The sequence below is a fragment of the Lynx rufus genome, unplaced genomic scaffold (assembly GCF_022079265.1).
Source record: "Lynx rufus isolate CCGP_SWC_20201006 ecotype Redwood Valley unplaced genomic scaffold, mLynRuf1.p SCAF_17, whole genome shotgun sequence".
NCBI lineage: Eukaryota > Metazoa > Chordata > Mammalia > Carnivora > Felidae > Lynx > Lynx rufus.
The window spans coordinates 12,267,019-12,536,217 of record NW_025814831.1 but is presented as its reverse complement, the minus strand read 5'-3'; the positions used below and the strand labels follow the sequence as shown (position 1 = coordinate 12,536,217).

The 269,199-nt window shown below is 52.6% G+C and overlaps 2 protein-coding genes across 4 annotated transcripts; one reads left to right on the top strand and one right to left on the bottom strand.

Moving 5' to 3' along the window:
* Positions 1 to 38,650: 38,650 nt before the first annotated feature.
* On the top strand, positions 38,651 to 50,807 carry CHGA (chromogranin A). 2 transcript variants are annotated; one of them, XM_047079901.1, is made up of 8 exons: positions 38,651 to 38,696; positions 39,530 to 39,576; positions 41,907 to 42,000; positions 42,766 to 42,834; positions 44,921 to 45,016; positions 46,892 to 47,343; positions 48,061 to 48,531; positions 50,724 to 50,807. In XM_047079901.1, the coding sequence occupies exons 1-8, from the start codon at positions 38,651 to 38,653 to the stop codon at positions 50,805 to 50,807; spliced, it is 1,359 nt and encodes a 452-aa protein (XP_046935857.1). The 2 variants fall into 2 exon arrangements, with proteins under 2 accessions (XP_046935857.1, XP_046935858.1); XM_047079902.1 differs by lacking the exon at positions 46,892 to 47,343 and having other exon boundaries at positions 48,050 to 48,531.
* A 3,355-nt stretch (positions 50,808 to 54,162) lies between these two features.
* On the bottom strand, positions 54,163 to 233,669 carry ITPK1 (inositol-tetrakisphosphate 1-kinase). 2 transcript variants are annotated; one of them, XM_047080191.1, is made up of 12 exons: positions 233,651 to 233,669; positions 232,988 to 233,218; positions 191,634 to 191,658; positions 127,989 to 128,114; positions 103,257 to 103,374; positions 76,119 to 76,217; positions 75,716 to 75,756; positions 71,804 to 71,969; positions 67,027 to 67,152; positions 65,682 to 65,749; positions 60,989 to 61,151; positions 54,163 to 56,449 (listed from the first exon to the last, which is right to left on the bottom strand). In XM_047080191.1, exons 2-12 carry the CDS (start codon positions 233,080 to 233,082, stop codon positions 56,091 to 56,093), a joined length of 1,386 nt encoding a protein of 461 aa, XP_046936147.1. In that variant the 5' UTR covers positions 233,083 to 233,218; positions 233,651 to 233,669; the 3' UTR covers positions 54,163 to 56,090. The 2 variants fall into 2 exon arrangements, with proteins under 2 accessions (XP_046936147.1, XP_046936149.1); XM_047080193.1 differs by lacking the exons at positions 67,027 to 67,152; positions 233,651 to 233,669 and having other exon boundaries at positions 54,243 to 56,449.
* Positions 233,670 to 269,199: the final 35,530 nt, after the last annotated feature.

Here is a 269,199-nt window from a genome sequence, read left to right as displayed (position 1 = left end):
TCGAGCCCCGCATCGGGCTCTGTGCTGACAGCTCAGAGCCTGGAGCCTGTTTCAGACTCTGTGTCTCCCTCTCTCTCTGCCCCTCCCCTGTTCATGCCCTGTCTCAAAAATAAATAAATGTTAAAAAAAAATTTTTTTAATAAAAAAAAAAAGAGAGAGAAAGCCTCATCAAATATATTGGTAAACATGGATACCTGTAAACAAATACTCACGTTGGGAGATGACTTGTGAGTGTACTGGCTTTATGGCAAAGAGGATTTTGCACACGTGATTAAGCAGAAGATCTTGAGATGGGGAGATCCTCTTGGGTTATCGGGAGGCACCCAGCGTAATCAGAAGGGTCCTCACAGGGGGAAGAGGAAGACGACACGAAAACACCAGTTGGAATGACTCGGCCAAGAGCCAAGGTACGCGGGCAGCCCGTGGAAGCTGAGAAAGGAAAGGAAATGGATGTTCCCCTTGAGCCCGCCTGCTCCAGGCGCGGCAGCAGCCCTGCCCACATCTTGATTTTCGCCCGGGAGACTCCCGAGTATTTCCACCCCCCGGACTGCTCACATAAGACATTTTGCGTTAAGCCAGGAAGTTTGTGGCGACTTGTTACAGCAGCAACAGGAAACGAATACAGACCTAGAATGGAAGGAAAACGCTAGGATGGTGGGAAAACAGAAGACATTTTGTGTCCTAATAACAAGGGAGTGGCCCTGAATTTCCTATGTCCAGATTTCTATTGGCGGAGAGGAAAATTTCTATCTCATGTAAGTCTTTTTTTTTTTCTGGTCACTTTCATTCATAAGCTTCACACTTGATACAGTGACAGAGGTCACTTCATTTTAATCCCAATTTTCATGGGAATCCCTCTAGTATTCCATCATAAAACGTGATCTAAGCATAGAAGTTGGGATACTTATTCTTTATCGCGTTAAGGCAATCTCCTTGTATTTTTTTAACTTTCAGAGTTTCTAAAATGAAGACCTAAATTTCATCGAATGCACTTCGAGTATCTACTGAGATAACTGTGCTGGGGTACCAGGCGGCTCAGTTGGTTAAGTATCCGACTTCGGCTCAGGTCCTGATCTCACAGTTCATGAGTTCGAACCCTGTGCTGACTCTCCACTCTGCACAGAGCCCACTTCAGATCCTCTGACTCCCTCTCTCTCTGCCCCTCCCCTGCTTGTGCTCTCTCCCTCTCTCTCTCAAAAATAAACAAACATTAAAAAAAAAACTTTTGAGAAAAGCAAAGTGTGCTTTTTCTTGCATGATTGTAGATTTCCATCGTTGGGATAAATCCCACTTGGTTATGTCGTATTAGCCTCTTAATATACAATTGAATCCTAACTACTGAGAAATGTAGACGTTTATTGCAGACATCAATGTGCTTGGCTAAAACTCAGGCCTCTATTATTAAGGGAAGGGGGGCAAATGAATATAATTTTCTCTGTATTCATGACCCGTCTATAGTTTTTGCTCTGTCTACCTCAGATGTTATCTAGGGTTTTTGTTGGCTTTGTAAAATAAATTAGGTAGCTGTCTGTCTTTTTCTTTGTCCCCCCAAAGTGTGTATGTTCCCTGGAATTATTTGTCCTTTGGCAGTTTGAAAGAATTCATCCATTAAAACATCTGAGATGAAGACGTTTTTGTTATAACTTTGCCCGTTTCTTTCTTTGCATTGGTTCACAGGTTTTCGATTTCTGAAGTAGAAAGAGTTGGGCTTGGAGCCCTAAATTAGGGCTTTATCATTTACTAGCTGTGTCTGGTCATTCACTCATTCGTTCACTCCATAGCTGCCCATGAACACCAACTAATGCCAAGTACTTCCCTGAGCACTGGAGATAAAATGGTGGACAAGACAGACAGGGTCCCTGCCTTCAAAGCCCTCACGTTCTCCAGGAGGAGAGAGACCACGAACAGGCAAAACAAAAACAAAACAAAACAAAAAAACAAAAACAAAAAACAAAAACAAAAAAACCCACAAGGGTTTTTTTGTAAGGCAGAAATAAAGGGCTGAGACTGTGGATATGGGGAAAGACTCTCTGGGCGGGTAGTTGACAATGGCTTCTTTTTTCCTTTCTTTTTTTTTTTTTTAACGGGAAGAGAGATAAGTTGCCTTTTTTTTTTTTTAAGTTTTTATTTATTTTGAGGAAGACACAGAAAGCAGGCGGGAGAGGGGCAGAGAGAGAGAGGGAGACAGGATCCCAAGCAGTTTCCATGCTGTCAGCACAGAGCCTGATGCAGGGCTCGAGCTCACAACCCTGAGATCGTGACCTGAGCCAGAATCAAGAGCCAGATGTTCAACCGACTGAGCCACCCAGGCGCTCCGAGGATGGCTTCTGGGGCAGACATTGTGCCCACAGCCCTCAGATCCCACCAGCTGGTTCCGTGGCCCATTCTCCACCTTGGCTCTGCTTCTTAGGCTTCTCACAGAGAACCTTCTTCGGGTTCTTCAGAGAAACTGCCCAGAAAAACAGGAAGTGCCTGGGGTTAGCCCCCCTCCACCCCCGAGGGGCTGGGGGCTCCTGCCACTGACCATGTGCAGAAGTACAAAAGCCCAGAGCCCTTGCTTGGAGTCAGAGAAAACTCCAAGCTGTAATTTACTCTCCAAGGCTCCCGGGTGGGGGGGTGAGGGGGTCAGAGCAGAGATCACACACTTGCTTGGCACATCCCCTTTGCCTGTCCTGTCTCCTTGACCCTCTTCAGTCTCCCTTCCCCACTCCAGCACTTCCTCAATCAATCACTCACCCATGTCTCCCCACTCTGGGTTTGGCTTTACGTGACCTTGACCTAGGACAACCTCTCTGAGGCAATGATCCTGAAGCTGACACCTAAAATGTGAGAAGCGGCCAGTTTTGGGAAGAGCTGGAGAGGGGTGAGCACGAGGGGCTGGATCAGGGGGAAGAGGGAAGAAGAGCATATGCAAAGGCCCTGAGGTAGAAAGGGGCTCGTTAAGTTTGAAAGTGCTTATTTTGTTTGGGAAATGGTGAGTGGGTGCCTCGGGTGGGAGGGCCAAGGCAGGATTGAATAGTGAAGGGTTTTGAATGCTGGACCAACGTCCTTAGATTTTCTCCTGTGGGGAGTGGGCAGCGAGGAAGGGTTTTGCACAGAGGAGAGGCAGGATGAGGGCTGTGTACTATGCTGTGAACTGAGGAGCTGAGCTTTAGAGTAAATCTGACAGAAAGGCAGACCTGGTGCCTTCCTGGTCACCGTCCCTTCTCCACCATTTGAGGCTCCGGGGCTGTGGTGGGTGATGGGAGCCACCGGGGTTTTCAGCAGAGGAGAGATTGGGCCAGATCCGCTCTTTAGAAAGGCCTCTCAATCAGCGGTGTAGCAGAGAAGCAGAGGACATCAAGATCGGGGACTGAGCGATCATAGGGGTGGGGCGGGGTGGCCGTGACCCTGGCACAAAGTTATGTGGGCCTGAACTCAGTGGCTGCAGTTGCAGAGATTAGGAGATAAAATGGGGAAAACTCAGGAGGCTGAGTATTGTAATGGAAAAAATTTTTTAATTAGAAGTAAGGGGCGCCTGGGTGGTTGAGTCCGTTAAGCATGACCCTTGGTTTCTGCTCAGGTTATGATCTCATGGTGTGTGAGTTCAAGCCCCGCATCAATGCGGACCCTGCTTGGAATTCTCTCTCTCTCTCTCTCTCTCTCTCTCTCCCCCCGCTTCCCCGCTTGCTCTGTCTCTCAAAATAAATAAAGGTAATACGCGAAGATACGGTTATGAAGAAATGGTTCAAAATCAAAAGAAAAGAGAAAGAGCTGATTCAAGCTCGGGATTTGAACCCGAGTGAGCGAGTTCACCTCTCTGAGAGGCAGTTTCCCCGTCTGTGAGATGAGACGTGCCTGCGCTTAGGGGATTCTTGGCAGGAAGAGACGGACAAGACTTCACCACGGTCCCCCTCTCTTGTCCCTTCAAGGTGAAACGACTGACCCAGAAGGACGTTTCTGGAGCTGCCTATCAGCGCTGACGTTCTCTAGTCTGTATCATCGTACCAACCCAGGGGCAGAGAGCGTGAGAGCCCTGCGTTTGAAGAAGTGCGCTTTCCAAGTAAGCAGAGCACCATTGCAGTCTAAGGCGTTAAGTGGTTTCTGAATGGCTGCAGCGTGATTCAATCCCCCGCTTAACCAAATTGCTTTCTATTGCTTGATCGGAGGCAATTGCAAGGAGACAAAGGGGCTTAAGTGAAAAGCTTGGCTGGCCTGTATGACTAATAAATTAACTGTTCCCTCCCCACAGTGTAGCCTCCCACCTGCTGTCCTGCCCCCTGACTCTTCCCTGCGTGGAGGTCACCGGTGTCAGGGATCACCATGGAGATGGCCGGCATGGTGTCCCTACTGTGTGAAGTCCCCTGGCATTTCCCCCCTTGGCATTCCGTCCCCACAGGCTAGTCTGAGACAGCGTGGGGGCGGTGAAAACAACACTCACTCGAAGGTTGGGTGCAGGGGCCCCACTTACTAGTGAGGGGCCTCCGGCAAGAAACTTATTCATAGACTGAGCTCCAGGCCCCAAGTGGTGATGCACACCAGGAGCTTTGCTGAGACAATAACCCCTTTCAAAGACAAGGGGTATGTCAAATGCCGTGAAAAGTCCATAAGCTGATGACTGGGAATCGACTGTTGATTTAGCAATGTGGAGATCGTCGGTGACCAGTGACCAGCTTGGTCTAACATAGTTTCAGTAGAGCGGTGAAAGCCTGATTGGAGTGGGCACAAGACAGCACAGGAGGAGAGGAAATGAAGACTGGTATAGTGACCGACTTTTCTAAGGAACTATAATGAGAAGGAGAGGGTGTGGGATTGGGGAGGTTTTTTTTTTCTTTTTAGAGGTTTCGTTTTTAAGATGGGAGAAATTACATGTTTATATGTTGAAAGGAACACTATTCATCCATTCACTTACTCATCTACTTACCTGTGGATGAGTCCTTTGAAAACCACATCTAGAATTTCTGACTCACATACCCACTCACCCACCCATCCACTCATCCATCCATCCATCCATCTATCCATCCATCCATTTGTCCTCCTTCCATCTATCTATCCATCCATCCGTTTGTCTTCCATCCATCTATCCATCCATCCGTTCGTCCTCCTTCCATCCATCTATCCATCCATCCGTTCTTCCTCCTTCCATCCATCTATCCATCCATCTGTTCATCCTCCTTCCATCCACCCACCCACCCATCCATCCATCCATCTATCCATCCATCATTCGTCCTCCTTCCATCCATCTATCCATCCATCCATTCGTCCTCCTTCCATCCATCTATCCATCCATCCATTCGTCCTCCTTCCATTCACCCACCCATCCACCCATCCATCCATCCATCCATTCGTCCTCCTTCCATCCATCTATCCATCCATCCATTCATCCTCCTTCCATCCACCCACCCATCAATCCATCCATCCATCCATCTATCCATCCATTCATTCGTCCTCCTTCCATCCATCTATCCATCCATCCATCCATTCGTCCTCCTCCCACCCCACATACCCATCCATCACACCAGCACTTCCTGAGTGTCTCCATGTGCTGACCCCGAGCTGGGAGCTGGGACAGAAAAGCCATCTGACCTGAAGGGCTCACAAGCTAATCATGGGACGCAGACAAGTCAATGTCAGTAATGGTGGAGTGCAACAAGTGCTGTGACCAGGAATGTACAAAGGATTATGGGAGCAAAAAATATGCAATGCCTACAGAATTTAGGAAGGCTTCCTAGGGGAGGTTGATATTTGGGCCGGGCCTTCAAGGAAAAATGCAAGTTTGTCTTGTAGACAAAGGAAGGGTGGCGTGTGGCAAGAGAGAGGACTCTTAGGCAAAGCCAAAGATGCACGGAAGTGGGGAGAGCATGGATGGGAGCCAGGTTTAAAGGGCCTTGCAGCCCTTCTTTGCAGACAGGAGGAAGCCAGTGAAAGCTGTTGGCAAGAGGGTGACGCAATCCCCAAATCATAGCTTTTAGGAAGAGGGGCGGCCTGGAGGGTGGGCTCAGGTGTGGAGAGGAGGGCACGGTCTGTGTCCAGGAGGTGGTCGGAGCCATGCGCGTGAAAGAGAACATCAAGGATGTAGAGTGCGAAACTCAGGGGGATTCTGAGGGGACACCAGCCTGGAGAGAGGGGGAGGAAGAGGAACGGTCCAAGGAGAAGACCCCTCTGCTGCCCCCGCCCCTGGTCCAGCTGGTCTCAGCCTGATGTCCGTGCCCTGCCTCTCCCTCCATCTAATGAGCTGGGTCTATCTTCCTCACATCCTAGAACCTGGAAGACACCTGGCCAGCCACTCCCACCACAGGGACTTCTCTCCTCAGCGTCTGGCTTCAGCCTGGACACCCCCCGGACACCAGAGAGGGGAGCTCACTACTTGGGAGGACTCTCCTTGCCCCTGGGAGAGTGTCTGTCTCCCTCCTTCCTCCTGCTCCCCTGCCGGGCTCCAGCCTGGCCCCTGGCATCCAGAGTTGGAATTCTCCATTTGGGAAAGAAACGATAATCCGTGTGTTTGCAAACTGAAAAAGTAACATGTGCTTTTTTTTTTTTTTTTAAGTTTTTGGTTTTTAAAGTTTATTTATTTATTTTGAGAGAGAGAGAGAAAGAGAGAGCACGTGAGCAGGACAGGGGCAAAGAGAGAGGGAGAGAGAGAATCCCAAGGAGGCTCCACACTGTCCACGCAGAGCCTGACTCAAACTCACAAACCATTGAAATCCTGACCTGAGCCGAAATCAAGAGTCGGACACTCAACCGACTGAGCCACCCGGGTGCTCCTGCGTCTTCTATTTTTTAAATGAAATGATACAGAAAGGTAGAAAGAAGATTAAAATGACTTACAATCCCATGCCTCAGAGGGAATAGTTGCTTACATTTTGCTGTGCATCCTTCCAGAATGTTTCCATTGATGGGCACATGTGCGCGAACCCCACACACTTGCTTTGTTAAATAAAAACGGCAACACGCTGTATACACTGTTCTGAAGCAGCCGCTGTTTTCCACTTACCTCGTGAGAGCGTTTCCCCGTCGGCACACCAAGATCTCCGTCATTGTTTTTTATTAGCTGAGGAATATTCTGTGGGGAGAAAGGGCCTTGATTTAATCACACCCGTGTGACAGACGTTTAGGATCAGCCCCTCCAAAACACTTTTCTGATTATAAATGATGCTCTGTGCACATCCGTACTCATAAATCTTTGAGCAATAACATTGGGCTGTTTGAACTTGTGGGTTAATATGCCCTCCGGCTCACGTCATGAAGGAAATTGATTTTTATTTTCAAAGTCAATGGCGATGAAATGAACAATGGTTGCCAGGCAACCCGAGAGCCAGGGAATCAGAGTGGAGGCCAAGCAACACCCCCCACCCCAAGCTGTGCTGGGGACAGAGCCACCCTGGCTTCCTCCAGGCCAGCCTCCTGCCCCAGCCGCCCAGGGAAATGGAAACCAAGGACTCAGGCCTTCTAGGATTCCCTTCCAAAGCTAGTCCCGGCGGTCAGCAAGCGTTTGCTAGGCCGGTCCCCTATGCCAGGCGGTAACAGGTGAATCTCACATATTCTGGACCAAGAGGCTTAGGAATTTGGGAGTGTTACCCCGTAGAATTTATCTATAGTGTATACAGGTTGGTTTTCAACCTGTCATTTCCTGCTGCACACGATATGGTGGGTAAGACCCGCTCCAGCTAGTGTGAGGTTATCCAGAGGGCACGTCTGTGGAACATCAGAATCTCTGAGGGGCGGTGGGGTTTGCAAAAGGCCACCCCGCAGCCTGGGAATCCGGTAGAGCTTCTTGGGGGAGGGGCATGCCTTCCAGGAAGAGCCACAGAAGGGTTTTGAGCCGGAGAAAAACAGAAAACAAAATCTATAATTTAGCACCCCTCCCTCCACAAAGTAGGAGGAGTGTTGGCAGGCCAGGAGCCCCGGCCCCCGTCAGGAAGGGGGACCCCAGGGCCTGCATGGACTCCGGAGGGGCGTGGGAAAGAGCACAGAGGGCCAGGGGCCTGCAGGGATGGAGTGGACAGCACACCATGGGATGGGGGACATTGAGGGAAGACACAAGGACCCCCCTGCAGCCCCTGAGCATGTGCACGAGAGGGAAGGAAGCCGGTCAGCAGAACCCGATAGAACTGAGTTCCAACCCTGCCTCCCTACTAGGCAGAATTTGAAGTCCCTGTCCTGCCTTTCACGGACATAAGCTTAACAACCATCTGTAGAAAGAAGTCACCTTCAGTGTCACATGTGTGCTGGGACTTTCACACCTATTTTCTCATTTGACACTGGAATTAGGCACTATTACTATCCCCATTTTACAGATGCAGAAACTGAGGATCATAATATGCATTTCTCCTGACCAAGGTCATCTGTTCACCAGTGTCAAAGCCAAGATTTGAACCTGTCTGCTCCATAACCCCTGTTCCCTCCTACACCACTTTGAGAGAGACAGAGACAGAGACAGAGACAGAGACAGAGAGACAGAGACACACACAGAATCCAAAGCAGGCTCCGGGCTCTGAGCTGTCAACACAGAGCCCCACGCAGGGCTCAAACTCACAAACTGGGAGATCGTGACCTGAGCCGAAGTCGGATGCCTAACTGACTGAGCCACCCAGGTGCTCCTAGAGTTTATTTATTTATTTTGAGAGAGAGCACAAATGGGGGAGGAACAGAGAGGGAGAGAGAGAGAGTCCCAAGCAGGCTCCACACTGTCAGTGCAGAGCCCGATGTGGAGCTCGAACTCATGAACCATGCGATCATGACCTGAGCTGAAATCGAGTCGAAGACTTAACTGCACCACCCAGGAATCCCCAAAGCTGCTCTTTCTAACACAGAACTACTCCTAACAGCAAAGGTACAGGAAGCAGGGCTGTTTTAACAAAAAGTGGTGTAGGGGTGCCTGGGTGGCTCATTCAGTTAAGCGTCCAACTTCAGTTCATGTCATGATCTCATGGTTGGGTTCAAGCCCCGCATCAGGATCTGTGCTGACAGCTCGGAGTCTCGAGCCTGCTTTAGATTCTGTCTCTCTCTCTCTCTCTGCCCTTCCCCAGCTCTCACTCTGTCTCTCAAAAATAAATGTTAAGAAAAATGTTTAAAATTTTTTCTTAAAAAAAAAAAAAGTAGCTTCGGCCCATGCCCTATCACATGTGACTTCAACCCCGCCTCTCTGGTCTAACACCTGTCATCACTCGTGACACCTCTACCCGAGAAGAAGATCAAAGAACTCACTGTAGTAATAGCCCCACCACGGCCATCACCGAGCCTCCTGCACTCATGCAGAAAAGAAGTAGATGAGCTCATTGCCATGGTGTGGCTTGGGCTGGTGGGCCTGAAGTTGTCTCTTTTCGGGGTTCTGCCAGCCCCTTAGCTCTGGGGGAGGAGTTGAGGCAGCCCTCCACAGCAATGGGAACAATGGTACCATTTTTCTCTGGATGAGACTGACTCCCACAGAGCAGGGTGGATGTGCCTTTTTCTCCCAGATGGCAGGGGTGCTAGGAAGGTGCCCTAGGCACAGCCACAGGTGGCCTGGTTCTGCACCCTTCAAGACAGCCCCCCTAAAGTCCTTGCCTCCCAGCATTCACACCCCTGTGTAGCCCTCCCTACGCTAAATAAGGCTGACTTCAGTGGCCAATAGGATATTGCAGAAGTGACGTGAGTTCTGAGGTCAGGTCATAAAAGATGTGTTCACCTGGCAGTGTGTTGGCTCATCCTCTCTGGGGGAAGCTAGCTGCTGTCTCATGAGAACATTCAAACAGGCCTTTGGAGAAGCCCATGGAGAAAGGAACCCAGGTCTCTTGCCAACAGCCAGCCTCAATTTTCCATTCATGTGAGTGAACCGCCTTGGAAGGGACCCTCCAGCCCATTTGAGGCTTTGGATGAGGCTGTGGCCCTGGGCCACACCCTGCCTGCCACCTCTCAGGACAGCCTGAGCCAGAATCGTGCAGTGGAGCCGTTCAGAATCCCTTAGCCTCAGACTCAGTGAGATAATGAATGTTTATGATTGCTTTAAGCCTCTCCATTTTGAGGTAATTAGTTCCACGGTTATAAACAGCTAATACTAATAGAATACACCCAGGAAAACGTATAGCTTGAGGGCTGTAAGTGCCTGAGTGAGTCTGGAAACATCTTTAAAACAAACAAAGCTTTCACATTATGACTCAAGAATGACACCCAAGAGACATTAACCTTAGGGAAAGTATCAGTGAGAATTCTACCGCGAAAGACAGAAACTTAACGCGTAACTCAGGAGCTTAAACAAACAAACAAAATCTAAGGGAGGACTTAGCCTATAATTAGGTCGTGTGACCGGGAAGGGTGGGGCAGAATCGACTGTTAGCACGATAGGAGTTGGGCTTACATAAGCCCAGACTCCAAAAAGTGCAAGGTCATGAGCCAGGGGGTGGGGTGGGCTGGAGACCCAGAGTCTCCAGCATCCTCTGGACTCTGAATAGAAGGAATATTGGTGTCAGAAATGCACCTGCAGGGTCAAGAGAGCAGAGGGTCCCAACACACCTGTGGGCTTGGCCCCCACCTGTCCCTCATCTTTGTCTTCAGTCTTCCACCCCCACCCCCCACTTGCCTCACCCCACCGCTTCCACCTTCAGCATGAGTGCCTCGTGAGTACCCATCCAGCACCTCTGGACATCTCCACTGGTCCTCACCTCGCCAGGGGCAGCACTGGCCTCGTCTACCCCGAGCCTTCTGGGTTGCAGCAACAGGCAGTGCCATCCACTCGGTCACCCGAGTCTGAGTCCTTACTTCATCCCCCAGTCCTCCCTCCCCCACAATCTCATCCACACCCTGCCCCCCACAAGCCCCATCCGTCTACAACTGTCCATTCCTCCACCCTGCTTCAAGCCATCATCCCTTCTCTCCAGATGACAGTAATGGATTCCCAAGTAAGTGATCTGCCTTCCCTCCTCTTCCTCTCCCCTCTTCCTGGAACCCAACATTCCATGTGCTCCTACCTCTACTCCATCTCTCCAGCCAACTGAAATGTAATTTCCTGCTCTCATCTGCCAGCGGGAGTCCCCTTTATTCTTTAGATCTCTGCTCACGTGTCACCTCGTCCATGAAGTCCTCCTGGGTGCTCCAGAGCTAATGATTCCCTCTTGGTGCTTTGCTGAACCTTCCACATACTGGTTTACAGAACAGCTATAAATACAGTCTCCTGAGTCAGAAATGGGATCCCAGCCCCACCACTCACCAGCTGTAGGATCTTAGGCAAAGCAGAACCTTGCTCTGTGCATCTACGATAATGTAGATAATTCCTACCTCGGTGCTGGTGGGAGGGGTAAATGAGATTAAGTCTGTGGACGTGATGAATTCCATCCTGACTCAGAATCCACGTTATGGATGGGCCCTTCGAGGCCATTCAGAGGAGGACAGCCCGAGCAGGGGCCAGAGGTGGGGCCAGCAGTCACGAAAAGCCCTCACAACGGAAGAAACCAGAGGGCCCCACCTCAGGCAACAGAGAGAGAGAAGTGCAGGCAGCCTGTGGGTGGGCAGCGAGGCTGGCAGAGCAGAGGGGTTGGAGGAGGTAACCGACATGTGTGGAGCAAAAGCCAGGCACCGGCTAGATTCTTGACCCGTATTATCCCGCTTAATCTTTGCAACAAGAGGTAAGTATTATTGGCAACATTTTTGCGCATTTAGAAAGTAAAGTTCAGGAAGTGTCATCCAGCTACCAGGGACGGAGGTGGGATCTGAACGCCGTGCCTGCCAGACTGCAAAGCCCTTCGGCTCTGGCACGCTGATTCTGTGCAGATCCAGCCAGAAGGCCTTGGGCTTGGGACCAGGTCCCCCGTCCCCACGAGGGGAGTAAAGCAAGGGCTGGGTCAGCCTGACCCATCATGGACTATCCCCTCCCTTGTGCTGGGTGATAGATTTCTAACATAACGGCAGACGGGTATGGCTTTGGAGTTTCCCCTTCCCAGTTGTGGCATCACCCCGATATTACTCACCTCTAGGTTTTAACAGGAAACCTTCCCCCAGCCTGAGACCCTCCATAGCATGCCTTGAATTTATCTTAGAATTTTGCAGTGAGTTCTAATTCACCCCCACCTCCTGCTGGTGTCAGCATAAGGATTTTGCTGCAGCCAGCAGCTCAGAGCTCTTAGTGCTGGATGAAGGTTTTGGAATGGGCTGGGGGTGTTGTTCCTTTTCTGGGGATAAATTCCTTTTGTTTCTCTGCTCAGCCCAGCTCAGCAGCCTCCAGCCTCCTCAGCTAATTAATCACCCACTTTCCGTCAGCCCTGATTAGATTCATCCAAGCCGGCACCCTGAGCAGCAGGAAGTCTGATTCGGACTCCAATTAAGACAGGAAGTGGCTGATTCAGGGAGGTGCAGGGAGAACAGGGCAGAGGAGGGAGGGCTGACCAGAGCTGTTGGCCATGGGGAGGGAGAGAGGAATCAGTGGTCTCCCTGGAACTTTCACCCCTTGCAAGCCACACAGCACAAGTTTATTCATTCAATAAACATTGAACGTACCACTTCTGTTCTCCACGTGGCAGTGAACAACACAGACAAGGTACCCGCCTGTCTTCATGGGGCTGCCAGGCTAGATAAACAACTAGAAAACATCGTACTGTACTTACTGATAATCGCCGTGATGGAAGAGGTCTCACCCATCCTCTCTGTGAGAGTTTTAAAGTCTCGCAGAGTTTTTTGTTTTTTTTTTTTTAATTTTTTTTTTCAACGTTTATTTATTTTTGGGACAGAGAGAGACAGAGCATGAACGGGGGAGGGGCAGAGAGAGAGGGAGACACAGAATCGGAAACAGGCTCCAGGCTCTGAGCCATCAGCCCAGAGCCCGACGCGGGGCTCGAACTCACAGACCGCGAGATCGTGACCTGGCTGAAGTCGGACGCTTAACCGACTGCGCCACCCAGGCGCCCCAAGTCTCGCAGAGTTTTAAAGCCAGCTCTCACCTCCCCTCTGACTTTTCTCCTGCAGACAAAAGCCCCCTTTCTTCCCTCTTCCACCCTCACCTGGCACATTCTTTATTACGACATGCCAACTGCTTAGCACCCTGCTGGCCTGGCTCTCCACTGTCTGCTATTTTCTTTTGCAGGAAAGGCAAAGGAGTCGCTCAGGAAGAGGGTGATGGAGCTCCGCCTAGAAACCAGATCTCCAGACCCCAGTCGCAGCGCTTTTGACACTGCAGGAGGGGAGGGCGTGAGACTGACAACCCCAGGTGAAGCTCTGTGTTTGGTTGACCCATCGGGAGCCACGCGGGGATCCAGCGGCTCACATACCCCGGACGCACAGGCCGGGGCCACGGAAAGTGTCTCCTTTGTTCTGTTCGCACCGGAGATCTAGGCATTTATGGGATGTCTGGGGGTCAGGGATGAGGGCCCTGGAATTTCTCATTTGGAGAGTTGGGTGGGAATCGACAAATTCAGGCATCTGCGGTAAAATGTCCTCATCTTCAAGCCACAGATCATCCAGCCCAGCGTTTATCAAGCTGTTGTCAATGGATCTTCTCCAACGTGAAAACCCCCAAACGCAAAACAGACAGGACAAGAGCTGTTCTGTTCTAAGGAGGAAGAGAGAGAACACTGCAATCACCCACCAGCCCCAGCTCCCAGCACTCCTGTGGGAGCAGGGGCTCCACAGGGTAGTTTAGGAACCGCTGATCTCATCCTACCTCTTCTTAGTAGAAATGGGTGACCCCAGGTCAGCTGGTGGATTAGGGACAGAACTTTTAAGGGGCTCCCTTGAGATTGGCCAACTGGAATAGAATGGAAATGCCGGCTCTTTGGCCACAGTGCCTTGCTTCCAGACGTGGGGAGATGAGTACAGGTCTCTAGCAGGGACAAGGGTTATCTGGGCTGGGAGGAAATGCCTGGGTTCCAGGCCCCCAGCTCTGCCATCAGTGTCCTCAGGGCTTGGTTTGTGTGTCAGTCGGGGTGAGCTAGGTTATGCTTCAGTAACAAGTATCCTCAAAATCTCTGGCTCAAAATAACAAAAGCTTATTTCACACACACACACACACACACACACACACACTCCATTCTCAGCCTGGGCTCCTCCAGGGTCCCTGTCCCCTATGAGATGACTTGGCACTCAGTCTGCTTTAATCTCCTGGCACTTCCTTCTCAGCACATGGCTTCACGGCTGGCCAGAGCAGGGAAACAGGAATATTTGTCTCCAAACTGCTCTCATCCAGAGGTCAGACATATTCTGCTCACGTTTTATTGACCAAAGAAAGTCTCATGGTCACATTTAATCCAAGTGGGGGGGGGCATCATCAGAGGATGACAATGTATAGCCAGAAATTGCTGTGCCCTAAAAATGCCACCCATGTTTCCAAGTCGGCAAAGCGGGCTGAGTAACAGCGACATCATTCCTTCACTCATTCATTCATTTACGTATTCAACCCACTAGCAGTGATGTAGGATCAGAACTCGGGTCTCCTGGTTCCTAAGACAAGGGTTTGCCCTCCATCTCATGCTCTGTGCCAGCCTGGCCTCACATTTTGGTCTCAGTTTGGCTTCTCCCTAATGCAGAGCCTGAGACAAGGACTCAGGTGCAGCAGGTTTACTTGGAGGTGGGCCCAAGAGGCCACAGTGAGGGAGCAAGAGAGTAAGACAAGGAAGCAGGCAATGCCAACGATATGTGCTCTAGTGAGTCAGTCACCAGCATGGGCAGCTGGGGTCCATCCCGCCAGGGACCCCTGAGGAATAGTATAAAATGCACTTCAGAACCGTCCCGCGTGAGGGAGGGGAGAGCTTGTTCCCCACTGATGGAGGGTCGTCCCTGGAGAAGTGAACTCCGCACCGTTCACGGGGGACAGCACGGCAGCTGATGTCTGAGAGCGGGGGCAGAGGGGATGATGTGCGGAGACCATACGGAGACCCAACACAAACAGCCCTGCATTGGCCAAACAACGGAGGCGAGCGTGTCTCGGGACAGCTGCTGAGCTATTTTCTTCTAACCTCCTTTCCCGATCTGGAAGGAGGTAACTCCTCCACAGGAAAACAAGGAGGGAAAACAGCGGCCCCGTGGTGCCAACTGCCTCAGGCACCAGGAGGGCGGGCAGCCGCAGGTGCCCAGCAGGTGGGCTTCTTGCTCGCACTGGAAGTGGGGAACATGTGATCCACAAACAGGTCTGGGAGAGCGGCTCCCGCGGTCAGCCTGTCCAGGACTTTCAGGAGACGGAAGATACCACCCCTGTCTTCAAAGCCTCCAGTCTCTCCAAGAACCTTCCGTGGCGAGAGGCAACGCGGTGCCGATGGAAGAGTCCCCGCCTTGGAAGCAGATGCCCTGGGTTCGAGTCTTGGCGTCACCATTAACTGCACCTCTTCCAGAGCTACTGTTGGTGCCGCGCCCCGTTCAGAGCAGCAGTGGGGGTGGTTAGTGGTCCTTACCTCGGAGGGCTGAGCTCAGTGGCCACTGTTCCTAAAAGCAGAGGTGTGTTTTCACTCAGTCTTGCCCTGCAAAGCACCAGACCCCAGGCTCCTCTGAGTTCAAAGCTCCACTGGTCCCACATTTCTGGAAGAAACCCAAAGGCAGCTCTGCAGGTGGGGACACCCACAGAAAGACCCCTACAGCCTCAGTAGGACCCCACGAGGATATGAGGCGACAGGACAAAGGCAGGCAGGTGGAGTGACCACACGACCAGGCCATAGTCCTGGAAAAGTGCAAAAGGCTCGTAGGGTATCAGAAGGGACCAGAGTGAAGGTCAGGGCTGACGGGCTCTTGGGCTGGTCTTTGTTTTCCCATCAAGGTGATCCATAGGGTTCCTTCAGAGTCTGTGATATTATGGTCAATGAGGTCTGAGAGAACAGTGAAGGCTGGAGAGTCAGGGAAGGCTCCCGAAAGGAGCTGACCCCTGAGGTTGCACAGGTGGTGGGGGAAGACCTCCTTGCCTCCAGGTACTACTTAAACTATAACAGTTAAACTAGTTAAACTATGACAAATGGATCTAGCCGACCCTTACTTCAGCAGTGAGGACCTTCCTGCTCCATCCCCTAACTTCATGTGGGTGAAAAGTGGTCTCTCGTGGCACCCTGTCCTGCTCAAGTCCCGTGACATTCCCATGTGGTCCAGCTCCTACCTTCCAAATGAGGGAAGAAGTGTGTTGGGCAGCGGGAAGAGGCCAGAGCTGGGAAAGGAGTCATGTGCCCACCCCCAGCGTTTCTCAGAGACCTCCTCCTAGCTTCAGAGCCAAGGGGCGGGGCCCACACACCTCGATTCTGAGTGTTTAGTGCAGCTAGGTCTGTGCCTCAGAGGTACCCCGGGGGCCCATGCTTATTTTCGCTGTATATAAAAGCCACAAGGATGTGAAGACTGATGCTAGAATCAGGGACTGGTAAAAAGACATGGCCTGCCCTGGCGGACAGTCTTAACTCTCAGATCTGGGTATATTCAGATCACCCAGAAATCCCACGATGACATATCTGTCCAATACCATTTTTTTGTGGGCAAAATCCTTATCTTTTCTGTTTCCTCCTCCTGTACAGGGAATAGTAACAGTACCTTCGTCATCAGGCTATTGTGGGATAAATGAATTAACACATGCGAAGTGCTGAAATTAATATAGCATTGTAGGTTAACTGTGTTAAAACTGAAATGAAAGACATTATCCTGTTCTCATCTCTAATAGAAAAAAAAATACATGTGAAGTACTTAGAAGAGTGGCTAGTGCATGATAAATTCTCAGGGAATGTTAGTGATTTAAAAAATATATTTCAAAGTTCATTTATTTATTTTGAGAGGAAGAGTGTGCAAGTGAGGAAGGGGCAGAGAGACAGAGGGAGAGAGACAGAGGGAGAGAGACAGAATCCCAAGCAGGCTCCGCACTGTCAGCGCAGAGCCCGATGCGGGATTCGAACCCACAAACTGCAAGATCACAACCTAAGCTGAAGTCAGACACTTAACTGAGCCACCCAAGCACCCAATGTTGATGATTTTTGGTGGGTGGTTGTTATAATTATTAGTAACTCACTTATCCAGGCATAGAGACTTATAGGTGTTCAGTTAGTGTTGAATGAATGATCAAAATCAGTGCAAGCGTATAAAAGCTTAGAAGGGGATGACATCAAAGATTGAAACAGACACTTGATTTGTACTTGATTTCGTCTAATTGGTTATTACGACTTGATATCCATGGAAACTGCTGAATGGCGAGGCTCAGAATAGGGCAGATTACCTCTGCAGGTAATCTGAGGACACCGGATTACATGAGGTAATCTGAGGACACCAAGGTCCATGTGGGTTTTGTCCCTTATACACACTGTTCCTCTCCCTCTTCATCAGGCAGTGATCTTTTCCAGGCAGGGCCCATGGCGTGTGGGCACTCAGAAACCAGCGTCCGCAGGGTTGCTGGGGCGCAAGCACTCATGCATTTTGTCAAAGGAATGAATGAATGTTGTCTGATTGGCTCAGAAAACGTCAGGACTGACCCTTCAGTCAAGGACCTCAGAGCCTTCCCCTGGGAGGGACTGAGGAAGATTAGATTAGATTAGATTAGATTAGGTGTTGGCGGGGGGAGGGTTCCTGGGTGGCTCAGTCGGCTAAGCGTCCAACTCGTGATTTTGGCTCAGGTCACGATCTCACGGTTTGTGGGTTCGAGTCCTGCGTCAGACTCCATGCTGTCCACACAGAGCCTGCTTGGGATTCTCTCTCTCCCTCTCCCTCTCTCTCTCCCCCTCCCCTGATTACTCTTTCCCTCTCTCACACACACACAATAATTAAATAAACTTAAAAAAAAGAGAGAGAGAGAGATTAGATTAGGTGTTAGAATGATCAACGCTGTTCAAATTCAGTTTCAAAGTGTTACAGAGTTTGCGTTTGGAGGTCCAGCCAACCTGGAGGAAATACTGGCTCAGCTGCTCTCTAGCTTTATAAACTTAGGCAAGTTATTAACTTCTCTGGAACTCAGTTTCAGCATTTATAAATTGAACCTGATGATATTTATTTCTCAGGGTTGTTGGGCAGAAAACCTGGTCCAATGCGTATAGAGCCGTTTGACCCTGGGAAAGGAGTAACTTCTCTGGAACTCAGTTTCAGCATCTATAAATTGAACCTGATGATATTTATTTCTCAGGGTTGTTGGGCAGAAAACCTGGTCCAATGCGTATAGAGCCATTTGCCCCTGGGAAAGGAGCCATGCCATTTTCATCACAGATTCTATGGAGTCGGGATAATAGCAGCCCTCTCCTCTCCCAAGGGAGTCAGAACCACCCAATGGTGTAAGTGATGGGAGAGTTCTTTGTAGACTGTAGGGTGCTGTGCACATCTGTGAGGTCATGAGGACGGCTTGGGTGGCAAGAGAGCACCTGAACCTGGAGCCCAGCCAGGGCCACCCTCCCAGCCTCCTATCCCGGGTTGGGGGCAGAAGTCAGAAAAAGAAAGACCCCGGAAACCCAGTAGGGAACTTCATCCACAAGGCCGTAAACTTGGGAGTCAGACTGTTCAAGGCCCACCTCTGCCTCTTTATGCTTTCTGTGACCTTGGGCAAGTGACAGTCTAGAGAGGCCTCAGTGTCTTTGTTGGTGATGTGGTTCGTTGTGGGGATTAAATGGGATCAAGCCTGTGAGGGGCGCCTGGGTGGCGCAGTCGGTTAAGCGTCCGACTTCAGCCAGGTCACGATCTCGCGGTCCGTGAGTTCGAGCCCCGCGTCAGGCTCTGGGCTGATGGCTCGGAGCCTGGAGCCTGTTTCCGATTCTGTGTCTCCCTCTCTCTCTGCCCCTCCCCCGTTCATGCTCTGTCTCTCTCTGTCCCAAAAATAAATAAACGTTGAAAAAAAATTAAAAAAAAAAAAGAAATGAAATTGCCAGGTCATGGAGTCGACACTGCTTGTTTTCAGTCTGCCCGGTTGCCTTCTAGAGTGGCTTTGCCAGTTCGCAATCCCAGCAGTGGTACATGAAGACAGAGTTCTGTTTTCCCAGTTTGTATGCTAACCTTTGGTATTATCCAATGTCCTAATTTATATCAATCTGATATCAGCAAAGTAGTATCACAATGAGGGGCGCCTGGGTGGCTCAGTCGGTTGGGTGTCTGACTTCGGCTCAGGTCATGATCTCATCGTCCGTGGGTTTGAGCCCCGTGTCGGGCTCTGTGCTGACAGCTCAGAGCCTGGAGCCTGTTTCAGATTCTGTGTCTCCGTCTCCCTCTGACCCTCCCCCACTCAAGCTCTGTCTCTCTCTCAAAAATAAATAAACATTAGGGGCTCCTGGGTGGCTCAGTCGGTTAAGCGTCCGACTTCAGCTCAGGTCACGATCTCGCGGTCCGTGAGTTCGGGCCCCGCGTCAGGCTCTGGGCTGACAGCTCGGAGCCTGGAGCCTGTTTCCGATTCTGTGTCTCCCTCTCTCTCTGCCCCTCCCCCGTTCATGCTCTGTCTCTCTCTGTCCCAAAAATAAATAAACGTTGAAAAAAAAATTAAAAAAAAAAAAAAAAGACTGTGAGGTGCTCAGTCCAGTGTCTGGGACACAGTAAGCACTCAGCAAATGTGCCCGAATTTCTCTGCATTTCTGGCTCCTGCTCTGAAGGCCAGCGGCTCCTTCGTCCTCAGCCGTCCTGTCTTTGGCGTGCACAGAATGAGGAGAAAAGAAACCAGAAGGACGGCAAGGGAGGGGGAAGCAGGGTGAACCAGCCTTACGGGACAAGCCATTATGCATGAGGCAGGGACCACTGTTTCCTTGGTTTGGGATCACTGAGGCCCAGCAGCCACCAGGCCTTACATCCCGGTCCGTCCATTCACAAAGCTGACGCTATTTCACCTCTTCCAGGATCCCTCTCCGGCTCTGCCCCCAAGCACTGTGTGGGTCCCCAGGGCCAGGGGAGAACACAGGGACAGAAGCCAAATGGGTGCTTGGCCCACCCTGGCACCCCACCCCCTCCACCCCTGACTATGGCCCCTTGGCCCCAGGTGCTCTCCTGGGCTGGGTGGCCCTGTCAGCCTCTCCAGGATGCTGGGACAGGGGCAGGAATCACTGGCTTGGCTTGTGTCCTCTACCACCGATAACAGCGTTATTAGGTAATTGCATTTGTCCCTTATCTCACACTTCTCTTTATTACTTCCCTGGGGAGATGCTGTAACCATGGCCTCTCTCTGCAAATTAAGCCAGTCTCCTGGCTGCAAGTGCAAGCCAAACCCAGGGATGACTATCAGGGGAGGAGTGTGGCGTGGAAGGGAGATTATATCTTCGGGTGGTAGGGACACCCTGTCCCTCAGTCCAGGGCTTGCCAAGCTGGGAGCACAGCCAGTGCCCCACAGAAAAAGCGCTGGACCTGGAGGAGGAAGTGTGGATCTTGCCATGGCCTCTGCCCTGGACTTGCCACATGACCTCAGTCCCAGCACTTAACCTTTCTGGGTCCAAGGCTCTTCACTGGGCTCTTCATGTCAGATGGGGACGATCACTCTTTCCCCCATGACAATCAAAGCCAGCTTGGGGCTGGAAGACGTCTATAGCCCCCTGTATCCCTCCATGTGTTCTGCATTCTTGTGACAGCTTCTTTTTTAAAAACAGCTTTATTGACATACATTTGTACATATTTAGAGTATACAATCTGGTGAGTTTTGACATAGGCATACACCCGTGAAGCCATTACCACAATCGAGGCAGTGACCACATCCATCACCTCCCAAAATTTCCTCTTGACCCTTTGTGATCTGCCCTCCCCCTCATCTCCTTCAGAGTCCCTCCTCCCCATCCCAGGCAACCACTAATCTGCCTTCTGCCACTATAGATTCATTTGCATGCCCTAGAATTTTATATAAATGAAATTATACAACATGTACTCTTTTTGTCTCGCTTCTATTTTGAGATTCATCCATCCATATTGTTGGTATGACAATAGTTTAGATTTCTTTTTTATTGCTAAGTCATAGCCCATTATATGGATACACAACTTTCCTATTTATTTATATATTTAGATATTTGAGTTGTTTCCAGTTTGGGACTATTCCAAATAAAGCTGCTATGAATATTCATGTACAAGGGTTGAATGCTTTCGTTTTTCTTGGATAACACCTGGAAGTGGACTGGCTGGATCATATGGTAGGTATATGTTTAAGTTTTGAAGAAACTGACAAATTGTTTCCAAAAGTAATTGTTTTATTTTACATTCCCACCAGCAATACATGAGTTCAAGTTCCTCCACATCATCATAAACACTTGGTACAATTAACCTTTCTAAGTATTTTTTAATGTTTATTTATTTTTGAGAGAGAGAGAGAGAGAGAGAGAATGAGCAGGGGAGGGGCAGAGAGAGAGGGATATGCCGAATCCGAAGCAGGCTCCAGGCTCTGAGCTGTCAGCACAGAGCCCAACATGGGGCTCGAACTCACGAACTGTGAGATCATGACCTGAGCTGAAATCAGAGACTTAACTGACTGAGCCACCCAGGTGCCCCAAGTACAATTAATCTTTCTAATTTTAGACATTATATTCTAGTAGGTGTGTGGTGATATCTCATTGCATAGTGAACTCTGCTCAGAGAAGCACTGGGTTCTCAGGCCCCCCGCCCAGGGCCAGGTTGTCTTTCTTAAGAGGTGAGGCCGGGCATGCAGACCCCTGAAATTCTCTGTGTGCATCTTTCTGTTCTTCCTTTCTGCTATCAGGGAGACTGTGGGCGATACAAGGTGATCTCCCAAGGACATTTACAGCCTGTAAATCTGGGACAAATGCATTTGAGACTCAGCTATCATCTTTGGTAAAAATTCTCCAGCTTCTCCGTATCATTGTCCTGTGTCCACTTTGGCATTTATTATTTATTAGCATTCAATGCCTCAAGAATAAGACCTCTTACTGGGATCCTGGGATGGGGTGGTTGAGTAGCCTAGAAGTGGTCCAGGCCTAAGACCACATCACGTAACCACTGCCCTGAACCATCTCTCCAGGAGCTGGGAGCCAAGAGGACTGGGAGCAGGGGTGTGGTGGCTTCTTCAGAGTGCCCTTATCAGGGGTACAAAGGCAGCCGAAGTCTTCTGAGACCCTTGCTCCACGCTAGGAGGTTCTCTGGTTCTGAAGCCAAATCAGTAGGCTTTGTTGTCTCTAAAGCCTCCTGGGTAGGCACAGATCTTCTCTGGAAGAGCTGGCATGCATGGAACAAAAGCCATTGTTTACATCAGTCACCATGTGACTTCCACCAGAGGAAGCTGAGATATCGTTCAAGTCACCTCAATATAAGAAGACTGGGAGTTTAGGATGTCCTTCTTTTTTTTTTTTTTTTTAATTTTTTTTTCAACATTTATTTATTTTTGGGACAGAGAGAGACAGAGCATGAACGGGGGAGGGGCAGAGACAGAGGGAGACACAGAATCGGAAACAGGCTCCAGGCTCTGAGCCATCAGCCCAGAGCCCGACGCGGGGCTCGAACTCACGGACCGCGAGATCGTGACCTGGCTGAAGTCGGACGCTTAACCGACTGCGCCACCCAGGCGCCCCTAGGATGTCCTTCTAAGATGGCAACATCACAGGTAGAGCTTTCACATTATTCTTAGCAATGGGCAGTGAGGCCACCCATGAAAACCTGTCTTTTGGGTTTGATGTAGGAAATGTCCTAGATCTTCTTGTTTATTTTAAAGGGTTTGAGAAGAAGGGCTCATGGAGATGTGGAGAACAGGGCAAGTAATTCAGGAGCCATCATTTCAGCAAAGAAAGACATCTCTCATATAATCAATTCCAACCCCCCCCATCCCTTCAACTATTTGTAAAGGAAAACACTGAGGCCCATATAGGTGAATTGACCTCCCCAAGGTCAGTCAGTATGAGGCAGAGCTGAAACAATGTCTCTAAAATGATGCAAAAAGGCAGGAGTGCATTAGTTCCCATGAAGTAATGAAGGTCCTTAATCTTAAAAATATAATTTTGAGGGACTTGATAGAGCAGACACATGATGCCTCCACCCTTCAACTAATCAGAGGTAGAAAGCATCCGTTGGAAATAAGGTAAAATGCCATGAAATAAATCAACTTTGTTGACTGATAAACACAGCCACGATCATAATTATCTTCTAATGATATAAAAAGTTTAAACAAGCTTAAAAAAAATAAGATCTTACAGCTATGACCCCTAGGATATGTTTGGACAAGAGTCTCTAACCAGTGTCCTGCGTTTTCTGGTGGAGGTGATGGTTGAGTACCATGGACAGCGGTACTCGAGCTTGTTATCTGTGCCTCTGAGCTTGGCGCTGTGTCTCATCCACAGCAGCCAAGTAAACCAGAATATCATTTGAATTTACCTGCCTCTACGTGAGGATCCAGGGTGAGTACTATTCACAGTGTGACATACACATATATGAGTTCCAGAAAGCTCCTAGCTCCCCAAACATCTTCCTGACCAGACTTCCCACCTTGTCGGAAATTCTGTCGTCTTCTTCATATTTAGGTTAAGCTATTTTCACTTCCATGAAAAAACATAGGTCATATTTCTGTGAATTCAGGGTTGGAGATGGTTTGAAGCAATGTTCTCTTCTCCTCAAAAGGCTTGAAATCTAGCTGAGCAGATAGAATATTTGCATCAAGGTTAATGCCCATGATAATATTTGATGATGGTCAAATAGTGATGCTGATAGTAGAGGCTAAAAAGAGCTCTATGGAAAAAAAAGGAAAAAAAAGATCTCTATGGATAGGGATCTGGGTGGGTTGGGCTAGTCAAAAGTACTTCCTGGGGTGAAAGGCATTGAGTGGAGTTGATCTGAGCCTTAAAGTTTGCAGAAGACGAAGAGGCAGTCTTGGCAAGGGGATGTATAAAAAAGGTATGTGGGCAGTAGTGTGTATGATACCTACATATGACACAGGGGAGGTGGGCAAGTGTCAGGACGGTAATTTGATGTGGCTGAAGCAGTCACTGATGGGTGAGCGGAATAAGAGAGAAAACCAAAGAAATACGAGGGGACCATTCTGAGAGCCTGAATCCCTCAATTTCCTGGAAGGTAAAACTCTGGCAGAAGCTCATATTTTTTTCCCTTAGGTCCTGTTCCCCAAGTAATACCTCCTCAACTCTGTGTGTGCTTGGTAACTGTCACCCCACTGGCATGGATCCCCCATACTGCAGAGTAAATGACTGAGAAAGCCCAATGTGTGGCACCTGCTGTTTGGGGGGAAGGTGGGGGCGGGGAGCAGAGCTTTGACCACAAGGATGGAGCACCGATAATGGAGTTCAGATGGAGAAGGAAGAGAAGTCTCCTTGCCCAGGCAGATGAAGGTGAGGACGCCAGTCAGCACCTGGACCAACTTAGGTCTTGGTAAAGAGGAAGGTCCATGATTAAACCCTACATGGCCCAGGATTCTCTGCCAGCTCCTGCAAGGTGGAAGGCACGAGGAAAAATGGGGCTGCTCAGCCTCTGAGCTGGGTGAGAGAACAGCCCATTCTCTAGGGGAGAAGGCTTCCCAGCTAACTGGCTCTGAAATGTCACTCAGAGAAGGTAAGAAGCTCATGCACTGCCTTGCAGCCCCACATGTGGTGGGGGGGGGGGGCTCCCTGCGCATCCCTCCAGGCCAGAGCTCCCCAAAGACCCCTTGGCCTGCGCCTCTGACCCTCACCGGGATAGCTGGAGAGGTGCAGGGTCTGAAGCCTGGGGAATCAGCTCACTGCCTGCCCCCCTGTGGAAACAGAATCAGCACATCCTCGGGTCTCCAGGGCACCCACACACACAATAACCCCTTTTCCAGGCAGGGTTCAACTTTGTAGGGCACTAGACACAGCTGTGGGGAGCTCAACTGCCCTGGATATCAGAGATACTCAATCACCCTGAAGTTTCTATGATAACAGGTGGGTGCTGACATTGACTTGGCACTCACTTTAGTCCAGGCCCTGTGTGAGAACACCTGACAACATAACTCTGTGAACCCCTCACAAAGGTGCTAGGAAGTAGGTATTGTCAATATCGCCATTTTACAGATGGGCAAACTGAGGCTCCCCCAGATGTTGATCTTCCCAGCCCTGCTGATGTGAAGCTTGAAGGATGTGGCTCCTTTAGTCAGTAGGCTACAAAACGGAACCTCACAAACTAAGTGCTTCACTAGAGGACAGAGCCTGAGGGAGAGAGGGAGGGAGACGGCCACCTGGGACATGGGAGGGACAGTCACGCATGCTGAGCACCCAGGAACTGTGCTGGGGCTTCCTGTCCTGTCATCAGCACCCCTGAGCTGCCCGAGACATAGCAAGCACGGACAATCGTTGTGACTGAACTCTCTCATTAAGTTCATAGAAATCACAGGAATTAATTTGGCCATTTAACAAAATAAGAAACAAGCTCAGAAAGGTTAAGTGACTGCTGCAAGGTGACCCGGTACTAGACAGAGTCAGGACCCAAGCCGAGGTCTCCTTGGCTCCAAAGTGCAGCTCCTTCCACCATCCTAAGCTGCTTCTCCCAGCTGGCGAGGGGCTCTGGGGACAAGGACCACCCTGAAATGACCTGAAGACTTCTCTGGAAATCCCTAGAAGTCATGCTTTTGGGGCTAGGAGGTTGGGCCTGGGCAAGGGATCCTCTCTCCCTCAGAGTCCTGGCTACCTGGCCCCATCCTAGAAGCCCCAGCGCATTGCTTTGACCCTGTTCTTAGTGGCAGGGGTGCTCCCACCTCCCTCTCTTCCACAATGCCTTGGCCAAGTCAGACCAACCCCTGCACTCTCCTCTGCCCTGGATCTTACGCTCACCATCCTCTCCCCTCAAAGCCTTTGGTTTCCAATGTTCTGGTCTACTTGGCATGACCTCGGAGCTTGCACATTGCTAAGCAATTCTTCCACAGCACCTTCTCTGGGGAGCCTCTGTAGACCATCTCCCAGGTGTCTCCCCCTTGGCTACAGACCCCAGGGTGTCTCCTTAGAAGACAACCTGCTCTTGAGTGAGGTCCCCCCCACCCCCCATGGCAATGTAGCCCTGGGAAGGAGGCGGAGCATGGGGAAGACCTTTTCCATCTGAGTTTGGCCAGGCCAGGTCCTTCCTTGCATCCTGTTGTGCCTCGTGCTTGCTCTGGGTGAGCAAGCCTCAGCGTCCACGGCTTGGTGCCCACACACCCGCACCCCACCTCCCCCACCACCTCCCGGGCTGGGGCCTGCCGAGGCTTTCGTCCACACATTGAGGCCTGTAAACCGCTTTATTAGATTAAAACAAACATCTGCCAAAGAAGAAAAGCAAAACCTTAATTGGAGGCCCCTGGGGATGTTTGCAGAGACAGATGGGAGAGGATCTAATGAAATCACCTCATACTGGCCTCTGTGCAGACCTTGCAGATAAAACAACATTGCCCAGCAACAGGGCTTTGCCACCTGGAGGCCTGATAAGGGGCTTGGAGGAACAGTGTGTTTGGAAAATATGATTTTGTAAGCAGGGTCAAGGGTGTGTTGACTCTGCCGTCTGGGCTTCCCCATCAGATAAGCAGCTGCCACTTTCCCTGGGGCACAGGCAGAAAGCTGCTCCCAAGGACCCCTGGCAGGAGATGTCCTGAACCCTAGCCAGAGGAGCAGCCCGTCCCTCCTGGGGACCTGGCACTCATCAACAGGGACATACCTAACCACCATGGGCAAATGATGACAATGCCTTTCTCTTCTCCTCGTCCTGACCCCTGGCTCAGAAGCATCTCTGCAGGGCCCCTGGGATGGAGTGGGGTGTTGGGGCTGCTGGGAGCTAGCTGGGTCCGAGGCACACAACCATACAGTGCCCTTGAGTGTCCCACAAGCTCCTATCTTCTCCCAGTGATTCCTGTTTTTCTCAAAGTAAAGGCCAAAGTCTTCACCAAGGCCCACAAGGCCCTGTATCATCTGGCCCAATATTGTCTCATTCCCAACTACTCTCTGCTTACTCTCTCTCAGTCACCTTGGCCTTTTCAATCTGCCTCAAACCTGTCAGGTATACTCCTGCCCCAGGGCCTTTGCACTGACTGTTCATTTGCCTTGAATGTTCTCCCAGATAGCCAATGACTGTCTCCCTCAACTCCTTCAAATCCTTACTCAAGCCACCATCTCAATGAGGCTGACCCTGACCACCTGTTTGCTGAGGCCACACCCTCCCACCCCCTAAAATCAACAAACTTCCACATGATGGCTTTTCACACCATAGCCAGAGATCAGATTCTGACTCTGCCACTTATTAGTCTGTGTGGTGTCAGGCAGTTTAAGCAACCTCTCTGAACCTCTGCTTCCTAACCTATTAATGATAATGATAGCAACTGTGTCACAGTTGTGTGAAGAGTAAAGCAGTCAATCCACGCCAAAGGGTCAGCTACTATGGTTCAGATTTCATTTATACTCTTTGAACACGGCTGTGCCCTGGGTCCTCACAGCCATGTGTCAGGTGGGGACACTAGGCCACAGAGTGGGAGAGTGACCAGCGAGGGTCACTCAGCAAGTCAATGATAGCTCCAGGGTGGACTTCCTGTCCGACTGACCCTGGAGCCTCGGGTTTGCCCCACTTTTGCAGTCCACTGCTGCAGCTTGGCTGATTCAAGGCCCGCTCATTTCCCCAACCCAGTGGATTCTGGCCTTGGCGCATCCTCACCATTTGGGCCTCAACGGGTCAGAGGCCCTGAAGCGGCCTAGCATTGCCAAGACGCTTCCCAAGTAGGACAGGAGTCTAAAGAGCCACCCTGCAAATTAATGCAAGGAACACTCAAGCCCCGGAACCAGACGTGGAAAAAGATCTATCAAGGCCCAAGAAGGGGCTGGGCTCGGAAGGGGCTGAGCCCCATGTGGCTCAGGACCGAGGACCATAGAGAGATTTGGACACTGGCAGACCACTCACACTCCAGACAGAGCCGGCGGGGGCCAGCGTCGTGCCTGGGTTCCCTGAGCCAAGGATGTGAGCGCACATGGAATACCGGGAATCTCCTGCCAGCCTTGAGTCTGCAGCTCCCCATCGGCACAGATGGGGCCTCCTCTGGGGTCTCTCTGGGTATCAGCGTTCTGGGGAGCCGCATGTCTGTGAGAACCACTGTCAGTGTCCTGGGAGACCAGCTCTGCAGGAGGTCTGGTGCCCCTCCCTGGTGTGTACCCCCAGCAGGATCCCTATTCTCCTGGCTTAGTGCCTGGGTGCTCCTGGATATACCAGCTGGATGGACCGTTTCTGCCCCATGGAGAGACTAGGACACCATTCTGTCCCCTGCCCTGCACCCTTCAGGCTAGGAGGCAGGCACCTTCCTGCAGCCCACATCATCACACATTAGTGGGCAGAGGGTGCTTTTTAAAAAAAAAATGTGGTAAAATATACATAACAAAAATTTACCATTTTAACCATCTGTAAGTGTAAAGTTCAGTGGCATTGAGTGCATTTACACTGTTGTGCAACCATCCCCGCCATCCATTCCCATAAACTCTTCATCTTCCCCAGAAGAAATGCTGGTCCCATTAAGCGACAACTCCCCATTCACCCCTCCCCACTGCCCCTGGAAACCACCATTCTGTTTTCTGTCTCTATGAATTTGACTAGAGAGTGGTTTTTTAAAAAGCATTCCAATGTGGTTCTCACTGTCCAAATCTGCCTTCTCTTCTCCTCCTTCTCTGCCCCAACCCCAGGTTGACCCTTGGACTCTGGAGTCAGGGCCAGTCCCATACCTCTCTCATCCATTTCTTCATTCTTTTTGCATTCACTGGAGCAATGGAAAGATTCGGTTAGAATCAGAGAACCGGTTCTGGCTCTTACAACTTGCTGTGTGACCCTGGGTAAGTCCCTTGCCATCTCTGAAGCTCAGGAACGAGCCCAGAATCTTGGCAACACCAATGCCATTCACTGAGTTTCGTACAGATTGGAAAATTGGTCATTCTAAGGCATTCATTCAGACAACTGCCCGATAACCAAGAGGTTTCTATCCCCATGATGAAACCCTAAAGTGCTGGCATCCCTTATAAGGCCTGTAGTTTGACTGGATTTGAACAGTGTTGTCTGGGATATGAAAATAAATAGCGCCTGACATTGGCCAGTCCCTTTCTCTTGACAGAGTGACAATGTCTGTACACATACACCCTATTCACCTGGCCATGGTTGCTATTTGTCGTCAGAGCCCCTCACTGCCCTCACAGAGTATTTCCTTGTTTCAGCCGGGGTTCCACTGCGGAAAACAGAATCTTAAATGGCTTACACAGTTGGTGGGAGGGCTGAAGAAGTTGAGTGTAGAGTGTCAACTTTTGTCAGTTGTTCCCAGGAACAGCTTGCAAAGCCACACATCAGAACTGAGCTGCCACGGGTGCTGCAGCCCCTGCCAGGATCAGGAGACTGGCTGCCAAGTAGGGAAGCTGTCACCAGAGCCACCCACCTCTGCCAGGTCCGCACTGGAAACATGATTGTTCTGCAGCTTCTCTCTCTCCACACATGACTCCAGCTCCAGTTCCTGTGCAAGTACTTCTGACTGGTGGAACCTAAATCACATCCAGGTCCTTAGCTGCAAGGCAGTCTGGGAAATGTAGTTTTTAGCTTTCCTACTTCTGCCCACCAGAAAGAGGGTTGGGATGGGTGTTGAACAATCTAATCCATGGTGTCCTCACAAGGCAAAGACTTCCTGACTCTGCTTTGCCCCTCACTTCCTCCTCTCAGTGAGCTACAGCTCCCATCACCCACTTCAGCTCAATGCTTCATCTGACATTCAAAGCCAAGGCACTATACAGACATAACTTGTTTTATTGCGTTTTGCTTAATTTGTACTTCTGCAGATATTGTGGGGTTTTTTTTGTTTTGTTTTGTTTTGTTTTGTTTTTACAAATTGAAGCTTTGTAGCAATCCTACAATGCGAAGCAAGTCTTTTGGTGCCATCTTTCCCAACAGCATTTGCTCACTCTGTGTCCCATTTGTGTCACATTTTGGTAATTCTTGCAATATTCCAAGTTTTCCCATCATTATTATATTTGTTTCGGTCATCCATGATCACAGATCTTTGATGTTACTCTAGTAATTGTTTTGGGGCACCATGAACCACACCCATTTAAGATGGCAAACGTAATATACAAATGCTGTGTGTAGTATTGTGACTGCTCCACTGACTGGCCGTTCCCGCAGCTCTCTCCCTCTCCTCAGGCCTCCCTATTCCCTGAGATACAACAATATTGAAATTAGGCCAGTTTCTAACTTTACAATGGCCTCCTAGTGTTCAAGTGAAAGGAAGAGTTGAATGTCTCTCACTTGTATCAAAAGCTAGAAATGATTAAGCTCAGTGAGGAAGTCCTGTTGAAAGCTGTGATAGACCAAAGCTAGGGCCTGTGTGCCGAACAGTTAGCCAAGTTATGAATGCAAAGGAAAAGTTATTGAAGGAAATTAAAAGTGCTACTTCAGTGAACACATGAGTGATGAGAAAGCAAAATCAGTCTATTGCTGACATGTAGAAAGTTTTAGAGGTCTGGGTAGAACATCAAACCAGACGCAACATTCCCTTAAGCCAAAGCCTCATCCAGAGCAAAGCCCTCACTCTCTTCTTTCCTATGAAGGCTCAGAGAGGTGAGGAAGCTGCAGAAGAAAAGTTGGAAGGTAGCAGAGGTTGGTTCATGAGGTTTAAGGAAAGAACTCTTCTCTATAACATAAAATACAAGGTGAAGCAGCAAGTGCTAACATAGAAATTGCACCAAGTTATCCAGAAGATCTGGTTAAGATGATTAATGAAGGTGGCTACACTAAACAACAGATTTTCAATCAGATGGAACAGACTTTATTGGAATAAAATGCCATCTAAGACTTTTATAGCTAAATAAGAGGAGTCAATGGCTAGCTTCAAAGCTTCAAAAGATAGGCTGATTCTTGTTAGAGGCTAATGCAACGGAGACTTTAATTTGAAGTCAATGCTTACTTTCCATTCCAAAAATCCCAGAGCCCTCAAGAATTATGCTAAATCTGCTCTGCCTATTCTTTATAAATGGAACAACAAAGCCTATGAGACAGCACATCTGTTTGCAATATAGTTTCACTGAATATTTAAGACTTACTTCTCAGAAAAAAAACCTTCTTTTTCAAATTTTGACTGCTCATTGACAATGCAACTGGTGACCCAAGAGCTCTGGTGGAGAGACGTACAATGAAATTAATGTTGTTTTCATGCCTGCTAACACAACATCCATTCTGCAGCTCATGAATCAAGGGGTCATTTTGAATGTCAAGTATTATTCTTTAAGAAATATGCATGACATAAGGCTATAGTTGTTATCGGTAGTGATTCCTCTGATGGATCTGGGCAAAGTAAATTTAAAACCTTCTGGAAAAGATGACCATTTGAGATGTCATTAAGGACACTCATGATTCATGGGAAGAGGTCAAAATACTAACATTAATAGGAGTTTGGAAGAAGCTGATTCCAACCCTCAAAGATGACTTTGAGAGGTTCAAGATTTCAGTGGAGGAAGAGGCCACAGGTGTGGTGGAAATAGCAAGAGAATGAGATAAAACTTTAACAGATGAGGAGTTGATTCTTATGGATGAGCAAAGAAAGTGATTCTTTAAAAAAGTTTACTTATGTATTTATTTTTTCGCAATCTCTACACCCAACTTGAGCTCACGACCCTGAGATCAAGAGTTACATGTCCCTCCAGCTGAGCCAGCCGGGGGTCCCAGGACAGTGATTATTTTCAGTGGAATGATCTCCTGGTGAAGAGGCTGTGAAGATTGTTGGGATGGCAACAATAGAGTATTACAAAAACTTAGTTGATAAAGCAGAGGCAGGTTTTGAAAGGTTGACTCCAATTTTGAAAGAAGTTCAAAATGCTACCAAACAGCATCACATGCTACAGAGAAGTCATTCATGAAAGGAAGAGTCAATCAACGAGGCAAACTTCACTCTTATTTTAAGAAATTGCCACAGTCCCTCCAACCCCCAGCAACTACCACCCTGATCAGCCAGCAGCCATCAACATCGAGGCAAGACCTTCTGTTACTTGCTGAAAGCTCGGATGGTAGCACGTTTTTAAATAAAGTATTTAAAATTTTTTAATGTTTATTTATTTTTGAAAGAGAGAGAGAGAGAGAGAGAGAGAGTGGGGAAGGGGCAGAGAGATAGGGAGACAGAATTGGAAGCAGGCTCCAGGCTCTGAGCTGTCAGCACAGAGCCTGACATGGGACTCCAACCCACAAACCTCAAGATCATGACCTGAGCCAAAGTCGGACTTAACTGACTGAGCCACCCAGGCGCCCCAGCAATAAAAGATTTTTTCATTAAGGTATATACATGGGTTTTTTTTTTTGACATAATGCTATTGAACACTTAATAGACTACAGTATAGTGCAAACATAACTTTTATATGCCCTGGAAAACCAAAAAATGCATTGACTCACTTTATTGTGGTGCTCTGGAACTGAACCCACAATATCTCCAAGGTATGCCTGTATATACTTAGCTTTAACAAAAACACATTTTATGCATGAATCAAGATTTGGCAGCAGATCTGGAAAACTGTCAAGGGGAACCAGTGAGCAGCAAGTACATTGAGAACTACCAGCCCCTTGGAGCTCTAACATGATTCCAAGATGGGCTGCTAGGCCCACCTTCGAAGCATATCATATTCTTCTGATTCCCTCTTACTGTGTAATTAATGGACAATTAACCACATCTTGGCTTTATGTCCCAGGCCTTTGCATTTTAGTAGGAGTGATTCACAGTAAGAACATTTGTCTGTGGAAAAAAAAAAAAGGTCCTGACCATGAGTACCGGATGAGAGGTACTTGTTATTACCAGAGGCAGCTCCAGAATGACAAGATAAGAGGAATTCAGGGGCAGTGACCTGATTAGAAATGGGGGCTAGGGAACTTGTCCAAAGCTGAATATATAAAGCAAGGACATGACTTTGATGGGGATTATATGTATATACTCACAGCAATAAAAATAGCCTTTCTTCAAGCCTCATCCACTTAAGGTTGCAAAGATACTAATTGTCTTTCTCAAGCAATGAGAAGCCCAAGAAAGCCTGAAGGTAAAATTTTTTGGTGGGAGCTGTTGATGGGGACCTGTTAAAACAGGCTAGTAGAGGGCTTGGGGCCGAGGAAGGGGAGCAGGGAGTGATACAAGACAGATGGGTGGCCCCTAGACTCTACCATTTCCTAGCTGTGTGACCTTGGTAGAATCACTCCATCTCTCTGAGCTTTGGCTTCTGCATATGAGAAGCAGGGATACTGATAACTTAGCCACAGGTTTATTGTAAAGATGAAATGAAATACCATGTACAAAGCCCTGTAGCAGATGTCAATGTCCCACCTACCTCCGTCTGGGCCACCTTGGAGGTTACCTGTAGATAGCTCCTATACCTACCAAAGGCTGCAAGTTTTCTCTGCTAGAAGGTGTTCTCAGGCAGTGAGAGTTTGCGTGGCCCTTTCTCAGAACAGACCAGAAGTGCTGGGAAATCAATGCCTCCAGGAGAGACCCTCAATGAGGGTAAGGAATCCACAAGTAAGGACTCCAGCTTCCTCACCCCAGTGGAACAATTCTGAGATGTATTCTGCACAGTCTCTCAACAGGTCCCAGCAAGATTGAGTCTCCACTGTCCTCAGTGGTGACTCAACTCATCACCACACCCTTGGCTTTTCTCCTTTCCTTGTCTCACCTCCCTGCTCCCTCATTGTGTTTCTTGGGATAATTTCCAAATGAACTCTTTGTACCAAATCCTTGTCTTAGGGTCTGCTTTTGGGGGAACCCAAACAAAGACAGAAATCAAACCCAGTATGTGACTCCTTGAAAGGTACCTATCAACTACACTATACAAGGTTCCTTATCAGAACCGTGAAACACAGAAATTATCTTAACAACTATTTTCTCAAATTTCCCAATGATGGTGCACAATTAGTACCATTTCAGGTGCACACAAGAGACCTTATTTTATTGCATATTAAATGCCTTAGGACATTGGGGCTTAATTCTCTACAGAACTCCATCTGTAAGCAAGTATAATAATGTGCCTACCTCATAGGGCTGTTAATGCGAAACTCTTAGAACAGTGCCTGGCTCTTGGCAAGTTTTCTATGAGGGTTAGTTTTTATCATCATCCCCCTGGGTTGTGTGGTATAGAATAGTAATTGTCTTCCACTAGTCCCTCTTCCTTTAGTAATTGGAACCACCCCTCAATGGGTGCCCAGCCTACCTTTCAACTAGGTGTGCCCGTATGCCCAAGTTCTAGCCAATGGGTTGTGAGAAGTGATCGTGCAAATTCTTTATCATAGGCTTACAAAGAAGCTGCTTGGCCTCCATCTACCCTTTATCCCCTTGCAGTGGTGGAGAAATATCAGAAACTGAAGTAGCTCCCTTAGTACCAAAGATGGAAATCTCATATTGAGAATGGCATAGCCACACCACTGTTTACTTCTGGGCTGTTGCATGTGAGAGAAACAAGATCCCATTATACTCCACTATATTTCAGAGTCTTTTTTTTTCCATCAGCTTATCCTGCTCTAATTAATCCAGCCCAAACCCAAAGATAAGACCAAGGGATGTGAGTTGTTTTTCCTTCTTTAATTTTTCCCTTGTGCCTACCACATGCCCAGCATTATGCCAGGAACTGAAGTCACAAGATGAGCAGGATATAGACCAAGCACCAAGGAGCTCAAAGTATAATGAGATAGAAGGATCCGAAGACAAAACCTTCAGCCTTTGTGATAAATGCTCAGGCAAGTGTTGTGAGGTACAGAGGAGGAAGCAATTGCCTCAGGTCCTGAGAGGCATGGAGGGGTTCATCAGGCCATAGTGGCATCCCAGGGAGAAGTAACAGTATGTGAGAAATTAGAAGATGGGGAAATCATGGGCATTTGGGAAAAACAAGCTCTAGGTCCAACTTTACCATTCACCTTCCATGCGGTCCCTTGGAGGCTCACTTTAACAGCCTGGGTCTCAGTTTCCAAATCCACAAGGTAAGGTCAAAACTTCCACTCTACTGCCGTAACAACCTCTTATGCAACACATCTCCAGAGGCAAGGGAGACAAAAGCAAAAATTAACTGTTGGGACCTCATCAAAATAAAAAGCTTCAGTCCAGCGAAGGAAACAATCATCAAAACTAAAGGGCAACCGACAGAATGGGAGAAGATATTTGCAAACAACATATCAGATAAAGGGTTAGGATCCAAAAATCTATAAAGAGCTTATCAAAATCAACACCCAAAAAACAAATAATCCAGTGAAGAAATGGATATATATATATACACACACATACACACACAATGGAGTATTACTCAGCAATCAAAAAGGATGAAATCTTGCCATTTGCAACTATGTGGATGGAACCGGAGGGCATTATGCTAAGTGAAATTAGTCAGAGAAAGACAAATATCATATGATTTCACTCATATGAGAACTTTAAGAGACAAAACAGATGAACATAAGGGAAGGGAAACAAAAATAATATAAAAGCAGGGAGGGGGACAAAACAGAAAAGACTCTTAAATATGGAGAACAAACGGAGGGTTACTGGAGGGGTTGGGGGAGGGGGGATGGGCTAAATGGGTAAAGGGGCACTAAGGAATCTACTCCTGAAATCATTGTCGCACCATATGCTAACTACCTTGGATGTAAATTAAACAATAAACAAATTAAAAATAAAAAAATTGAAAATTGAAAAACAAAATAAAAGCAGCCTCTAAAAAAAACCCCCCAAACAAAAAACTTCCACTCTACCTTAGGCTTAGGGGCACCATAAGGGCTCAACAATGAACATTTTGAAGAGCTATAAAGCATGATGCAAATGTCAATTACTGGCAATGTCATTTTAGAAGCCTAGTTGGGGACATTTTTACTAGTTGGTTATGCTCAACTTCATGGGGTAAGCAGGATCAGGCTCCTGGAGAACTGGGGGCCTTAGAAGGGTGGCAGGAGCTCTGAAATTTCCCTTGAGAAAAATCCACTCAGCTTGGGAAGCGGTTCAACTTTCCCGGCAGTTGGGCAATGCATACCAAGTGTCTTAAAAACATCCATTTCCTTTGAGGAATTCACCTACCATTACACGAAATTATTGCAAATGCCACAGAGGTTTGTCTATAAGATTGTTCTTTATAATAGCAAAAACAAGGGGTGCCCGGGTGGCTCAGTTGGTTAAGTGTCCAACTCTTCATATCAGTTCAGGTCTTGATCTCACCATTCGTGAGATTGAGCCCTGTGTCAAGCTCTAAGCTGACAGCACAGAGCCTGCTTGAGATTCTCTCTCTCTCCCTCTCTCTGTCCCTCCCCCCCCTCAAAATAAACAAATAAACATTTAGAAATATATAACAGCAAAAACAAAAACAAAAAATCTATTCATATTTTATTTTATTTATTTATTTATTTATTTTTTAATGTAGGCTTCATGCCTAGCACAGAGCTCAACATGGGGCTTGAACTCATGAGTTGAGATCAAGAGTGAGATGCTTAACTGACTGAGCCACTCAGGGGGCCCTAGGAAATCTATTTGTCTATTTGTCAAACAAATTGTGGCATACAATAAACTGTGGTAGACCGCTATACTCATGACTGGGTAAGTCTGTGTGATAGGACTCTGGAGATGAGGCAGGTTGCAGTCCTTTGTAACACAGGATGATCCCACATCAGAAGGGCCTGATGCACTTATCTGTCTGTGCTCAGCTGAAGTCTTTTTCTGGGAACTGCCCTTTACAAAGGGAGCTGCTTCAACAAAGACTATAGAATACTGTACATACTTTTAAATTATTGATGCTTATCTCTGGGTAGTGTGAGTACAGGTGCTTTCCTGCATTTCTGTGCATTTTCCAAGTTTTGGGGATGGACTATGTGTTACTATTCAGCTATATTCTCAAAGTCCCTTTCACCCTATCTCCTTGCCAATCCTTGAACATGCCAGGCACATTCCTTCCACCAGACATTTGTTCTTGCCATTGCCTCTACCTGGGGCCCCCTTCCCCTGGACACCTGCAACCCCCTCCCTCATCACCTTCAGATCTTTGCTGAAATGTCACTTCCTTGGTGAAGGCTTCTCAGACCCGCCCTGTCTAAAACATATCCCCACCCGTCCCCAACACACCCATCCCCCTCCCTGCTTCATTTTTGTCTGTAGTACTTGTCTCCACCTGACAACTGTGCATTTCACTTCTTTACTTATTCATTGTCTGTCTTCACCCTTTAGAATGTAAACTCCATAAGAATCAGCCCTTTGTCTGTTATGCTCACTGCTGTATCCTCAGCACCGAGAATAGCTGAGTGCTGTTCTAAGCACATAGTAGGTGTTAAACAAATAGTGGCTGAATGAAAGAATAAACACATGAAAAGGATCATTTCGGTCTCCTCTGAGCTCCTGCCAGGTTTTCCTTTAGGGGCAGGCGTGGACATGGGGTGGGGCAGGAAGTAGGAAATAGCAGCAGCAGATGTGGGCAGAGTCGCAGGAAGGAGGCTCTGGACAATGTCAACTGATGCCAAACTGTAGCCCAGATACCAGGTTCACTATGACATTGGGGTCAGGTGACAAAGGGCTTCCAATGTGACATCCAGGTTGAGAGCAGCAATGTGGCCCCAGGGCAGAGGGACACAAACCAAGAAACCAATCTGACACACAAAATGCCCAGATTAAAAAGAAGTTTTTAATATTTATTTTTGAGAGAGAGAGAGAGAGCAAGCAGAGGAGGGGCAGAGAGAGAGGGAGACACAGACTCTCAAGCAGGCTCCAGGCTCTGAGCTGTCAGCACAGAGCCCGGCCTGGGGCTGGAACCCATAAACCGTGAGATCATGACCTGCGCAGAGGTCGGAGGCTTAACCAGCTGAGCCACCCAGGTGCCCCCAAACGCCCAGATTTTGAGGACACTCAAAGAGACTGTGAGAGCTGTTCTCAAATATACAGTGGGTTAGCAGCAGCAAGAAGCAGATCCTAAGGGGGCTGAACTAGGGCTAATGAGTAGAAGTTACAAGAGCTCCTGTTTTGGTTTAATATCTAGAACTACCCCCCCCCACTCTTCCCTCACCACCCCCCAGGAGAGCTGTTCAACAATGGCCAGAGCCCAGGATTCACTCATTCTTCCCTGGCTTGAACTTTCAATCAGTACATTCAACAGGTATCTATTAAATGCGTTTACTCTGTGCCAGGTGCTGCCCTCAGAAAGCAATGGCGACCAAACGTTTTCAAATACATAAATACATAATACAATTACAGATTGTGAAGGCACAAAACGGGTTTGTCGGGGGGCGGGGGGGAGTGCCTTACTCAAAAAGGGGGTCGGGAGGCCTCTGTAGGACTTGCTAGATAGTTGAGGGGGCCCTGAGTGTGGAGCAAGCCTCCAGACTCTGGCATCAGGGGAAGCGCGCCCCCGCCGTGGGAATCTCAGGAGCATAAAGTGGCGCGCTAGTGCTGGCAGGGACCTCAGCACACACTGAAGGAACACGCGGCCCAGAGACTGGGAGTGACTTGCCCACGGACCCACAGCAAGTCGGTGGAACCGTCGAGGGGTGGAGGATCAGCTGAGGTCCCTTGCCATCCTCCTGGAAGCCAGAGAACTGTCTCACAGCTCGAACCAAGAGAGCCCAGCGGCGGACAGCAGAAGCCAGAGGCGTGAAGCTGAGGGCGGAGCGAGCTGCTGCCGGACCCCCCGGAGGGGTGGGGAAAGGGGGCAGAGGCGGTCCCGATGACGTCATTTCCGGGGTCGGGGGTATATAAATTCTTGCAGTACCAGAGCCCAGTGCACAGAGGCTGGTGGGTGGGCCGACAGACGGACGCCGAGAGGGAAGCCGCGCCCCCCGCCCCCAATCCGCGCCAGCGCCGCCACAACCCGCTCCCAGGCCGCCCGTCCAGCCAGCCCTCGCCAGGGTGCCTGCGGTGCCGGGGCCCAGACCGCCAACTGCTCTGCGCCTCGGGTTCGCCATGCGCTCCGCCGCTGTCCTGGCGCTTCTGTTCTGCGCCGGGCAAGGTGAGCGAGCGCGGGGTCTCGTGGGAGAGGGTCCTGGGCGCCCCCGCCTGCCCCGAGGTCGAGGCTCCGCGCAGCGCCGCGCGCCCCTCGTGCCTCCCCTCCGGCCCGGCGAGTTTTCAGCACCGCGGACAGCGCCACCGCCTCCCTGCTTGACCCCGCAGCGGTCTCGGCCCCAAACCCGTAGACCGGACGGACTCTTCGGTGGGCCGGACTCCTGACCCCGCGGGGCAGGACCCACCCTTCCCCCTCACCCCGGCGCCCCCTACCCCTTGTCTGGGCTCGACGTCTCGACTGTATCTGGGCCAGTTCTGGCTCCGTGCCGTGGCTGGCCAAGGTCATTGGGGGAGATGGGAGAACCGTTGCTGGCTCCCGCTCTCGTCTCTCTTTCTCTTCCCCCCTCCTGCTCTATCTTTCTGCCCTTGGCTTCTACCCCTCCGCATCATCTCTCACAATCCTCCTCCTCCGTCTCTTTTCCTCTGGGGTCTGTCTTCCTCTCCTCGCTTCCTTCTCCACCCCAATCCCACTCAGCCGCTGCCCTTGTTTTCCTAGCATTAGCTTCCAGTCCTCTCCCCCGCCCCCCCCACCCCCCACCCCCCCCCCCCCCCCGCCCAGAGCAGGAACTTTCCCAAAAGGCAGGGTTAAGGAGCTCAGTGTAGCCTCTGGGGGCCATACCCATGGGAACAGCAGCCAGGGAAAGGAAACAGAACCACTGGGTGGGGGCAGTTTTGAGGGGAGCACTGGGATGAATGGGCCCCCTGTAAACTGGGTCAGGAAGGACTGGGCTCTCCCCTTGGAGCAGAGGAGTGACCCCAGTTCTCTATTTTTTTCCCCAGTCATTGCCCTCCCTGTGAACAGCCCTATGAATAAAGGGGACACCGAGGTAAGAAGGGGAATGGGGATGCCCCCGGGATGGCGGGTAGGAAGCCCAGTGGACGCCTCACAGCCAGTTTTTAGGCAGCTGCAGGAGTGAGTTTGGCATAAAGCCAAGAGCCAGCACTGCGGCTGCTGAGCCTGGGGACAGCTTGCAAAAGAAGATATCAAAGACTGCTAGATTTCCCTGCCATCCTGCTGTGGGGACTTCCCCAGCTTCATCTGAGCTGGGTATGCTGCCGATGGGGCCTGTGTCTTAGCTGCTGGGCCAAGGTGCCAGGCCTACTGCCTTGAACACCCCACATCTGGCAGGCCTACCATGAGCTGCTGGGTTAGGTGGGGGGACTTCTCTGTGGCTGTGGTTGTCCACAGACCTGCAAGGATGGTCTTCATTTCTCTGGCTCTGGCCTCCCGCTTTGGTCTTCCCCCCCCTCCCAAGGTTCTGCTAGCTGCCCTCCCACCCCCACCCCCCAGGCACTCAAGCCCTGGCTCTCCCAAAGGGCCAGAATGAGAAGACTCTTGATCATGGCTTCTGTACCCAGGGTGCTGGCCATTTAGGGCCTATGGTGCATGTCCCCCCGGAAAGGGCCTTAGGAGATACCAATGGGGAGTTCTGTAGCCAGCGAGACACTCTGTTGGGTATATATTTGGAATCCATTCATGTCTAGGCTGGGGCTATTTTTCCAGTTTCTGATGCTCACAGATACCCCCACTTGAGACTCAGGGAAATTTCTACTCCTCACCTTTTCAGGAGCTGTTTTCTTCCATTCCAGAGAGGCTATGGTTAAACCCAAAACAGCAAAGCAATTTCAGCCTCTATTTGCTCAATTATATTTCCTGTATTTCACTTGGCAGAATTCAGTGATTTAATTTACTTGCACTCTTATATAGCTGTGTGGTCTTGGTAAAGTTCCTGAGCTTCTCTGAGCTTCCACTTTTCCCATCTGTAGTATTTCCCTTGAGGGAAGTCGTGAGAGTAGGGAATCATAGATGTCAGGTGCCTGGCAAATGGCAGGTCCTCAGTAAATGGGCACCATTATTCCTAGGGCTTCCCTTTTGAGGCTCTTTATTATTCTTGGGGCCCATGCCCAGTTCCTCTGTCCCAGAACCTGTCCTCATGGACTGGTGACTATCTGCCATTCCCAGTGTGAGGTCTGGGGTTGCAGGGGCATGCAGGGTACACACTTCAGGGCTCTTCCTACCAGATCTCTATGGGAGACACTGCGGTCACCATACTCCACCTAGCAGCCTGGGGCAGGAGCACCATAACAGCTGGTTAAGACCTAAATATTCCATCCTGTGATGCTGTGACTACTGTAGAGCCTCTCTGCCAGTTTGCCATCCTGGATTTTTGGATGGCTTGCTTTGGCAGCCCATAGACACAGCCTGCCACCCCCTCACTCCCCACCAGCATTGCCTGATGCATGTCTGGCACCTCCTGGTTTTCTGCCCTGCTCTAGGCAGCTGAAGCAGGTTGAAAGTTGTGAATCCCTCTCTTGGTGTGTGGGGCACTTCATGCTTTATAGAGTGTTTTTCCATCTGTGTCTGATCACCCTGGGAGGGGAGCGGGAAAGTCTTCTCACTCTCATTTTACAAGTGGGAAAATTGAGGCTCAGAGAGGTCAAGTCACATGTCCAAGATCACACAGCTAGGATACTGCACTCCAGTTGGCACTACCTTCCAATATCCACTTACCAGGGGCCTGATTATCCACAGCACCCTTCTGGGCCTGAGACAAAACCTTCGGAGATATGGCTGCCGTGGGCCTGGAACAGGCAGGCGCATCGATGTAGCTGATGTGTGCCCACATCCGGCCACAGGATTCATCCCCTGGCCCAATGTAGAGCCAGACTGTGAGGCTGTCACTCCTTGCAGGTGACAACACCACGAATGTTAGGAGACAGTGATCCACATCCTGTTTCCAGACAGAGTAAAGCCAGGGGAGGTCTTTGTTCTCCTCTGGGCAGCCCAGAAATACTTCCTGGAGATAGTTGCCCTTTGAGGCATCTGCAAGGTTCAAGGACTTCTGCAAGCCATACCTCCATGCCCAGGAGCAGTTTCCCCTTCTTTGGAGACACGCTTGGTACCTTAGAGGGGCACCTGCTGGCTATGTGATTAGATCACCGGGCACATGGCAAACACCATATAAGGGTTTTCTTTTATTGTGGTTATTGTCTGGCTAAGAACACAAAGCTGTGCCCCTGAGACGGGCATCCATTGACTCCTGAAGACAAAAGCAAATGTCCTTATATTCTCATTAGAAATTTGCTGTGGAGCCTCTGGGGCTGAACCCCATACACAAACCAGCCCCAGCCCTCCCCCCACCCACTCTCTTTCCAGGTGATGAAGTGCATCGTTGAGGTCATCTCTGACACACTATCCAAGCCCAGCCCCATGCCTGTCAGCCAGGAGTGTTTCGAGACCCTCCGAGGAGGTACGGGCAAGGCTGGGGGTGAGGATCCGGGTGTGTGGCTTTGAGCAGAATTCAGTGACTTAATTCAACAGTCACTGATCGAGTGCCTGCCCTGGGCAGGCCTGTGCTAGGGTCTGAGTGGTCTGGAGAGATGAGGGGGGTCACAGCCCCTGTGCTTCTGGAACTTACAGACTGGCAGATGGAACAGATAGGAACCCAATTAACTAGAATTCTGGGCAGAATGAAAGCAGGGCCATCCACCCTGTGAATAGAGATTTTGTGCACTAGACCCCCAGAGCCAAGAGCAGCCTCTAACACCTGCTAGACAATCTATAGGTATGTGATGAATAAAGAAGTGTGGGGGTTGGCCTGAGAAGGACAAAGTCTTTCCAACCAAGCAGTCAAGTTCTGATTAGCTGTTGGATGGGTCCAGCATTGGGTTGGAAATCAGTAGATAGGAAAGGACAGCCCAGGTGGAGCAGGCATGGAGATGAATATTGGAAGACATGATGTGGGTAGAGACACCTACCTCACCTGGGGGCCTGCCACCTCTTGGCTGAGGTCTGGGTGCTGGGCCAGTGGCTGACCTTGCTGATGTAGTAGGAAGAATTGGCACCTTGGAGAGGAGGCCATTTCAAAAATGTCTTCTCAAGACCCAATCTTAAGGCTGCTGCCCAGGTTTTGAGTGTCCAAAATAAGTTCCTTGTGTTCAGCTGAAAATATCGATAGTCATCTCTTTCTCGGCTGTTCTCTGGAAACCACCCATAACGACTCTCTTCATTGCAGATGAACGGATCCTCTCAATCCTGCGACATCAGAATTTGCTGAAAGAGCTCCAAGATCTTGCTCTCCAAGGTATTTTCCAGTCACTGCATATGAATTTACTGGGTAAATTCCAGTAATTGAGAGAAAACCAGGGTGTGAGTTTGAGCAATGCCCTATTTCTCTCTGATTCTTCCAGTTATAGAGTAGGAAGATGGGGTCCTTCATGCCCTGGTCCAATTTGTCATTGATACAGTTAAGGAGAGTAAGGCCCAGAGAGGTTGAGCGACTTGTCCAAGGTCACACAGTAAGTTAAGGACATACCAAGACCAGACGCAGCTCTCCAAATACCCCATCTCTGCAGTTCAGTCATTTCAGTGGGGGCACTTTTAAGACTAGGTTACAGAGAGAATCCCTTTCCTCTGTTAAAAGAAAATTGGTCTCCAGAAGAGAGGACAGGCCCCTTTCCTCTTGTGAGCTTCTGCTCAAGGGGTTGATGGGGGAAGCAAGGTCTTGCTCACCCCCAAAACACAGACCAGACTTTCAGCATGCTTTAGAGATTAAGAAAATCCACTGATACTCTTGAGAATGGAGTGACTTTGTGAGGGAGTGAGCCCCTTGTCACTGAGGATATTCAAGCAGAGCTGGGACAGGATGCTGGGACGGAGGGTTAGACTGATGTCATCCCACAGATGCCCAGCCCCAGGTTCCTTCCTGCGTTCATAGGAACCTGGAAAGTTAGATAAAATGCGTTCTGGCCTTGCATCTGCCCCGAGCTGACATCCTGTGGGAAGTGGCTATTTATTTGGGGGCAGGGCCGCTGACATTGTGCCTCTCTCTGGGAATGCGACCTCAGTTGAGAACCTTGCATCTGCTTCCAAAGGAAGTGAGGGTCTGTCTTGAGGGCTGGGCTTCTGTCTCGGGTGGGGGGTGGGATCGGAGGCATGAAGACTTCTCCAGCTCTGGGGAGACCCCCACTCTGAGGCCTTTGGAGAGGACCAGGCCACATGTGTGAGAATGGAAGGCAAGCACCTGTCTCGTATAGTTGCTGGGAGTCTGAAGTGAGTGCCTGGGACAGAGTGGGTGCCGAACGGAGCCGTGGCAGTTACTGCCTGTCTTATTAATTTCATCATCATTGACCCTGGTGGGTTTTTTTTTTTTAGCTGAACATTAAATGTTTTATTGCAATATGATAATTTAAAAATTAAATATTGAATGACTAAGATACTACATTTAAATAATTAAATATAGTGTCAACACAGACTGTTATGGGGAAATGTGTCCTGAAACACCTGTATACACACATATGTGCGTGTATTCATTATGAACAGTTTCCAATACACATATATATTACTGTTTTCTACTGAAAGAGTATGGGACATAGCTATATGTCCACCTGTCCTTCCATCCATCCAACCATCCATCCATCCACTCCCTCTTCTGCACTCAGAACAACTTCTGTGTACCAAGCAACAGCCCTGTTTTGTAGATGAGCAACCAAGTCTTGGATAGACCGAGTTACCCAAGGTCACAGAGCAAAGAATCGCCAGGAGGTGTGAACCAAGGCCTTCCCGGGGTCAAATCTGGGCTTCCTTCCCTGGCCCACAACCGCTGTGTCGGTGCCTCTGGTCACTCCAGAGATTCCCAGCATGGGGAAAATAGCAGCAGCCTGGGGTCCATGCAGGGAGAGGGGTGTGTGGATCATGGCAGCAGAACTGGGATTCAAGCACGTGATTGGCCTTCTCCCCAGGACCTGGGGGAACAGGGCTCACCTGATTCAAGATCCCCCATGAGGGGGCAAGCAGTCACTGCTGTCTCCTATTGCAGAGTCCCCTAGCTACCTCTCTGCTCCCACCCCTGGGACCCTGTGTTCCATCTGAGTCTTTATTGCTCTAAGAGGCAGCAAGCAGGGCTTGTTCGTATCTCAGGTGGGAAACTTGAGTGTGGACAGGTGCTGTGGCTGCCTGATGAGCCCCAGCTGAGAAGGGGCGGCGGGGGGCACCCCCCCCGGGTCTTGCCCCCTCAGTCTCTCATTAAGCAGACTTGGAACATGACATGTCCAGTTTACAGATAAGGAAACGGAAGCCTTCGTTCTCACAAATATCCCAGGGCTGGGCTTGGCAAAATGGGACTTTTTTCTCCTTTTCTTTTTTTTTTCCCACTCCTTTTCTCATACCAGGTGCCAAGGAGAGGGCACATCAGAAGAAACACAGCGGTCTTGAGGATGGACTCTCAGAGGCTCTTGAGAAGCAGAATGACCAGGCAGAGCTGAAAGGTCAGTGCTGGCCAGTCTAGCTGGAGGCTGGGGACGGAGGAGATCATAACAGTAGTTATAAGATCAAGGGCTCCCTGGAGTCAGGAGACCCTCCTTTAGGCCTTGTAAAGGAGCTATCATTTCAGTCTTCCCTTTACAAATGGGGAAAGTGAGGCCCAGAGGGGTTAAGTACCTTGCCCAAGGTAAGCAGCATAACGAGATGCGAATCCGGGTCTATGTCACTGCAAAGCCTGCCCACCACAGGGGCTCATGCTCAGGGCAGGAAGTCTCTGGTCTGGTGGGAGGGCAGCCTCAACTCTGGATCTTCCCAGAAGCCCTTGCAGAAGAACCCCTGCCCCTGGCACCTGTCCTCCTGGGATTTGGTGGTGCCTCGGCATAGTCCTGTCATAGGAGGGTCCCAGGAGAGGAGGTCTCAAACACTGAATGAACCTGGATCATCTTTCTTGAAGCCACAAGAGCTTCTAAGGTCCAAAGAGATCGTGGCTGAGGTCAAGGTGATGCCCTAGTACTCATCCTCCTCCCCGGAAACAGCTACAAAGTATCCCCACAAGGCCTGCTCTTTGCACATAGGTGGGTGGGCAGGCCAGTTTCTAGGACCAAGGATCTCCATGGACTTCCATCTGGGGCACCTGGAGGCTTTAATGGGGGAGGCAGTTATGTGTCAGGGCAAAGAGCACCCTGTACTTAGCATCTGGAGACTTGGATTCAAGACCCTGCTGCCCACGGACTGTGAGCATGGACAGGTCACCCTCTCTGAGGATCGGGCGGACTTTCTGTAAACGGGATGGGAGCACTTTCACCTGGAGTCCTGGAGTCAAATGGCGGCACGTACTTGGCGAGGCTTTGTTCAATAGTAATCACTCTGGTGCAGGGGGGGATTTTTACCGGGTAAAAGCCTATCTTCGAGGCAGCCAGCAGAAAATGCTTTTTTTTTTTTTTTAAGCTTATTTATTTTGAGAGAGAGACTGAGAGAGCAGAGGAGGGGCAGAGAGAGAGACAGGGATAGAGAATCCCAAGCAGGCTCTGCACTGTCAGTGCAAGAGCCCGACGCGGGGCTTGAACTCGTGAACCATGAGATCATGACCTGAGCCAAAATCCAGAATCAGGCGCTGAAAAGACTGAGCCACCCAGGCTGCCCTAAAATGCCTTTTAATGAAACCCTACAAATAGTTGAGCACTTTCACAGGACATCAAGACAGAGAAGCCTCACACGGAGAGAAGAAACGTGTAGTGATGATGCCTCTCATACAGAGGTTAAGACCTTTCAAGGTCTTTTTTTTTTTTTTTAATCACTTCCTGCTTTAAGAGGTAGAATTACAGAGGCGCCTGGGTGGCTCAGTCGGTCGAGTGTGGGACTTTGGCTCAGGTTATGATCTCATGGTCCGTGGGTTCAAGCCCCACATCAGGCTCTGTGCTGACAGCTCAGAGCCTGGAGCCCCCTTCAGATTCTGTGACTCCCACTCTCTCTGCCCCTTTCCCGCTTGCACTCTGTCTCTCTCTCTCTCTCTCAAAAACAAACATTAAAATTTTTTTTTAAAGAAAGTAGAATTATCAAGGAAGAAAGATATGCCAGTTGTACTCAGGTCGGACCCAGACACAGAGCAAGTAATGCTAATTGTGTCATAAGTCTTGATCTGGACTTTCTAGAAGCCAAAAGATACAATGACTAGGGCACTCACTTTCGAATGTCCCCTCTCTGTAGAGAGAGCTTTCCTACTATTCTTACTTTCTAATTTTATACTCTAATAAACTTTCGCTTGCTGTTCAGGAAAAAAAAAAAAAAAAAAGACACAATGACTAAGTTCTGCAGTTGGGCTCTCAGGGAGACTCCGTGTGTGGCCTGGCCCTCAGGGCCTGACTTTGTTGTTTCTGCAGAGGCGACAGAAGAGGCATCCTCCAAGGACGCTGCGGAGAAAAGAGGGGATTCTAAAGAGACAGAGAAGAATGATGGAGACACAGATGGGGCCAGGCCCCAGGCCTCCCCGGAGCCTGAACAAGGGTCCAAGTCCAAGGTCGAGGAAGACAACCAGGCCCCAGGGGAGCAGGAAGCCTCCAACACCCACCCCCCAGCCAGCCTTCCCAGCCAGAAACACTCAGGCCCACGGGCCCAGGGGGACAGAGGGAGCCTCTCCCAGGGTCCGGTGGACAGAGAGAAGGGCCTGGGTGTAGAGCAAGAGCAGCAGGCAAAGCAAGAAGAGGAGGAGGAAGAGGAGGAGGACACAGAGGCTGGAGAGAAGGCTGTCCCCGAAGAAGGCCCCACCGCAGCACTTAACCCCCACCCAAGCCTTGGCTACAAGGAGACCCAGAGGGACGAGAGTACGTATGACGTCTGAGACCCCTCAACAAATGTGTCAGGCAGAGGGTGGGAGGGAGGACCTCATTCATAATTTCATTGCACCTTCACAGCAACCCTGAAAAGTAGGTGTATCTCCATTTTCCAGATGGAAAACTGAGACTCAGAGAGGTTAAGTAATTTGCCCAAGGTCACACAGCTAATTTGTAGTAAAAGTGGATTCCAACCACCCAGGTTTGGCTGACTCCAAAACCCTGCATCTCCCACTAGTCCACACAGCCCCTCCCCTCCAACCAAGGAGGCCAGAGGGGCTTTGCAGGGTGGGTGGGCTTCGGGAACAGAGGGACAGCCTGACAGGCAAAAGCAGGCTGGTCTAGGGACAGTGTCAGCTTCACCCAGGGTTTAGGAGAGGCCCCTGGCCCCCCGTGAGGCCTTGTAAGGGTCCTTCCTCCCTCCCCAGCTGGGTGGCCCCCGGATCGGGGGCTCCTCAGAGGAGAAGGCTCGCAGAAGAGGCAAGCTCTGGCCAGCCCACCCCTCCGAGCTTTGAGAGGGTCTTGCAAAGCACGGTGTCAAGATGGCTTCTTCCTCCAAGTGCAGTTATTGTGGAGAGGCTGGGCTGGACCCTGAGCACGGTCTGTGGCCCCAGCGATGGCCACAGAGAGGCCCTGGGGAGTGGCAGGGACCAGGGAAAGCGGCGGGCCCTCCTTCATTTTCCTGCTCTTGTCCACCACCAGCTCCAGGATGGCCCAAGGCTCTGGCTGTGGATGGAGCCAGGAAGACCGGGGCTGAGGAGGCTCAGCCCCCCGAGGGGAAGGGGGTGCGGGAGCACTCTCGGCAGGAGGAGGAGGAGGAGATGGCAGAGGCCCCTCAAGGCCTCTTCCGGGGCGGGAAGAGCAGGGAGCTGGAGCAGGAGCAGGAGGAGGAGCAGCTGTCCAACGAGTGGGAAGATGCCAAGCGATGGAGCAGGATGGACCAGCTGGCCAAGGAGCTGACGGCCGAGAAGCGGCTGGAGGGGGAGGGCGAGGAGGAGGACCCCGACAGCTCCATGAAGCTCTCCTTCCGGGCCCGGGCCTACGACTTCAGGGGCCCTGGGCTGCAGCTGCGACGAGGCTGGAGGCCGTCCTCCCGGGAGGACAGCGTCGAGGCGGGCCTGCCCCTCCAGGTGCGCAGCTACCCGGAGGAGAAGAAGGAGGAGGAGGGCAGTGCCAACCGCAGACCGGAGGTTGGTATGGGGGCGGGTGCCAGCCCCAGGCCAGGCCTCCAGAGTGTGGGCCCTGCCCCGCTGAGGGGACACGCACCGTCCCCTTGGGTCTGAGGCTGGAGAGGCACTTGGACGGGGGGGCTCTCGGGAGAGGGGCAGAGCTGGGGCAGGGGTGAGGACGGGTCAGGCAGGGAAGCGAGTGAACCCTGGCTCACAGAGGGCACCCGGTAAAGTTGGCGGACAGGCAGGCAAGAGAGGGCTGTCTGGATCGGGTGGTGGAGGCAGGAGAGGTGGTTCAGCCAATGCCTGAAGGCACTTCGTGGGTCTCTGTCCCGGAGGTGATAGGGGGCCCCTGCAGGTTTGGGTGTGAAGCAGGAGTGAGGGGTGAAGCTGGAGCTTTAGACGGAGGGAACTTGGAAAGGAAAGGACCTGGCAGGGACTGGCCCGAGGAGGGCACCATGGCCCCAAGAGCTGGGAGGGCACGGAAGGTGCCCTGCGATTTCCCGGGAAATCCCTGTGGTTGGTCCAGCAATGTCCTCTCCTGGCCCCCAGGCAGCCCAGGCACACCCTCCTCCGAGGTTCAGACCCTGCCTCCCTCCGGTGGGGCAAGGGCAAGGCCAGTGGGACCACGGGGCCTGGTGGTGAGTGGGTGAGGGAGGCATGGATGTGCCAGGAGACCTGGGTTCTGCCTCTTCCTAGCTGTGTGACCTTGGGCAGGTTACTCCCCTTCTCTGAGCCTCACTGGTTCCCTCATTTCTCAAATGGCGGTAAGGAGTCCTTTCTGCTCACCTCATTATTATGGTCAGAACACACATGAGCTTTCAAAACCTGGCCATGTTCAGGGATACCTGGTTAGCTCAATGGGATGCTGGGATGTAGCCCCAGAGGTGAGGAGTGGGAGTTGGGGTCCCTGCCAGGCTGGCAGTACAATCTTAGAGCTAGAGGAGGCCTTAGGGGTCCGTGGTTCAGGCCTCAGTGTCCAGGTCGAAGTCAGGGCCCTGCTGGGGACTGGAATCTACCCATGGCCCCAGTTCTCTCTGCCCACCCAGAAAAGGATGTGGCCCCTTCCTTGGGTCCCAACCTTTCTCTGGGCTGGGACCAGAGTCTTGGCAGCCTTAGAGGGAGAAGATTCCTTGGCAGCAGGAGCTAGGAGAGGTCATCTCTCTATGTGCCCAGGAGATTGCCCTCCATCCCTAGCTTTGGACCAGGACAAGCCTGGGCACCTTTGCTTGCCCCTCCCCAACCCACAGAAGCTGGAAAGAGCAAGCAAGTTACCCTGAGATGCCTGCCAGCTCCCTTCTCCACGGGCAGAGAAAGCCCTGGACTGCAGAGCACAGAAATGGGGACCCCAGAGTCCTGTGGACAGGACAGGGCAGAGGCCTCTTCCACCCAGCTCCAGAGTCTTCTTAGAAATGTTCCGGCATCACAGAATCTCACTCCAAGACAGAAGGCTTTAAGGTCCCTATTTCCATGACAACCACTGTCTGTCTGTTCCAAGTGGCCCCAATGGGTGCCCTCCACAGCCTGGCATCTGGCAGGGACCCCAGCAAGACTACCCTTCCCAGGTCAAGACCGAGGGTGAGGGCATGGCCTTCCCCGACTCCTGCTCCAAGTCCAAGGGCATCTGCTTGTGGGCATCGGCCCCAGTTCGGGGGACCCTGAAAGCTTCCTGAGGCTAGGGCACAGAGCAGAGGTCACAGAAGGGTCCCCTGCTGCCCTGAACCACCCTGGCAGCCAGAGCTGGGTCCCCCTATGATTGGGACCGAGGATCCAGGCCCAACCCTAGGCAGGTAGAAGCAGGGAAGCCCTCACGTCCTCAAGCCTGTGCCAAAGGCCCATGGCTCCTCAAGCAGGGAAGCCTGGACTCACGGTCAGGGCCATTGTCACAGTCTAGGCCTTGGGGTGAGGAGCTAAGGAACACTGAAGAGCACCGAAGGCTTCATTTTCCACGTGCCTGCCCAGAGCCATTCAGGGGGAGGCAGGTCTGGATGAGGCTACCGGGGTGGTGTGGGGTCAAGGCCCCTATGCCCATTTCTTGTGCACAGTAATGCTCAGAGTGGCCCAGCAGGGTGGCATCTCTGTCCCCATGATCTGGATGAAAGCCCTAAAGCTGGGAGAGGCAAAGCCACCTGAGGCCACACAGCTAGCCAGTGGCACAACCAGTCCGGCAGACTGCACCCTCCATGTGAATGACCCTTGATGTTCTCTCCTAGGACCAGGAGCTGGAAAGCCTGTTGGCCATCGAGGCAGAGCTGGAGAAGGTGGCCCACCAGCTGCAGGCACTGCGCCGGGGCTGACACACCAGCCGGCGCCCCCAGCCAGGGCCCCGAGGCACCCAGCAGTCCTGGCTCTCCTGTCCCCTTTGCAGGTCCTGGCCAGACGGCCCGGGCACTGCTTCTGGTAGAGAGGCCGCTCCCAGCCCGCCCAAGCCCAGGCCGCCCTGTTGCCCCCTCGCTCCTTCCCTTCTGCTCTCGATCCCAGCCCCAGTGCGCCCCTCTGCGAGGCACACCCCCCACGACTTTAAACGGTTATCTTCTCTCTGGACACAGGCAGCTTTCTAGAAGTTTCCTTTCCATCGTCAGAGCCATTGGGCACAATTGCAATAACTTCTGACCTTTGGTGAAAGCTGAGAACTCCTGACTGTAATATATTCTGTACAAAATTTATCTAAGGAGAAATAAAACTGCTCTGGGCTCTTTCTGGTTTCTTTGAACTTCTCCCCCTCTTGACTCAGAGCGGGATGGGAGGGACTAGATTTGGGCAAAGGGACAAGGGGAACTCAAGTTGCTCCCTGGAGCTACTTTTTAGCCATGGGACTACAGGGCAAGTGACTTTGCACCTCTCAACATCAGTTTCTTCATCTGCAAAATGGGGATGATACTACTTCCTCATCTGATTGTGATGAGGGTTCAAAGGGCCCAGGCAGCCTGGACCAGAAAACCACGATGATGATACAAGTCACATGAACAGTCTTGCCAAGGCTAGGCTTTTCCCATGAGGCTGGGGAGGGAGCTGCCCACTGTTGCTGCTAACCAGCCCCTGATACACAGAGGGACACCTTCCAAAGAGCTGGAGTCATTGTTTATTTCTTCACATGTTTTCAAGGGTGCACTCTACCCCCCAACCATTACAGAAAGAACAAACACAACAGCAAATTGTATCCCACTAGGCGATCAGCTATCAAAACATCCACTCCCGAGACAAGTTAACAAAGGAACAGGGGGTCACCTTGTCCCTGAAAAAAAAACCCATCCCAAAGATGGCCACCTGTGTTATCATAACCACGCAGAACAACTGTAAAGACAAATCCAAAGAGCCCAGGGACAAAGTCTCCTGGCTTTTACAAAAGCGGTGATTTTATATACAGTACGTGTATTCGTAGAAACACCGTACGGACGGACGTGCACAGATCGAGTACAAGGCAGCCTGGGGTTCTGGGAAGTGTTGCCTGTTGCCTGTGAACAGGACGGAGACCTGAGCATTTGTCGCAAAGCACAGGTGTCACTAGAACTAGAACCACCAACGTCTCGGTGAAATCACTATGGGAACAGCTTTTTGTGAGGCAACAGGTGTCGGAGAGGTGTGCTCCCACATGCAGCCCTGGAGGAAGATGTCAGGCAGGCTACGGGAAAGGTACAGCCCCTCTAAGCCGTCGGGTCAGGGTAAATCGGGAAGGGAAAATGCAACCATTCGTGGAAAAGGCCCCCGGGTGGTCAGAACCAGAAGGGAGAGCGCCCAGGTAGGACCAAGGAACAGCTCTCCTCTGAACAGTGTCGGGGTTGGGCAGTGTCACTCCAAGATCACATTGGCAGCACTGTGCAGAGAGAATGGGCAAAGCACAGGCCCTTCCTCGTGAAAGGCAGAAACAGTGGGAGTGTGGTTGGCCTGAAGCCTCAGCCACATCACTTCAGGCTCAGGCTCAGGCTCAGGCGTGGGCAGGGCAGACAGATGTGTGGGGCACCAGGGCGGGGCCAGGCAGATAGAAGAGGGAGAAGCCTGGAAACTTCTCTGCCTCGCGGTAAGCCTCGGTGGAGGGGCTGGCTATGCGCCTTCAGGACAGCCAGCACCCAGCTCAAGATGGCTAGCTCGGGGCAAGGGCCCGTGGAGGGCGAGGGGCTGTCGGGGCTCCTGCCGGGCGAATCATTTTCTAGGGCACAGAGAGGAAGATGCAGACGCCAGGGACAGCAGTCAAGCCATTCACCAGCTGTGTGGCCAGTGGCCAGTGTGAGTGCCCGAGCAGAGGACCGATCTCCCAGACTAGGACAAGAACGTGTAGTCTCCCTTGGTCTTGGAGTGGCCATGTGACAACAGCTGCTTATCGAAGCTGGCTGGAAAGCTAGTTTCTTGCCATGGCCCTTCCACCAGGCGAGGCCCACCTGACAGTCCTCTGGGTTAGAGAGAAACTCTTTTTTCCAAATTGTTCTCTCCATCATTGATGAAGGCCCACTTGAAGGATACACCATACAACTCCTTGGGTGTTCCAGGTGTCCAGGCCGTGCCGGGTGTCTTCAGGCCCAGCCCGACCCACTGTGGGCCGCAAACCTAGACACTTCCATGAATGCCAATGGCAAGGATGCTACACCAGGAGACTCTGCTGGGCCCTCTTAAAGACGACAGACATCAAGGGCCTGCACTCAAGTGGGGCCTAATGTCTGTGGAATCACATCGTTGGACAAAGCATCCGCAAGCAGAACCTGGTCCAAAGTCTCTGTTACAGGCTGTCCAGGGCAGAGACCTTGCAACTGACCCTCTGTACTTACCCATGGCCCTAGCCAAAATATGGCCCTGGTACTTGCTCCGGGAGCCCTTGAAATCAGGAGTGCCTCCGGGAGCCCCGGCCACTGAACACCACCAAGACAGGTGCTGAGGGCCACAGACCCCAACATGCCCACCAACTGGCAAACAGAGGCTTGGGAATCAGAGTCCTAACTGCCCCCATGATCCTGGCAGGGCCAACTCTAGGGGCTACACATGCACACACCACAGCAGACCCTTCCCAGGGGCCCTGCAAGGTTCCAGAGCCTCTGACCCAGAGGGAGTACCACCAAGCCTTTGGGGGGAGATACTGCTAAGGGGCCAAGGAAGATGCGGCATTTTAGTGGATCTGTCTTTCCCTGATGTGGAAACCACAAGGCCTGAGGGGAAATCAACTCTACGGAGAGTGTGTCCTGGGACCCAAAAGAGTCAGTGTGCACCCAAGTGACCCTGGGAGTGGAGGTCGCTGGTTGGTGCCTCATCACCACTGATGAGGGGGTGATGGCCCCTCTCCTCGTCTGTGCTCCTGAAACCCCTACACCAGGGATGGCCAGTGTTCGCTGAACAGGGGCGATGCAGGGAAGATAAGATGCCTGCTGCCAGGCAGGGCCTTTCCCTCTCCCACCACCTGCTGCTCCCAGGTCCTTACGAAGTGAGACTCCACCCCTCGGCTTCTGCTTCCAGAAAAAGCGGTCACCTTGCCTGCCACCCGCATCGAGGCCAGTGGGGAACAGTTACTTGACATCTGGGCTCTGGACCTGAGCACGTGTGACCCTGGGGGATGACGTAAGTTACCCAGGAACACGATATGGCCAGAGGCCCCAGCCCGGCATCGGGGGTCACACTAAACCCCCACCCCCCCACCTGTTCCTGAGACAGATCGGGATTGGAATTTCATTTAAGAAGGTAAAGCTGTTTTATTAAGAGACCAGGAGAATGGCATGAACTTTCAACAGCATTTGTAAACACATGTGAAATGCAGTTCGATTTCAGTAGTTTATTTTGGAGACAAAGCAGTGCAAGAGGCCAGCCACGCTTTCCTGCTTCCCCGGGGCTCAGGGATGGGCTAGGAAAGGCGCTGTACAGACATTATAATCGGGGTTCAACACTCAAGTCGTGTAAACGCAGTTAGTCGGTGGGCCCTCCTTTCCAGGGCAGCCGGGCAGTCCCAACAGCACCTGTCCTCGCCCTAGGCCCAGTGCAGCTTGAGGGCGGTCCCCACCCAGTCCTTCCTTTCCCAAAGGTGGGTGACCCCCACGCCCCTGCTGAGCCAGGCCCGAAGGTACCTCTGAGTGCCCAGTTCAGCAGCCTCTCTCGGGCCATCCTCATCGGACCGTGCACGACAGCCTGGACGCCTTTCCCACTTTCTCAACGTGAATGGATGTCTCAGGACACAAGATCACGCTCAGGGGGTCCTATGCATTTTGCCCAGGTTCACGTTGTCCCAGGACTGGCAAAGCCCCTCACCGGCCCCCTTTCTTTGCAGAGGGGCGGGGCGGTCTGCCCGCCTACACCGCGGGAGCGGAGTGGTCAGCCGGTGGTGTAAGCTGCCATCAGGGGCTGGGGGGACTCTCACGGAGGAGGGGTAACTGCTTCCTCACCTCTGGGGCTGCAGCTCCCCTCACACTTGGCTGGCTCTGTGCTTGGGGCTTGCAGTGAGTGCAGGAAGGGTGGGGCGGGCCTGCTGGGCGGTGCGAAAAGATGTGAAGCGTACAGGCAGCACCCCCCCCCCCACCTGGCCGGGGGAAGAGGCCCCAAATCACCTCGAGGCCGAGGGGAGGCTCATCGGGCTGACTTCTCAGAGAGGCAGACTGCACCGCAGGGTGTAGGGCACCAAGCCTGCCCTTCAGAGGTCTCGGTCTCAACGGCTCATCAGAGACAAGGACACGGAGGCCCAGCAACTCCTGGGATGATCTGTCCACAGTCACGGCACAAATCCTTGGCACAGGCAAGATCAGCCCGAGGGCTCCCGACCAGGCAGCCTCCTCCGGGGTCCTGGGGAGCGGCGCTTGGCCAGGGTGGGAGGCCCCCTTGCAGGGCCGCATGGGACACAAGTTGAAGGGCCTGGCGGACTCCAGGGAGCTGGACGTGGAGAGTAGAGGCCAACTCAGGACCTTAGCCGCCCCCAGGAAGCTTCCTTCTTCCTTTCTGTGAGTGGGCAACAGGCGGACCACAGCCCAGACCCCCTGCACGAAGCCCCCACAAGGAAACAGCAGGTGTGCCTCTGGCTTCCTCTGGCTCTTCAGAGGGACACCTGTACACCTGCCTGGGGCTTTAGGCCCCATTCCTCACAAAGCTGTGGAGGCCGCCGGCAGGAGGGGAATAGTGAGGGGGCCAGGCCTGGGTGCGAGGGGCTTGGAGGAAAGCGAGAGATGAGGAACCTCTCACTTACTCTGTTCAGTGGCCAAAAGCCTGACCCGGGATGGCCCCCCTCCAGGGTCCCCAAGGCCTGGTCCACAGCAGCCATCGAGACGAACAGACGTGGATGTGCACACGCACAGCAGCCACACGTGCACACGCACACCCCACCTCACATTCAGACCTAGTGTTGAAAACACAGCAAGTGTAAACCCAGTGAAGACATCTGCACAGCAGGTATCAGGCATCTTCCCCGAGGCTGGGCCACTTGGGGTTCTCTTCCATCTCCCCCCCCCCCACCACCCCTCGTTTAGATCATGACATCAGAAAATCAGGTTAAAAATTAAAAAACAAAAAAAAGAATCAGATCACTGGGAATTCTTAGTAGGAGCGTCACTGCTGGGAGCTGCTTGCCCAGCAGGTGCACTCTGCGGCCCGTGCCGCCCTCCAGGTCCTGGGCTCCGTGGCTACTGGGAGGAGGCCTTAGTGGCCAGTGAGGCCACGCAGTGCTGCTGGAAGCTGGGAGATACCGCCGCGGTGCAACCGAGTCTCTGGTGGGGCAGCTTGGCGGTGCTGCCCGTGCCCACGCCGCCCGCATCGGCCTCCGACGCCCAGGGTGGGTCCTGACCCATCATGCTGCCGCAGCAGCCCGGGCTGGCGCTGCACGTCCGCTCGCCCGCCAGGCTGCCCGCCTGCTCTGCCAGGAGCCTGCTGTGCCTCAGTGGGGCCACGTCCCCCGCGGCTGCTGCGGCTGCACTCTGGCCCTGCAGGACGGTGGCCACGTGGTTCAGGAGGTCTGTGAAGAACTCGCTGACGCCCTCATAGCCTGTGGGCGGGAAAGAGACAGCACAGGGCGTTGAGCCAGGCTGGGGTGGAGACGGGCAGCAGGGAGAGCGGGGCACAGGTGGACTATGGGGCTCCCGGACTCAAGGTGGGCGCTCTCAAGACGTAGAGAAAACCGAGGCTCAGTTAAGTAACGGGACAGACGGAAGCCATCAAGCCTAGACTCAAAGCTGGGTGTGGGCGGGCTAGCCCTCGAATTCGGCTGTCCCCAGGGTGCGAGACGCTTGGCGCTCCAGCAGACAGGCAAACGCCCCATACCCTGTCCCTCTCGGGTACAGTGTCAGGGTCTCGTTTAATCACCGCCCCAAATGTGCCAAGATGCCTGTGGCGGGACGTGGCATGGAGGGACGTGGCAATACCGAAGGCCCACTCCTCCCATCCGAAATCATAAACAGCCATCCAGTCCACGTGGCCCAGCCTCAGCTTCCTCCTGTGTCAACTGAGAGGTCTCAGGGGCGGGGGGAGGAGGCCGTTGCGGGCCTGCCCGGGGAGACCCCTGATCCAGAGCGGCTACCCCTGGAACAGAGTCTGTTGCCTTCTCACCCCCAAAATACCTGCAGGGAGGTCCTCTGTGCCATGTGCTCTGAGCATCAAAGCCAAGGGGTGGAGACCGGGTGCCCCCAGCAGGGCCACTGCCCACCCACACCTGTGCCTCTAACAAAGCAGGGCCTGGGGTTCCCGAACAGAAACTGCCAGGGCCTGCCCACGGCCCACGTTTCCCAACACAGACACAAAGGCAAATGTCGGCAAACAAATCCTTGGGCGCCACCCACCGAGCAGGTTTCCCATCTAGGGCAAGGATTTTGCTAACTCCCCCAAAAACTGCATTGAAAGAAATACAACATGAGTAGGTGCCCCCCACCCCCACCTCCCCGATCCAGTGTGGAGGCATGAGAACTGGGCACACAGCTCCAGGAACAGGACAGAAACAGGTGCCCACTCTGCGAGGGGCTCCAGGCACTGCTCACACCCTGCACGGCTTCTCCCTCCACCAGGACGACCTCCTCCACCACTCAGAGGTCACTGGGACCCTTGCACATCCTCCAGGATGGGCCTCACCACGTGGGCACAGGCTGGGCGAGGAGGGCAGGCGCACTACCTGTCACAAAAGAGCCCATCCGGGGCCGGGCGGCGGAGGCATTCGTCGACGATCGTGGGCCCGAGGCCGAGAAGGGGAAGCAGAGATGCCCACGGCAAAACTAAAAACACGTACAATGGCTGGCATGCACGGTGCGTTCATGTGCCCTTACTCCCTCCTCACAACGTGTTCCCGTTTTACAGATGAGGAGACAGAGGCATGGAGAGTTAAGTGACTGAGCCCTTCCACAGGCGGACAGACACATGGCCGTTCACGGTGCGGGTGGAGACAGTGATGGGGCCCACGGCTGGTGTTCACCCAGGCTCAGGAAGTGCTGGCCCCCAGGCCGCATGCTGCATGTCGCTCGCAGTCCCTGGGGAGTGGGGCCCAGGGCCACCCTCATTTTACAGAGGATACAAAGCTCCCAAGTGGCAGTGCCAGGACCTCAACCAGGCCCTTTGGTGCCATCTGTGCCTTGAATATCATGTGGTCCTGGGCGGTCCACCGAGGACAGGGGGGGCTTCTTCCAGCCATAGGGCCAAAAGGCAGGCCAGGCCAGGCCCCTAAGGGACAACCAGCAGGCGGGCTGCCGGGCTTCTAGGGTAGGGATACGAGCAGAGGGAGCAGAGCTGAGAACCGAGTCAGGCCCACACCGGGGAACAGACGCAGTCTTGTTCTGAGGCCCCCAGACAAGGCCCAGGGCAGGACATACGTGCTTCCTGAGGCTTCCTGGGGTGGTGTGGAGGCCTGAAGCTGAACTGGAGGCCGGGGAGGCCCCTCGGGTCGGCCCGAACTGGCCGGCAGCCAGGCAGCCAGCTCCCGATGCCTGGGGAGAACAGACTGAGCTGAGCCAGCACCGCGGGGCGCCAGCTCAGGGCCGGGCACCATGCCGACATCATCTCCTCTGTCTCCGTGTGGGGGGAATCACTGCTCCCGCTGTGCAGAAGGGAACGCTGAGAACAACCCCCGCCCCCAGATGACCTGTCCCATCGCAGCCTGGAAGGGCAGGGCCAAGATCGGAACCCACGGCTTCGGCTGACAGGTCAGGAGGGGAGGGCTCCAGTCCCAGCTCCAGCACTTGGTAGCCACGTGGCTCGGACAAGACACCCAGCCCCTACCTCCATGTCTCCACGGGGTAAAGGGAGATCTTGGCAGCTCACTGGACGCCGTGCTATTGCGTGGACAAAATGGGAGTAAGTCTCTCCGAGCAGGCCTGTTGTGTAAGCGTGTCAACAGCACCCGCGGCTACTGCTGTTACTAGTTCCCAGAGCCCAGCACACGGCCCCTTTGACAGGGGGCTACTGAACACCCAGGGCCCCAAGGCAGCCTCCCCAGGAACATACTCTTCAGGTCGGGCCCACGAGTGCTCCAGACCCAGGCTTGCAAAACAAGCCGGGAGAGGCCGGGGAGCAGCTGTCTCCCGGACACGGCCTGCCCTGGGCTCCCCCGGCTTTCCCCCAGTGTCAGGCTCCCTCAGGCAGCGTCTGCTGGACTCGGCCCATCGTTCCGGCTGCCTCAGCCCCCACCTCCATGCCTGGCCCCATCTGGGCGGCCCTTCTCTCGGACAGAAGCCTCCCGGCCATCTGGGCCCACAATCACAGTCCCTCCTGAGCATAGAGGACGCCCTCGTGACACCCAGTCCAAACTGCCCATGTCGAGAGGGGGCCGACTCAGGACCTTGCACAAAGCCGAAGCTCAAGGGCAGAGCTTCATGCTCTCACCACCTCCCATCTCCATCCTTCTGGAACTTCTGCCCCAACAGCCCGGCATTGCTCCCTCCTCGTCCCACCAACCCGCTGACTCGACTACCTCTTTGCCAGGCTACCTCTTTGCCAGCCCCCCCATGTCCTCCCGGGTTTAGATCCTCTGATTCATTGTAATTGTTCCCTTGACACGCCCTGTATTCCCTTGATCTCTCTCATTCATTCCGTCACTTCCTCGTGAAAACCCCACCTCCGGCAACACCCAAGTCTCCATTCAGGCTGCACCCAGGGTGACGGGAGGAACACAGGCCATTGTCCCAACAGGCCTGAGTTTCTATAAAGGAATGCTGGCCTCAGTCAGCCGCTCTGGTCCAGCTCAGAGCGAAAGCCCGCATTCTCACCATGGCATATGGCGGGCTCATCTCTGGCCCTCCTTGTCACAGTCCCTTCCAGAGCCCTTGGGGGGTAGCTCCTTCCCTCCTTGCCGGGTTCTGCTCCAATGCCACCACCTCAAGAAGGAGCCCCTGGGCACCTCCTGTCCTCTGAAGGAAGGGCTCTGGCCATCATGGTCACGCTGTACCTGCATGTGTTACTAGATGACCAGCTGGGACACACAGTAGGCCCTCGATAAAAGTCAACTGAATGACTTAAGGAGCCAGTGGTGTCCTCCCAGCCTCGGTTTCCCTGGCTATGACTTGTAATGGTGGTGGGGCCTGAGGAGTGCAAGGGGACACATGTCAGGCCCCCAGCCTGACGCCCAGGAGCCGCACAGCCTGAAGTCACGCTCTGCACCCCGCACATGAGGTCTTGTCTCACACCTGGCAGACACCCCTGAGCAGTCCCTGCATGCCATGCATGGGCTCTCCCTGGAGATGCTAACCTCCCTAAGGTACGAATCATTTCCTGAATGTTTTTATACCCACTGAGCAGTGAGTGACTTTACCTCCACCGCTGCTACTTAATAAAGGTGAGAATCAAAGCCAGCTGGGAGGGTGGACGAGTCAGCCTCAGGGTGCCCCCAGGCAGAGTGGGCTCATTCTGGGGAAAGTCAGCTGGGGACGTCACGGCCATCATCCTTGTAGGCTAACAGCCCCACTGAAGGTTCTCCGGGTGCTATGTCGCACCAAGAAGAGAGGAGCACGGGGGAGCCAGGCTGTGCCAGCCAGCCCTGAGGGCCCCAGCACATGCTGCCTGCCTCAGGGCTCTGGCAGACGGCAGGGAGCAGGCGCCGTTGCCACGGGGAGCTGGCCGGCTCCAAGGCCCGTCCCCAGCACTACAGTTCAGGGTGGGGGCAGGAGCACGGCCCCGCCACCAACCAGTACTGTAACGTGCGGTAATTTCTCCCTCCCTGGGAAAGTCGACTCCCTGCACATAAACTGTGGAGGACGTACTCTCTCTGGGGTCCTTTCAGGTCTCGAAATCTACAAGCCCAACAGAGTAGCTGAGGTTCCGCCAACAAAGGCTAACACTGATGGCGCAGGGTCAGTGAGGAAGGTAAAAGAATGGGTTTAGTGCGGGCCCACTAAGCGCCCAGGTTCACCCTGGCTGGATGCACCGACCTTGTTTGCCAACTTCACCACATACCATAAACCCATTTTGCAGGTGGGGCTGAGGCTTAGCGGGAACACATTTATCCCAGGCCCTACCAGCAGGGAGGGAGGAAGCTGATCAGCCGGGCCCACCCGCCCCATTACCCAAGGACACCAGTGTACGGACGGATAAAGGTGGCCCCACCGCTCACCTGGGAAGGCGTTGATGTCGATAACAGCGTGCTGCCCCGTCTGGTTATTGATGATGATGTCAATCCCAAACAGCGACACACCCAGCGCCTGCCGAAGGGCCCGGGACAGCTCCCGGATGACCTCGTCACTCGGCCGCTCAAACACACCCTCGATCTTGTCCAGCTGCCAACACATACACACATGCAAGTCAAGTCAGGCCACGGTGGGGAGGTGCAATGCCACGCCAGACACAGAGACCCTGCCTCAGGTGCTCCAAGCTTGGCATTACCATCAGGCAAGGAGGCAGGACAGACCCCTGGTGAGTTGCACTCACACGGCCACTTCCCACGTCCCACCAGTTGGGCAGGAACGAAGTATACAGTGTGCGTGACCCCTCTAGTCCCTGTAACAAGCTGGGAGGACTGCCCCACCCCAATCGTCCTCTGCTCTCATCCTAGCCAGCCTGGGACAGCCACACAGATTTTCACGGGCTCAAGCTCGGCCCCTAGAAGGGCCACAGAGGAAGGGGAACCTTGAGAAGTGTGTGGGATGGAGGGAACATGGATTTGAATCCTGACAGTGACTTTCTAGCTCTGTGGTCCTAGGGAGAAGTACTCGGCCTCACTGTGCCTCAGTTTGCTCAAACAGGACCAACGAGGTCCCTATCCTCTGCATGGGGAGGTCCCTGATGTGGTGGGAACAGTGTCTGCCCCACTGGGAGGAGGTGCTACCCTTGCATTCTAGAGCAGGGATAGCACTGTGTGACCTCTGAGTCAGGAGAAGGTTACAGGAGGTGCTCAATAAATACTGGAGTCCTGGGGGCTACAGGGTTCAGAAGCCAAAGAGGAAGAAGGGTGAGTGATCCGTCAGAAATAAAGTTGATGCTGGATCAAAAACTTTTAACACAGGATTACCACGTGACCAGCACTTCCACTCCTGGGTATATGTAACCAAAAGACTGAAAACAGGTAGTTGTAACCCAATGTTCAGAGCACCGGCCAAAGGTGGAAGGAAACCAACCGAAGTGCCCATCAAAACGTGGGATCAACAAACTGTGTTACCCACACAATGGAACATTATTCAGCCATACAATGGTATGGCGTGGGTGAACCCTGAAGACGTCAGGCAAAGTGTGAGAAGCCAAACACGATGGGTTACACATTAATATTTACAGGTTAACACGAAAGGTCCAGAACAGGCAAGTCCGTGGAGATGAAAAGCAGACTAGTGGTGGTGGGGGTTGGGAAGAAGAGGGAAGGTGGCAGAAATGCTTCATAGGTATAGAGTTTTCCTCTGAGGTGACGAAAATGTCTTGGAACTTGGCACAGGTGGTGATAGGCACAACATGGCGAATGCAGAAAATGTTACTGAATTATTACCTTAAAATGGCTATGTTGTATGTTATGTGAATTTCACCCCATTTAAAAAAAAAAAAGTGTGGGAGGGAGGAGAGGGTGGGTGATGGGTATTGAGGAGGGCACCTTTTGGGATGAGAACTGGGTGTTGTATGGAAACCAATTTGACAATAAATTTCATATATTAAAAAAAAAAAAAAAAAAGTGAATCTGAGTCAGGAGGGCTGGAGGCCTGGGCACCAAGGACAAATGGCCCTTACCCCGGCACAGGTAGCTACAACGACCGATGGGGAGCTTGCACACATGCCCCGAGTGAGGAGCCCACGGCGGACACCATCAGCGGTCCCCTGTGAAGCCACGCCCGCGGGCTCTGCACAACCGGCGGGGCCCCTCAAACCCACGACCCTGCTGCCTTGGTGTGCTATCAGAGGAAATACTTTCTAAGGGGCCAGTGCCAGACTGCCTGTGACAAGCCCTTGTCACTTAGCACCCGCCCACGCCTGGGCAGGTATCCCCCATTTTGTGCTCCCTTTCGCCAGTCAGAAGCTCAGTGCATCGAGGCAGCTCAGCCACGGGATCTGTGGCCCCAGGTCCTCCCCAGGTCAGAGGGAGCCAGGCAGACACCATGGCACAGCCCATTCCCTCCCGCACGCCCTGAGCCGTAATGTACGCTCCTGGGTCTTGTTTTCTCACTCCAATAAATGAGGTAATAAAAACACCTGCACCACGGGACATAGGATCCGAGAAGCTAAGGTTTAAGGCTTGCAGCACAGGTCCACCAGCAAGGGGGGTGGGGTACGGCTGCCGTATTAACACACTGTTTACAAAAGCACTTTCTCAGCTCAGCAAGGCATCTCAGAAATCCTCCCGAAGCTGTTTGATTACATTAAACTAACTAGCCGTCCCAGGACAAGATAAAGGCACGGAAATCCTGCCCCTGGGTTGTAAGTGCGAAGGCTACAGTGATGTTCTGGGGAATGGGGAGGCAACAGAGGAGGTGAGGGGTAGTCCTCCGGATCACCACGATCACCCTCCTCCCCCAGCATGGTGGGCTGAGTGCTTCCGGCACACTCCGGCGCACGTCTGGGCGCTCTGCATCCAGTAACTCCCCGAATCCCATGACCGCCCTGCGCGGCAGGATGGGGAAACAGAGGCTCAGAGAGACGACAATGCGATTCCCAGGCCACACGGCCGAAATGTTGTGGAGCTTGGGTGTGACGCCAGCCAATCTTGTCAGTGTCCACACTCTTACGTAGCAGTGTCTGGGGGCCTGTAAGTTGGGTGTGGGAGTCGGGTTCACCCTCAGGGGCCTCCAGCCAGGGAAGGAGGTAGGGCTTCAAGGCCAGGACAAGGCTTTCTGCATGAGGCCCTGATGGTGGGAGGGAGGAAGCTAGGAGGCAAGTCTGGAGTCGAACTGTGTCAGGCTGGCCTGTGGGTGTGCAGGAGGTGCTTGCATCTTGAATAGGAAGGGTATGGCTGAGTGCCATTCCCCTGTCTAGTTTCACATGGTGTCACTTCTGGGGGCTTCCTGAAGAGCAGTCACGAGCTGAGGGGAAGGAGGTGATGGTGGAGCACAGGTGGAGAGGAGGCTCAGAAGTGTCTCTAAGCTTTCCCAGCCCACAGATGAAGACACACGCCGAGCAACAGACAGGTGATTACCCAAGGTTACCTGGGACCCACTGGCCTCAATTAACAGCCCCAGGGGCCACGAGAGCCACACTGGGACTGGCAGGGACTGCTTCCCACAAGTCCGTGGAATGCCACCCCCGCCCAGAGCCACCAGCCAAACAAGGTCTGAGAGCCTTTCAGGAACGAGCCCCGAGGAACTGCACCAGCCCAAAGTCTCCGAGGGCTGGAAGACCAGAAAATCTTTTCTTGCACAAAACAGCTTTTTACATCTTTTTACAGTGCACACAGACAGGCGCTGTGGGGTTCTGTTTAAAATCTGGTTGTTCTCTAAGCTTCCTTGGAGAACATGGAACTTGTTCCTGGGGAATGCCTATCAGCATCTGGAGGGACACTGGTGCTCCCTCCAGGTCCCTGTCCACACCCATGCTCTGTAAAACCCTCTGCACGCTGCCGGCTCCTCAGAGGAACCAGACACAAACAAGAAACAAACGGGCGGCCTGGAGCAGGGGGGCAGGAGGTAGTAGGCAAGTGCATGCCCCCAACACAGGAAGCGGGGGTGTGAGGCCCAGGGGCAGGGGCCTACCGTGGATGTTGTCGATGAGAACATCCCAGGACACAGGCAGATCCTCCCGGATTAGCCGGGACGGCCATGACTCAGGAGCAGGAGATAAGGCACAGGGCTCCAAGGTCAGGGGAAGCGACAGCAGAGGCCGCTGGCTTGCTGGACTTAGGAGGGATGGCAGAAGCTGCCCCATGGCCGACTTCAGCTCAGGTCATGATCTCACGGTTTGTGGGTTCGAGCACCACAGCGGGCTCTGTGCTGACAGCTCGGAGCCTGGAGCCTGCTTCACATTCTGTGGCTCCCTCTCCCTCTGCCCTTCCTCCCTCCCTCCTTCCCTCCCTCCCTCCTTCCCCCTCTCTCTCCCTCTCAAAAATAAATAAACATTAAGAAGCTGCCCCATGGCAATTTCTAACTCTCTGCTCTGGGTAAAGACTGCTTTGCACATACCAGTGTGATAAGAAGCCCTAAATTCCCCAAAGACCCAGCTTTGGAATCAGACCAATCCGGGGTCATACCCTAGCTTGGCCCCTGAGTGAACAGTCCTGTGAGTTTGGAGAAGTTCCTCAACCTCGCCGATCATTAGCCTCCCCGCTCAGGAAAATGGAGCTGTCCGCCCTGCTCCCGCAAGGCTGTGTCCAGGCCTGGCTGTGATGCCCTGCGGCGTCTAGGATGGCTCCTGACACACGGTGACGTTCACGGAACGGTCGCCCCGAGCGAGCCCTCCTGCCCCCACAGAAGTAGCAGCAGGCCCTTGACAACGCCTACTGGATTCACGTGGACAAGGAAAGAAAAAGGAAGCCGAGATGGTGTCGCCTCCCACCCCTTTTCTTAAATCAGGAAAAAGGCAGCAGGTCTCCACAATATCTGTGACATGGGGCGGGGTGGGGGGGGGCGGGGATGTGTCAGGGGAGGGAGTCCTCATTCTGGGAGAAGAGTTAGAAAAGCTTCCACTGGGAGGAAACTAGTGGTAAACGAGTGTGGCTACGATGGCCATCGGCACGAAAGCCTGAAGCAAGCAAAGCAAAGCGGTCTCCGGCCCCCGGCAGGGAGACGGAGGTCCTTCCACCCTGCTCTGCTGGAGCTCAGGCCTGGGCCTCACCACCGACAGCACGCTGTGCACACCCAGGCTCGGGAGGGAACACGGCCGACACGGCAGAAGGAACATACCGCAGTCAGGACCGATGAAGACTCCGGCTTTGACACGTTGTGGCTGTTGAAGAAGATGGACTCGCGGTCTGAAAAGCAAAGACAAGAAGGAGCCGGAGTGAGCTTAAAGCAGTGGTGGTGACTCCACCACCTGACACCAGGGGGCAGCACCACCCCAGCCACGGCCACGGTGGCCGTAGGGTTCAGCGTCCAACAGCAGCCAACCCGGGGCCCCAGTGAGCCGGGCGCCCCCACGACAAGAGGACACTGCCCCGTGGACGGAAACACGCCTGATCAGGGTTCCCATTTCAAGCTTTCCTCCCATACAAAAATAATAACCTTAATGAGCCTACCTCTGCTACGACCTTATGGTATCTTAGATCTGGTTTCCCCCACATCCAAGGCCCCATTCCCAAAGTGTGTCTAATGTGTCTTACGGACATGGCACTAGAAAGGGGATGGAGTGGTGGCCGAGTGAGCGGGAAATGCGGTGTACCAGAATATCAAAGGCCCAAAGTCAATGGCAAGTAAAATCAAGGTCGGAGGACCAGTAAATGCCATTGAATCCAGTAATCCCAGCCCCTCCCGGTATCTGCTCAGAGAACTCCTTTTCAGGGTAGCACGTGAGAAATGCCCAAGCTGCTACTTGGCACGTGAGTGTTTCAAATATAAAGGGTTCTGCTGTATCCCAACTATTTAGGGGGAAAAAATAGGAAATCAGAACACGGGCTGCTATAGGATCCATCCAAGAAAGCATACAGAATAATCTGTTTGGCTTTGGAAGCCGGCACAGCCCGCCCGAAATGCGCTTCACCTCCTCCCACCCCATACTTCCCTGACCCATGGCCATCGCCCATCACACCCTCAGTCCCATTGGGGCACCCAGAGGGGCAGGCTGACCCCAAGAATAATGAGAGCAACAAGCAGCTGGTTTGTCTGTCCACCCCCTGGAGTGCGGTCGGTCGGTCACACGTTCTCTCGAGCACTTGGAAGCATGGGCACACAAATGCGAGAATCACAAAACCACGAGCTCCACCGCCCCGTGCCCCCCACCAAGAATGGCATGGGGATGTCCTGGGCCATGAGCCCCTGTGTGGCCCCAGCAGCCTCTGCTTCAGTCTTTCCAGAGTGGGCCATTGTGGCTCCCGTCCTCAGGACATACTGCTCATCCCTGGGACCTGGGTCCCTAAGCGCAGGACAGGAAGGGCCTTGGTGGAAGCACCATGGCGTGCAGGGGCCAGGCCATAGCGGGGCACCCGCTCTGATTGCCAACGACCCCCACCAGCTCCAGGATTACGGCGCCGCAACAATCATGCATGAGGAAGTGATTCGGGCGGAGGCCAAGCAGGCAGGCGCTGAGAGGTACCTGGCATCCTTCCCGCTAGTGGGGCACACAAGCCCCTTGCCGCCCCGGTGTGCCCGACAGTCCTCCCGCCGCTCCGACCAGAGCCAGTCCAGACGGGGGGCACGAGAGACGGTCCTGGGGAGGAGCCTGGGGAAAATAAACACCCTGCAGGACTTGTGCCAAGCAGCCCCACCAATCTCTACTCCTGGGCTCCAAGAGCCAAGAAGAGGGGGCCTTCAGGGGTGGCAAGCCCTGAGGGCCGGAGGACAGAGTGGGCCTCGAGCAGCTGCAACAGGTGTTCTGGCCTTCTGCGGGCACTGCCCACCTTTTTGCCCTGTAGCCCGGCCTGGCCCAACCCCACCAAGCTCAGGGTGCCTCCCACCCACCCCGAGGGTCCCCAAGGGTAGCAGAGCAAGCCTGGGGAGGGGGGCCACACAGAGCAGGTAGACACAGCCAAGTTCAGGGAGGCTGGGAAGCCTGCAGGAGCCACAAGGAAACACCACGGTGCTTAACTCTGCCAGGAAGGGAAGAAGCTGGGCACTCAGAAAGGCACACCCAGCACTCACTGGACTGGACAGACCACATCACCCAACAGTTTCTTGTGGAAGGGACACCAATAAAAAACGTGGACCGTTTTCCAAGGAGATTGTTTCTCCTCCTGGGCTAACTCTGACCTGGGGGCTCAGGCCAGGGGACTATTCAGCAATGACAGTGGCAGTGGAGGGTGGGGGGGCCTCTGCTCAAGTACCACCTGTGTGTGGCCTGAACAGCGGCCAGAGGGGGTGTGGGCAACTTCCAGACACTCCCTGGCCCAGGACACTGGGAAGCTGAGACGGGTCAGAGTGGGTCACGTGTCCTCCGATGCCAGCTCCTTGGGGAGCTTTAAGATACCCACTTCCTCTAAAGACGGACCTGGCTGGGCCCTGACACTCCGATCACAGGACCACTCTGGATCTGGGACCCCATCCACTCACTCCCAGTGTCTGGAACAGTCCTGAGACACACAGTCTGAGTAACGAACCACTACCAGCGCCCCACAGGGGCGGGAAGGCAATGAGGGGAATATGGGTGCTTTCGGCCCTTGATGTATAGACAAGAAGAACAGGTTCAAAACAGAGTAAATGACAGGTTTAATCCCCAAATATTGCAGTAACTCAGCAGTTATGAGCACGGACCACACTTTCCTCAGCTTTATTTGCTTACTCTTCATGTGTGTCTCTGGGGAGGGGGGCACGTCACAGTGCTGCAGACGGAGGCCCACATCTTCTTCTAGATCCCATACAAGTATCAGCTCCACAGAGAGGCCAGCTCTGGCTCCCTCACCCAGCGGGGTCCCAGGACCCACTGTTTCCTCTGGAGCCCTTCATCTATGCCACGATGCATCTTTTTATTCTTTCTTTCCGCATGTGTGGGTTCTCCCACTAGAATAGGAACACATGAGGGCAGGATACTTGGCTGACTATCTAGTCACCTACTGGATCAGTTACCAGGCACAGGGCTGGGCACATGGCAGGCTCAAGGAAATACGGCATCCATTACACTAGAGAGGCTCTAGATGACAGATCGGCAAACCAGAGACTGAAAGCCAAACCTAGCCTGTCACCTGCCATTTGTAAATAAAGTTTTACTGGAACACAGCCAGGCCCAGGTGCTAACATATTGTCTATAGCTGCTTTCATGCCTCAAGGGCAGCATTAAATAATTATGACAGAGTTGGAAATATTTACTATCTAGGCTTTTGCAGAAAAAGTCTGCTGACCCCAGTTCTACGTGGCAAGTGATATCATTCTTTGATGTACCCCTAAGGGAAAAAAGGCCCAGGGAGAAGGGTAAAATAAAGGCACTAGTCCACACAGTACAGGAAACGAAAGTAAATCCACTGCACAAAAGGGGAACACAGAGACGTGCCTATCTCGGTCCTGGCACTGGGTAGAGACAGGGGAGCAATCTCCCCAACTGCGAACGACAGGCATAGGATACGTGTTCCTAGTGGCTGACACAAGCCAACACCAACCCTCTCAGTAAGAACCTGACTTTCACTCCAGCAGAAGCAACTAGAAGATGCCTGGCTCTAAAAATCACCTGACTTCAGAAACGTTAACAGGGAAAACCACAAGTGCACCTGAAAATCAACAGAGCACGGTCGTTATGGAGGGAAGGCTAGTGTCCCTGGCCCCCCGCCCCCCAGGTCCTGAAGAATCCCACAGCTCCTTGCGTGGATGGGGAAGCTGTAGGCCACACTGGACAAGGGAAACTGGAAAGCCAGTGTGGGGGCTGGAAAGAGGCCAGAGCCCCAGAGCCCGCTGCTCAACTGGTCCAGCTTAAAGGACCCCTGTCGAGTTACGCTTCTCATCTGGAAAGAACACGCACATAAAGAGAACAAAGCCCGCGCCGGCTCCCCGGCACGATGCCCTGAAGACCGCAGACATGAAATCGGCTTTGGGATGGATGGACGGACATGCTGAAAGTTATTCAACTTGCCTGAGCATAATAAACATTCCTGCATTGGCTCTGTGAGTTTACCTACTCCCCAGCCTACATTTTATGGAAAACTGGCAACCTGTCATGAGAAGAAACACAGTCATGAGAAGACACAGAAACATGGAGCCTCATCCTCAAGACACAGGACACAGAGCCTGTGCCTGGCTGCAAACGGCTCCCAGGGCTGAGACAGAAACTGGCCCAGCACTTTGTAACAGGGAGGAAAAGGAGAAAACTTCCTTTCCTTTGTCTGGAAAGGAAGGAAACGTGGCAGTAAATTTCTTACAGGTAGAGGGGATTTGAGTAAAAATAAAAAAAAAAAGAGGGGCGCCTGGGTGGCTCGGTCAGTTAAGCGTCTGACTTCGGCTCAGGTCATGATACTGCAGTTAGTGGGTTTGAGCCCCATGTCAGGTCCTGTGCTGACAGCTCAGAACCCGGAGCCTGCTTCAGATTCTGTGTCTCCCTCCCTCTCTCTCCCCGGCTTGTGCTCTGTCCCTCAAAGGTGAATAAATGTTAAAAAAAAAATTCTTTTAATAAAAAAAGAAAAAAAGAAAGGAGGCTATGTAAGGTATGCTACTCTTAATATATTTTCCACAGACTTAAAGCACGTACTTTTTAAAAATTAGAGAAAATACATAATTAAAAAAAAAAATAGTCTCTTCCAGCCCACAATTTATAAGAATGCCTCCTGCTGCTATATAGTCATATACAAAAAGACCCCTCCAGATCTTAGTCCCCTCACCCCCAGATCATTACATCATCCCAGTGTGCGAGAGCTGGGACCAGGGGGATTATGGGGATGTCCCAAACCCTGACAATGCAGCCTTGAGTCCTGGAGCCCCCCGCCTGGCTGGGAAGGCTGCTTGCACCCAGAAAGGAAGTGAAAACGGGCGCACATTTTCAAAGTGTCTGCTCTCTGTGTTGCGTTAATGGGAAGAAAAAAGCTGTCCTGGGGATGAACAGCTGAACTTTATTCAAGAGGAGTGGCTTAAAGCCACCAGGAACGGATGGTGACCGGCAATCCCAGCAGGAGGGACTTTAAGAAGACACATCTGTTGACTCAGATGGAGACAGAACGGCCCGGTATTTCACTGCATCTGGTGATGGCGGGTTTCCCTTGCAGAGATAAATGCACGGCATGTCTGAGCACAGCACATGAGGACAATCAAATATCCTGCAAGGGATCCTCTTAGAAAGCTGTGCTTATTTCAAAGACACGGTTACTCTGCTCCAAAGGTTTCTGGAACTTGCCTTAGAGATGCCTTCAGAACCACTAGAACATTCTTTTGAGCAGCCCCAACACCAGCAAATCCGTATCTTAGTGTCAGTTTCTGAAAGGGCCAAAGATCAGCTGGTGTCAGGAGAGTAGCTAAAAAAAAAAAAAAGCTGAGCAGGGCGCCTGGGTGGCTCAGTCGGTTAAGGGTCAGGTTCTTGGGTTTCAGCTCAGGTCATGATCTTGTGGTTTGTGGGTTCGAGCCCTGTGTCAGACTCCGTGCTGACAGTGCAGAGCCTCCTGGGATTTTCCCTCTCTCTCTCTCTCTCTCTCTCTCTGCCCCTCCCCTGCTCATGCACTCGCTCTCCCTAAATAAATAATTAATTAATTAATTAATAAAACTGAGCTTGTGGAGCCCCTCAGCCTCCTTACAGGATCCCCTCAAATGCCCCAAATAATGGCAGCATCCTAAAAACTCCACCACCCTGTGACCATCTGAGGGACACTTGGGATCCAAAACATGCTCACTCAGTCCTCACCCCTGTAAGGGGGGACGCGGTGGGGTGACTGTGCCCACATGGACCTGCCTGAGGTCCCACAACTAGGAAGTGCTGGACCCTGTGTGACCTCTAACGGAGCACACATCCACTCAGTGGCTGCAGAAGCAGCAAGTAACGCTGGGCCTCCCCACTTGGAAAAAAAAAAGACGTGATAAAACAGTCAGCACTCTGGCCTTCAAAAAATAAGAGGGGCCCTTTCCCAAACCCTCACTTCCCTCAAGGGCCAATCACCCATTCCAGCATGTTCCTCATGCGTGTCATCTCTGTGGGGCCCCCAGGAAGTGCCCTGGGCGCGGAGAGCTTTCGGAGGAGTCCCGGAGCTTACAGTGGTCCGGGAGGATGAAGCCCCTACAATGACCCGGTGGAGTGGGGTTTTACCTCGTTCTCCAAGACTTCTCACTACTGAGCAGACCTCCTCCACCCTTCAGATCACATCATCCCTGCCCCCTCCAAAATAACACGGGGTAGCAGGGTAAGTGCGGCAGGACAGACAGCCGACGCCCTGTCCCAGCCGGGCCCCTGCGACAGCGGGAAGCCTGGTTACCTGACGTGCCGGCAGAGAAGTTCTTCAGCGAGGGCCTCTGGACCACGGTGTAGGACTCGCCCACCACAAACACCTTGTACAAAACAGCGTTGTGGTTGATGAAGTTCTGGACCACACAGGGTGGCTGGATGGCACTCAGGCCCTCCTGGTTGAACACGATGGCCATCTATAGAAACAGGGAGCCAAGAGCTCTGTCAGAATCCACCACCTACTCAGCCTTACCCAAGGGCACATCACCTGCCCAGATGCACCAAGAACCACCATCCCTGTGAACTGAGGACTCCCCAGGAAGAATCTCAAGCCAGGATGAGGGGAGTGAGACTCGAGAATGAACACCTGGGGGTCGATTCACTCCTGCTGTGGGGATTTGGAAATCCTGTACCATCAGGCTGTCCACGTAGGGTTGAGCTGGCTATGCACTGCCCAACTCTACACCGTAATCCTGGGAACGGGACCCCCGGTTGTATACTATTCAATCCTTACGACATCCTTAGAGATTCTTCCACAAAGATCCAGGAGAGGCAGGGAGTGTAAGGCATGTTATCATGCACCTTTTACAGATGGGGAAACTGAGGCCCTGAGCAGCTCAGTGGCTGGTTGGAAAGTGATGGAGCCCAGGCTGGGACTGGGTCTGCCCAGCACGAAGTCTTGGCCTCTCACACATTCAGTGAACCACATGGATGCTTGAGAAATGGGAACGCGCTGCTCTGACTCCGATGCCTGTGGGGACAAAGGTCCCCACTGAGAGGATCTGGTAGGGCCACGAAGGTAGGGAGGGCAGAGGCACAGCTGGAGAAAATCTCTGCTTTGGCTCAGCTGCCAGAGCCGGGACCATGACTAATCCCTTGCAGCCCAAAGGCCCCAGGAAGGAGCCACCAGATGCCCAGGACTATGGGCAGGAATGACGGAGCCTGGACAGCTGGCTGCCTGCACTGGCAGCCACCCCTGACGTCAACTGTCACAGAGCACCACCCCAACGTTCCTGGTGCTCGGCCGGGCAGGGCAGGAGTGGAGAGGCAGGCCACATGCAGAAACAAAAAATGTGTGCATATGTGTGCACATGTGAGTGCATGCGTGTGCCGCAGCGACCGTCTCCTTAGCCTTCTGACAAGGAAGAGAAAGCCCACAGGCGGCCCGGGAGCTAGGCGAGCCAGACACGGGGTTAAGTCCTAGCTCCAGCACCTGGCTGCATGAGGGCTGACAGGGGACTCGCCCTAAGCTTGTTTTCCTCACTTGTAGAACAGCAACAATAACTACCATGGGCTAGATGCTTCAGGGGCACTTTGAGCTTCTGGCTTAGTGGTTTAACAAAGAGGTGGGGGGGGGGGGAGGATGATGATTTCACTGCCAAGCAAATCAGTGTGCATGCACTGGCTTAAAAACAAAACAAAACAAAAAACAAACGGCTCTATGAACAGGAAATAAAAAGAGAGTGGTTTGCCAAAACTAGTTGACTTTAGTTGAGCTTGGGATTCTGAGGGAGGGCTCAGGTAGACCTCAGTACAGGTAAGGAAGGACCCTAATCAGAAAGCCTCACTTTTGGGGCGCCTGGGTGGTTCGGACGGTTGAGCATCCGACCTGGGCCCAGGTCATGATCTCGCAGTTTGTGAGTGTGGGCCTCGCATTGGGCTCTGTGCTGACAGCTCAGAGCCTCCAGCCTTGCTTTGGATTCTGTGTCTCCCTGTCTCTTTCTCTCTAACTCTCCCCCACTGTGCTCTCTCTCAAAAATAAAAAAATAAACATTTTTTTAAAATTAAAAAAAAAAAAAAAAAGAAAGCCTCACTTTTCTGTTTAAAGCGAATTACGTCCACAGACCTGTCCTCCATCCTTGCTGCACCCAACATCCCCAGGCCCCCGTGAAACAGGGGAAGAGCCTTGCTCCCCAACGCCCAGGCTCATGCCATGGAGGGCACCCCACTCAAAGGGGCATCCCTCTGATGTTGAAGCCTGCCAGGAGGCAGGCAGCCCAGAGCACACACACACTCCCTGGGAGTCTCCAGATCCCAATGTTGGATGCTCCTCCGTTCCCGATCTGGGGGAGCCCCTCCCTGAAACAGCACACTGTGGGTTGGGAGAAGTGGGGGGGGGCGGAGACAGGGAGGTACCCACGTGTACATTCTGGAGCCAGACTCAGACAGCAAGACTGAGGGGTGAAAGCTGCCCCCAAAGGCACTGACCCCATACGTTGGCAGGAGGGAACTCACTTGGACCTGGAACCCCCACTGCTTCTCCCGTGCCCCGGCAGGCTCCATAGCAGCTGGTTCCCTAATAGCTCACCCGACAGGTGCAGGGCAGCACGTATGGCAACTCCCTCACTCCCCCTCGACCGCTATGCCATCCCCACGTGCAGACAGACACTCAGAGAGGCTGGGTAATCTGCCCCAAGTCCCACCGCTGGCAACGCCCAGAGCCAGACCCGCTCCCAGGTCCACAAGATTTCAGAGTTCTCTTGTGAAGACAGAAGTGGTTTCTTCCCTGCAGGCTGACCTTTTCTGCATCGGGATGGTCTAATCACACTAATGATGATTAGAGTCATCCTTCCATCCAGAAAACTGCAAGGCACTGACCAACAGAGGAACCAGGTGCTAGTGAGAAGGGGCAGGTGGAAGGCTGGCCGGCAGGTGCCGAGGGGAATGTGGGTTCTGGCGACATGACTCTGGCTGCTCTGAAGCATTCCGGCTCCCTCCCAGCGCCTGGCATGGAGCACATCCCTGGCCCAGAGCCCAGGCAGGCCCAGGCAGGGATGGCTCCCCAAGGGCAACCAGCCTTACGAGGCGGCTGACCTCTGCAGCAGGCCGCGATTTCCGGGGGCTGCCCCCACATTCCTTCCCACGGGCAGAGGCACACCCTCGGCCCAGCAGCTTCCGTCACACCATGTACCATATATCACACTGACACTTCCTATTTATAGGCATATAAGTGTCGCCACAAACGTATGCCAGGGAGAAAGACCACCACGGAACTCTGCTTCCGGGCACTGCTGGGGGGCTGTCCAGGTTTCATCCCAAGGTCTCGGGGAGCACTTCTGACTGGGTCAGACTCTCCCCACGGGGCCTCAGGATGGGCGCTGAGTCTGCGGCCCAGTGCACCCTCCCCGGTGCCTAACAGGAAGGCCCCCAGGCCGGGCCGTGCCTGTAAGGGAACGAAATGCAGACGATGGGGTGGGGGTGGAGGGAAGCCCTGAGGACAACGTCCCAGTGTGGTTCCAAAGACAGCAAGGGCAACCCAATGGAGTCCCTGCCTGGCCACCTGCTCCCCTTACCCCCGGAAGGCCTCCTCTGCTTATGGTCCTGCACCATATCTCACCGGTGCTATGTCTCTGGGACTCGGTCTCTACCCCCCGGGGCAGGGTGCACATCCTGTGCGTTCTTCCCCGGGCACTGAGTGGGGCTGGGAATGCCCACGGGGGAATAAAGGAATGACAGAGAGGGTGGAGGAATCCCCACACACTGGCAAGTAGAGTGCCGCTGCCTCCCCGACTCCCTTCTAAATTCAGCAGGACCAGCCGGTCTGTGAGCAGCTGGCAGGGACACCACAGCTCCAGTGAGCAGCACTCAGAGGGGCCTGGGGCAGTGGCTGGCACAGAGCAGGTGCCCCAGGGAGCGATCGACACTGATGAGCCAAAGGTTGGAAAGTCGGACAGGTCAAACTGGGACGTGATGTGACTTGCTGGGGCTCGCAGCGGGCAGGCAGACCCCTGGAACACCCATCTCGCCCCTGGGGACAGGACAGGCACGGGGAGAAGCTGGAGACCACGCACAAAGCCACAACCAGGAGCAGGACAGGGAGCCGGAGCAGCAGTGTGAGATCCGGCACACAGACCCCTGCGGGCTCCCAGAGAGACACTGTGAGCTGGAAAGGTGGGGGCACAGGGGGAGATGGGGACACAGGGCAGTCAAAGCTTCCACTCACCTCATGAGAGTTGGTGCCATGAGCCACTCTGGTTTTGCAAACTATGGAGCAGGGAGAGAAAAGCAGAGAGAAATCAGTGAGGTTATTCTCCACAAAGCCTGACTCGCGATACAGGGAGAAATTCTTGACCCTCCAGCAGCCCGTGGGGACGAGGGGCAGGTAGCAGACACGCGGACTCAACAACGGCCAGCATCTGCACTCAGGCGTCTGGACAGACACTGCCAGGCCGGCAAAAGAGCACCCGCCGCCCACACCACCTGAGGACCCGTGTCCGCTGAGTGCTGCAAAGCCCTCCCTGGCGGCCAAGGCCTTCATGCATCCCAGGGAGCACAGACAGCCCCCCATCCCCACCCGGCCCGCGGCCCGGCCAGCCTGCCCAGCGGGGCCTGGGCGTGGTACGCACTGAAGGGGAATGCCAGGCCGTTCTTCTCCAGGAGCCTCATGGTGTCGTCTCCACACAGGCTGGTGAGCTCCATGAAGGGTGGCGAGCAGATCCTGTCATCTGGGAACGGCGAAGAAGCCCACGTCAGCACGCCTGCCTACTAGCCCCCGGGCCCGCTTCCTGTGACAGAGCCACCTCCCCGGGGCCACGCTCGACAGCCCTGCTCTCCTGAGCAGACACCCCCAAGTCCGCAGCGAGTGCACACACACACACACACACACACACACACACACTGACAGTAACGGCAGCATATTCTTCAATTACATTTCTTTTTTAATTTTTATTTGAGAGGGAGTATGTATGCATCTGCGCATGTGAGCAGGGGAGAGGGGCAGAGGGCGAGAGAGAGAATCCCAAGCAGGCTCCACCCCAGTACAGAGCCCAACTCTGGACTCCATCCCATGACCCTGGGATCACGACCTGAGCCTAAATCAAGAGTCCGACACTCAACCGACTGGGCCTCCCAGGCGCCCCTTTAATTACATTTCCTAACGTTTCCATAATTACAAAACCAGTACAAGAGGAGTATAAAACTTGACTCAAAAAAAAGTAAGAACCACACGCGTTCACAGATAAGACTACGACAACAAACTTCTCAGCCTGAGGCATATACACATTTTATGCACGCAGAACTTTACAAGAGGATCCTGTTTTGCGGCCGATTTTCTCTCAACAAACTATGAGCATTCTTCTGGTTCAATAGAGGCTTCTCCTACCGTGTGCCTCATCAGCTTAACAATGACTGCAGGAGAGGTGCCACGTGCTTAGCTCCTGGCACATGTCTAGCACCGTGCAAAGGACTTTGCATGCATCACCTCTGAAGTCTGCAAAATAATCCTTTGAGAAGGAAGCTGACGTCAGGGAGATTAAAGTGCATGCCCAAGGCTACACAAGCGTTCCTGTGCCTGGGGACACAAGGGCCCTCACCCTCTCGCTACCTAAAGGACACATCTCATCAGCCACCTGCCTGCCAGGTCTGGCCTCCTGACTCTCTCCCTCCCTCTCTCCCTTTCTCAAGCACACTCCCCACCCTTCTCCAGCCTGCTGCAGACACACTCCAGCCCCGGCCTTGCCCCCCTGCCAACAGCTTCTCACACCCTGCCTTTCCTGAGTCCCCGGGCTCAGAGGGGTGCCCATCCAGTGGGTTCTCTGAAAAGCTCTGGATGCTGGGTCTGCTCTGCTTGTCCGGACGCTCCTGGTGCCAGGCCCTGAGTTAGGCCAAGATAGATTATTTGTGGGATAACTAAAGGTGCTCTGACGCTCTCTACTGATTGCTAAATTACATTACCGGTTTGTTATTACTGCTTCTTGTCTACTCCCCTTCTCAGACCAGGCCAGCAGCTCCTCAGGAGGTGGTGGGACCACCCTGTACTTCTGGGCACAGAGGCCAGGAAAGGCCGAGCGTTAGTGAGGGGGTGGTGCCCCCCCCCCAACTTGGAAACCAAACCAAAAGTAAACAAGCAAAGTGGCTTGTCTCCAGGAGCTTCTAGCTACTTGGCTGGCTAAGGTCAGTACATTAAACCAAGGTTTAAGATCCAGCCTCATACAGCTCATAAAAATGAATGCCAAGAATTACACAGGGCATGTTAAAAATGTTTCTACCCGCCCCTCCTCCCCCCCCCCCACAAGTCCAGGCTCCAAACTGGCGCAAAATTGTCGGGTGTTGGCAGATTTCAGGGGTTGCAGGACTTCTTGGGGACCACGGGAGGGTGTTCTAGGGGCAGCGTCTGCTGAGCCCTGGCAGACAGTGCTGCAGGCCTTCCAAACACAGAACTCCTTTAATCCTCAAATTGCTGTGGTGGTGTCTCCATGGGCAGAAGCCAAAACAGGCAGCCTGCCCCAAGTCACATGATGGTCAATGACAGAGGTTCAAAGGGCAGGCCAGGAAAAGAGAAGTCAGGAAAATCAGGGTGGGGACGTACTGGGGCTGTGTCCTGGCTCTCAGCTGTAAGCCACTACCTAAATAAGGCCCCATTTCTGCACCCCCAGCCTAGACTCAGAGCCGGGGTGGGAAAGCTTGTTGCTGCAAAAGCACAGCCCCTGCAGCCCAACCAGAACAGAATGCGACACTCAAGGCCTCAAACTGCAGTAGACAGGGGCTCACCTGGTTTGACTGGAGCCCGGAGCCCCCTTGGCCCACCCCCTCCCACAGGAAGATTCAGAGATCCCTGGAGCCCAAAAGGCCACCTCCTGTAAGAGCTTCCAGACTCCCCATCACCAGATTTTTCAGAGCAGATGCCTCTGCCTGGCCTTTAGATTTGCCTTGCAATATCCCTGTCAACGTCCCCTCCCACCCCAGCCCACCCAAACTTCTACATGTCACTGACAACAGCCAACTTCTCAATAAACTGCACTTGATATGTGCCAAACAACACAGTCTACACAGCAACTCAAGCCCCTTCACAAGAACCCCACAAGAAAGTACTGTCACTCCCATTTTACAGAAGAGGAAAATGGGGCACGGAGAGGCGAAGCTCCCTCCCCAGAGTTACACAGTGAGTATGTGGTGTAGCTGGGGCCGGGGGTGGGGTGGGGGGGGCTCAGACATGGGCAGTTGGCTCCCTAGTAGAAAAAGTGTCCATTCCATATTAGCAGGAGAAAAGACAAAGCTTTTATTGAGATGATCATCTCAACAGACTCAGAGAAGGCACCTGACAAAATCCAACAGCCTTCAAGATAAAAACACTGAGCAAACTAGGAATAGAGGGGAATTTCTTCACTGATTAAAGAGCATTTATAAAAACCACAGAAATATCCTACTTTGGGGTGAAAGACTGGATGCTTTCCGCCTAAGATCAGGAACAAGACAAGAATGTCTGTTCTCGCCACTTCTATTCATTCAATACCATACTGGGTGTTCTCGCCAGGGCAATTAGGAGAGAGTGAAATAAAAAGCATCCAGACTGGAAAGAAGAAGTAAAACTACCTCTACATGCAGGTGATATGATCTTCTCTATAGGAAATCCCAAGGAATCCACACACACAAACCCCAAAAACTATGAAGATAAGTCAGTTCAGCAAGACTGCAGAATAAAAGATCAACACACAAAAAACAATTATATTTCTACCTACTAGCAATGAACAATCTGAATGTGAAATTAAGAAAATAATTCTACTTATACTAGCATCAAAAAATAACAGCACTTAAGAAATAAATCTAGGGGCGCCTGGGTGGCACAGTCGGTTAAGCGTCCGACTTCAGCCAGGTCACGATCTCGCGGTCTGTGAGTTCGAGCCCCGCGTCAGGCTCTGGGCTGATGGCTCAGAGCCTGGAGCCTGTTTCCGATTCTGTGTCTCCCTCTCTCTCTGCCCCTCCCCCGTTCATGCTCTGTCTCTCTCTGTCCCAAAAATAAATAAACGTTGAAAAAAAAAATTTAAAAAAAAAAAAAAAAGAAAGAAATCTAACAAAGACTTAAATGCTGGAAAAGACAAAATATTATTGAAAGACATTCAGGAAGATCTCAATAGATGGAAAGACGTCCCATGTTCATGGATAAGAGGTTTAATATATTAAGCTGACAACACTCTCACACTGATCTACAGATTCAGCACAATCCCCATTAAAATCCCAGCTTTCTTTTAGCAGGAAGTGACAAGTTAATCTTTAAATTCATGTAAAAATGCAAGGGACCCAGAACAGCCAGTACTGAAATCCTGAAAACGAATAAAGTTGGAAGACTCACACTTCCCAATTTAAAAACTTACAATAAAACTACAGTAATCATGCAGGATGGTAGTGGTACAAGATCTGACATACACATCAAAGGACTATAATTGAGACACCAGAAAGAGAGTCAACTGATTTTCCACCAGGGAGCCAATACAATTCAATAGGGAGAACAACAGTCTTTTCAACCAATCCAAAAACCAGATATCCATGTGTGAGAGAATGAATCTGGAACCCTACCTCACACCATATACAAGAATTGATTCAAAATGGATCATGATCTAAACTGAAGATCTAAAACAATAAAACTCTTAGAAGAAAACATGAGTGTAAATCTTCATGACCTTGGATCAGGTAATGGTTTCTTAGACACTAAAAGCATAAGCAACGAAAGTAAAAAAAAAAGACAAATCTAACATCATCGAAATTCAAAACTTTTGTGCTTCAAAGGGCACTGTCAAGAAAGTAAAAAAGACAACCCACAGAATGGAGAAAAATATTTGCAAATCATGTATCTGATAATGGCCTAATATCCAAAACCTATAAAGAACTATGAACAAATAAACAATAAAAAGATGACCCAAATTTAAAATGGGCAAAGGATTTGAATAGAAAGTTCTCAACATAAGACATACAGATGGCCGGTGCGCACGTGAAAAGATGCTCGACATCATTAGCCATCAAGGAAATACACATCAAAACTACAAGGAGACCCTATTTCACATCTACTAGGATGGCTATAATCAAAAAGACAGGAAATAACAAGTGCTAACATTGCCAGTGGGAATGTACAATGATACAGCTGCTTTGGGAAACAGTCTGGCAGTCCCACAAACAGTTAAAACACAGAGTCACAGTGTGATTCCCAGATATACAACCAAGGGAATGGAAACCTATGTCCACACAAAAGCCTGCCCAGGAATGTTCACAGCAGCATTGGCAAAAAGTGGCAACAACCGAAATGCCCCTCAACTGACGAGTGGGTAAACAAGATATGATGTGCCCATTCAATGGGGGTATCATTCAGCCAGAAAAAGGAAAGAAGTGCCAACACGGGCTACAACATGACCTTGAAAACTGTATGCTGAGCGAAGGAAGCTGGTCACAAAAATCCCATATTGTGTGACTTCATTCATATGAAATGTCCAGAATAGGCAAATCTGTCTACGGTGGTTGCCAAGGGCTGGCGGCAATGGGGACTGACTACAAATGGGTACATTTCTTTCTGGGATGAGGAAAATGTTCTGGCCTTAGATAATGGTGATGGTTGCACAATTTGGGGAAGATATTCAAAACTATTGAACTGTATGTGTACTTTAAAAAGGTGGATTTCAGGGGCACCTGGGTGGCTCAGTCGGTTAAGTGTCCGACTTCGGCTCAGGTCATGATCCCATGGTTTGTGAGTTCGAGCCCCGCATTGGGCTCTGTGCTGACAGCTCAGAGCCTGGAGCCTACTTCAGATTCTATGTCTCTCTCTCTCTCTCTCTCTCTCTCTGCTCCTCCCCTGCTTGCTCTCTCTCTCTCTCAAAAATGAACATTAAAAAAATTTTTTTAATAAATTAAAAGGTGGATTTTATGGCATGTGCACTGTATCAACTAAAAGGAAACAACAAGAAAAATTCCCCAGCAGCAGCAGCTGCCATCTCTCAAGTGCATACGCCATGTACAGTGTCTCTTTTAAACCTGCAGCTCCTCCTCCCTCACCCCCCGTCATCAGGTCCAGGGTGAAGTCAGACAAGGACAAGGCAAGTGCTTCCCCCAGAGATGTTTGGGGTCCAGAGGAAAAGCAGAGACGAGACATTTCCAGTGAATGGGCCACATCTAGCATTAGGCCAGACAGCCCCAGTTTTCTGAAATCTCAGGCTGTGATGTGAAGCGGGGCCCAAGAGAGGTGGCACCAGGAAGGGGGGGCACACGCACACCGTCACGGTCCTCCCCCCTTCTCCCAACTTGGAGCCTGCTGACCGCACTCTGAGCAGCAGGCACCACTGGGTGCCCACCCTGCTCTCGCTCCAGGGGTAGGTCTGGGACTGAGACTGGCCAATCACACTGCCAAGAAGGACGCATAGTCAGAGCTCAGTCACCAGCAAGAGGCAGCACCGGGTGAAGGCAGTCCTGAGCCTGCAGGGCAGAGGCTGGAAGGGACCACTGTCCACACCAGGCCATGGCTGCTCCACGCCCCAGGCCTGTTCCTCTCTGGACTCGAGTACAGGAGACGACGATGTCTTTACTGCTTGAACCAGGATCATCCTGTGTGTCCGGGAAATCACACTGAATTAGAAACGACTACGGTTCCTATTTTGGGGTCAACAACCATTCGTCACCAGTGGCAAGATATGTGTTGTGTTGGGGCTCTGCTAAATCATAGGAGCCAGAAATACAGGACTTAACAAACAGACGTGCCCACCCGCACGGAGCTTACATTCCCAGACAGTAAACCAGGCTGGTAAGTGAGATGCACCCCTAGATGGTGCTGGCGGGGTGCCGCAAAGGGGTGCCAGCAGAGCAGGGGCGAGGTCAGGGAGCAAGGTCTCACTGAACAGAGACATGGGAAGGTGAGCAGGTGGCAAAGGCGATGCATCTGGGGTCAGTGTGCTCCCGGGGTGGGGGTGGGGGGGGGGACAGGCCGCGGCAGCATCAGAGCCAGCGCCCTGATGGCAGCTGGCACGGCGGGCCCGCCTCGCGGGGCATGGCAACAGCAGAGGGTTCCGCCAGCTCTCCCGTGGGAAACTCGCAACATCACCAGCAGCTCTTCTCCCCAAAGAGAGACTGAAGACTTTCTAGAAGTCAGCCCTGGGAGCCCGGGAGGCTATTTCTGGTTCCCAGAAAAAGGCTACTGTTGCTTATTTATCTATCATCTTTATTTCTGGATGGGAGCTGGAAAGAGGCTTTTTTTAGTCGGATGGTGGGTTGTGTTCTGTTCAGAGCCGAAACGTTAGCCCCTGGGAAACTGAAACAGCGCCATCCTCCCTCGTCTGCCACCCTCATCGCAGAATGTGAAGCTGGAGGCCCTCAGAGATGAGCGAGTCCCAGCCACGTGTCCACACGTCCGAAGAGGAAAGAGAACAGTTCAAGGCCACACACAAGTTACCGGCAGACCAAGGGTGAGAGCCCAGGTGTCTTGAGTCACACCCGGCCTCACTCTGCCAGGTGGCCACGCTCTTATCTGACTACAGGCAGCTGCTACAGAACTACCAAGAAGGTAAAAGGCCAATGACAAACAGGTGGATATAAGAGGACAGCTAGGGGTGAGACGGCACTCTGAAGCCTGACTTTGAACCTGGGGTAAATTGCTCATCACCTGTAACCTTTGGCAAGTTGACTAAACTCTGCTGGGCCCTACTCTCCTCATCTGTAAAATGGGAGCACTGTCTCCCTGGAGGGTTGTCGGGAGCCCTGGTACGTGACAGGTACCCCGCAGTGGCAAGGCCAGCTGGGGACACCCACAGGGGAGCAGGCCGATGCTGCACGTGGCCACTGGTCCATGTCCGGCCTCCTGGGACGTGTCGGGTGCCGGGCCCCGACCTCACTTGCTCTCTCGTGCACCCAGCGTGGTGCTGGCAGAGCAGTCTGTCCTCCCGTGGCTGCGAAAGACATCCTGGCAGGGCCCTGGTGGTGGTGGTGGGGAGACTGGGCACAGCTGTAATGGGACCCTGTCCTGGTTTCCTTCTCTTGGACAGGTGTAATTTCTTCACCCAGGCAGTATCTGATGCAAAGACCACCCAGGGGCAGGGACAGTCTCCGAGGACATGCAGGGCTGGAAGCCTCTGAAGCTTCTGTGGCGGGCAGGGCCCCACGAGTGAACAACGCCCAGGAGTTAGGGCTGGGCAGAGGGGAGAAGAGGCGGCAGACAGCCAAGGGAGGGGACCCAGGGGGCCAGGAGCCTGCTGTGTGGCCCGGAGCAGTGGGACAACATCAGGAAAGTGTGCCAGAGGAAATACCTATCTTTGCCAGCTCTTGTCTCCCTCTCTAGAAGGTCAGTTCTACAAGGGCAGGCAGGAGCTTCTAGGTTTTGTTCACAGCCATAGCCCAGTGCCTAGAACACTGCCTGGCACACAGTAGCTGCTCAACAAACACTTGCCGAGTGAGTGATCTGACCTGTGGCGTGAAGGGGTCACTGTTGCCTAAGGCACAAGGCTGGCTCCTCGGGCATCCGAGGCACATCTGGACAGACACGGGGCATGCGGTTGGCGTGTCAGGGCACCACCTGACCCACGTTCTGTACCCAGCCTGCGCACAGACCTCTTGCCATCATGTCGTCACACCCCTCCACCTCCAGGCTTGTTCCACTTGGAAACAAGAAAGCAGTCACATACGTCCCTGCTCAGCCTGGCCTTGCGCCCTCTGAAGGACATCCCCTGCACAAGCATCCTCTTTACCTACTTTGCTACGACTGTGATCGGACTTGCCTTCTTAATTCTGATTTTCCCAAACACTGTTGCTGCCGCTGTCTTCCCGTGACTTCGCGTATCCTGGTTACCTGACTGGTGACGTTTCCCCTGAAGTCATTTACATTTGTGCCAATGTTTCTCCACCAGACGTGGCTTCGATGAATGTGTCTCACATAAGGATTTGTGCTTGTGGTAAGCCACTTCCATTGGCCAAATTCCCAGAAGTCACTTTCGGGGTCCACGGGAATCGCCGTTTCTGCGGTAACTGTTGCGCAACACTGAGCCGTTTCCCAAGAGGACTGCAGGTCTTTGCTGTGGCACCTGCAGTGAATGGTCTCGACCGTGCCCTCTCAGCCCCGGGTAGCCCTACTTTCAGAAATCTGGGAAGTGCCTTTAGGAAGGAGGACAGTGGGTGACGTGGGCAACAATGCCATCGCTGCACATATGGTCACTCGGGGGCCAGCGGGCCGCCTGGAACAGTGAGCAGGGCACGGAGACGGTGAGGCTGGCGTGGGGAGTCACTAGAGCAAAAGCTCTGAACTGAGGCCTGGAGACCAGTGTGCAATCCCAGCGGCTTCCCTGGGCCCCGGGCTCCAGACCGGCAGAAGGGGAGTCATAACGAGCCGGCCCTGTCCACACGCTGGCGCCGCAGTGAGAACCGAGGACACGGAAAAAGTGCCGTGGAGCCCGCACAAGGCCAGGCAAAGGAGCCAGCCGTTCCAAGGGCCCCGTCCTGCCATCTGTTCACACCTTCCTCGCACAGCTCCGGGCCCAGGTGCCACCGTGAGCCGGGTGGTGGCAAGGGCCCTTGGCCACCCCCTGCTCCAGACAGGGACAGAAGCAGAGGCAATAGAAGCACCCCAACCCCGTGGCGTGCTGGAGGCAAGGCCAGGAGAAAGCGCGTGACTCGGAGTTCCAGCCAGCCGACCGGGGCTCCCCAACCCGCGGGAGAGCTGGGGTGCCTACGGGGCAGCGCCCCCAGGCCGAGTGCTAGGAAGCACGTGGCTCAGGAGGCAGAGACAGGGAGGGGTCCACAGGAGGAGGCCACGCCCGTGGGCCCTAGCCGAGGCGGGAAGAAGTTTCCATCTGGACAAACCCTCTTGCCTCAGCCAGAGCTGCCGCACCGACTCAGGTCCACCTTGCGGGCAGAACGTTGGCTCTGGGAGGGCAGGGGCTTCCTCCATCGCGTTCACGGCCCGACCCCAGTGAAGGGGCGGATGAGTGAACCAAGCAGACACTGGCCTGGGCTCCCACCTCTCCCAGCCCCAGAGAAGCAGCCCCTATCAAAACTCGGTTCCCACAGGACCAGCAGCATCTCGTCCCGGGGGCCTGCACACCACCCCCAGATGCTGCCTCTCAGAGCGGGACTCCGTCCTGCCTCCCTGAGCCACTCCCCATGCCCAGGGGCCCAGGTCCCAGGGCGGGACATGGTCTTATGCAGCACTGTCACTGGCAGAGCAGGCACAGGAAAAGGTTCAGGGGCAGAAGGGTCGGGTTCCCACTCCATCTTCTCAGAGCTGAGGAAAAAACAGTGCCCTGATGTCCCAGGCCCGGAGCCTTGCACATGCTGGTCCCCCAGCCCACCAAATCCTTTTTCCTAGCCCCTTCTCGGCCTGATGAACTCCTGCCTGTGCTCCTAGCCTGGTCAGGCCACCTTCTGTGCATCTAGGAAAAGGGCCCTTCTGCTGGCTCATCTCTTGGTGACTAATGACGTGCCGAACTTGGCACAGACTGGGCACCCCTGGACGGTCCGCAGGAGACACAGGCTACCTGGGTTTGAATCCCAGCTCCACCTCATGGGAGCTTTGTGACTCTGGCCAAGCAACTTTAACTCTCTGCCTCAGTTTCCTCACTAGAAGATGAGGGCAACAGTACCTACTTCACAGGGCTGTCCCCCACCCCCCATGAAATGGTCCGTAAGTACAGACTATATGTCCATACCTCGCCATAGCTGCAACAAACCTTTTTTATTTAACAAGAAACAAACTGTGACTGATACAGCTAAATTACAGATTACCAAGCGTGAGTGGCAGAAGTGAGGTGTGTTGGGGAAGGGCAGGCAGATCATATGCCAAATACATACCTCGACATGTCCACCATGACGCTCAGGGCCAGGGCAGTCATGGAAGACTGCCTGGAGGAGACCGTTACCACACATGGGGGCCCAGAAAGCAAAACGTGACAGCGATGATGAGCATCGATTCTGCAGCTGAGAGCCAGCCCAGTCCCTGCAACCTGTGCCACCCAGGCCAGGCCAGTGACCCTCTCTGATCCTTTCCCTCATCCGTAAAATGGGAAAGCAACACTGCCCACCTCCAAGCTGTTACAGACACTTGGTGAGGCCATATGCACGACGGGCATCTGAAAACACGTGAGAACCAGAGTTAGCCCTGTTTCTCTAGACATACCACCCTCCTCAGGGCATCTCTGCAGGCGCTCTCCCTCTGGGAGGGGAGGCACCACCCCAGGGTTGGGGCAGCTACAGTGGCCTCAGCCAGTCCTCCTGGGACACTGACCAAACAGGTGCTGTGGACGAGCACTGGGGCTCCTTCCCAGCTGCCTGACTCCATGATCCTGGAGTCTGTGAATCAGGGAACCCCCTTCTTGGTACCTTCACCCCCATTACCATCTTCTCCCCACAGCTTCTGCTCTACCCAGAAACCACTGGACTTCTGGCACGTCGCCCGCCTTATTCACCGTCTAACCCAAACCACACCTTGCTGTCAGATCCTGGGTCATCTTTCTAAAGCTCCCACGTGTATACCGAGGCTATTCTCAGCCCAAGAATTGTCCATGGCTGACTCAAGTGGAAGTCCAAAGCCCTTCCAGGCTTCTGCAACTTGCCCCTGCTTACCTTCCTGTTACGGGTTGGACTGTGCTCCCCCACAATCCATATGCTGAAGTCCCAACCCCCCGTTCCTCCAAACATGACTGTATTTGGAGACGGGGCCTTTAGAGAAGTTTTGACGTTGAAACAAGGTCATCCGGGCGGGCCCTAATCCAATCTGACTGGTGTCCTTATGAGAGGAGATCAAGACACAGACACGCACAGGGGGATGACCATGTGAGGACACAGGGAGAAGGCGGCCACCTACAAGCCAAGGAGCCAGGCCTCTGAAGGAGCCAGCCCTATGACACCTCGATCCTGGACTTCCAGCTTCCAGAACCATAAAGTTCTGTCGTTGAGGCTGCAGGTCTGTGGTGCTTAGCTGGGGCAGCTCTAGCCAACTAGTGCACTTCCCAAGTCCTCCCGCAACACAGAACCCAAGATCCTTGCCGGCTAAACCCTGGCTCCTGGCGGAGCTCTCACTGTTCCCCACACTCACCTCTGGGATGCCCCTCCTCCCACCACTTGGCAACGACCCACTCATCCAGTTCCCCTGTGCCCTCGAGAACAAGTGGTCTCCCACTGATACCACCTCCCGGCAGTGCCTCACCCAGAACCTTCCACCAGCAGCCTCGCGTGTTCCAGCACCACCGCTCTCCTGCCCTGCTACCTTGTCTGATTGCTCATGTCTCGGACCCTGTTATATTTTCACAAGTTTGGGGTTTGACTCAGGAACCAGGCAGTATGTTCCTTGGGGTCAGGATCCAGCCTTCCCCCACTCCAGCACTGCTCTGAGATGGCAGCAAGAAACATCTCTCTGGCAAGTGCACATGTGTGAGATGAACCGGGAGACGGAACAAAAGTGAGCTGTGAGCACTGGAAACAACACAGAAGGGGAAGCTGGGAGCCAGCACAAAGGGGGTGGCCTGCAACTCCCAAAGCGGCCACTATGTGGCGCCGCTGGTCTGGGACAGCCCTGATGACTGGCATTGGGCTGGAAGGGGTAAAGCCCTGAGAGCCTGGCCTGCCAACCTGCAGGCGCCACTGTCCATGACTCATTTAGTGCTTGACTGTCCAAAGTCACTTTCCCTCTGCCGGTAAGCTGTTAGGGGCCAGAAGCCACATGCTCTTGAATTCTAGGCAGGGAAAGATGCTCCGAGCATTCTGGGTAAACCAAGTTTCAGCCTGACAGCAGCTCTGAAGATAATCCGAAGGGCTCTTCGGCTCATGGTGATGGCAGCCCCCCTGTAACTTGGAACAGTCGAGTCACAGGCATGTGGGGGTGGGAGAGCTGCGAAAGGCCCGGGCTGGGAGGCCAGGAAGGGCCCAGAAGACAGGCCCATGGCTGAGAGGAAGTGGATGTGGGAACCGGTCTCTGATCTGGAGCTGAGCCTGGGCCTGCAGAGGGCATCCCTGTCCTTGGCACAACTTCCTGCTGTCACTGCCCAGAGCACAGTGTCCTGTCCACCTGGCCTGGCCAGGAAGGGCTCCGGCACTATCTGAGCAACCGTTTGCCCTTCCCCAGGCAGCACTCCGTCCTCACCTCCCCACTCTCCTGGGCGAGTCCTCTCCTAGGACGTCCTCACTGCCCATGTCTCCAACCACCTGCCACCCCTCCATCAGCTAAGTCAGAATCTGTTCTTCCTTGCTGCCGATTTCCGCCAGTTATGCCTACGAATGGTCCCTTGAGCTGTCCTCTCTGTCCCCGAACACCTACTTCCCCAGTTCATTCTGCATTGTTTATGGCAGGTGACTCACCTCTCCCTGTACCCTGAGGGCCCCTTGGATTTGTTGGGGGGATTTGAGTTGCGCTTCAAAAGGGTGGAAACAATTGGACGGCAGTGACATCATCGTGCGTATCTTCAGACCATTCATAGCCTCGGATGAGATGAAACCGAAATAATATGTTTTGTTTGGTTTAAGACCGTTGCAGCCCTCGAAGCCGGCATGCCCTGGGGATGTGGGGACTGGGGAGCCTGACTCATGGAAACCACCTGGAAATCTGCCGGGACTCCGGGTCAGTCCCAGGAGAAGCGGTTCCTCATCCTCCTAGCCGGCCCCTCGTAGCCTACAGGTATACGCACTAGTGGGCCAAGTGCCTGGGTTCCAATCCTAGGGCCCCTGGCTCACCCTGAGCTGCTTCTCCGTGCCTCAGTTTCCACATCTGCAAGAGGGGGATAACAGCGGTAGCTACCACACAAAGGACCACTGGGAAGACTAAATAAGACACCGTGAGTTGCCGTGCCGGGACCGCAAGTAGTAAGCAATGAGCAGCAGGAGACATGGCTTCACTGCTGTTACTAGTCACAGCTGGGTCTGCTCTCCTTCCTCCCCGAGGTCCAGCCAACACCCCAGGGTCCAGGCCGAACCTACGACAGAGCTGAGGGCTCCTCAGGAGCTAGGACTGTCTCAGGACTACTAGGCATAGGGCAGGGGTGCCCTCTTCCAGCACCTGCTGTGGGACAAGAGAGGAAAGAGGGCCCTGCTCACACTGCCCAGGCACCGAGGAGCTCAGATGGAGCCAGAGGGCAATCGAAGCTGACAGGGAGAGCGGCCCACAGGGAACCGCGTCCCTGAAAGGCAGGCAGGACTGGGTGTCGCTCATCAGTCCAGTTTATCCAGAGCAGCTGAGGGAAGGAAGGGCGTGACACCTCAAAGGGCCTGTGAGGACAGTGGGTGTGAGGGAAGGCCCGCCAGGGCTCCTTCTGCCCAGGTCACCCACCACACAGACCAGGCAGGGGCCGGGAGGCCAACGGGCACAGGGTCGGACCCGGGCGGCATTCCTCCCCAGGACGCCCGAGGGGAGCAGCAGGGGAAGTGAGGGGGGAAGTGGCACCTCCTGAGAAGGGGGGGCCTTGTGCTGTCTCCTTTCTGCTCGCACAGAGCAGAGGGGGAAGCTGGGGTGAGGGAGGCCCGGCAGGAGCGACGGGTGGAAGCCTTGCCTACACCTCCCACCACACCCACCCCCGAGCTCTGGACAAAACAGGTTTCGCTCAGTCTCTCACACAAGCTCCCACCTCTGGGCTCACGCCCCAGCATGTGCCTCCCAATCCTGGTACCCAGTCACCCCTGACAGGACTGGGGGACCGCCTTGCTCACCTCAGTCCACGTGGGGCCTGCCCTAGAGCCGAGAACGCTGCAGGCCTGCCCTGGCTGTGCTCTGCGGAAAGCTGCGCGGGCCTGCAACGCGGCTCCCGAGAGGTGGACCCAGGCAGGCGCACACAGCCCAGTGCCAGGTCTCCACTCGGGGATTCTCCTAGCAGCGCTATGCACAGATCACGACCGCCACCTCCATCGTGCGTGGAAGGACACTGAGGCCCCGGGAGGGTACGTTCTGTCCTCAGGGCCGAAAGCCAGTCAGCCTGGTTCCACAGCCATGCCCTCGGCGCGGCAGCCTAAGTGGAACCTCACTGCCCTCCTCTCCTCAGTCCCACTGAAGGTCTCCGGGCCTAGAGGGAGGTAGAGAGGCGTCAAGCTGGCTACGCGTCCCCAACACCGTGTGACTGGATATCCCAGGCTGCCTGAGTATGTGCGACCTTGAGGAAGTTCCTCACCCCTCCGTGCCTTGGTTTCCTGGTCTGTAAAATGGGGGTAAGAACAGTCCTCAGCCCTGTCCGTGGGCCTGCTGCCGGGATCAAACGAACTGACCTACAGACACTTCAAACAAAAACTGGCACACGGCAGGTACGGAGTGACAGATTCCGCCATCCCTCCACCTTGAGTACTGGTGCGGTTACTCGAAGGGCTACCATTTTAAAAAGTCTAAGATCACCTCAGTGAGCCCAGCACTGCTCTGCATGGCCCGACAGGGCCCCTGGGGAGAGGGAAAAACAGGGAGTGGACGTGGAAGAACATCGCGCCTGCGTTTTCCTGCCTGGAGACAGTGCCGTTGACGCCGGCCGAGCATTAAGGGAGACGGAGCCTCCTCGTCCATCTGTCCACCGAGACAGAACTGGGACTCTTAAAGCGGACCGGCAGCCAACATGCGGGCCATCTCCCAGAGGGCCACCACTCTCCCCTCGCAGAGCGCTCGGCTTCGAGCAGCATCCTCAGGCTCAGAAGACAAGGTCAGATGTGAGCTGTCAGTCCCCAGCAGGATCAGAAAAACAGCGACGTCAGCAACGGGCCGAGAGAACATGAGACAGACGAGACGTTCGCAGGCCTGACAGTGTTCTCAGCCACGGCCAGAGCTTTCTGAGGCAGCGGAGTGAAAACTCCCTGGCAGGCTTCTCCAAAGGCGGCCTCGCTGACGTGCGTCCTTGACTTGACTGTTGTTTGGAGCCAGTGGGTGCAGGGCACTCTTCACCAGCGGCCGCAGCCCCTACCCTGCTCCCTGGAGGCTCTGAGGGCCCCAAAGGCCTTGCCGCAGCTGCTACCTCCCTGCCCGCAGCTTGAGCCTCAGGCTCTCTGGCTACAGGTGAGTGGTCGGGGTGGTGGCGGGAGGAGGGGGCAGACACTGGAAGATGTGGAATCAGCCCGAAACTGAGGGGGGGGGGGTTGCTTGTGGGCAGGGACAGAGAGAAAGAAATGCCACAGCTCGGACATCTCCCGGTCTGACACGGCCCTGGTCAGCTGGATGAGCAGTTTTCCCCCATCTGACTTAGCTAATGACCTGCTTCATCTCCAGGGCCCAGAGTGCTGTTTGCACTGGGACGTTCACAAAGCCCCGGAACAGAGGAGCCAGACACGGGCCCAGGCAGAGACACGGACATTCCTGAGCCCTATTCCAGCTGATGGAAATGGCTGCTGGCAAAATGTGGATTAACTCCATGGCAGCTGTTTCCAGTGATTTATGGCCCCTTCCGGACCGAGGCAGACACCCGCTGCCCCCACTCAGCTCCAGCTCCCAAAATGCAGCAGCCTTTTTTTGTTTTCAAGACGTTTCAAAAATAATGTTTAAAGTGCTCTCTCTGGCAACTCATATTCTAAAAGCAGAACAGAAAATGTTAGCTTGGCCCCAGTGCAAAGATGAAGCTTCCGTCGATGAAACAGTCTATATTTTAAACAAGGAGACAACTTCCTTAATCCAGAAAGGATGGTAACCAATCAGGAAGAAGAAGAAGACCACCAACCCAACAGAGAAGTGGGCAAATGAAGAGACTCACACATAGAAGAAACGCAAAGGGCCAATAAGCGTATAAAGAGATGCTCTATCAGGGATGCCTGGGTGGCTCGGTCGGTTAAGCGTCTGACTTCGGCTCAGGTCATGATCCCACAGCTCGTGAGTTCGAGCCCCACGTTGGGCTCTGTGCTGACAGCTTAGAGCCTGGAGCCTGCTTCAGATTCTGTGTCTCCGTCTCTCTCTGCCCCTTCCTCTCTCTCCCTCTCTCTCAAAAATACATTAACATTAAAAAAAAAAAGAGAGATGCTCTATCTTGTCAATGACGGAAGAAATGCCCCTTAGGATAGGTATCATTTCCCTGGACGATGGGCACAGGAGAGTGACATTTACTCAAACTTTTTGAAGAACAATCCAGCGGTACCTGCCAATGTGAGCAATGTTTACAAAAATCTCTCTCTGAGGAATTCTACTTCTAGGAATTAATGTTAGAGAAATATGCAAAAATCTATGTTTACAACAGCCCGGTTGAATAAAAAAAAATTAAACTGGAATGTCCTTATGAGCTTAATATAATCAAGCAAATTATGATTCTATCAATCATGTGCTGAAATATTATGTTGCCACCAAAAAAGAGCCAAGCAGACCTATCTCCCTCATCTTTCATGGGCCATGGAAAGAAGCCAAGATACATACTAAGTAGGGAAAAAAACAAACTTTATGAGAACACGTGTAGTCTGATTCTGCTTCTTTTCTTTTTTAAAGTACGTACATATATTTGTACGTGTATGAGAAGGGTCTAGAAGGGTGGATTCCACACCATTAAAAGCAGCTGCCTCTGGGAAGTGAGTCACCAACAATCAGGGCCCTGCCTGTTGATATGGAGGGAATTCAAGGTCAGGTTTGTGCAGAGTTGGAGGTGAGCGGCGCCCAGTCTGGGGATTCTTAAAGTGTGGTGGGCGGGGCAAGCCTTTCACCAGAAGCCCTACAGAGAGGAGCAGGGGGGCCTACAACCGATTAGGGGGGGAAAGCCGAATACTGCCATATTCCATTGATTCTAAGACATGTGTTTTTTCTTTTTTCTTTTTCTTAAATTTTTTCAAGTGTTTATCCATTTTGAGAGAGGAGGAGAGCGAGCAGGGGAGGGGCAGAGAGAGAGAGAGAGAGAGAGAGAGAGGGAATCCCAAGCAGGCCCCACACCATCAGTGCAGAGCCCAACGCAGGGCTTGAACCCACAAACCATGAGATCATGACCTTAGCTGAAATCAAAAGGCAGACACTTAACTGACTGAGCCACCCAGACGCCCCTAAGACATATGTTTTTTCATTTTCCATCTCTGAGGTTGAGATGTGTCTCATCATTGATGCTGTATCACAATTTAATTAGCACTTTCCCCCTATTTGTGGGATATAAACTACCACTATATCTTACCATCAGTGGTGAAATTCATCACACCACCCTCCAGAAGACTCGAGAGTCAAATTGACATATTAAAGGCTCTGAGAAGTCCTGTGGCAAAGAACTTTCTCCAAAGCAATCCCCTTTCTTCTTCCTTAATTCTCATCTTCACCTTTCTCTTTACTTACAAATGAGAATATGCGAGGGCTCCACGAAGTGCCCTCTTATGGATGTCTGCAAAAGCCCTGTTTTGAAGAGGGGCGTGCTTATTTTTAAAAATTCGATATAATGACCATTTGGCAAGTACCACAGTAGCAACACTTGTCATCAAGAACCATCAATGGTTCTAAAATAGCAGGCAAAAGTATGACGAGAAACAGGGTGTCTGCAAAGGTTATAAGGTCTGCAAAGTTATAAGATAACTGCTAATTACAGAGAAAAATAGAAATGAACAGTAGAGAAACGTGACACACAGCACTCCGACCAAATGATCAGTTAACCAGATAGAACACACAGAACGTCATGCCCTCCTGATAGACAGGATGTGCAAAGGAGGGCACAGCATTGCTGGTGTGGCGTTCCTGCCCAAAATGCAGAATGTCAACCGAATCCCGTTAACACTGGAAAACATCTGATGAACCCAAAGTGAGGCTGGCAAAATAAATGGGCAGGGCTCTTCCAAACTGCCCGGGTCACGAAAGACAAACAGCCTGAAGCCCTGCCCCAGATGGGAGGAGACCACAGACAAGAACAACCAGGAGAAGGGCAGCGGTGAGAAAGCTGATGAAACTGTTAATCAATGGCATTGCTACTGATGTGAATTCCCGGGCTTAGAGAACTGTATCACAGTCACATGGATGTTGACACAAGCCACAGCTGTGGAAGGGCATAAGGAAACTTAGTGTACCATTTTTCGCAACTTTTTTGGTAAATCTAAAATTACTTAAAAATAAAAAAATTACACTAAAAACTGTATAATGTGAACTTAACCATAAAACTATAATAACTGATTAAAGAAAAAAAAGGCAATGGAAACAGGACAAAAGCCTTGAGTGTGCTACATGAGGGGTCACCCTGAAAATTCTTGTTTGGGGGAAATAAACCCAGGCGACGCATTGACAAACATGGGGCTGGGTGTTCGGGGAGGATGGAAGCAGAGGGGAGCACTGCCCTGGAGGGGCCTGGTCTCGTGGGGGTCGGAAGGCCCACAATCCAGCTCACCAGCACAAATCTAGTGCTAAACAGAAGAGAAAGAACTCAAGATTGGCAGGGTCACAACACACATGGTGTGGTCTGAAACCACAATGCAGTGTCACCCAGAATTACTGTCTATTGAGTAAGCCTTAAATGCATAATCATGTTTCATTCTCACAACCACCCTATGAGGAAGGTGCTACTATGATTATCCCCATTTTACAGATAGGAAAACTCAGGCTCGGGACAGTTAAATAACTTGCCTAAATGCACACAGCTAATGTAAAGACAGCATCCGAACCCAGGCAGTCTGACTCGTGATGCTTCTGAGGAGATTGCTACAGAGGTGTGAGGCCCATGGAAAGAGCACCGAGTGGTGCTGGCTCAGTCCTACAACTTCTCTGGGCCCCTTTCCTCATCTTAAAGATATAGAGAAGAGCAGCTTTGGAGGCACGGAGAGCTCAAGATCTCTTTCAGCTGGAAAGACACAAAGTGGACCTTAAATTCATACTAAAGTGTAAATGACTAGTATCTGATACTTTCTGATCAACGTGACCAACAAGTATGTTTTGAGTATCGGTCCGCCCTACTGTGTCCCAGGGAAAAGACGTTGAGATTTCTTATTGTGGGTGCTGGGAGACTCTGAGTGTGATGGGGGATGTGGGGCAGGTTCCTGGGAGTCTCAAGTCTGCAGGGGTTGGTCATCACAACAAGGGGAAAGAAACTCCAGAAAAGGGAGCCAGGGTCTCAAAGACAAACAGCATCTGGCTCACCAACTGGCCCTGGGGGGGAAGCCCTGCATATTCAGGGAAGAAAGGACCGGCCTGGAGGAGCCATCAGAGCCTGGTGGGGTCAGTCAGGAGGGGTGGAGGGGTGTGTCTTGGGGTCAGGAGGAGACAGGGTCAGGAGGAGACAGTGGGGTCTGTGTGCCAGCACACGAGCAAGAAGCCTGGTATCTCATCCAGAGATGCTGGGCTAGATGGAGCTGGAGGGAGGCACCCGTGGGGGAAGGGGCTGCCCCTGCCTGGCTGCTATAGTCCCAAAGGCTTGGAAGGTCCAGTGAGAAGCTCTGAGGGCACAAACAGGAAAGTTCTTTCCAAGAACGGACCTGAGTCTCCTTGAGAGGCTGCAAACCAGCCACCATGAGAGCCCACTCCACTCCCGGAATCTCTCCTTGGAACCTCCAGTCCTGTGTCCTAGACTATGGCAGAGGAAGTGAGGAATTTGGCAGAGGACTGCCAAAGAGAGAAGGTCAGCGCCAGCATGGAGGGGGCGCGCCTATCAGGCCGCCATGGCAGCGGGAAGGCAAGGTGAGGAGCTGGGTGCTGGTCTGCTGTCATTCGGTCAGACCATACCAGCTCTGGGACTCTGGCTTCCAGTATAACTGCAGGAAACAAGAAGTGAGGGGACACCTGCACCCTCCCCCCAAAGGGAGTCACTGCATCTCCACGTCCCTGGGCCCCGGCACTAGGAGGCCTGGACCTTGAGAGCTTTGAGGCAGAAGCTGAGTCTGTTTCCCCAGGGAACAAGGGCCGCTGCCCTCCGGGCACAGCCCTCAGCCTTCTGGAACGCAGAACGTGTCAAGATGGAGGCTGCTGAAGAGCAGGCTGGGGTCTGTGCATGCCCCAAGGTACCTGTCATCTCCCCGCTGCAGGCAGGCCAGGGTGGGGAGACACAAAGGAAACAGCTCTCGGGCGGGAGGAGAATGAGCAGGCCGAGGCCTGTGGGGGGCAGGCGGGGACAAGCAGTGAGCAGACGTGAGCCTGTGGGAAGTCCTCCCGTGCTCTGGGCTCTGCGGTCCCCCCTGTGAGCCCGTCTGGCAGGGCCAACACCCTCAGGATTCCTGTGGGTGACACAGGGCCTCACTTCAGAAGGGGACCTCTGAGGGCTGAGGATGAGCCGGCAGGCAGGTGGGTGGAGAAGAGAGAGACACAGAGTCCCTGCAGGGCCCGATGCCCAGACAGCAGCAGAGGTGAACGTTGGCCCCAGGCCCGCACGGCAGGTGTGGCCTCTGACCCGGAGCCAAGGACAGGAGCAGACCCCACCCAGGGCGAGCAGAGGGCACGGAGATGGGTGGGGTTCAGAGAATCAGCTGCAAAATGCATCTGGTGTAGGAAGGAGGCTTGGTTTTGGAGTCGGCACAGGGCTCGACGTGAAGACTTCTGAAACCCTCCCCTCTCTCAGCCTCCACTTTCTCGTTGCTGAGAGGATTCACCACGAGGAGAGGAGGAGCTGCCCGCCCAGGGCCACACACGGTCCTCAGTACTATCCTCAGCATCTACCTCCTCTTGGCAGGTGACAAAGGGAGGCTCACCAGGGCACCGCCAAGATGCCACTAGGTTCAGGCCCAGGCCCCTCCTAATGCTGGGAAGGTGCCTACCTCGGCCGGGCCCACAGATGGTGCTCTACCCACCATCCTGCTCTGGCGACCCTCTGCCTCGATCTGAACACGGCGTCTCTACCTGGGTCACGGGAAGCAGCCGACATGAAAAATGAGGACAGTGTTTCTCCCACATGCCCCCAAGTCCAGGAGGGAAACCAGGAGCCAAGCACCCACCCAAAGCCCCCACCCCCACCCAAGTTTGTAGAGGCCCATTTGCACAGCCACCTGCTCCAGGAGTTTGCCCGGGCCCGGCCTGGTGCCCTGTCCCCTTGGCCTCAGCGCTGTGGGTCAGGCTGGCTGACACTCAAGGGAGACACAGGCAGGCAGGCACCGTAAGGCCTCCTGTGAAGCCCACTCAATGCGTACGGAGTGTTTATTTGGCAGGCTGTTTCAAAACCCCAGCCTCCTGCACAAAATCAGGCTGGAAGCTGGCTGACTTGGGACTGACAGTCCTTGGGGTGCGCTCACTCCTGTCCTCCTTGTCCTCGACTCCAGGCCCTGCCACCCACTACCAGTTTCTGCCACATGCCTCCCGCCTAGAACCTGGGCACCCAGCAGGACCAAGGAGAGGGAGCCGACGGCATGGGACACCCAACTCTGGGCCACCCGCACTCGCTGCAACGAACAGGGCCCGACCCGCTGCACACTGGCCCCCAGGGAGGTGAAGGCAACCCCTCGGTACAGATGAGCAAACGACTCAGAAGGAACCAGTGACTGCGCAGGCCCAACGAGGGGAGCTGAGCCCAGTCTGTCGGGACCAAAGTCTGTTCTTTTCCACCACTGTATGTGGCTGCTCTCAAACTGAACAGACAGGACTCCTGTTTCCTCCGGAACTCTGGGGCACAGAGCCTCAGTGACCGTTTCAAGCAGAGCTGCTCATTTCTCGGTGGAGTGGACCCCAGGGACCTTCTGGGGTCGGTGTCACCTCCTGAACAGCAGAGGGCACCCAAGAGTGCCACCAGCTGGCAGTCCCAGCAGAGCCCCTCTCTGTGTCCATCCAGGCCTCTGCCTCAGTCAGTCCGTGTCAGGGACGGGGTGTCGATCCGGTCCGTGTCGGGGATGGCGTGGGAGGAGCAAGCAGTACACCCAGGGTTTCAGGGACCAGCAGCTGAGAGCACAGACGGATGGCGCTCGGTTCAGATCCCAGCTCTGCCCCCCAAAGTACTTCTGTGGCCTGAACTGACAAGCCCACGCACTTCAGTGTCGAACCTTTCTCATAGGGTCACTGCGAGGGTCAAATTAGCTAAAGTGCTTCGAACAGTGCCTGGTCTGCAGGAAGTGCTGCCTCAGTGCCCACCCAAGCCCCGACAGAGGAAGCTCAGAGAGGAAAGCGACCTCCTCAGGTCACAAGGCAGGGAGCACAGGCAGATCGGAGCCCCAAGCCTTGACCCCAAGCCCCTTCCCTGGCCTCTTCTTTCATACCCACAGGCCTGTGCGCCCCCCAGCTCCACCACACCCCTCCCCCACTGGCCACCCTCGCCCAACCGAGACTCTGTGGGGAATTATTCCTCCAGGCTCTGAGGAATGTTCCTTTCTCTTCACTTGCCATCTAGATGACTCCATTTTCAATCCAGCTTCCCAATGGCCTCCAAGAGGAGCCCTGATTAATTTCCCATAAAACCACAGGCAGAATTGCTCCATCCGTGGTGTGCACCTCCCTCTCCAGGGAGGCCTGGCGTCCCGATGGCCATCTGTCACCTCCAGAGCACGTCACCCATCACCCACAGCTGTCATCAGCTCTGAAGGGTCTCCTGAGCTCTCTGTCCCGACACCCTCCATCAGCCACTGCCCCCACCCCACCCCTGACTCCCGGGGTCAAGAAGACAAGCCTGTGTCATCCAATCACAGCCCAGCTTGCTCTCGTATCGCGTTGGCCAGTTCAGGAGCCAGCCAGAGCCTTGCCCAGAATTGCTCAGCTGGGGTGGCAGAGCCAGGCCTGGGCCTCAGGGTTTCCATCTCAAAATCTTGGCCCTGGGCGGCAAAGCAGGTGGCAGGGAGAGAAAAGGCCTGCAGACACGTGCTGGGCAATCACGACTTAATGCCCCAGCCTCCCTCCCCTCACTCCCTCCCCGTCCCCAAGCCTGCACCAGGCAATGTTTCATTTCTGGGAGGTTCCTGCACTTGGTTTGAATTGGATCCAGGTTAGTGCCATCTGTTGCCTCTGGCTAAGGGGTGTGGGTGTGACCCTGCCCAGAAACAGTCATCTACTAGAGAAACCTGTGGCCCAAACGCTCTGGGGTGGCTCACTCTGCAAGCCTAGTGACCTCACACTGCTTTGAGCTGCTGTGTGGAAGGAGCTTACTGCTAAGGTCACAGGCTGAGGCCACAGCCTCTGGCCCCCTGGAGGAGAAATTGTCATTCCAAGAATCATTCACCCATGGATTCCCCATGTAGCAACCCACTTCCCGGAAGGAAGGAAGGAAGGAAGGAAGGGGTCTCAGATGGACTAACTGTCCCTCAAATCTGTTCTCCCCCTTCTTCCACAGTGACAAAGCTCGCACATTGTAGCTGGGCACATGGCTGCCCAGAACAGAAAGCACATTCCCCGACTCCCTTGCAGCTCAGTTTGGGACTCAGTCCTGGCCGTGGACAGAGCATCGTGGTGTGGCTTCCAGGGCCTTTCCTTAAAGATAACTAAGGCTGTTTCCCCTTGCTTCCTTTTCCTTAGCGCCTCCCCACCCTTATGTCTAGATCTTGGATGTGACGGCTGGAGTCTCAGCAGCACCACTGTGGACCAGGAGGCCCACATCACAGAACAATCAGCTGGAAGAAGTCTGGGTTCTCCCTCTGGGCTTTTCCATGACATGGAAACGAAGTCCCATCTGATTTAAGCCACCGTTACTTCCGGTCTCTGTTGCTACGGCAACCCTAGCACTAACCAAATGGGCAAATGTTAGCCGGGTCGAGGCAGAGAAAGGACCCCGCCTCCCCTCCAGGCTCTGGATTAGAAGAGGGTGAGGTCTGGGAGCATGGAACCGAGATGGCACCCAGGTAGTCTGACGGGGAGCCAGGGGCTCCAGACAGCAGGCCTCCCCTGTCTGCACAGCTGACGCCGAACGCTGCACGTTGAGACAGAAGGCCTGCCTGGGCGTGGACCCCTCCACACCGCCCCCCCCCCCGTGCCACACCCACCCTCACTGAGCAGGCAGCCCTGGTCACCTCCCCTCAGCAGCCTCCCCGGGTCTGTCCCTGTAGCAGCCCAGGCTCTCCGAGGCAGAGAGAGCCACCTCCGCTGAAGGACAGGACACCTCAAGGAGGTCTCCACCCAGCCCCTTCTTCCCACACAGAAAGTGTCACTTGGACTGCTCTAATTGCCCGAGGAGCTTACAGGGTAATCATGGCCATTTACAGTACGCTTAACAGGCTGCCTCCAGGAATAGCAGGAGTGGGGCGGAGGAGTGCCGGGGATGTGCCTCCCAGAGAAGGTTCTCTGCATCTGCAGGGAGGAGGAGCCCCCGCTCCGGGAGGATGGAAGGTGGGAGCCCGCAGTGCTTCCACAAGAACAGCCGTGGGGGGATGGGGGCAGGAAAAGGCTCCAGGAAATCCCAGCTTCTGCCCACCCTCCTGGAAGAATGCCAGCCCAGCTCAGTGTGCACGATAAGGAAAATCCAGGGCGCAGCGGTCATGGCCCACCCACAAAACAATTCCTGCTGGCCTAGGACCAAGCCTGCCTGGAGGGTTTGGTCAACACGTTCTTGCTGGCCATGGAGGGGGCTTCCCCACCCCCCAACCCTGCAGGCAGCTCCCGAGCTGATGACACCTGAGTCTGAGGTTTCTCGGACCCGGCAGCATGGGGTCTGATTCCCTCCCCACTGGGGGTCGGTCACCGGGCCCTCGCACCTATGGCTCGGTGTGGGGCACCCTTACAACAGCATATAGGTAATGCCCATTAGAACCTGTCCGCGGGCCACACCTACACTGATCGCAGGTATATCTGAACCCTTCCCTCACCAGCTCACACCCTTTCAGTGGCTGCTCATGAGCGAGGTCCCCAACTGCACAAGGCATTCCAAGTCCCCCACACCGACCCAGTGGTCTGCAGGCCACACACAAGCCCCCCACGCTGCGGCCCTCTCCCACTCTGCTCACACAACAGCCTGATCTGGGAGGCCCAGGCTGTCCCCCTCAGTCTCGCCCACCAAGGACAGCCCTGCTTCTTGTGCACACTCACAGTCCAGGCCCAGGCTCACCCTTGACCCCAGCCTTGATTCTCTAGGCATGAACACTGAGAGAGACTCCAAGATCCAGTCCAGACGCTCCAGCCCCTGCTAGGGTAACGGGAGCTGTGCCAACAGCTGCCATTCCCGGTGACACCATGAGCCAGGACCCATGCTAAGTGCTCATCAGATGTCATCCCAATTAGCTCAACCCCAGACCCTGTGGATAAACCACTTATTACCAACATCTTACAGAAAACAAGCAGAGCTAGGTCAAGGGACTTGGTCAAGGCCACATGGCAACAAGAGCCCAGATTCAGATACAACCTCAGTCTGTCTCCCCCCAAAGCCTGTGTTCTTTGCTCTGAAAAAGCCGTCTCAGTGGTGACCTCCCTGACCCCATTAGAACACCTCACTCTTCTCATGGACTTGACACAAGCCATGGCTGCTGACCTCAACTCCTCCCGCTAATTGGGCCTTCTCATCAGGACTGGAGTCATCTCCTGTCCCTTCACACAGTTGATATCCAATGCCCACAACTCCTGAGAAGAGGAGGATTTCCAGAAGCAAAGTTTAGCCACAATGTCCCTATGGATCTTCCTTCTCATCGGAGGGTTCTAGTGGGACCCAGGGAAACGATGCAAAGGGAAGGGAAATTGATATCATCACTGGCCATTCCAGGCCCGAGGGAAAACGGATGCCGGCATGCTGAGAGAGCCTGGCATTTGGGGGCCACCCAGGAAGCCCATGCTCTATGCCACCTGCTAAATGCCAGACACCCAGGGAAACAGGCCTCGAGACCCCCTCCAGGACAGCCACGTCCAACGCCCAGCTCTTCCACAGGGCACGTTCCAACTCTCCTGGCCAAGGTCCATGACTGCTCCATACAAGGTGCTTGTCAGATCCAGGGCCCTCTGGCCATGAACACGTAAGTTAAGCTTAAGGGCTAGGAGCTAGGAGCCCGAGTTGGAGAGACGGGACTGGATGCTGGCTCTGCGACCCACAGGCTGTGTGATGTCAGTCCATCCGCTAAGCTCTCAGTCTCCACTACTGTCTGCAAAACAGAATGACCAAGGCCACCTTCATGAGCACTGGAAGAAGGAATGCAAGAAGGCATAACCTTGCAGACAGGCTGCCTCTGGTCCGGCAAAGCCCAAGTCCCCACCGGTTCCACCATCACACAAAATGACGACGGACCAAGTCACTAGGGTTCCGGGTTCAAGGCAGCCCAGACAGGCCACACTCATGATCTGGATGGCAGGAACGGGGGCTATACGATGAATCTTCATACAGGCCCAGGACACAGGCAAAGCACTTTTCCTTAAAATTAAACCAGAACTCTCAGCAGGGAATGCTGGGACCAGGCAAAGAGAACTAAGTCACTGTTAACACGAATCTTTCCAAAAAAGCCCTTCTCACATAAATAAACACCTCAGGAAGGCAGTCCCACTTCTCTGGGGCTGCCCAGCCCAGGGAGGTGGGGAGAATGAGTCCTCAAGGACAAGAGGATGTGGCTGGCAGGAAAAGCTCCCGCAGCTAAGCGGGAGGCGCCTGCCCTCCAGAACAGAGCGTACCCCACGAGGTCCAGCCGCCACATTACACATCTCCATGTGTTTGATTAAAGGCCCTTCAATTTCTGTTTGTCTCCTTTGCCCGGTTACATAACTCCCCTTCCCCGCCCGCTGCTCAGCTATTCTACACACACTCCTGCTCTCTAACCACTGTGTTATCGGGACACTTCATCGCCACTCTGTGGGTTTAAGACAACAAAACAAAACCGTCTTGAAGTGGTTGCAGCCACTCTCTCTCCCAATGAGCACCCCGGGGCTTTTCTTTCCTAACTCTGTTGGTCACAGGAGAGAAAAGGGCCCTCCCAAGAATGTGCGCCCCCACGGAAGTCAACTGCTACCTGTCCCAAAGGGCCTAAAAAGATCAGACACTCCCCCGCCCGCCTCCCACCCCATGCAGTGGCCTCCCTGTGATTGCCACCGGCCACAGGCACCAAGCCACATGTGTCCGTACCTTTCATGTAGGCCTCGATCTTCCGGATGAGTTCATAGGACTTGGAGCGGTCAAGCAGGGTCCTGATGGCAGGAAGGGGGTCCAGGACAATGGTCTCAGGGTGCGCATCGATGTATTCCTGAAAGGAAAACACACCTTTTCTGGTTGGAGGTGGGGGACTCACGCTGACATGAGGCTTCTGCAAGATGCCATCCCACGTGCCCTTCCCTCATCATCCCTCCCTTCCCCCTCCCTCCACCAGCCCTGACTTCCGTCTGGGAGTCCACACAGTCTGGGGAAGCTGCCCCCACGCACTCAGCCACACCGAGATCACATGACATTGGTCAGACCAATCAGCATATTCCACCCTGGCCACTGGTTCAGGAGAGAACATGTGACCAGAGTCGATCCAATCAGAGGCAGGCTCGGAGCTCTCACTAGGAATGCTGGGACAAGACCATCGTCTTCCACAATGGGGAGAAGAGGAAGCACAGAGACTGTGCAGCTGGGAGCAGTCACCCTGAGATGCGAAGGCAAGGCCGGACAAAGCCAAAGCTCAGAAATGGAGCCCAAAGGGAGAAAAACAGAGCTGAGAAAAAGGAGCACAGCCAGGTCCTGATCAGCTCGTCTGGCCCCTGGATAAAGCCTCACCTGAAACTAGATCTGCTCCGTGTGTGGACTGCACTCAAGGAGAGTGGCCCGGCACCCTGCTCTGATAAGGATTCTGAGGCAGGGCCAGCGAGAGCGGAACGCCGGCATTCAGTAGAAGGTCTGCGTGAAGGCTTGTTGACCAACACACCACAGGGCAGCCACCTTGCCTCAAGTGCTCCAGACAACATGCTTCTTCAGTACCTACTAGCTTCAGGGTTAGACTCTGGGCATGCGAGCAGAACTATGGCCAAACCGGCCTTTAAGGAAGTTACGGTCTCCTTGGGAGAAATGACGCTAATGCACATGGGGAACAAGAAACTCTAACAGAATTCAACATGAAACTGAGCAAAATATTTCCAGGAAAGGGAAACAAGGATCCCGGCCCTGCCCCTTGTCACCTCCGTGACTACACAAGCCATGCCATAGCAGTGGGCCAGAGCAGCACATCAGACAGACACAGTAAATGAGACCATCCCTCTGGCCCCAAAACACTGCGTTTCTAAGGATAAAAACATGGAGTGCTGGAGTAACGCGAGAGGGGCTCCGAGAAAAGGCTGGGTGTAAGGGAGGCCATTCACCAGCTGTTGTGATTGTCAGCTGTGTTCTCCTCCACAGATCTGTTCAAGTCCTACTAAGCCCTGGTGCTTGGGAGTGTGACCTTATTTGGAAATAGTGTCTTTACAGATGGAATCAAGCTAAAATGAGACCATACGGGATTAGGATGGCCCCTAATCCATTGACTGGTGCCTTTAAGATGAGGACAATTTGGACAGAAAGGCACACAGGGAGAAGACCATCGGACAAGAGAGACAGTGACTGAAGTCGTGCAGCTACAAGGCAAGGCTGGCCAAGGACTACTGGCCACTGCCAGAAAGTAGGAGAAACGCGGGGTGCAGATTCTCTCTTGGTGCCTCCAGAAGGAACCAACCCCGCAGACACCTTGACTTCAGACTTCTAGCCTCCTTAACTGTGAGAGGGAAAAAACAAACTCCCGTGTTTTAAGCCACCCAGTTTGTGGTACTTTGTCAAGGCCACCCCAGGGAATGAATACACCAGCTTAATTCATCCCCCTGCCCGCCCAGTCTACCAGATCCGTCTGCGAGGTCAGCAAAGGCCAAGAAACAAAGCCACAATGCTTCTTTTCAAGTAAGCCTTATCAACAAAAAAGAAAGCTCCATTTGGAATTACTCCCCCCCACCACCACTTTTTTTTTTCAGTGAACCTATTTTGGTTCCTAGTAATCATTTTTAAGAGCTCTCAACACAAAGCCAGAGATTTATATCTCCTCCTCCTCTGAAATCGGCTCCCTCCCTTGTGTTTCCCACCAAAGTATCTGGTTATGGGCTCATTTGTGTCTTTTTCTTTGAATGTCTAAAAATTTTTTCTGTCCCTAAGGGGTGGCCAGTACATGCTTGTGAGGAGCCCTTCTTCCCATCCTCACATCCACGAACTTCCTGGGGCGGACACGCTCTCATCCCCTCCTCCCTGCACACCCATCCCACAGATGTAAACACAGAAGAGAAGCCACCTTCCTCTTCCCCCTGCAGGAGGCGACTGTCAGCATTCAGCTCAGTGGCTAGCCCACCTCCCGGCTTATACAGAACAAGCCCCCAAGCTGATGAGGGCAAGCCCACATCTGACACCCACAGGGACCATGAAGGCAGGCTGAGAAGGGTCTTTTTTTTTTTTTTTTTTTTTTTTTTAATTTAAGAGAGAGTGTGTGTGAGCAGGAGAGAGGGGAAGAGGGAGAGAGAGAGAAAATCTCAAGCAGCCTCCATGCTCAGCACAGAGCCCGACTCGGAGCTCAGTCCCATGACCTTGGGATAAGGACCTGTGCCAAAATCACGAGGCGGACACTCAACCGACTGAGCCACCCAGGCGCCCCTGGGAAGTGTCCTTAAGGAAGGTGTATCCAGAGATGCCTACAGGCCAGGGACCGTGCCCAGATCCGCTCTCCTACAGCCTCGGCCTCGCCGAAGGGCTTGCAGGCTCCGCAACAGCAACTATCCGTGCCAGCACCACTCTTTTGAACCAGGTCTACACTGCCACAAGAGCATGCCATTCAGGAGACACCAAGATTCCCACATACACATGAAGTCATATTACTGTCTTCACGTAAAAGGTCATTCATTCAACCAACTGCACATCATTCACAGCGCTCAGATCACCGTGCAGAGTACTAGAGACACATGGATGAATGAAAGCCTTTTATGCTTTGCCCTGCTGGATCTATAACCCTGGCCACTGAATTCACGTTCTGGGTTATGACCTGAAGGCACTGAACTACCCCGACACACCCCCCCCCCCCATCCCAACACTCCGGGAAGCAGCCTAGTGCAGAGGGAAGAGTAAGGGCCCAGGACTCAAGAAACCTATGCCCCCACTGTTATCACCTCCCAAGGTCACCTTGCGCAGGTCATCTGGCTTCTCTGGGTCTCAGTTCCCTCATCTGTGACTTAAAAGCCTAAATTGGAGGAAACTGCAGAGTGGTATGTATGGAGGCAGACTTCAGGGCCACACATGGGGCCTGTTTTAGAAGCGGACAGATAGCCACCTTCTAGAGGCATTGCAGGTAAAGGTGGGGACCCACGCACATGCTTGCTGCCTTCCTTCAAAGAGAAGGCAGTACAGTATCAGAGATGCTCACTTTGATGGGCTAGCCCAATTCTCTCCCAGCAACTGAGTCCCATGAAGTCCGGACATGCTCCTTCCTCCCCCTCAAAAATCACCCCCTCCACCCCAGCCAAGCCCCAAGAGGAGTATCCGAGTGGTTGCTGGACCTTGTTCCACTTTTATGCATTAGGGCAGTGACCTTTAAAGAGAGAACTCAGAATCATTAAGACATGAATTTAAGCCAAACTCACGAGGGAAAGAAATTAGAAGAAACCAAAGGGGAAAATATCTGACAAGCAGGCGCCAACAAGCTTTTGACCCAGGATGAAAGCATCAGTATTAACAGAAGAATTATTCCTAAACACAATCTCTTTTGGGACAAGGACAGACAGGGCAAAGAAAGAGTTTTTCCAATCGCCCCACTATCCACAAGTGGATTTCCTTCCAAGCCTTTCAGCTTATCTATTGTACCACAGGCCTCATGCATTTTTCACAAGTCTCTTAGAATTACCAAACAAATTGCTGGAAGGGTGAGCGCCCTGTACCGTTTTATCGCCACTCAGAAGAAGAAAGGCCCAAACGGTCTCCATGGCAAATGGTAAACACATGTTCCTTCAGCACGCCTGCCACCGAGCACCTACAAAGGGAGCCTGGACGTTAGGGGGGAGCCTGAAAAGAGGGGAGAGCAGACACAGACGGCCCAGGTCAGGGGGCCAGAGAATGCTGTCCGCTGAGGGGACGAAGGGGCAGAGGCCAGCCAGGTGCCCCCCGACCCAAGGCCCATAGGATGATGATGCCAAGAGGGAAACCGAGCGCTGTCTGCCGGGCTGGGGGAAGTCAACACTTCCCCACTGAGAATGTGAGCCAGATGAGAGGACGGGGGTGAACATCACAGATACCATTTCCTCTGCAGTTCCATTTATGGACAGGAAATGAGCAGGGAGACGCAAGCGTCTGCTCTTATCTAACAGAAAACGCAGGCACAAGTCCCAAGTTCAAATCCTACGTCTACCACTCACCCGAGGTCTGTGAAAAAGAAACCGCAGTTAATCTCTGAGATTCTGTTTCCTGATGCGCAAAATGCACGTTCTGAATAAAACCTATGTCAGGGAGCGGCTGAGGGCAGTTAAGACCCGGACGGGAAAGGAGTTGGTAGGTAGAAAAACAAACAGGATTCTCGTGACTGGACAACGTGTGGCTTCTCGGCAGCAGACGTGACCCAAGGTCTCTGAGCTCATCCTGCCCTGCCCCCTCCAGCAGACTGAAGGGCATGCCAGCCCTGCCCCTGGGGTCAGTCCTTCTGCTGACGCCCGGAGCACCACACAATCCCCTGCCCTGTGGCAGCCCAGGCTCCAGGGTGCACCCCGCCGTGGACCGCTCGGGTCCTGGCCGAGCCCACGACGCCAGCTGGCTCCTTACAGGGGAGTGAGAGAGGCATCCAGCACAATTCCTGCCCCCTCAATTCTCAGAGGCAGTGGGCACTCTGGCCCACTCCCCCGAAACACTGCAGGCCCCCTTTTAGAAACGGGTGATTCATTCTGTAGAGATGCATGCCGAAGTGACTTATGATTAAATATGATGTGTGGAATTTGCTTCAAAGTAAGCAGGCACAGGGGACGGTGAGGTAAGGCAGAGGCAAGACAAGAGCGGTCATAAGCAGTTAACTCGAGGCTGGGTCCTGAGACCCAGCAGTGTGTTAAGGAGTCCACCAAGTATTTTTAAATTCTCTGCAATAACAGAAAATTGGGGGGGGGGGCATGGAGGGAGGGGGCTAAGTAACCAGATGTACCTTTTCTTCAATCCCACACACCTCTCGTGCCAGAGACACGTTCAAACAGCAACACTGTCTTTCCAGAAGGAGCAAGAGGCAGCGAGCCAGATGGGAAACACAGTGAGAGATTAATTATGGAAAAGATGATAATAAATAAAAATCATCATCATAACTTTTTTTTTCTTTTTTTTTTTTAAAGTAAAGGTGATTTTTTTTTTTAACATTTATTTATTTTTGAGACAGAGAGAGACAGAGCATGAACGGGGGAGGGTCAGAGAGAAGGAGACACAGAATCTGAAACAGGCTCCAGGCTCTGAGCTGTCAGCACAGAGCCCGACGCGGGGCTCGAACCCACGGACTGTGAGATCGTGACCTGAGCCGAAGTCGGCTGCTTAACCGACTGAGCCACCCAGGCGCCCCATAACTTTTAAATAATAGCAGCCACCACACACCCAGGACCAGCTACACACACACTGCCGGGAAATATGGTTTTCAAACACCATGTCCTTTAATATAAAAATCCTACAAGGTGGGACCCCTGGGTGGCACAGTTGGTTGAGTGTCCGACTCTTGATTTCGGCTCAGGTCATGATCTCATGGTCATGGGATTGAGCCCCGCGTTGGACTCCCCACTGGGTATGAATCCTGGATTCTCTCTCTCCCTCTGCCCCTCGTTGGCTTGTATGTACGTGCGCTCTATCTCTCAAAAAAACAACAAAAAAAATTTCCTGTGAGGTGAGAGCTGAAACTATAAAACTCTCAGAAGATTACACTGGTGTGCATCTTCCTGGCCTTGAGTCAGACAACAGTTTCTTAGGTATGATACTAAAAATACAATCAGGGGTGCCTGGGTGGCTCAGTCAGTTAAGCGTCCAACCTCGGCTCAGGTTCGTGAGTTCAAGCCCTGCATCGGGCTCTGTGCTGACAGCTCAGAGCTTAGAGCCTGTTTCGGATTCTGTGTCTCCCTCTCCTCTCTGCCCCTCCCCTGTTCTCGCTGTGTGTGTGTGTGTGTGTGTGTGTGTGTGTGTGTGTGTGTGTGTGTCTCAAAAATAAGTAAACATTAAAAAAAAATCTAAAAGTACAATCAATCAAGAAAAGAAAAATAAACTGGACGTCATCGACATTAGGAGCTTTTGTGAGTCAAGGACACCACCCACCTCAGACCTGGCACACAGGCCTCATCTCATCACACCTGTGACCCAGCCACTGAAAGGCCTCCTGCTGGACCGTGTGTGTGCCTGAGAGCCCAGCCGGGCACTTCCTAACCTCTGGCCTCCATGGCAGGAGTGGGAGATTCAAGCGCAGTGGATGGTTCTAGAAATCTCCCCTGTAGCGGTGGGGAGCTAGGATAGAGGAAGAAGCACCACACAGAGCACTGGGAGCCCCTTCTCCTCTCTAGGCCTCTTCCTCCTCTATAAGGTGAAACCAATCCTGTAAAGAGGTTCCATGCATGGGAGCGGGGGGCTGCTGGACCTGGGGTAGAATCCTGCCTTCCCTACTTGCGACTCTGGGCCTCCACAAGCCTCAGTCCTCATCTGTGAAATGGCGAGGGTCATAGCCCCTACCTCCTGGGATGTTTTTTTTTTAAAACAGGTTTATTGACCGCATACCATGCAGTTTGCCCACTTAAAGCTTACAATCCAATGGCTTCCAATATGTGACAGAGTTGTGCAACCAAAAGCATAGTTATAAGATATTTTCATCACTTCAAAAAAAAAAAAATCCCATACCTTTTAGCTATCAGCTTCAATTCACCCATTCCCTCCAGCCCCTGGAAAACACTTTTTGCCTCTAGAGACTTGCCTATTCTGGACATTTCTTCTTCTTCTTTTTTTTTTTTTAATTTGTTTAAAGACAGAGCATGAGCAGGGGAGGGGCAGAGAGAGAGAGAGAGAGAGAGAAACACAGATCTGAAGCAGGCTCCAGGCTCTGAGCTGTCAGCACAGAACCCGACGCGGGGCTCGAACTCACAGACCATGAGATCATGACCTGAGCCGAAGCTGGACGCTTAACCGACTGAACCACCCAGGTGTCCCTGGACATTTCTTATAAATGGAATCAGTGCAGTCTTTTGTGACTGGCTTCTTTCACTTAGCATAACGTTTTTAGGGTTCACTCATGCTGTAGCACGTGTCACTGCTTCATTGTGTTTGATGGCTGAGCAATATTCCACTGCGTGCATATACCGCCTCTGTTGATCTGTTCATCAGCTAACGGGTATCTGGTTTATTTTCATCTTGTGGCTACTATGAATTAAGCTCCTGTGAACATTTGTACACAGGTTTTTGTGTAGATGAACGTTTTCATGTCTCTTGGATTATACACCATATATTCTTGGGTTAAGAATACAAAAGATTGGGGCACCTGGGTGGCTCAGTCGGTTAAGCGTCCGACTTCGGCTCAGGTCACGATCTCGCGGTATGTGAGTTCGAGCCCCGCGTCGGGCTCTGTGCCGACAGCTCGGAGCCTGGAGCCTGTTTCAGATTCTGTGTCTCCCTCTCTCTGACCCTCCCCCGTTCATGCTCTGTCTCTGTCTCAAAAATAAAGTAAATGTTAAAAAAAAAAAAAATTAAAAAAAAAAAAGAATACAAAAGATTGCAAAACTTCTCAGTTCCTCAAGCATGGATATTTTAGATAGTAATCATAACAATCTGCCATGGCACACAGGGACACCTGGGTGGCTCAGTCAGTTAAGCATTCCACTCTTGATTTTAGCTCAAGTCATGATCTCACAGTTCGTGAGTTTGAGCCCTGCATCAGGCTCTGTGCTGACAGTGCAGAGCCTGCTTGGGATTCTCTCTCAAAATAAATAAATAAATAAATAAATAAATAAATAAATAAATAAATAAATAAATAAATAGATTTTTTAAGCCCACCATGGTATACTAATAAACCATTTTTCTGGTTTCTAAAAGCTACAATCACACAAAACGCTAGATTTGACTCACAAAGCAATCTCTGTGGTCTATAGAGTAAACATCTGTATTTTTATTCCCATTTTATAGATGAAAACACTGAGCATCTGAGAGGCCAAGTGACTGGCCCAAGGCCACGCAATCAGCTGCGGCTTTGTCAGGATTCAAAACCAGCCATTACAGTGTCAAACCCAAGGCCCCTGCAGTGCACCCTGTCACCTCCCCAAACACAAGTTATGTGGCTGAAGTGCTTTAATTCCCAGAAAGTCTAAGGACCCATTTCGAATCTTAAGTGCTGGAGAACCTGTGCACAACTCAGTCAAGCAGGCCTAGAACAGGAAAAGAGAGAGCTGAAGCCTGGGGCCAGCAGTGGGAGGACAAGAACGAAGAGCCTTAGAACTGCCCAGACCACCCACCCCCACCCCCCCGTGGACCAAGCAGTCTGGGTCTCTGGGAGGCCATCTATTTGAACGATGGCTTCCTGAGTAGTCCTATCTAAGCACTTACAGAGGAAACCTTAAGCAAGCACTGTGGGGACAGCAAGCCCTGCCTGTTCTTCGGGACTCTAAACGTCCAGAACTCTCAATCTCCAGAGAGGTGGGACAGGAAGCAGCATGGTGAATGCTAAGAAGGAGTCACATGCAGGGCCGGGCAAGCTAAGTGCCAGGTTCCCCTGCCAAGCATTCTGCATGTTAACCTGAAGGCTGGAGGGAGAGGCAGAGATGCTTTCTAAGAGGAGAATTTTAGGATTGAAGTCAGTTTTCAGAAAAACCCTGCTGGCCAGGAATGGTGTGGGAAGACTGGACTGGAAGCCATTCATGGAACAGGGAGTTGAGGGCATCCAACACGTCGGAGAAAGTTCATCTTCTAGTTTGGTAACCAGCCTCCTTCCTTCCAGGGTCCGTGTTCCCCTCCCCCAGGAAGATGTCACACGGGAGGACAGAAGTCCTCACTGAGAGTGGAAAGAGAAAGAAGGGGCAGGACAGGTTGGGCACAGGCAGGGAAGGAGCAGGGAGCCCACGAGTGGCTCTAGGGAGCAGTCCTGCTCTACAGTTTGATCTGGTGGTGGATACAAGGTGTATCTGGTTTGCGAAATCCATCATGCTACTCACTTATACCTACGGTTTTCTATGTATGTATTATACTTCACCTTATTAAAAAAAAGGGGGGGGGTGGGGGAGAACGAAAGCACTGAACTAAGCAGGGAAGCAAGGACCTGCTCCCTGCTCTCAGTATAGCCTGCCTTGTCTTCACCTTCTCTGGGACTCCAGCCTTCTACGTGGAGCAGATCAAGGATGGGAAATGGGGCACAATTCCACCACACCTCCCCAGGGCCACGGCAGCCATCACCACGGATCACGGCAGCGATCAGCTGGGGATCACAGCACGTGGGATTCAGAATCCTGATCATCGCTTGGTTCCAGAAGTTAGATAAGCATGGGCACTCAGGGCGAATCCCACGTGCCATGCACAGAACAAGCTCTCCAGGCTGATTCCGTGAGTCAGGGTTGGCATGTTTTAATTAGTGCTTAGTCACCAAACGAATGCTGGGGAAGACCTGCGGCCGGTGGAAATTACTCACAGGGGTTTTTATGGGAAAGAGGTAACCCTGGGCTTACTCAACATAATCTCACTCCTTCTGACTCTTCCTGATAGCACAACCCACACCCAGACCTTCTAGCTGACGACCACAAAGGCTGCCCTTTGAACTAGCTCCTTCCACACCAAGTGCTGGATGAAAGCGAGGAAGCTTCCGGTTCCTAAAGTCTTAACACCAAGATGGAGGTCCCGGCAAGATGTTAGAATGAGTTATTATTAATAACTACGGTAATGATAGTGATGATAGCAGCTACCTTTTCCTGCATGCCCACCAAGTACTGGATAGTGTTCTACACACTTTCAGGATCCGACACATTTATTCCTTACAACCAGCCTACGCACTAGGTCCTATTAGCAGCCCCACTGGACAGACAGAAACAAAGACTCAGAGCGCCTCAGTACCTGGCCCAGGCTCTCTGAGTAAGGAAGCAGCCACGATGGCATCTGAATCCAGGCCATCTGGTTCCAGAGCCCTCTAGTTGGCTCGGGGAGGCCTGGCCAAAGGAAAAGCATCTAAATTTTAGCCATGGCCAGGATTTCTCATGTGTGTTCTTATAAAATTTATGTTAAAAAAAGAAAAGTACGTCTTTCCCGTGTGCTGTCAACCCAAGCCTCGTCTGTGAGCCTGGTGGCACAGCCTGTGAGATCAAGCACGCGGCCTCTGGTGCGAGGACAAGGTAAAGCACCCAAGAAAAAATGGCAATAGAGTTTGCAAGTTCCTTTGCCAGAGGAAGAGTCACAGACGGTCAGACCTCGCAAGACCTAAGGGCCCCTTAGTCAGCCCGTATTTCCAGAAAGGAGAAAGGAAGTAGAAACAAGCCCAAGGGCACACAGCGAAGCGGCAGAGATGAGCCCACAACCCCATGTGCTCCTCCTGGCACCCCAGGGTCCACCCTGGTTCACTCTGCTCCCAAAGGCCCCAAGGGGCCAACACGTTGGGCCAGAGTCTCTGCTTCTATTCCTGAGCCTGGATCAAGACAAACTAACAACAGCCACAAGACAGCCACCTCTCAGGAGAATAAGCAAATGATCGGGCCAGATGCCAGATCCACAAAGGCCTCTGGGATGAAGATCCATGCAGCACCAAGGGAAGGACACGTGCAGGATTCTCAGGGCCAGCACGTGCGTCTCCGGACGCACAGGATGCCTGCGGTGAAGGCGGGGGACCCCCGGAGGGAGGAAAAACAGATACAACGGTGTCATGAGCAATCACACCATCAAAGGCACAGTACGCTTCTGCAGAAAGTGAACCCCATTCCCGGGAGACTAGCTCCACAGGAGGATGAGGTCATGAGCCGTGCTGAGCAAAGCTTTCTGGGGAGGACAGCTAACGAATCCTCTGCGCAGACTACTGAAGCCATGAAATCAACCGCTGTTCACGGACGTGAAATCATCTGAAGCCAGGGTCAAATGTCCCCCAGGCGAAGCCTTCCCGGCACCACCCAGAATACATGCCTGTTCATTACACCTTACAGAAAATCACATACCACAGACAGTCCTGAGGAATCCACGCTAGACCCAAGTGCCTGGATGCATCAGACTGTGCCAGGCAGCCAGCCAACCATGGCCCTAGCCAGACCAAAGCACCCACGGCTGTTCAAGAATCACAAGCCAGGGGTCTGAAGAGGTAGCCAGGGCTGGCATGGGGCTGGGGCTGGGGCTGGAGATTCGTGCAGCCGAACCTTGGGAGTAAGCTCCCAGAGGCCAAGAGAAGGTTGTGGCAGCACCTGGTCCATACCAGGGACAGAACTGCCAAGTCCTGCCACACACGGTGCCATTCACAGTCTACCACTGAGCTGTGCAGTACACACACCATGTAACAGTCCCTGACCATCAGTCGAGGCTTTTTTGCCTTCCAGTCACTGGCTGACCATCTCTTTCAGCCCAGCTGCACCTGGGTGATCCCAATTCCAACACAAAGGACCCTAAGACACTGTGAAAATTAAGGTAGAGGCAGAATTAAGAAATTGGCTTCAGGGCGCCTGGATGGCTCAGTCGGTTGAGCGTCCGACTTCGGCTCAGGTCACGATCTCATTGTCCATGAGTTCGAGCCCCGCGTCGGGCTCTGTGCTGACTGCTCGGAGCCTGGAGCCTGTTTCAGATTCTGTGTCTCCCTCTCTCTCTGACCCTCCCCCGTTCATGCTCTGTCTCTCTCTGTCTCAAAAATAAAATAAACGTTAAAAAAAATTTTTTTTAAATAAAAAAAAAGAAATTGGCTTCAAGTCCTAAGACTGCCATTAACTTTATGCATACTTCTGAAAGCCACCTAAGTCACTTGTATCTTAGTTTTCCCATCTACAAAACCAGTAGGTTGCAATGATGCATTTATATCCTTTCTGACTTTCCAGTCCTAGGCTTCTTTGATACTTTGAAGTGATAAGTGAACAAAAAAAGCTCTTTGGGTCCTAGAGCCCAGGGCCTGCTGCCCTCAAGCAAGTACACAGTGTAAGAACTACACAGAACCCAGTCTTGTTAGGACAGTGACACACATTCCCACAACAGTAGAGGGAAGGACAGGAACACGAATGGCGGATAGCCAATGGCTCCACGTCAGGGACAGACATCAGTTCGCTAGCTTGAGCGAGACCACACGTACCAGGACTGCCTTTCTGTGCAGTGACTAAGATAACTCTCCATTCCTTACAGACCCAGCCCTGGTATGTAGAGGGCACCTCCTCACCCGCTACGTCTCTGACTTTTCTAAAATGGCTCCTTGGGGAGAGCTGGCCTTCCACGCCCACAGACACCTTGGTCTTAATCAGCCCTCATTTGTATTCTGGGGAGCTCGCCAGTGTCTGAGAACTCAGCCTGAGGCCTCTCAGAGAACACAAGGCCAGGAAGAGATGGAGCTCCTGAGGAGAGAGAGAGTGTGTGTGTGCGCACACATCGGGGTGGGGGGCACCTCTGCAGCTACAGGGCAGTCGCATTCCACCCACCCTCACTGGGGGCTCCCCTAAGTGCGGAGAGATGTAAAGGTGACTGGTGAGGACAGAGTAGGGAAGCACTGCCATATGGGAATATGCAGGGATGCGGGTCACGGCACTCATCTGGCCGTGGGGGGGGGGGGGGGGGGAGGGGTGGAGGGAATAGACAGGGTTTCCGGAGGCCAGTGCTGCTGGAGGCATAAGGGTCACCAGCATGGGCCACAAGGAGAAAAGGCATTCCAGGCAGAGGGGACAGCAAACGCAAAGGCACGGGGTGAGGGAGGCCGGCATGGCTGGGCAGACATAGGTCTCAAAGGGGAGGTTACGTAAGGCAGAGAGCAGGACAGACAGCTGGAAATACACCAGCCAGGGAGTCTGGATGTGATCCTAAAGCAACAGGGTCCTGTGCCGGGGAGTGGTGGGGCCAGCTTTGAGTTTTGCAGTGACCAGTCTATCGGCACGTGAGGCCCAGGGGCCGAACTTGGAAGGGATGGGCCTGAGCAGTGTGTCCAACACAGCCGGCATTAGGGACATGTGTGCCAGACTCAGCCGTGCAGGAAGGACGGAGCTACTGCCTGACCTCTGGCATGATTTGACAGAGCCGGTGAGAGGAAAATGATGCCCTCTGCCCCTTAGCGTACTTGCTCTCCAGACCCGTTATTTAAACCCGTGAGCTCAGGCTGGGGTGTTCAGGCCCTCACGGCACAGGGAGTTCTGGAGAGAAAGGCGCGGTATGAACACAGGAGCACCAGACAGAAGCAAGGTGGCCTGGGGTCAAGGTCCAGACAGGCTGCGTGAGCCTGGCACAGACACTGCCCTTGCCAGGGCCCTGAGTGCCAGTGGCAAACACAACGGGATGGGGGTACGGTGAGGGTCTGGCACCCCCTGATATTCCAGAACTCTATGCCAAATTAAACCAATGAGAAGCATTTCCAAAAGTGGAGGGGGGGGGGCACAGACCAGCTCTAGGTTGGTGGGAATGTAAACTGGTACAACCTTATGGGAAGACACTGGGCACCAGCCGAAATTAAGAACACACAACCTTGGCATTTCCATTCCCAGGTATTCATCCCACAGAACTCCCCACGTGTGCACGCAGATTTGCGTACAGATTATTTCATCACTATGGCTTGTTCCTGAAACATCAGTGGGGAGCTGGTTAAGAAAAGGATTTAAAGCAATACCATGCAGCCATTAAACAGAACGAGGCAGCCTGAAGGGCTGATGTGAAGTCATTTCCGAGATCTAGTGTCAGAACAATGGCTTTGTGTGGGGAAGGGAAGACCATCTTTGTTCAGACACACGGGAGCCCCTGAAAAGGTTCAAGGCTATGGGGAGCCGACTGTGGCTGCACCTAAGATGGGAAGGGGCCGACTGGGCAGCAGAGGTGGGAGGAGACGGTCAGGACCACTGAGAGCCACAACTAAGGAATCCACCAGAATCACAGTCCATGAGATGACTGGAAAGGTTCACTGGCCCAGGCTGGGCACGAGGTGGGAGAAACACTGGGGCATTCGGGAGGGGCAGACAAAGCTCCCATGGAGCAGAGGGCCAGCAAGGGCCACCCCCGCACCCGTCCCTGCTGACGAACAGCACAAGGGGTTCAGGAGGGACAAGGAGAGGTCGGAGCAGCCAGGACCCTGTCCCCACAGCGAGCTGTACAGACTCATACCGCTGATGGGACATCAGACCCTTTCCAGATGAGGGGAGGGGAGGTGCTGTGAGAGGGCCTGAGCGCCCCACAGACCACGGGTTCTCCTGGGCGTGTGGCTCTGCACGCTAGCCTCGGTGTCCCCGCCTGTGGCCTCCAAGTCACGTGCCCCCCAAAGCCAGATGTCCCCCACGACTGTCTGTCCATCTGGGTCATCTTCCCAGACAATCTAATGTCATGTGCCTCACTCGGCCACCTGACGAGCAGCGTGAGCACGACAGTGTGGTCCCCACGGGTGAGAAACTGTTGTTCGCAGTGCTGACAGAAAAGCCTATGGAGAAATTAGCTCCCGCCAAAACATCACCCCAAATGCTGAGGAAGAAAGGGCTGGAAGTAAACAGAAGGCTATTATTTGAGACGGCAAATGCCTTCTCCCCGCCGTTCCCAGGCCCCCATGGAAAACAATCCCTCCCTTTCTATCCCCAGACTTCAGCACCAAACTTATACATGTTCTCCATCTTCCGTCAGCAGAGACTGGCACAGTGCCTGGCCAGGCTGTTCACCCTGATGAATGTCACATGTTCTGTCACAGCGCCTACGACCTGGGAAAGGGGCCTGCAGGGCTGGGTGCTGGTCAGAAGGCACCCCTCCCAGGCTGACGCTAAACCAGGAGAGACTAGCATTTCCATTAAGGGATCGCTGTGGGGGCCACAGGGGGGTCCCAGCAGTCACCTGACCCCACGGTCAGAGCTGGCAGCTGAGCAAAGTGAGGACCAGAAGGGGCTGCCCGGTCCCGGGTCACGCAGCAGCTGCCGCACTCCTCAAGCACCTGTCTTAAGCCCCGAGCGCCCCCTCCAAGCACGCAGGCCCACATGCCCACCTGCTCCCCACGCGCATCCCCACACACCCACCCACGCCCGTCCCCACAATGCTCAGGTGAGGCCATGGAGCCACACTGCCCTCGGGCCACTTCCCAGGATCCAGGCCACAGGGCTGCTTGGCCTGCCCTACACGCCCACCCTCCCCCAGCCCTGCAGCCAGAGCTGAACTCTCAGTTCCCAGAACAAGCCAAGGCCTCCCCGATGCCCACGGGCTCCCCTGCGCTTTGCTGGGGGTGCCAGCGTTAGTCACAGAACTCGGGGTGCCCACACTGCTGTTGGTGGGGGTAGAGGAGTCGTGTGGAACCAGTGCAGGGTTTGCAGCACGCTGCTGAACTCTGGGAACGCCAAGGGCCACTCTAGCCAGAAGTGCCTGGGCCCCCACCTCCATGCTCAGCTGCCCCAGCCTCCCCGCCTCCAGTACAGGCCCCAGCCGCACAGGACAGGGAGCCACTGCTGCCACACCACACCCCATGGCAGTGACCCTGGGGCCGCAGACCACTGACTTCCCAGTGTCCTTGTCGGCCCTGCTCTAACCAGCAGGCAATGGGTATGCTCGCTTGGTATGCTCTTCCCCTGGGCAAGTGCTTCAGCCTCACCGGCTTATTCAGTGTCCTCTGTGCCTGTCCTGCCAAAGAGCCTGGTAGACGCGCCCCCCCGGCCTGCTCCACGATCACCCCTCAGTCAAAAGGCCTTAAATTTCGACCTCAGGCCCAGGTGTCAACTCCTCAGAGAGGCTGCAATATGAAGTGGCAAGAACTTCCCTGTTAGACAAGCCTTGAGTTTCCTTCTTCCTAGAACTTCCCATAATTGGAGATTGTGTTCCTTTTCCCTGTTTGCTTGTGTTTTGTTTGCATTCCCCGTCCCAACACCCTGCATACACACACACAGATACACCTCTGTGGGGGCAGGGGCCCAGTCCACCTCATCTGTTTTATTGATCACGGTACCTGCAATTTCTTTGAGGATTTCTGGCACACAGGAAGTGCTCAATTAAGACTCGTTGAATGAATGACATTAACAGATTTTAAATGACTGATCTTAGAGATCAATGAACAGGCTGAGAGGCGCAGGCCGGGTCAGGGGCTAGAAGCAAGGGGCTGTGGGGGGTGGGAGGCCTGAGACAATGGGCATGGACCCAAACCAGCATGAGCTGTGCAGGGAGGGGCTCAGAGAGGAGGGTCCTCATGCCTCGGAGGACCGAGGTCAGCAGAGGCCGGCTTGGCTGGTGAGAAGCTTTGTGATTTACCAAAGGTGAAGGAAACCACAACGGCTTAACCGTGAGCATACAGCATACCCTAACCCTAACCCTAACCCTAACCCTAACCCTAACCCTAACCCTAAGAGCATACGGGGAACGTGGAAGCCAAGTCAGGAAGTCATGGCCCCAAAACAGGCCAGGAGGAGAATGGAAGAAGGCGAGCTTTCTGCTACAGGTGTTACCAAAGGAAGAATCCACGAAGACTTCAGACCTCCTGGCCTGAAGAGCCCAATCTCCAAAACTCAGATACTGTATCCAATGAGGGCTCAGTATCCACGCTTTTAAATCAGAAGGGCTTCACTTACCCACCGGAACTCTCACAGCTGTCGAGCTCCCAGAAAGGCAGGGGTCTCGACCCGGGGGCGAGCCTGCCCCCAGGAGACATGCAGCAGTGTCCGGAGACAGTTTTGGCTGTCACAATTGAGGGTGGCGCTCCTGGCACTTAGTGGGTGGGGCCCAGGGATGCTGCTGGACACCCCACGGTGCACAGGATGGCCCCACAGTACAGAATCATCCAGCCTAACAAGTCAACAGTGCCGAGGCTAAGGAACCCTGAAACCACGTGCATAAAAGTTCCTTCGTCAACCCTGGAAAAATTTATTATTAATGAACGTTAGTATTTCTGAAACCCAATGCGCCTCAAACCCTGACTGCCTCCCTCCCCCGCCTCCTCCCCCCCGCACGGCCAGTGTGCTGGGTCAGAGCTCAGGCTCCCAGGGCAGCCGGCCCCTCCCACTGTACCGCCTGGTGCTGTACAAAGTCCTGCTCTGCTTGGGGCTGGTAACAGGGTCATAAAGTCGTGGGTCTGCCTGGGGGACCGGTCTTCCTCTCCACACAGGAAAGGCCCTGCACACAGCTAATGGCACTAAATGGCACCAACCTCCCCTGGGGAGAAAGAATGATTCACCGTCACCGCCTGATCTGGGCGCACAATGGGCAGATTGTGTGGCCATCTCCACCACGGCGGGGGGTGGGGAGGGTGGCCTTGTAACCCAGGGCAGGAGTCATGACGAGACTGACTTCATGGCCACCTCAGGACAGGATCTGTCCTCTGAGGCCAGGGTCACCAACTATGCCCAGTTCTGCCTCCCCTGGCATCTGCTGGTTAACGTTTATCACTGTGCAGCACCAGCTGGGTCGGAGGCAATCCCAGACGGTGGTGACCTCTTCCTTCAGGTGCCCCTGCATCACTGGCCCTCACACCCCAAAGCCATTCTGAGGCCTATCTGAAAGAGCACAAGCTATGATCCTGGCTCCCTTGTGTTTGGACTAAGCAACCCGGGGCGAGTACCTTAACTTCCTCGGGCCTGTATCCTTACCTGGAAAACGGGGAAGTAATTCCATTCTTCCAGGCACTGACAGTAGCACAAAGTGAGATAAGAGATGTGGAGCGCCCCGGGCACCGAAGGCCAGCTGGGACCTGCTCGGGAAGCGGTAGCCTCTCGCAGGGCTCCACGGTGGCTGCCCAGATCCTTTGCTGGCACCCAGGGTTCCGATTCTGACACCACCAGCCAGGAGGCCACAGGCCAACTAACCGCTGCTTCCAAACTGACAGAAACTCACTTAATTTACGTCAGGTTTAGGTATCATCTCCCTAATCAGGTTAGAAGGCCTGGAACAACAGAATCTGGTTTCTTCTGCTTCCCCTCCATCCCTCCAGCTTGCGGCACAGAGCCCCAGGCTGGCGGCCCACCCAGTAAACATCTGAGGTTGGAAGGGTTTGATCCAGCGTGGCTGGGAAATCATTTCTGAGCCCTAGGGGTCGGGGGCAGCGCGGAGCTCTGGTCTCGGAGGTGATCACCGCTGCTCACAGCAGCCACCTTTGGAGGTGGCTGCCGCAGCTTTCAATGTCCCCATCCTACGGTGCCATCCCAGCACGTTCCCTGGACGGCAGGTGGGGCGACCGGGGAGGGGTGGAGCCGGGCATGTCCCCTGACCACCACCGGGCCCTGCCTTTAGTTGAAGTCAGTGCTCATTTCACAGAGAACACCTCCAATCTGGGGACATTTTCATAATCACTGCCTCACTGACCACAATCGTGACTGAGGACTCCTAGGTCAGCTGTGACACGTAGCTACTGTCCATATGGTGGTGGTTGTGGTGGCAGCAATAATAATAATAATAATAATAATAGGCTGGCATGACGGAAGGGTCACTCAGTGCTACACCTGTCATCACACCCCAGGCACTACTGGTAAGGAAGAGCGGGGGACCACGTGTACATGCGTGCACACGCTCGGAGCAGGCGCCGCTCCAAGGGCACTGTGCCTGTCAGTTGTTCAAGCCTCACAGCAACTGCCATGTTTAAGCCTCAGAAGGAAAGCGCACGGTGGGGCTGCTGGATTACTGTCACTGCAGATGGCCCCCTGGCCCGCAAGCAGATCATAAGTGCCTGACTCCCTGCGGTCAGTCATGGCCACGAGAATCAATGAGGCCACGGCACGCGTCACCCTGGGGCAGAAACTATGAGCCAGAGCATGCTTCGCGGATTTCTCTTCCTTCTGCCGTGAGGACCGGTCTGCTGCCGCTCTGTCACCCCAGCTCTCAGGCGTGCAGAGCTCAGCCGGCCCTCTGACGACGTGGGCCCCAGGGTAGGAACAAGCCTGCGCTGAGTTGCAGGACCCGCCTGTTACTGCGGTGCGGCCGAGCCTGTCTGGACAGACCAGAGCAGGAAGGGCCTTGGAAGCCATCTCCTCCGACGTCCGAGGAAACCGGACTCTGCAGCTAGACTGGGAGGCAGTGGCAGGTCACACATGGGCCCCAGCAGAGGCCCCTGCCTGGCCTCCGAGGCCGTCAAGCCCACGTGGCCAGTGCTCTGAGTGCTGGCCACGGTCAACACACTCGGTCCTCCCGCAGCCCCAGGAGGCAGGGACTAGGACTGCCCCTATTTTACAGATAAGGGAACTGAAGCACAGGGGAACTTAAAAGACATTCCCAAGGCCAACCAGCAGGAAGCGGTGGGGAGAGCTCTGAACCCAGGCAACGGACTCCCGTGTCGGTGTTCCGAACCGTTCTGCTCTGGGGGATAATAACAGGCCAGAGGAAGAAAAAGGCAAATCTGTGGGCTCCAGACATCTATGCACGAAGTGTACGAAGGGCTCCAGGAAAGGTATACAAATGACCAACGAGCACACGGAAAGATGCCTGACAGCATCGGCCATCATCAGGGAGATTTAAATCAAAACCACAAGATATTTAAGTCAAATTTAAATCAAAACCACTTCACCCCCGCTAGGATGGCTAAAGTCAGAGCTGGGTAAGTGCTGGTGAGGATGTGGAGAAAGCAAAACCCTTCTGAGCTGCTGGTGAGCATGTAAAACAGTGCGGCTCTAGGAAAAACAGTCTGGTGGCTCCTGGATCGAGTAAACAGTTGCCACGTGGCCCAGCCATCCCCCTCCTGGGCGTATATTACCAGAAGGAATGAGAATGTGTACATACAAGCTTACGGCAGTGGTATTCTTAATAGCCAGAAGATGGAAACCCGTCACCTGATACCTGGATACACGACGTGGTGTATCCAAATGGAAGCTTGCAGCCACCAAAAGGAAGGAAGCACCACTTCGCACCACGACAGGGATGAACCTGGAAAACATTGTGCTAAATGAAAGAAGCAGTCACATGCGGTCCAGTGCTCTGTGATTCCGTTCCTATGAAAGTCCAGAATAGGGAAATCTACAAAGACAGAAAGTGGTGGCTACTCAGGGCCGGGAGGGGAGGTGACGGTTAAAGATTTGGGGTTTCTTTCCAGGGTGAGGAAAATGTCCTAAAATGGACTGCACAGATCTATGAATACACTAAAACCCATCGATGATACACTTTAAGTGAGTGAATGGAATGGCACGTGAGTTCTATCTCAATAAACCGGTTTTTCAAGATGAGGGGTGGGGGGTGGGGAGCCGAGCTACTGAGAGTTGATTCAAAAAGCTGGTTCCTTTCAGGTAAAACAATCATTTAAAAAAACCAACTGTGCAAAGCGTGCCTTCTCTGCCTGCAACCAGGAGGCGAGGAAAGAGCTCCCTTCCCAGATCCATTTCATACAATCAAAGGGCTGCCGGGGACCTGAGAGGGGAGTGGGGCACTGCCCCTCATGGGCCTGTCGTGGGCCTGTGGTAGGGGCGCTCAGAGGATCACAGGGGCCCTGGGATGAGGACGGGGCAGTGCTGAGCCCCCAGGGGCATGAGCTCTCTCTTCTTCACTGCAGAAACTGCCAGGCTCCAACGACTATGGTGTCCTCACTACTCAGAGTTCATCTTGCCTTGGCAATTTCCCCCTCCTAAGCAGGCCCTCTCTCATTCCAGTGAAATCTGATCTTCTCACTCTAACCCCCCCCCCCCCCCCCCCCCCCGGCCTGCAGGATAAAGTCCAAGCTCCCCAGCCTGTTCCTCCTGCAGCTCCCCACACCCCAAGGCTTCCCCAGGCGCAGCCACCAGGCAGCACGATCTGCCTCATGAGCCCTCCCTGTGTCCCGTTCCCAGCTGCCCCCTGGAACTATCTGCTCCTTTCTCTGACCCACCAGGATGCCCTGCACGAAGCCAGCACCACAAAGCCAGCACCACAAAGCTCCTTCACTGCACAAACACACAGGCACAATTCCTATGTAGCAGGCACCATGGGAGGCAGTGAGGATACCCGGTGAGCTCGGAGCAGATGCAATCCCCACCCCTGCAGCTAATAACCCCCAGAGGGACAGGCAGTAGGGACTGATAAAGCATGATGTGCTTCCAAAGTGAGGGAAGGAAAAGCATAAAACTATGAGGGCCTGGGATGGCGGATATGTCCTTGGTGAGATAATCAGGGAGGTATCCCTAAGGAAGGGGCACCTGAGCTGAGAGCTGGGAGCGAAGAAGGAATTTCAAGCACAAGAACAGCTTGTGCAAAGGCACTGAGGTGGCCAAGAGCTCAGAGCTTGAGGGGCAGGTGGGACAAGATGAAGATGTGGAGAGAGGCAACGGCCAGATCACACAGGCCTCGTGGGCCTTGTTAAAAACTGAAGTCTTTGTTACGGCTGCAAAGAGACGGTAGGTCCATGGTTAGACACCAGGACGTGATCAGATCTGGCTTTGCCCTCACTCATCACTCTGGCAGCTGTGAGGACAGCTCCTGGGTTCCTGCTCGGCCTCCCCGCGGGGCTCGGCCTCGCGTGGAAGGTGCTCGGCAAACAGCGTGTCACACAAAGAACAGCTCCGGTATTCAGACCAGGGGTTCCGGGACTATCTGTGGAACACTTCACAATCTCCCAGCCTAATCAAGACAGGAGAAGAGGTGTCAATTTAAACTCAAACCTCGTTTTTCCAAGCTCATTCAGGGAGAGCCCCAAGATGATCCTCCTAGAAAGCTCCACATGCCCCACAGAACACAATCACTGTAACCCTTCTGGGCAATTCTGGGGCTGGAAGGGGCAGCAGAAGGTCTGCCCCCAGCCCCTGTCCCGCCAGGTTGCCCTGGATGCCACAGTGAGAAGAAGGTTCTCCAAGCATCCCTGAGGAAATAGCTGCAGAGGCCAGGGCTCCCCTGAGTATGGGGACAGGGACCCTCCCACCACCGCAGCCCCACTTGCCAAAATGGGCAGGGCCCTCAAGGTCTGTGCACTGATACATGAATCTCGGGCAGAGAGACAGCAGCACCAGGCTGCTGGCTCCACATGAACCCTGGTGCAGAAAAACAACTGAATCATCCTGATAATTCTCCAAGCAAAGCTCTCTTGGGGCCAATATTTAAAAAAAAAAAAAAAAGACTTAAGTAGTAGTTTCTATGGCAACCAGCTTCAGTGATCCGCAGTGAACCCCAGGCCCACACCCTCCAACCTGTCCTCAAAGGCAGCCAGGAAGAAAGCATAACCTCGCAGCTCTGAGAATGCCTTTCTATCCCAGGCTAAAGGCCTCATGGCAGCATCCCGGGAGCAGAATGCTATAGGGCCGGTCAGAACACCTCAGACGCTCCTCTTCCTCGACTCACTTCTCCTGCACTCAAGTATTGCATCTGGAGAAGGCCCTTCAAGACAAGCCCCTTCTGGGGCAAACCATTATACTCTGTTTTCTTATTCACGACAAACTGCAGAAAGGCCAGCTTTGCAAACCCAAGCCCTGGGTTCTGCTTCCCCGCTACTGACCCTATGGCCCTTACCCACCCGAGCCAACATCTCCTTGTTAAAGTCCAGCATATATATTAAAACAAGAATCTGAAAACGAGGGACGTGACCAAGGTCAAGCGCCAGTTTATCGGGTCTGGCTCTGAATCCCATAGCAGAAGCGGGTGACCAGGTCAGCGCTGACAGTGACTTGATGGCAGGAGGGAGGCTGGAGTGTAGCCGACTGGGCCTCTCCCCTGGCCCTCACCCGGCGTCCCTTGGTCCTTCTCTTCACCAGCCCCTGCCTGTCCCCTCTCTTCCTGGGGCCTCTGGAAAGCCCAGCCTGTCACCCTTTTCCCTAAAGGATTGTTCTCTTCACAAAGGAGGAAACGTCCTGGCCTTATCAGATATCCGGCTTCATGCTCGAGCACAGAGCACAGGGAAAATTCATCCCAAAAATACCAAGGCTGGAAGGTTACACTGAGGTCACCTCAGTCATCTGAGGGCTGGCCGAGTGTGTGTGCCCTGGCTGGGACAGGCTCCAGGGAATCCAGTCAAGACTTCCCTGGGAAATGCACCCGGTGGCTGAAACCTCGAAGCCACACGTCCCCACATCCCACCCCCTCCCCCAGCCCTGCGGAACTTTCTCTTCTACCAAGAACACAACACAGGGGACCCAGTTCTCCTTTATGGCTTAGCCATCCCCTGCCCGGGATTGTGGGCTGTGCATGTGTTTATGGGAAGTGAGGGATGGGGATCCCCCTATGGGAGGTTGGTCAGGGCACTGAGGCAGGCTGGGGGCTACACCCTTGATCTAGGAGGACAGCAGGAATGTAACAGTGGTGGTCGTACTCAAGTCCGAGAGGCAGAAGCAGCTCCTTTCTGCACACGGACGTTTACTTCTCACAGCAACCTGTCCATCCTAAGGAGCAGGAACTAGCAGCATCCCCATTTTACAGAAGAGGAAACTAAGGCTCAGGGAAGTCACGTCATCACAATGGCAGTTGACCTTCTACTAAGCACCTGCTGGGGCCCGAGCAGTGTCAGGTACTCCAGCCAACATCATACAAAGTTTTCCTGATTCTAAAACCATTGTATAGATAAGAACACAGAGTCTCAGCAAGGTCACGGAGGAGCCCGAATGCGCCTTTCCCACGGCCTCCAGCCCTATGAAAGAGGGACTTCAGGTGGTCGGCAAGGCAAAGGCCCTGAAGGACACGACATGGGGGCGGCACCCCCTCCCCCCAGCATAGGGGCCACCGGCAGGCCACACCTGCTTCTGGGCTGCTTGCACACAGGATGTGGGGATCTGTGGCCAAGCTGGCCAAGGAGGGGGTGAGAGTCACAGGGAGGCAAGTAGGGCCCTGGACACATGGAGGAAAGAAAATGCTGTCAGCAGGAGGGCTACCGTGTGGTGAGGAGACTAAGGAGAGTCCCCTTTGTCCTGACAGAGAAAGACAGGACGTCACATCTCCAATTATCACACACTGACAAGTGCTCGCTCAAGCATCCCCTCCCGCTAGGAAGGCCCTCCATTCTGGCCGCATTTTCACTGATAATATGACTTTGTTTTTCGTAACCCTCGAGCTACTTTCCAGAGGAATGAATCACGGTCTTGTCCACGACAGAGAAAACCCAGGGCAAGTCAGCGGGGGCAAAGGCAGCACCTCCCGAGGTGGCGGGTGGGTCATCACGGGGTCAAGATCTGGGAGGCTGTGGGAGGAAATGGGACCGGGAGGAGGGACCAGCCAAGAGGATCCAGTCCACGCTCAGAGACAGGCACACAGGGGTCAAAGCAGTCGGCACAGCGAGGGAGCTTCCCACCAAGGCAGGACTCGGGGAGCTAGTAAGGCTATTGTTATTTTTTTAAAGTTTATTTATTTACTTATTTTGGGGGGGGGGGCAGAGAGACAGAGGGAGAGAGAAAACCCCAAACAGGCTCTGCACTGTCAGTTTAGAGCCTGATGCAGGGCTCAATCTCACAACTACGAGATCATGACCTGAGCAGAAACCAAGAATCAGATGCTTAACTGACTGAGCCACCCAGGCGCCCCAAGGGTGTTCTACTTCAAAGGCCCCTAGGATTCCCTTTCTCAAAGCCTGGCAAGAGGGTCCCACCCCTCATGCCAACTCAGAACCACTGACTGTGACTGTATGTGCTGAGGGTGTGGGGGTCACATCTGGACTCCACAGTGTCCTGATCTACACAGGTAGAGAGCAGAGGAGGTGCCAGCCATGCCCTGGATGGACCCCATTTTACACCCAAAGAGACCGAGGCCCTGGCAGGGAAGCACCTGACCCCAGGCCATGTGCTGGGGCAGCAACAGAACCATTACCACGGACTACTCAGCAAGACAGCTGCTACGGCTTTAGAGATGCACAGAGCCCTTCTCAGGCCTTCCCTCCTCACCATCCTTGCTCACCTGGAACCTGTGTACCAGCTCCAGGGACTGGCTGTCATTCTGGTCGGCTTCAAGGATGACATCCGTCAGCTTGTGGATGATGACGTCCAGGGGGCCTTGTTCCTCAATTGGCCGGCTAAGGTTCAGCTGCCAGGGGAGACAGAAGGACACCGAGAAAAAGAAGAACATCAGCACCTGGGCCAACTGTCCCCACTGTACTCCCCACCCCTCTGCCCGTCCCTGACGCACGGGGGAAACACGGACGGGACAGCACACACCCCCGAAGATCCCAGACTCCTCCACAGCAGGGCCCGAGCCCCATGCTACCCCGCTTCTAGAAGACACACACATGAAATCGAGGCATCTACTGGTTAAGCAGGCATCACTACAAAATTGTTTTATAGAGAAAACGTATACTGAACGTGTCCCATCTGGTCGATGACCTGGATTTTTCAGGTAGGGAAACGAGGGCTCTGAAGCCACGCAGCCGGGTCTAAACTGAGATCTAAGGAGACACGCTTCCCACGAAACTACAGTCTCAGCAAAGCTGTGATGTTCACGAACCAAAGAGGCGCTGCTTTCACAGGCCGGCAGCTTGCACTTCACACAGAAATCAGGGCTCATCACAGACACGGTGAGGAAGTGCGGGGCTGCCTGGAGCCCGTGAGGCGCAGCTGGCCCCGCTCCGCTGGGGGCTGTGTTTATTTTTTCAAGAATGCGGGGTTAGGAAGATCACATCCCCAGGGAGCCAGACCCGCCCAGCTGACAGACACTCGGCATCACCTGACCCCAAGACAGGAGCACCTGCCAACAGCCAGGATGGCCTGACACCGCGCTTCCTGACCTGCCAGATGTCTGCCGCCCGGCACACGGCCACCGCCACCTGCAAGGCCGGTCCCTCGGAGGCAGCGGCGCCAGCCCGGCACCTGGCTGACCCCCTGGATGGCCTCAGGAGAGGCCAGAAAAAGCCACCGGCCCCACCCCTACACCCATCCCCACACAAGTGGGGCTCCCTCCAGGAGTCAAGGCTGACTGTTTCAAAGTTGCGAGTAGAGAAATCACAATGACGGCTGCACACGTTCACTCTGGGTGATAAAAACTACGTTTTCATGCTCCAACCATGGGGATAAGAGGTGATTTTACAAATGAGGAGAGTGGGGAATATGGACTTTGGAAACCTCACTAGGATCTGCCAGCGGGAAAGTGGTGGTGCTCACAGGCACATGCGAGGCTGGGCTTGTCACTCAGTGCCCCCGGCCCCATCCCTGACCCTCCGTGAGCCTTGGGAGGCTGTCCTCTAGTGCCACAACCACCTAGCGGCCCTGTCCTCTGGCCGAGTGGCCAACTGGAGGCACGTGAGAAGAAGGGAGAGGGAAAAGTCTGTCTGTTCCCACTGTCCTCACGTCCCCACCGTATTTCTGCCAATAGCCACCATCCCTGCCAAGCAGACAGTCCCTCCGCTGCCTCTGGGCCCCCGTACACCACCTTCCCTCCCCTTGTCCCCTCCGGCCCGGGGTGGTGACAGCTTGCCACTCTTGGGGTGCCTCACCACATCCTGCTGGCTGCTTTGACCCAGCCCACACCTGTCATCCTCTCTTATTTAAACTCTTATCTAATTAAACCTTCAGAAAGTACCAGCTCTTTCCTCATGGTATCCTTAACTCCTTGTTGTTGTTGTTGTTGTTGTTGTTGTTGTTGTTGTTGTTTTTAATATCTGCCAGAAAAGATGTTAAGGGACTTGTCCTATTAAAAAAAAAAAAAAAAAAAATCCCAGGGCACCTGGCTGGCTCAGTTGGTTAAGTGTCCAACTCTTGATTTCAGCTCAAGTCATGATCCCACGGCTAGTGAGACCGAGCCCCACATCGGGATCTGCGCTGACAGTGTGGAGCCTGCTTGGGATTCTCTCTCTCTCCCTCCCTCTCTGCCCCTCCCCTGCATGTGTTCTCCCTCTTTCTCTCCCTCAAAAATAAATGAACATTTTTTTTAATCCCATGGATCTCACAATAATACTGAAAGAGACTCTTCCCACCCCATGGTGACTAACCTGTATACAGAACAAAAAGTCAGACTAGCTGAGAAGCCAACCTTCCCTTCTAGGGCTCCTGGGTGGGAAGGGAAGCAGCACTTGCTATCCTCACATCAAGCCCCAGAGCTAAGGGTGACATTGTCACCATCACAGACCAGGACACCAAGAGCCCAAGGCACCCACTAAGTGACCAGGCAAGGCAATGCGACTGGGAAGAGGCCCAGCTGGGGCCTGGACGGAGGCCAAACAGTAGCCCCTGTGGGCTCAGCCTGCAGCCGAGCTGCCCAGTGTCCTGGACCAATGCGTGAGCCCGGCTCATCATCCCCCCGGGCCTCAGTTTTCCCTTCAACAAACAGAGGAACTTGCAAGGACCCTTCTGGTTCTGTCTGTGGATTCGGTATTACATTCCCATCCAACTCCACTTCCCAGGAAACCAAAAAACGAGAAACAGAACTTGAAGGAAGAGACCAAAGCCGGTGGGAGGTGGTAACCTGGGCAAAGAACAGCAAATTCGCAAGAGATGCCAGAGGCCCCAACCCATTTTTGCCGTAACCCGTGGCTCCACCATGACAGGTGCCACAAACAGGAGACCAATATTTTCAGACCAAGGCAGCTAGAAATAGAAGAGAACTGGGTCACATGGGAGATGCTGGGCTGTCGGAAGCTCCATCCCCACTCCTCCAAAGAGAAGCTTCCAGGTCTCCTGTGCAGTATGAGGGGACACAAATGTGTCCCTGTGGTTTTGGGGAAGGAGGTGGACAAGGGAGATACCCCTGGCTCGTCCCTGCCTGACATCAGCCTGCAGCCTGCAGACCTGACAGGCATGGGCTGTTTGGAAAACAAGCTCTCCGCGTTCCCGGCCGCTCCACTGAAGGTAAACAGTTGAGTTCTGGAAGCCAGCCACCTTCCTTTGTATATTTTCCAAGCATTTTTATGCCAGTAAAACCCTTTCACGAGAACGGCAACTTGGGACACACATCAGGCCTGGTCTGGTCCTGGCTCAGCCGTCTCTCTCACGGCAGCATCTCTGCTGAGGCCTGAGTGGAGCTGTCACTGGTTCCAGAAGGTTCCCCAGCACATCTTCTCCTCAAGTAGCCAGATAAGCCATGATCGCCCTGAGGGGTCTATCCTCCTACAAATGCCTCAAGGGGACTCTGGTCTCTCACTGCTGGCTGGGAAGGAGGAGGTGGGCACTCAGGCAGGGTCATGCTGGGAGAGTGGCTAGCTCCCAAGAAGCCAGGACACGGCAGAAGAGGGGACCCTGGTGGGCCAGGTTTCATTTCTCAAGATGGGGTGGGGAGGGGGGACTCAGGCAGAAGGGAACTCGTTCAACTGTCATTTTGTTTTTCTGACCACACTCTGCCTCCAGAAAAGGGAACTTTCCCAGGAACTTGTTCTCTTCTGCGGAAAGGGTCTGATCTGTCCCTCAGCCAGGAACAAGGATGTCTCAATGAAAGGGCTGCCCGCTGTGGCCAGAGGAGGTCTGTGGGTACCATGCTTCCAAGTCACGCCATCCTGTGAGGCCAATGCCGGACACTGTTCTGCACAGAGCTCAGAGCCCACGATTCGGATGAAACAAGGACCCACTGTTTCCCTCGGCTACGAAGGCAGGAGGCTGACTGGAGATGGGGGGCAGGGGGCGCCGGGAGCAGTTGGGACAAAGGCCTGCAAACCCCAATGGCCGGAAAGTTACCTCTGACTCCCGAAGCAAGCAACCCAATCATGCCCAGCCTAGGATCCAAGGTGAGCTAGACTCTGACTATCCCCACGTCTCCCACCACCTGGTCTGGGAGGAAGATGTGCATGGCAGAAGCCTGGAAACCCCATCACAGCTCAGCTGCTCCTGGGCTAGGCAGGGGATTTATCTGCTCTGCACCTCAGTTTCCACAAAATGAGGATGTTACCTTACTGGGCTATTTTGGGATTAGAACATCCCATTTATGGATGGGGCACAGGGTAGATGTCTAGCAGGTGCATTAATACTGCTCTGGGTGCTTAGACAACTAAGCACCCGCCTCTGCCTACTCATTTGACAAGTATCCCCTGGGCACCTCCTGGGCACCAGATGCAGAGTCCCTGTGCTCCCCTCTTGAGGCTCTCTGTCAGTAACCCAGTGAGTGTCCCAGCTCACTCTGGAAGCTGGCCCAAGCGATACAGCTACATGTCACTCCAGGCCCCACATGGGAGACGAGCTCCTGTGTCTGAGCCGCCCCTCTGCCCAGAATATCCCCTGGCCCCACGTCCTCTTGTCCCCACAGTGACAAGTCCCAGCTCCAAAGCTCAATCCTTTTCCAGACTTCTCAACTCGTTCTACCCCAAACAGGAAGATTTAATGGCTCCCTGGTCTCGCCCATATCCCTGGGACCCCCTGCGTATCCTTCAGGGACTGCTACCTAACTTCTAAATATAAAGTCCTTCCTGGGGCGCCTGGGTGGCTCAGTCGGTTGGGCGTCCGACTTCGGCTCAGGTCATGACCTCGCAGTCCATGAATTCAAGGTCCGTGAGTTCGAGCCCCATGTCGGGCTCTGTGCTGACAGCTCAGAGCCTGGAGCCTGCTTCGGATTCTGTGTCTCCCTCTCTCTGGCCCTCCCCCGCTCATACTCTGTCTCTCAAAGATAAACAAACGTTAAAAAATATTAAAATAAAATAAAATAAAACAAAATAAAGTCCTTCCTCTAATCCTGCCTCGTCCACCAGATCCTGAGATCCCCAAACACCAGGACTGGGCCTGGCATCCCCAGGGAAGAGCTTGCTAACGTGTGCTAAACATAACCAGAAGTTCTGAAGAACACAGTGAACAATGCAGGCCTACCGGAAGGGGCATCCCGTGAAGCAGGGTGACGCTCTCCTCCTCAGGGGGTTGCAAATGGCCTCCTGGAGGAGGAGGGAGAGAGCAAAACGGGACCTCCAGAGGTGGCTGGAGGAAGACAGGTGTGACGCAGGCCTACTGACACTTGTCAAGTCCAAATGCATCACGTGCCACAGGCTACCCTCTGCAGAAGGAGCTAGTCCTACGGCACTGACCCCTGAATGCCACCCTGGCAGGGGTGGCCCATGACCACCCCTCTCTCATGCTGCATCTGCAGGCTGGAAACAGGGGATCCTAGGGAGCCAGGCACCTCCCACGACCACAGTTGTGCTATGGGGTGAACACCTAATAAATCTCGAGTGTGTTAAGGCAAACTCTGGAGGTTGTAGGCTGAAAGTTTGCCTCCCCGAATATAGTCCCCAAGGACAGTGTGTGTGTGGAGTGAGGAGAAGGGCCCCCCAAGATGAGAACAGGGCAGGGGGCTCCAGCTCTTCCTTCTCACCTAAACTTCCACACGTGCTTCCCTGACAGGATCAATAAGCAGCCAGATATGACAAAAATGTAAAACCATCTCTGGGGCTCATCAGGGAGGCTGGGGACCCGGGGAAAACTGGCTCCCAACCCATGCTGGGGCCGCTCATCCTCTCTGGATACAAGATGCAGGGTGTCCTATGACCGCAGAAGCCTGGGCTGCTGAAAACAATCTACGCCTCTCTGACCGGCCAGACGGGCTGCAAGTGCAGCCCACGTGGGAGTCGGACAGGCTTAAGGACCATCCTCCCGGAACCTCAGCTTCACGGCGCAAAGACCCATTGTCCTGTGGCCAGGACGCAGCTCTCGCCCACTTGCTCTGAGCTGGGCCCTGTTCTAAGCACTTTACACATATGGCTTCTCATATAGTTCTTGCAACAGCCTGAGATGGGGACCCACTATAGGCACAGAGATTGAATAACACACCAAGGACTCACAGCGCACGCAGATTCTTAACCGTTCCCAGCCAATAGCACGGTGGTGAAACAACCCCGTGGGACTCCCTGGGTGTTAGCATGGTCTTTTGTTCTAATGACGCACAGCTTGGGGGCCTCCAGATGGGAGCTGGTCACCAGAAAGACCAAGCCATGATTAGAAGTCTGGAACTTTCAGCCCCATCTCCTGTCCTCCAACAAGAGGAGAGGGGCTGAAAACTGAGCTGATGATCGATCACGCCAACATGATGAACACTCCATAAAAAGCCCAAAGGTACGGGGCTCGGGGAGCGTCGGTGAACACACGGAGATGCTAAGGGGCTCCAAGAGGACAGGAGAATCCACATCCTTCCCCACACACCTTGCCCTGCACGTCTCTTCCACCTGGATGCTCAAGTAGGTCCTTCATCATATCCCTTTATAATAAAGCCAGCAAACAGGAAGTGAATTGTTCCTGAGTTCTGTGAGCCACTCTAGCAAATTCATCAAATTAATCAAACCTGACAAGGGGGTCCTTCCAACTGAGAGCCGGCTGGTCAGGAACACGGATGACAAGCTGGACTAGAGAGTAGCATCTGAAGGGTGGGAGCCAGAGGACAGTCTTGTGGGACTGAGCCCTTTGCCTGTGGGATCCAACACCACCTCCCGGTAGAGGGCGTCAGAACTGGGTTACATTGCAAGACACCCAACGGGGGTCATGGCACTGCTTGGTGTGGGAAAACATTCCCGCACACCTAGTGTTAGAAGCGTTTTGATTGTGAAGAAGTGTGATGACAGCAAACGAGAAACACGGGAGGTGCGTTTTCCCTACTCGATAGCACAATCCATAAATACCAGCTATTACATTTCCCTATTCTCATTCTTCACATGACTGCTGACCAGTGGAAATTTCCCTGACTTTTCTATCAAGAAGAACTAAAATACAAGTCAGAATTTGAATTTTGCAAAGCTAGGTCACTTGTACTGACTCACATTAGACTTCGAAGTGCTTGTTCCCGCAGTAAAATTTATTGTCATTGTTGATGATGATGAACATTTACAAAGTTCTGACTTTGGGCCACATACTACGCTAACAACAGCCCACCGCGTGAGGTACAGATGAGGACACCGAGTCACAGAGAGGTCAAGTAACGTGCTCGGGGTCATGGTTACAGCTGCATGAGACTCGTGTCTCTCTCCTGCCAAAGCCAGACAATTAACCTCTAAACCAAAGGGTGTCCTGGGTGCCTGGGGCTTTCCTTCCATCCCGTTTTCCCTTAATCCACCCCTGCAGAGTGGTATGGTTTCAGCAGTGACTTCCGATCGAAGTCACTAGATGAAAAGTTTTGTCTCAATCAAGGTCCAGATGAAACAGCCCGGATGAAAGGCGAGGGGGCGCCAGTCTGTTTTATTCCTCTGCACTCTCCATGGGTCTGGGCATCTGGGATAGAGCTGCCATCTCCAACACTTAAAGCCTCGCCACGCAGGGGCAGGTCTCCACGGAAGGAAAAGTCGGGTCAGGTGCCTCACGGTCAGATTTCAAATGGGAACCTGGCCTCGGAGGATACAGCGCGGGTCGTGCGTTTCTTCAGCAGGATTGGTCCCAAAAGACAAGTTTGGGACTCCCCAAGCCTTTTCTCGGGGAGAGAAGACTGAAGGCTTTTCCCCAGCAAGGGCAGCTCTCACTCCCAAAGGAGCTCAAAGTGGCCCTCAGAGAGGTCAGGAGCTGGAGGGCACATGGGGCTGACCACCAAGACCAGCAGGCAGGGCCAAGGACAGGGCTGGTCACCCCAGTAGCTCCTGCCCCAGGAGGGGGAGAGGAACTGTCACCAACACTCCCTGACCCGATTCCCCAGTTTCTTAGTAACTGGTTTCCACTTACTGGGTAATAAGAAACAGCGATCTGGTTAAGGCAGAAGAGTGAATACTCTTTCTCCCCTAGGAGATGAATGAGGAGCCAAAGTTGACTAAATGGAACCATGACAAATGTACCTTACAGTTCCAAAGTTCTGGCCATTTGCAAACTGACTTTATTTCAAAGAGCCAAAAAGCTTATACCCACTCAGCAAGCGTGATTCCTTAAGAACAAGGCTGACCCCAGGTTCTCAGGAGCTAAGAAAACCCTGGCCCTGACCCAATGCCAGGGAGCCAGGTTCAAGAGTAGATTAAAAAGATAAACACACCCATGCCCTTTGACCCAGTAAGCCAACTCCTGGGAAGCTGGCCTAAGAAAAAAATCAACAGGTGGAAAATCACTCCTGGCCCAGGAACATTCGCTGAGGCCACACTGACAAAAGGCACAGGACACAGAATACATGTCCCCAAACGGGGGACTGGATAGGTAACAACAGGCACCCCCACACCAGAAAACACTGAAGAATTACTAGATGGACAAGGCCTCGGGGAGACAAGTGTGAAGGTGTGTCCCAACCATGTGAACCCACACTTGCTGTGGACAAAGCTGGAAAGGAAACCCGAACACGAGAGCATCCTGGGCATAGAGGAGTCATTGTGGGTCTAAAGCCCATCTGGGAACAGGGCAGGATGTACTTCCTGATTCCCTTGCAACTGGGCCCAATCACGTGACTGTTCTGGCCAATGACCTGTGAGGTGGCGAACCGTCGCCTCCTGGCAGAACATTTACCTGCAAGGGCCAGAGCCTCCAGGACCCTCTCTTTCCCGCTGGCACAGCAAAGCAATGTTCAAGGGGGAGCCTTGATCTCTGAGCAATTATGAACAGAGGCCCCAGCTGCCTCCCCATGAGTGAGACATAACAACCCCCCTGTTTTAGGCTGCTAAGACTTGGGGTTATTTGTTAACACAGCACACCCTAGTCCTAAATTTTCTTTTTCCATTTGTTCAAACAGCAGTGGTGGAAGGGAAGGGGAAAGGGGGAGAAAAGTAAATGAAAGCAAATAATAACTTACAGGTAACCTATCAGGTTGAGTCTGGGCTTTTTTTTTTTTAAGTAATAATTCAGTATTTGGATGCAATATGACAATGGGAATTTCTCCTGTAAGGGGGAAAGATTCAATGTCCAATCCTCTAGGATTGGAAGGGAGAAATCTTGAATGGAGCCACACCCTGAAGTGGCTGCTCTCCAGCACCCCAGAAAAGTCCACCAACAGGCCCCTAAACTGCCCAAGGAGTCCCTCGACCCTCTGTGGCTCAGCTAAACGGGCTGCTTCCAACTCGCTACGGTTCACAGTGGTGGCTGCTGGCAGGAGTCAGGGCAGTGGAAACGAGACCCTCCCATTTGGTGCTAGGCACCAGCCTGGTCCTGTCCTGAGGAAAAAGCTCGAACCAAGACTGGCAAAAAAGAAAGAAGACAGCATGAAAAGGGCTGGCAGATCTGGGCCCAGGGGAAGAAGAGTCAAAGGCCATGTTAACAACGGCTGACTGCACAGAGAGAGAGAGAGAGAGAGAGTCAGGATGGGGGGGAGGTCCCCCACTCAATCCCCTGTCCCCAGTCCAGAGGAGGAAACCCAGAGTCCCCTTGTCCTTAGCACACCCTGCTTTCCTGCAGGCCAATTCCCTTCCTGAGCCACCAGAAGCTCAGAGGCATCCTGCACCCACCCCAGGCAGAAGGGCGCAAACGTTTCCAGCCCAGGGAGGGTACTTCCCTCACCTCCCTCAGCGTGCTTCCCCACCTGCAGAGTGAGGAAAGAGGTAAAGAGACATCCTTCCTAAAATCATCACCAGCACGCCACAAGGGGACAGGCACGGGCTCCCTGTGTGAACCGACCCGTACACAGTGCACAGATGTCAGTCATTAGGATGTTCCTCCTTACGGGAGGCTGAATTTTCTCTAGGTTCAAGTTAAGCCTCTCCTGCCTTGTTTGCCTCTCTGCCAGCTCAATCCTAATAATCACCACCACCAGGACCCGTAGGACATCCCAGGCGCTGTGCTAAGCACCTCACAACCCATTCCATCTCATCCTCACAATGTTGCTAGGAAGCAGGGGTGGCTGTCACCACCAGGCAGATGCGGCAAGGAAGGTTCCAGGAGGCAAAGGCAGCTGTCAAAGGTTATATAAGCAGTAAGCAAGTGGGGGACATAGGTCTCCACCTCCCTCCCCCCAGTCCCTATGGCTCCAGGACAGGTGTTCCTAAGCCCTCTGCTTTCCTTAGGAAGTGGAGTGGCCAGAGAGACATCTTTCCTCAAGGTGACAGCAATGGGCTGCGGTGGCTGCAATGTGATCTAAGACACAGTCTGCAGGCCACTCCCACCCACCGGGACTGGAGGCAGGACTGTGTCTGCCTGGGGTCACCACAGACAGGTACATGGTCTTGCCCACAGCTCCAAAAAGAGCAAAATAAATGTGGGAGTTAATATATGAAAATAGTGGCATTTGAAAATAGGGGATAAAAGATGGACTATTAATAAGCGTCCTGGGGTAATTCAATATCCATCTGGAAAAAAGAATACATAGAGATGCACACCTCCTATCTTCCACATAAATAAATTCTAAGTGCAAAGAATTTAAGCAAGCAAAGATTTAATGATAAAAAAAAACAAGCTGAAAACAGAAATACCTGGAGAAACCACGAGAAAATTTAAGAAATACTTTGGGGCTGGCACAAGAACAGACACTCAGATCAATGGAACAGAACAGAGAACCCAGAAATGGACCCACAAGCGTATGGCCAGCTAATCTTTGACAAAGCAGGAAAGAATATCCAATGGAATAAAGACAGTCTCTTCAGCAAGCAGTGCTGGGAAAACTGGACAGCAATGTGCAGAAGAATGAACCTGGCTCACTTTCTTACCCCATACACAAGAATAAACTCAAAATGGATGAAAGACCTAAATGTAAGACAGGAAGCCATCAAAATCCTTGAGGAGAAAGCAGGCAAAAACCTCTTTGATCTTGGCCGCAGCAACTTCTTACTCAACACGTCTCCAGAGACAAGGGAAACAAAAGCCAAAATGAACTACTGGGACCTCCTCAAAATAAAAAGCTTCTGCCCAGCGAAGGAAACAATCAGCAAAACTAAAAGGCAACTGACAGAATAGAAGATATTTGCAAATGACATATCAGATAAAGGGTTGGTATCCAAAATCTATAAGGAACTTATCAAACTCAACACCCAAAAAACAAATAATCCAGTGAAGAAATGGGCAGAAGACACGAATAGACACCTTTCCAAAGAAGACATCCAGATGGCCAACCGACACTTGAAAAAATGCTCAACATCATTCATCATCAGGGAAATACAAATCAAAACCACCATGAGATACCACCTTACACCTGTCAGAATGGCCAACATTAACAACTCGGGCAACAACAGATGTTGGCAAGGATGCAGAGAAAGAGGATCTCTTCTGCATTGTTGGTGGGAATGCAAGCTGGTGCAGCCACTCTGGAAAACAGTATGGAAGTTCCTCAAAAAACTAAAAATAGAACTACCCTACAACCCAGCAATTGCACTACTAGGCATTTATCCAAGGGATACAGGTGTGCTGTTTCGAAGGGACACATGCACCCCCATGTTTATAGCAGCACTATCAACAATAGCCAAAGTATGGAGAGAGCCCAAATGTCCATCGATGGATGAATGGATAAAGAAGATGTGGTATGTATGGATGTATGTGTGTCTATATATAGATAGATAGATAGATAAATATATAGACATAGACATAGACATAGATATAGATACACACACACACACACACACACACACACACACACACACACACACAATGGAGTATTACTCACCAATCAAAAAAAGATGAAATATTGCCATCTGCAACTAAGTGGATGGAACTGGAGGGTATTATGCTAAGTGAAATTAGTCAGAGAAAGACAAAAATTATATGACTTCACTCATATGAGAACTTTAAGAGACAAAACAGATGAACATAAGGTAAGGGAAACAAAAATAATATAAAAACAGGGAGGGGGACAGAACAGAAGAGACTCTTAAATATGGAGAACAAACAAGGTTGCAGGAGGGGTTGTGGGAGGGGGGATGGGCTAAACGGGTAAGGGGCACTAAGGAATCTACTCCTGAAATCATTGGTGCACTAGATGCTAACTAATTTGGATGTAAATTTAAAAAAAGAAAAAAAAAACAAAAGAAATACTTTCAGGCATTAAGAATCAAAAAATGAAAACATCAGGGGTACCTGGGTGGCTCAGTCATCCTACTCTTGATTCTGGCTCAGGTCATGATCTCATGGTTCCTGCCTTCGAGCCCCACATCAGGCTCTGTGCTGACCGTGCAGAGCCTGCTTGGTAGCAAAATCACCTCGAGTCAAGTGAAAAGGGTCACAAAGTGAGGATGTTACACAGGTGTCATCACCGCACCATGGGTGCCTTTGCTCCTACCTGGGTGGAGGTGCCAGTGTCAGCCCACTTGGCTGGGGAGCTTCTGTGGAGCAGACCGTGGCATACTGTGTGGGCAGCAGGCAGGATGGAAAAATCTAGAATCCAGGCCCCTGACACACTCAAAAATGCCTCCACTATTTTCAGTTAATTCCCATGTATATATTTTTAAAAAATCCCTGTGTGTGTGTGTGTATTTTTTTTCTTTCTTTTTTTTTTTTTTTTTTTTTTGCCCTTTTTGGATTCTCCATTAATTCGTATAGTCTGGCACCAATACCACAGTGGTTTGGCTTTGTTTCGTTTCCCCACCCACACTATTTTAATTACAGTATCTGTAGGATATGGTTTAATACCTAGAAAAGCTAGTTCCCCCTCACTCTTCTTTTTTTGGAATGTCCCTAAGAGTCACGCTCATTTCTTTTTGTCTACATGCCTTCTAGAATAGGACTGGAACTGGGGGTGAGTTACATTTACAGACGATTTAGAGAAAACTCATGGTTTGATGTTGACTTGTCCTACCGAGAAGAACACGGTATGCTGTATTTGCAGCTCACGTCACCAACGTCTATTTTTTTCATATATAATAATCTCCAACAAACTGCTAAGAAAGAGACAACGCTATAGAAATTACAATGAACAAAAGATACGTTCAGACATAAGTAAAGAAAAGAAAAGAAAAGAAAAATGGCTCCAAATGTATAAATGTTGAAAATGCTAAACGTCACACAGAAGACAAAAGGGAATTACAGCTACGGTAAGATACCACTTTTTGTATTTTGTGCACCATATTGGCTAAAGTCTGAGAAACTGATAAAACGCTCTTGGGGTACGGGGAAACAAGCGCTGAAACCCACGGCAGCAGGGAGTGCAAGTTCGAATCATCTCAACAGGAGGCAAGTTGGGAGTATCTTGTCTCAATTTTAAGTCACCCTCTGGTCAGCAGGTCCAACTCGAGGAACTAATCCCAGGTGAAGTGCAAGGTTAGGCATTGCTGTTGCATTTGCTATGCATGGCTGCACAGCAGAGGAGGAGGAGGACAAGAAGAAGAAAGGAGGAAGGAGGAGGGAGACAGAGACACAAGTCCACCAAGAGGGGCTGCCTGAGGCACCAATGGTAACCCTGAACGTGGAACACTACACAGCCATCAAAAAAAGGAACGGGGAGTGTCTTCCGTACTGAGAAGGAGAGACCTCCAAGAAGGTACAGATCACCAAGTACAGAGTGCTACAATGGGGAGCGTATCTTACGAAGTTCACAAGAAACTGGTCAGAGTGCCACTCTCCAGAGAGAAGAACCAGGAGCCTTTACAGGGAGCAGTTGTGAGCTTTTTCATTTCCAACCAGTGACATGTATCTTTACATAAATTTTTAAATTACCAGGTAAGCAGTATGTATAACGAGTACGTGTTCGCAGTCGGACCTGAATCCAAATCCAGCCAATATCTAACATACACTGAGCACCTGCTGTGTGCCAGACTGCTGTAATAAGTACTTTACATGAATTAGCCTCACAACCACCTGTGAGGCAAGACGATTATTATTCCCATTACACAGATGAAGACCCCAAGGTTTGGAGAAGGTGAACAAACAGCCCCGTTCACATAGCTAATCAGGGAGGAACCAGGATATGCCACCAGGGAGACAGAGGAGCCAGACAGCTGGAGACGCGGAGTCCAGAGACTACGGCTCCGAATGCCCACGACACAGACAATTCAACAACGTGCACGTGGACAACCACACACACACGCCCTCTCATTACTCATCACCCAGGTCCTGGAACACACACACACCCAGTCAGCAATGGGACCGCCAACTGCAAAGGGCAGTGGCCTCCATTGCCACCTGGCCCCATCCCCAACTCAGACATGGTAACTGCTCATTCTCAGCCGTGTCCATCCAACCAGCCTGGTCTGGTCAAGAGCAGCAAGGGGTCCACTGGAAAATTCCCCCCACTCACTGTGTGGGGTATCAAAGCCGGAAGGAATCCCCGCCCTCTTCTCCTCACACACTGGTGTCAGTGCCTTGTCACCCAGGGAGCCGCAGAGAAGGAGGAGCTGGTTCTTGGTTTTCCACAATTAGAGGACGTCAGCGGGAACCTGCAGCACCATGTGCCCAGGCTAGGGGAGCTCAGATCTCTGAAGACCGGTGCGGCTTCCCCTGACTTCATCCGTGTCACTAGAGAGAAGGACTCCAGGATGAGAGTCACACGATAGAGGCAACCCACAGCCTGGAGTTACTTTCCAGAGAGACCACGAGACTCCATCAGAACGTGACACAAGCAAGAGATAGAACCTTCGCTGTGTTAAACCTCTGAGATATCGGGTTTGTTAACAGTGGCTTAGCTTGGCCTCTGTTGACAAACACACCCAGCCAGGAAAATCTCTGCCCAGGACATCTGTCACTGTGTGCCAAATGCCAAGTCTCTGGTGCTGGGGACAAACGGAGGAAGGCAGGCAGTTGTGGGCAGAGCCTGGGCCTTCAGTCAGTGACCTCCAATCCCTTCCAGCCTCCGTTTCCTCATCTATAAAATGGAGCCAACGACACCTGCCTCCGCATTCGACGAGACAGGGGTGGTGAAGCCCAGACCATGCCGGGCCCAAGAAAGCAGGATCTTCTAGAAAGCAGGATCCCAAGGAGCAGGCCACCAGCTCTCCCTTCCTGGAGATTTTTCTGCTCTCAGTGCCACCAGACCCTCATCAGTCACAGTTTTTGCTAGCTCCTGATGACAACCAGTAACTGCCATTCAGGTGCAGAACGGACCTTCCAAACACTCTGGTTCCCAAACGTGATGCTTACACAGCTGACGAGTTGCAGAAAAAGACTTCTCTGTGGCCTGTCCATCCTTGTCAAGGTCAGGAACTGTGTCCTATTCCTCCCTGTGACTCCGCATGGCCTTGGCACAGTGCCTGGCTATGCCAGGGGTCAACAAACGTGAATCCCCGAGGCTGAAGACTCATAGCATCCATTCACCCATCATCCATGCACACCATGTTTATTGAGCACTTATAAAACCACCCCTCCATGTACATGTTATCCACATTCTCCATTAAAAAAAAAAAATGAGACAGAAAGGGGCATCTGAGTGGCTCAGTCAGTTAAGCATCTGACTCGGTTTCAGCTCAGGTCAGGATTTCATAGGTTCGTGGGATCGAGCCCTGCATCAGGCTCCACGTGGACAGCACAAGCCTGCTTGGGATTCTCTCCCCCTCTCTGCCCCTCCCCTGCTCCCGTGCAAGTGCACTCTTGCATTGCACTCTGTCTCTCTCTCTCTCAAAATAAATAAACTTAAAAAAAAAAGAAAGAAAGAAAGAAAACAAGACATAGAGAGATTCACTTGGCCTAGATCGCTGCCAATAGGGGGCAGGCCCAAGGGATTTCTGACCACAAACTCTTACCCACCCCTTTCCCCATGGCCATCACACCTCATTCTGTCTTGAGCAGACCGATCCACCGAGGGCCTGGACCCCCAGGGCCTCCAAGCTGAGTAAGCCTGTGTTGGGCTGGGGGAGGGGAAGTGCTCCACGGCATTTCTTCAAAGACTCCTCAAGTCCTGTGTGGCCCCAGGAACAAGCTGCAGACACTCTGAGGTGGGGGCGGGGGCGGGGGGTGAGGGGGTGGTTTGGACAGTCAAGGGAGCCTCCGGGTGATGGAGCAATCAAGGACATACAAGCCCAGGGAATGGACGAGATGACATGGACACCTGGTTCCAGCCCCAGGACATACACCTTGCAGAAAGAGATGGGGCTTCCATGGAGTCCGAGAGGCCTAAGGGCTATACAGCAACTGCGTCTTTAGCCAAACCAATAGGCCCCAACCTCTGGGTGCCAGAGACGTCAGGGCTCCAAGCACAACACAAAGGGGCACAGGGAAGAGCTGCCACACCTCAGTTGCTCGCACGGCTTCCTAGGCCTGAGTCTTGTCCTCCCAAGCAGACCATGTGCATCTCGAGAGCCCCTGACTCTAGGTGTCTAAGCTGAGCATAATGCAGGACAGAAGAGTCACCAGCCTCTCTGAGACTGAGTCTCAGAGACCCAAGAAGGTGGATAAAAAGGGGCACGTGGGTGGCTCAGTCGGTTCAGTGACTGGCTCTTGATTTCGACTCAGGTCATGATCTCAGAGCTGGTGAGTTCAAGCCCCGCGTCCGGCTCTGCGCGGACAGTGCAAAGCCTGCTTGGGATTCTTGGTCTTCCTCTCTCTCTGCCCCTCCCACTCTCTCTCTCAAAAGTAAATAAACTTCGGGGTGCCTGGGTGGCTCAGTCAGTTAAGCATCCAACTTCAGCTCAGGGCATGATCTCGTGACTGATGAGTTCAAGCCCCATATCGGGCTTTGTGTTGACAGCTCAGAGCCTGGTGCCTGCTTCGGATTCTTTGTCTCCCTCTCTGCCCCTCCCCCGCTCATGCTGTGTCTCTGTCTCAAAAATAAACAAACATTAAAAATATGGGGCACCTGGGTGGCTCAGTCAGTTGGACGGCCAACTTCGCCTCAGGTCACGATCTCGCGGTCCGTGAGTTCGAGCCCTGCGTCGGGCTCTGTGCTGACAGCTCAGAGCCTGGAGCCTGTTTCAGATTCTGTGTCTCCCTCTCTCTCTGACCTTCCCCCATTCATGCTCTGTCTCTCTCTGTCTCAAAAATGAATAAACGTTAAAAAAAAAATTTTAATAAAAATAAATTATAAATGGATAAATAAACTTAAAAAATAAAGAAGGTGGACAAAGAAAGGAGGCCCATACACAAGCTTCAGCACTCCTCGTCTAACCATCTCCCAAAGCTAAAAGCCTGAGCTCCCGTGAGGTACGGGTCTGCGTCTGAGCTCCCAGCCAGACGAAGTCAAAGGCTCCCACCCCCCTGCCAGGCCCCCCCAACTGCGCTCTCCTGTCACTTCCTACGGGGGATTTCAGACCGAGCCCTACTGCCTGACCTGGATCCCAACCTCCGTCCCAGACAGCAAACTTGAAGTTGGTGCCCAACGCATTTGCACCCTCCTCCTGACCCACCAAAACCTCACACGAACGGCATGCTCAGATACACGTGGTGACTGAGGCGCGAGAGAAGCAGCACCCCGCGGGCTACCAGGGTGAACGTGTGTTTTCAGCAGAAACTGGTGGGAAAACGCAAAAATAAAACGAGGGGAGACGCGCCCCGTTTGACAAAGTCTCAGAACATCAAGAATTTATAACAGCAATCCTTGCTCCTGCTCTTTCAGATTTAAATAAAAGAGAAACCGCTAGCAGTTCACGAATCATACGTAAAGGACTGTCCTTTAGTCTGTTGTTTTCTTGAAATCTCGGTTCGTGTGGGTGGTAAATGGGGACAAGAGTATCTGCTTCACAGGGCTGTGTTTTCATCCATCCGTTCATTCACTCCCCCATTCATTCATTCGTTCATTCCTGTTAGTGAACACTTTGTGCCTGGCATTGCCCAGGCACTGAAGACAGCAGTAGACAAGATGGCCGAGGTCCATGCTTCTAGGCTCTTACTCTAGTGGGGGGGGGAGATGGACAACGAACACACGGAAAATTGTTCCAGATGACCACCAAGCATTACAGCAATGAAATCAGTGTGAACAGCAAGGTAGGAAGGGTAGGGGGCCTGTTATGGGTTCAGCGGTGTTCCCTCAAAATGTTATACTGAAGTCTTAACCCCCAGTATCTCAGGATGTGACCTATTTGGGAACGGGTCATTGCAGACGCTACATTAGTTAGGATGAGGGCATACTGGAGTAGGGAGGGCCCCTAATCCGATAGGACTGGTGTCCTTCCAAAAAGGGGAAATTCCGGCCCGGACACGCACTCACAGAAAATGCTACACGAGCATGAAGCTGGAGATCACCGGGATGCACTCACAACCCAAGGAATACCAGAGGCTACCAGCAAAACCAGACGCTGAAGGACAGGCATGGACCCTGTCTACCTCACAGCCTGAGAAGGAACCAGCTCTACCCACATCTGGTCTCGGCATCCAGCCTCCAGAACTGCGGGACAACTGGTTTGTTGTTCAGGCCCCAGGCTGTGGAAATTGGTTACATCAGCTCAGGGAAATCGTGCAAGGCTCCCTAAGGAAGCACCATCTGATTAGAAACCAGAACGAGGAGAAGGGCCCAGGAAAGATCCGAGGGACGAGAGCTGCAAGGAGCTGGGAAAGTCAGTGCAGAACCCGGAGCAGAGGTTATGTTTCGTGGGTCTGAAGGCGAGGGGGACAAGGACAGGGGGCAGGTTGTGCAGAATGTGTTCCCGGGGGGAGGGGAAGCCACTGAAGGGCGTCGGGCAGGGAGTTATGCTCTCAGTTCCCTTTGGAGAGACCACTCTGGAAGTTAACACATGTCAGGCATCAACACCCTGCCTCATATGTATTGTAAGTACTTAATACTTGGCAGCTGTCTTTTTTTTTTTTTAAGTTTATTTATTTTTGACAGAGAGAGAGAGAGAGAGAGAGAGAGAGACAGGCAAAGAGAGAGGGGGACAGAGGATCCAAAGCGGGTTCCGTGCTGAGAGCAGAGTCCAACTCAGGGCTCAAACTCATGAACCCTGAGATCACGACCTGAGCTGAAGTCAGACAGTTAACTGACTGAACCACCCAGGCACGCTGGCAGCTTGTCATTTTTGTGGCCCCCACAAAACAAGGGGCTTAGGTAAGAATTTCAAACTCTGGGATGCTTTGAAGAGAGCAAGGAGTCGTGGGTGAGAGGCCTGGCACTGAGTCCTCTGTATCCCGGGGGCCCAGTCTTTACCATGAGGGTCCCAGACCCCACTGAGGCCCCAGGGTCTGGCTCTAGGAGCTCCTGGTATGAGAATAGCCACCCGCTCCCAGCCAGGAACTCCACTTCATGTCCCAAACCACGCTCCCTTCTTCCCCACCCAACTTTGGCTCACAGCCCAGGATGTTTTTCTCTGCTGACAACGGAAAACACATCTCAATGTGTCCTTTATCTCCACGTTCCTCCCAGGACGGCAACTGGCAGCCCAGGCCACGAACGGCCAAGCATTCTCCAAGCCAAAAATACATACATTCTGTGCACCCCTTTAACAATAAGGCAGGAAAACTGTGAGTCAAACTGCTACAAAGCCTGCATAGATTATTTTTAAGCCCCAAAGCAGTACTCTTTCTATATTCACTTATTTCCAGTCCAAAAAGACCATTCCTTCAGGCACTTTCCAAGCTGGCATTTGATGTAATATTAATGAAAGGGCCTTTTAAAAAACTTAAACACATTCCATGATAAAGAGAAGTTCAGTACTCAAAATCACTTGAAATGGTGCTAGCTTGAGTCAAGTTAAACAGGTGTCTTTGGCACAGGACTTCTTGGGTACTTTAAAGTGCACGTGTTCACTGGAGATTGACACAGGGGGACCCCAAACTCACTTGGGAAAATTCTAGAGAATAATGCCAGGTCGCAGAAATTTAGAAACATGACTGGATCATCATGGGGGAGCCTAGAAAATGCACGTGACCCACCCCAGCTCTGCAATGAGAGGAAATCCCCATGGATCGTGTACATACCAGCAGCAAGGGGGCAGCTCAATGCCCTTGACTAGCTCCTGCTTAATGATGTACTGCAGTAGCCTGTGGTGACCTCAGTGAGTTGCTAGGACTCACGGATGGGGAGACTGTATTCTACAGACCGTGGCTCTGAGCAGCTGCTTCTCAGCTCAGCTTTTATTTATTTATTTTTAATGTCTTATTTACTTTTGAAAGAGAAAGAGGCAGAGTACACGTGGGGGAGGGGCAGAGAGAGAGGGAGACACAGCATCCGAAGCAAGGGGCTCCAGGCTCTGAACTGTCAGCACAGAGCCCGACGCAGGGCTCGAACTCATGAACTGTGAGATCGTGACCTGAGTCAAAGTCGGACGTCCAACCAACTGAGCCACCCAGGCGCCCCTAAACTCAGGTTTTAAGCTCAATGGGTGAGCACAGCCAGGACGGCTCATGTAACCGGCAAAGCTGGTCCTTCTCTGCAGGGTGAGCCTGGGCCTCTGCAAAGGGCCTGATGGGTGGCCTCTCACTGTGGCAGCAGCTGCTCGGGAGCCGCTCAGGAGGCCGAGACACAGAGACGCCCACAAGGGACTCAGAATGAAAGCAGAGATGTGAAAAGGCCTTCAGGTCACGTGAAAGGCATGGTTTTCTAGAGCAGAGTGGTGGAACGAAATCAGGCATCGGGCTTTCCCAGAGTCTACAAATTAGATCAGCAAATTTGGACTTGTTGTGTCACAGATTCTGCCCCAAGGCCTAAGTTTCTACAGTCCTACCGATGAGAGGAAGACCCCAGGGTCATCTGAGCCACGTCTGGGGGGTGGGGGACAGGGTCAAGGAAGGTTTCCTAGAGCGGTTGCTTTCAAGTTTAAACTCACTGTGCGTTAGCACGGGTGCACCTCCAGCAGCTCGAAGAAACAGCCATTGCATCAACCGGCAGGGTTGCCTCCCGTAACGTCACTGCTGCTTCTCAGCTTCCCAGGAGCCACAGACTTGCTCTGCCCCCTCCCACACCCCCCAGCACCTTCCCTGGGCCGGACCCCATGTTGGGTCCAGACACAAGAACCAGGGCCAGCACAGAGAGGAAGCAGAGCAGTGAATCCAGAGACAGTGACCACCGGGGTGGCCGGGACAGGAGTGCAAGATGTGTGAGGCATTAGGGAGCCACGGGCAGGGGAGTCCCTCCTGCTGGTGAAACCAAAAGACAGGAAGCTTTGTCAGGGAAGAGGCGATGTCAGAACTGGCTCCTGAGTGTGGAGCACTGGGCCCTTGAGTGAAGAGGCTCAGGTCGGACAAGCGGTGGGGCCTGCCAGGACAGAGGACAGTGGCTCAAAAGAGGGTCATACAGATTCCCAGGGCCTCGGGAGCCAGGGACGATTCGTAATGGGAGAGGATGGCCTATGTGTGGGTGGCAGGGTTAAGTCCCGGGAACAGGAGGGCTCCTGGACAGAGCACAGGGGTGAATAGAAGTATCTAGAACCAGGGCAGTAATGGTGGGGGGAGAGAGAGGCAGAGACAGTGACTGAGTGGCCAGGACCAAGGATGGGGTGGGTGCACACAGAGGACAGATTCCCACCAAGAGGTGGGGTAGGAGAGTGTTGGCCAGCAGCCTTTCCCCAAAGCCAAGAATGGGGAGAAAAGAGTGGGTTCTGCTACTGGGATCCCAGCCCCCAAACTGAAGCGTGAGCCTGCTAAAGCAGTCTAGTATTTTCCTGGCAGGTCCCGCCTAACCCATGACCCAACACCTTTCCCCCAGGTGCCCTCCCTCAGCATCCCACCCCAGCGGGCCCCCCAAGGGCTGACTGACTTAGGAAGTGGCTTCCCCCTGGGCATACAGGCACCTACAGCAACCGGTGGTTCCCATGGCAACCACCCCTCCCTCTCTGCAGAAAAGGAAGACACAGGAAATCCTGGGAAAACCCATACCAATCAAGAGCAAAGCCACTGGGTTTACTTGAACGCAAAGAGGCCCTTAAGTTCCTTGCTTCAGGCGCTCCTTGCAGATAACGCTTCTTCCCTCTGGGGATCCCCCAGGGCTCCTCAGACGGTGACTCCAGTCACTCTACCCAGCTATGCCTTTACTCATTTGTGTGCTTTTCCAGAACCTTCCACCAGGAAAGGAACTAGGAGGTGGCCTCTGCCACAGCTGTGACGGTCCTGGGTTGGGATCATCTGTCTGCTATGCAACCCCCCTCACAGGGCAGGGATGCATCCTAATCACCTGGGTACCCCTGAGACCTGGAACCCGTAGGAGGTGGGGGTCTGGCAAACGTGTGTGGCTGGTTGAATGGACGCCCGATGACCCACCAAGATTCTGAGGGGAGAACCACGAGCGCGAACTCACCAAGGGTGGAGTGGATGAGTCATGCCTACGGTCGAGAAGGTGCCATGGCTCCACACACAGACGGTGGGCAGTGGCCCAGGGGCCCAGGCTTCCGCGGTTCCCTCCACCTTGATGCGCGGGCCCTCCTGTCATCCCCCTCACCTCTCGGGCCGCAGCACCTCTGCAGGCCTCCCCCCCTTCCCCGCCCCACCACAGGTGGCACTGACATTCCCCGGGCACCCATGCCATGGCTGGCACACACCTCTCTGGGCGCCCGTCTCCCAGGACAGGGCCCTGCTCTCCCCCACCCACCATCTCCTTTGAAACAAACACTGCCACCCCGCCGCCGAGGGTCTCTGGGACCTTCGTCACACCACTTCACTGTCATTCACTCAACATATGAAAGCCAAGCACTCACCGTGTACCTAACCCCACGCAGGAGGAGACACAGCCGCCATCACGGCCGTGAGGCGAAAGAGGCTGGGGCTCTTCCTGAATGACCGGAAAGAATACAGTGAGGGCACAAAGGAAGGTGAGGTTACTCAAGGGGGGGTCAGGACGTCAACCCAGAGGAGGTGGCTGGTGAGCAGAGCCGAGGAGATGGTGGGCCCAGTGCCCTCATGTGCCATCTGCCAACACACGCCAAGTAGGCCCAAGCCAACACTGCAGACTGCAGTGCTACAGAAATTCTGTACCTCAAGTCCAGGGGGAGATGTGGGGTCAGCAGACGGCCAAGCGGGCAGCACTGCCTTGGAAATGAGGTTTAGAGAGCAGAGCTTCTCTCTCTCTCTCTCAAAAATAAATAATAAACATATAAAGAGCTTTAAAAAGTGTGGGGGGGGGCACCTGGGTGGCTCAGTCAGTTGAGCATCCAACTTCGGCTCAGTCACATGGCTCATGAGTTCGAGCCCCACATCGGGCTCTGTGCTGACAGCTCGGAGCCTGGAGCCTGCTTCGGATTCTGTGTCTCCCTCTGTCTCTGCCCCTCCCCTGCTCATGCTCTGTCTGTCTCTTTCTCTCTCAAAAATAAACAATAAACATTAAAAAAATAAATAAAAATAAAATAGAGAGCAGGGCTGTCAGGAGAGAGGGGTGGCGAATGGGAAGCTGGTCTACAGGGCACTGCCGATGCCCAGGTACAAGGGACGGAAACATCCGAAGGGCACCTGGTCAAGGCCACAGTGGTCAGCTTCTCTGTGACAGGAGAAAAACCACAAATGTCTCACTGGGGTTTAAGATAAAGTCAGAGGCACCAAGAGAACGAACAGAAATGTGACATGTGTCTCAATATGCATGACTGCCTCCGAGACACTGGCGGGGCAGGTGGCCCATCCGACCCACGGGCCCTTGCTGTTTGCGGGCGGCACCTCCCCACTGCTCCCCCGCAAGCCTGGCCAACTTTCTGAATAGCCACCTTCCTGGAGAGGGAGGAGCAGGGCTCATCAGGGGAGTACAGGGCTCGCCCCGCCAGCTCCGATAATTACTTGCCCTGGGAACACTGACCCTATTCTCTAGGCTCTGGGATCACGACCAAAAACATGAGCTGTCATCTCAATACCGGGAGCAGGGGGAGGACACGGCTCCAAGAATTGGGAAATGCTAAGAAAAACTCTCCCCAGCACAGATACAGGAGGATCTGGGAGGGGCGCAGCTAACACAGCAAAGGCAACCTTGGAGGAAGAAAAAGGACCTACCTGCCAAAGAGTGCAATGTGTACTGCCTGGGAGCTGGGTCAGGGAACTCGATCTCCTGCCCTCCTGCCTGCCCTCCTGCCAGGGATGACCCCGCTGTTCTCCCCACCCCCACCCTCTCAACACTTCCTTTGTTCTTGGGCAGCGACCCCACTTGCCAGGGCTCTGTTCTCTAACAAGGCCACCTCTGAGGGCTGTTCTCCTGCTCCCTGGGTGGCTCCCTGCTCTGGGGGGCATAGCCGGGCAAAGTCAGTCTCAGTCCCCGGGGGCCACACGGGAACCCCTTAACCAGAGCGGAACCCCTGACCCCAAGGCAAAGCCACCTCTGTGTCCCCTGCATGGTTATTAGCAGGGCAGCAATGACCTCACCTCTGAGGTCAGATCCCACCTGCTGTTGTTACAAGGGCAGGGGATGGGGGCATGCCTACCTTCCTTCCCAAGATGTGACCAAGGGTCAAATTCATACCAACATCTAACAAAAATTCAAATTTAGTAAGGATTGGATTAAAGGTATTTCAAGAAACGTGAAGGTTGGGTGTCACTGTCAGAATGAAATGGTAACTGCAGCTGAAGGCCCGGCCAGGCTCCAGGCTCCAGGCTCCAGGCTCTGACCCCAGGATGGAACAGCCTGAACCACTGAGCCACCTGCAGGCTCTGTCCCCACTTCACAAAGGGCCTAGGACTCCAGAACACCCACTAGAGGTCGCAGGGCCGAACACATACCTGGCTTCTGCAAGGTGTGGTCCGAAAGCCCCAGAGCAATGCCCCTTGGCACCCCGTAAGACCCCAAAGGGGAGATGGAGCTCACCTGGGAACTCAGAATCTAGAGTGTCCCCGTGTGGAGACGGTGAAATTCGGGCAGTGTGGACAGACACCAGATGTGGCTATAATGTAATGCAGCTTAAAAAAAAAAAAAAATCCCGGTCAAATTAACAAAGGCTCACTGGAAGAGGTGTTTGAATTCCAAGTTAACTTATTCACACCAGACAACTCTTCCTTGATCAACCAATGGTATTTTGCATACATCCCTCCAATTTTGGAAATATTTCCCCCCCCCCCCAATTGGGACCATAACCACATAAACAGATTTGGATCCTAGCTTTTCTTTTTTTTTTTTTTTTTAAAGTTTATTTATTTTTGAGGGGGAGAGAGACAGACAGAGAGAGAGCACTAGCAGAGGAGGGGCAGAGACAGAGAAGGAGAGAGAGACACAGAAGCCGAAGCAGGCTCCAGGCTCCGAGCTATAAGCACAGAGCCCGACCTGGGGCTCGAACCCACGGACCGTGAGATCAAGACCTGAGTCGAAGTCGGACATGATAGCAGGTTTAATTAAAAAGTAGGATCCACGGGCACATGGGTGGCTCAGTAGGTTAAGTGTCCGACTGGGGCTCAGGTCATGATCTCACGGTCCATGGGTTCAAGCCCCGCGTCAGGCTCTGTGCTGATAGCTCAGAGCCTGGAGCCTGCTTCGGATTCTGTGTACCCCCCCCACCCCACCCCTCTCCCACTTGTGCATATGCACTCTCTCTCTCTCTCTCTCTCAAACATAAATAAAACATCAATAAAAATTTTTTTGAAGCGCATTTAGTGGAAAACCGCATTTCCTTGTCATTCCAGAAAATAAAATGTTCAATAACAATTCCTGAAACCTGTGACCTTTTTCTCACTCTCTTTTTCTCTGAACTGTGCCCCAAAACAAGACATACCCCAAGTTCTGGAGCGAGCTGACTACTACTGCCACTGATCTGTGGACACCACCAGCCACTGTGGCATCTTCCCGCGGCCAGCTCTCGTGGGGGCACTGCTGTACCAAAGCCCACCACCAACTCCCCTCATCCTACAAATGAAGCCTGCAGTTCCTGGGTGCCTGGCCTCTCGGCCGGATCTGGCCCCAACCTGCCACGGGCTCCCTTCCCCCCACTTCACCTCATGCACCTGCCATCCAAGCAAGACTATTGCTCACTGCTTCCCAGAAACGCCCTGCACCACCCCACCCCGCCACCTCCTTGTCTCAAGCAGGCTTTCCCGGATCGACTTCTACGGGAATCCCACACCTCCACTCCGGGCCTGCGTCTTTGTAAACCTAAGGAGCTTGGCGTCGGGCCCACAGACCCACCCCCCCCCCAGGTGGTCACTTAACTCTGCTATGGGCCAGAGGAGGCACCAACCCCACAAGGGTCACTGTCAAGTCACTCCTGACAGATGTCAGCCTCCTGAGCACCCGCCATGCCCTCCCAGCTCAGTACCCCCACCAGCTGGTGGTGCGACGGGCCAGGGATGTGACGAGTGAACCACAGTTCTCCCAGGCTTATGCGGTGGCAGGACACAAAGTCTAGGGGTGCAGAGGGGAACAGGGGCACTTTCACTTCCCCCTCTAGGACCTCCTCTGCCCTCGCCAGCCCCACCCTGCAGGGACTCTTCCCAGGGGTGGGGGGAGGGTCCCTGCTCTGCAGACCTACATGCTCTCCACCGGACTCCCTGGATGAGGTCACAGTACACACTGGTGTCCCCCATGCCCGACCACACTGGGAGGTGCCTCACCTCCAGGGCAGGCCAATGGAAGAACACACGGTGCCTTTTCTTTAAAAAAAAAAAAAAAAAAAAAATTGTTTTACTGTTTATTTACTTTTGACAGAGAGAGAGAGAGAGAGAGAGAGACAGAGAGAGATAGAGCATGAGTGGGGGAGGGGCCGAGAGAGAGGGAGACACTGAATCCAAAGCAGGCTCCAGGCCCCGAGCTGTCAGCACAGAGCACGACACAGGGCTCGAACTCACAGACTGTGAGATCATGACCCAAGCCGAAGTCAGACGCTTAACCGACTGAGCCACCCAGGCGCTCCCACACAGTGCCTTTTCTATATTCACACGTTTTGTTCCTCTTGAGTAAGAGACACTTCGTTTTAAAAACTACATATTCACACATACACAGGCTCTTCACCCTATTATCTCCCTGGGAGAAGAAAGGTGATTCCACAGCCATTCTACAGACCACAGAACGGGAGACTCGGAGGGTGTGTGCGAGGCTCGAGAGGAGTGGCCCCAGGCCCACCCCCAGACGGTTACCCCTGCTAGGAAAGTGGGGCCTGTGTGCAGGGCTCTTGGCCATGGCCCTGAGGTATAAGGATGAGGGCTGGGGGCACACAGGTCTTCGGCCACCAACGCCAACCCTCACCTGCACCAGCTCCTACCGACGACAGGATGAGGCCCAAGTCCCCGACCAGAGCACACAGGGTCCTCTGTCACGCCGCTCTGCCCACCACTCCTGCCTGGGCACCCCCACAAACACAGCACAGGCCAGTCACCCCAAACCCAGCTCCCCCAAAGGCCAACGCTGGCTTGGGCCTCTGGGGCTTCCTCCCCTTCATCCTCACCTGCCTGGTGAGCTCCCAGCATCCTCCGAAGGGGCCATTCATACGCTCCCTCCTCGGGAAGCATCCCTGTGCATCCCAGCCCACCCTGGCACACTGCCCTTCTCTTTCCCCCAAGCATGGTCATGTGGGGACTTAGAAACTGCCAGGCTTGGGAGGCAGGGGGGCTGGACAGAAAGTCCTGTCCCACTGGCTGGATGGCCTTGGGAACAGGGTGAGTTACTTAACCGAGGCTGTCTCTTCAGATCTTACGTCCTCCACAGGGTGTCATGGAGATTAAACCAGACAGGTGCCTCACTGAGCTCAGGGCAGAAGCCATAAACACACCTCTCCCCCCACTGCCCCCATCCCCACTAATCAATACAGAGCAGGGATCATGACCCTGGCCCCTCCCTGTCCCTGCCTCCCGAACACTAAAGCCAGGTGGCACATGGGGCTGGCAGGTTCCCAGGCAGGTGCCCACACCCAGCATGTGCCCATGTCCATATGCAGGACGGGCGAGAGCCAGGAAGGCCCTTCTGGCCTGGCTTCCAATGACCCATATGGAAGAGAATTCCTCAGATGTCAACTGGGAGGAGGTTCAGATGCTGGGAGGCCCCAAACACAGCAAACCTCTACAGTGGCCTCACGCTGACCCTCTCTGATCATGAGCTCTTGGTAGCAAAGACTTCACCTCATCCAGCCTGTGGCCCGCGGCCTCCAATAGCCACAGGCCACCTTACAAAATGACAACAGCAGCAGTGACTGCCTATTACACACCAGCCACCAGCAGGCACCTTCGTATCTCAATCTTTGGGACACCCACTGCAGTGGGTGCGACTAAAATCATTATTTTAGGTTAAGGAAATTAACCTCCTAGAGTAGAGATGACTGAAATACCCTGGATCTCACAGTAACAGACCCAAGGTTCAAACACAGGTCTAACAAACTTGAAACATGGGTTTCTTCCTACTCCACTGCCTCATATTAGAATATTATATTGCAGGGGCGGCTGGGTGGCCTAGTCGGTTAAGTGACCGACTCTTGGTTTCAGCTCAGGTCATGATCTCTTGGTTCACAAATTCAAGCCGCTCGTCCAGCTCTGTGCAGGGCAGCATGGAGCCTGCTGGGGATTCTCTCCATCTCTGCCCCTCCCCTGCTGGTACACGCGCGCGCGCGCACACACACACACACTCTCTCTCTCTCTCTCTCTTTCTCTCAAAATAAATAAATGAACATTTTTAAAAATTTAGAATAAAATATACAAATTTAGAATGAGAATTTAGTGTTTGGGAGGCAGGGACAGGGAGCCTTCGTCACGAGGGCTCAGCTGCAGAGGTCGGTGCCAGCTGGGACGGCGCCTGCTGTGTGCGTGGCTTTGGGCTGGGTGGCGGGTCCTCCATTGGACGCTGTGGAGCCCACTTGCCTTGTGCTTCTGGGTGCAGCTTCTCTTGCTGAGGTCCCGTTTCTGGGCGTGGCGCTTTTGGCCTCCTGCGGTCCCTGAGCTGCACAGTGACCTTTCAGCGTGGCCCTTTTCTCTGCTCGTGTCAGCCCCCTGGTCAATTCTGTGCTCACAGAACCCGCCTGTCTTTGTGTTATACTGAATGATCACTGAATGAATGATAGCCATGGATGAAGAGAATGTGTCGCTAAGAACAAAAATGAGTCGGTCCCCTTCTCCTCAGCCAGGCAGCTTTGATCCCAGTGCTTGGGTGGGCCTTGGTGCTGGGGGGGGGGGGGCGGGGAGGGGGGGTTGGAAAACGCCTGGTACTTTTTTCAGGTCACCAAACACCCCTCTGACGCGTAGCCGTTTGGCAAAAGGAGTTGCTTGGGGCTGTGATCTCCCCCCGTTTTGAGGGTGTGGGTTGAACACCCTCACCAGGGACAGGGCTGGGAACTGGGCCAGAGTAGAACTGGGTCCTAACAGGGCTTTGGAGAAAAGTTCTGAAACTCGACCTGTGTGCTGCCTGCCTTTCCAGGGGACCTGGGGCTTGTGAGGTGAGCCGGGTACTGGCTGCACAATGCAGGGGGGGGGGGTCAGGAACAGAGGGAGTGGTAATAGACAGAGAAAGGAAGAGGGGCCTCAGACAAGGAGAAGAAAATTAAAAGTTCCAACCCCATCCCTACAAACTGACTTGAAGTCCAAACCCTTTCTCACATAGCTACTGCCAGGATAAGAAAACCAGGTCACCCACCAAGGCCCACACTCTGAGCCAAGTCTTAGAAACTTCTTGGCACTTGCACAAAACGCTGACCCGGCTTCGCCACCGGGGCCCTAGGTGGGTTCGCGGCACACACAGCTGTGAAGCTGGGTCTCGGCGAGGTGAAATGACTTGCCCGAGATCACACAGCTAGGGAGGCCAGGATTAAAGCCGTCCTTGTGTGTGCAGGCCCGAGGGAGGCATATAACCAGGCAGGCCAGGTGGATTTCTACAGGCAGGAGCACCGGCAGAAGGCGGCAAAAGCCCCACGCTCTTTGGGGTCACTGCGAGAAATGAATACGCATGAGTCAACCCACTGACCATGCTTTCCTTTGGGGCCATTCCCAGCAGGAAATTCCACAGGGCCCTGCCAAGCAGGGAAAATGCCATCCTGGAGCCCCAAGTAGCAGGGCAGCCCCACCCCACACAGCCCTACCTTCCCTGGAAGAACAAAGTGCACCAGGCAGGAATGTGCACCCGCACCCGGCCTCGGCCAGCCCCAGCCTGGCTGGGAGGAGGCTCTTATCTGTGGCCTGATTAAAGCCAGACTTGATTACCAAGATCTTTAAGCCCTGGGGCTGGGGATGCTGTAATCAGGTATATGTTACTGCAGCACATCAGGGCTCTGGGGGGTCATGCCTAAACCACAATCTCTTCTGGACTTGTCAGGGCAGGCCTGGCATCCTGCCCAGACCCCTACAGGGAGCTGCCCGCTGGCCCTCCCCACACCACACCCCCCCTTCCACCCGAGAGCCCCGTGCACACCTGCCTGCAGTCCCGGTTTCCACTTTGTCCCTGAGATGTCTGCTGCCTCAAAGTCCACTACTCAAGCAGCATCCCCACCCTGACTTCTGAGCACATGGAGAACCTTCTCTTCGCCCCCCAGAGCCCTCAGCTCCCACCATTCTGGAATGTGGCTAGGGCTAGTAAATGGCCAGCCTCTCACCTCTGCCCCATTACCCAGGGAGGCCAGAGCCAGAGGCAGCAGGGAAATTCCGGACAGGAGGGGCCTAGAAGTAAATGGAAGAGAGAAGAAATGTAAATATGGCAGCTGGTGTGGGACAGCAGGCAGTGGCAGGGACTGTGGGCAAGTGGTTTAAACACTGGCAACTTGGGGCGCCTGGGTGGCTCAGTCAGTTGAGCATGTGACATTGATTTTGGCTCAGGTCATGATCCCAGCGTCATGGGATCGAGCCCTGTGTTGGGCTCCATGCTGAGTATGGAGCCTGCTTAACATTCTCTTCTTTCTCCCGCTGCCCCTCTCCCCTGCTTGCATGCTCGCTCTCTCTCTCTTTCTCTCTCAAAATAAAATAAACCTTAAAAAAAAAACTGGCAAGTAATTCAAAGGAAAGGATGTAAGAGTCCTGTGTGGGCCAAGTGAGTCACCTGCAGGCCAGATACCATCCAAGTCACCAGTTTGTGACCTGGTCCACCCGGCTCTGCACAGATGGGGAAGCTGAGGTCCAGCCACAAGGAAGGGGAACATGACAAAGGTCACATCGGTAATTACTAAGAAAGTCCAGAACAGAATTCAGCCCAAAGCCTAGACCAGTGCTAATTAACCACCTCCCCCACCTGCTCAGCTGTGGCCCTGGGGAGGGACAGGGCAGATGGGAACTCAGACTGGGATGATCCACAGGGCCTTCCAGATACAGGACTGACGGCTGGGATAGATCTGTATGCAATAAGTGACCAATGCTGACCATCCCCCAACCCCATGGGGATCTCAGATCCGGCAGGAGGGAGGGACGGTAGCCAAGGGGACACTGGCACTGCAGGGTGGTTAAGAGGGTGTGGTCTGCATCCCAGCCCCGTGTGACGGGTCACCTCAAGCACCCAGGCTGGGTGAGGAGAAAGAAGCAGTGACCACGTGACCCACCAGCTCCAGCTCCAGGAACCCCGGCCGGACCCTCCAGGGCCTGGACCAGTCTGGCTATGCTCCACCCTAAGATGTACCCTAAAAAACCAGGACCCTGACTTCACAGCCTTTCAGACTAAGATTAAAGTCTGCATCTGCGTTTCCAGGGTTTGGTGACTCACCAGGCACTACTGTCCTCACCCTCATATGCACAGTGTTCCTAGACCAGATCAAACCTTCACGCTTTGCCCCTCAGAAACAAGCAGGGAGGCCAGGTTCCTCTCTGGACAGACCTTCAGGATCCTCTCCCCTTGCCTGTTGGGACCCACCTGCCACACAGCCCCTCGAGGTGCTGGGCCACTCGGCCAGCGGGAAATGGCGGGGGCCAGGCTGGTGCTGCCTTCTATTTTCACGCAGTTCCTCAAGGACCCCAGAGAACACCACTGCAGCCCAGAGGCCTGAAGCATATGCTGGGCCTCCCCCTTCAATAGCACGGGGGGAAAGGCAGAGGGAAGGAGGCAGGGCGCCTAGCTAAAAGGTCCTCCAGCTCTCAAAAGCCAGTTAGAGACCCCGGTTTACACGTAAACCAGAGAAGTGATTAACAAGGACGAGTCATTAAAATTACACGATCTTCTTACTGTTTAAAGTTTCTAATTCAGACCTTTTACTGCTTCAGAACGGGTATCAGAGCCTCATCTACAGCCTGGGCAAAACCTAATCCTACCCTGGGTCAGAACTGCCAGGGTACCCATCCTGAAACTGCTCTTCTCACACAGTCAAAAACGTTCAGTGGCTCCCCACTGCCACGAGACCAGGAACCACACTCACAGCTCACTGCTCTGGTTGGACTGGTCCACCCCTGGTCCCTGAACCTGACCCAAGCCCTCAGCCTACACACACACAGAGCCCTCTCTGACCCCTCCTCACCATCTCTTCTGTGAACACCCATGTGTGGTTTAAAGCAAGCCACACACCTCTGTCTTAACTCTCTGAGCATCTTGATCTCACCTCCCCGGCCAGCCATAGGCTCCACCTAAGACTTTTTTGTGGCCTGTGCTCGCTCAGGGTCTCAGACACGCACAAACTTGCTTACAGGAAACTGCTTACAGGAAAAGCCACAACCAGTAAGCAGGCCAGGGGCTAGTATCATTTTCTATTTCGTAGAGGAGGAAACGGAGACTCAGAAATAGCGCTCACCCAGGGCCCCAAGGGCCGCGTGGTGGTGGCACCGGGACCCGCGCCCGGTCGGCCTGGCTCAAGTTTCCTCTACCATGTGCCCCCTCATGTGCTCTAGATAAAAGAAAACTATGAACCGTGTCCCTGTCATAAAAGAGATAAGGCCAGCATACAGGAAGTGGGGAAACGGCTGGACGCAATTTGGTGTCCAGAGGCTCCGGGTGCTCTGGGGCTTTGGGACCCTCAGGGGAGGGCCGAGGAGGGAGGGACGGCCCAACGGACTGGGGGAAAACAGTGCAAACAAAAATATCTCCGAATGAGTGGTCAACTGGAAAGCAAGGGATGGCATCGGGGAATCGGTATTTTTCCATTTCTCCATGGGCTTGAACACTCAGCAGCCCTCGTCCTGCCCCAGGATATCACTCCGGCCTCCACGGCAGCCGAGAACCTCCAACAAACAAAAACGGCACTGTTCATTATCGGCAAAGCTCAACTTCTAACTAGCCGACCGGGTCTGCGTCCCCACAACAGTAGCTCTTGTCAGCAGAACCACCTGAGGGATAAACAGCGAGGGTGCTGTGTGCCCGGCTGCCCGCCCGCTGTAAGCCTCTGCCCCAGGTGAGCGGGGAGGAAGCAAACCAGAGGCCTCCGGGCTACTGCTCTGCGTGCTCGCTCCATCCACCTCCCACGGGAATGAACCGCCCCCTCCCTGGAGGCCAAGGATGGAAGGTGCCAGAAGAGGGGGAGAAGAATCAGACCGACAGACCCACCACACATAACCTGAAGCACCAGGGCCCCCACAGCCAGCGGCCAGCAAACCACCAGAACTGTTCCTGCCAGCCTTGCATCCGTGGCCTGCCCTAATCTAGTCCCCTTGGAGAACTCGCTTCTCCCACTTTTAAGCCACGCAATTCCAGAGAGTTGACCCCCCCTACTCACTTCCGGCGTGAGCATGCAACTCAGGACAGGGCGATGAGAACATCACAACATCCAGACCTAAGCGAATGGTCTGAGAACAGGTGCTATGGGTTGAACTGTGTTCCCCCCACCGAGACAGGCTGAAGTCCCTACCCCCACACCTGCGATTGTGACCTTATGTGGAAACAGCGTCTTGGCAGATGTGATCAAGTTGAGATGGGGCCATTATGGAGGGCCCGGAACCAACACAACTGGTGTCCTTAGAAGAACTGGAAACCGCCTGGTGAAGACACAGACACACAGGGAGAGCAAGGCCATGTGAAGATGGGGGCAATGACCAGAGTGATGCTGTCACGAGTCAAGGAACTCCTGGAGCCACCAGAAGCCGGAAGAGGCAAAGAAGGATCAGGTGGAAAGCGGCCCTGCCAAGCCTTGAGTTCCAACTCCTAGCCTCCAGGATGGAGAATACATTTCCATTGTTTCAATTTGTTAGGCAGGAAACTAATAGGAGAGGCAGGTAACTTGAGCCAGAGCAGTCAGAACCGGCAAGCACCAGCCACTTTCCTGGGAACTCGGGGCAGGGGGAGAGGCTTGTATCCCGCGAGGTTGTGTCATGCTGATGGGCTGGAGCCGCTAGCCATCATTTCCACGGGACTTGGCCAACCTCCCCCAATGTGCCCCACACGAGGAGGCTGGGAAGTAAAACTATGCCTGATGACATAAATTCGAGTCCCCAAGGGCCTGCAACTGGCCACACTTCCCGTCTGGACTTTATGAGACATCCCTGCTAACTAACTCTTATTTACCCATAGTTCCTGAAGTCTTTCCTTCCATAATGGAAATCTGTTGCTTACAACCTAAAGAGCCTTTTAAGTTTCATCGCATACAATTTAGTTTTTTAACATATGTCCAAATGAACAGGGGTCCCCAACAGTCACCTAGGGCACCTACACTTACAACACAAATGCTAACAACACTCAAGCATCAGTGTCCTTCTCTTTGGCACACACCATCAGCCTTCAAAGTTTTGTGATGGCCAGTCCTTATCCCAAAGGTGCACTTGATGGTTGAGAACAACAACAAAAAACAATCAGCCAAGCTCAAAAGAATCAGAGAAGATATGTTTGATTTTAAGAAATGCTGCCAGGGGCGCCTGGGTGGCGCAGTCGGTTGAGCGTCCGACTTCAGCCAGGTCACGATCTCGCGGTCCGTGGGTTCGAGCCCCGCGTCAGGCTCTGGGCTGATGGCTCAGAGCCTGGAGCCTGTTTCCGGTTCTGTGTCTCCCTCTCTCTCTGCCCCTCCCCCGTTCATGCTCTGTCTCTCTCTGTCCCAAAAATGAATAAACGTTGGAGAAAAAAAAAAAAAAAGAAAAGAAATGCTGCCAGGGGCGCCTGGGTGGCTCAGTCGGTTAAGCGTCTGACTTCGGCTCAGGTCATGATCTCATGGTCCGTGTGTTCAAGCCCCGCATCGGGCTCTGTGCTGATGGCTCAGAGCCCAGAGCCTGCTTTGGATTCTATGTCTCCCTTTCTCTCTGACCCTCCCCCATTCATGCTCTGTCTCTCTCTGTCTCAAAGATAAATAAACATTAAAAAAAAAAAAAAAAGAAAAAGAAATGCTGCCTAAGAATGGCTTACAACATAAGGACAGAAAGTTTGGAGGGTCTCTGGTGTTTCAACGGCTCGATGTCAGCAAGAACCCCAGGCTCTTTTCAAGTTTTTATTCTGCCATGCTTACTATGGTAGATTTCTGTCCTCATTCCTCTTACCTCATGGTCACAAAACAGCTGCCAAAGCTCCAGGTACTCTATCCCCAGAAGGTATCTGGAAGGCAGTGAAAAGGGGATGAAAGCCAAGGAGCTGCCCTTCTCGAGAGGAAATCCTCTTTCTCCTTATATCTTACTGGTCAGAACTGCAAGACATGGGTGCCCCTGGGCGCAAGGAAGGCTTGGGATGCGAGTCTCTGACAATGGGAACTGTGTTTTCATGACAGGCCTATGTCAATCACCAATGCTACCTGGAACAAAACAGGGACTGTGTACAAGATGGAGAGAGACGATGTACTGGGAGGGCAACTCCCCAGATAGTAAAGATAATAAATTATGGAGTCCCTGTGCCCCTGAAAGTCCTAAAAAAACAAACAAAAAACCTGTGGCTTTTAATTTGACCTTGGGGTAAATTCAACAAATACCTAAGAATCATTTATCAAGGGCTCCCCATGTGCCAAGTTCCTTGCTGAGTACCCTTCCTTGCCCTCGAGGTACCTCACAGGGAAGAGTAAAAGAGAGCCATCCCCCCAAAAGAGCGGAGAGTCTGGAGAGAGCACGAGGAGCCTGGGCACCGGCAGAGGCAGCCGGAGGAAGGAGGAGACAAAGGGGGAGTCTGGGAATGCTTCTGCCAGCAAGGACACCTGACTGGGTGTGCCGAGATGGGCCATAAAGGGCGTGTGTGCAGCGGTGTAGAGACGGCGACAGTGGGGGGTTGCGGGTGTTTGACTTGGGAGTGGCAGGCGAGGTGGCCAGGCTGGCAGCGCAAAACTGGAAGAGCTCCATAAACCATGCTCAAGGCCTAGACTTTCACCTAAAGACAACGGAAAGCAGGGGAGAGATGCAGGTGTTCTTCAGGAAAGACCACTCTGCAAGGCAAGGGGTGGGCCAGGAGGCAGGGACACCCGCCAGGGCTGGCAATACTGGGTAAGGGGGGACGGGGGACGTAGGACAAGAGGATGTAGGTGGGAACGGGCAAGGAAGAGTCCGGAGGGAGAACCGACAGGCCCCGGAAACTGATGAGACTGTGGATGATGTGGAGGGCCAGCGGCGTCTGGGCAGGCTGCCTGGGTGGGAGACAGGACCTTCATCATGACCCAAGAAAACAGGAGAGGATGCAGGTTTGGAAAGGAAAAGAGTGAGTCAAGTTACAGAAAATGATGCCTCCAGACCGAGGTGCTTCCCAAACATCGTAGGCCTGCTGGTGGGGAGTGGAGGGCTGGAAGACTGAATGGACCTCCCTTCTGGGAAGGGCGCCCTCCGCCCAGTTTCACCCAATTGCAAACGACTGTGTGAGGAACAGCCTTCCTGGGGCAGAGCAGGGCCAGGGGGCAGCAAGCTGAGGAAGATCTTCTGACTGCCTTAAATAGAAGCAAGCCGCTCTGGCTGGTGTGCAACAGTTTACACAAGGAGGGCTGGGTGGCGCTCCGGGCCCCCACAAGGCATGTTTTAAAGAAAGCCCAGTGGTCATGCTGGTTGTCCCGTGCGTGCTGCCAGCCTGTAAAATCGGAACTGAGCTTGCATTTGTAAAAGTCTTGTCTTCCAAGAGCCTCGAGTGGGCAGGATACCACCTCTTATCTCGACCACATCCGTGCAGCAGGGGTGGGAGGCCGGCTCTTCCACTCCGCTTGCCCTATAAACCACCAGGTCCCTGTCCTGTACAAGGAGGCCCTTCACTCTAGGGCACCATGCATTCCAGATGGTTCTCCGAGAGTCCCAAAATGCAACTTCGGCCCTGGCCACCACGAGAGTCAAAGGAACAAAGGCTGATACCAGGGGTCAGGAGTGGCCAAGTGGGCATCTCCTGCAGCTGGCCTTTGAAAGCACCCCATCCCCATGCTGCAAGGTCCTACCTGGCCTCCGCTTCTCTTCGCATGAGTAACATTTCCTCCCCCGTCACCCACTCAGAAAGGTGGCAAATCAAAGTCCTGGGTGGTGAGAGGTTTGGCAAGCATTACTCTTGGAAAGATGAAGTCCGATGAGGGTGGGTTAGAGACCCAGGGAGCCCCAGCCGACCAGACCGTAGAGCCGCTGTGACAGGCAGTGTCCAGTAGGTGGCGCACCCTCGAGGTCTGGAGAGGAAGTGAGTGATGCTGACCAGTCACGCTGACTTGTCAGCAGAAATGAGAGCGCAGCGGTATCCATGCAGATTAAAATGCTACCCTCTTTGATAATAGTGCCCAGAGGTGCTGAAAGAGACTGAAGGTCTACCAAAGCCAGCATCTGTCTTCCCAGTGACTGGATGCTCCATGACTGGGACAATTCTGTTCTCAACTGCATCCCCACCCCCCCCCACCCCCCACCCTCCCCCCATGCTCAGCACAGGGCCCACCAGGTCCGGCAGGCAAACAAAGGTGACAAACAGTCCAGGAACCCACCGAGCCAGGGGTGGCCAGCCTCCGCTCCCAAGGCCTCCCAGCCCAGGCCGTCCTGCTCACCCAGCAGCCCCACTGCGCTCCACATACACTTCACCTCAGGGACCAAAGCCCTGCTTCCAGGACCCTGGCTCCCGCCTCCTGGCTCTGTCCCCCAGAAAAGTGGTTTTCAAACACCCCTGAACTCCAGTGTCATGCCTGAAATGAAATCTGACTCCCAAATCAAAAACAGATCAAAGTTGCTGTTACTTGAAGGGAGGCTGTTGTGTTTGGGGATCAGCGTGCCCCTTGGAAAAGCAGGCACGCCCCCTTCAAGGAACCCCCCTAGGTTCCTCAAAGAGCCCAGTTTGGAAACTGCTGTGCTATCCCCTTGCTAACCCGAATCCAATGAGCTTGAAAACCCCCGTGCCTCACAACTCTCTAGCGTGGGAGAAGTTAACAGCTGACATAGCAGGAACCTTCCGATCTGAAAGCTGAGCAACTCACCAATCCCTGCCACTGTTACCGACACGGGGTGCTCGTTTCCACACCTTTTGGGAGGAGGGCAAGAATTATCACCCGTTTCAAGAACAACTCTGTTCTAAGACATTCTAGCACATTCCACCCCTGGAAGCACCAGCAACTTCACTTTTGTAGCCAGAGGTTGCCTGGGAAGAGCCTTCGTCTCTTTGCGGGGGGGTGGGGGGGGTGCACCTGGGGGCAAGGGGAGGGCTGAGACAGCAGAAGGCGATCTGGGCTCAAATCCCAGCTCTGCCAATTAGCAGCTCGGTGACCCTACAGATTCCACATCTAAGAGGCAGGACCATTACTCATCCCTACAGCTCATGGGACTGTCGGGTTTATACGAGGGATTTTTTTCAAGTGCTTTATAAAGCACTCCCAAATGTTAGCTGTATTTTACATGATTTTACTATCGGGCTGTTAGAAGTTCAAGCAGAGCAGAGCAGACCAGTTTCTGCTAAAGGTCTTCTATACCTGATCCTGGGCTCTGTACAGGCTCCATGTCTTGATATCAGACCTGACGGACATCCCCATCCAGGGAGGCTGGTCTGGGTTGCCCTTACCCTTGGGGGCACATGTGTCCCGGTGGGAATACTAAAGAAACCCCAGAAACTGCCTGAGTGATATTCAGCAAGCTGGAAGCTCACCTGGCCTCCAACCCCCTCTGCTCCCCGGGCCCACCCTGCATTCGGTGTAATACCCGCCGGCACCACCCCCCTCCCCCCAAACTCAGGATCCCCAAGGGGCCGGTGGCTGAAGTACACGGGCTCGGGCACAGACAAGATGCACTCTACCTGCCATCCCAGATTCAGTCCCTAGTCTGACAGCAGGCAGTGCATCTATGAAAAGCGCCCAGGCAGAACCCCCAGATGCCCCCAAAAGACTCAGAAAGAGCTCCAGTGGCTTTCTGCATGAGGCACATCTAGCCCCAGGACATCTTCCACCCCCACCGTTTAAAGCCAGGGGCTCTAGGGGAGCCTGGGTGACTCAGTCGTTTGAGCAGCTGACTTCGGCTCAGGTCATGATCTCTCGCGGTCCGTGAGTTTGAGCCCCGCATAGGGCTCTGTGCTGACAGCTCAGAGCCTGGAGCCTGTTTCAGATTCTGTGTCTCCCTCTCTCTGACCCTCCCCTGTTCATGCTCTGTCTCTCCCTGTCTCAAAAATAAATAAAACGTTAAGAAAAAAAAAAATTAAAAAAAAAAAAAAGCCAGGGGCTCTAAGATGAGGGTCCCCAGACCAGCAGCATCAACATCACCAGGAAACACATACTGGTTCAGAGACTTGCATGAGGCCACCACCTAGTTGAAGACCCTCCCAAGGATTCCGGTGACACTCAAGTTTGAGAACCACAGCTGGCATCCAATGAGCCGCACCCGGCTGTGTATCAGAGTCACCCTGGAGCTTTCACACAAGCCAATGCTCAGGACCCACCCCAGATACCTGATGACGCCCCAGTGGTGGGGGTTTGTTGGTTTGTTTGTTTTAAGTATTAAAAAAAGAAATATGAGAAACACAGAGGATTTTTAGGGAAGTGAAGCTGGGCAATACCATACGGTGTATGATATCAGGATAGGATACTACAAGGGGTACCCGTTCGGACAACACCAAGAGTGAACCCCAAGGCAAACTAGGGGCTTTGGGTGACTATGATGTGTCAGGTTCATTCCCCTGGTGGGGGTTGTTGATTGGGGGAAGGCTGGGGGGTAGGGTGCTGGGAATATACAGCCCTAGAAGTTCCCGGGTGACTGTAATCCTGTAGTCCGTGGAACCGGAGGTAGGACAGCCAGGCTTCAGAGTCAGCAGGTAAGACCACACAGGTCGGAAGCAGTCAAAGAAGATGACGGAAGGAGAGAAGTCATACTCGTGACTGAAGGAGGGAGAGACAGAGTGGGGAAGGAAGTGGGGAAGGACTCATTCATTCCAACTCTGCTTTTAACTTCTTCCTTCCCAGCATCTGCCTAAACTCCTCCCCCTCTAGTGTAGTCAGTGCAGCAAAGGCTGGCCTGAGCATCACTCTACCCACCTGGGGTCAACCACAGTCCCCACTTAGCTAGTACGTGAACCTGAGTGTGTCCCCAGCGTGTGTCTGCTTTCACCTGTCTCCTCATCTGGAAACAGAAGGTATTAAGACGCTGGAATGGGAATACAGTGCCTAGCACAGAGTAAACACACAATAAACACAGGTTGCCCTCAACTGGCCGGTGCAAACTGGACCCCACGTCTGCTCCACAGAAAACGGCGTCCAGACAATGAACGTTCTGTTCTCATCTCCTGCCAACACCACCTCTCTGGCTTGGAAGCCAGAGTTAGAGAGCAGAACACAAGAGGGAATCCTCTCGGGGCGCCTGGATGGCTCAGTCGGTTAAGTGTCCGACTTTGGTTCAGGTCACAATCTCACGGCTCGGTCTGTGAGTTCGAGCCTGTGTCGGGCTCTGTGCTGACAGCTCAGAGCCTGGAGCCTGCCTCAGACTCTGTGTCTACCTCTCTCTCTGCCCCTCCCCCACTCGTGCTCTGTCTCTCTGTCTCTCAAAAATAAATAAACATTAAAAAATTTTTTTGAAAAAAAAAAGAGGGAATCCTCTCCTTCCATGTCTACGTTACCAAAGACAGGCTGGACGCACTGGGACAGAAACACCCTTCATCCCATAAATGTTCACAGAGCACCTGTTTCGGGACAGAGGTGGGGAGAGCACAGAACTTGCATTCCTTCGATTGGTGGGAGGCTCCAGGCCCGTGAAGGGCAGATCTCCTCCAGGGCGATCTCCTCTGGACCCTGTACCGTCAGTGGCAAGGGGAGCATCTTTCCTAGAGGGGAGCCTCAAGAAGAGGGACACTCAGTCCTGACAGGCACTGCTGCTTGAGAACCAATGCTCTAGAGAGAACCCAAGAGTACATATTACAGAAAACTGCACACCCCTGCCTCCTGTGGCTTTTTTTGCCTTTTGTTTTATAAGCGTTTTACTGTCTAACGAATGATAAATGAGAAAGCGCGTATCATGAGCGAGCAGCTTGAATATTCAAACTGACACCCGAGATCAAGACTGAGAAGAGATCCCTGCAGGACCCAGCAGATCCGTCATGTTCCCGCCTACCTACCCTATCCCCAAAGGTAACCACAAACCTGTCTTCTTTCCCACAGAGCAGTTCTGCCTTTTCGAGAACCTCAATTAAATGGAATCATACGTCAAGCACTCCTCTGGGTCAGCTTCTCTGGCTGAACACTATGTCTATGGGACTCATCCATGGTTTCCATGGAGCGGCCATTGGCTCATTCTCACTGCTATATAGAATTACACCACACAGGCGGGACGCCTGGGTGGCTCAGTTGGTTAAGCATTTCACTCTTGATTTTGGCTCGAGTCATGATCTCACAGCTCTTGAGATGGAGCCCCGTGTCGGGCTCTGAACTGACAGTGAGGAGCCTGCCTGGGATTCTCTCTCTCCCTCTCTCTGCCCCTCCCTCGCTCACACACACATTCTACCTCTCTCTCTCAAAATAAATAAACACTAAAAAAGTTTTTTAAGGGGCACCTGGGTGGCTCAGTTAGTTAAGCATTCGACTCTAGATTTAGGCTCAGGTCATAATCTCGCAGTTTGTGAGTTCAAGCCCTGCCATTGGGCTCCACGCTGGAGGTCTGCTTAGGATTCTCTCTCTCTCTCTGCCCCTCCCCACCTCACTCTCTCTCTTTCTCTCTCTCAAAGCAAATAAACAAAACTTTAAAAAAAGCTTTTTAATAGAATTACAACATGCAAATATAACACATTATACGTACCCATTTTACAGCTGATGGACAGTTGGGTGGTTTCCACTTTGAGGCTGGCTATTAGGCCAACTGCTGCTTGGAACACTCTATGTCTGCCTCTTGGTGGACATAAGCACTCTATCGAGGGTGCAATGGCCGAGTCCAAAGGCAGCACATGCTCAGCTTTAAGGAAAGCATGTTCCAAAACCCCTATCAACCTCCAGCCCCTTGCCCTGCTTCATTTCCTTTCCTATCCATGTCGACCATCATCCTCACTTCACATCCTCATTTGCCTGTGTTTGGTCTCTCATCCTTCTAGATGTGGGTGCGCGTTGAGAGCAGGTCTGGGCACCACAGGGCCCCCTGAGCCCTGACTCTGCCCAGCCCAGAGCAGGTGCTGGAAAAACACCTGTAGGGCAACTGAGCTTCTGCATTCTCCCCTGCACACAGGAGCTAAGGGGACCTCTCAGCTGTCCCCTTGGTCCCCTCCTCCTGTGGGTGCCTTCCCAAAGTCCAGGAAGACCCCCTCACACCCTCTTCCAGTCTCTAGCCATAGCTTACAATTAGGCCTTGAGCAAAGACTGGGCCCCCCACCAATCCCCACCATTGCTGCTGCACAGAGTCCCTTCCCCAGGATGGAACGTAAAGGCTCCTGGGAAAAGTCCAGGCTCAAGTCTTGGCTCTGTGAAAGCCGGCTGACTGGAGTGGCATTCTTGAGTGCAGGCTGCAGGCCACGCCCCCAGGAGACAGGCAGACAGCAGTCAGAGCACCAGCAAGCTCAAGGTCAGAGGAGTGAGCTGGGGAAGTGGGTCAAACAGCCCCATAAGGCTGGGGCAGGTGAGGCCTTTGGGCGCGGGGGAGCTGGAGCAAAGCTGGCCCTGACCCGGTCCAGGCAAAGCAGAGAGGGCCTCACAGAAAGATGGAGGTCTCAGGGCCTGCCTCTTCTGGGATGCCTGTTATTCCCCAGAGACATAAGGCTGGGGCGGGCAGCACAGGCAGAGACTGACGTGTGTGAGACAGAGGGCTGGGCTGGATATGGAGGGGTTGAGGGGAAATGTCCACTCCTGGCAGGACAGAAGGAAATGAGGGAGATGAATTAGAAAGATCACGGGGTAGGACGGTGGCGGGGACAGAGAACTGCCAGGCCAAGACCTCTGGGCTCTGTCCTAAGGGTAATGGAACCCTGGGGGTGTCGCAGAGAGGTCACCTGATGACAATGGGCCAGGCACAGGCAAGAAGGCACCTGACATCTTATTGAACTGCAGACCCCGACCCAGCAGAACTGGGGGAATGTGTACATCTCCCTGTGGTGCAGCTGCCACTGGTTGCCAGACACAGTTGGGGTAGCAAGGGTGTGGCACAGAAATGGAGACTGAAGCCGTATATCCCCCACCCCCGCACCCCAAGGGAAGAGGGACCAATGGAGATAAGTAAAGGTGGAATGGAATGCAGAGTCTTAAACACCTCGCCTGACCCAAGGCTGGCCCTCAGTGTGGCAGCCACTGCTCTACTTCACACGGCCAGCCTGTTCCAGAACCTTCCATGCTGCTTCAGAACTGGGCCTCTCCTCTAGAGCCTCAGACCCCAGCGTCACCACGGCAACAACCGCAAACACAGGAGCCCAGGCCTCTGTGCCATAAACAACCCTGACAGATTCAATAAATATAGATGTACTACAGCAATTTGTGGGGAATTTATGAGAAATTAAAAATTCAGCTTGGACAATAAACAACCCATTTCAGAATTTGCCCCACTTAAAGTTAAATAAACCGCATGCGAGCATTTTTTGAGCATGATGTTTCGAGACTAAAAACTGGGCCTTGCCAGGAATGCTCCCTGAGACTCCAAAGCTGGTGCTGCTGCGGAGAGCACGTCCTCACATCTGCTGACCTCAGAGAGCACTTTACAGTTTATAAAGCACCTGCGTTGACCCACCTGCTGCCTGTGAGACACTGGGGCAAGTAGGAATAACACCATAATGAGGATGAGCCTTGAAATCGACGAAGAGCCTGCAGCACAGCGACTTGCTCAAGGTCACACAGAACTGGTCAAGGTCAGAGACAGGATGCAAACTCAGGCCAGCCCAACTCCAAAAACACGGTGCACACACAGGCAGCCACATGTGCATTTGCCTACAACACACGAATTGCACCCAAGTGAGTCTGATGTGGGGAGTTGGCTGTATTCTCTAGAAATCTGTCCTACTTAAATAGCATCAAAGGGGATTGCTTCAAACAGATCAACAAATTCACCCAGGGGGCAGGCAGGCTCAGATCCCTGAGGCAACTCCACCAGGCTGTCTTCAAGATGAAAGACTAAGAAATAAGCAGACAGAGATGGAGAGAGCATGGGGGAGGCTTCCTACCCCTGCTTTCTGAAGATTTCGGAGATTCACAAGAGGGGAGAGTGAGATAAAACGCCAGAGATCCCATCAGGGGCATTAGCCTGTTTCACAGAGAAGGAACCAGAACCCAGCCCAGCTGCACGACAGGCAGACAGCGAGCCTGGAGCTCCTGCTGCCTGGGCCAGGGACCCCCAGAGCCAGCCACCTTGACCTAATAACGTCCTTTCTTCCCACAAGCATCATACATCTCGGAAACACCTGCAAGTGCTCTCCTGGTCACTCTCTCCAGGCTTGCTGGCTCCGCGACCCGAGTTTCCAGTTCAGCCATAGACTAATCATCTCAAGAGGCCACAAACAGGTGGGTGGGGGAAGACCCACCAGCTCTGGGCATGCTGTGCTGACAGGAGAGCTCCCCAGCTCCCAGGTCAAGGCAAGGGCCTGCCCTTCTCCTGCTCTTCTGATGCAGCCCTAGGGTTGTCTGCCTCCCAGGCACGGGCACCAAGGTGGCTGAACCCTGGGAGACTGGGTTATGTCGGTGTTCCCAGAGGACAACAGAGGGCCGACTGGCAGGGGCCCAAGCAAGCACCCTGTGATGCAAAGAATCAAGGGACCAGCCCCAGGCCTTAGTCCTGCAAGTGTCAACTCTCTCAATCACAATCACAAAATGGGCCTGTAGGATAACAGCCACAGGGACATCTGGGAGGGTCAGACAGGAAAGTCAGAGCTGGGGGGTCATGCCAGAGCCTAGGGACAGAGGACCCTGAGTCGCCCTCCCAAGAGCCCAGGGATGGCACCTCTGGGCCACAGGACACAATGCTGCTCTGCCCTGGGGTCCACCGAATCACAAAGCAGGGGAGAGAGGGGTGCAGGTCACTCCTTGTTGACCGCCTCCCCCGCCACCCTCCACCTTGCTCCATTCCTGGAGGCTTACCTCTGAGGACCTCTGGACTTCCAGCTACATCTGCCCAACAGAAGGTACCAGAAGATCAGAGGGCAGGGAGAAAGTGAGGCTGGGGTATTTATCCCTCCTCTCCCTGCTTCAACAACATGCCTTGGGTGGGGGCTTCAGCCCAGCACAACTACGGCTGCCTCGCCGGCCCTGGGAACGGTAACAGTTCCCACAGCTAGGCTCCTGGAGCCTCTCCAGCCCACTCTGGTCCCTTCACCCTGCCCACGCCTCTGCATGTAGTCCCCACATTAAAGTCACATCACCAGAGCCACGTAGAGGAGGTTCAGCAGGGACGGGTCCAAGTCCTGGAACAGTATTAGGATCAGAACAATGGGAACAAATGAGTCAGAAAGAGGAGTATAAAACCGCTGTTCAGAGCAGACAGGGTGTGAACCTTCTCACCTGCAGTGAGGGCAGGTTGAGCAGTTGAAGGCTAGAACAGGTGAGCATCAGCATGGGGGACAGTGGACAGAGCTCAGGAATGGGAGTGGCCCAGCTCTGTTGCAAAGGCCCACGCAAGATACTGAGGGCTGCAGAGGCACCTGGGTGGCTCAGTTGGTTCAGTGTCCAACTTCGGCTCAGATCATAATCTCACGGTTCGTGAGTTCGAGCACAGAGCCCACTTTGGATCCTCTGTCCCCCCCCCCTGTCCCTCCCCCAATCACACTCTCTCAAAAATGAATAAACATTAAAAAAAAAAAAAGATACTGAGGGCTGGGTTCACGGCAGCCTTGGAAAATTCAGGAAGGGCACAACAGGTTTTTACGGGAAACCAGCGAGGTCAGATTAGCACGAGGGCTGGGGTAGGGGAGGGTGACTGGAACAGAGAGAGCCCAGGCCATTGGGATCAAGCCCGCCTGGGTTCAAAGACCACAGCAGTCGGTGCTTGCTGGCTCCGTGACCTCAGATTCATCCTTAAGCAAGTGACATATCTGAGCCTCAGTTTCTTCATCTGAATAATAAAGAGATCCCACCTCACAGAGACAGTCTGTCTGATAAAGTAAAACTGTCCAAGAAAGATGTGGACCCAGGCTCAGCAAAGACCAGGAATTAGCTCAAAGCCATGTGGTCAGAATTCACTGGGGGCCGGTGACCCATATCCACACTGGAAATTCTCCTCCCAAGACTGGGCTGGACCCACCCCATCAGGGAAGCAGTAGATTAACTCACGGCTACGTCCAACTCCCCCAGCCCAGAGGGAAGCAGGCACGCAAGTGGTGTTTGACATTCCTTTTCAAAAGCTCCTTTCCCAGTCCTCAGTTCCCTGAATACAAACTGGCAGCTGGTCACGGATCACTGAACATAGATTTTGGGCCAGGCTTTGTAGTAAGTGCTCTGACACTCTATCTCAATTAGTCTCCTCAACCTTAGGGGGTAGGTGATTGACAACCCCCTCTAGGCAAGGAGGCTGAGGCCCAGGGCTAAAGAGCTAGCCCACGGCCACCAACAATTGTGTGGTAAAGGCTGGTCCCTGGGGCACAATGCTTGCTCAGGGGGAGGGGGAGTTAGCAGGGGTGGTAGCTCCCCCAGCTCACTTACCTGGTCCGGTCAGAATTTCCCCTAGGCTAGCAACCTGCATGTACATGTAAACCAGAGAAAAGCCCCTGCCAGCAGGGAGGGAGGGAGGGGGGAGGGGGGAGGGGGAAGGGGGGGGAGGGGGTGGGTGGGACCACAGCGCAGACAGGCCAGGCGTGGGGAGCAGCCTGCTGTGCTGGAAAGAAGCAGGACTGGGGACTACCCAGGGACCAGCCACCTCCCCACCAGCACACACTCTCTGTCCCTTTCCCTGGGTCAGGCAAAATGCCCAGGGGCAGGGCTGCAGCCTGGCCCAGGCCCAAAGCCACAATGGGCAGAGAGGAGGGTCTGGGGCGTGGATGAAAAAGAACAGGGGGAGATAGAAGGTAAAAGGGAGAGAAACAGACTCTGCCTAAGATCTGGGTGCATTCAAAAATCCAGAAGGGCAAACTCTAAAACAATGGTGTCTTTCCTCAATTCTCTATAATGTTCAGGGTTTTTCCCCCAAGAAGTACATACTCCTTTTATAAACTGCAAAAACAATAAATACGACTTATTACTTATATAGCCCAAGAAATAATCACAGACTTGCCCGAATGCTATCAGAACCAGATGGTCATGACAGCAGCGTCACAGCGACAAGCCAGAACCCCCACCAACATCCACGGAGGGAACGCAGTAACTCTGGTTACAGAGAGGATAGATTATGTGGCGACTAAGAACACAAGCCTAAATCGAACATTTAACAAAAGGGGAAACACTAACAATACGCTAAGCGTGTTTGTGGGGAGCAGATTACAAAAGGATAACAATTTTGTTTAAAGTATATAAATACGTCTTCCATTCCTACATGCAGAGAAAAAACTCAAGGGCGTTCCTGAAGTCTGACTGCTGGTTATCTCTGGACTACCAGCTACCCCGGAGGGGCTTCTGGACCTTCTTGAAAGATGTTTTCTCTCTTTCTTATTTTACTGCTTATTTATTTATTTTTGAGAAAGAGAGAGCGAGAGAGAGCGAGAGAGAGCGAGAGAGAGCGAGAGAGAGCGAGAGAGAGCGAGAGAGAGCTCGTGCCAGCACAAGTGGGAGAGGGGTGGGGGGAGGAGGGGGGACACAGAATCCAAAGCAGTCTCCAGGCTATGAGCTGTCAGCACAGAGCCTGATGTGGGGCTCTGAGAACCATGAGATCGTGACCTGAGCTGAAGTTGGATGCTTAAACGACTGAGCCACCCAGGTGCCCCTTGAAACACATTTTCAAACCCCTTTCAAACCCCTTCTGGAGGATCAAAGACTCCTGTTTTGTCTTTGTTTCCCCTTCTCCCCAGGACACGCTGGCTGGGCAGAGGCCCTTGTCCCCATTAGACAAATGACAGCACCAAGGCTTCACACAGCAAAATTAGGAGGCTGAGGCCCAGAGCTGGCTTGGGGACACCCAGGTCTAATGAACATGTGTGCCCAAAATGGTCAGCCCAGAATAGCCAATCAGCACACAACTTTATCAGGCCCTCGGCTTAGGGGAGGGGAGGCCTTCACATTTACGAAGCTCAATCAAGCATGCCCCTAGCCCCCACTAAGTGTCTCTCCTCTCTCTCCCATGCCAGGCTCCCCTCCCCCCAGGCCACACTCCTAGGCCATTAGCTCAGTCCCAAAGGCATCCTTTCCTATCCAGGCTTTTGATGATCCTGTCAAAACACTGTAAATAACTTATTTCCACTTGGCAGGGCCTGCAGCAAAAATATCATCCAGGCAGGGGCTGCCTCTCCACACCAGGAAACCCACACTCGTCCTGCCCAGAGACCCCCCACCCCGGGCCCCCACCTACCAAGGATGAGAAAGGCTCAGTGTCGAGGCCAAACTTCTGCCCAATTAGACAGGGGGTGGGCTTTATAAGACCCCTCAAGTCATTTCAGGAACAAGAAAACCAGTGAGCTGCTGAGAGGTCCTTACTACCCCACAACCCTACATACCACCCTACACCCCATCCCTGACTTCAGGTACTCATGCACCCCCTAAGGAGGGCCTGCTCACCTAACCCTGCCCTATCTCATTCGTCCGTCTTGTCGCTATCTGGGAGGTGGGCCTCCGAGGGGTTTTGCCACTTCCCAGGGCTGCACATCAGCAGACTCAGTCCAGACAGGCAGCCTGAAGGCATTGGCTTTGCCGTCACCCACCCATGGGGTCCAGTCCCACTCTGCTGCTCACTTGCTGGATGGTGCAAGGCAAAGGCACTCCAGGTATCTGAACCTCAGCGCTCTCACTTGGCAAGCGGGGACACTAACAGTGGCACCCGGCAAGCAAGGCACAAACGGGAGCTGTCACTGTTGCTATCCGGGCTGGAAAGACACCAAAGCATTTTGAAATTATTCTGAGGGCATCTCAGACCTCCGAAGAGATCTTACTAGGTGATTACTGCCTGGATGTCTGGGAGCCCCGCCCTACATGTTCCCCCAGGACCCCTGATCAAACACCACCCAACCCCCACCTAACCCCGGAGCGCCTCCCAAGCGACTTCTGCGAGCGATGACCGTGCCCTGCTGCACCGCCAAGTCGCAGATACAGTGCGAGCCAGGATCTCCTTATAGGGTGGTTGCTCTAAGGCCATCATAGAAAGTTCAGAGAGAGAAATACCGACAGTCCTGCCCTGTGCAGACAGGGAACAAGGGACCCAGAACAACCAGGTCCCTGAAAGGGCTACCCTGCCAGCCACTTGTACAGGACATCAGAGAACTCAGGGGTAGGATGGGGCTGCGGTGCTTCCCGGGGGAGTTCTCCAGGCAGGGGTGGCTGAACGGGAGAAAGAAGAAAGAAGAAAGAAAAGAAAAGAAAAGAAAAGAAAAGAAAAGAAAAGAAAAGAAAAGAAAAGAAAAGAAAAGAAAAGAAAAGGAAAGAAACGAAAAGAAGAAAGAAGGAAGGGGGAAGGAAGGAAGGAAGGAAGGAAGGAAGGAAGGAAGGAAGGAAGGAGAAAGAGAAAGAAAGAAAGAAAGAAAGAAAGAAAGAAAGAAAGAAAGAAAGAAAGAAAGAAAGAGGAGAAAGCCAAGTTATGGCTCTGGATTTGCAAAATTTGGGGAAAAGCAGTGAAATCTCAGCTGCACACAGGACTCCCAGGACCTGCCCCCAGCCAGTACGGGGGGCGGGGGTCTTATGTGTCCAGGGTGGGGAAGTCATACTCTCGGAGATGATGATGCCTTTACCCCACCGTGGCTGGAACTGGAGATGCAGAGGGAGGAAGTAAATATATCAGCCTATGCCCTCGAACGCACCCCAGCCAGGGCAGACTCTTCTCTGATCCTGGGGGGCACCACAAAGCAGGCTGCACTCGCCCCCGCATCGAGGAGAAGGCCTCGAGCTTCCACCGTCAGGAGGGAACACCCTGAGCTGGGACCCTGCTGGCCCACAGCAGGAACATTACCCCTGTCGGCCCCTCCCTAAGCAAACCAGATGGATATAACTTACACGATAACATTTCCAGCTTCTTTACTTGTGACAACAAATCAAACAACAAGGGTCCTTTTATTTTGGCTCATCTACCCATCCAATCCCTCAATAATACACCTCATTTAGACTCCTACTGATTTCCATGGGCCCCTAAGGATGACATCAACAATGGTGGCACCAGCGAATAAAAAGGAGCAGCTCCTTCTGAGAACGTGCCGTGTGCCAGGCTCTGGGCTGCTCCTCAGCCGTATCACGTGCATGTCCCAACTCTGAGGCTGGCTCCATTATTACTGCCATTTTGTAAATGAGGAAACTGAGGGTCACTGGGCCCAAGGGCACTGGGCACGGCTAGTTGCAGCCCAACACCCATTCCTGATTCTCCTCTTCTTCAGTAACAAAACCCCAAGCTCCTGTGAGGTGACAGCATGCCCAGCAGAAAGACGGCACTTCCCACCCTGCTGGCCTCCAGGTATTAGAATGTTCGACTCTGACCAAGGCCAGCATGGGCAGCAGTATAACACGGGATCTCTAAGGAGATCACCTAATGAGAATAGATTCAGGTGTGTGGCAGGGATGCCCTACTCCCATACTGCTTTCCCATGACCTGGGATGTATACACAACGGCTGGAGCCTCAGCAGCCACTTTTACAAGGAGGTGAGCTTGGGCCTAGAAGATAGTGCGGCACAAACAGAGAAAAGGGGGTTCTTTAAAACTTTATGGACCCCCTGCACCAGCCCCAGGTTAGCCTGCATCCGGCTTCTTTGGCATAGAGAGAAATAAATGTAAGATTTTATTTAAGCCACTGTTATTCCCAATCTGCTACTGGCAGCCGAATATCAATCCTGACGGCTCCACAGTGAAGCTGCAGGTGGAGGGGTGTTTGGAGGATGAAAGCCGGCCAGGCAGAGATCCCCCCAAAACACAGTATCCTTGGCATGAGAGAGTCATGGAGAATGTGCTCAGGCCACACATTTCTGCTTGTCTTACGATTTTCTGTTTTCATCCACATCAAGACAACAATGTCCTATTTGTGACGCTATGTTCTTCAACAGTTTAGGAAGGATGGTTCAAGCCTCTCCATAGATTTTACTCTCTCTCTCTCCTGACGACTTAAGAGTTCTAATCTCATTTCTCTGCACGCACTGGCTACCAGGAAGCTCAGCACCACTCTAGTGTCTCCTCACAGCACCAGGCCCGACAGCCAATATTACATCTCCTCTGTTCCTCACCTCGATTTACTTCTTCTGTGTTACTAAACTTTCCTTTGGGGAAAGCGAGAGAGTGTCAAGCATACAGAACGCTAAAAGGGAGGAATCTCCTAGACTATCAAATTCACGAAAGCTCGTTCTTCTTTGAGTAGCTAAAATGGCAAATTATCTCCTAAGTTAGCACTTTGTAAGAACGAGGAAGATTCTCCAACTCATGTATACTTTCTGACCTTTCAAAACGGTGCCACATGACACATCAACCTGTTGCTGAAAAAGACATGCCAAGATCTCTCAGCCGGGCCCTGCCTTTACACATTAGCAGGCACAGATTAAGAAACTTCCACAATATACAAGTATGCTATTACCGTATTTCGTCGGTTCAAAGGCACTGTCAGTCAGAACCATCACATTACACACTCATTAAAAGGTTTTTAAAGGCAAAACATAAGAGACTCTTAAATACAGAGAACAAACTGAGGGTGGATGGGGGGGTGGGTGGGAGGGGAAAGTGGATGATGGGCATTGAGAAGAGCACTTGTTGGGCTGAGCACTGGGTGTTGTATGGAAGCCAATTTGACAATAAATTATTTTTTTTTAAAAAAAAGGGTTTTAAGTAGGTTTTAAGGAACCAAAAGAATAAAAAAAGGTATGTTACTATAGCCAGAGAAAACCAATGGAGAGGTTCGTAGTGATTACCTCTAGAGAATAAGATGATGGGGAACTTTGCCAATTCATGTATTTCTGTAATATTTAATTAGTTTCCATTGATTTCCAAAGAGTTCTTGATAAGGTGCATCTATGAGCCAGAATGCTAGGCCTGCACAGTCTCCAGAAAAACCAGGCATGGTCCACGGCCCTACAGAGGCTCCGGAGAAGTGGGAAAAGCCCCCACAGTCCGTGATTACATCATGCAATGGAAGCTTCTGTGTCTGGGAGGTGGGGCGCACAAGAGGGAGGGGCTCTCTCGGCCTAGGGTATCCAGGAAGGCTTAAGGAGCTGGCGGCCGGGAGCTCGTTCAGACAGATTAATAAGTGTCAGCCAGATGGACAAGGAGAGGCATGGCGGGCTGCCAGGAGAGGGTATGCGGAGGACCAGGCCTCGCCACAGGCTGCTGGGCCTCTGCACGGGGTGCTTTGGGGTGCACCTGAGGAAGCAGCCCGGGCTAGGCTCCCTGGAGTGGGAATCAACTGTCAAGGGCTTCATGAACCCCTCCAAGGGATGGGACATCACCCTGTCCCCTTGGTGCTGCGGCCTCGCTGGGTCAAGATGGGGCCTGTGTGAGAAAGAGCACTTGAGCAGCTGGCCAGCAGACAGATGGGCCCGGTCCAGGAGAGGGTTCAAGACACCGCAGGCAAAGGAATTGCAAGGAAGCGCTGCTTTCAGAATGATGCAAAACCAGCAGTGGGGCGCGGAGGGTCACAGATGGACCAGGGAGCCAGCGTGCTGGGTTTTCTCTGCCTCGTGCTAGCTCAGGGACTGGGGCGAGCTCTCTCGGACTCAGTTGCCTCATCTGTAAAGTGGGGATAACAAAAGTTTATCCATTAAACAGCACCTATAAGAGTACTAACCGTCCTTCTCTGGATTGTCGTGGGGATTAAATTAGTTAACATAGTAAAGGGCTTACGGAGGTTCCCAGACCACACGAGGCTGTGTGCACATCTGCTTTGATCACCTCCCCCACCCATTATAGTGACCCCTCCACCCCTCCCTAAGGAGTTGCCCGTCTGACTGGGTTCCTCAGGACCCAATCAATTTTCCCACAGCCTGGGCTTCTAATGGTCTCCCCCTCCCTCCAGGCCCAGGGGCCTCAAAGACCTGCCCCAGCACTGTCCTCCCTCACCTCCCAGAGGCCAGAGACTAGCACAGTGCAGGGGCAGCCACTGCAATCTTCAGGCAGGGTGGCCGAGTGGCAGCCACACACAGCCTTCCAGAGGCATCAGCCACGGCCAAGGCTGCCTGTCCGTCCCTGGGTCCCCTAACCGCCCCCCCCCCCCACTGCTGGCACAGAGCCAGGCAAGGGGACACTGTGATAAACCACCACTGAGTCCACACCGTGGGCAGCGGCTCAGGGCCACAACGGTCTCCAGGCCACAGGGCTCCACACACTGTAAGATCCTGGTGCCTTAGACTCAGTAACGTCACTTCTAGAAGGTGATCCAAACAGAGAACCAAAGAGACAACAGCAGCACTGTTCGGAACAGCAAACCAGAAACCACTAGAACCTAAGGTTCCAGAGCAGAGAAAAGGTTCCTGATGCTGGGACAGCAGGACGGCAGAAAACTGGTGCCGCCCTCGCAAGGATCATTTCCAAGAGGAGTAAACAGTACAAGCAAATCAATGTGTGTCCATCCTCCAAACGCAGGTCAGAAAACCTACAGATAAGAAAAGCCCAACCTGGATTCACACAATACTTAACAACGTATTTTAGGTAAAGGTACGAAAAAAGACCGAAATAAGTGTTTCAAAGATTATCTCTGGGCTTTCATCTTTAAGCCTGTCTTTCTCTCCCCAAATTTCAGAAACGAACACATAGTACTTCATGAAGAAAGAATATTCAAGGGTTTCAATCACCCACATCACCCAGTAAATGGAGCACACACCAGGGCCAGGCCCTACACTCCCCAGAGACAAGAAAGTTCTGGCCCAGGAGAAGACATCAACTTGTAGCTCCAGCTAGGCATGGGAAGCCGGGGGTGGGGGGTCCGCTGAGAGAGCCAGGAAGGTGTCACGGGCAAGGTGACACCTGAGCACGTCTAACAGCACAAATAAAAACATGACAGTGGGGAGGGTGATGCCAGCTTCTTGGCCAATGAAAGACTCCAGCCGCTTGGTGGTCCGCGAGCCTGAGCCGAAGGCAATGCCTGCTTCTCACAGCGCAGGCCGTGCGCCCAGGGCCCTCCGGTCAATGCCCCGCCTCGCCCAGTCTCAGCCCCCAGAGGGCCCCCCCTCCCAGCTGTACTGGCACTCCTACAACTGCACCAAGGATCGGGACTGAGCAGCTCTGGGCTGGCAACTCCAACCAGCTCTGGGCCATGCCAAGGGCGATGGCGATGCTGACGGCTGGAGGACCACATTTTGAGGAGCGACGCCCTGGACAATGCCACCTCCAAGCAACCTCAAAACAGGCAGCGGCTTTCGGTTGCCCTTTTCCTCCCTTCCTATTTCCCCCACGCGCCTCTTTTCATCTCTTCGCTTGTATGTTCACTGCGCAGAAGGGGACCAGGGACCCAGGGCCCCGACTCCGTGTGGAATGGTATGGAGAAGCCTGGGTCCTGACAGGGCACACCCTGGCACCGTGGAGCACCGGTGCCCGGCTTCCCTGGCAGGGCCGCTTTCTGTTTTAAGGATAAGTTCAAGTTGACTCACCGAGTCAAAGGCTGGGGAAAGAACACCCCAGAACTGAGAAACACAGGTCTCCGAAGCCACACAGGACTGCCCCGACGCCAGAGACAGTTTCTATTTGCAACAGCAAGCCTAAAAAGCTCAAGAATAAAAATAAAACTGACAGAACTGAAACCATTCAGCGTACATGGGCAGCACGTAGCAGCTCATGAGCATTTTCCCATGTTGTCCTCCAACATGCGTCTCTTAACAGCTCCTAAAAACATCTGATAAGAGCAGACCCTGATTTAAAGAACATTCCCCCCGCCCCACGCACCATTATTATAAAAAATACCCTGATGTTTTCACATAAACTTGTCTGACTCTGTTACATATATATGCTAAGTAAATGACGGAGAATGAAAATAATTTTCAATGTTTTGAAAAAAAGAAATACAAATACCTGCATTTCAAATGTAAGAAATAACATGTATCTTTAAAAAAGGAATTCAGGGGCGCCTGGGTGGCGCAGTCGGTTAAGCGTCCGACTTCAGCCAGGTCACGATCTCGCGGTCCGTGAGTTCGAGCCCCGCGTCGGGCTCTGGGCTGATGGCTCGGAGCCTGGAGCCTGTTTCCGATTCTGTGTCTCCCTCTCTCTCTGCCCCTCCCCCGTTCATGCTCTGTCTCTCTCTGTCCCAAAAATAAAAAATAAAAAAAAAAAATATTTTAAAAAAGGAATTCAGAGGTGCCTGGGTGGCTCAGTCGGTTAAGCATCTGATTTCAACTCGGGTCACGATCTCCCAGTTTCTGAGTTCGAGCCCTGCATCGGGTGGACAGCACAGAGACCACTTTGGATCCTGTGTCTCCCTCTCTCTCTGCCCCTCTCCCACTCACTCTCTCTCTCTCTCCAAAATAAAAAAATAAAGTATAAATAAAAAAGGAGTTAAGCTAAATTCACATAGCTAGAAACCAAAAAGTGTTACTTGGATGATGGAAGGTGGGGAGGGCAAAGCAAAGAGACCAGCAGACAACGTATCTTTCTAAGCACTGCCTCACTTACGGCTGTGCCCCTCCACCCTTAAGCCACATGGTTCGTAACAAAGGATGAGGGGACAATGAACCCGTACTCCTTAAGCTTCCATCAGGTGTCTTAGGTCCTGTGTAGTAAATGTCCTCCCATTTTAAAGATGATTAAGGTAGGATCACATACTCAGAAGACAAACTAATGGAAACTCAAACCCAGGTCTCTGGGCTCCTCGGGAAAGTCAAGCACAGACAAGAACAATCTGTACCCCTGGGGGCACCTGGGTGGCTCAGTTGGTTAAGCATCCAACTTCAGCTCAGGTCACGATCTCGCGGTTCGTGAGTTCAAGCCCCACATCAGGCTCTGTGCTGACAGCTCGGAGCCTGGAGCCTGCTTCAGATTCTTATGTCTCCCTCTCCCTCTGCCCCTCCCCTACTGGCTCGCTCGCTCGCTCTCTCTCTTTCCCTCTCTCTCTAAAATAAATAAACATTAAAAAAATTTTTTTAATTGAAAAAAAAAAAAAAGAGTAATCTGTATCCCAATAACAGACCCAAACAACCATGGAAACTTTCTGCATAGAGTCGACTTCCCAATCTCATGGCCATGCTCCCTAGAGGTGCTGCTGTCTGCTATCAGAGGTCAGGGTCAGAGTCACATTCTGGTAGCCCTGAGAAAAGCCCCCGCCCATGAGGAGACAGCTGGATAACTGCCATGAGCTCTTCCAGCTACGAGGACGTCAGGCCCCCAGTAAACACCAAGACAACCTATATTCTCGCAGCCCCTGTATTTGGCTCCCATACACCCGGCAAAGGGGACGGACAAAAGGCAGAATGTCCACCCCTCATGGGCCCCAACCACCTGGAAATAAAATCTAGTGAGGGCACGAGGCCAGGCAGCAAAAGCACTGTGCAGACGGTGTTGGTGGCAGAGTGAACCCAGGCGAGGATTAAATCATCTGACACTTTTAAGTACGTACCTTTTTTTTTTTTTTAATGTTTTTATTTTTGAGAGAGAGAGAGAGAGAGAAAGCATGAGCAGGGGAGAGGCAGAGCGAGAGAGGGAGACACAGAATCCGAAGCAGGCTCCAGGCTCTGAGCTGCCAGCACAGAGCCCGACACAAGGGTTCCAACTCACAAACCGTAAGATCATGACCTGAGCTGAAGTCAGATGCTGAACTGACTGAGCCACCCAGGCGTCTCTAAGTACATACCTTTTAAAGCAATTTCTGAACCACTGAAAATATTACCCAAATAACAAATATATTTCTTACAGCTGGCCAGAGAACTCAACATCTGTAAACCTTGGAAAGAAGCACCCTGCTCAGCCAACAGACTCTCCCTCTGGCTTTCAATAAGCCAGTTACTGGATTCAACGCGCCTATCTGAACCAGCCCTCCCCCCTCACTGGTCCTCTCCTTGCACCCCCATGCATGTCCAGAAACAAGTGAGAAGTCTGGGAAGTGACCCTCAATCTCACTCACCCGCCACATCCACCCACGTCCCATCATCTGTCTCCCCCTGCCTTCCACTACTGAATTAATCCCAGCCAGACCCCATCACCATGACCACCACCACTCCAGGCCATGGTCCCGGGCTCCTTCCAGAAGACCCAGGTCTCTGCCTTCTAGCCCAGTCTTTATCTAACCGTCCTCCACGTGCCCTGCAGTGGGATCTCCTGTCATGCCTTCTCACTGGAGCACACACCTCTCCGACACAAAAGCCCTTTAATGCCCACTGAACCCACGCCCGTGAACAGATCACCAGCCCTTTCTAGGTCTGGCCCTGCCGCCCTCTCCGGCCTGGCTACTTGCCAACTCCATCGGGGCCAAGGATCCAGTGTTTCCAAGCCTCTCACAGACAAAAGACCCCCTTGCCCAGCTTCTGGGTCCTTGTTCACGTGTGCTCTCTGCCTGTAACGACATTCAAATACCTTACCCGCCCCCCAACCTAAGCTGGGTATATCCTCTATCAAGAAGCGTCAACTTCCCTACAAGGCTTTCCTCATTCTCTGCCCACCCTCCCCTAACTGTCCACCCCTGTGTCCTCACAGGCCCCCACCACAGCATAGACGAGCCCTAGACCGCCTGGCACTCCCCCTCCAGCTCTCAGCCCATCTTTCCCTTTCTGCTTGAGGGTCCACCACCCAACCTCCTTTCCTGAATGGTTTGCACAGGAACAGCGCAAACATGTATACAAAGCACTCCAACATCTCAAGCAAGCAACAGTTCTGGAGAAACCCGGAGCAAAGGCCTGCTGCCTGCCCGGCAAGCTGGGGAAACTTCTTTACGTCCTTGCCCACTTGAGAAACAGCGGCTGCTCAGGGGACTGGGTTTCGTAATGTCTGGATTCTCAAAGAATTTGGAAGGAAGACAGTGAATCTATGACGGGTGGCTGTACTTCCCACACTTACAGCTTGTTCGTTTGCATTTTAAAATACAACTCCGGCCCCCTCTCCTGCAAACAGCCCTCTCCTTCTCCCCTCGGGCTTTGCAAACTGGTGAAAGCCCCCATAATGTGCGAGGCAGGGATGCAAAACACACCTTCCCGAGGATGCTGAGGCTGGAGGTGGCAGGACAACAGATGAGTTGTTCTTTCCAGATCTCCTTCCCTTAAGTTCAGGGCTGCCCTAGAAAGGGGCAATGGGGTCCAGGGACAAAGAACCTCCCAGGCTTCCCTCCCAAGCCTTCCCCACAGATCAGGTCAGAGTGGAAAATGCTCCCAAGGTAACACCATCCTTCAAGGCTGATGCAAACTTCCTGCTTGGCCTTCTGCAGAGCCCTAGGCTCACGCCCCAGGCCCCCCTAGGCCACAGATGACCCAGGAGGTCAAGAAATGTTTTCTCCAAATGAAGGCTCAGTGGGTGGAGGGACACTGATGGCTGTGCCACGGCTTGCATTTGGTCACTTCTGCAACCTGTGTGTTGCAGGAGCAGGAGCAGAGCAGCCTGGGACATAGGTGAAGCACCTGTCGGGACCATGTTTGAACCTGGCTCTCAGCTAGGCTCTGTCAGGTGGACGAGGCCTATAGCTATGAGCAAGGCTTACCCTGCCTTTCTCTGGGACGCCTTCCTGACTTCATCTCTTGCACGCCTGTGCAAGTGACCCCAACCAACTCTGGCTCTGGATGCCGACCGCAGACTGCAGACTTCAGAAGGAAGGAACCAGGCTTTGGCACGGTGAATCCCCCACACCCGCGGCCCGGCGCACCGCAGGCACCCAAGAAAGATGCGCTGAATGCCGCTACAGGGAGAGCCCAGCCTTCCCAACCCACACCTGCTGGCCGTGAGGGGCCTCAGTGGCTAAGCAAGGCCTGAAATGGAGGAGTCAGGGCGTGTCCAGCATCCTCATTACAATAATACCGAGGAAGAAACAGAGGCAAACAGGTGCCTGCGACCATCACTGTCATGACAGGCGGCCCCTCCGGACAAAGGAGCAGAGGGCACCCCATCTCACAGTGTGCCTCACTCTCCCCTTGTCTTCTTGCCTGAGCCCCGACATTAAACACAAGGCAGCACTCCTCCTGGACTGGGGGCTTCTCGTGCTACGTGAGCAGAGAACAGCAGGTTTTCCTAATTACAGCACCACCTGGCCTAACAGACCCAGGTTAGGGGACACCGGTCGGCCCGCAGACAGGCCCGTTGCCAAGGCTTTTCTGGGTCTCAGTGGCCGCACAGGCCCCAGCGTCTGGACGGCCTAGGAGCCAAGCCACTGCCCCCTCGGAGATGGCACCTGCCTCTGAGCCCAGTTCTGAGAAGTCAATGGGGTAACGTCCTAAAGCAGTGGCCTTCCAACCAAAGCCCCCAGAATAAATGTTTACAATTACATATCTTTTTGTGCATTTTCAAGTTGACATCTAAAATTTCTCATCGTAAGTTTAAATACTTGGAAAGGATGTAATTTCCAACATACTGTAAATATTAACATTTCAAAATAAAACTGTTCCTGTTTCTCTTTTAAATGGGTCCAGTGGAATCTAAATACCGTAGCGATTTGAGGTCCACCATCATCCATCCTAAAATTACAGAATCCAGTGCCTCTTAAACACTGGGAGGTTTAGAAAAGTTCCTTTTGCCTCCTCCAAGCCCAATACCCAACCCGCATCCTTCAGTGAATTCTATGTTTAAAGGCCTTTTACTGAGTAGTCTATTACACTACTAGGCAAAAAAGAACTATATGTATATAAAGGTTTTAATTTTTTAATTTCGTGTGACCGTTAAGCTCTAAGTGTCAGAAATTTTCTTCTGGCTTGAATTATTATTACAATTACTATCAGTACATAACGGATGCACATGACCGAAACATCACTGACTGTACAAGGGAAAACATTACAGCTTATCAGGAACACATCTCAGAAGAGATGAATGGGAATTTTTCAAAAGTATTTCAAGTACCCACAGATGAAGGCAGAGCTCACTGTCAGTTGTATTTTTCAATGTTTATAGATGCAAGTGCTAAAACCCCTTCTTCAAGCAGAAGGATGGAATGGGAAGAGATTTACATAGCAAATTCTCTGAATTCCTTTAAAATTATAGGCTAAGAATTATGGCCATTTGTTATCAAAAATCACTTCTAATGCTCCATCAGCTGACAACTCATTCAGGTCCTCTTTCAATTTTGTTGCAAGGGAAGAACTGGAGAAACCTGACCTGCCCCAGGGGGACCATGGGTGACAAGGCCTAGGTGGGTTTTATGCCCCAGGGTCGTATCTGCCTTGACAATGTAAATAACAAGCTTGCTGTGTGCTAAGCATGGTGCCAGCTGCCTTACCCAAATTAACTCAATTAGGTCTCAGGTGATCCCGGGGGACAGGCACAAGTATTGTCCCCATTTTACAGACAGGGAGACTGAGGCTCCGAGTGGTTAGGCATCTAGCGCAAGGTCACACAGCCAGAAACCTGGGCCCAGGTGATCCTAACCCTCACTGCTGCATGCACTGCCTCCGCAGAAGCGGAAGGAGGCCAATGTGGAAAGGGTGCCAGGAAGGAGGGTTTACAGGCTCCTTCCCAAGCAGATGTGGTGAGGAAATGAGCACATAAGGAAGTTGAGGACCTGCAAATTTTGCTTTCTTTTGTTTTTGTTAATTTTAATATTATTTATTTTTGAGAGAGGGAAAGAGCGTGCGAGTGGCGGAAGGGCAGAGAAGAGAGGGAGACACAGAATCTGAAGCAGGCTCCAGGCTCTGTGCTGACAGCAGAGAGCCCAATGTGAGGCTCGAACTCATGAACCGCGAGATCAAGACCTGAGCCGAAGTCAGACGCTTAACAGACTGAGCCACCCAGGCGCCCCAAATTTTGCTTCCTTGAATGTGCTCCCATCCTACCTTGGAGAGGTTACCCACAGATGTTTCTATCAAGTAAACGGTATCAGTGCCTGGTACACCACAGTCCCCGATAAATGTCCACACTCACGTTGTTACTACTGCCTTTAAATCCCAGGCAGAGAGATAACTTCCCTGACGGGAGGGTACCTTAGGATCTTACCAGCACTCTGCAGTCTCGGTTCCTGGCCCTGGACCCCAATATCCTTTTTTTAAATAGAAGCCAAAGCCCAGGTGACAACAGGCCTGGAAACAGTCAATAAATGGAGCAGAAAAACCACGGGCTCTGGAGACCAACGGACCCACAGTCAAAACCCAACTCTACCACTTACCAGCTGAGTTCCCCCAGGGGAAGTCACAACATCCTGAGCCTCAGTGGAGGCTCGTCTCTGAAATGGGCATGAAAACACTACTCATGTCACTGGACGGCTGCACAAAAAGGGACATTGCCACTGGGGGACCAGACACAAGAGAAACTGGGTGTTGGCTGACGGCACGCTTCCTCTCCACCCCTTCAGTCACTGACACCTCGTATCTGGCGAGCACCCACCATCTCCAGCACCCAGCGGCCCACCAGCCCAGGGATCTGGCGCACAGAGGCCTGGCTAATTTTGAAAACCCAGCCAAGTGCCTTGGCTTCCAGATTTTGCACAGAGTCTTTCTCTACATCTTGAAATTTCAAGTTCTCCAAACACTCGGGGCTGCCAGGAGGAGGTGAACAGGGAGGCGTCGCGGTGGGTTTTATTTTTAGATACTGGCGTGGAAAGCGTCCAGTTTGGCCTCTCTCTGGTGCCCGGTCACCACTTCCTCCCCGAAGTCATCACCAAAAGGAACAGCAGACACATCAAGGAAGCATTTCGTAACTCTTCTGCCCGGTACACTCCGTAACAATGGCTCCAAGGCTTTAGTCCCGGGCGCCCTGGTGGCTCAGTTAAGCATCCGACTCTTGATTTTGGCTCAGGTCGTGATCTCACAGTTTGTGAGGTCCCAGCCCCGCGTTGGGCTCTGTGCTGACAGCATGGAGCCTGCTTAGGATGCTCTCTCTCTCTCTGTCTCTCTCTCTCTCTCTCACCCTCTCTCTGCCCCTCCCCCACTCACGCTCACACATGCACTCTCTCTCTCAAATTAAAAAAAAAAAAAAACTTTAAAAAAAAATTAAATAAATAAATAACTAGAGGTTTCCATCTAAACCTTCCCAGGAAGCCATGTAAAGCAAGTACACTGAACCCCCAGGTTATTCCTCACATCCTGAAATTCCAAGTCCCTCTCCCCTCTTCTCCCCTCCCCCCCTCCCTCTTTTGGTAGGGGTAGCGGCACCCTACTGTGTTAGTCTAAGATTTTCCAGGACAGGAATCAGGTATTGGGGGAAGGGCACATTTTTTTCCCCTTTTAAGTAACGTGTTTATTGGTGAGCACGTGAATTCACTTCCTCTAAATATTGTTCCCCCGCAGAAATTTCTTCGTGAACCTGGACAAGTGCTATAGTTAACCTCAGGGAAGCACCTGGACCTTCTCTTAGCAACCTCCAGCTACAGCTCCAACTTTAAGGCCAGGACTTGATGGTGGGTACAGCAGCATCTACAAAGGATCTGGTGACATCCAAGGTAACCGTAGGTAAGGACTAAGAGACCAAAATAAGCCAAAGCATCCTGGAGCAGGACCGATCTGAGACACCTGGTCCCAGAATGACCAAGGTACAACTGCACTTCCTCTGCCCACTGCTGGACCCCTGACAGGCATTATCAATCAACCCCTGCCCTCAGCCACTCACAGATTTAGATTCCTCCAGGCAGCCACTACCAATCAATCAGAAGCGGCCCCAAAAGCATACTTCTCAGCCATTCCTGAATTCTGACTTCCCTCTTTTAATGTGTAAGAAATTAAGGTCCACAGAAAAACTCAGTGCAGATCACACAACTTTGCAGAGCCAAAATGAGCCTGGTTGAAAACTCTACAGTTGATGAGGGACTTCCAGAAACTGCCTTCTCCCCCAAAACCAACCTCAGCCTCCAGGTGACAAGTTCAACCTGCTACAAGGAGGGAGACCAGAGGGAGACCAAGGCTTCCAGACAGAGCCACCCAGCCCCACCCCACCAACCACCCCCAATGGCCACTGTCAGAGCAGGTACATCTATTTTGGGGCCACAGAGCCCGCCCCAGGCCCTGGGAGGGATTCTCTCTCCATCTATCCCTCCTTCTCCAGCCAATGAGCACCTGACTTAAGTCTGCCCCAGAGTGAGGCAGCCCAAGGGTCAGGAGCCCCCCATACTGACTCGGTCCACCTTCCAGGAGCCAGTGGCCCACAGAGAAGATTGGGTGTCACCAACTGATAGCAGGATGGGGATGCACCTGACCTGGGGAGGGGGAGGGGGAAAGGAGAGGGGGGGGAAGAGTACTCTTGGAGATGATACCACTCACAAGAATGGTCCAAGATAGGAGAAGACTCACCCTCAGAGGGCTGAACAGCCAAGGCAGGGGCCCAGGGGGACTCGTGCTCCCTCAGCAAAGACAGAGGGCAGGCATGGGCCAACCGTGGGGGCATAAGGACCACGGATGTCTGGCGGGGTGGCTAAGCTCCCGCACCCTGTACCCCCACTCCCACCCAGAGCCCCACTTCTCCCCCAAGCCAGCTCCTTCCACCGATGACCCCACTGCAACTCCACAAGACCCAGAGACCACCAAGAATGACCCACGTTCTGCCAGGGCAGAAACCACAGAGATTCCACAGGGGGAGAAGTTAAAAATGACATGTAAGTAAAGAAGCTAAGCACCCAGACTCTTGGAGCGCCTGGGCAGCTCAGTCGGTTAAGCATCCGACTTCGGCTCAGGTCATGATTTCACGGTTTGTGAGTTCGAGCCCTGCGTCGGGCTGTGTGCTGACAGCTCAGAGCCTGGAGCCGGCTTCGGATTCTGTGTCTCCTTCTCTCTCTGCACCTCCCCCACTTGTGCTCTGTATCTGCCTATCAAAAATAAATAAATGTAAAAAAAAATTTTAAAAAAAAGCACCCAGATTCTTGAGGGAGAAGGGGAAAGGGGGCCCTAAAAGGCCCACCCACACGAACAACAGTGAAGGTATGGTCTGTACTCACCTGCACGACTTCTATCCCCCGCTTCCTGTGGAGAGAAACAAAGAAAACAAAGGTTACCCAGGCAGCCAGGAAGCATCCTTCCAGAACATTCACTACAGCCAGCTGATGGCAGGACAGCCTGCAGCTGCACCTCTCAAACATGATCCCCAGAACAGCCTCATTTGCAAAGGGAAAGTCTACAAACTCCTAGCCAGTCCTCAAGGCCACCTTCAGGCAGGCAGAGAGAGAGAGAGAGAGAGAGAGAGAGAGAGAGAGAGAGAGTTGTTTCCTGAGAGGGACCTGGCTGTAGCTCTACAAGGACCCTAAGTTTGCTGGTTTTCCTCATAGGCATCCCGCTCTCCAATCTCAGGGCCAGCCCTTCATGGGCACAGCTCCAGCCTGGATCACCCCTGTACCCTTCCCTCCACCTTATTTACCCCCAATGGCCTGACCTTCCCTCCTGGACTCAACCACCTCCCATGGCTCCCCATTTCTTCCCATATCAGGTCTACTACCTCGGCCTGGCCTCCCACGTCTGCCTCAGCCCATCTGCTCTCCCACATTGCAGGAGTTCCCCAAACCCTTCAGCCCTGCTCAGCTCAGTGCAATCCTGGCCATCTTTAGCCCCCACTGACCCCCTATGCATCCTTCGACCCTGACTCAACCATCACGGGCCTCGCCAATATTCCTGCAAGCCCGGGCCCTGCCTCTTCCATCTCTCACCCACAATCCCATGGCCAATATTCACCTACACACATGCCCTAATGACCCCACCCCATTACAGACAGGATCAGGGGCTCTGAGCAGTGCACAAAGGCCCCCTGCCACACACCCACCTTTACCTCCCCTGCCCTACACTCCTTACTGAAAGCCTTTGGGCACAGGGCCATGCCCCTTCTCCAAGTCTTGGTCCACACTTTCCAGCCCAGCTTTCAGGATGTGGCTCAGACAGAAGTTCTCCCAGGAAGCCTTCCCTGACCCACGACACCCTCGCCCCACTGACCCACCCAGAGCCAGAATATTCCCGAGAACTTGGGGCTACCACTACATCCCAGCCCTTCGTTCCAGAGCCCCAGTGGGCTGTCGCCTGGGGCAGGATGCTAGGGAAGGCGCGGGATGCATGGAATGCAGATGGCTTGCCAATGGCCATGCCCACAAGTGTTTTCCTGAGAAGAAAGGCTAGGCCGCCACGGACGCTCAAAGGACCTGTGACCAGGAAAGGTCAGAAATTAGAGCAGGGACCATGGCAGATTCAATGGCTGTGTGTACCCTGTGCCTACTTATGGGGCCCGCCCGGCATACAGACACTCCCTAAATGTAAGTACATAAACACCTCGCTCAGGTTCCCGTGCCCAGCCTGGCCCAGCACTCAGGGGCACAATAAATGCGACAGCCATCGCTCGGGCCCTGGAGGGGCTCACGGTCTAGGGGAGGAGGTGGGCACAAAGCCCCCGGGAAGTCTCTGGGCACCAGTGAGTGGGCACCGACACCATTCCCTCACACAACACAGCTGAGGTGACAGCTACCAATCTTACGTTACCTTCTGAGAGCCGGGCACCAAGTGGAACCTCCGAAGGAAGCCACGAGGTCAGTCCAAGAGGGCAGACCGGCTCGCACTGCAGGATACGCCAAACCGGCCCTCCCCTTAACCCCCAACAACCTCAACACAACCTCGGGCCCCAAGGAACCCAGTGGGAAAACCACAGTGGTTGATGCTCTCCGGGGTCTCCACCATCACTCAGCTTCTCTAGAGTTCCAGAAGGAATGACAGCCAATACCGATGTACTGCCATGACTTCATGGAGGGGAGACTGGGCACAAGAGCACAGCCCTGGGCCACCAGCACCCACAGCAGGGGGGCAGACGGCGCCCTGAGAAATCTGCACCAGCTCACAACCCACATCATCTCTGAGCCCTGTGGACACCTCAATGCATTGGCCTCATTCCCAGATTGTCCCGCCCCATGTGAGCATGGGTGATAGGAACCGGTCCTAGGGCACTTGGCTCAGGACTGTGACCAGCCAGGTAAGTTTCAGTGTGACTCCGCACTTTGTCCCTGCCCCAGGACAGAAATTTCAAACAGCTAAGGGAGCAGCCCCCCTCAGCCAGTCCCAAAGGACTTGGAGCCACACCTCAGGAAAAATGGACAGCACTGAAGGAGACAGAGGGCGCAAGTGGACGTGACCCGCACCAGGTAGAAAAGGGCTTCCGCTGGGCTGCAGCCCAGACCTGGGTTTTCCCTCTTCGTTAATCCTCACGGCATCCCGATTATCCCGGCGTGTGGCTCTCATCTCCTTATGAAGCCAACTGCGGGTCACTTCCAATCCGTCTACATCTGACATCATCCCAGTCAGCTCTCCCTCCCCCGGTCCTAAAAAACAAACAGGATGCCAACTTTGAGCTAACTCTGAAAACACAAGAGACCCATAACATAAAAGAAAACAAAACAGTAATCTTGAGAACAGGCAGGCTGAAAATCTTAAGTGTGGCTGAGCTGTCAGGGGCCAGACCAGTTCCTCTGCGGCTCAGAGCTCCAAGAACAGGATAAATTGTGACTCTGGCGGAAAGGAGGGGGCGCGGCTCCCCTTTCAGCCCACATCAGGCCACACAAGTACGGAAGATACCCTCAAGGCGAGGGCAGCTATGGTGTGACGGATGCTCTCTGCTCCCTGACGGCTTCCGCAGCCCAACTAGGGAGGGGCAGGGATGACCCATTACTCGGATGAGCAAGCGGAGGCTGGGTGACCTCAGGAAGTGCGCACAGTGGCTCTGCAGCCAGGCTCGCCCACACCCGGGTGGCAACTGACAGGCCCAGCAGAGCCGGCACAGGAGACACTGAGATGGACCAGCCTGGTCTCCATGCTGCAGGGCCTCGGTGTAAGAGGGGAGGCGAGGAGGCCGGCAGAAAACCACATGGCCCATGGTGGCAGGACCCTAGGCACACCACTGTGGCCCACCTGGGAAAGGAGAACGTAAACCCACTGGGGCTCACTTCTTCTCCTGAAATTTCTGCGGAACAAAAGGACCAACAACCCTCATTTTCCAAACAGCAGGCTCCTGAAATCCCAAACGTTCAGAATTCGGTTCAGGACACCCAAGGGGAAGACGGAGGGGAAGATAAACCAAAGAACTCGTTGTCAAGTGATTAACTGCTCCCCCTGAAAACTCCAGTCCATCATCGCACCCCACAGACGTCCTCAAATGTGCAGTGTTCCAGGCTGTGGCTGTTAATTGCCACGCTGTGACAGCAGAAGACCAGTAGCAACTTACACACCCTAAGAGACCTTTAACAAACCACACGTGGTCAGAGAAATACTAGGCAGTGAGTAAAAAGAATGCAGAAGTCCTCCATGCACCCTCAAGGCTTTCTCGCTAAGACACTGCTATGTGAAAATACAAGGTGCAAAACCCCGTGTGCGGTGTGCAATTACCTGGGTTCAGAACAGCATCCAGCACAAGAAGGAGGGCTTGCATATACACAGAATGAATCTGAAAGTACCACAAGAAAACAGTAGTGGGATGGCCTCTGGTCAAGGGCAAGGGCAGCCGGGGGGGGGGGGGGTGAGAAGATTTCTTTTTCACTGTGCTCTCTCATGCTTGAGCTTTGTGCCACGTGCATCCAACAACATATTCTCAAAAACTAGAGGAGTGTGTTTTTTGAATTGTCTTGTAAATAATAGGTAAAACTCCAGTGGCGCCTGGGTGGCTCAGTCGGTTAAGCATCTGACTCTTGATTTTGGCTCAGATCACGATCTCATGGTTCATGAGTTCAAGCCTCACATCGGGCTTAGGATTCTCTCTCCCTCTCTCTCTGGCCTTCCCCACTCACTCATTTTCTCTCTCCCTCAAAACAAATATTTTAAATAAATAGGTAGGTAGATAGGTGAATGAATGAATGAATGAATGAATGAATAAATAAATAAAGGTAAAGCTCCAACTGCCAGCATTCTCAGTACCTGGCATAAGGTAAATGCCTGATAAAGCATGAATCAATCAATCAATCAGTAAAGTGAAGCAGAGGAGTTCAGGATTCATCTAGAAAAGCTTCCAAATTGTGCTCAAAGAGGAGCTGAAACAATGCCCATTCTGGAATCACCAGAATCCCTAGAAGGAGCATTCAGTCTGGATTCTAAGGGCATTTCAATATTCGAGTATCTGAAAAACAGACCAGGAGGGAGCACAAAGCCTGTAAACTGTGGACACAGCAGAAAAGTGACGGGTGGCTTTTTTTCCTTTACATTTCCTTGTATTTTCTAGTTTCCTACAATAAGGATAGATATTACTCCCAAAATGATAGAAAAAGTAACACTAAAAGTTAAAGTTAAATAATCAAAGGAGTTTATTAAAAAACCTGCACCTGGAGAAAACTTCTACAGGCTCTAAAACTGTCACTTTCTCAGTACCTATTACATTGATAAGTTTTGGACAGAGATCTACCCCCACAACTCATAAACTTTTTCCAAATGTTTTTCCAAAAACTGGATAGCTGTGAAGGGAGGATCTATTTTGTAAAAAGACCCTTGCTCACCAGAAGCCTAAGGAGAGCACAGCCTGGAGGAATTTTAAATGCTCACTTACAAAACAAACTAGCCTTTCAGGACAGGAGGGAGAGCAATCAGGGAAAACTTCCGGGAGGAGGCGGCATTGGCCATTTGGAAGACAACTGAAGGGAAACTACAGACCAACACTAGGGAGGAGAGATTAAAGAGGAATAACATGAGGAGTGCCCCCCTTCCCAAAAGGGAGTGTGGGAGCATAAGATCCACTACGAGGAGTGGGCAGGGGCAATGAGAAGTGGACAGAAGATGTGAGCAAGGCCCAGAGGCCCAGAATATCACAGCGCAGCCTGGCCTTTACCCTGTGGGTCCCAAATACCAGGGTGGATGACTAAGAATCACCACTGGGGTTTGTCAAAAATACCTATTCAAGGTCTAGTCCTGCAGACTCTGATTCCGGAGGTCTAAGGTCTAAGGCCAGGGAGGGATTCGGGGCTTGTTCAAGCCCCAGCTGTTGCTCAAGGGGCAGCCAGGTGTGAGAAGCAGCAACAGCTTGTGCTTGAGGAGTAGCAGGACCAGACTGGGGGAGGGGAGGCGGGGAGGTGTTCATTCAGGTGCAGCCCTTCCAGGTCTCGGGGACAGGACTAAAGGACATGCAAGAACTACAATAGCTGTGACACGCTTAGTCTGGGCACAGCAGGCCAAGGTCACGTGCCAGCACCAGCCGAGGACGGAGAGCACACTGCATGACGATGGTCAACTCTTCCATTTTCCCGACCATGGTCGTGCCAGCAGGTGATCAGAAACCCAGAACTGAGCTGAGTGACAGCTCAGGGCTCAGAAAATGCAATCAGGGAGGCAGGTGAAAGGTAAGAGGTGGGGTGCGTCCCTAAGAGGAGACCATGGAACCAGACCTAACTGTACCTGTGCCTCAGTTTCCCCATCTGTCAGGTGAGAAGAATCCTGCAACTCACCTCACAGGGCTATTGGGGCCCACACTAGGAATGTGGGCTTCTGTTACTTTGCTCTGTACTACCCTCCAGCCTTCCAGAACTATCCCTCCTTGATCTCATGTGATTCTGATAAGCAAGCAAACCACGCAGGGGAGGGCCGCACCCTCTCCAGGGGTGGCACGTGGCCTGGCACCTCGGTAAGATGAAGGACAGGAACAGGACCTGAGCCAGGCCAGTCCTGGTCCCTGCCAGGACAGGTCCTGGGGTACTGTCCACAGCACAAAGAACACGGCCAGGAGCATTGGCACGCCATCACCTCTCTCACAAGGAGGAGCCCGCAGCAGAAGAAAAAGCCGTAACCCTCTTGCTGGAGCTCCACACCCGATCCAGCCGGCCTGGAGCCTGTCCTCTCCAGACTTGCACTTGCAGATTATCTGCTTAAGCCAGTTTACCCTGAGTCTCTGTCACTGGTCACTGTCTTGCTTACTACAGCAGGTGCTCAGTAAGTGACAACAGCTACCACTTCCTGAAGATGACAAAACTACCCAGATGACCCAGCGTGGGAGGAAAGGAGACAACAAAGGGGCCCAATGAAGAGGGTCAAAAGCAGGAGAAATAGAAGGTCCCAGAAGCCAGGGAGGCAGAACACCTAGACGGAGAAGCATCCACGAACCCACACCACAAGGAGGCCACCACAAGGAGGCCACATAAGGCCTGGGCCTTGGCCACTGCATATGGCACTAGAAAGGGTAACACAGGATATCTTGGGACGACGACTCCCATCAAGCGGCAGGCCTGCCTCACTGCAGAGCAGGGCCCTGTAGAAACCAGCAGCAGACACGGACCTGGGTCTCAGCTTTCCTATCTGGTAAATGGGTGTGATCCTTCTGGCCCAACAGAACCTTCTAGGGCAGGTGTAAGACCTGACGACTGCAGACATGTGTGCAAAGCACATGAGATGGTGAATCAGCAAGGGAGAGAGAGAGGGTGATGCTGAGACACAGAGGTGCCCTCTGACTAGTAAGGAGAGAAAAGCCTGGTGGTGACAGCCAGAACTGCAGGCACTCAGAGAGAGCAGAGTGGCAATCAAATAATTCAGTCTGTCAAAAAAGGGGATGCTTGGGCTCATCAAGAACTGCTTTCGGGGCACCTGGGTTGCTCAGTCTGTTGAGGGTCCAACTTCAGCTCAGGTCATGATCTCATGGTTCTCTGCTGTCAGCATGGAGCCTGCTTCGGATCTTCTGTCCCTCTCTCTGTCCCTCCTGGTTTGTTCTCTCTCTCTCTCTCAAAAATAAACATTAAAAAAAAAAAAAAAAAGAACTGGTTTCTTGCAATCTGCCAGGGCACAGTCACTTGCCTCCTACCCAGACACAGCTGAGGACCGGCCACAGGGGGCAAGCTGCTATTGAAAGGAGCCCTACAGGATAACCCAGCTGCGGAGGGAGGCCAGGCCTCCTTGGAGCAATTTCATAGCAGAGGGAATCAACCCGGAAACGCAGGCTCCCTCCCACCGACAGGGGAGGAGAAAGACGCTGCACCTGCACCCAGAGCTGAAAACCACTTAGAGACGGGAAGTGTGTAATTATTCAAGTGGAAAGCCAGGCACACGCTCATCCAAGCCATTTGTAGCACAGTTTGGTAACTGCCAGATTTTAGGAGCCCCGAATAATAACGCCCTTTAACACCCACGAGGCAGGCAGGCAACCTCCCCGCTTCCTGCCTCCTTCCTCCCCCCAGAGGGTAGGCCCCGGAGTGCCTCCGGAGGACTTGGGGTTCCCTGAATAGGCAGTGGGGCCTCTTCCCTCACCAGTGTGCGCAGAGGGACATGCCTCCCACTGCCTCAAGTGCAGCCCCAAGGTCACCCAGCTAACCCCACTCGAGGTCAGTTCCTTAGGAACCTTCCTTCCTTGGCTCCCAAACTCCTCAGAGTCCCCGGAACCCCAGCACTGAGCGCAGACCTTAGAGGCTGCCTGGCTCCGTGTCGCTGACTCCTACCAGGCTAAGGGCACTGCGGTGGACGTTAATGGTGGCCACCACTGCTGGCGGTTCTGCTGGGCGCTCCCTTGGCCCCACGGCCCCCACCAAATTAGGCATGGCCACACGGCTCGTTTTGGCCAATGAAATGCGCACAGAAGTGACCCATGTCATTTCCAAGCAGACACTTTCAACTGCCAGTGTCCAACTCCGCAGCCAGTCCTCCAGGACATCCTCGTGGGAGCACGAGGACGCAGATGGCCCCCAAAGCTGGCCCAGACCCACTCCTGAAAAGAAAACCTGACCGAGTGGCAACAAAGCCAGGCTGGGAACCAGAAGGAAACTGTTAAGAGGACCTTCAGCTAGCGGCTGTTCTCCACTGGGGCAATTTTACTTCCAGGAGACGTTTAGCAACACCTGGAGACATTTCTGATGGTCACATGAGGGGAAGGCCTACTGCCATCCAGAGGGTAGAGGCCCTACAATGCACAGCCCCCTAGAACAAAGACCCTCCAGCCTAAACTGTCCACGGTGCCAAGGCTGAGAAATGCCGGGGTGTGGAGACCAGCACGGAGCCACCGGACTATGAACGAGCTATAAATAAATCTATTGTCGCAAACTTCTTGGGGTTGTTTTCGCAGCCTATCCTGACCAATAAACGCCCCTTGAAGAAACAGGGCCTGTGGCCTCTGTCTACACCCCAAATTCTGAGCACAACACCTGACACGTAGCATTTGGAGGTGCAGCATAAAGGCACTGGGGGGAAAGCAGCACGAGTCCTTCTCATGAAACCCTCCCAGGAGGGACCCCATTTTCTAAACCCGCCTGAGCCTGACAAAACTCTGTGCCTTTGCACGAACTGTTCTCTCTGCCTGCCATGCCCTTCCTCCCCTGGCAAACTCTTGCTCAGCCATCAAAAACAGCTCAAACATCACTCCTGCTGAAGGCTGTTCCCCTGCCCCTTCCCAGGGGCAGAAATGACGGCTCTTTAGCCACACAGCCATCTGATACTTAGAACTGCTCTGTGCTCCGTTTCAGACCAGGAGCCTCCACCCCCAAGGGCAGGGACTGTGTTATTTATTTCGGCACCCTGCCCACCGTGGACCCTCAACCTGGCAGGAGCCCTGCAAGCTCTTCCTGAATGGATGTCCCAGCCTCCCGGTGCCAAGGCTCTGACCCTGAGCCATCCCTGCCCATCTGCTTCTGCGGCAGTCTGGTTCACTTGCTGATGGTCTTGTGACTTGGATTTCCCTCTTATTACAATGCCAGAAACTGAAATGGCCCGATATAAAGGCAACATACGAACAGGATTTCAAAGCCAGTACAAACATTTGAATTGTTTGGACAGCTCCAGCAAAGAACCAGATAAACTGGAAGCTGCCATATGTCTTTTTTTTTTTTTTTTCTCCTTGGAGGGGGGGGGAGGGGGGGAGGAGAAGGGAGAGCCATTCCCCTGACTGGACAGCCACCACCCCTCCTAACTGAAGACCTGCCCCCATACTAGGTGCCCCACCTGGAGGAGACAGGCAGGCCACAGGTTCCTCACAGTGCAGACACCGTAGCGTGAGTCAGCGTGTTCTTTCAGACCTAGGACAAACCCAAGGGGTCCCTGGAAGCAGCTTTCCCTCAGGAACCCAGGAGGTGGGCGAGAGGCAGGGCTAGTGACTCACCTCCCCAGCTCCTCCTGGAGGAAAGCAGAACCGCCAGGGCTAACTGGCACATGACAGCACAAATCCCACCCCTAACTTTCATGATAGGGAAACTGAGGCAGGGGGTGGGGGGCTAGATATCCCCCAAGGAAGTGCATCCAAAGTGTCATCATTTCAGGGGCAGCCAGAAGGCTCAGTCGGTTAAGCACTGGACTCTTGATTTCGGCTCAGGGCATGATCTCACAGTTCGTGGGATGGAGCCCCACGTCGGGCTCTGTGCTAACAGTGTGGAGCTAGCTTGGGATTCTCCCTCTCTCTCTCTTTCTGCCTCTCCCGTGCTCATGCTTTCTCTCTCTCTCAAAACAAATTTAAAAAAAAAATTTTTTTTTAAGTGTCACCATTTCAGATCACTCCAACTTTTCATCTGAAAACAAATGTTGAGACCCCTTAACGGCACTCAACACATTCTGGCTTTTTTTTTTTTTTAAGTTCATTTATTTATGTCATCTTTACACCCAAAGTGGCGCTCAAACTCACGACCCCAAGATCAAGAGTCACATACTCTTCTGACTGAGCCAGCCACGCTCCCACTTTTTATTATTTAATTTTTTTATGTTTATTTTTTTACAGCAAGAGAGAGACAGAGACAGAGACAGAGTGTGAGTGGGGGAGGGGCAGAGAGAAAGAGGCACAGAATCCAAAGCAGGCTTCAGGCTCTGAGCTGTCAGCACAGAGCCCAATGCGGGGCTCAAACTCAGGAACCGCAAGATCGTGACCTGAGTTGAAGTCGGACACTCAACCGACTGAGCCCCCCAGGCACCCCCCACTTTTTAATATAAAAATTCTCTAACAAATTCTTTTTGAGTCTTTTACTACCCCTTTACAGGTGCTATAATTTTTCTTTCTTCTAATTAGGGAGGAGCCCTAAATTGCAGGAGGTGGGGGGTGGGGGGTAGGGAGGGTGTTTCTAGAAGCAGAGACCCACAGGGGCTGCAGGAAGGGTTGGTTCCAGCAAAACCAACCCTACCTACCACCTTCCACCCAGTTGTCAGTTGGCCTGCCTGGGGGCTAATGACTCAACCTGTTCTCTCCCCAGCAGTTTCTCATTCCCAAGAATGCAAAGTCATTTTAAGCTAGAGCAGGAAGAGAAACAGGAGTCCCAGCGCTGACATTTCCCTCCTTTGGAGCCACCGGGGGAGAGAGAAGCCTGCCCAAGAATGTCTGATTTTTGTAGCACCTATCCTCAAGGCACCACACACCCTTAAAATAACTGCACAAGTGTGTGTCCTGGGCCTACATCTGGGATGGTGACACTCTCAAAGGCTGCGTTCCAGCATACATTACATTACACATCTCCATCCGCCCAGACCCTGCTGCTAACACTCCCTTGCATTTGAAATCTCCCTTCCGGCCAGACGGCTGGATTCCAAGAGCATGAGAAGGGTTCTTTGAGCCCTTGCGGTTGGGGCGGGGGGGGGGGGGGGGGGTGTCTGCCCTGCTGCCCGGCCTCCCACCACAGAAGCGCAGAGCTCCCCATATGACTGCCGTCAAACATTTGCTGGGCTGGCCTAGTCACAGAGGGGACCCCAGACCACCAGTCCCCGCCTAGAGATGTTGGTGGCCACAAGGCCCCTGAATACAGCAAACATCTGGGGGATGGCAGGGGGCACAGGAAGGTTACTTAAGATTGCTGTTGGAGCCGAGCCCTGAGGGTGACCGGGAAGGAGGCTGCCTGGGCGGGCCAAGCACCAGACACAGCCGGGGCAAAGCCAGGCCTTCTGGACACTGGGGTTCCCTGGGTCCCTCTGCCATAGGGACCAGGGTTACAGTCCCATCAAAGGAAAGGTGAGATTACCCCCGCCCCGATCTCAGAAAACTTAAACCACGAAGCGCCTTATTCAAAATTTCCCCAACCCCTCAGCTATTTACAGGATGGCAGTGGTGTCCAGGTCCAAGAAGTCAGTCAAGTCACAGCCTTATCCTTCGGTCTGTGATGAAGGACAGGGAGTCAGAGCCTGACTCTGACCTTGCTTGACCCAAGTCCCTCCTACAGACCAGCCCCCAGCCGGGGGGAAGAGAAAGGCAGTGTGTAGGAACACAGTATTCACTTCCTATTGCTGTTGTGACAAACCACCACAAATGCAGTGGCTGAGCACAACACAAACTTCTCTTCGGTTCTAGAGGTCAGGAACCAGTCAGCAGGGCTGCGTTTTCCTTCTGGAGGCTCTCCAGAGACATCATGCCTTTACCGTTCCCGGTTTCTGAGGCCACCTGTATCCCTCAGCTTGTGGCCACATTGCTTTGACCTCTGCTTCGTTGTCTCATCTCCTTCCGCCCCTCCTGTCTCCCTCTTACAAGGACTGGTGCAGTTACACTGGGCCCACTCAGGTGACCCAGGATGCTCTCCGACCTCAAGATCCTTGACCTTAGTCACATCCGCAAAGCTCCTCTGCATGTCGGGGACCATATTCACAGGTTCTGAGGACACCTGTTGGGGGGACTTTATTCTGTCTAGCCCAATACAAGGCTCTTGCAGCTCTGGGCCATCCCACGAATCTCGGACACTCCCTTGAAGTGTTCAGAGGCAGGCCAGGTGCAGATCAGGACTCATCCAGAGTTTCGTTAGGAGCTTCAACAGTCACCAAGGAGGATATGGGAACTCAGGCCCCACATGCCCACAGGATTCTAAAGAGACAATGGGCAGGGTGCCTGGACACTTCAGTTAAGCATCCAAATCTTGATTTTGGCCCAGGTCATGATCTCGAGGTTTGTGAGTTCAAGCCCCATGTCAGGCTCTGCACTGTCAGTGCAGAGCCTGCTAAGGATTCTCTCTCTCTCTCTCTCTCTCTCTCTCTCTCCCTCCCTCCCTCCCTCCCCTGCTCCTGCTCTCTCGCTCTCTCTCATCTGTCTCAAAGTAAATACATAAACTTTAAAAAAATAAAATAAAGAAATAAGAAACACATAAAGAGACACTGAGCAAAACCAAACACCGACACAGGGATCCCTGATGGGGAGAAGCGCCCTGGGCCTGGGTGATAGAGACCTAAGGCCCCAGACCCGGAAGCCTTGGCCCTAAGTTGTGGGGAGGGGTAATATTCCTGACCCCTGGGCCCCCCGTAAAGCCCATGAGAGATGCCCAGACCAGACAGGCCTTCCCACTGCTCACTTCAAGGCCAACTGGCTTCACTGAAGGCCAAGTCCCTCAGACCCTGCCAAGTGACTCTGAGCAGTGACAGACACCTCCCAAAGAGAGGTGTTTGGAACCTGAGCCCAGCACGAGGCATGCCAAAGCCAACAGGGGCCTGCTGGGTCCCCCACTGACAGGCCCAGGGGTGCTAGGCCCTGGCCTCAGCCGCCTTCCCAGACGCAATCAACTCTAGAAACAGGCAATGGCTTCATCTGGCGCTCCTGGAGCCCTCACATTTAGGGGAGGTTCCGAAGCCCTGGCACAACCCAAACAAATGATTGGCAAAGGCAGTTAATTCCTGAGTCCCCTCACTCCCCATTCAGGCCTGGTCTCCCCGAGCCCAGGAGAGGGGACAAGGGAGGAGACAGGGGCCAGAAAGGGCACTCACTTCACAGGTTCCATTAAGGGGTATGACGGTCCTTTTTTTTTTTCAAGTGAGGGAATTCAGAGAGGTCAAGAAACTCACCCAAATGTTATGCTAAATGGAAGAAGCTGGACAGAGAAAGACACAGACTGCATGGTGTTACTTACATGTGAAATCTAAAAAACATTAAAAAATGCAGCTCATAGGAACAGAGACCAGAAGAGAAATGGGGGGAGGCTGGTGAAAGGGACAAGCTTTCCGTTCCAAGATGAATAAGATCTGAGGATCCAGTATAGGACAGGGTGACTACTGAAGTTTACCGAGAGTGGGACTTAACTGTCCTCACCAGCTCCAACAGAAACAAACAAATACGTGAGGCAATGGATGTGTTAATTGACTCAGTTGTGACAATCATCTCGCAATTTATGCATACAACAAATCACATCGTACACTTTTTTTTTTTAATGTTTTATTTACTTTTGAGATGGAGAGAGACAGAGCACACGTGGAGGAGGGGCAGAGGGAGAGAGGGAGACACAGAATCCGAAGCAGGCTCCAGGCTCTGAGCTGTCAGCACAGAGCCCAACACGGGCCTCGAACACCATGAAGTGTGAGATCATGACCCGAGCTGAAGTCGGGCGCGTAACCAACTGAGCCACCAAGGCGCCCTCCACATCGTACACTTTAAATACGTTATAGTTTTATTTTTCAGTTATACCTCAATAAAGCTGGAAAGAATACACACGTATTTAAAAAAATAAAAAGAAACTCGTCCAAAAGCTCAAAGCAAGTAAGTCACAGCAGAACCACAATCTAAAGCTGCGTCTGTCAGCAAAGACCATCCTCACTCCGTGGCCTGGGAGGGCAGGGGTCCAGCCAGGTCTTGGGGGTGAGGCTTCTGGGGTTTCTGGAGGCGCAACAGTTCTGGACACAGCTGCCCCCCACACCCCACGCCGCCAACTGCCCCAACCCTGGGCTGAAACCCCTCCTCCACACTTGACCCTGGGGAGGTTGGGGGAGCCCTGTGGGTGAAGAGCCAGAAGGCACTTCCAGGGGCTGTGACCGGCCTCAGATGCGCCGAGACCACGTGGAGTGGAGACTGGACACGCCACAGGACTCCTGTCTCTCCCTTCTCCACAAGGCTGGCTGACTACGGTGTCACTTGGAATCCACGTGCTCCAAGCAGAAGGACCACGGAAGCAGAGCTCAGGTCTGTCACAGGAAGGGTTGCGGCTCCCCAAGGAAGGCAGATGGTGACTGGCCCGACTGCAGGGGCTGAACGCCCGCCATCAGGGTGGGGACCCTGGTACACAGGGAAGGTGGCGGGGCCGATGTCTTAGGAAGGTTCTGAATCCACCATCGAGAGAGAGCGCAGCTGGCCAGGTCACTGGACTCAAGGAGACCACAAAGGCACCCAAAAGCACAGGCCGGTCAGGCCTCGGGGGACCCAGTGCCTGCTCCCGGTGACAGGCACACCCCCCCACCTCCTTCACGTTCGGGCTCCCACCCTGCCGGGCTCTGCAGCTGCAAGCCATGGCAACGGGCCCCAAACGTCTCGACAAATCCCTCAGCGAGCCCCACGCAGGGTGTCACAGCCGCAACCTAAAGCCAAGAGCCTGGGCCCCACGCAGAAGTGAAAAACGCAAAAAAGAGAAGGCCCTGATTCCTCAGAAGGGAGAAGCCTGAGTCTGGGCAAAGGGCAGCCTCCCTACCCCGGAGGCCACCGGCCTGCTGTCTCCACAAGCCCCACTCCCCCGGCCTGTGACGTCTACACTGAAGACATGACTCATCACCTCACCACACCCCCAAACTGGCTGCGGCTTCCCCCAACCCCCACTGGCACCAAGGCCTCTGTGACAGGTGCCTCCCTTCTGGTCCAGGGAACCTCACCCCTGCCCTCCCCCACAGGCCACTGCTCTCACGCTTCCAACTCCCTGCGCACGCGGGCAGCCCCCCATCTGGAACACCCCCGCTCCCCGTGCCACCCTCACCCGCAACAGAACCCAGGGGGCGGCCCAAGGGGAAGGCCCATGAGGAGCCCAGGGAGTCAGAGCACAACCAGAACCAGACTCCTTCCCAAAGGTAAGACCCACAGCCCACGCCCATCCTTGAGTACGGGGACCTCTAAACATCCCAGCCCACTTTCCTGACTCAGGATGCTACTCTGCTGGACAGCTCTCCAGGAATGATGGTCATTGCCAGGATACGAACTCCAGACAGAGAGGAATGAGCCCAGTTAGCAGGGGGAGACGGGGGGGCTTTTTTTTTTTTTTTTTTTTTTTTTTGGCCAGGGTTGTCTTAAACTAAATTCCTCCTGATAACTTGCTTTCTCACAAACTGCCTTTCTGTCCAGAGCATTCTTTTATTCATTCACGCACGTATTTCATGCATACTTCCTGAGCACCTACTATGTGCCCTGCATGGTTTCGCTACCGGGGATACGACAGTAAAGACAGTAGAAAGGATTCCTATCCTGAAGGAACTTAGAGCATAAAGGGAAGGGTGAACAAGCAAACACCTGAAATAAATACAACGTGTGACATGTTCTGAAAAGACCACTCAAGGGCCTGAGACAGAGAAGTGGGACTGTGCTGAGGTCTAAAGGCTAAGAGGCCAATAGTGTGTGGGGGGGGGGGGGTGCCTGTGAGAAGCAGGAACAGCATCATGTGCAAAGGTCCTGAGGTAGGAAAGAGTTTCGAGCAGCTGAAGAACTGAGAAAAGATCACAGTGCAGGGAGAGAGAGGCAAGAGGCACATCTTGGGGCCCTCAGGGGCTGTTCCTGTGCCATTTGGTAACCTGGGAAAGAAATTCCCTTTTTGCTTAAACTCATCCGAACTGGGTGTTCTGTCATTCACATCCACAAGAATCCTGGCTTTCACAACATCCAAACCAAAGCATCACATTCTACCACCTTCGCCAACAACCTGTGCCTCAAACTTGATGGCAACACCAGCACCCATCCAGCAGCCCAGCCGAAGCCCGGCATCCCCCCCCCCCACCTCTCCTCTCCCTCATCCCCCACCCCATCAGTCACCACAGAAAGCTTTCATTTGGGCCTCTAGGCAGCCAAGGCCTGGGGGTCCCTCCCCCAGGGAGGTGGCCTACGCATGCTGGAAGGAGAAGCAGGAAGAGGAAAAACAGATGGCCTCTCGGCTGAGGGGAAAAGAGAACCCCCAATAACACTGGCTGGTTGATTGCATATAATTATGAAGGAAAACGCTCTTTAAAATTAGCTTCCCAAATGTGGATATAATTTCAAGTGTCCCTTGCAGTGTGATTACAGCGTCAGCCCGACAAATGTTTTATCGTCAGCTCAGATCATTCAGGCCCCTGCAGGCAAAAAATAACGAAGCCAACAGAGGTGCTGGAGCCAGACAGACAGAGCTCCCGCTCCCGGAGAAGCGCTCCCAGCTGCCCAGGGGAAGCACCAGCCCAGGAACCCCAGCACGTTGGGAACCGGCCTCACTCCCTCCCTCACTCCCTCCACCGCCAGCACAGGGCCCTCCCCAGGAAGGCACGAGGCACACCTTTCTTCTTTCTTCTCCCTTTCTGGATCTTCAGAGTCCTTGATATTCAGACTCAGATCCCAAGAGCTGCCGGTTAATAACAAGGGTAGCTTCACTTACTGGATGCCTCCTATGGCCAAGTGCTGCACTCCGCGCCTCAGTTTTCCCATCTGTAAACGGGCGTGTTGATGGCGTGGAACTCATCACATGAGGAGAGAATGATGCCTGGCACACAGTGCGTGTCCCCCTCCCCCTCCTCCCACTGAACCCTCGAAGAACACTGGCTGGCTCTACAAATGTGGACCTGGGCCTCAGAAAGCATACAGGAGACACCGACATAGTGGGTGAACAGCAGGCATGCAAACACAGCTCTACCTGAGTCCAAGCTCCACACCTGTGTCACGCCGCGTCCTTGCTAGGCTCAGGGGACGGTGGAAAAGGCGTCCCTCTGAGCTTCTCAGTGTGCATTCGGACGGCGGGCGGCAGCTTGGCCCTCCCCAGCTTTAGCACACGACCCTCTTCAGGGGTCTGGGTTCTGACACATCACAGGCTCCGGATGGGTGGCCGGCCTCCATTACTCCCCTCTCTCACCAGAAGGTGCCCCCTAATTCGGGGGCCTGCACCGCACTGGGTCCCCCCATTTCACACACAACAGAACCAAGGCCAAGACTGAGAGGGACTTAAGGTCATGGGAGAGTCAGGAGATCAACTAACTGTCATCAGGCACCCATGACAGCCGACTACTGGGGGATGGGGAGGACCACACACCAGCATCCACAATCCGCACCAGCACCCAAAGACAGAAAGATGAGAACACCGAGGTTTGGAGAAGCCTAACAGGACAGGTTCAGGGTCCCCAACAAGGGAGGGCCGTGATTTTCCATCCAGGCCTCCCTTCTTGCAGGCCAGAGACCCGGCCACCCTGAGTAGCCATGAGCACACAGCCATGAGGGCCTCGACAGGTGTGTGAGAACAGTGAGCGGCAAACAAAGCAGGCCAGACCTGTGACTGGGTAGCAACAAAGCCAGGCTGGGAGCCAGACAGGAGCCGTGGGGGCGGGGGGGGGGGGGGGGGGGGGGGCAGGGGCTACAGCTAGCACTGGTTCTTACTAGAGGGACACCCCCAGGGGACATCTGGCAATGTCTGGAGCCATTTCTGGTTGTCACAACTCGGGGGGAGGGGGGCGGGCAGGGAATGGCACCCTGAGCATGGAGACCAGGCATGCTGCTGAATATCCTTCAATGCCCCAGGACAGCCCTGACAAGATGGAAGGATCCAGCCCCAAAATGCAAACAGTGCCCAAGCTGAGGAGCCCTGAGCTACATTCGTCTGTGAACACGCACACGGATCTGCCGAGACCTGCAGTTGGTGCAAAAAACCAGAACTTTCAACTAAATAAATATGTATGTGTGTACGTACATACGCATTTATGTAAATGTGGATATATGCATGCACGTGTGGTTTGCATGTACTAGAATACCCTGGAAGGATAAAAAAAAAACAAGAAGCGATTCTGAGGGGGCAGCTAGGGGTGAAGGGGGCACAGCTAGGACAAGACCCTTTTCACTGTAAGTCCTTTCTTACCTTTTGATTTGAATCATGGGACTGTATTGTCTATTTCAATGCACACGCATTCTCTCGAAAATAACACTTCCTGTGCATGTGCACAGTCTCCCTCAACTCCCCAACCTCCACATTTTGAAAGCCTCTTGAGCACAATAACCCAAGGTCAACCACCCCAAAGCACCTTACTGAGAACGAACTAGAGCCTCGAGTCAGATGTGCAAAGAGGCACAGAGAGTTTCCACGCGTCCCCCCAACGTGCCCACCCCACCTACACGCACAAAGCTGGGCCTCTGACAGCCCCAATCAGGGTACGGCTGATGGCAGAGCCTGTGGGGTGACCCAGCCCAAGCTGGCCACGCTACAGTCCCGGCTGATGCCAACCAGGCCAGCCAAATTTCCATCCCGTTACAACCAGCCTCAGCGGAAGGCAGCGTGCACTCACTGGCCTGAGCCCCACTGGGCCTCAGCACCAGCGGACTCCAGAGGGGCAAGGAGCCAGGAATCCAGAAGGCGGGCTGGAAGGGCGTGCTCACCCTGCCTCAGCTATACTCCCGGGCGCCAGGCACTAAAGTCACCCAGTCCTCTTGCCGGGGGCACCTGCCTCCCCAGATCCGCCCCCCATCATGCTAACCACGTCCCCCAAAGAAACATACTTCACCAAGGCCTGGCGGACACCTGGCCAGCCTTTCTGGAAGGTGCTTCCTTTGGTCCTCAGGTTGACCGTCCCCCCTCCTCCCCCAGCCTTCGCCCCTGCGCACTCTGCACCCTCTGCCCCACCCTCCTGGAATGACCACTCATAAAAGCAGGACTTTGTTCTTTCCTATGACCCACTACCCATGCACTTATGGACTCAAGGCCCATTTCCTGGCCCAATAAGGAGATAAACGCCTAACTCTGCAGGGGGTTGACACATCTCAGGTTTAAAGAGAAGCTTCACAGGGGACGGGCCTCCAGGTTCCAGAGCCCCGAGGGCAGAACTGGGTACAGTGGGCAGCCTCGCAGAGCCCAACCCTTTTAGGCCTCCTCAGTGACCCCTGTGGTCCTCACACTCCCCTGGGGGGGGGGGGGAGGGGGTTGCGATGGGAACCTGAGTACACTGAACATCCCAAATCCTACGCGGTCTCCTCCCGCCGGCCCCCTAACCTGCACAGCCCACTTCCCCACCGGGCACCTGTCGGCCTCACCCCTCCTTCCCTCTCCCAGGCCCGCACCCAAGGGGCAGCAGGTTTTCTAAACCAGTGCTCCTTAGAGATGAGTGTACAACAGCCACATGACCTCCTGGGGGCTCTGCTAAAATTCGGATCCTGATCAGCAGGTCTGGGTGCGAGGAGATGCTGCAGTTCTCACGAGCCCATGCTGGACCACACCCCGAGTGGCGAGGTCCTAGTGAGTGTTCACATCTGGCCAGCAGTCCGGCCCCTCCCCGCTGCCTGGTCAACCACAGCAGCCTCCCACCCTGCAGCCCAGAGCCCCAGTCTCGTCATCTCCGGTCTGTCCTCCGAGGAGCTGGCAGAGCCCACAGGGGCCTCGGCCCGCCCTGCCGACTGGCCTGCTAGGGCTCCCACAGCCTCCGAGACAAAGGCCAGGCGCACAATGATGGCTTACGGGACCCTGTGCCACCTGGCCTTGCCCCGGGCCTCACCCCTCATGCCGAGGCTCCTGGAGGCTCCCACCTGCGTCTGCGGCCTCAGCTCCACCTACCCTAGGAGGGAGGGGCCAGGGGGTCCCCCCAGTGGAAGATATTCAACTTCTGGCCTCCTCATCCGTTCAATGCCAGGACGACCACGCCTGACCATGTGGGGGTCCCCTCCTGCCTGCTCCCAGCCAGGAACATTCCCGTGGTGGGGAGAGACTGCCAGGGCAGGGGGCTTGGGGCAGACACAGGAAGGTAGCTGCTCTGCGGACCGCTTCAGAACGAGAAGGAAAGGAAACAAGAAGCAGGGCCGCCCCTCTGTCAGTCTGCTCTGGAAACTCATCTGTGCCCACAGCTCAGAGGAGGCCGAGAGGGGACCTCCCCCCACCCCCGCACGCCACCCCTGCGGCTGCATCAACGAGAGGCTGTCAGCCAGACTCACCCTCCAGGAGCAGGTTTGAAAGCCACCATTTTATCATCAAGTGCTTGCCTCGTGCTCAGTGCTCTGCATGGACCTCCCGTCCCCCGAAAGCAGCCGAGGGAGGTGGGCCCCGTCATCATCCCCCGCTGAAGCTTACAGACCTGCAGTGACCTCCCGGTGGGGCAGCCAGGATCCAAGCCAGGGGGCCACCTCTGGGCTCCAGGCTCCTAACTACTCGGTGTGGGTGTAGTCCACGCCTGCCACTCACAAAGTGGACAAGACCTGCCACGGTCCTAGGCACACTCCTCCCCCTGCGCTCTATTTTGCTGCTTTCCAGACGTTCTCAGCCCAGGCTTCCAGTGGCTCCCTCAGCCCCCATCTGTCCCCCAACCCGACATGCCCAGAGTCCCTGCTTGAGGGCCCCTGACCTCACAGCACCACACCTTCACCCGTGCTGGCTCACCACTGGGAGCACTTTGCACCCACGCTTGTCGGCCCAGCGAGCTCCTCCTGACCCTCAAAGACCCAGCTGAGGGTCACCGCCTGCACGAAGCCTTCCTCAACCTTCCCAGACAGAGAAAGCGCACCCCCCCCCACCTCCGCCGTTCCTTGAGCAAGTCTTCAAGGCGCCCTCCCGCCTGAGCTCCCAGGGCGTGGGAATGTCTGCATCCCCAGCACCTAGCGCCGTGTCTTAACACAGACCCACAGCACTGAGTGACACCCCCATCGCAGTGATAATACCATCCACCTACCATTTACCGAGGAGCTCCAGCAGGGTGTTTCTAAAAGTTATAAATAAATAAATGTGGCAGGCAGTGAACTGCAGGGCCTTACGCTTGTTATTTCAACTGACACAGCAACTGTTAAGGTTCAGTGCATGCTTACCCTACAGACGTAGAAACGGAGGCACAAAGCAGCTCAAGAACTGGCCCAAAACCACAGAGCTGGACAGTGACAGCAGCAAGGGCCCTCCTTCCGAGGCCGGCCTGGGCACCCTGGCTGGCAGCTGGAGGGAAGACAGCCCAGGCTGCCCCGTGTGGACAGAGGAGTCCGCCCAGCCCAGAACTGCCTGCTCCAGGGCACAGTCACCCATCTGAGGGCTGAGCACAGCCCCAGGGATGGTGGGAGCACTGCTCTTGCAGGTGACATTTAACACCCTAATATGCACAGCCTGTGCACCTGAGCATGGGACTCTGGAAAACCGCCCCATTGTTAGTGAACACTGCCCAAAGCTTTTTTATTTTTTTTTAATTATGTATTTACTTTTCAGACAGAGGGAGAGACAAAGACAGCGAGAGAGAGCAGGGGAGGGGCAATGAGAGAGAGGGGGACAGAGGATCCGAAGCAGGCACCAGACTCTGACTCTGAGCCCAGTGCGAGGCTTGAACTCATGAACCATGAGATCAGGACCTGAGCTGAAATCAGACGTTCAAACTGACTGAGCCACCCACATGGCCCTCTGCCCAAAGCTTTTTAAAAGGTCATCAAGGTCCACAGACTGTTTTGTGTAGTAATTGGATGCAAGCCTTTGCACGCCTCACCCCCCCCCCCCCGCCCTTAAGTAAAACTTACACCACACACCATGGCCTGGAAAGCCCTGAACAATCTGGCCCCCACCTGCCTCTCTACTGTTCCCTCCCTCACATCTCCAGCCATGCCCTCCTCCCTGCTGCTCCACAAATACACCAAAGCCCTTGCTCAAAAGCACCGCAGGACCTTTGCATTTGCTGTTGTCCCTACCTGAGAGGCTCTGGCCCCAGCCTTTCAGATAACTCCTTTCTAACCAGTCAGGCCACAGCCCCAGGTCTCTCTCCTTTAAAAAGGCCTTCTGTGTCCACCCTGAGGACAGTCACCCATCCTCTTCGCATCCCTGCTGAAATGACCCCCTTTAACTTGCTGGCTGACATACCTTTCACCACCTCTCCTCCAATTTGTCCCCACAGACTGAAGTTGCGAAAGGACTTGTCCACCTCGCTGCCACCGGTCTCTCACATACGTCCACGGTGGCTCACGAGGCCTGGCACGGAGGGATGCCAACAGATGTCTGCGAACAGACACTCGAACGGGGGGGATGCCGGAGGTGTCCCACTGGAAGCACACAGAAGCAGACCAACAACGAGACACTGGGCCCGGAAGCAGCGCAGAAGTATGATGGCACCCACCAGTGCAGGAGGCAGTGGTGGCCGGACTCCTGCTAGTTTCCCCACTGAACACCCCAGGGGCTCGCCCAGTTGGAACAGTCTAGCACTCGGGTGCTCCTGTGTTCTTTCTCTTCTTTCAGCTAAATAAAATGAGGTTCAGCAAGAGGGGCTGCCACACAGGTAACCCCAGGCTACAAACCGGGACCAAAACCCAGCACCGCACACAGGGCAACCATGCCTGCCAAGGTCCCCCCTCATCAGTCACCAATGCGAGCGTCCTCTCCATAAGCTGACACCAAGTTCCCAGAGGACCAGGCCACAGAGCACCTGGCTGGAGCTGGGCACAGAGTGTGTTTCCAGAAATGTCTCCTGAACAATAAACAGGCATCCATCCCTCATGAGCCTGCTCAAGAACGAGCACCCTGGGGTCTCCCAAGGTGGTACGTCTTTTCCACCCCCTCCGTGCCCAGCACAGCACCCTCTGAGCACCTGCCAGGTACCAAAGAAGGAGGGGTCTGTGAAGTGCCCGGCTGGCACACACGACCAGATCCCACACCCTTGTGTACAGAAATGACCTCAATTCTTGACCCCGTTCAGGGTCTGTGCCCTTTGCAATGACTTTATGCTCTGCTCAAGAGGTGCTGTTCACTGTGCAAGCTAAGCACTGTGGCATCGTATTAGTGTCACCGTCCAAATGTCACAGATTACAAAACCGAGGTTCACAGAACTAAGTGCTTTGACAAAGGTCGCAAAGCTAGTAAACTGCAGAACAGGCAGGTAGCGGACCAAGTTGTGTTTGCCCACATCTCCCCAAATGTCTTCTTTGAGATGCTAATACGTCAAATGCAAAACACTAAGTTAAACAAAGATAAAATGTGTTTTCAATCTCACGGGATACATTGCTCCCCAAACTTATGTGACCACAGAAATTCTTTAGCGAGTTATCTTGTAAGAAATCCTGTTGTGAAGAATGCTTGTATATTGTCTTTCCCAAAAATCTAAACCACAAGTGTCAAACAAGAAAAGTTTCTCTGGGATCCCTAGAACCTTTACTTCAGAGAATCTGTGGCATTATTTATATTTTAGTATCACTACAAGTATTTTTCTAGGAATTAGGTTTTTTTTTTTTAAGTTTATTTTTTGAGAGAGAGAGAGAGAGAGAGAGAGAACACAAGCAGGGGAGAGGCAGAGAAAGAGGGAGACAGAGAATCCGAAGCAGGCTCCAGGCTCCGAGCTGTGAGCACAGAGCCCGATGCGGGTCTTGATCTCACGAACTGCAAGATCATGATCTAAGCCGAAGTCGGGCGCTTGACTGACAGAGCCACCCAGGAGCCCCTCTAGAAGTAGGTTCCATAGCTTTCATCTGAATCTCAAAGGTATCAATAATCCCCAAGAAAGGCTAAGAAGTTCTGTTCTACAGAAACAGGTGATTTATGTGAAAGACTATATTTCCTCCAATAAATTCAATTTATTGCTTTAAAAAAAAAAAACAAAAAAAGAGGTGAAATTCATTTTGACTCCTTGAATCTAGGCTGGCCCTGTGCCTTGTTTTGGCCAACAGACGTGGTCGAGCCATCAGGCCTCCAGAAGCCTCGGACATGCCCACTGTGTCTTGAATCCTTGCCTCCTGGATAAGAACACACTGAGGCCACATGCGGGAGGATGAACACACGTGGCCAGTCATTCCCAGTGCCCAGGGCAACCCTGACCTATAGCTCATGGCAGATCCACCAGGGAGTCTGGTCTGAACTGTCACCCCACTGAATGGTGAGTCAAACCAATGGTTACTGCTTCAAGCCGCAACACTCAGATGGTTTGTTACTCTACGTTAACTAATCAAACTCTTCCTTACACAAAATGGATCAGAAAGGGAAGGAAGACATTTACATTCACACAGAGATGTCCGAGGCAGCATTATCTACACCAGCAAGAAAAGCAGAAATAATCTAAATATTCAGTAATAAGATTACAGCTTACTGTATCAGAGTACAGATGTCCAATAAAAAGAACTATTCCACAGTGATTAAAGACTATGCTCTGGGGTTCCTAGGTGGCTCATTCGGTCGGGTCATGATCCCAAGGTCATGGACCAAGCCCTTATCAGGCTCCCGCTGGGCTCCGCACTAAGCGTGGAGCCTGCTTGAGATTTTCTCTCTTTCCTTCTGCCCATCCCCCCACCCTCTCTAAATAAAAAAAAAAATTTAAAGGATCGTGTTCTGTCGTACTTTATTTTCAGGTGTGGTAACAGCACTACGTTTATGTTTTAAAGGCCATGCTGAAATATTTACATATGAAATTCTATGTCTGCAACTTGCTTCAAAATCACATGGGGCAGATAAAAAACAAGATTAGCCATAAGTCAATAATGGTTAACACATATTATTGAGGTGGTAGGGGAGCTGTGTTCATTTTTTATTCTTTCTTTTGTATATGTTGGAAATTTTCATATTAAAGGTTCATAAAAACTACATTTTAGGACAATCATTCTGAAAACTGTGTAGAAACACGGAATTTGTTTACACCACAATGCTATGTACAGAAAGCAAAAACAAAATGCTACAGTACGTGCAGAAAACAAAAGTCAAAATGCTGTGCACATAATGATTTCAACCCTGTGACTCTTACACACAAAACAGAAAGAGGGAAAGATGTGGAGGGGTGGTGAGAGGGATGATTTGTCTCTTCAAATTCTGCTCTCATAATGTTAAACTGTCTTCACAGAGGACAAAAAAAATTTCAGGAAAAAGGATGACACATTCTTTCACTTCCTTCAGCTGGGGCTCAGCATGAAGGAGGCGCTAGCTGGGGGGGGGGGGCTCCCAGCAGTGTGTGGGGCTAGGAAGCCACAGGCGGGCTGTGGAGGCGACCCTCAGGCCCCCTCAAGGGCCAGTGTCTCCCACCCCGGCTGGCCAGAAGGCAGGGAAGAGTGCGGGGTGGTGGGGGGCTATCAACCAAGATCTGTCCTTCCCAAGTTTAAGGGATCACACCAGCAGCCCCTTCCTTTGGCCAGTTTTAAGATCAGAAATGACACTCAGCTCTCTAAAATTTATCTTCAGACAGAAAAAAAGGGGGGGGGATAAATGACAATCAGATCCCCCGCTATGTGCTAGAACCCACCTCCAGCAATTCAGCCATCATCTCTCTGATCGCCCAATCTGCCCTGCACTTGGGTGTTGATGTCCCCATTTTATAGAGGAGGAAAGGGAGCCCCCTCACCTGCCCAAAGTCAGCCATGCCCTGGGCGCTGGGGCTGGGGTCAGAAGTCACCGGTCAGCACACCTGTTCAGCCTCCTTCCCCAGGCAGCACCTGCACTGGGGCCACGTGCAGGAGGGGGAGGAGGTAGAGGGACCAAACCAGGCTGAGGCCCCTCCCACACTTAGACAGATAGCAGCTGGTGCTGTATAACCCCCACCAGGAGAGATGCTATGGACTAAATATTTGAGTCCTCTCAAAATTCATATGAAAGCCCTAACCTCTAATGTGATGGTATCTGGAGGTGGGGCCTTCGGGAGGAGATTCGGGTTAGATGAGCTCAGAAGGGCAGAGCCCCATAATGGGGTTAGTACCCCTATATGAAAGGCACTATAAGTGCCCCACCCCTCCGTGTGAGGTCACAGGAAAAAGGCAGCTGTCTAGAAACTAGGAAGAAAGCTCTCCCCAAGAACTGGACTTTCAACCTCCGGAACCATGAGGAATACACGCCTGTTGTTCAAGCTACCCAGTCTGTGGTATTTGTCATAATAGCCCGAGTTTATTTTAAGGAAGAAGGTAAAGTGTAAGCCCTGGGGGCAAGCCTAGAACCCCACACAGAGGCTGACAAGGGGCCCTGTGTAGTGTAGATACAGTGTAGGTCCAGAGTCGTCTCTATGCTATATTAAATGAATAAAAAGTTAAAGGTGGGAGAGCACAGGTAATGGGCCACCACTGGTGTGGAAACGAAAGTGGAGGGCTGTGTGTGTGTGCATACACGCTGGCTTGTGAGACTCAGCACACGTCCAAGAGGAGGCAAGAATGTGGAATGAGGGTTGCCTCCAGGGATGAGGGTCAAATGTGAGGAAGAATACTTTTTTATTCTGTGCCCTTGGCAGAATTTCACTTTGAAATGTTGTTGTTGTTGTTGTTGTTGTTGTTGTTGTTTTCTAAATATTTACCATTTGGTTCTTCACAGAAATTCGCCATTCTCCGCTCGAGGCTCTGTTCTTTTTTCTTTTAAGTTTATTTATTTATTTTGAGAAAGAGAGAGACAGCCCGAGCGCGAGTACATGGGAGAGGGGCAGAGACAGGGAGACAGAGAATCCCAAGCAGGCTCTCAGCGCAGAGCCCAAAACAGGGCTCAACCTTATGAACCGTGAGATCATGACCTGAGCCAAATCAGGAGTCAGACGCTTAACCGACTAAGCCACCCAAGCAGCCCTGAAATGTTACTTTTTAAGGAAAGATATTTTGTTTTGTTTTTTTAGGGGCACCTGGATGGCTCAGTTGGTTGAGTGTCCAACTCTTGATTTCAGCTCAGGTCTTGATCCCAGGGTCACGGGGTCAAGCCCTGCATCAGGCTCTGCATTGAGCATGAAACCTGCTTAAGATTCTCTCTCCCTCTCCCTCTGCCTCTCTCTTCCTTCCTCTCTTTCTCTCAAATTTAAAAAAAAAAAAAAAGAAGAAGAAGAAGAAAGGGTTTTTTCTTTTTTTTTTTTTTTAAGTATTCACAAGTCAGATATGAATCTACTCAAGAGAAACTCTGGAATTTCATGCAGACAAGTCAGCGAACTCCCTGAACTTGGGTTTCAAGGGCTCTATTTTTATCAGTCAATAAACTGAAATGACCCCTCCTCGCAGCCTCACGTAACAGATACGAAGTACTTCCCTCAGTTCTTCCTGTCCGGCGTGACCGCTCAGGTCCAAACAGCAGTCTCACCAGCTACACCGAAAGCAGCGGGTCACAAATTCATTTCCCAGGACTCTGAGAGAGGGTCCTCAAATAAGAACTCCTATGAGGGCCCCATGACTAAACAGCAGGACTTCAGCTCCCTGACCCGGGCTCCTGCCACCTTGTACAGCACCAAGAAGGTCCTCTGGGGCTCACAAAGATCAGGCCAGCTTTGCCTGCTGTCTGTAGTGGGCACAGCAAAAGGGAGAGCCCAGGATCGCCCTCACTTCCACTCCTGTCCCACAAGTACCACCTCTATCTATCTGCCTCAGAAGGTCATGCCACTAAGAAGGGCCACTGGCCTGCGAGAATTCTGGAACCTGCCACGCAGGACAAGGGCTCTGGGCTGGGCAGCCACTGGCTCCTCAATGGTCCTCACTTCCTCACCAGTTCCAGAAAGGAACCACAAGGGACCTCAAGCCCTAACCGGGCCCCACCACACTGAGCCTTCTCCCAGCCTCAGCCTAGCCCCTTCACCCGGGGCCTGCAGGACTGGGCCCCTGAGAAGTGTGCAAGCCTGGGTGTGGACACTCACCATTCACTTCCTCCCCCTTCCAGGTGTAACCACTCCCAGCGTGTCCTCCCCACAGCTCCCACCGGGCCTGTTCAGGGTGGAAGGGACAGGACAGGACAGGCCAGCTACGTGCCCTGCACCCACACTCCCCACCTCAGGGTGGACTGAGCCCCCCTCCAGTTCCACAGCCCCAATCGGACAGTTTGTAGCTGCGATATTCTCCAGGCTCCTGGTCTGGGAAAGAAAGACACTTTCCAAACGTTCCTTGTGCACGGGACAAGGCCATCAGTAATAGTTTACATAACACGGGACTGGTTTACCCCAAAACACTGTCCAACAACAAGGTTCCACACGGCACAGTGGGGCAGGGAGGACATCATCAGCCTTCACGCTGGACTCCTGGCAGCCTTGGCCTTTCCCCAAGGTCCCATCAAACTCCATCCCTAGAGGCAGAATTACATAAGCTCTTTCTCCAGGAGGCCCAGCGCCAGACCCCTGGGCCCAGGGCCCTCGGAATCTACCTGTGTCCAGCTGGCTGCGGGTTTATCTGAGGACGAAGATGGAGCCAGGGGCCCGGCCTTTGGCTCTGACTTGTGGGGTTTCTCTTCACTCCCCTCTCCGGAGCACCACCCTAGCCCAGCAGACCACGTGTGTGGCCCCTCAGGCTGGCAGAAAGCAGCCCCCACCCTCACCCCAGCCGGCCGGAGAACCCAGAACCAGGAAGCGCCCCTGCCACCCCGACTGCCCAACAGCCATCGCGATCTACTCAGCAAGCAGTCCCCAACTTCCTGTGTGGGGTCCGCCCTGCCCACACCCGGGCCATGTGGCCGGGACAGAGGCACTCCCTGGCCCCAGCAGCTGGCTCAGGGGCAGGCATGTGGCTCAGGCTGATCCATCAGGGCCACTCAGAATGAATCCTGGGTCCCTTGGGACCTGCACCCAGGCTGGAGGGAGGCCCTGGGGCCAACCTACCCAGGCCTGAATCCCAGCTCTGCCACCTGCTAGCTGTGTGATCTTGGCAAGTTATCCAACCTCTCTGTACCTCCATTTCTCCTATTAGAAGACAGGGGTACAAGCCCACACCCTCACAGGCTTTAGTGCAGATCACATGAGAGTACACGAGGGACTCGGCACACTGCCTGGCTCAGGATAAAGGTCAGAGTGAGGACTCACCTGGGACCATCCAGCCTGGGAACAAAGCCAACATGAGAGGCCAGGTCCTGAGACATCGTTTGAGCACCTGATTCCACCTATGCCTGAAGCCAGAACTCTCCATGGAGAGAACACTTACAGAGAGCCCCATCATTACTGAACCTAGTTGGCACTGAGGTTTCCGCAGGAACCCATCATCTCTGTGACTTGTAGGAATCAATCATACAGTTGACTTTCTGCTCAGGTCATTAACTTCATTCTGACATCGTCGACACTGATTGAGAGAGGAAGAGGACTAGATGACACAGCTGCCACGGTGTCCTCAGCAATGGGGACAGATTTGCGGGCACATGGCCAGGCCCACAGGTTTCGCTCTTAGGGGAGCCCCCGTCCACTGACAGTGCAGAAGCACCCACAGAACTGCCCGCGTCCCACATGGCTGCCCACTCCCCTACCCTTCCCAGGGAAGCTTCCAGAATCCAAAGAGCTGGCCCTTCAGCACTCCCAGCAAGGCTGAAGGAAAGATGGGAAAGACTGCAGGGGTGAGTGGTGGCGGAGGGACCCCAACCTTCCGGGCCCCGGGACTGAAACAATTCATCCTGACCAGGGGTGGGGTCTGCCAACAACAGCCCAGAACAGAACAGACCCTGCTTCACCCTCACACTCGGTTCCCTGGAGGCCAAAGTGGGGGCACGTGTGGGCTCCAGAGCAGAGGCCCAGCCTGGCCCGCCACACAGCCGTGGGCACCAAGCTGCAAGTCCTGCGCCCCGAGCTGTAAATCCTCATCTGCAAAGACCCCTTGTAGCTCAAAGGTTCTGGAAAATTACTCCTCCAAGATCGCAAACCTCTGCACTTCAGCAGAGGACGTTTTCTCTGCTGTCACCTGTAGACACGGAGGGTCTGATGACAGGTGAAGGAAGTGAGGGACAGCCCCCTTTTTCCTTCAAGGATGGTCTCTGGCCCCTTCAAGAAAGGAGGAGGTCTGCACGCTGAGCACCTCCTGTGCACGGGCACAAGGCCGACTCTTAACAAGGAAGAAATCAAGGCCCAGCGAGGGGCTGCAATGCACCCAGGGTCACCCATCCAGTAAGAGGCCAAACCAGGGTTCAAACCCCACCACCAAGCAGATCACAACTGTCCCCAGGACATCACTCGGAATCCATGGCCGGCCTTCCCAGCTGAGCAGAGATCAACAGAGTCAGCACCTAAATTTCCTGACTCCGGGCAAGGAGGACATCCAAATGGAACCGAGAGGGACATGGAAAAAAGCTAATAACCTATGGGCGCTGAGGATGAGGCGCTGGAAAAGAGACAAACAAAAGGAAAGCCATCCTGTCATCCCCTGGATCCACCTACCAAGAACAACACACCTCCATCATGGTCAAGGGGACAGCTTTGGATTCATGCAGACCGCTGTTCAACTCCTACCCCCAGGAGACAGCAGCCATGAAAGCCGGGAAGGTCGCTTACCCTCCTGGAGCCTCAGTTTCAAAATATGGACTGAAAGACTCAGAGCACAGTGACAGGCCCAGAGCGCTGTTACTTTGGGGCTGAACTGTTCTTATTTTGCTGAAAATAATGCCACAGGGACATTCTGCTGTCTCTGGCAGAGGCTGGCTGCGCTTCTGGAGGAGGACCCCACAGCGCCCCTCCACGCCAGAGGCAGGCACATTGGCGACCCCAGGGGATGGAGGAAGCACCCTCCTCACTGCAGGGACACTTCCCAATTTACAGACAAAGGCCTCCATGAGGCCCAAAGGCTCAAGCCTGGACCTTCCTCCCCAGAGCAGTGAGGAACCAGGGACCCAAAGCGCCCTGAGCAAAGTCCACAGCTTGGCTGCGCCCAAGTCAAGGTGAAGGCCAAGAGGTCTGGAGGCTGATTCCTCAGGAAGCAGAACTCCTTCCCAACAGGACCCCAAAGCCCTGCCCATACCTGCTCACAGAGAGGCAGGAACAGGCCTCTGAGGGAATGGTCAGAGTTCCTTTTCAAGAACCCTGCAATGAATTTTAAGATAAAGATTTAAGGGGCGCCTGGGTGGCTCAGTCAGTCGGTTAAGCGTCCGACTTCAGCTCAGGTCATGATCTCACGGTCCATGAGTCTGAGCCCCGCGTCGGGCTCTGTGCTGACAGCTCAGAGCCTGAAGTCTGCTTCAGATTCTGTGTCCCCCTCTCCCTGTGCCCCTCCCCTGCTCATACTCTGTCTCTCTCTGTCTCAAAAATAAATAAAAACATTTAAAAAAATTTTTTTTTTAATTTTAAGAATAAAATATTGGGGCACCTGGGTGGCTCAGTCGGTTGGGCCTCCGACTTTGGCTCAGGCCATGATCTCAAGGGTTCATGAGAGTTTGAGCCCTGTATCAGGCTCTATACCAGCACAGAGCTTGCTTCACATCCTCTGTCCCCCTCTCTCTCTGCCCCTCCACCCCACCCTCTCAAAAATAAATAAACACTGGGGCACCTGGGTGGCTCAGTCGGTTAAGCGTCCGACTTCAGCTCAGGTCATGATCTCACGGTCCGTGAGTTCGAGCCCTGTCTGAGGACAGCTCAGAGCCTGGAGCGTGCTTCGGATTCTGTGTCTCCCTCTCTCTCTCTGCCCCTCCCCTGCTCACCCTCTGTCTCTCAGTCTCTGAAAAATGAATAAACCTTAAACAACCAAACAGAAAAAGAATCCAATATTAAAGAAAATAAACTTTAGTGTCAGCAAGGCCAGGTTCAATTCCAAGCTGCCCCTCCCACCAGCTCTACAACTCTGGGGCTACATCTCCTTGCTGGGCCTTCATTTCCCCATCTGTAAGATGGGTGGGTGCAAAGAGGAAATGCCAGAGAGAAACCAAGAGAGGGGCGCCTGGCTCGCTCAGTCAGTAGAGCAGATGACTCCTGATCTTGGGGTTGTGAGTTCAAGCCCCACACTGGGCACAGAGATTACTTTTAATAAATAAATAAAATAATAATAATAATAATAATAATAATAATAATAATAATAAAATAAAATAAAATAAAATAAAATAAAATAAAATAAAATAAAATATTTGTTAAATTAAAAGTAAAGAGCCTAGAGAGAAACCGACAATCCCACAGCACTGAATGTTCCTCATAAAGATGCCCAGGATCCTACAAGGGCAGGAGCCAGCCTTCCAGGATAGGCACCTGGGGTCTCACAAACACCGCCCCACACACACCAATATGTCCCTTCTCTCCTCTCCGAGGGTCCCCCAGACCCCTGGGAGAACAGAACTCCACACAACCCGCACCCCCCTGTAGCACCCGCCCCTCATCAGGGCCCAGTGCAGCAAACATTCCCTAGAAGGGCTGGGGCTGCCCCTGGGGACAGAGGGTGCTCACTGCTATACGGGTCCCTAGAACCCAAGACTGGCCAGCATGTAGCAGGCACTCAATAATTGAACCTTCGCTAGGACAAGCACCCCAGGGTGGGGGCCCAGACGTTTCCTCACCTCCACACCCCAGCCCTCCAATGTTGGATGGAAATATGGTGTGAGGCAGAAATGAAAGCGAAACTCTCAGCACCCACCTACCACCCCCAGGCCCTCCCAGGAAGCAGTGAGCTGGGAGGCCAGAGGCATGTCCTGGTCACTGACACTGGAGGACCCCCACACCAGGAAAGGATCAGGAAGGGAGGCAGGGAGGCCACCTGTCTGCCCTGGGCCGAGGGCTCCCACCAGAGATATGTCAGAGGCCCCAGGCCCCAGCTCGGACAGGTAGGAAGGTTGGGGAGGTGGCCTCCTGGGGCACAGGGGGAATGCTATCATTTATTAAGCATCTGCCATGCTTGTTAGCCCTAGAGGTGGCTGAATTATGCCCACTTTACAGGCAGAGGAGCAGAGGCTCAGGGGAGGCAGAGTGGCTTGTCTAGTCATCTACAAACAGATAGGCAAGACTTGTGTTCCGAGTTCACTGCCGTCCCCACCACCCGCCACCCCTCTGGGCCCCGTAACTGTACACAGAGAGTGCTCAGAAAAGAACGCCTTGCTTTTCTTCTGAAGTGGTTATCAAGCCAATGGTACTCGGACGTTACGTTCAAGGTGGAGGCGAAGGCCACCGAACAGGGTAGAAATGGTGTGGTTTCAGGGGTCAGCTAGCTCCTGGGGCAAATCCCAGCCCTGCCACTCTCATCTGGCACGTGGACACACGCCAGCCACCTTGGAGGGCAGACTTCCAACCTGCAACAGTGCCCCACCCGTGGTGGGTTCTCGAGGGGCTCTGATGTGAGCCACCGATTTGGGGATGGGGCGGAATATCACCACAGTCCTGCTGAAGCCTGGAGGGCCGCGTGGGCGAGCCCCAAGTCCCGGCTTCATGGCTCGGGCTCCAAGACCCAAGCACACAGACCTCTGATGGGAAGCCAATGGGGGTGCAGAGCAAACCGCGAAGGGAAATACCACGGGCTGTGCCACTGCCTCTGCTCCGGGCCCTGGACCGCTGACCGGTGTGACATCTGGCCAGGCCAGTCCCTCAGGATCCACCTTTAAATAATTCCAGCACAGAGTGGCAGCCAGAGGTCAGAAATGTTTAAAAGAGGAGAGAAGACTGTCCAAAGGGCAGCAACCAGCAAGCAGAGCTGGGCGTGTGTGCTCCGAGGAACACAAGTGCCCCGTGGGGACCCCCAAGACGGACCGGCCGGGGAACCTTTACATCCAGGTGCCCTCCTGGAGAGGACCTGTCCCCGAGAGACCACTTCTCGCCTGTTTAACTCGACACAAACGTGGCTAACAGTTTGGGGGTGAGGCCTAGTAACGTACTCTGGGTTTCCCCGAAGAATCACCAGGACACTGATGTTAAGAGAAAGCCGCCAGGCCCCTTCTCCGGAGAGGGAAGACTGAAGGATGTGTATGTTTCAGCAGGGCCTCCAGGTGCCACTTCTGCGGGGCGGGTTCACCAACACTGGCCTGGAGGAAGGTAAACTAAAGAGAGCAAGCTTCGGTGACCTCCATCCGCCACCCCTAGACTCCGCCTTGAGGCCAAACCTGAGCTTTGGGAAAGGGGAAAGGTCAGCTGGCCTAGGGACTACCAATAAGGGCCAGGGGATCCCCAAGGCTCCCGGCTCACTGCTCCTTCCTGAACACAGAGGCTGGACTGGGCCTGACCCTAGGGGAGCATGTGGCCTCCTGTCCCGGCCCCCAGATCACAGCTACGGCCTCAGGTGGAAAGAAGGTCCCTGGGCCACCCACCTGGCCCCCCATCACACCGTCTGGGAACAAGGACACCAAGGACACTCTACTGCCACCTTTGGCCACCTGTCTGAAGTGGAAACCAGCCCGCCCTTCCCAAGACAGCTGCCCACAGTCCACACAAAAGCCAGGGCTACAACAGAGGCGGGCCGGGGCGTGTGGCCTCTAGGCAGCAGACGGAGCCCACCCTGTAGCTCTTCAGCTCCTAGAAGAACAGGGCTCTCGGCCTCTTTGGTCAAACGTCACCTCCTCAGAGAGGTCTCCTGTGACCACACAGCGCTCCGGTGGCCTCGGCCGCCCCTGGCCACGGCTCTCTCCTGTTTGCGGGCTTCCCGGCACGAGCTACACGGAGCAGCACTTAAGTGGTCTGTGTGCTGCCCTCACCTTCATCTCCTTACCGGGTATGCAGGTGCCTGAGGGCGGGGACCGGCACCCAGCACACGGCTGGCTGGGTGTGTGTTCGAGACTTGCTCTGTGGATAAAAGAACGAAGGAACGGAGCTCAGGGGCTCCTCCCTGGCCTGGGCTCCCCCCTTCTCCTCTCACCCCAGGGTTTCCATCTGGGCCCAGAGCACTCCAGAGCCACAAGTGGCTCCTGGCTGAGCCACACAGACGTGCAAAAGGCTTCCGAAACCCACCAGTCAGTTCCCTCATCCACGAAGAGATACCCTCTGGTGCTCCCACCACGGGCGCTATCGGAGGCCCTGGGTCCCTGCCCGAACACAACTGCCGGTCAGTCTCCACCTTTACAGAAGCACCTTCAAAGACAACACGCAAATCCGGAGAGAAAGAACAAACCCACTAGGGGCTGAAGATTCCAAGAGAAAGGGAAATAAAAGGTACCTCTCAGAAGCTGCCCTTCGGAGGGACCGCAGCCTGACTGCGTGTCCTGACTCTCCCTGCAGGGGCCGGAGGGCCGGCCTGGAGCACGGAGAGCGGTCGACAGGGTCGGCCTGGGACTTCCTCATAGGAGTGATTCTCCAGTCTCCACAGGCAGTGCCAGAGCCACCCCCAGGAGCTGTCACAATCCTCAGCCTGGCACATGACGGACCTACACAAACCAGCCCGTGAGGCCCAGCTGGGGAGGTGCGGGCCACAGGGCGACTGCTTTCTGAGGGAGGCCTGCAGCAGGCAAGACAAAGCACCAGGCGGAATTCGAACGGCCCAACGGGAAGGGCCTGGCTGCTCCCCAGGCACCCCGGTCCGTAACTCCAGAGGAAGTACTGTTTAAGAGGCATTGGCGGGCAGTGGGGAGGGCACGGTGGTCTTGGAGCACACACATCTCACTGTGTGACCTGGAACAAGCCGCCCCACCCCGCCAGGCCTGGGTCTCCCCCTTGGGAACCCAACCAACACTCTCCCCACGCAAGGCCACACAAGCCCAGGCCAGCTTCCCCAGGGCCGGTGGAGGGTGAAAGGCTGAGGTCGGCCCGATTCATGCAGGAAGAGCGAAGGAGTGGGTGCACAGCTCCCGAATGATGCCTGGCTTTCTAAACTGAATCTTACTTTTTAAAAAAGGAGGTACCAGAACATTCCCTTAAAAAGCTAGCTTACCAGCTGAATTCACAATACGAGTGGGAACAGAAACCCTATTTACTTCCAACTGTTAGGGAACTGCACTCATGAGGCACTTCACTAAGCATTTACTGAATGCCCCGAGCCTGTGAAACCATGCGGGAGACATAACCAGTGGAGGCAGGATGGCCTGGTGGTTAGGAATGGAGGTCCCAGGCCACCGTGCCTGCTGGCGCCTGCCTCATGCAGTCGCCACCCCCTCCCCCACCCTGCCTAGACAGCATGAATCAATCTCACTGTCAAAAGAGACATGCAAATCAAAAGTACCACCTCACCCCTGCACATGGCCAAGATCAAAAACGTTTGCCAGGGGCTGCTCCGGGGAGGGTGTGGTTAACAGGCTCTCCCATTTGCTAACGCTTGTGGGCAGTGCTATCTCTCTGTGAGCAGCTTTACGACTCCCCTGGAAAAGTGAGCCACCTGTGCCCTCTGACCCAGCATTCACTCATCTGGCAGGGAGTGCCCAGGCAATGGGGCAGGGCACTCGCTGCCCCACTGTCTACACCGGCAGAGGCCAACCAGAGGGGGCGAAATCTAGTCCATCATGTTAGGAGCTGGACCACTCGGCCAGTAAATAAAGGAGGGTAACGATATGGATCTACCTCCCAAAGGAGCAGAGATGTGCTATTTCTCTAAGACACAGTGTTCCGTGAAATGAGACGCGGGCAGAATGGTACATATGCAGAGACCAGAACACGCGTGTGCCCGTCTGCACAGAACATCTACAGAGAGAGGCTGCCGACAGCAGCTGTCCCTGAGTGACAGGAACCCGGGAACAAGGGAGTCACTGACTTTTTGTTGTCCTCTGAGTACTCTTGATATTTTTTTTGATGTATGCACGTATTAAGTGTTCACAAAGATAAAGAAAACGATAAGAGTTACCATTAATAGTAACACGATTGTTCATCAAGACTCAGCATCTTCTGGAAGTCCAGCACAATTTTCCAATGCAGGGCCGGAACCCACCTGCCGTGAGATCATGACCTGGGCCCAAGTCAGATGCTTAACCGACTGAACCACCCAGGCGCCCTGAATCTCCAAACTTTAATAAAAAATGGAAGTGCCATCTTGCATTAGTGTATGATTTTCTCAGGCTCCTCATCCGTAAATGAGGGGAGGACGGCACCCCTGCCTCCCGGTGGGGGGGAGCCCGTGTTAAAGGAGAACACCCCACCGGATGGGCACCGCCTTGGCGGCTTCTGATGGCCCCACAAAGCCCACACCCAGCAGGGTGATCGGGCAGCACCCATCATGGGCTTCAGAGTCCCTCGCAAATGGCCCAGGCCAAGAATGCTGGACCCACAAGTGCCAAAGATCTTGGAACAGAGAGGCATCCCTGGGCGGAAGCCCACTCCCCTACTCCCCAAGGACAGCTCTAAAAACAAGCAGCAGGCACCATCTACAGTTTGCAGGCACTTCACATGCCCGGAGTCCTGACTCCCTTCATGTACACAACCACCCTGCGCTATGCAGTGCTAACACCCTCGCTTTGCAGGTGGGGAAACTGAGGCACAGAGGGCCCAGGGTCACACGGATGGTCTGTTGTGGAGCAGGCTGGGGACCAACACTGTCCAGATGGACGTCTTCTGCCACCGGTAAGTCCAGTTCTCTCCCTTGGAGGCGGGAAGGAAGCGTTTCTTTGCAAGGCTGAGTTATGGATGGTCTCGGGGCACTGGTGCAAAGGAAACCTGGTCAGTACCTCCTCCCACCCCCACACCCCCAAAATGGTGCACATCCAGACATTGAGACAAAGAGAGCAACACCTACCCACAGACCAGCATCACTTAATCCTGGAAAAGATGCTCCTTCTTCCCCCTAAGAATCTCCTGAAAGAACTCCAGCCCAGAATTCGCAGCCATCCCAGCAGAAAGGGACCTTCGAGATGCCCCCTTTTCAAGGAAGGAATGTAGGACGAAGAGGGGAGGGGAAGGCCTGACGGCACCCTCACGCCCTCCCTGGCACGCTTCCCTAGCCCAGGCTGCTGTTAACACCACACTCCCAGCTCCACGAGGACAGGGGCTCTGCCCTGCTGCTCCCCAACCTGCTGCCCCCCCCCCAAAGGTGCTCAGTCAACCTGAGCCTCAGTGGACCCCAGGCCCCATTCCCTCTGAGGGAACTGAATAAAGGTTCCCTGGTGGGACGGTCTGCGATGATAACGTGGCCTGAGATTGCTCCATAAACACGTTTCCTGTGGGCCCAGTGGGCCGTGCTGGCCTCTAAGGTTCTCAAAGAAGAGAACCTCACAGACATTCTTCTCCTTTTGGAGCCTCCAGGAAGCCCCGGCCTAACCTGGGCACAGAAGAGACTTAACACGGAAGCCATGTCCCCCGGTGAAGGGGCCTCAGGACCGGGCACAGGAAAGCTGAACGGGCTGTGGGAGCCTCTTCCTTCTACTCCCCAGGCCTCGGTGTCCCCATGCCTCCGTCCGGGGCTGCTGGGAGCATGAAGTGACATGAGGTACCAGGAAGGACTGCATTAAAGAGGCAGCTGACAGAACAGTAAAGACAGACAGCGGGCCGCCCACATCTTACACCAAAATGCTCTGTGACATCCTGTGACTTTTCACTACCTCCCCCAGTACGGGTTCAAGCACAGGCCAGAAAAGGGTAGGAGGGTGAGGAAATGGAGGAGAGACACAGAAAACAAAGGGAACAGAGAGGTGGGGGCCAGCTAGCATTTCCAAACGAGACATCGGAGAAGTTCAAAAATCAAAAATCAAAAACCCCCCAATATTTCCAACTACCAGCTTCATTTCTTGGCTTCCCCTTGGGAGTCCCTTCTGGGCATCTTGAAAAGGGTACAAGGAAAAGATTTAAAAAAAAAAAAAATTTTTAAAGGGGCACCTTGGTGGCTCAGTCGGTTAAGCGTCCAACTTCAGCTCAGGTCATGATCTCACGGTTCATGGGTTTGAGCCCCGCATCGGGCTCTGTGCTGACAGCTCAGAGCCTGGAGCCTGCTTCCGATTCTGTGTCTCCCTCTCTCTCTGCCCCTCCCCACCCTCAAAAATGAATAAACATTAAAAAAGAAGAAGAAAACGAAAGAAAAAGGCACAGGAGAGGATGTGAAGGAACTGTGAGGCTGTTCCACTATGAGCAGAAGGGCAAGGAGGATGGCAGAGGAAAAGAGAACACACACCAGAGCTTCATCCATGTCCCCGTCCCTGAGGGGAAAAGAAACCGAGGACAGTGACAGGAACAAACAGTACCACTAAAAACAAGCGGAGTCAAAGGCCCATCTGCTGACTAGTCAGAGGGCTGTCCTATCGAGGTGCCCCAAGGGTGTGAAGGGTGGGCCCTTATGCCCACCTGCCGTATCCAGGCCCAGGTACCAGCCCCCTGGCCACCTGCTGTATCCAGGCCCAGGTACCAGCCCCCCCCCCCCAGGCCACCATCCACATGCGATGCCCCCCTGGCGGAACAAGGCAAGGAAGTGTCTCCGGGATAACAGGGCAGCAGCTGGACCCTTGTGAAGGGAAGAGGGGGTCCGCCTTACTGTTGGGAGGTGCCCAAGTAGAAAGGGCTTTCTGTGGGGGTCTCCAGGTCATCAAGTTGGGCTCATTCTAGAAGTTAAACAAAAAAGAACAAAAGTACGGAACCTATCCCTTCTCATGCCTGCTTCCCCATCTGTAAAACAAATGGGCTGGAGGAGACGATCCCCAACATCCCTTCCTGCTCGAAGGTTTTTACAAGGCCTGACATCCAACTAAACAACTCATCTGGTCCATTCAGGTCATGCTCTCTGGCGCTGACACTGCCCTAAACATTCGGAGCAGAGCTTCAGATCATTTTCAAACATTCCTGGACTTTCTCATCAGAGAAAGTCACAGGCAATTCATCATCCATCAAAGCAGGAGCATTGCACCTCCAGACTGTGAATGTCAAAAACGTGACATGTCCATCCACATCACCTCTCGGGTCACTGAAATCGAAGCAGCTTTCCCTACCAAGAGCACAGCAACCTCCAAGGGCTCTGGCCACCGGGTCAAGAATGGGAGCTTTCTGCATCAAGTATAGAAACGTGGCCACAAGGGGGCGCTGCCCTGAAAGTAATAAAGAAGAGGAAAAAAAGAAAAACTCTTTTCTTGGTGTTTTCTTTTCCTTCTTTAGCTTAAAAGACACTATATCTAGAGCTTCCCTAATGAAAACACAAGTGGGCATCCTGAGGTTCTAGAATGACCCAGACGCTCTCTGTCTTCTCTTTGAAGCCAATATTCCGGCCAGAAGTAGGCATCCAGACTTTGAAGGCAACAACCTTTTCAGAGAAATTAACCCTCCATGCTGGACTTCCCCCAGAATGGTTAACATCTCAGGGCTTGCCCTGAACACCCCTCCAGCCCTGCTTAAAGGCAGGGGGTGTCTGTGGGAAGGGAAGGCAATCTGCAAGTCCAGCAGCAGGACCCAGCCCCGAGTCTGGGCTGGAACTGTTTTTGCGAGAGCCTCCTAATTAACGAGCAAAACATACCAGCCAGATGACAAGCCTCATGCTTTAGCTGCAGACACAGGATGACACAAATACAGACAGACCTTGGGGAAAAAAGGGTGCAAGGTATTAACTGGGATCTACCAAGTCTGAGATGACTCTGGAGTCTGAGAGCAGAAAGGGGCTTGCAAAACATGTCAAAGGGGCTTCACATTTCTCCTGTGTCTAGGGCACTTTTTCCCTGTATGTATCTGTGGCGCAAAGTTCAAGTGTCCTTTTTTAACGTTCCAAAAGTCCTCGGACCCATTTTCAAAGTTCTGGCTGCAAGCTCCTCCTGATTTCCTGATTTCCTTGTGAATTCCCGGGCTGCTTGGCATGCCCTACCGACCATGAAAAGCTTGCTTTCTCCTTAAGAGACCAGCCTGAGAAATGGCAGCCAACTCCATCCCTAGGCCAAAAAATGCAGAGCCAGGAGCTGTTTTACACAAGGTGCGCCCCTCTGGCTGCAGGGACAAGAGTGCCTGCAGGGCTTGCCAAGGCAAAGGAGCAACAAGCCTTGGGACAGGCATCAGGGGCACAGAAGTGCACAAGCCAGGCCAGCATGTGAAGGCCAGCTCAGACTCACCACTTGTTCCGAGCACCAGGAGATAAGGAAGCCCAATTGTTCAATTCTGCAACATGTTTGGGGACCCAACAGGGACAAAAATGTAAGTGGAACACATTTCCCAGAATCAAATCTACCAAGTGGAGACACTGCATAACAAAAGGATTCCATCAAGACTTTGCAAAAGGCTTGGGGAACCAGATTCTCTTAGGCTTTTGATAAGAACAGGATTTCACTAACAGCTTCCCAGAGGCAAAGCCACAGTTGTAGAACAAGGTGAGGTATACCTGACCCAAGAGTGGATGCTTCCATAATAGACTAGGAATGTAATCTTATTAAAACACCATGAATCTCCACCACTGAGCACCAGCTTGGGGGTGGGGGTGGTGGGGGGAAGCTTGTCGGAGGGAGGAAGGCCATTCTACACCACATGCATTTACCCCACCTCCTCTGCACCAGACACTCCCTAGCTGTGGGACCCGGGGCAGGGTACCCTACCTCTCTGCAGATAGCTCCCCCTTCTCAGACACATGGCCCAGAATCACCACCCCGGTCAATTCTCAAAGCTGGTGCGACGCTCTAATGAGACAGCAAATCATCACATACATGCCAAGTATTGCTACTCGCTGCACAGAGGCTTAACCCAGTGACATGCAATGGCAGCTTCAAGGGCTGCACACGAGGGGCACACAGTAGGTGGTCTGCAAACATATAAACAGTGCTGCCCTTCTCCACGAAGGGAAGGGAAGGAAGGAGGAAAAACACTCCAGTCCAAAAGTAACCTCCAGCCACAGGCAGACAGCGTGGATCCCCCGATTTCCCAGGTCCCTCTGCCACCTTTAGCAGCGTTCCCAGCGCGCTCTAGGCAGCTGGGGGCTTCCCCACCGAGGGTCACGGTGCACCTGGAAGCCCCGGTCCGTGCCACACCGCCCATCCTGGCCGCCGCTCCCCTCGAGCACCGCCGGCGGCCACCACAACCACCTGGTCGCTGGGACTCGATGTCCCCGAGCACCGCTCCTTCCCGAACGCTCCGGCCTCCCAAAACAGCGGCTGAGGCTGAACCGGGCTCGGGCCGGGGGGTCCCCGGGCGGCGGGGCCCCGTCCCTCCTTACCTGCACAGCTCGGCGAAGGCCTGGAAATTCAGCTTCTTGATTTTCTTCTCGCTCAGCCAGTAGCCAACTCTCTTCCCTTTCAGAAAGGTCTGCATCTTCCTCCTCGGGCGGGGAGCTCGGGTCCGGAGGAAATCGCCCACAGGCCGAGTGTGGCGGCCCGGCGCGCGCCGCGAGCGTGCGGGCACCTCCTCCGGCGGCGGGGACGCGGAACGGGACTCGGGGCGCGCAGTCCTGCCGGGAGGGGCGGGCCGGGGCGGGCGCCCGGGCGGAGGGAGCGGCGCTCAGCGCGGCGTGCCACTGGCTGCCGCTGCCGCCGCCGCCCACGCCCCCGCCGCCCGCGGGGCTCGCCGGCGCGCCAGATCGCCAGCGCCGGGCCGGGCCGGGGGCCGGGGGCCGGGGCCGGGATCCCGGGGGCCGCGCCGCACGCGCCCCCCCCCACGCCCCCCACGGCGGCCCTGGCGGCGCAGGCCCGGCCCCCGCGCCCCTCGAGGCCCCTCCTCCCCCCCTCCCGCCCGCGCCGGCGGCCCCGGACTGCGAGCCCGGGGCGGTGCGATCGGCCGCTGCGAGCCGGGCGCGTGCCCTTCCCGGCGCGCTCGGACCCCGCGGGGCGCACGCGGCCGCCCGCGTCCCCCGCGCCGCCCCGCCCCGGCCCACCGTCCTCACCCGCCGCCGCCGCCGCCGCCTCCCGGTCCTCGTCTTCGCCCCCGCGCGCAGCCCGCGCCCCCGCCGAACCCGGCCGCCGCCGCCGCCGCCGCCGCGCTGACCCGGCCGGGCGGCCCGCTGGACCCCGCCGCGGCGGAGGAAGCGCCGCAGCGACGGCCGCTAGGGGGCAGCGCCGCCCGCCGCCTCTTAAAGGCGCCGCGCCCTCCCGGCTGGCCGTTTGGGGTTGTTTGCGTCGGGGCTCAGGCTTATGAGCTTCGGGACGGAGGGCGCGGGACTGGGTTTGGGGCGGCCATTGCCAAGTGGTTTTTGCTTTTTAAAGGGGCGAGAGGAGTCGTGCTGTGGGCATTTGCGGCCTGTCCGTTGCGAGTTTCTTAAATCAAAAGCATCTCTGTACCCCCAGCAGTATTCAGCGCCCCCCCCCCAACACCCTGGGTAATTCACTGGAAGAGCTGCGGGGGGGGGGGGCGGGGGGGGGGGGGAATACGGACATTTAATGAGATCATCTCTCTTCTCTTGAGGAGACAGACCCAGGCCCAGGACAGGGCCCTCTGGGGTGGTGACCTGAGCACCCAGGGCCTTCTCACGCGTAGGGTGTTGACTGCCTCTCTGGTCCCTTCCCACTGAGTGGGGACAAGGCAGGAACTAGAAACATCTAAAATGGGGGTGGAACACTCCCAGGAGCCCCTTTCCCTTTGGAGCGCAAGCCAGCAGCAGCCTCCGGGTCCTGGATTCACTGAACGCCACTCTGCCCTGCTCCAGCCCTGTGGGACAGTAGGGGAGCATCCAGCCTTCAAAGAGCCCCGGGTTTGGGAGGAGAAAAAGGGCAGGAAAGATGAGTGAGGGGTGGGGCTCAAAGTTTCAGGGGAGAATTTAAGCTGGCCTCGGAAAATAAGGAAGATTTTGGTAGGCCCTAGAAGGGAGAATAGCTACAATTGAGGCAGGGAGAAAGAACCAAGTCGTTAGGGCTGACAGACTCTCCTTGACCAAACTTGGGCTCATTCTTTAAGGCCCAGCCCTAGGGGGTCTGCCTTCTTCCCCTCATTACAACCTCCCCACCCTTCTTCTGGCTGGCCTTCCAAGTTGCAACTAGGAGAGGCTGGCCCACTCTGGGACTTCAGGAGTGATCACACATCACTAACTCCACCTCTCCGCTTGCTCTCCACCACTCACCTCACCTTGTGCTCGCTGTGTGACCTTGCAGTCCACTCAGCCCGTCTGAGCCTCGGGTCCTCCATCTTTACCTCAAGAGATAAGAAGTGAGAGCACTTCAGACTGCAAAAGAGCAGTGGCTGTGGGGTCTAAAAGGTATGATGTTGTGGGGCGTGAGGGGATGGAAAGGTGAAGGTAGAGATGTCTCTCACGAAATGGGAAGAACTGTCTTTGGCTTCTGGAAGACCAGACTTGGGGGCCCTAGTTCAGCACCTGGGCAAGTCAGCCTAGCCCTCGGAGCGTCAAGGATTGGAGCACGGATTAGAACAAGGCCATGGACTGGTCCTCAGCAGGCCTTCAAAAATGCTGCTCGCTACTGACTTATCCCAGGATCCAAGAACCTAAGGATTCTTCACTTGAGGCCCAGTTGAGAGCCCCCCCACCCCCACCCCCAGGGCTTCAGGAACTCCTGCAGCTGCCAGAAATTATGTACATAATGGTCATAGCTTTTTACAAACTCTGTGACTCTGTGATTTGCCCCAAAAGTTAAGAATCACTAATGACTCCATGGACACCCGGGTGGCTCAGTTGGTTGAGCATCCAACTTCAGCTCAGGTCATGATCTCACTGTTCGCGGATTCGAGCCCCTCATCAGGCTCTCTGCTGACAGCTCAGAGCCTGGAGCCTGCTTCAGATTTTGTGTCTCCCTCTCTCTCTCTGCCCTTTCCCCCACTCACACTCTGTCTCTGTCTCTGTCTCTGTCTCTCTCTCTCTCTCTCTCTGCCTCAAAAATGAATAAACATTTAAAAAATGTAAAAGAAATCATTATAGTTACTCCAATTTTAGCATATGTGCTGCCCAAGCAAGCCCTAGAGTCACTAATTACTCCAATTTGCTTTCTTTTTTTTTTTTTTTAATTTTTCAACATTTATTTTTGGGACAGAGAGAGACAGAGCATGAACGGGGGAGGGGCAGAGAGAGAGGGAGACACAGAATCGGAAGCAGGCTCCAGGCTCTGAGCCATCAGCCCAGAGCCCGACGCGGGGCTCGAACTCACGGACCGCAAGATCGTGACCTGGCTGAAGTCGGACGCTTAACCGACTGCACCACCCAGGCGCCCCTGATTTGCTTTCTTTTTAAGTTTACTTATTTATTTTGAGAGAGAGAGGGTGCGCGTGAGCGGGGGAGGGGCAGAGAGAGAGGGAGAGAGAGAATCCCAAGCAGGCTCCGCACTGTCAGCACAGAGTCCAACTCGGGGCTCAAACTCACAAATCATGAGATGGAGAGTTGAAATCAAGAGTCGGACGTTTAACCGACTGAGCCACCCAGGTGCCCCTCCAGCTTACTTTCTTATCAGGAAGAAAAGGGCCCAGAGGAGGAAGGGGATTTGCCCAAGGCCACCGAGCAAGTAAGTGGGAAAGCCAGGACCCGCAGCCCCAGGCCACCATCCTTCTGGAGATAGGAGGGATGAGAGAGAGAAGGGACAGGTTCTGAGAAGCAGACGGCCGCCCGGGGTATAGCGGGATCCTCCATACCCACCGCTGGGACCAGGGACCCACCTACATTTCCCTGGAGCCCTGGGCAGGTGCTGGCCTCAAGCCTCCTCTCCACAGAGGATGGGAACTTCTATGGGTTTTATCTCTGTTTTAAGATCCTGGTCATCCCACAGGGGGCTCTGGGGGTAAAACCATGCTGCAGAGCTGTCCCACTTGGACTAAAGGAGTGAACCATTTTGCCGGCCTCATTCCAGCCCAATCTATCGGTCTTTGGGCGCGAGCTGACCCCTGGGGAGAGGCAAAACCTCGGGCCAAGTATTGCTCAGTTCACGACTTCCTCCACTTCTTTGAGTGCCACGAAGCCTGTCAACCCTTCCCTACTTGTCTGTCCCCTGTAGTCCCAGCTGGTCTGTTCTCCACTCCAGCCAGAACAGTATTCAGAATACAAATCCACTGTACTTGGAATAAAAGCCAAAACTCCTTGCTTCCCAGCCTCATCTCCTCACCTTGCCCCCACCAACCTGGCCTCCGTGATCCCTGCTGTCCCTAGGGCCCTTAGCCATTCAGTTCGTCGTTCTGGTACGTTCTTCCCTCTTTTTACTTCTTAACTCATCCACCGGCTCCCAGCCCAAGGGTCCCTTCCTGGCATCTCAACCACTCTAGTTCAATGAACCGGATGGTAATCAGACTTGGACCCTTACTGGGGCTGAGTATTTTACTAATGTTTGTCCCACCACTAACTGTGAGCCCCTCGAGGGCAGGAACTGTGTTTTCCTCTTCCCACCACAGTGTCTAGCGGATAGCACAATAGTAGAGGACGCTGGCTGAGAGTCTGGGTTCTGTCTGGATGCACCGGAAGCCAAACTGCTCCATAAAAGTGACTGAATAAATGAATGTCAGGTTAGTCCCCCCAGGCAGTCCCCGACCTCACCTGAGGTAAGAGAGGCAAAACTAGGAAAACTCCAGAACAGGAACCTGGAGACATCTACATTCCCTCTGGGAAGCAGATGGACCATTAAGGGACTAAATGAGCTATTGTGTGTCCATGGCCTGGGGCCATCTGGGAAAGGATTATTCCAGAGTTGGAAGTGGAGCCATAGTAGAGGGAGGGCCTTGGGGTGGAAGAGCACTGCCAAGGGGTAGAAGTTGTTCACCCGGGAAGCTCTCCTAACCCCAATCTTTCTCCCCAGGGGAAACTAGGGCTTTGGAAAGTAAGACAATGAAGTAATTGAGAATTCCGACCTAGGATGTGGCTGATGGACACTGAACACTCTACTTAACCTCTCTGAGCCTTGCTCACCTCATCTCAGACCCTTGAGATGGTATCTATTACAAGGAGACTGGTTAAGAAAGTCACGGTAGGGCGCCTGGGAGGCTCAGTCGGTTGAGGGTCAGACTTCGGCTCAGGTCACGATCTCACTGTCGCTGACTTCGAGCCCCGAGTTGGACTCAGTACTGTCAGTGCAAGAGCCAGCTTCACTTAGGATCCTCTGTCTCCCTTTCTCCACCCCTCCCCCACTAGCACCCGCTCACCTGCGCACGCGTGCATGCACACGGGACGGGGATCTCTCTCAAAAGTAAATAAACATTTAAAAAAAAAGTTAGTCGTGGTATACCCATTCTGCAATGGTTTGGCACAAGGAATTAAATGTGCTGGTTCAAGACGCAGCCAGCCTGGCCTGGCCACTTACTATCTGTGTGACTGTGGGCAAATTAATAAATCTGTCTGAGCCTCAGTTTTGTAATCTATTAAATGGGAACAACCAAAATTAGGTACTTTAAAAATAAAATAAAAATAAATGGGAGTAACGATCAAACCTAGTTCATAAGATCGTCGAGAAGTTTAAATGGGTGTAGATATGTAAAGGACTATAAATTTGTAAAGGAGGTAAATTCATGAAGGACTGTATCAGACATGTCTTATAAGTGTTAGCCACTGCTGTGCTGCTATACTACGTCACCCATAGTGTGGATCGACTCTGCAGCGATTAAAATAATCAAATAGAATTATATCGGTTCATTCATTCGTTCGCTAAATATTGTCTAAGCACCTACTATGTGCCAGGCCATAGGGGTATATTCTAGGCACAATATATTCTATATTCTAGGCATTAGGGATACCACAGTGACAAAAACCGAATCTGGGCCCTCATGGAACTTATATTCTCCTGGAGTGGGCAAAGAATATACAAAATAAGTAAATAAATCGTGTAGTATGTTACCCATGTGATACATACTACAGACAACAAGCCACACTAAGGGAGACAGCAAATAGCGGACTGTGATCTCAATTGTGTGATCAGAGTAAATCCCACTGGAAGGTGACATTTGAGCAAACATGTGACGAAGGTGAGCAAGCAAGTCGTAAAGCTATCTTGGGTAAGAGCTCTCAGGTAGAAGAACAGCAAATGCCCTAAAACAGGCTCAGGCCTGAGTGTTGACAAGGAAGCCAGTCTGGCAGGAGCAAAATGAACCGAAGAGGGAGGAAGAGGAAGAGCCAGACCACCGTGAAGGCCTTTTCCGCCCAGCAAGACGGGATTCCTTGAAGGAGCACAGGACCGCCTCTGGTTTTACTGGGACTCCACTGCTGTGTGCAGGGGAGACCCAGTGAGGCAGCAAGGATGGGGGAAAGAGATGGTTAAGATTCATTTGCAATCATCTAGCCCGGGAGCGATGGTGGCTCAGACCCAGGCCATAGCAGTGTAGGCGGTGAGACACGGTCACATTACAGATGTAACTTGAAGGAAGGGTCAGTGGGATTTGCTGGGACATGGGAAATGGGGTTGAGCGCAAGAGAGAAATTATGGAAGTCTGAGGTCTGGGGCCTGGCAGCTGGAAAAACAGAGCTGCCAACAGTTGAAATGGGGGAAGACAGAAGTAGGTGAGGGTTTGGGGATTACATCAGTTCTGTTTTGAATGGTTAGGTTTGAGATATCTGTCTGAGGGATATCAAGTACGCCATTTCGATAAGGAATCTGGAGTTCGGGGGCATGACTCAAGCAAGAGATATAAAATCAGGAGTTGTCAGCACCCAGATGGTACTGAAAGCTGTGAACTTGGGTGAGATCACTAAGGGTGTGAGTGTAGGTGGAGAAAAGTTCAAGGATGGGCCTCAGGGGCATGACCATGTACAGAGGTCAGGGAGGAGCAGAAGAACCGGAAAAAGAGCTGAAGAGACAGGAGGAAACCCAGGAGAGTTCTAGCCCTGGGAGCCACATGAGGGAAGTACTCCAGGAGGAAGGAGCAATCAGCTAGTGGAACGATGGAAAGATAAACAGGTGACCTTGGACCTGACAGTGGGAGATCACTGGTGTCCTTCCTAAGACTGAGTATTGAAGAGTCTCTCAAATATGTTAAGTAAAAACAAAAACAAAAACAAACACACACAAAAAACCTCACAAATGTAATTCAGTACACACGATAGGCTGCCACCAAGCAAAAAAGCCGAGGGCCACATATCCATATATATGTTGTGTGTTTCTGAAAAGATACACAAGAAACCATTAACAGTGGTTGCCTTTGGGGAGAGGAAGAGGGTGGGGGGGAGGGGGGAGGGGAGCGGGACCCCCCCCCCCGGCTGTGAGAGGGGGCTCATATTTCATTGCATATTTGTTTGGCAATTAAAGTATTTTTTATCAAACATGTATTACTTTTTCAATTAAAAATAGTTACAAAAGGGGAAAACATATGATTATAATGAATGGAGTGAGAAAGTATAGAAGCACGGGCACACAGCAATTTCCAATAAACGTACATTTTCTGTTGAAACGCACTCAACAGAGCGAGTGGCACCTTGAGTGGCTCGGTGGGTTGAGTGTCCGACTTCGGCTCAGGTTATGATCTGGAGGCTCGTGAGTTCGAGTCCAGCATCGGGCTCACTGCTGTCAGTGTGGGGCCTGCTTTGGATCCTCTGTCCCCCTCTCTGCCCCTCCCCTGCCCTCTCTCTCTCTCAAAAATAAATAAAAATTAAAATTAAAAAAGTAAAGAAAGGCACTCCTGTGGGTTGGCTTGAACTTCCAGCAGGAAATGATCAGAATTGTTTTCTGGTATGCACCTTTCTAAAATAACATTTTCTGGGGTGCCTAGGTGACTCAGGCCACTGACTTCGGCTCAGGTCATGATCTCACAGTTCGTGAGCTTGAGCCCTGTACTGGGCTGAGCTGATGGTGCTGAGCCTGCTTGGGATTCTCTCTCCCTTCCTGTCTCTGCCCCTTCTGTGCTCTCTCTCTTTCTCTCAAAATAAATAAATAAACTTAAAAACAATATATAAACATTTTCTAATCGAACCAAATTAGCAATATCATACTTTAAAACATGAAAAATAATTCTTTACTGTCATCTAAAACTTGATCCATATTTAAATATCCCTAATTGCCTCTAAAATCTGCCTTTATGCCTGGTTTGGCCAAACCGGATTCAGACTGAGACCTCAAATTGCCCTTGGTTGGGATGTCTCCTGATGTCTTCTGATCTTGACCAGTTCACCTTGTGAAAGAGACTAGGTTGGTCGTCCTGCAGAAGGACCAACCTTCTGGATTTGTCTGCATCATTGTGGTGCATTTCGCCGGCCAATCTATCCCTACACTTCCTGGAAACTGGAAGTCAGACCTAAAGACTTGATTAGAATCAAATTGAAAGCTGTTGGCTGAGGAGCACCTGAGTGGCTCGGTCAGTTAAGCATTTGACTCTTGCCCTCGGCTCAGGTCATGATCTCACAGTTGGTGAGCTCAAGCTCCAGGTTGAGCTCCCACATCAGACCCTGCATTGGGCTCTGAGCAGTGAGGAGCCTGCTTGGGATTCTGTCTCTCCCTCTCTCTGCTCCTCCCCTGCTCTCTTGAGCATATGCTCTCTCTCTCTCAATCTGTCTCTCAAAATAAATAAATAAACTTTAAAAAGATAAAAAGCTTTAGAGGCACCTGGGTGGCTCAGTCAGTTAAGCATCCGACTCTGGTTCAGCTCAGGTCACCGTCTCATGGCTCATGAGTTCAAGCCCCACGTCAGGCTCCACGCCGTCAGTGAGGAGCCTGCTTGGGATTCTCTCTCTCTCCCTCTCTCTCTGCCCCTCCCCTGATCACTTGCTCTCTCAAAATAAATAAATAAACTTAAAAAAAAAAAGCTTTTGGCTGAAAAAAAATTATAGATGGTATATGTGCACTAGAAAATACATAAAGTCTGGGGCACCTGGGTGGTTCAATAGTCGGTTAAGACTCTGACTTTGGCTAAAGTAATGATGTCGCAGTTTGTGGGTTTGAGCCCCACTCCAGGCTCTGTGCTGACAGCACAGATCCTGGAGCCCACTTCCAGTTCTGTCTCCCTCTCTGTCCTTCACCTGCTCATGCTCTGTCTCTCTCTCTCAAAAATAAATAAACATTTTAAAAAATAATACATTAGGTCTGCTTGTGCTAGGATTTTTACACACGTATCCACCCACGTTACCATAGCCCAAATCGAGATAGAGGCTGTTCCTAGCTCAGCGGCTGGTTTCCCCTCCTGCCCCTTCCCAGATGATGTCCTGCTTCTATATTTCATATAAATGGAATTTTATAGTATAAACTCCTTCACTCAGTATTGTCTGCGAGATGCATACATATTGTTGTGTGTATCAAGAGTTTTCCCCGTTATCGTCTTTTTTCATTGAGTGAATATGTCACAGTTTTGTCATCCTTTCCCTTGCTGATACACCTCCTATGGTTTGAACACCAAAAAAATTGGTAATTTTGCCCGAACCCATGATTTCCTCAAGAGTTGCACAACTGACCAAACTCTTAAGTCAGCTGTCATCCCCAGAAAAAGTGTGGTAAGAGAGACTTAGTGTGACCTTGCAGGTGCAGTGGGAGGGAGCTGATTCGATTCAAGAGATGTTCATGTAGACGATACACAGCTAATGAGCCCCTGAGCCTGGTGGGCAAAGCACCCTTCGATACTTGGTTTAAGGATGTCGCAGAGAAGGGAGTGTGTCTCCCATTGTAGCCAATGAGGACCTCCGGGGTGAAACGCCCAGGTGAAGGTCACACCTCGATGGCAGAGTGGGGCCTGGACCCCATGCTGGGCTTTTCCTCCCTCTTTCCCGTTACTGTGGGAAGTGGCAAAGAGGAGTTGAGGGCAGGAACCTTCTTCTCAAGACCTCCAGAGGAAAGAAGGAAGGAAATACAGAAACGAGACAGTGCAATCCAATTTCGAAATGCTGCTAGCTGGGGCAACGCGCCCTTGATCCGGGCCAATACACCACGGCACAGGGAGGAAGGCCGCAGCCTCCAGCTCTCCTGCAAACTGAGCAAAGCCAGGCTCCAAGGACTGCAGGTGCAGAGATCTTCCTCGAGAAATGCTAGTTCTCTGCCCATGCCGTTCTATTCAAACCCTGAGCCAAAGTGTTCAAAAGCAGTGATCAGGCCCATGCGTGGGGATTTGTCTCCATGAAAGCCCCCTTCTATGATATCTGTTCTCCTTCCAAGGCCTGGGAAATGTCCCTCTCAAAACCATCAGTTTCCTCCACGCCAAACATTTAGTGACATTCTTTTAATCCTCTGTGGCACTTAGAAAACATAGCTATTGACTAACTATATTAAGAAATGCCATCCACAGCCCACCCCCGTCAGCCCCTTGAGCCCCAGTGACGTCCACTCTCTGGGGTCATGGGGAAAGAGGCCCCTGGTGGCCTCTTGAGTCCTAAATTGCTTTTCCTGGCACAGTCTGGCCCTCTGGGCTGTGCCAGACAGAGAACTGCAGAGGGACCTTGCTTTACCAGAAACCTAAATTAAAAAAGGAAAAACAAAACAAAACAAGTTCACAGCACATGGACCTCAATGGCCGGTGCTTTACCAGCCGCACCTGCCCCACTTGGGTCTGAAACGTGATTCCATCTACAGCACGATCTCTCAAACACCACTTTCAAGCACACGTCGATTGCAGAAAGGGAAGCATAACCCACACACGGTACAAGAGCTGTGTGCTTCTTCAGCTTCAAAGAGCACAACAATCCCTTGGAATCTTGGTAAGGTACAGGTTTTGACTCAGTGGGCCCGGGGGTGGGGGCCGGGACCCTGCATTTCTAGCAAGAGAGGCTGCTACCGGTCCATGGGTGACTTTAACCAGCAACATACTAACAACTATAATAAAACACCAATTCACTGGTTCCCTGACTGCACATTAGAATCACCGAAGAGTTTTATTTTATTCTTTTTTAATCTGATGACTTTTTTTTTAGGTTTATTTATTTATTTGAGACAGAGAGAGAGAGAGAGAGAGAGAATGAACAGAGGAGGAGCAGAGAAAGAGGGGGACAGAGGGTCTGAAGCAAGCTCCATGCTGACAGCCCAAGGCAGGGCTCGAACTCACGAACTGAACTGTGAGATCATGACCTGATCTGATGTCCGCTGCTTAACTGACTGAGCCACCCACACGCTCCTGAAGAGCTTTTAAAAACAAATATCTCTGTCTGTGCCCCGCCCAGACCAATGGATCAGAATTCTTGTGTGGAGGGAGGTTCAAAATCAAAAAATAAATGAGAGCAGCAATGACGAAGTGCAACGAAGGCAACAATTCTTAAAATCGTCTGCTCCTAAGATCAATGTTAAGAAATGCAAGAAACGAAACAGTCTTCCCCAAGATACTTGGAGGCACATGGGATAGAGAACTATTGCACTATACCAGTCCGGGGGGAAATGAGTCATAAAATCACCACCGCGGGGCGCCTGGGTGGCTCAGTCGGTTCAGTGTCCGACTTTGGCTCAGGTCATGATCTTACAGCTCGTGAGTTCGAGCCCCACGTCGGCTCTGTGCTGACAGCTCAGAGCCTGGAGCCTGCTTCTGCTTCTGTGTCTCCCTCTCTCTCTGCCCCTAACTCACTAGCATTCTGTCTCTGTCTCTCTCAAAAATAAATAAATATTAAAAAAATTTTTTTAAATTACCACCACCATCATCATCATCATCATCATCATCTATAATCAGGTACCCAATATTCTTTACAGTTAAAAAAAAAAAAAAGGGATGCCTGGGTGGCTCAGTCAGTTAAGCATCTGACTTCAGCTCAGGTCATGATCCCACAGTTCGTGAGTTCAAGCCCCGCGTCGGGCTCTGTGCTGACAGCTCAGAGCCTGGAGCCCGGTTGCATGCTGTGTCTCCCTCTCTCTCTCTCTCTGCCCCTCCCTCACTCATGCTCTCTTTCTCTCTCAAAAATAAGTAAACATTTTTTTAAAAAAGTACAGGGGCATCTGGGTGGCTCAGTCAGTTAAACCTGTGACTCTTGGTTTCGGCTCAGGTCATGATTGTGTCCCCACATCCCGCTCCACGCAGAGCAAGGAGACTGCTTGAGATTCTCTCCAAAAAAAGAAATAAGTACGGTCATCATGAAGTACGCTGAATAAGTATAGAATTGTTAAGTCCCTATCTTGTAGACCTGAAACTAATACAGTAAACACTATTAAACACTATATGTAAAGTATACTGGAATTAAAATAAAAAGCTTATTAGGGGAGCCTGGCTGGCTCAGTAGGTTAAGCATCCAACTCTTGATTTCCATTCAGGTCATGATCTCACGATTCATGGGTTCGAGCCTCGCATTGGGCTCTGCACTGAGTGCGTGGAGCCTGCTTGGGATTCTTTGTCTCCCTCTCTCTCTGCCCCTCCCTGGCTCACGTTCTCTCTCTCGCTCATAAATAAATAAGCATTAAAAAAAAAAAACTGAATGAAAAACCTTTAAATAATAAAATGCTGAAAGAAAAAAAAAAGGGAAAAAAAATAGCTCCCAGGCACACATGCAGATATTTATAAGGTTCTGACCCTGTACATGCAGCCTTCAGTCCTCATGAGGACACTTCGCGGGGGCCACAGCTAATTCCTCCCATTTGACACCCAAGGACACTGAGGGACTAAGAGGCTAAAGGAGTGAGAATAAGTGGCTGGTGAATCTGGAGCTAGCCCCTGAGTCCACACTATAAACTGGGACCAGCGGGGGCGCCTGGGTGGCACAGTCGGTTGAGCGTCCGACTTCAGCTCAGGTCACGATCTCAAGGTCCGTGAGTTCGAGCCCCGCGTCAGGCTCTGGGCTGATGGCTCAGAGCCTGGAGCCTGTTTCCGATTCTGTGTCTCCCTCTCTCTCTGACCCTCCCCCGTTCATGCTCTGTCTCTCTCTGTCCCAAAAATAAATAAACGTTGAAAAAAAAAAAATTTAAGCTGGGACCAGCAAACTAGAGCCTGGCCAAACCTTACCTGCATCTGGTTTTTATACGGCCCATCAGCTACGAATGGTTCTTCCATTCTTAAATGGTTGAGGGAAAAAATCCAAAGAAGAATTTACGACATGTGAAAATTATTCAAAATTCGGATTTCCGTGTCCACAAATCAAGATTTATTGGCACACAGCCGCCCGTTCTCTGTCTTGTCCGTGGCCGAGCCTCCCGCTGTAATTACGGAGCTGAATAATCGCCACGGGGACCGGACGGCCTGCAGCGCTTCAAATGTTTATTTCTGGGCCTTTCCAGAAAAGGTTAGCTGACCCCTGCTCTGAATGGTCACGCAGTTTGTAAATTCTCCACTTTTCTTTTTTATACACTTTAACTGACTACTGTTTCCACACACCACCCCCCCCCCCCACGCTATGCTAAATGGGAACATGTATAAAGTTGCTTTTATAGAGTCATTTACGGTAAATCAGCTGATTGCTTGTCCAAGATTTCCGGTGGATCACTTCAAGCGGCGAATGAACGTGAATGCACTAATGTGCGAGGCCACAAAAACAGAGCAACAGGAAGATTCACCTTTCTCGTGTATGTCTATCTGGCAACAGTCCTCTGGAGGCTAGGCTAGGCCGGGCCTGAGGCAAGCAGCTGACTAAGAAAAGTAAAATGACAAACTAAAAAGAGAGAGGTACCCTCCACAAACTCCGTGCGTTCGTAGGATATATGAAGCATTCACTTAGCAAAAATACACTCCCTGGGGAGTCAGTGGAAAGAGGTGCAGCTTTGGTTGGCCTCCAGAAGCTCATGATCTAATGGGAAAATTAGGTAAGTATGTAGGGAGCTTTACGGGAACACAAGGATAGGGTATGCTGGAAGGCATCCTGGAAGAGGCGAGTCTAGCAGGCTAAGTAGCAGGTGCTACATAAACACATTTTGCTGTCATTAGCACCCTCTAGGACAGGCTTGTGTGTTTTTCAACTCCATTTTTCAACTGCTCTGTTGTAGGCCCGTGCCTCTTACCGAGGAGGCATCTATTAAATGTTATTTTGAATTTAATGGAGGACGGGAGGGAAGGGGAGAGAATTATAGTGTAGGCCTCTGTGGCATAACCATGGGCAGATTCTGGATTCTGCACGTCTACCTTCTACCTACGAGAGGACTCTTCCGTTTTGTTTTGTTTGTTGATGATCAAATTAATATACACTCATTAAAGGATTTCCGGAAAATAGAGACCGTGGAAGCAAAAACTATCTAACGATCCCAGTTAGCATAGACTTCCTTCCCTTCCAGTGTCTTCTCTGTAAACTGGTAACGAGTTTTATTTTAATTGTTTTTCCTGTGTTCTCCCCACTCATTAAGCATCCTCTACGTTGGAACAGCCTCAATAATCATTAGTTTTAATGACCTACTATTCTGCCTAGTGATTAGGCCACCACCTCACTTAACTAGTCCCCTGATATTGAACACCAGAGTTATTCTCCGTGTTTCAGTCTTACTGTGAGGAGTAAGCAATTCGCTTAAGCACAGCACTGCCATGGACATATTAGCAATGATTACAGATCGTGCTGGCTGTCTTCATCCCTAAAGCTCACTTGTGATGTTGTCCTTGGAAATGACTCTTCGGAGGGGAGCAACGGGGTCAAACTGCTTCAATGGCAAAAAGTCAAAGGAATTTCCCAAAGGCTAGCACGGACTTGATCTTCCTGCAAAGGCTTTTAAGTTGGTGATTCCCACTCTCAGAGCGGCCATATCCGCGTCTGCGTCTGCGTCCGCTATTTCTAGTGCAAATGGCGCCGAGTTTTCATACGCAAATGTGCTGTAGCCTCGAATTACCAGCGTTACCAGGGACGTCCTTCTTTGACAGGTGCTCGCTCACTTGCTTTAAAGACACTGGTTTTAGCCCGATTGCTTACCATATTTATTTACATGTAGCCCCCAAAGTTGAGAGATTGGATAAATAAAAATACAGGAAGCCCGGTTAAATTTGAATCTCTAATACACAGTGAATAATTTTTTAGTATAAGTATGTCCCAAATGGGTTGTGGGATATACTTACACTGTTTTAAAATTCGGTTTTCATAGGATATTCCAATTTAACTGGGCCGCCAGTATTTTATCTGACAACCTTACCCCTGAAAAGCCCCATCCAATCTTTGAAGCCACCTCAGTGTGAATGTGACCTTTGTGGGCCACCTGGGGTTAGTCCCTCTTCTTCTGGGAGTGGGACTATCCATGTTGATTGGCTTCCAAGGATATAATCCCTGATGTCATATTCGGGAAGCTGGGCCAGGCCTAAAAGAGCTAGTTTGTTTGTTTTGTTGGGTAAAGATTTTGCCCGCTTACATTAGTGGGTAAAGATTTGTTTTCTTTTGGGAGAGCCAGAAATATCCAGCTAGGCCTGGGCCCAAATGAGCTGGTGGAATAAGTCAGAAGTGGCTTTTTTCATGTCATCCCTGAGGAAAGCCCCTCAAGGATTTTCAAGGCCGTGCGGGTGGGGAGAGAAAAACAGCACTCAGCCTTGAGATGCAGACCATGGGGGGCCCACGCAGGGAGGCCGGTCTGAAAGAGATGTCAGGGACCATCTCCCCAGCGCTGTGGTGTGGAAGGCCCCCAAAGACCTGTTAGAAGCTCTCTGAACACCTCTCCTCACCCAGAGTGCTCCTCTCCCCCAGGGCAGCCCACTTGGCATCCACACCCGGACTTCCAGAAAGCACTTCTGTCTTTTAGCGCCTCACCTCCAGCTGCCTCAGGTGGACTCAGGAGATCTTATCTTCTAACCTTAGACCGAGGATATTCTGCGGAGCCTCCTCTCTGACTTCTGCCGTGTGAACCTTGACCTCTCTGCTGGACCCTGACCATGGGTCAGGAGCACCAGATACTACTGGGATTTGTGGAAACCCAGTACAGCAACTCTGCCCTCTGGGCTGCCCTACAGAGAGAAGAAGACAGTCACCCCACCCTTACCCGGCCTCCCCTCCGGTCTTCAGTCTTCGGTCCCCAGGCCAGAATGGCCCCATTTCCTGTAGCTGGTGCTGCCTTCTGAGCCACTTCTGAGGTCCCCCTGAGCCCCCCTGGCTGCCTCCAGGCAGAGTTGAATTCTCTTGAAGTAGAGAGCAATGTGCCTATGTCGGCGGCCTCTGGTCAGTAGCTTTTTTTTTTTTTTTTTTAATTTATTTTTGAGACAGAGAGAGACAGAGCATGAACAGGGGAGGGGCAGAGAGAGAGGGAGACACAGAATCTGAAACGGGCTCCAGGCTCTGAGCTGTCAGCACAGAGCCTGACGCAGGGCTCGAACTCACGGACCGTGAGATCGTGACCTGAGCCGAAGTCGGACGCTTAACCGACTGAGCCACCCAGGCGCCCCTGGTTAGTAGCTTTTATGACTGGCTCGACCCCTTCACTTCCTGGATAAGGAGGCTGAGGCTCAGTGGCCTGCCCAATGTCACATGGCAAGTTGGTGGTAAAACAACACCTTGAACCCAGGACTCTGGTTCCTAAGCTAGACTTCTTTTTACTCTGTGCCGCTCGGGGTGTTTCAAGAGGGGCGTATAGCCTCGTGGCTCCACATATGGACAGTTGAGTGCCTGGTGTTCAAAAACCTAGGTTTTGGGTTGGGTGCGTGACATTGAGAATGTTTCCCAGCCTCTCTACTGGGTCTCGGTTTCCCCACCTGTAAAATGGAGGTAACACTAGCACCTCCCTCAAGGGATTTCCCAGAAGATCAAAGAAATGATCCTTATGCTGTACTTGACTAGTGCTGGTCACATGATCAGCATTTAGTGACTACCGCGAACTATTGTTATTGTTCTAAGATCTGCTTAAAATGTGATTTGAGCAAAGAAAGGGATGGGGGTGGTCACTCTGTTGTTACAAATCTCAGTGTTGGGGGTGCCTGGGTGGCTCGGTTGGTTATGCATCCAACTCTTGATCTCAGCTCAGGTCTTGATCTCAGGGTGAGTTCAAGCCCCACATTGGGTTCCGTGCTGGGCGTGAAGCCTACTTAAAAAAAAAAAAAAAATCTTGAAGTTGTACAAAGTTGGGGGTTGGACGTAAACCTACTTTGACCTACTTTGACTTTCAAATCTTGTATCCTCTTTGAGACGATTGTGACCGCACTGTAAGGCAGAGTTCTAGGGATTGAAATTAGGGTGACCCCGGACACCACTCCTTTACCCACTACTTCAGAGTGCCCACATGAGCAAGGCGCTTTCTAGGCCTCGGGTATGCATTAGCGACAGAAACAAAGCCCTGCCGCCACCCCCCACCCCTCCCAGCTCACATTCTAGTATTGGAAACAGGCACTACACATATTAAAAAATGTAGTCTCCAAGATCAGGGGAATGGTGGCTGCTAAGAAAAATAAAACGAAGGCCCAGCTATGGTTCTTTCTGGACGATAGCGACACCTAGCGGATATTCTGGAAATGCCAGGGCTGTCACATTGTGGGGAACACACTAGTTTAGCTGACCTGTGTCGTGGACACCAGACATTCTAGGACACATAAGACAGATGAAAGGATGAAGTGCTGAGGACCAACCCCCTTCATGCAATTCTAGAATGTTCCAACAGACATCCATGTGGGTGAAAAATCTGCTTATAATATACGTATAATACAAGCCTGGAACCTAACTTGGTTTTATAAAAAATTTATTTATTTATTTTTATTTTTACATTTATTTATTTTTGAGAGACAGAGAGAGACAGAGTGTGAGTGGGGGAGGGGCAGAGAGAGAGAGAGAGACACGCACACACACACACACACAGAATCAGAAGCAGCCTCCAGGCTCTGAGCTGTCAGCACAGAACCTGACGCGGGGCTCGAACCAACAAACCGTGAGCTCATGACCTGGGCTGACCTGAGCTGCAGTCAGACGCTTAACCGACCAAGCCACCCAAGCACCCCCTAACTTGGTTTTATAATTAAGGGCAAAGTATTTTGTGCACAAACTGCACATTCACTGCATCTCCAGGCATTCAAGAACTACATATACAGAGGGAAAGTTATACTTTGTTTTGTTTGGGACTCCACTAAGAGTTGGTCACTGTTTTAGGAAATCCCATCCGTGTGGAATTTGAGTCAACATATCACATCAGTCGGTTAAGCCTTCGGCTCAGGTCATGAGTTCATGGTTCATGAGTTCAAGCCCTGCATTAGGTTCTCTGCTGTCAGCATAGACCCTGCTTCAAATCCTCTGTCCTCCTTCTCTCTTCCCCACCCCTTCCCCTGCTCATGCTCACACACTCTCTCTCTCAAAAATAAACATTAAAATATATATATATCATATCTTTGTCACTGTCACACTTATAATACCTCCAGGTATAAAAACAGGTTGCTGTCAGAACATTCATATATTAAGATACACATCAAATTATTAAATATTAATAATATTTCTTTCTTTCTTTCTTTCTTTCATCTGTCTTTTAAATTACAATGTACCCTATTGATTTTTTTAAAGTATGTGCTTAGGTAGATTTCATTATCTGTGAATATATTTCATGCTGTGAAATTTATAAAAGGAACATTTGGGCAAACGTGCAAATGAGCAGAGGTCCTGCAGAGGAAGAAAGGACCCACGAGCTTATCTGGGAAACAGCGTTCTAGGCAGAAGGAACAGTGAGTGTGAAAACACCTGAGTCAAAAGAGAGAGGAACATCTGTGGAAAGGGCCTTGTCAACCATGGCAGAGACCAGGGAATCTGGCCCTGCCCGTTGGTCAGCACCAAGGATTCAGGATTGAGGTGACAGGCATGTCCCCAGGATGGCACAGGGGAGAGATATAATCTGATTCCCATCCCCCTCCCTTTTTTCAATGTTTATTCATTTTGAGAGAGGGAGAGAGAGTCTCAGGCAGGCTCTGTGCTATCATTGCAGAGCCTGACACGGGGCTTGATCCAACGAACCGTGAAATCATGACCTGAGTTGAAATTAAGAGTCAGACGCTTAACCAACTGAGCCATCCAGGGGTCCCCCTCCCCCGCTGTTTTTTTAAAGCTCACTGTGGTGGCCAATGGAGAGAAGGTAGGAAATTACTGCCGTGGTCCAGCCATGACAGTACTTTGGATGGGGGAGCAAGAGGTGGTCAGATTTGTGATGCATTTTGACAGTAAAACCCACAGGATTTGTTGATGAAAATGTGATGTAAACACACACACACACACACACACACACACACACACACACAGTAGTCCAGGGCTTTCTCCTCAGAGAAAGAATGACAGAGGGAGGCGGCTGGTTAACCCACGGGGGATATTCAGGTTTCCAGTTAGGAGATTAAACTGGAAAAGGTTTTACATTTTGGAAACACAGCAGATCTCTAAAAATAGAAAGGATGAAGCTTATATGTTTTAAACTTGTTAGTGTATTTTTAAGTTAGGAGGTAGGGATGGGGACGTGGGGGTTGTTTTATTATGATGATTTATAACATACATGTGTATGATACCTTTTCCCCCTGTGTTAAATATCACATAATAGCACTTTTATTTTTTTTTATTTTTTTTAACGTTTTTTTATTTATTTTTGAGACAGAGAGAGACAGAGCATGAACGGGGGAGGGGCAGAGAGAGAGGGAGACACAGAATCGGAAACAGGCTCCAGGCTCTGAGCCATCAGCCCAGAGCTCGACGCGGGACTCGAACTCACGGACCGCGAGATCGTGACCTGAGCTGAAGTCGGACGCTTAACCGACTGAGCCACCCAGGTTCCCCAATAGCACTTTTAAAAAAAAGCTTGGCACTGAAATCTTCAGTGAGCCCAGGACCAAGCCAGAACTAGCCACATCACAGGCAGCTTCAGGCCAACAGATGAAGTGACGTGAAGAGTCAAGGGCCAAAGTAGGACAGTAGAGCTGCTAGGCCAGGGTTCAAGTTCTGGCCTTGATGTTTGTTATGTGGCCTTGGATAGGTTCAGTCACTTCTCTAAGACTCAGTATTCTCATCTGTGAAATGGGGACCAAAACAGTGCCACCCCCTAATATTGCTGTGAAGACAAAAAGAGATAATATATGCAGGGGCGCCTGAGTGGCCCAGTCGTTTGAGTATCTGACTCTTGATTTCAGCTCAGGTCATGATCCCAGGGTCACGGGATCGAGCCCCATGTCAGGGTTTGTGCTGGGCATGCAGCTTGATTGAAATTCTCTCCCTCTTTCTCTCTCTTTCTCCCTCTGCCTCTCTTTCCAGCCCGCACACACACTCTCTCTCTAAAAAAATAAAATAAATCGGGGCGCCTGGGTGGCGCAGTCGGTTAAGCGTCCGACTTCAGCCAGGTCACGATCTCGCGGTCCGTGAGTTCGAGCCCCGCGTCAGACTCTGGGCTGATGGCTCAGAGCCTGGAGCCTGTTTCCGATTCTGTGTCTCCCTCTCTCTCTGCCCCTCCCCCGTTCATGCTCTGTCTCTCTCTGTCCCAAAAATAAATAAACGTTGGGAAAAAAAAAATTAAAAAAAATAAAATTAAATAAATCAAGGGGCGCCTGGGTGGCTCAGTCAGTTAAGTATCCGACTTCCACTCAGGTCACGATCTCTCAGTTTGTGAGTTCAAGCCCCAGGTTGGTCTCTGTGCTGACAGCTCAGAGACTGAAGCCTACTTTGGATTCTGTGTCTCCCTCTCTCTCTGCCCCTTCCCTGCTCATGCTCTGTCTCTCAAAAATAATAAATAAATGTTAAAATAAAATAAGCCTTAAAACAATTAAAATAAAAGAGATAATATATGCAAAGCCTCCAGCACGACACCTGGCATAGATACTTCTTCTGTTCTTGTACTTGTACTTGAGGACAGGCTCAGAGGATGAGAACGGGGTTAGCTGGACTCTCTCTCAAAGAACAGCTCCCTGAGCGTCGGGCTCCCTAGTAAAGAAAGGAACCCCAGCCCGGGGCTAGTGCTGGGAAAGCATCCAGGTTTTGTGCCTCTGGCGTCCTCCTGCAAAAGCGTCCTTTTAATTAGCACCTTTCTGTCTTCAAACAGAAGGCAAATCCAATCCCAGCTTCCTGTAGCACAGGGATGAGGAGGAAGTGACCTCTCCGGAAGGTCAGTTTTTTCTGTACCTATAAGCCAGCTAAACGGGTGGCCACATTGTAACAAGGAAGCTGTTTGATGAGCAGGGGGAAAGGAAAGGGATTGCTATTCAAATATGCATCTGGACACTTCCCCTTTTCCTTAGGCAGACTGAGGACATGACAGGGCCAGGCCAGAGGAAGGACCTGAGCGATCAAGGGACTGGTTCGCACATGGGACTGAGTAAACCCGGAAATAGAGTGAAGATGATGGGACCCTACTTCTAACTGTCAGAGAAGAGAGGAACTTCCAAGGGAAAGGGGGAAGACTAGAGTAAACCTGTGTATTGAGTTAGAATTGGAGATATTGGCGTAAACTCACGGTTTTTAAATACACACAGAGATACAGAAGTTGATATTAGATGTATGTGTTGTCTACACACACACACATTTCCCAGTTCTGTCTGCTGGACAGCCTAGTGGCAGTGACAGCTCAGTAACAATTAGCGTACCCAGAATCTGCTTTCTGATTACCGTTCCCCACTAGCACAACTCAAACTCATCACCGAAATGGCTAATTCCAAGGCTGAGGCATGGAAACTACAAGATGAGCCTGGAACACTTTGGGCCAAATGTAAGGAAATATTCAAAAAACAAAATGGTGCATATATACCAAAATAACACAAGAGCCACCAGAACGAGCTCCTGACAGTCCAAGCCAAAACAACAGAAATATCTGTCTGGCTCCTTTTTGGGTGCTGTGAGCTCCTTAATGGTTCACTGAGTGTCTTAGTCTGCTCGGCTGCTATACCATAATACCATAGACTGGATGGCAACTGAAATTTGTTTCTTAGAGTTCTGGAGGTTGGGAAGTCCGAGATCAAGGTGCTGGCAGATTCCATTTCTGGTGAGAGCCCACCTGCCATCTTTCACTGTATCCTCACTTGGTAGAAAGGGCAAGGGAGCTCTCTGGGGTCTCAATTAGGGCACTAATCCCATTCATGGGGGCTCTGCCCTCATGACCTAATCACCTCTCAAGCTCCCCACCTCCAAATGCCATCATACTGGAGTTTGGATCTAACACACGAGATTTATTTATTTATTTATGGTTATTTATTTATTTATTTATTTAATTTTTTTTTTTAACGTTTATTTATTTTTGAGACAGAGAGAGACAGAGCATGAACGGGGGAGGGGCAGAGAGAGAGGGAGACACAGAATCGGAAGCAGGCTCCAGGCTCTGAGCCATCAGCCCAGAGCCCGACGCGGGGCTTGAACTCACGGACCGTGAGATCGTGACCTGAGCTGAAGTCGGACGCTTAACCGACTGAGCCACCCAGGCGCCCCGTGTGGTTATTTATTTTTTAGAGAGAGAGAAAGAGAGACAGAGTGCAAGCAGGGGAGGGGCAGGGAAAGAAGGAGACACAGAATCCAAAGCAGGCTCCAGGCTCTGAGCTGTCAGCACGGAGCCCGACGCAGAGCTTGAACTCACGAGCCATGAGATCATGACCTGAGCCAAAGTCAGACGCTCAGCCGACTGAGCCACCCAGGCGCCCCTAATATATGAATTTTCGAAGAACACAAACATTTAGTCTACAGCATTGAGTTTTAGGCAGAATATAGGTTTGGTTGCTGTAACAAAACCCAAAGGTTGAGAATAGAAGTGTTCTAATTAAACAAATAGAAGTTTAATTCTCTTGCACTTGGCAGTCTGAGTTTTTAAGCTAGCGTGGTGCTTCTCTTTTGCTAAGTCGTTAGGGACACGGGGCTCCCTCTGTCTAGTTTTTCCACGATACTCATCTTCTACCTCATGGGCTAGTGTGGCTGCTCCACCCCTGCCAGCACATCTCTGTTCCAGCCAGAAGGATGAGAGAAAAGAAGGAAGAGGTAAGTATGTACCTTCCCTTTTAGGACTTGACCTAGAAGTTGTATATATCACTTCCAGTCACATCTCACCTCCAGGCCACAGTCGTCAACCAAGTCATGTCAATCTGTAAGGGAGGCTGGTGGGGTTGGGGGATGGGGACAGAAATGTAGTGTTTAGCTGAGCAGCTATGCCTCCAGGTAAAAAATTATTTTTTCATGTAAGAAAGGAATGACAGAAATTGAGGGACAGTCAGCAGCCTCTGCCTCTCCTACAAGTAAATTTCTTGTGTTGCTTTAGTTTAACAGAGTTGCTTTTGGGGGGTAGGACTAACAAGACAGGAACACAGGAAAAGGAGAAATTGGCTTTTATTGACCATCTCCTGTATCCCAGGCACTTCGTATACATCGTCTCTTTTAATCTTAACAGTGACTCACTAAAGAGAAAACGGAGGTTCAGAGACAAAGTGACTTGCTCCTGGTCACAAGCCTTAGTGACAGAGTCAGAATCCGGGACCCCAAAGTTCAGGTTCTTCCCACGGTACTCCTCCTCCTTTGCCCAAGGCACCCCCCGCACCCTGAATATACTGGCCATAGCGATCCTTGCTCCTCATTCTCTGTGTGTGTCACGGCCTGTCTTTGGTTGGCATTTTCTCCCTTTAGCAATGGTGGTGCCATCCTCAGTGACGCATCTCTGTGCTTAGACAGCAGGCCGTGTCTGAAGCTGCACCCCAATTTCAAGGTTAGAACTTGGGTGTCAGGACACACCTGTCATCCCTCAGTCACCTATGTAGTCATTAATAAGACGATAGTCAGTGCTTCCACAGGGAAACTCCCAGTGTAGCAAAAGACTCTAAAATAACCAAATGTGGGGGCACCTGGGTGGCTCAGTCGGTTAAGTGACCAACTCTTGACTTTGGCTCGGGTTATGATCTCATGGTTTGCGAGTCTGAGCCCCACATGGGGCTCTGCACTGGCAGCAAGGAGCCTGCTTGGGATTTTCTCTCCCTCTCTCTCTGCCCCTACCCTGCTTGTGTGCTCTCTCTCTCAAAATAAATAAATAAACATTAAAAAAAATAACTAAAATGTAGAAGCACTGAAGGTGATGAAATTGTGGTTGGTGGCGAGGGCACACAGGATGTGGGAATCAAGACAGTCTTCAGAGGAAAGAGGATATTTGTCCACAAATCTCCTGAAACTATATGCAAATGGATGTGTGCATGTCCGTGTGTCTCCTCTGGGGTGAAGGTCCGTGATCTTTATCAGATTCCCCAGGTGATTGACAACCGGTGGGGCAGAGACTCTGGGCTACGGGCTGAGAAGGCAGAGGAAGCCTGGGTGGTGGGGATGGGGTGGGGATGGGGCGGGCAGGAAGGAGCCGGCAGGAAAGAGCCTGGAGAGAGGTAGGGAGGGCAAGGGCCACCGACTGAGGGCCAGCCTGCCATGTTAAGGAGCATGGACTTCACTCAAAGGCAATAGGCATGTATTGCCTAGGAGGGGTGTCTGTTTTATCCATGTCCTATATCATGCAACTGAGTTCTGGATTGTCTCCTAGGCACTGAGTACATACAAGAACTAGCTTCTCACAAACACCAGGGGAGGCTTCTCACAGGAGATGCACTGGGTTCTGAAGTCTGAGTAGGAGTTTGCCCAGATGTTTTAGTCGGAAAAACTCTTTGGGCTGTAAGTTACAGAAGCCCCTTGGAACTGTCTTAAACCCAGTGGCATGCTCGCAAATGTTTAATAACCAGCTTTTAGCGAGGGATCCGTAGTATTTGCCATTTTCTGCAGTGTAAACACTGCCGCGGTGACCTATTTTAAGCTGCCATTGTGATGCCATCGAAGAAATATGTACAGTAAACTTCCAGTATGAGCCAGCTGCAGCATCGCTCAAGCCCCATTTATAATAAGAATACAAGCCTATGTCGCGGGGACCAAGCTGGAGTTGTAGCCGGGTCTCCGATCGGACTGGGAGCAGGACCTGGCGTGCTTTTGCAACATGGGCTATCCTTCCTCTTGCTCTTCTCTCCTTCCTTTGTGGCAGACTGGCTTTCTCTGCCCCCGAATCCATGCAGCAAAGAATCGCTATCGCCAACAGTTTCCAGGTTTTCAGGACCCTCTTGACAGTAAGCAGCCAGACAAGCTTGGCCTCCCAGTCCCAGTTTCAAATTCCCTGGGGAAGGAGTCCATTGGTCGAGCTTAGGTCAGGTGCTCAGCTCCGGTCCAATCAGCTGTGAGGATGGCCTTACACCAAGATGGCGACCAGGCCCCTGATGCTGTTGCCTCCGGGTGTCGGGGAAGGAGAAGTAACCAGAGTAAAAGGAAGCCAACTCTGAGCAACCGACTCCTTAGATGTCTTGGCCCCGCAGAAACCGGGGGAAATTCGTCACATAATAGTTCATGCTACCTAGTCTATTGAACTGCCCATCCAGATAGCCACTAATTCACTTACTCATCCATGGTTTCAACATTAATTTGGCATTTATTTAATATATACTCTATATTAGGCCATACATGGGGCTAAAAATAAGGGGAAGAACGGATAAAATTTAATCACTGCCCTCAAAAAAAAAAAAAAGTTTGCAGTACGGAAGTGAGGCAGAGCACCCATAACAAAGTGGGACAAAAGCTTGGCAAGAAGTATGTGTAAAGGGTGGATCCCCTGAGGACTGTGACAGGCAGCTGAGTGGTCCCTGCCTCCTGCTGTTCACACCCCGGTGTAGTTCCTTCCCACACTGCTCGTGTGTGTGTGTGTGTGTGTGTGTGTGTAGAAGAGATGATACAGGTGACGCAAGACTGTGGCTTCCACCTTGAGTATGCTCTGCCTTGCTCTCTTGGGTCACTTGCTCTGGAGGAAGCTATCCGCCACATGATAAGCATAGAAAAGGTCCATTCAGCCAAGAACTGAAGCCTTCTGCCAACAGCCGTGCCAGTGGGCTCGCGTGTGGATCCTCCCGCCCCAGTGAGTCCTTCAGAGAAGACTGCAGCCCTGCCTGACTGCAACCTCATGAGACACCGGGAGCCCAAACCACCCAGCTGAGCCAATCTCAGATTCCTGACCCTTGAAAAGGAGGCGTGGAGGGGGAGGTAATAAACATTTGTTGTTTTAAGGGCAGAGTGTCCAGGCACTTTGTTACGGAGCAAGAGAGCAATCGGTGGCTGGCACGGGAGATGATACTTGAGGCAGATGTTCAAGAACGAACTAACCGAGCAGAAACAAAGAAAGGCTAACAGAGCGGGTCATTCTAGCAGTGCCAGATGCAAAGCTGTAGACAGAAAGGTGCAAGACATAAATGGCAACAGCAGCTTGGTGTGGCCAGAGCTCAAGCTGGCTGGAAGGGGACAGTACACAGCTGTCTGGATGGACCAGGCAGGAGAAGGGCTGTGGATGCCATCATCCATGTAGTCAGTGGCTTCAAACCTTTCTTAGCACTAGGAATGCGTTCAAATGAAATGTCGCGGGGCGCCTCGGTGGCTCAGTCGGTTGAGCATCTGACTTCAGCTCAGGTCACGGATCTCCATTTGTGAGTTCAAGCTCCGCATCGGGCTCACTGCTGTCAGCACATAGCCAGCTTCAGAACCTCTGTTCCCCCCTCTCTCTCTGCCCCTCCCCAGCTCATGCTCTCTCTCTCTTTCTCTCAAAAATAATAAACTTTAAAAAAAAGAATTAAAAAAAATTGTTTTAAATGTCATACAAGAGGACAAGCTATAAAAAGACAAAATGGAGCTCCTTGGTAGGTAGGGTGAGAGTTGGAGCAAAAGAAGGTCCTGCTCCTTCTCCCCCTCCCTATTTGCTTCCATACATGTGGACCAGCTCTGGAAAGATAACACGCGACACTGGGTAGAGCGGTGGCTGAATTCAGGTGGCTGAATGGATGGGGGAGAATCAGTTTTTACTAGATTTTCTTTTGCATTTTTAATTTTATTTAAAAAACATTTTTGAGGGGCGCCTGGGTGGCACAGTCGGTTAAGTGTCCGACTTCAGCCAGGTCACGATCTCGCGGTCCGTGAGTTCGAGCCCCGCGTCGGGCTCTGGGCTGATGGCTCGGAGCCTGGAGCCTGTTTCCGATTCTGTGTCTCCCTCTCTCTCTGCCCCTCCCCCGTTCATGCTCTGTCTCTCTCTGTCCCAAAAATAAATAAACGTTGGAAAAAAAAATTAAAAAAAAAAAACATTTTTGAGGGGCACCTGGATGGCTCAAACGGTTAAGCGTCCAACTTCGGCACAGGTCATGATCCCGTGGTTCATAGATTCGAGCCCTGCATTGGACTCTGTGCTGATAGGTCAGAGGCTGGAGCCTGCTTTGGAGTCTGTGTCTTCCTCTCTCTCTGTTCCTCCCCTGCTTGCGCTCTGTCTCTCTCTCATAAATAAATAAACATTAAAATAAATTAAATAATTTTCTTGAGAGAGAGCTTGCCCATGAGTGGGGGAAGGGCAGAGGGCAAGGGAGAGAGAGAATCCCAAGCAGGTTCCATGCCCAGCATGGAGCCTGACTCAGCACCGGTTCCCACAACCATGAGATCACGAACTGAGCCGAAATCAGGAGTGAGACGCTTAACCAACTGAGCCACCCAGGGGCCCCTGCGTTTTTTGAATTTTAAAGTTGTGTTCGTTATTACTTATTCAGAGAAGTAAAAGAGAAGTAAAAAAAAAATTTTTCAAGATAAAGCAACAGCAACAATGGCAACACAATCTTAGGTGGAAAACGCAGGAAGGTTTTTAAGTAGGGCAGCTCCAGGGTCAGAACCACACTGCAGAAAGGTCCCTCTGGCTGCCCTCCAGGGAAACCTTAGGACACTAGGGGCGAGGCAGGGGCCGAATCAATCCAGAAACCATGAGCATGCACCGGGTATAGAACAAGGCGGTAGGTACTGCAGGCATTGGGACTCCAACCTGTCTCTGCCACTCAGGCTCTGTGACCTTGGGGAGGCTATCTGACCTCTTCAAGCCTCAGCTTTCTCACCTGTAAAATGGGATTACCAATATTACTTATGTCTCATTAATTTTTTTTTGCCCTTTATTATAAAAGGTTCAAATGTACACCAAAGTAGAAACAATATTCTAATGAACACCCATATACCATGACCTACGTTTAACAGTTTTTAGCATTTTGCCATATCTGTTTCATTTAGTTGTCATTGTTATTGAATTATTCAAAAGCAGAGACATCAGGGCACCTGGGTGGCTCGGTTGGTTGAGCCTCCAACTTTGGCTCAGGTCATGATCTCACACAGTTTTTGAGCTCGAGCCTTGCATCAGGCTCTCTGCCATCAGCACAGGGCCCACTTCAGATCCTATGTCTCCCTCTCTCTGTCCCTCCTCCATTCTCACAAAAAAAAAAAAACAAAAACAAAAACATTAAAAAATTTTTTTTAATAATACAAGTAGAGGCATCATTAAACTTCACCTCTAAATGATTAATTATGCTGGGGCACCTGGGTGGCTCAGTCGGTTAAGCGTCCGACTTTGGCTCAGGTCACAATCTCATGGTTTGTGAGATTGAGCCCCACGTTGGGCTCTGTGCTGACAGCTCGGAGCCTGCTTCAGATTCTGTCTCCCTCGCTCTCTGCCCCTCCCCCACTCATGCTCTGTCTCTCTCTGTCTCAAAAAATGAATAAATGTTAAAAAAAATTTTTTTTATGACTGATTGTGCTTCAAAATAACATTTCCCCCTACAGTAACCACAATACTATTTTCACACCTCACAGAAGTGAAAACAATTCCTTTTTGTCATCGAATCCCCAGTCCACATTCAGATTTGCCTAAAGATCTCCAAAATGTCTTTTACCATGACTTTTTTCAAATTGTGTTCCAGGCAAGGTCAATCCATTGCTCTCAGAGGGTGTTTGCTCTGAGGATGAAATGAATCAATAACCATCAAGCACTTAGACTCCTTCCCTGGTGTGGCGAGTGTGGAATGTGTGGTGGCTTCTCTTACTAGGTTTTAGGGATGGTTGAGAACGAACTCCACTAGGCCCAGGACGCACAGAGTTAAGGACGGATCACAGTGTGATTGCTAAGGCAGGGAAGAGAAGAAGGATTGAGGCCCAGAAAACCCACATGGGGCGGGGGTGGGGGGTGACCCTATGACAGAGCCTCTGGCCTGGGTCTCTGGGTAAGTCCTGACTCTCCTCTAGAGGCAAATTCCTCAGGACAGTTTCCCCAGGGGAAGGGGGAGGGTCGACCTGGCAGAAAGCTTGTAGTGAAGGAGGACACTCCCGGCTGCTTCGAACCTGAGGTCCCTGACTGCTGGGTAGACTCAGCACTTGGTCGACTCAGATATGGAGGCCATTTGGACCCCTGGGAAGGCTCTGCGTCTGAGAGCTTTGGGGCAGACAGGCCTCCATGGTGCTGTGGAGTAGAGAGGGCCAGCGTCGGCTTGGACATCGGGTTGGAAGGGCCTGAACTTTGCTTCGGGGACAGGCCATCATTGAAGTAAGACTGGCCGGCCCCAGCTCTGGTCTCCTACACCAGTTGCCACAGAATTGGTTCTCTAAGTAGTCGGTGTGGGAGGCGAGAGTTGGGGGCAGGTCCCCCCTTCTCTCCTCTGAGGGTCTGTCCTGGATGGGAAGAGGGGGAGATCATAAACTCCCTACCATGTGCAAATGTGGTGCTCTCCTGCCCCCACACCATACCCAATTTGGCATTTCCTGGGCCTCACCTTGCCCCCTCTCCCAGGCTTTCCCTGAATACGGATAAAACCAAAGTGGAGGAAAGCAGAGCCCAGGATGGAGTGAGGGGGATTTCTGATACACTGTTTAAGCTCTGTGCTTAAACAAAAGCCAATTTCTTATTTATGCCAGCTAGAGTTTGTAACTTGGCCTGAGTTCCCCAGAAAAGCTTGAGGGGGCGCCTGGGTGGCTCCGTTGGTTGAGTGGCAGACTCGTGATTTCAGCTCAGGTCATGATCTCACGGTTCATGGGATGGAGCCTGAGTGGGGCACTGTGCTGAGAGCTTGGGATTCTCTCCCTCTCTCTCTCTGCCCCTCCCTCCCCAATAAATAAAATAAACAAGAAAGAAAGAAAGAAAGAAAGAAAGAAAGAAAGAAAGAAAGAGGGAAAGCCTGAGGCAAAGGCCCATTTGCTACTAGTTTCTAAGGCCCTGCAATCCCAGAGAGCTGGAATGAGGGACAGAGAAGTGAGGGAGGGGCCGTCATCAATACGAGGGGGCTCCATCATGCAGGACCTGCTTCTCAAAAGCCACATAAATTTCACTTCAGGACAGTCCATTGAGGGGAAAAGGGTAAGAATTTAGCTGCTTCTCCCACCTCCTATTGGTCAAAGTTTGACTACTGGGGACTGAACTTCCCTGCTATCCCCCACCCCAAAGGTACAAGGGTTATTCCTTTGTGGGAGGAGTTATTGGAGCTTCTGCCCAGGCTGGAAGAATCTTGGGCGGAAGGCTAGAGGTGAACAAGGAACCACCCGGTCATAAATGTTTTGAAGAAATAGAGAAGGATATTCTTTTCTTTTTTAAAATTTTTAAAAAGCGTTTATTTTTGAGAGAGAGGAGAGAGAGCATGAAGGGGGACGGGGGGGGGGCGGGTAGGGGCAGAGAGAAAGGGAGACACAGAATCTGAAGCAGGCTCCAGGCTCTGAGCTGTAGCACAGAGCCTGACGCGGGGCTCGAACTCACACCATGAGATCATGACCTGAGCCAAAGATGGACGGTTAACTGACTGAGCCACCCAGGCGCCCCTATAGCAGGATATTCTGGAAGGGGGTCAGGAGAGGCCATCTGAAGAGGTGTTGAACCCAGACTGAGGAGCAGGAATTAGCCAGGCCGAGGGGGTGCAGGTGCAGAAGAGCCAAGGGGAAAAGAGGCCGGGCGCCCTGAGACCAGAAAGAGGTCCCACTGTACTTGGGGAGCTAAAAGAAGGCCAACACCCTGCAGCCTTTAGAGCCAGGCAGATCGCTAAGCATTTATGGAGCACCAAGTATATACGGGATATGGCCCCCTATTGTTCGGCTACCCCGCCCCTTCCCCTTTTTTTCAGGGAATTGTGCCTTCTTCCTTCCTGCCCTTGCCAAGTGGTTACCATAGGAACAACCTTGCTCCTGCGATTGGACCACACCCCTCTGGCCACAGTTGATTGGACTGGAGGTGAACACCTCACCGAGGTTGGGCCAATCAGAGTCTCAACCCCTGGGGACTAGGGAGTTGGCGGGGGTGATGAGGCTCCGGGCTCCCGGTTGGACTAGTCGCTCCTCGACTCAGGAGCTATGCTGGCAGCCCGGGTTTTAGTCGAGGGGTCCAGAAGCAGGGAAAGACACTTCTGCACGGAGGAGGTGTGAATGAGGCAGATGAGGAACAGTGAGAGAGCCTGGTGCCTGTTCTCCTGGGATGTGGCTGCACCCCTGCCCTGGGGCTCCTTGAAACAAAGCCCCTTTTTGCTTAAGTTGCATCCAGTGGGTTTCTATCTTTCTCAACGAAACAAGCCCCAGCCAATAGCTTGCCAAATGCTAGGGCTTTATAAATGCATAAATATGGCAAGGTCTCTGCCCTGAAGAAGGCCATAAACCACTGGGAGAGACGGACATACGCACTAAACATTAACTACAGGGCAATGGTGCTGTAATAAAAATTTCGTCAAGGCAGGGAGGTTGTGCAGAGATAAGACAACAGGTGTAAAAACGTTTTGAAAAGAAAAACGTAGTACGTATGTCCCCTATAATCATACTTAGGGGATTCAACTTCATTTCTATTTTTAGTTTAATCAAGAACACAACCAGAACGATGCTGTTTTACACGGCAGCTGGCTGGTGTTAATCTGGCAATGAGTAAGTGATCCAGGATCTCATGCTTTTACTTCCTCATTTGTGTTTGGTTAGTGGATGGATAAATAACATTACAGTGTCCCAAAGAATTGGGAAGCATTTGTGGTTTGTGATCTTCCTGCTTTATCACAATTCTCTACCCTTTCTGTCCTGCCTCCATCAACCTCTCCTTGACTCCATGAAATTACCAGGCTGCTGACTCAACTAGACTGAAACCTTGCAAGTGAATCACTGATTGGGAAGTTTGCTGATGGACATGCCATTGCTGTTAACCACACATGGTGACATTATGTCTGGAGAGGTGTGACTTCTGCTGAAATAATCTTTAAAATCATCTTGTCCAAGGACTCTTCGAATGTTCTAATGGTTTATGAAAGAGCAATGATATCTCGTTGAGAAATGCCTTCTCTCCACCCTATCACACACAGACACCTGTTTATTTCTGCTGAATTTCTGATGGCAGAGATAACAGCACCGAGCATAGCTTAATGGCACGCTGATGTGGAGGAATAAAGCAGGCTTGGGTGTCAGCTTGATGTAAGTTCAAATCCCAGCTCCACAAATAGCCAGCTGTGGGGTCTTGGGCAAATTAACCAACCTCTCTGAGCCTCAGCTTCCTTGTCTGTTGCAGGAAGGAAAGAAATGGACAAGAGATCACCTGTAGGGTGGACAGGTGTAGAACAGTACCAGGTAGGACTCGAAGGATTCAATGAGAGGAGGTGGATAAAAATAACACACTAGGAAATGGAGCTGAGAAACTGCTTGTTTTGGGGTGCCTGCCTGGCTCATTTGGAAGAGCATGAAACTCTTGGTCTTAGAGTCAGGAGTTTGAGCCCCTTGTTGGGTGTAGAGATTGCTCAAATAAATAAATAAACTTAAAAAAAAAAACCCTGCCTGTTTCTTTTAGTGTATCCTGGAGTGAATTGGGTTTTCTGGGACAGGCTGGGAGGGCTCCCTTTCCAGCAGAGCTGATCTACTGCTAAGAATCAGAATCTGATCCATCACATTTAATGACAAGGAGACTTGTACCATTTAAAACCCAATAAGTCAAAAAAAAAAAAACCCAATAAGTCAAGAATAATTTTCCTGTAAGAATTACTGTAATGTTGGGGGCTTGAGCCTCAGAGCACAAATTCTACAACCATTGTAGTATTGTGCTCCCACTGAACTTTTTAAAAATGTGTCTTATTTTAAATTTTTTTTAAGTTTATTTTATTTTGAGAGAAAGAGCACACACACGCGCACACACACGTGTGTAAGTGTGGGAGTGGCAGAGAGAGAGGGAGAGAGAAAATCCCGAGCAGGCTCCACACGGTCAGTGCACAGAGGATTCAAGGCTCAAACTCAAACTCATGAACTGTGAAATTACAACCTGAGCTAAAATCAAGAGTTGGACACTTAACCAACTGAGCCACCCAGGAGCCCCTTGTTTTTTTAACCTTTATTATCGAAGTAGAGTTGACATCATCCTTTGAACTTTTTTTTTAAGATTTATTTTTTTTAGGTAATCTCTACACCCCACACGAAGCTCAAACTTACAACCTGGAGATCAAGAGTCACGTGCTCTACTGACTGATCCAGCCAGGTGCCCCTGAACAATTTGCTCTCTGTGCCGTCTCTGGTATTTTGCAAAATGCTCACACATACAGGAATAGCAAGCAAGAGCTATCGCAGTGACTGTCCTTCATAGCACTTTATCTCAGCTGACCTTTCCATGGAAGTGATTACAACAATGATGCATCTTTCAGCTTCAGCACTTCCAAGACCACTTGAACTCAGAAGTCCCAGTACACCCAAACAGCCCTGAGGCTGACTCAGGAGGTGTACTTCTGTTTATCCACTAAAGTGGCGCCACCCTGTGGCAACTTCATGAATAGTGTACAATCCCCTGTCCCTCCAGTTGTGCAATTAAGGGATTCTTGAATATTTTTTTTTAAATTTTTAGGGGCGTCTGGGTGTCAGATGGTTAAGCATCCAACTTCGGCTCAGGTCATGATCTTGCAGTCTGTGGGTTGGAGCCCCATGTCAGGCTCTGTACTGACAGCTCAGAGCCTGGAGCCTACCTTGGATCCTGTGTCTCCCTCTCTCTCTGCCCCTCCCCCACTTGCATTCTCCCTCTCTCTCTCTTTCTCTCTCTCTCTCAAAAATAAATAAATATTAATTTTTTCAATTTTAGATTTATTTTTATTTCTCAAGAGAAGTGGAGGGAGAGTGCACGCAAGCAGGGGCGTGGCAGAGGGAGAGAAAATCTTTTTTTTTTTTTTTTAACGTTTTATTTACTTTTTTTTTTTTTAATTTTTTTTTTTTTTCAACGTTTATTTATTTTTGGGACAGAGAGAGACAGAGCATGAACGGGGGAGGGGCGGAGAGAGAGGGAGACACAGAATCGGAAACAGGCTCCAGGCTCTGAGCCATCAGCCCAGAGCCTGACGCGGGGCTCGAACTCCCGGACCGCGAGATCGTGACCTGGCTGAAGTCGGACGCTTAACCGACTGCGCCACCCAGGCGCCCCAACGTTTTATTTACTTTTGAGGGACAGAGAGAGACAGAGCTTGAGCAGGGGAGGGGCAGAGAGAGAAGAAAACACAGAATCCAAAGCAGGCTCCAGCCTCCAAGCCATCAGCACAGAGCCTGATGTGGGGCTTAAACTCACAAACCTTGAGATCATGACCAGAGCTGAAGTCAGAGGCTTAACTGAGCCACCCAGGGACCCTGAAGGAGGGGGAGAATCTTAAGCAGGCTTCACACTCAGCACACAGCCAAGGGCAGGGCTCCATGTCGCAAGCCTGGGATCATGACCCCAGTAGAAATCAAGAGTCCACTGTTCAACCAACTGAGCCACTCAGGCTCCGGTATTTATTAATTTTTTAATTGGTGCGTTTTGTATTTCAATGATAGGACATAACATGAGGCCTTACTCATATTTTTACATTACTGTAATTCAGATTGCATAATTAAAATTCACATAAAATGTAATTACACTATACTGGATTTACTTAAATCTTTTAACTCCACCATTTTTGAGATTTTGAGAAGTTTGCAGCTTGAGTTTCAGGAAAGCACAGTGGAAAGGCAATTATATATCATTTTGTTTTTAAGATTTTTTTTTCTTTTTTAGAGAGAGAGAGAGAGCATGTGTGAGCAGGGGAGAGGGGCAGAGGGAGAGAGAGAATCTGAAGCAGGCTCCACACACAATGCGGAGCCTGACCCGGGGCTCGACCCCATGACCCTGGGATCATGACCTGAGCCAAAATCAAGAATTGGACACTCAACCGACTGAGCCACCCAGGTGCCCCTTGTTTTTTTATTTTTATTTTTATTTTTGAAGTATAGCTGACATCACCCTTTGAACATTTTTTTAAAGATTTTTTTTTATTTTTAAGCTATCTCTATACCCATCGTGGGGCTCAAACTCATAACCTCGAGATCAAGAGTCACATGATCTACTGACCGAGCCAGCCAGGCACCCCTGCAATCATATATCTTATGTTATTTACTTCCAGAAGGAGCCCCACTCTGGGTAGGATTGCACCAGGCTGCCTGGAGGAAGCCACTTCTTCCTTGCATGGATAGGAGTTATCTGTTCTTGTCCTTGGAAATTCACTCCCACTTCCTTCCTCTGTTGGAGTCTTCCTAGACTGTTTGGGCAGGGCAGCAGTGGATACCTCCAGGACCCATGCCTGCAGCCCCTGAGCAACCTCTTTTCATCCTAACCTTCTCCCTTCCTAACTCAGGGTGGTACTTTTCAAACTGGGGTCTGTAGGTATATTCTGGGGCGGGGCCGGGGAGGGGGCGGTGGTCTCTGAATTCTACCAAAAGTTTCAAATGTTGTGTTTTCATTTTTGGGTCATCTGGATGCCCACCCCAGAACCAAGGGCCACCTCGTGATTTTAAAACCTGGTTTTCCATTTGGACTAGGGTCATGTTCACGGCGGATGAATCAGTATGCAGTATCATCAAAGGCAAATGTCTCACTGAAGTTCAAATAGAGAAAGATGGCAAGAGAAAGGTGGTCCTATGAAACGAAGGGTTTTGCAGCTCTAATCGTCTTCCCATCCGACGTGACAGTAGGTACTAACAGTAAGGTTTACAAATAAACCACGAAGAGGTTCCACGAGATACTATTTAAATATTTTCCTGATTATGTTTTGTGGGTTTTTTTATGTTTATTTATTTTTGAGAGTCAGACAGAGCCTAAGCAGGGGAAGGACAGAAAGAGAGGGAAACACAGAATCCGAAGCAGGCTCCAGACTCTGAGCCGTCAACACAGAGCCCAATGTGGGGCTTGAACTCACGGAACCGCCAGTTAATGACGTGAGCTGAAGTCAGACGCTCAACCGACTGAGCCACCCAGGCGCCCCTGTTTTGCTTTTAAGTGGGTTCTCCACCCAACGTGGGACTTGAGCTCACAACCCCAAGATCAAGAGTTTCATGCTCTACCAACTGAGCCAGCCAGGTGCCCCTCTATGTTATAATTTGGGGGTACATGATTAAATGGATTGGCTCATTAAAATTATGACTAGGTGGTTAAAAAGGAGTTTATTATTCATAAAAGGAATAAACAGTAATAATGTCAGTGATTCAAATAATGGTCCATTATCCAAAACAAAGCAAAACTCAAGTTGAAAGTACACCTTTCCCCCATTAAACCACACACCAGTGATTCACAGTGATTCAGTTTCAGTAAAACATCACCCATCACTTTGATTTAATATTGTTCATTTAACGTCTATGACTTTTTGTGTGTATTTTTAAGTTTTTTTTTTTTTTTTGGTTTAAAGCTGAGGCAGCATATGAACTTTTTAAATATGGAAATTTAAGTTTTGCTTTTCCTCATTTTCATTCCTGCTTTGGAAGGGTTCAATACAATTTAAGAAGGGGGACTCCCCCTCACCTCCAAGCATTCACCCCAGTGCAAATATTTCCAAATATTTCCCTTCTCTTTCCGGTGGTAAACGCAGAATGAATTCTTCCAGCCCTCTGGGCAAGCAAAGCCAGTTTATCAAAGGGTAATGATTTAGTGTCCGGTTTTATTGGCCCATCAGGGTCTACCAGGAAAGAAAAGAGAGTGGGGCTATTGTGCGAGGGGACTGAGAGGGAAGGGC

Excerpts from the sequence above, each read along its gene's own strand:
- CHGA (XM_047079901.1), top strand. The coding sequence starts at position 38,651 with ATGCGCTCCGCCGCTGTCCTGGCGCTTCTGTTCTGCGCCGGGCAAG. Across the intron at positions 38,697-39,529 it reads TCTGTTCTGCGCCGGGCAAG|TCATTGCCCTCCCTGTGAAC; the intron begins GTGAGCGAGCGC and ends TTTTTTCCCCAG. Across the intron at positions 42,001-42,765 it reads TTTCGAGACCCTCCGAGGAG|ATGAACGGATCCTCTCAATC; the intron begins GTACGGGCAAGG and ends TCTTCATTGCAG.
- ITPK1 (XM_047080191.1), bottom strand. The coding sequence starts at position 233,082 with ATGCAGACCTTTCTGAAAGGGAAGAGAGTTGGCTACTGGCTGAGCGAG. Across the intron at positions 71,970-75,715 it reads ATGGCACCAACTCTCATGAG|ATGGCCATCGTGTTCAACCA; the intron begins GTGAGTGGAAGC and ends CTGTTTCTATAG. Across the intron at positions 61,152-65,681 it reads CTTCATCGGTCCTGACTGCG|CTGGACAAGATCGAGGGTGT; the intron begins GTATGTTCCTTC and ends ATGTGTTGGCAG.